General features: G+C 37.0%; 1 protein-coding gene and 1 long non-coding RNA gene across 3 annotated transcripts; both read right to left on the bottom strand.

The window, feature by feature from the left end:
- Positions 1 to 125,156: 125,156 nt before the first annotated feature.
- On the bottom strand, positions 125,157 to 267,624 carry LOC121419443 (midasin-like). Of its 2 annotated transcripts, XM_041613920.1 has the most exons (15): positions 267,300 to 267,624; positions 255,754 to 255,844; positions 244,269 to 244,406; positions 229,892 to 230,092; positions 229,445 to 229,639; positions 228,119 to 228,274; positions 218,785 to 218,925; positions 194,590 to 194,646; positions 188,649 to 188,708; positions 184,103 to 184,234; positions 173,924 to 174,004; positions 163,254 to 163,463; positions 155,613 to 155,785; positions 127,938 to 127,981; positions 125,157 to 127,392 (listed from the first exon to the last, which is right to left on the bottom strand). In XM_041613920.1, exons 1-15 carry the CDS (start codon positions 267,305 to 267,307, stop codon positions 126,176 to 126,178), a joined length of 2,904 nt encoding a protein of 967 aa, XP_041469854.1. In that variant the 5' UTR covers positions 267,308 to 267,624; the 3' UTR covers positions 125,157 to 126,175. The 2 variants fall into 2 exon arrangements, with proteins under 2 accessions (XP_041469854.1, XP_041469855.1); XM_041613921.1 differs by lacking the exon at positions 188,649 to 188,708 and having other exon boundaries at positions 244,269 to 244,408; positions 255,753 to 255,844; positions 267,300 to 267,322.
- Positions 178,995 to 180,708, bottom strand: LOC121419444. Its single transcript, XR_005970596.1, has 2 exons — positions 180,450 to 180,708; positions 178,995 to 179,522 (listed from the first exon to the last, which is right to left on the bottom strand). It is a non-coding gene; the product is annotated as an uncharacterized LOC121419444 (long non-coding RNA).
- Positions 267,625 to 288,358: the final 20,734 nt, after the last annotated feature.

Genomic DNA, 288,358 nt, shown 5'->3' with positions numbered 1-288,358 from the left:
TGATTTTTTTTTTCGAATTTCCCCATACGTATAATACGTGTGTGTACGAAGTCTATGGAGAATGGGTGGCGGGATCCGCCACTAGCGCAAAGTGCCCCTATACCTAACCCTAACCCTAAACCCTAACCCTATCGCCAGTGCCTCTGTACCCAAACAATAACCCTTACCCTGCCTACAGGGACTTTTTTCTCGAATTTCCCCATAAGTAAAACACGTATGTGTATTAGGACTATGGAATAGTTTCCCCTTTCTCATGTACAAACATTATAATTTTTCCCAATTATAGTTTCCCACACGTTTTACACCATTTGATACCTAAAAAAAAATTGTTAAAAAAAATACTTTGAATTTTTTTCAAATTTCCCATTGGTATAACACATGTGTGTTCAAAGTCTATGGAGAATGGGTGGCGGGATCCGCCACTAGCGCAAAGTGCCCCTAACCCCTAACCCTAACCCCCTAACCCTAACCCTAAACCCTAACCCTATGGTTTACCCTAACCCTAAACCCTAACCCTAACCTAACCCCCCTAACCCTAACCATTAAACCTACGTATAGGTACGACAGTTTTGAATATATGTGTGGCTTCATCTCCAGCGACTCTGGTTGCATCGACGTCGCGGTAATCTACAGGCCACCGAGCAGTCAGAGCTTTTCCAGATTTTTGGAAGAATTTTCAGACTTTCTCTACGGCAGCATGTATAGAACTGTACCATAGATAATTACCGGCGATTTGAACATACATCTCGACAATGCCTCTTCACCTTACACGCAGAGGTTTGACACTCTTCTAAGTAGCCACACCAAATCTCAGCTTTTCAGTTCTGCAACCCATGACAAAGGCCACCTACTTGATGTAATAGTGAGGGATTCAAATGAACCGATCTCTGTGTTCTAAACCGAATGTTGTTCCGGGCATCTCAGATCACTCTGCAGTTGTTTGGAGGATTGGTTTCATCAAGCCCAGTCGGACTCGATCATCATTTATCTCCCGCAACATCCGAGACATAGAGTAACTTTTGCCCAGAGTGTGGCTGATAGCAGCATTATCCTTTCTTCTACAGACGTCGATACCGCTGTTCTTCGCTACAACAGTGAGCTTGAGAAGCTTCCCACATCCACGCTCCACCAAGGTCTATAAAGGTAAAGAGCCATGTGGACTGTCCGAGGTAGAGCTCTGACATCACTTTACAGAAGCGTATTCGACTGGAGATGAAGTGGCGGAAAAGTGGACTACTGATTGACAGGGATCACTTCCGAATTCAGCGCGACCTTGTCAACTCTCTTGTCAACAGGTCGAAGCGATCTTACCTCGTAGGTCTTGTTGAGGAGTGCAAAGATGACTCAAAACAACTCTTCTCTTTGGCTAACAGACTCCTCAATCGTCGTCAATCCTCACATCTACCATATAATACAGATAGCTACAAACAAATTTTCGGCATTACTCCTATTTGTTTCAGATCAGTATGCTCGATCTGTAATGAAAATCATAAGATCAGTATGCTTGATCTGTAATGAAAATCATAAGATCATAAGTCAGAAAAAAATTGGAACCAGTGGGATTCGAACCTGCCATCTACCGCTTTCCGGGCAGCGACTCAACTACCAGGCTATTCTGGTTCACGGCTAAGCCACGATGAACTGGAATTCAAATACCCTTGATCCTCTTCTTTCTGACTCATTAATATTCAAATGCCGTCCGCCGTGGACAATAGATAGTAAATTAAGAGGCCTTTATAGGAGGAAATGATATCATTTGTTAACAAATTTTCGGCATACTCCTATTTGTTTAAGATCAGTATGCTCGATCTGTAATGATAATCATTAGATCAGTATGCTCCATCTGTAATGAAAATCATAAGATCCCAAGTCAGAAAAAATTGGAACCAGTGGGATTCGAACCTGCCATCTACCGCTTTCCGGGCAGCGACTCAACCACCAGGCTATTCTGGTTCACGGCTAAGCCATGATGAACTGGAATTCAAATACCCTCGATCCTCTTCTTTCTGACTCATTAATATTCAAATGCCGTCCGCCGTGGACAATAAATAGTAAATTAAGAGGCCTTTATAGGAGGAAATGATATCATTTGTTAACAAATTTTCGGCATACTCCTATTTGTTTAAGATCAGTATGCTCGATCTGTAATGAAAATCATAAGATCATAAGTCAGAAAAGCTACAAACTTGCCTGCAAATTCTCACATTTCTTTAAAACTAAAGTTCAAGGGATTTGCATCAGTCTAACTCCTGACCTCACACCTCTGCAGTCTTCCACCTCTTCTACCTTGGACATCTTAGGCCTTACCTCTCCTGATGAAATTCTGTCTTTATTTCGAATATCTCCTCCCAAGTCATGTCAATTGGATCCTGTACCTGCTAAGTTACTAAAGGATTGTTCATCCACGTTCGCTCCTATTCTTTCTTACCTTGTTAACTTAAGTTTAGAGCAGTCGCATGTCCCGTCCTCTATGAAATGCGCTCATGTTACACCACTGTTAAAGAAACCCTCTCTTGATCCTGATTCTCTCCAAAATTACCGACCGGTTTCTAACTTACCCTTCCTCTTCAAACTCCTTGAAAGGGTTGTTTTCTCTCGTCTTGCTTAATTCTTTCATGACAATAATCTGTTCGACCCATTTCAATCTGCCTACAGACACAACCACAGTGTGCAAACCCTTCTTGTGAGCACCTCAAATCATATATTCTCCAAGAGATGGACAGAGGGCGTGTGACTGCTTTACTCTTACTCGATCTATCCTCCGCCTTCGACACAGTAAACCATACTAATATGCTGAATACTTTAAGTTCGTTTGGTGTTAGAGGTGAAGCATTCAAATGGTTTGAATCATATCTTTCTTCCCATTCACAGAGTGTTTGTATAAATGCTGTCAATCAGCTGCTTCACCTCTGACCCATGGCGTACCGCAGGGCTCTGCGGGCGGACCGACCCTTTTCTCAATTTATATGATTGGATTGCGGCAAGTGATGCTCCCTCACGGAATTGACTACCATATTTACGCTAACGACATTCAACTTATTATTTCTCTTGATTCAACTAATCGTCTTCTTCAATCGTGTATGATTGATGTTCACGACTGGATACAACCCCATTCCTTGAAACTAAACTTAGATAAGTGTGAATTCCTTTTGTTTGGCTCTAAAGTGCAGCTCAAAAAAATGATGTCAATTCCTTTTCATTTTCTGGCCACACAATTCATTTGTCTCAAACTTGCCGTAATCTTGGAGTAGCTTTTGATTCACATATGACAATGTCTTCCCAAATTTCGAATATCTGCAAATCAGTTCGGTATCATCTTCGCAATCTAGGATTTATCCAGAAATATTTGTCTAAGTCCGCGACCGAAAAGATAGTGTATGTCTTGATTTCCTCCCGCCTTAATTTTTGTGACCGCACGCTCAGTTACATAAGCTTCAGAAGCTTCAGAATGCAGCCGCTCGCATTGTCACTTTGTCAAGTAAACGCTCACATATCACCCCCATATTGTATTCGCTGCACTGGCTCCCTATCAAAAACCGGATTATCTTTAAGATTTTGTTGCTTGCCTTTCATAGTATTCGTAAATCGGCACCACAATACAGTCTTTCATTTACCAATCACTACAGACCAGGCAGATCTTTGCGCTCATCCACCTCTGGCATTCTTGAGATTATTTGCGTTTGCATGCCCCACTTTGTGGAATAGCCTTCCTGAAGACATAAATAATGTACCTCTGTCGAAACTTTCAAAAATCTTCTAAAAACTTTGCTAACTCTTAGCTCTTCATGTGCTTTGAGCACTCTACAGAGTGGATTTGGCGCTTTACAAGTCTCATTATTATTATTTATTATTAATTTTTTTCAAGTCACTTACCGCGCGCCGGATTCGAATCTTCACACGTGCGCCCCTCGATATTGGAGTACAGTTAGAGTGATGTTTATTTCCATCCCCAAATTTTGAAAATATGGGGATTTTTAAAAGCCTGTGGGGATGAAAAAAAAAATACTGGAGATTTTTTTTTTGTCTGTTTATAAGGACTTTTTGAATGTTTTGGTAATAAACAATCAAATTTGCTATTTTTCTGTGGAATAACGCTAATATACGATCACAGAGATCGGGAAAAAAATTATTTATAATTATTTAAACCCATTCCCAGTTTTTCATGTTTTCTAAAATGTTGCAGTTGATTACGTGTATCATTTGTTTATATATATATATATATATATATATATATATATATATATATATATATATATATATATATATATATATATATATATACATGTATTATTATTTTTAATAACTAGCAGCAATTACCCGTGGCAGCACAGGGGGTAGGAGTCATTTTTCTTTATCAAAGTGTGTGGGGGGAGGGGGTGACAATCTTGAATGTACAGCTAGACTGCCTATTCACACTGAAAGCCAAGCAGTTTATTGATGAAATATATTTAGACAACTGATTCATAGCAGACTTCTCTTTCAATATAGATAGGAGGTTCAATTAAGTTAAGCATCTTGGGTTGAACTGGAGGAAGAACTTCAATAATCATTACAGAGTGAAATCCAAATCTAACTATAAAATGGAAAAATGTATTAGAACACGGTGTATTCAGTAAGCAGTCAAGAGGCAATTATTGTGATATAGAAATGTTATGATTACATGTAAATTAAAGGTTGCTCAATCATATATAAGTATGGCAGGATGTCGAAAAGAAGTGATAGTAAGAGAAAGGGGGGTGATAAAATGAGTGAGACAGTCTGTAAAATCATTTTACCAATGCTTGTTTATTACGATCACACTACATTAGTATTTTGTTAATCACACAGGAATAAAGTTTAACATATGAATTGGCGAACATAATACTAAATATAGTTCATTTATATTTGTAAATGAATTTTAGAGACATTAATTTTGTTGAATGTGTGTAGCAAAGAAAGAAAATGCCAGTGTTACCAATGTTCCGAAGAAAATCTCATCAAATTTGCCCTTAAATAAAAGGGTTAATAGCAAATCTATTAAAGGAGAATGAAACCATTGGAACAAGATAGTTTGTGTGAAAACAGAAAAATCAAAGAAACAGATTAACAAAAGTTTGAGAAAAATCGGACAAATAATGAGAAAGTTATGAGCATTTGAATATTGCGATCACTAGTGCTATGGAGATAGCAAATTGGCAATGCAACAAAGATGTGTGATGTCACCTGTGAACAACTCTACCTATTACTTTAGTATATATTTCACTTGAATTGCCTCTTTTATCAGTCAGGACCATATTCGATATACCACTAACGAGAATGTTAATGCGAAAACGTTAGTTTCGAGGTTCAACCTGTTATGCAACATTGCGCAATACTTTGGCCGCTGTGCTATAGCTATGGGAAACCGACCTCCGGTTTTGACATTCGATGAAACAAAAAATTATTTCGCGCTATGTACAGGTTGGTTTATTTTGTAGTTCCCTGTGTTGGAAGATGAATAAATGAACTAGCGGTTCAGAATTTTTCAGAATAAACCAACCTGTACATTGGGCGAAATTCGCGTCGAAATAACAAGTTTGAATTTTGGCTAAGAAATCCTCAACGGTTGTTCGTACACTAGTCTCGGAAGGACAGTCGTAAGTTCGGACTGTCAACCCATATTAACACATACAGCCAGCACACGATCGACGTATGCGTAGCATGCAATATGCATTGACTGCGAGCACGCGCTATTCACATGCAAGCTTGGTATGCTGGCATTGCATAACACCATGAACATGATGAACACTGATGCTTTGTCTTTTCGGAATAGTCTTTCATTCGAATTCTTTAGTAATACCTTGCACTGTGCCTTACTATCTTCCCGTCCCCTTTCCCGTTCTTTAAATAGATATCATTAAGGCATTCGTAATGAAAATGATACAAAAAACAATTGTTGTATCATTGGAGTGTAAGAGGAGAATTGGTGAAAATATTTATTTTGTGACGATTCAAATAATTGGCAAAAATACGATGTTTCAACGGTAAGACTACCAATCTACGGATAAGAGAAGGGTCTGTTACATAAACTGCAATTTAGTTTTTTTTTTCGGGTCGAATCAGCTGCTTAGTTTGGCAGTACTCTGAGAGCAACTGGTAATATTATGGAGGCTGGGCTCCAATCAGAATTTGGGGATTCCAACCTGAAAATCAGTTGGCAGGTTGGAGTTTTATGCAACAGACCCCAGATATGCCAGAGTATAAAACTCCCGCCAATATCTCTTCGGTTGGTGTTCCTGTGCCATATTTGCTGTGTGTGCTTTCATGAACAGGGGCTATATGGAGAGATTAACTTTCATTAACCATACATATATTATTTTTTGGGTTTATCACCAATGACTGTGGAAGCGATTGGTCCCAAACTGGGACGATCGAAGAAAAATGAGCCATTTGTTATTTGTTGGAAAAACTTAATGAAATGCATTTCTCAGTGATTGACTCATGATGGACAAGCGTGGAATACTCTAATTTGGAATAACATAATTTTGTGTGAAGTATGGCTGTTCTAATGGCAGGTTAGCAATGGATTTCATTTTAAGGTAGGATACATGAACTCCTGTGGTTTAATAATCATAGTTATGCGCTTATTTTACAAATGCTTAGCTAAGCTAGGTTACCCATGTGATTTCTCCATGGGCTGGAAGAGAGGATACAGAAGAGAGGGAGAGAGAGAGCGTGAGAGGGAAAGAGAAGCGGATAATCTTATGTGTATACAAGACGGTACGGGCAGACGGGTACACAATGTACTCTCATACTCATACACACCATGCACACGGGGGTTACGCCGATGCGAGATCGTAGAATGTTTCGCATTTGAGAAAACGGCTGTGAAAATGCTAGTTTTTTCGATCGCACAGAGCGTATCGATAGAGACGCCGACGCCGATCGAAATCCCTCTATGGGCATAAGTGAGCCATGAACGTTTCCACACTAATTTTTCCTTAGTGGAAAATCGAATATGGTCCTGACTGTTTATCACATCTATGATGATCTATCCATAGATCATGTGTTCTTTCTACATGAGGGCATGTATGACATCATCATTAAGAATACATCATGGATAGAGAGTTTGTATCATCATACGAAAAAGCAAAAAGAGACATTTTGAGGGTATTTTACAGTCCACCAAAGGGAAAATTGTTCATCAGTGACATCACACATCCTTGTCGCATTGCCAATGGGAGGATCTCCATAGTATTAGTGATTGCAATATTCAAATGCTCATAACTTTCTCATTATTTGTCCGATTTTTCTCAGACTTTCTTTATTCTTATTCTTTGATTTTTCTGTTTCTACACAAACCTATTTGTTCCTTTAAGAAATTTTTAATTTTGGGTTTTGGAACTTAGCACTGAGTTGATTATCAGACTCAACCAAACAACTTCATCACATGTTGGAATTTAGATTTACTGCGGCATTAATCATTCAATATAAATATTATGTCTTACGTCAAAATACTAACCATGCACTGAACTGTGTGCAACAGAGCACTGGCACAGCTTGGCCTTGGAGCATTGAGTGGCGAGTGGCAGGTAGCTGAATCTGTTAAAATACAGGATTAAATATAAAGGATGTTTTAATGAAACTGGGCAGAAACATTAGATCAAGACCCCCAGCATATAGGCGCCGGAAGGGGGGGGGCTGGGCAGTCGTCCCCCAAAACAAAAAAGTGGGGGGCAAAACATATTTTCGCCCGCCCCCCCCCCCAAAAAAAAAAGTAGTTGTAATAGTATCATTGTTATTATTATTAAAAGTAGTAGTTGTAATAGTGTATATATAAAGTGTTCAAACTCTTACTTTACCTCCGCAGGTTTTTATGTTTAATAGAAAGAATTGTATTTTGTTAATCACACAGAAATAAAGTTTTACATATGAATTGGCAAAAATAATGTTTAAATATAGTTAATTTATTTGTAAATGAATTTTAGAGTCATTAATTTTATTGAATGTGTGTAGCAAAAAAAAGAAAAATGCCAGTGTTGCCAATTTGCAGAAGAAAATCTGATCAAATTTGCCTTTAAATAAAAGGGTCAATAGGAAATCTATTTAAGACAATTTTAATTTTGGGTTTTGGAACTTAGCACTGAGTTGATAATCTGACTCAACCAAACAACTTCATCATATGTTGGAATTTAGATTTACTGCGGCATCATGCAATCATTCAATATAAATATTACATTTTACGTCAAAATACTAAACATGCACTGAACTGTGTACAACAGAGCACTGGCACAGTTTGATTTTGGAGCGTTGAGTAGCAGGTAGCTGAATCTGTTAAAATACAGGATTAAATATAAAGGATGTTTTAATGAAACTGGGTAGGTAGGTCATTGGATTGACCTAATTATCAAGAAAAGGTAACCTTCTTAAAGATTCATCATGAAGGTTTCATCTCCCGATTTCACTGATGTTGACATAGATTCTTGGTCTACAAATAATATTCTCCCTTCATTCTCACCTGATCAGCAAGCAGGTGACAGAGAAGTGAGAATATTGTTTGTATGTCAAAGAAATCGGGAGATAAAACCTCTGAGATGTAGTTTTGCAACATGTACCGTCGCAAGAAATACACATCGCTTGTGAGTTGTGTTACGCGTTTGCGATTACTGCTGCTGCATATATAGAATACAAGTGCAAGCAAAGAGTGCAAGTGACGCGTGTAGCGCGCGGTATGATCCTCAGCGGGGCATGCATGCTTTGTATTTCGCTGACCCGAGAGAGATAAAAGGGACTGGGAACTTCGAAGCTATACTCAGGGCTGCGAAAAGGAATGCCAAAAAGTTACGAATTGTAAAAAAAAACTTTAAATAATGCGACCAAAATACCACAACCAACCCCCCTCATGACAATCTGTGAACAATTTAACCATGTTTAAAAAATCCAGCTCCACTGAGTGAAAAACCACGGAGAAAAGCTGCTTCAAACAGACGGAAGGACACACAAGATTAGCCAAATTATAGTAAGGATATGTACCAGTACTTGTACTGTAGTAAAAGAGGCCACACTAAAAAAAAGAACACCATAACCTGTCATTCAGTAAGTGTTGTTTTGATATACAACAGAATATGACTGACTATCGTGCTTTCGACTTTTGGGCAGCTCAAAATTTTCTAATTTTGCCCTCATTTATTGAGGCATTTTCCACTGATTTAAGGTAATTCCCTGATTTGTCCCTGACTAGAAAATTGTATTTAATAATCCCTGACTTTCTTGATTTTCCTGATTGGCTGGGAACCCTGCTAATCCATTTTAAGGAGAGGCGAAGAAGAACAAAAAAAAACAGAATGAGTATATAATGAGTGAGTACTGTTGTGATAAATGATAAAGGCCTGCAAGCGTAGACTATACTAATCATTTAAACTATATTGCACATTCATGTATGATTTTGTATATATTTTGGTTTGTATATTGATTTTTTAAATGATTGAATAAAATGAATTGAATTTAAAAAAAAACAATGTTATTACACGTGACCACTTCTAAGAAGAAGGAAAGAATGAGTAATGGCTGTACCAAGATGGAACCCAATAAACATGTATAGTGTTATCAAACTATATCTAACGGGTCTTGTATCTGCCTCCAAACTAACTATTGAAATAACTAAACAAAATATTCATTACAAAATTACTTGACGTAACGACTTTGTAACTTTTGGAATCCCCAAACTGCACAATTATCCCGACAATTATTTGCCCTTTTTCCATCAAAGTCAAATACCGTTGGTAATGGTGCAGAACAATCATTTAAAGGGGAAGTTCACCCTGAAGAAAACTTTGTCGTGAAAATAGCAGAAAAAATAGTAAAAAATATTGGTGAAGGTTTGAAGAAAATCCGTTAAAGAGTAAGAAAGTTATTAGAGTTCAAAATATTGGATTTGTGACGTCACAAACGAGCAGCTGCCCCATGTGTTATGTAATATAAAATGTATGAATTTCAAATTTTGTATGGTTCCTGATGCCTTAATTTTTTTTTCTTTTATGAAATGATTTGTCTATTGATATACAAAAGTTACAGTGAAAAGCATTTTCAATTTTCTGAGAAAATGACATTTCATTGATTTTTTTACCATTCGCTATGTAGGAATGCTGCTCGCATATGACGTCACAAATCAAATAATTGAAATTCTAATAACTTTTTAATTATTGGATGAATTTTTCTCAAACCTTCGGCAATATTTTTTATTATTTTTTCTGCTCCCCTTTAAAGGAGGAATAAACATGTTAACCAGATACGTATCCACACAATCAATTACATTATATTTCCGTTCCTTTCTTCATAATACAGTGCGTATCAAAAAATAAGTTTACACTTTGAAAAAGCCCTGGTAATAAAAAATATACAACATGTGGATAATTTTAACAGACATAATCTTGGGTTTGGCTCTCATCTATTTAATAAAAGTAAAAGTTTTGACAGAATGTTACACTAGAGTGAACACTGTCCATTTTTGTAAAGCTCGCAGAAATGTGTTTGCGCAGAAATGCTCGTTTTCACGCTGTGTCAAGGGGAAAGGGCGAAATCAAACTTACCCTGCGAAACATTTCTCATAGATTTCCCTTGCACTTTTATTCATTGGAAATAAAACTAATACATTGAAGCATTTGTTTTCAATTTTGCCACCCAAATTGAAATTTCTACACTTAGTAAGCACAACTTTTACCCATTCTGTGCCAACTGGATCTGAGGACATAACTAAATCTAAACAAAAGCTTATATCAGAAATCTCCAGCATTTTTTATCATTTAAAGTTGGTTTACATTTCACCTTTCATTTAATACTTGTTTCTCCACACTTTTTCCAAGCTTGACAATGATTAACAAAATGAAAATCAAGCCTAAGCCATGTCATGTAAATCGCAGCTCAGTGTAAAGCAATTATCGTCACGATGGTCTCGGTGTGTGGGGGAAAGGGGTGGAGCGCAATGCACTATTCGAAGTGTTTTGGGCAAGGAAACAAGTTTAAAAGGTAAAATATATTTTCAAATCAATTTTACTTGCTAAATTCCACGTGTTCTCCATGATTAAGGTCTACTTTTATTCGCGACTATACACAACAAAAAAAGTAAGTCCCCCCCCCCCCTTAAACAAACATCAGTAATTTCCAAACCAATGCGAGTTTTTAATATATTTTTACATGAGCGTGTAGGTAATTTTATAAGCTACCCTCTGAGTAAATGTTATGGACGTATTTTACGTCATGCTTTCTGTGAGCAGAGTCAGAAGGCAAAAATGTCACTTTTTAAAAGTCACAAGCCAAATATCATGACTTTGATTCCATTTTATTGGAACTAATTCCACATTCTCATTTTAATGAAAAATAGTCAGAAGGCTTGTAAAAGGTACTTTTTAAAAGATGATACAACTTTTTGGTTAAATTTCAAGGTTTAATAAACACAAGTCCAAATTCGCTATAATTGGATTTTTTACACATTTCTATCAATAAAAATGTTAGAATATGTAACTATTTGTTTTTAGGAAGAGAATCTTCAAAAATATTCATCGTTTCACGGTTCAATGAACATTTATTGAAAACAAAAATACGATTTTCAAATATCATAGGCAAGTAATGTTACATTTTGGTAACTGAGAATGATCTTTTCTTAACTTTTTCGTTATGTTCAAGACCATTTAACATGCTTCAATGATTCAAAGGCGTTTAATTAAACATTCACGCTCGAATGAACATGTGGAATGTGATTAGCTCTTTTTTATGTTATTGGAAAAAAGGCAATTTGTAACTATGGATATCTGTCACAAACGTCCTTGCATAGTTCATTTCTCTAGATTTCTATGAAAATCCCGATGTTTTATGCATCAGTGAGCACAATTATGCAAATGAGAAGAAAGTTCAAGGCCTTAGCCCCACTCTGTGCCGTATCGAATTGTTATTTTGATGTGCGTGCCTTTTGGATAGTGTTACTCTGAAGCCATGTGCGAAGTTTCATGAAATAACTGTTGGCAGAAGTAACAAAAACCGTCCATGAAACAAACCCTCATTTCATATTTGTTGAAATTTTGACTTCCTCTCGCATAGACTTGTGTACATTATGGTGCATATGTTTAAGAATAAGTAACCCCTTATTCAATATGGTGGACCTTTTTTTCAAGGCTGTCTTTAGCAATATCATTTAGCAATAATGTTTATTAACCTATGGGCAGACTTCTGTGCAAAAATGAAATCGATTTGTTTATTTATGGACGAGTGAGCACGCATCAAAGTGGGAATTTTCAATGTCACAGACTCATTTAAAGGGTAATAAGATGAATATTGGGGGCAAATTCGGTTTCAAATGTGACTTTACTTGCTGTTGTATTTATCATCCATCATTTCTATCACCGCACACTTTCCGAACTTCTAACATTTTCATGGTTGAGCAAGCACATTCGAATACTTAGGAATCAATACTCTTTATATTGCATAAATGTATTCTTTTCCTAACAATTTCTCATGATCAGTTTAATTTATGGACAAATCAGTGGTGGATCCAGAATTTAAAAATGGGAGAGGGGCCTATAATCGGGGGAGCCACCAACATTTTCAAATTTTAACATGATCTAACAAGTTGTAGAGGATATACTCGACTAATTTCTCTTTAAAAGACAGATTCAATAACAATAGCCGTCCACTAAAACGAAGAATAATACACGAAAATATAGCTCGTCTGGGTGCTAGTTTTGACGATGCTGATTGGTCTTGTGTTTTTTAAGTAATGACGTTAACCTGTCCTTTGAAAATTTTATGAACATTTTTAATCTACACTTTGACACTTATATTCCGAAACTTAGAGATAAGCCATCTAACTACAAAAAATCACCGAAGCTTCCATGGATTTCTAAATCGCTCTTGCGTTCGATAAATAGAAAAAATAACTTATATAACTGTCTGAGCAATCCAAACTTAAATATACTTGTTATAAAAATACACTGACAAAGATTATACGTTTAGAAAAGAAAAGATATTTTACTAATCAGTTACAACTTTACAAGCGTGATATGCAAAATACATGGAAAGTTTTAAAACAAGCAATGAATATATCAAATAAATAAATCTAATATTACGAAAATTAGATCTGGCGATGTAATTTTTGAAGATTCTCGCCAAATTTGTAATATCCTGAATAATCACTTTTCTTCAATTGGGGAAAATCTTGCAAGTAATATTCCTCCCGCAACAAAACACTTTTCTGAATTTTTAGGCCCACCAAATTCTAGTTCAATGTTTCTCACTCCAACTTATAATCAGGAGATAATTAATATTGTTTCTGATTTCAGTTCTAAAAAAAGTACAGGACATGATGACATCAATAATTTTCTTCTTAAGGGGGTAATATCGACAATTGCGGATCCCCTAACTCATATATTCAATCTGTCACTTCTTAACGGCATTGTTCCCGAGAGCATGAAAATAGCAAAAGTCATTCCTAAGTTTAAAAAGGGTGACAAATTAGATGTTAATAATTACCGCCCAATTTCTTTGTTATCTACATTATCGAAAATACTAGAAAAGATTATTTATAAAAGAACTATTAATTTTCTCAAATCAAATAATATACTTTCAAATTCCCAATTTGGATTTAGGGAAAAGCATAGCACTACACATGCATTATTGAGTTTCATTGAAAAAGCGGCACATTCAATCGATAAATCTACTCATTTAATTGGTTTGTTCCTGGACTTCTCCAAGGCCTTCGACACCATTAATCATGATATTTTACTAAACAAATTACATCATTATGGAGTGCGTGGGAAGGCCTTGGAGTGGTTCAGGAGCTACCTCTTGAATAGGAAGCAATATGTCTTTTTAGACGGATGCAATTCTCAAATGAAAAAAAATAATTGTGGAGTTCCACAGGGTAGTCTTTTAGGCCCGATTTTGTTTATAGTTTATATTAATGATTTTTGTAGATCATCAGATGTTCTCTCTTTCATTCTCTTTGCGGACGACTCTAATTTATTTTTTTTCACATAAAAATCCTCTTCACCTTGCTAATACAATCAACTCTGAACTAAAAAATGTCACCCAATGGATAAGAGCAAATAAATTGTCAATAAATTTACAAAAAACAAAATATATGTTGTTTAGCAACTCTATTAATACACTTCCTGTTGATATAATTTTGGATGGAACTCCCTTGGAAAATGTATCCCATATTAAGTTTCTTGGAATAACAGTCGATAATAAGCTCTCATGGAAATTCCACATACATAACATATGTAAAACTATTTCACTCAACATTGGTATAATTAACAAGCTTAAATTTTGTTTACCATTATCGTCCCTGCTTACATTATATTCATCCCTTATATTGCCTTATTTAAATTAAGGAATTTTAGCGTGGGGCAACACACATCAATCACTCTTAGACAAATTACTCCTATTACAAAAGAAGTCTCTTCGTGTCATATGTCACACAGCATATTTGTCTCATACTGATCCATTATTTTTTTAACATAAAATATTGAAAATTAAAGACTTATATTTGTTCAATCTCGGTCTGTTTATGTACAATTATAACGATAACAACCTCCCAAATGTATTTCATTCAATGTTTCCAAAAAATCAATCCATTCATAACTATCCAACAAGGCGATTGGGTGAATTCCATTTACCACTTCTAAGAACTTTGCTGGCTCAGAACACATTTATATATGAAGGACCGAAGTTATGGAACTCACTTCATAATGATATAAGAACTGCAAAATCTTTGAACTCTTTTAAGACTAAATTCAAATTATCTCTATTAAAATCTTATAATGTGTCCTCAAATTAAATCTAATTCATCATCTCTGTCAAGTCATTTTTACTATAAAGACTATAATTAAAACATAAATCATCTCTTTTTTTTATTGAAAAAAAATCTGACACAAGTCCTTCTCAGTTGTGCTCGGTTTTGAACCTCATACATTATTTGTTTCTATCCTCTCATCTATTTTCTCTTTCTCTCCTGTCCGCTTATCCGCCTTCCTACCGCTTATTTATTTACGGCATCAATCACATTTTTCGCGTATTTTATTCTTTCCAGGTCATTTTATATATTTTTTTCTCCTTTTATAAACATCAGTGAATCTAGTTTGCTTGAGTCCACGATGGCATGTGTTCTACCTACGTTTAGCAGCACCCATCCATCTTTAGGACATTCTCCCCTTTCTCTTTTTTTTTGGGGGGGGAGTGGGGAAGGGTGGATATATTTCAGGACGGGTTGTTTTTTTCTATACAAACTAAATTTTTTATTACTTCGTATTTATTTTGTGAGTATTATTTCTCTCTCATTTATTTTTTTCTCATTTGATTACATATGTCTGTATTTGTACTCTGTTATTGGTTTTGTTATCTATTTTTGAGGGGCCCACATTGTACAAGCATTGCTTTTTAGTGGGTCCCTCCATTTCCATCTTGATTTAATTTCTATTGAAAAATAGTATACTTATTTAAAACCTCCAATGTGTTGCCCAAATCGTGTAAGTTTTTTTCACAACATATGGATTATTATTTTTGTTTCTTTGCAATGGATACAAATACTTATTTTTACATATATGGTATACAATTTGTTTTTGTTTGATGGAAGTGAAATAAATAAAATTGAATTGAATACTACCATAAACCCCTATGATGATACGTCACAATAGAAGTGGGGTGGGGGCTGACCATGCAGAAAATCACAATCGTATGGTTATTTTTACATTTTTGTACATGCTTTTGGAAAAAAGGTGGGGGCTGAAGCCCCCCTCCCCCGCTTCCGCGGCCCTTCCAATACATTGTGCTCACTCAACCATGAACATACGATATCAAAATTGTGTGTGGAGTGGCCAAATGATGGATAATAAAACAGCATAACACCATAAAATTCACCTAAAAGCAACTTTTGCCCAACTTTGTATTTGCGCAATCCGAAAAACGACTCTTGTGAATTAAAAAAAAAATCATTTTTAATTCAATCTTTAATAACTCATGCATGACTCAACTAATCACTCTCATTTCTCCAAAGGACTTGTTTAATGAGTGTTGAAAACCACCTACGAAATATCATATCTTAATATAATTCCGTTCAAAACTTACAGCAATTTGATTAAGGGGACTTACTTTTTTTGTTGTGTATATTTCAAAGTTCTGCGCAAATCATTTTTCACCAACCTTTCAATAGTAAGTGGTGCTCACTTAAGCAGAAATATTTTTCGACAGTTATATCATCAAGTGCTGAAATGAATCTATGCCAATGTTAAAATGTGGAAAAAAATCTTCAGAAATGTATAATTTTACAGGATTTATTATAAGTGTAAGCCTTTTTTTAAACGGACTTTAGTGCTATTTTGATGAAACCCCGGCATACGACCATTATAAGTTTTAGTAAAAGGTCCCCAACTTATTGTTCTGTAAGATGTACATGAGCTGATAATGATTATGAGTACGATATCATTTTCATCATCATCTATATAATCGAAATATAGGCCTGATTATAAGAATTATATTTGATTAGAATAATTCATTAGAATAATTCATCGAGAGTCCTCCACTGTGAGGTTTTGCGCCCACCAGCCCTACCCCGCGGCTCTACTCCTTCGGATCCTGGTGACATGTATTAACTGATGCATAGGTGGGTCCAAGGGGGGCGAGGGAAAAAGAGAAGGGAAGAGAGAGGAGAAAAAAATAAGGGGAAACAGGAGAAAAAAAGAAGGGGAAACATAAGACGAGTGAATAAAATAAGATGAGGAGAAAACTGGGAAAATAATTTTTAAAAACTTCCATGTCACTATATATAATTTTCGCTCGCGCTTCGCGCTTGCATTGCCTTTTAGGTGATTGACATATCTCAATCAGTAGGGAGCTGAAATTATCAAATTTTGAAGTCAATATACAAAACATATTTCAGCTCGGAAATCGAACTTTCATTATTTTGTTTGATTTAACAATTGATTTTAAAAAGTGCTCTGTAAAAAATCTTATTTTAGGGTTTAAATATTAACATTTTCTGCTGGCAAAATTTGATATGTCAGGTACCTATTATTTCCCTGTATTCCATAAAATTCTGTCCAATTGTTTCAGCTAGCGCGGCACGCTCGAAATGTGACTGGTGAGTTAAGTATATCTCAATATTATTTCTATAACAAGCTACTCAAAAAACCCATTTCACGACAGTTAATATAAATTTCGGCTCGCGATTTGCACTCGCATTGATTATTGAAAAACCCTAACCCTAATTCATGCATCATAATTATAAAAGTGCTTTAAATGCCAAGTTTTCTGGCCTTAATATTAATAGATTTCGCTCTCTCATTAGGCCTACTAGATTAATAAATAATATATATTAATAATGAAATTGTTCTCTTTTCAAAATAGAATATTGACAAGTTTCATCTCGCGCTTAGAAGAAATAGGGAGAAAGTCATTATTTTCATATGATGACATTAATGTTCTTAGAATGTTCAGGTCAAAAACTAAAACTCAGAGTAATGATAATGAATCATACCAGCTCTTTTTTATCTGTGATTCATATCCACCTCACAATTTTCCTACAAAGTGCTTGAAATACAGAGCTTAACTTGATCCTTGTTCAGATCGGATTATCAAATATCTTATTGATTTTCATGATAAGAATATTCAGAAAACCAAGATTCTAGGTCGAAATCTAAAACTCACGCGCATGTTTAATTAGATAGGCAGCTTGTTCTATATCTAAATCATCCAGTTTCATATGTCAAAAAGTGCTTAGAATTTCCATTCTTCATGTAGAAATGGCACAATTTTTAGCTCGCGCTTAGCGCTCGCATTATTTGATTGTTGAAATGTGTAAAGTCTTCTTAGCTAACTGCAAGCAGCTGTTAACAGGTCCTTTTTTGATCAGATCAGAACGTATTTCCAAAATTTCTGCTCGCGCTTCGCGCTCGCAGTAATTAGTTATTTGGATACATATTTCGTTTAGGATCACAAACATTGCCAAGAATTTTTACATTTTAGGACAAAATACATGAAATAAAACAAAAATGGCTCGCGCTTTGCTCTCGCATTATTACTGCAGGAAGATTTCCAATTACTCATCATTTTCATCATTTACAAAACATGAATATAGTGTCCCATGTTTGGTGTAAATCTCCAATTTTTCCCATTAATTGTTTAGTTATATATTCCGTACGAATAGAATTTCCATTCTTCAGGTAGAAATGTCACAACTTTAAGTTCGCGCTTCGCGTTCGCATTGTTTGATTTTTGAAATATGTAACGTCTTCATGGCTAACTACAGGTAGCCATTATCAGATCCTTTTTTGATCAGATCAAAACGTATATTAAAGATTTCTGCTCTCGCTTCTCGTTCGCAGTAATTAGTTATTTGGATACACATTTCGTTTAGGATCACAAACATTGCCCAGAATTTTTACATTTTAGGACAAAATACATGAAATAATAAAAGGATAGCTCGCGCTTTGCGCTCCCACTATTTAAAAAAAGGCTATTATGAGATTATTATGTATTTATGTTGGTCTATAAGATTAAGCTTGGAAGTGACTTTTAGGACTACCCCTTCAAAGAAACTGAAAAAAATTTGAGCCCCCTAACCTATTGGCGAAGGCTGGATCCCCCTCCTGATGCATGGTGTATTTATTTATCAATTACCATATTTGTTAATTCTAGATAAAAAAAAATGATAATAAATGATGTTATATAAGAGTAATAAGAATATAGTTAAAACAAACAGTAGACCAAGTGTAAATTAGACCAAATGACGACTAGCCCAGGTGAGCATTAGACCATTTGGCTATTAGACGAAGTGGCCATTAGACCATTTGGCTATTAGACCAAGTGGTCATTAGACCATTTGGCTATTAGATTAAGTGGTCATTAAACCATTTGGCTATTAGACCAAGTGGTCATTAGACCACGTGAATATTAGCCTAAGTTGAAATTAGACCAAACGATCATTAGACCATATGGCAATTAGACGAAATGAAAATTAGACTAAGTGGGAATTACACGAATTGGATATTAGACGAACTGGTTGTAGACGAAATGTGTTTAGACTATGTGAAGTTGGACGAACTGATATGTAGACCAAGTGGTATTAGAACATCCGATAATTCACCCTTCGCGTGATACTTCCGAAACGCAAAAAGAGAGCGCCGCAAAAATTATGAACTAATTCTCGACATACGGGTATAGCATCGTGATGCCACATGAAAAGATGAAAGAGATGAAAATCCATATTTTATTTTTCGAATGAAATACTCCGAAAAATTTGCTTGCTCGATCGATTGTGGGCCCGGCAGCCGCTGTGCGGCGCCATTTGTTCGACGAGGCTCTATCCCTTTAATTGTTGAACGCCAAACAGGGTAGCAGCAACTCCAATCTTTTAACGTCTTTTGGTCTGACGCGGCCAAGGTTTGAACCCCTGACCTCCCAGTTGTGAGACGGACGCTCTACCAACTGAGCCAACACACGTGATATTTTACGAGATAATGTCATGCCGTAAATGGCTCATTTTTATACAATGTACAAAGTCTATGGGAAATGAAATTCATAAATGGATGATTATTTTTCGTTGTAATTGGTCTGCTTAATTAATTTGGGGTTTTATTTAGTTATTAAATGGTCTGTAATAATTTCTATTGGAAAAAGAAATAAAAAAAGATGAAAACCGAATAAATACATAAGAAGTTCTAAACACAAAGAAATACAGAAGGAAAAAATTGACTTTTGCAATTTTTCTTTATGGAAACATTTAAATTAGATTACAAGGATGACATCTCGAAAAAAAGGAAATCTGAAATGAATGTCAAAATCTGTTACATTATTAGAATTTTATTTTTAAAAGGCAAAAAAAATTGCTCGCTTCATTAGCTCGCGAATTTGCATAAAATATACTACACATGCCATATTTTGCGGTCCCTCAAAATGTTTTGTTTATTACTTCAATGCGTTTAAGCAATGTCGTGTTAATTAAAGGGGAATCCAGCCTTGGTCATAAAATGTTGTGTTGGGAAGAACAAAACTAAATAAAACAGAGTGATGAAAGTTTGAAAGAAAATCGGACAAGAACTAAAAATGTTATAAATATAACCCAGGTAGTACATTGTTTTATGTCCTCATGATAGAAAACTTTAATTTGTAGTAAAACGTTTGAATAAAAAATGAAATTTTAGCCATGCATTTTATGTATTGGAGTACATGGAAGAGTAGTCCTTGTCCATAGAGATATATTACTAGTTATTAGTATATATCTCTATGTGTTTGCCTTACATCACTATGACATCACATGTGTGGCCAATTTGAAGTCTCTATGGGTAAAGCGATCACCAACATTTACAACTTTTACAAATTCTTAACTTTCTTATTGTTTCTCAGATATTGTTCTAACGTTCACCTATCATCTTGTCTGATTTTCTTTGGGCTGGATTATGGAAGCTTAAAAGTGCCACCGAGATGTTGAGATAATTATCTTGGGAAGTCGACATCTTGATAGGAAAAGATAAGATGACGAGATCCCGGATCTCATCATGTCGATATCTCGCAGAAGAGATGATGAGATGACAAGATCCCGGATCTCATCATGTCGACATCTTTTAGAAGAGATGATGAGATGACAAGATCCCGGATCTCATCATGTCAACATCTTTTAGAAGAGATGAAGAGATGACAAGATCCCGGATCTATGGAAGCTTAAAAGTGCCACCGAGATGTTGAGATAATTATCTTGGGAAGTCGATATCTTGATAGCAAAAGATCAGATGACGAGATCCTGGATCTCATCATGTCGACATCTTTTAGAAGAGATGATGAGATGATAAGATCCCGGATCTCATCATGTTGACATCTTGTAGAAGAGATGATGAGATGACAAGATCCCGGATCTCATCATGTCAACATCTAGAAGAGATGATGAGATGACAAGATCCCGGAACTCATCATGTCAACATCTTTTGAAAGAGATGATGAGATGATGTTACGATACTGCAACAAATAACAATCAAGATGTAATTTAAATTTCCCTTTTTTTATTACAGGAAATAATTATACATAAATAAAACAAATAATGATCTTACATAAATCTCTTGAAGTGTCTGATGTACAATCCAGGGTTATAGTTCACTGTTATAGTCCAATATATATATATTCCAGGTAGGCTGGGAAGATTCCTTATTGATGATGGCGATGATGAAACTGATGTTGAAGTCCGATGAATAATAAAAGTCACTGTAACGAGTTGAAATGTCCGTGAAGACGATGTTGATGATGATTAACAGTTAATTTCAGCAATCCATGGGTTGAAACGTGTTCATTGAACAGGTTGATGTTGTTGATGAGAACTGATAATTTCTCTCTCAAAATAACTGCAAACAGTTCATTGATGGTGGGCATAAACTGCTCTGATCTGATCTGGTGAAGTGATCTCATATGATGTGATGTGATCTCCTGCTCTCATATGATGTGATGATCATCTTGAAAAATCTGCAGCTTTATACTAATTACAAGTGTTCTAGATCATTCTCAAATTTCAACTAATCTACAAGCTTCTAGAATTCACTCTTCTGGAAGCTTCTTTATTTCTAAAACATTCTTGAATGACCTCATTGAAATCAACATGGGTAAACAAAATACCTAAGCCTATTCATTTCCACTACCAATACAATTCTATTGTTTGGCTTTTCCCTATTCAACAATAAAACTCCTTGGCCTTTAAATAGGCAAGGCCTGCATAATAAAAAGACATTCTGGAAAGTTCTTTACAAACATGCTGTGGAATGTACTTGATCATTCTAGGCTATTCTTAAAGAGGAAATAACTAATAGATTAATGTAACTGCTTTCACAATTCTTCTACAATTATTCTTATATATAACACCTCCCCCACCGGGGAAAAGAAAGCTTTACCGTAGTAAAGGTTTCTTTAAGATTACTTTTTTTTCTTTTAACTGCTCAAAGTCATCTTGATAAATCATTTACAGTTATCGTGTACAAAGATATAGTACTTAACGAACATGTTAAAATAAATGAACATCAAAGATGTTTTCTTCAAATGACACACTTGGTCAAAATCATGAATAATTTCACTTTTTATACTCTTGATAGAGCATCAGCAATTACATTATTCTTTCCCTTTATGTGTACAATTTTCAAAGGGAATGGTTGGAGCATTAGGCTCCATCTATACAGTCTTTGATTCTTTGTTTTAAATTTCTCCAAAAACACAAGAGGATTGTGATCTGTATAGACTGTAATCTCTCCATTGGTTAGATACACCTCAAACTGCTGAAGGGCTAGTACGAGACTCAGGGCCTCTTTTTCAATAGTTGAGTATTTCTTTTGAAACCGATTGAGTTTCTTAGAGAAGTAGCACACTGGTTTTTCGATGCCTTCTTCATCTTCTTGGAGCAATACTGCTCCTACTCCAACATCACATGCATCAATAGCTACTTTGAATGGCTTTGTGAAGTTTGGAGCTGCCAAAACAGGCTCATTCACCAAAATGGCCTTTAATTTCTCAAATGATCTTTGACATTCGTCAGACCAAACATACTTCACTTTTGCCTTCAGCAGGTTTGTCAGAGGACTAACCACTGTACTGAAATTTGGAACAAATTTCCTGTAGAAGCCACTCATACCTAAGAATCTGAACAATTCTTTCTTAGTTGTGGGAATTGGGAAGTCTAAGATAGCTTGTATCTTGGCTTCTCTTGGTAGCACTTGCCCTTGACCAACCACATGACCAAGATATGTGACCTTTGCCTTGGCAAATTCACTCTTCATCAGATTCACTACTAGATTGGCTTTGTCCAGCCTGTCAAACAGTGCTCGCAAATGATTCAAATGATCATTCCAAGTATCACTGTATACTAGGATGTCGTCTATGTATACGACACAATTGTCAAGTCCGGCAATCACTTGATTTGTCAACCTTTGGAAGGTTGCTGGTGCATTTTTCATTCCAAAAGGCATGACTTTGCATTGAAACAAGCCTTCAGGTGTAACAAAGGCTGATATCTCTTTGGCTCGGTCAGTCAGTGGCACTTGCCAATATCCTTTAAGCAAGTCTATCTTTGTGATATAGGCAGAATTTCCAACCCTATCAATACAATCTTCTAACCTAGGAATTGGATACGAGTCAGTCTTAGTTACTGCATTTACCTTTCGGTAATCAATGCAAAATCTCTGAGAGCCGTCTGGCTTTGGAACCATTACAATGGGAGAACTCCAACTACTCTGACTCGGTTCGATTATGTCATTATCTAACATAAACTGTATTTCCTTATTCACCATTTCCAACTTGCTTGGATTGAGCCTATAAGGATTCTGTTTGATAGGTCTTACATCACCTATGTCTACGTCATGTACAGTTAAAGGTGTACGACCTGGTTTGTCTTTACATACATTCTCATATTCTCTTAACAGGCCAGATATATCATATCTTCAGGCAGGTGTTTTAATGCCTCATCCATGTTTCCTAACATCTCTGAGTTAGATAACTTTATACCACATGGTTCGTTCTTGGATACATCTGTATAAGACAATTCATTATCTGTCTTTCCATAACATTCTTCTTCATGTACATTTACATGTTTTTCTTCTTCTTTGACCTGTGTTGTACCTATTGGCTGACTAGCCTCTCGCTCAAAGTATTCTTTCAACATGTTTACATGACAAACTCTTTGAGACTTTCTTCGATCAGGGGTACTGATCACATAGTTGACATCATTCAATTTCTTTTTGACTATGTAGGGACCACTAAACCTAGCTTTCAAGGGCTCACCTTGCAAAGGCAACAACACTAACACTTTGTCTCCAGGCTTGAAACTTCGCTCTTTTGCATTTTTGTCAGCTTGAGCTTTCATTTTTCCCTGCGACTCTTTCAAGTGTTCCTTAGCCACATCACAAGCTTTTGAGAGCCTTTCTCTAAACTTTGACACATAGTCTAGAAGGTTTACATCATCATTCTGAACCATAAACCTCTCTTTGATAAGCTTTAGGGGACCCCTAACCTCATGACCATAGACCAATTCAAATGGACTGAAACCTGTGGACTCATTCGGGGAATCCCTAGTTGCAAACAGTAGGAATGAGATCCCTTTATCCCAGTCATCGGGATAGTCTTCACAATAAGCCCTAATCATGGTCTTCAAAGTCTGATGATAGCGTTCTAACGCTCCTTGGGACTGTGGGTGATAAGCAGAGGACTTGATCTGCTTTATTCCCAACTCCTTCATAACTTGCTGAAATATTCCTGACATGAAATTTGACCCTTGATCAGATTGAATTTCCTTGGGCAGACCATACCTAGTGAAAAACTGCACTAACGCCTGCACCACTGTCTTTGCAGTGATACTCCTCAAAGGTATCGCCTCTGGAAACCGTGTAGACAAGTCCATAATCGTCAGGAGAAATCTGTGACCCGACCTCGTTCTGGGTAAGGGTCCGACACAATCAACAAGAACCCTAGTAAAAGGTTCATCAAATGCAGGAATGGGTATCAATGGAGCAGGCTTGATAGAAGGCTGTGCCTTACCAATAATCTGACATGTGTGACATGTCTTACAGAAATGCACAACATCTTTGTGCATCTTAGGCCAATAGAAATGCCTCATAATTCTATCTTCTGTCTTCCGAATACCGACATGACCTGCCATAGGTAACTCATGAGCCATTTTCAGAATATCTGTGCGGTAACAAGGAGGAACTACAACCTGGTGAATTATACACCAATCTTCATCAGCTGGTCTCCGGGGAGGTCTCCATTTCCTCATCAAAATGTCATCTTTGACATAAAAGCACTCAGGAACCTTATCAGCCTCAGCCTCAGAACATGCTTTCTGTGACAAGCTTTTTAATTCTGGGTCTGCCTGTTGTGCCTGTACTAGGGAGGATTTACTAAACAAACTATCATTGTTAGCAACAGAGCCTTCAACACTATCCCCATTCAAATCCTTGAAAAAGGTTTCAGCTAACCAGACATCAGTACTCTCCTCTACATCAGCAGATTCCGCATCATCCTTTTCAGCTCTACGAGTCTGAGACCTAGTAACAACACAATCCGGGAAAATCCCTGGAAAATCTTCCTGCAACAATTCAGTTTCAGCTACCTCAACGGGCTTTTCCAAAACCACTGGAGATGCAACAACTTTATCTCCAGCCAAGTCGTTACCTAACAAGAAATCAACACCTTTCATGGGTAATTCTGGAACGACACCAACAGTCACAGGACCACTAACTAGGTCACACTTTAAGTCGACCTTATGCAAAGGAACCGACATGAAATTTGGGCCAATACCTTGAACTAAGACGTTGGCATTCTCTGAACTCTCCGGAGGAAGAGCCGAATCCCCTGGCACCATCAGGGACTGTGCAGCCCCTGTATCCCTAAGGATCACCACTGACCTACCAGCAGCACCAGTCGAACAAGGGGATACTTCACCATCATGCAAAAAACTTCTAAAAGTTTCATCAACCTGTTTGACTTTATCAGCAAATACCAGAGAAACACTCTCAACATCTTGATTGGGCTCTGATGGAACAAACTCCATCGAGGGAACACTTGTTTGCTTGACAAAACCCATGTCTTTCTTAGTTTTGGTTGGCATTCCAACCAATTTCCAACATGATTCTTTCAAATGTCCCGATTTATGACAATGAGTACAAATTTTGGAACTACGACTCTCAGACCTTTTGGTTGATTCTGTGCCCGCACTAGCCTGATTCTTGTTAGTGTCTTTATCCTTGCTTGCATATTTTCCCTCACTAGGTTTATTGTGGGATTCAAATGACCCTTTACCTTTCTTTTTCCAATAATTCTTGAAAGGAGGCCTATCTCCACTACCTTTATGTGTGACCTCAAATTCATCAGCTACTATGGCTGCTTTACTGACTTCAGTAACTCTATGGTCATCTAAGTGAGATTTAATGCCAAAAGGAAGACTCTTTTTGAATTCTTCTAGGAGGACAACTTCCCTAAGGTGAACAAAATCTTTGTCAACTTTCAGTGATCTGTACCACTTATCGAACATCATTTCTTGTTCCCTAGCAAATTCAACATACGTCTGGCCTGTTTGTCTTTGCATGTTCCTAAATTTATGTCTGTATGCTTCTGGTACCAACTCATATGTATTGAGAATTGTTTCTTTTACTGTAGCATAGTCACATGATTGCATTTCAGAGAGTGAAGAATAGACTTTTGCAGCCTTTCCAACAAAAACACTTTGGAGGAGAAGAGTCCAGTATTCCTCGGGCCAATTCAATCTCTTGGCCACTTTTTCAAATGACACAAAATATGTATCAACTCCCTCTTCATCAAATTTTGGCACAAGGCGAATGTTTTTCGCCACATCAAAGCCTTGGGGAGATTTATCTTTAACAGAGTTAGTATTAGTATTTGCATGAGCTAACTCCATTTCTTTCAACTTTAACTGGTACTCCAATCTCATTTTCTCCATTTCAATGTTTTCTCTGATTCTTTCCTTCTCAAGGTTTTCTTTAATTCTTTCCTTTTCCAATTCAATGTTTGCCAGTTGGATCTGAGCATCCTCTGACATATTGATAGAAGTTTCAGGCTCCTCTGTAAGCTTCATGTGACTAGCTAACAAGTCAATTATCTCTGCCTTCTTTAAACCTGGGGCTAGAGATACACCCAAATGATCACAAACTGTTATCAAATCATCTTTCTTCAGTGACTTCAAATGATCATATGACAATTCTGTCTTTGCAAGAAATTCTTCAACATCAAATGAAGCCATAGTGAATATATACAAATACAAGCAAGTAATAACACAGTACAGTATATTCTAGAACTTTCCAAAAATTTCCAAAATGTTTCCAATTCAAATTGAGATTTGTTTCAAATTGACTTTCGTCTCAAATTGGTTTTCGTTTCCAGGAAAAACTGTTTTTAATTTCAAACTGGCTTGTACAAATTTGGTTTCCGTTTCCCGGACAAGCCCCCAAAATTATTTGTTACGATACTGCAACAAATAACAATCCAGATGTAATTTAAATTTCCCTTTTTTTTATTACAGGAAATAATTATACATAAATAAAACAAATAATGATCTTACATAAATCTCTTGAAGTGTCTGATGTACAATCCAGGGTTATAGTTCACTGTTATAGTCCAATATATATATATTCCAGGTAGGCTGGGAAGATTCCTTATTGATGATGGCGATGATGAAACTGATGTTGAAGTCCGATGAATAATAAAAGTCACTGTAACGAGTTGAAATGTCCGTGAAGACGATGTTGATGATGATTAACAGTTAATTTCAGCAATCCATGGGTTGAAACGTGTTCATTGAACAGGTTGATGTTGTTGATGAGAACTGATAATTTCTCTCTCAAAATAACTGCAAACAGTTCATTGATGGTGGGCATAAACTGCTCTGATCTGATCTGGTGAAGTGATCTCATATGATGTGATGTGATCTCCTGCTCTCATATGATGTGATGATCATCTTGAAAAATCTGCAGCTTTATACTAATTACAAGTGTTCTAGATCATTCTCAAATTTCAACTAATCTACAAGCTTCTAGAATTCACTCTTCTGGAAGCTTCTTTATTTCTAAAACATTCTTGAATGACCTCATTGAAATCAACATGGGTAAACAAAATACCTAAGCCTATTCATTTCCACTACCAATACAATTCTATTGTTTGGCTTTTCCCTATTCAACAATAAAATTCCTTGGCCTTTAAATAGGCAAGGCCTGCATAATAAAAAGACATTCTGGAAAGTTCTTTACAAACATGCTGTGGAATGTACTTGATCATTCTAGGCTATTCTTAAAGAGGAAATAACTAATAGATTAATGTAACTGCTTTTACAATTCTTCTACAATTATTCTTATATGGAGCCAATCACAATGACAAGATCCCGGATCTCGTCATGTTGACATCTTTTAGAAGAGATGATCAATTGACAAGATCCCGGATCTCGTCATGTCAACATCCTTTTGAAGAGATGATCAGATGTCAAGATCTCGGATCTCATCATATCGACATCTTTTAGATGAGATGATCTGACAAGATGCTTGCACCTGCACGCATTAACACCGGCAGGAAGTTGGTTGGATATTCGATTTTCGATATTCAAACTGTGAAGTTGGTTCGATATTCAAACGCGTGTGAATTTAGTTAGTTGTTGATATTCAAAATTAGGGGCTTTCAAAGCTAAATAGGGGGTTTGACAGGTGCAGCACATCTGGGGCAACCATAAATACACTGGCTTGCCCTAGTACGAGGACATTTAGGGGACAAGGTCAGTGACTAAAAGGGCATGAGATTTTTAATTTTTGATTTTTTTTTCGAGGGACCCCTATATAGGGACATCCCGACGGCTTAGCCAGGGTAACCACGTATCTTGACTTGTAGAACTCGACTCGGGCAACGAGATAAACACTAGCTTGACCCTGCGCATGCACATTTAGTGGGCTCAAATTAACAAAATTAAAGGGAATAAAGGGCTATTTAGAGCATCTTTTTTAATTTAAAAAAGTATATTTTTCAAGGGGCCCTCCAGAGATATCCAACGGCCTAGCCGGGGCAACCAGGCATCCTAACTTGTAGAACTTGACCCGGGCAACCAGATTTGCACTAGCTTCATCTGGCGCATGCAAATTTGGGGGGCTTAAATTAACAAAATTAAAGGAATATAGGGCTATTTCAAGCGTGGGGAACCACGGTCCTGACTTTTTCCCCCATCCCTTGGTGCCGCCAATGGGTACATTAAAAAAAACAAGGAAAGATAGAAAAACAGAGAAAGAAGCGAAAGGGGGAAATAGGAAAGAAAGGGGGGGAGGGAGAGAAAGGAAAGGAAGAACGGATTGGTTGATCGTATCATTGTATGAACAGGATATTTTATAATCATGCCCCGAGCATAAGGGCGAGGCTCAATGCGTGATAAGGACAAAAAAGAGGGGACACACCATGGCGCACGCAGCAAAAATTTGCTTAATAATAAATCTCAGGCGAGCGAAGTGAGCGAGACAAAAAAAATCACCTTTAACTTTGAGATTGATTTTGACATGGTATGCAGAAAATGACATCATATTTCTTATCTTCCTTTCCTTTCTTCCCTTTTATCATTTCTTTTTTGTTTTCGGTTGTAGAATTTTTTATTATTATTTTTTTTTGGGGGGGAGTGCTATGCGGATCGGGTCCGGGCAATGACGGCATCAAGTTTTTTAACCTAGGAGGAGGAAAAACAAACATTTTGGGGCCGGGAGTGGTGACACACAATCTCGAAAATGTAGTCCCTACTGAATTGAAAAGGGACCTGTTAAGGATTAGCTGTTTGCATTGATTGGGTCATGAAGATGATATCTCACCAAATAAATAATGCAAGCGCGAAGCGCGAACTAAAAATTTTTGATATCCGGGATGATACCTGGACGTTCTAAGCCCTTTTTTAATACTAATCATGAACTGAATGGCTATCTAATTAGCTGAAAATATTTCATTTATGAAAATTATGAATACGCAGGATATGTATCTCGCTAAAACGAATAATGATAACTCTAATAACATATGATTTTTAAGCCCCATGTGAACAGATAATTTACTTATCTCAATCATTAATAACTGCGAGCGTGTAGCACGAGCAACATTTTGAATTTTATAAAATGGCCTAAAAGATTTATTTTATAGTGACCAAAATTGTTGGGAGCTAAATGCTAACGGTGAATGGAGGATAAAATTTTTAAAACTTACAGATCAAAAAACATTTTTGGAGAATTATGACGTTTACAACACACTTTTTCTTCAAATTTCGGGGGGGGGGGCAACTCACTGGGGCCTCCCCATTCGGTGGCGCCACTGGTCTGGGGCGGAGCCCCCGGAACCTCGTGATATTTTTAAATATTGCAGATGGCCAATTTTCTTTTATCAAATCGCGGGTACATACACCACAATTATATTAAGTTCAACGCAGTTGCGGATAATAAACGAAATATGTTAAGGCACCACATCATAGCAAATGTGGAATCATTTGAAAAAGTCGCCAGCGAGCGAAGCGAGTTAGAAAATTTTGGCCTTTCAAAATGATTTTGAAATTAAATTCTAATTATGTGATAGTCGCTTTGGAAATTTAGTCGATCAATCAATCAATCAATAGCTTTGAAGTTAGTCACGCGATATTGTCAAAAAGAGACATTTTCGTTCATGAAAGTTTTATTGGAGGGGTATTACTCCTTGCTGATTAATTGAACTGAAAGCTACACATGCAAAAGAAAATGTCTCATGACAATCATTCAAAGATTAGAGGAGCTTTATACTCATATTTTATATTTTGACAATACATTTTCTATCGATATACGTCGACATCTTTTCTCCAAGATATGACGATCTACAACAAAAAGTTAAATATATTCATTCGACCCAACCCATTCTCATTTTTTTTATTTTGTAAACTGATTACAAAAAAGAGTATGTGTAATGATTAGACTGATTCTGAAAAGAAAGAATGGGCAACCACTAAACATATTTTGTGCAAATGAAAGAAAAATACATGTGTCACTCAGCTTTCGGAATATTTTATTGGCGGAGGAATGAGGACTGAGTATAATAGATGAAAAAGATCTGCTCTGCTCATGAGATGCTTTACCGTGTTGCCCCCTAAATGTGCATGCACCGGGTCAAGCTAGTGTTTATCTGGTTGCCCGAGTCGAATTCTACAAATTAGGATACGTGGCTACCCTGGCTAGGCCGTCGGGATATCCCTGGGGCCGGCCCCTTGAAAAAATACTTTTTTAATTAAAAAATGCTCTAAATAGACCTTTATTCCCTTTAATTTTGTTAATTTGAGCCCCTAAATGAGCATGCACCGAGTCAAGCTAGTGTTTATCTGGTTGCCCGAGTCGAGTTCTACAAGTTAAAATACGTGGTTACCCTGGCTAAGCCGTCGGGATATCCCTAGGGGTCCCTCGAAAAAAAAATCAAAAATTAAGAATTTCATTCCCTTTTATTCACTGATCTTGTCCCCTAAATGTCCTCGTAATAGGGCAAGCCAGTGTATTTATGGTTGCCCCAGATGTGCTGCACCTGTTAAACCCCCTATTTAGCTTTGAAAGCCCCTAATTTTTTAATATCGAAAATTAACCAAATTCACACGCGTTTGAATATCGAACCAACTTCACAGTTTGAATATCGAAAATCGAATATCCAACCAACTTCCTGCCGGTGCACCGCGGTGTTAAAGCGTGCAGGTGCAAGCATCTTGTCAGATCATCTCTTCTAAAAGATGTCAACATGATGAGATCCGGGATCTTGTCATCTCATCATCTCTTCTAAACGATGTCAACATGATGAGATCTGGGATCTTGTCATCTCATCATCTCTTCTACAAGATGTCAACATGATGAGATCCGGGATCTTGTCATCTCATCATCTCTTCTACAAGATGTCAACATGATGAGATCAGGGATCTTGTCATCTCATCATCTCTTCTAAAAGATGTCATCATGATGAGATCTGGGATCTTGTCATCTCATCATCTCTTCTACAAGATGTCAACATAATGAGATCCGGGATCTTGTCATCTCATCTTCTCTTCTACAAGATGTCAACATGATGAGAGCCAGGATCTTGTCATCTCATCATCTCTTCTAAAAGATGTCAACATGATGAGATCCGGGATCTTGTCATCTCATCATCTCTTCTAAAAGATGTCATCATGATGAGATCCAGGATCTTGTCATCTCATCATCTCTTCTAAAAGATGTCAACATGATGAGATCTGGGATCTTGTCATCTCATCATCTCTTCTACAAGATGTCAACATGATGAGATTCGGGATCTTGTCATCTCATCATCTCTTCTAAAAGATGTCGACATGATGAGATCCGGGATCTTGTCATCTCATCATCTCTTCTGCGAGATGTTGACATGATGAGATCCGGGATCTCGTCATCTTATCTTTTTCCTATCAAGATGTCGACTTCCCAAGATAATTATCTCAACATCTCGGTGGCACTTTTAAGCTTCCATACTGGATTCCCCTTCAAGAATAGTAGCCATCTTATAAGGTTTAAAATGGCTAAATCTCAAAAGGTTCCCGGGCTAGCACACATAGCATTCCATACGGATGGCCGCCATGACCCACCAGGAAAAGGAAAAGGTGTATTTTTTTTATATATCATGTCAAAATATATCACAAAGCTAGATTCTCATTTTAAAAACGTGGACATAATTGCTCGCCCGGTTTGCTCACTAGGAACTTTTTAACCCCCCCCCCCCCCCCCATCACACAAACGCCTTGCTGTGTCGACTCATTTTTCTTTTCAGGCCATGACGCCAATAAAGCTTTGGTCAAACGCGCGCTCCGCCCGCTCAGTATGCGTTAGAAAATCGCACAATCATAGCAAAAATCCTAATCAGATCATAATATGACCGATAAATTTTTGGCTCTTTATATATTGCCTCCCGTGTTAACCGACCCCTGTTTCGCCCCTGCTCAAAATTGGGTTTGCGCTTGATTATTAATTTGTTATAAAACGTCTAGCATTGACGCGCGCACATACACGGATATTCAACAAGTATATCAGATGAAGACGTGAAGTCAGCAATCACCCCGATTGTGCTGGTATAATATTCACAGCACGCACACACGTAAAGCATTCTATACCGGACTCTCCATCGCTTCTCCCTGCATCGCCTATGCAATAGTAAATAGTGCGAAATAGTACGTGGTAGCTTTGTGTGAGAAATTTAACTTTGCTATTCGGTTATACATACATAGTTACTTGTGGAATATGTCTGTTTGATTATTACGGCGAGACCTCAGCCTGTACGAATTGTGATTAATTGCTTCTGGTGTTAAAATCGAATTTGTTGTTGATATCAAGCTCGAACCGATGGTTGTATTCCACGGGTGATCTCTGCAGTGGGTATATATTTCGCGCGGACATGAGCAGAAAGTTAAGCTCATTATACTGGCTCTTTTATGCGCTGAGGATTAATCGGCTGTAAACACAACTCGTTTCGTGCAGCTCATACACTACTCGCGAAGAAATAGGCGGTGATTTGGATTGCATGAGTAGGGAGCTATTAAAGTCTACACTACACGATGCATCAAACGGGAAATAACGGAATGGATCAGAATCGACGAAACGGCGGCGGAAATGGCACTAACAATCTCAAAACGAACAAGAAATGGGTTCGGCTTGCCACTGTGTTCGCCTATGTCTTGTCGGTTTCCCTGGTTGCCGTGATTTTGGCGATATACTACAGCTTTTTCTGGGAGTCTAGCGTCAGCCCATCTACTATATCTCCTATTAATATGACATCATCAGCTGCTATTACCTCACCCGGATCAACGACTACCACCAGCATCGCCATTACTACAAGTCCACAGGTATTATATTGTCATTCGCTTATATCTTAAGCCTATAGGTGAATTCTCTCGCCCTTATTGAATCACATTCTCTATTGAAATTCATTTGGTTACCGTTTACTGTTGTTTAACTTTGCATAATATTATTGCAATAATGCGTCCAGGTAAACTTATACGAATAAAGTTACATGTAGGTTAAAAAAAAGGAATACTCGCTATTTTCAAATTCTTACGCGAATAAGCACCTAAGCCCATATTTATGACAATGAGACTTCAAAAATCGTTATTTCAGTATTTTAGTAGATATAACTTTATTCCAGAACAGCTGCATAAATAATTATGTATAGAGAGTAGAACAAGGTGTTAAATAATCACACTAAAATGGCTCTAAAAAAAACTATGAATACACAAAACAAAATGACAGCAATGTCATGAATGTATGAAAAGTACAATGGAAATATTTACAAATGGCAATCTGGGTAACTTGTTTAAAAAAAAATATGCGTAGATTCAAGATAATTGTCGTGCATAAGAATACACAAAATTCGCTTTCGGGTATAAAGTTACAAACATGAATACAATAAACAATGGCATAAATAATACATATTTGTCAAACAATCATAACTCATTAACTGTTAAAGTATGTATTGCACAACTGTACGAGAAGAAAAGAGAGAGAATTAAGGAAAGGGGGAGAATGGGATCATAGAGGATAGAAGAGAAAAAAAAAGAGGATAAGAAAAGAAAAGAAGTCAGAGAGAGACAGGACAATGCAATTATGCAACCTACTTGCACAGTACCAGTCACATATCTCTACATAATAGCGGTGAATAAAATGTATTGTTACATCTGAGGGTGCTTTTGGGTTAGAACCCCGAGATTTAACTATTCGCTTCAATTTCACCTCTCTCAATCCTGATTATGGAATGAGCTCTTGCAATAATCGAGTATGACAATATGGCAAAGTGACATAGTATCAGGTAGTTGGGAGAGACAGTATGGAGCAAATACACTGATGTCGAGTCCACAATCATGCAGGGTTGTGATAATAACATACTCTACCAAAAAAAGAATAGGCGATTAAATTTGTAGATTATGATGATGAGCCTTTATTCTACCATAGAGTAAACCACACCCCCCCCCGCCCCCCATTCCAGCGAATAAACCTTAAGCATATTATGATTATGCTCCACACACAAAATATATACATGATTGTGCGGGTATATTAGTGATTATATTTGCGGTCGCTGGTAGGTAATGCTGTCTTTATTCAGATCACCGGGTTTGATATATTCTTATTAGGGGCGGCACCACATTTTTTTTTGGGGGGGGGGGAGTTGGGGGGTCTACATTTTGGGGCAAAGGTGAAACAATTTGTTTTGCCCGTTTCAGGAAATCCAGCGCAAAGCGTATGATATAGGTCATACCGACTTGAAAATGGACCTGATAAGGACTGTTTCGGTGACTCGTGAAAGTTATTCCTCACCAAATAAATTGTGCGAGCGCGAAGCGCGGGCTGAAAATACTATTTTTATCCAGAGATGATAAATGGTCGCTCTAAGCACTTTTCATAACAATGAACAGGATGGGTATCTGATCAATCCTATTTTGCCAGCGCGTAGATCGAGCTGAAAATGTTTGATATTTAGCCTTTTTTGTAATAATAAACATGCGGGATGTATATCTTGCTAATAATGAAAACTCGAACCATGAGATGAATGATATGGGCTTATTGACTTGAACGCTGAATTAATTATTCTATTGAAGAGATAATTTGTCTCAATCAAAGCCACATACGTAATAACTTGAAAGGTTCCTGTTAGTGACTTATATTGTTTCGTGCTAACAATGACTGCATGAGAAAAAATGAATAAAATTGGGGGTGTGGCAGATGCTCTTGCGGAGCACTTTACAGCTTGAGTAGGATGTTATGACAGCTAGATTTTTTTTTCCAACTTTCGAAATTTCGGAGGGGGAGGGGGGAGGCAATTAAAAGGTGCAACGATCCTGACTGGGGTGCAAATGTCCCCATGCACTGCCCTACCCCCTTGGTGCCGCCACGTTATCTGTCCATAAGCCAGAGTTTGTATATGATCGCCTGTACACTCTGAAGTGAAATGTTGCATCACGATAGAAAACTGCCTATGTATGACCAGTTCTTAAAATGTTAGATTTGGCCTTTCTACATAATCATATTCAGAATTGAGTGAAAATTAGTCAAACCTGATTTCTTGTTAAAGTTTTTAGAACGATATACGTCGTCAATAACAATACTATGGTAAAAGGAGCAAACAATTAAATGTTCTCGCTTTGTTGTAAACTGCCTTTTTTGTAACAATTTGGCCCGAAACGCCATATATGGACCCCCAAAAAAATTAATGAATAAAATAAAATACTCATCACGCTACTGCACTCTTTAAACTGATCCCCATATAATTGTTTATTTTTGCATTGTTTTGTGGGGTTTTTTTGTTCTACATTTATATTTCCTCTGTTTTTTATTCTATATTTTTCTCCTAACACTGAAGAAGGCCAGGTGCCAAAAGCTTAACGGCTAGTGTTACTCTGCGTCAACCCTAACCCCACACACACACACACACATATATGTGTGTGTGTATATACGCATATATATATATATGTATATATATATATACAGTGCGTCCCAAAAAAAACTATACACTTTTGAAATGGCTGCCAAATAAAAAATGTAGCACTTTGGGGGAAAAGACTTATAGATATGGAAAGCCAATAAAGTCAACTTTCAAATGACACCAAAAAGTTGGAAAATTATTCATGCTTGAGCGAGCACTGCCCACTGAAACAGAGGGTATGCAAATAAGGGTGGGCTGGAATTAGCCTTCCAATTTCTTTCAGATGTTTTGTTTGGTACTTGCAAAGTTGAAGGTTATTTGGTGAGTTAAAGATCAGATGTTATCAGTTTGTTGTTTGTGAAAATTTCATACGTTATTAAATTGAAATTTAATGCATGAGTGATCATGAATTGCAATTTTTAGTGCAGCTTTATCATGTGGATCATGTGGATCTTAACAATGTGTTCATGACAGTCAGGAGAAGAGGGGGTAATATGACTTAGGTAGGTGAAGTAAGTTGATGGGCTTAAGGTCAACAGAACATTTAGCAACCCCTCCCTCCATCTCACCCCCTCCCCCCACTTCTCTCCTCCTGGGAGACTAAGCTTGGCTAGGCTGGGCAGGAATTAGCCATACAGTTTTTTGAGAGGTTAGTCCTTTGGAACTTACAAAGCTAAGGGTGTTCTGCTATTCATGAGTGAGATAAGTTTTGGTTTTAATAGGCAAATTTCATGAATTACTCAATTGAAATGTACTGCATGAGTGAACAGGAATGCAATTTTAGTGTAGCATATTCATCTTGTGGACATCAGAAGTGTGTTCATGAGAGTCAGAGTAATGTGATGGTACATGTACCTGTTACAAGCAAGAAGGCGAGGTATGCTAAGACTTGGTTAAAAGGGCATTCCTCTTCTTTTTGTCCTTTTACAAATTAAAAGTCATAGGTACCCTCCCCTCTTCACCTCCAATTTCCAGCCCCCCCCCCCCCTCTCTCTCTCTGTCTCATCTCCCGGATTGTAGCCTTTTCAAAACTTAACTGCCAAGTGACCGGTGGCTGATGGTCAGTTTGAATGATTGCCAAAAAAAATTAATGATTATGATGATTAATGAAATAATTTATTGGAAAAAAAATGAATGTTTTATTGATCACATTGCACATTGAATGAGTTAATTTACTGATAAATTGTTGATTGAATGATTGATAGGAAAAAGTTGATGCCCTAATTCAGAATTAATCATTAAACCAACATTCTGCTCTGGACTTCACGCGTACATAAGAATAGCCATCAGTCTCTCAACAGGAGGGGAGGGTGGGAAAGAGGGAGGGGGCGGGGGCTGAATGTTCTGTTGACCCTTGTTCCATCAACCTACTTCTCCCACTTAAGCCCTATCTCACCCCCTATTCTCCCGACTGGCCGACTCCCATGAACACATTGCTGAGATCGCCATGATAAAGTTGAAATGCTGCCCCAAAAGATATCCAAATGATAAAGCTGAAATGCTGCTCCAAAAGTGTAATTTGTGTTCACTCATGCATAAAAGTTCAATTTAATAACTTAAAAAATTTGCTTAAGCTATCAAAACTGATCAAGGTTGATCATTAATTTATCACAACGCCCTTAACTTTGCAAGTTCGAAATGATTTGCCTCTCAACAACTGAAATAAATTGGAAGGCTAATTCCAGCCCACCCTAATTTTCATACCCTTTGTTTCAGTGAGCAGTGCTCGCTCAAGCATTAATATTTTTCAAACTTTTTGGTGTCATTTGAAAGTTGACTTCATTGGCTATCCATATATGAGAGTCTTTTTCCCCAAAGAGCTAGATTTTTTATTTGGCGGCCATTTCAAAAGTGTATAGTTTTTTTTGGGACGCGCTGTATATATATATATATATATATATATATATATATATATATATATATATATATATATATATAGGAGATCGTAAAAAAAAGAGTTATATACCATATCAGGTGGTGTATTGTTTCACCGCAGCCAGCATTGATCATATAATGCTAAGGGGACGCGCGCTATTGCGTATAAGTCAATGAGATCAGCATTAAGTATTAATGTGCGTAGGCATATAAGCATGACTCTAGTCTACCCTTAACTCTTAGTGAAACACCCCCCTGGTCGCATGTTCTTTCGTCATGCACATAGTTCAAATTGAAAATGCATAGTTTTCTTCCTATTTTGATGGTATACGTATTTGGCTAAGACTTCCTTATTATGATTATTATTCTCTCTTTTCCGCTCTGAACCATACAGTATATATTGAATTGAATGTTGCTCAGTGGCCGCTGGACCCTATCTGAGTATAAATGGCTTATACAAAAATAAAGTCCGCCGCATTCAGGTTTGTTGAAGCTTCAAGATTGAACAGCTATTCATTATAATAAGGTGTTTGCAGTATTTTGTGTCCATATAGTGTCAGAGCGAATCCGGCATTGTCATCACAAAATAACAATGGCGGTAAACCAGAAATCGGAGAAGAATATACTGGTATTTCTTTATCTGGTTTTGCGAATTTAGGTCGTTTGTCCTCCAGAATAAAATGTAATACTTCAACATACAAAAGTTTAATACGTTATGTAGATAAAAGAAGATTGCGGTGTATCGCCTTCAGATTTCTGATGAAGATGACTATCCTTTCATACATGTATGTGTTTGGGATTGTAAATTAATAAATTTAATGAACTGTTTGTAATGATATTTTCTTGAGTTTACGCTGTTAGATACCTGCTTTTTGCATATCATAAGATATTGATTGTACCTATATCATGGATAAGTGATGTATTTCTAAAATGTTATTCATAAACCTCTCAGATTTTTTTTTTAAATATGACAATCCTAGCGCTTAGAAGACATGGCACCATCTTTATAACATGTATATATCATTTATTTTAGGTTTTTATTATCTAACAAAATAAAACAGGGAAGCCCATTCAGCAGTATGTAATTGGTCCCCATGTGTCCCGGTGACAATTTACATAGCATAACAATACAACATCATATCATAACATAGGCATAAATATAGTAATAAGTACATGTGGAACAATCCTAAAGCAAATATGGCAAGAGAAAATGAAATTAACAATAAAATACAATGACTTAAAAGCAAAGCAAATGATGTGAAGTTATTGAGGCATGTATTATTCCAATTAGCCGAGATCCCAGAATTTAAGCTTGTGAGTTATGAGTATATAAGCATGTACACAGTATTAAAAAAATACTTGAAAACATGCATTTCCCCCACTAAACCTAACATTGCGTTAAAAAGGTATACGACCCTTTAGACATGGACATAAAAACACATATTTAACCATGCTTCGAGGGATATGATACTTACATTCTCTGTCTTCATTTCATCACTTGCATTAAAGGAAACCAAAACCCAAGAAGAAAAGCAATCTTATTGGAAAGAGTAAAATGAGAGGAACAATTAAAAAAAAAGTTTCATCAAAATCGGTTATGAAATAAGCAAGTTATGGACGACTAAAAAGTCTTGTTGTACTTTACTATGTGGATTCTCAAATTGGCAAACGTGCTTCAAAATGGCTGATTTTGTGGACAACTCTCCATTTCTTTTGCACACATATTTTCAGACTTTCCCCTTCATTTTACATATTTCACATTATCTCCTCCTGACCTTGACATATATGGTGTGGATTATGTTTTCCCATGACATGTGTTGTGCTCAGAAGGAGGCAAGATGCAATTTGAAAGATTATGAGGAAAATCTGAAAATTTGTGTATAAAACAAATGGAGAGTTGTCCACAAAATCAGCCATTTTGAAGCATGCTTGCCAATTGGAGGATGCCCATAGAAAGTACAATAAGAGTTTTCAAATTCCCATAACTTGCATATTTCTTAACCGATTTTGATGAACTTTTTTTTTCATTGTTCCTCTCATTTTACTCTTTCCAATAAGATTACTTCTCTTATTGAGTTTTTGTTTCCTTTAAGGAGGATTATTGATGAATATCTAAACAAAATATATCCAATTGTATTTGCAAGATCTTTATACTCTACATTTTGCTTATCGATTATCTACACCGCGTACGCTTTTGTTTTTGTATTTGTTTTATATAGAGAGTTTATATTGCTGTTGCAGATTGGAGATCGGAAAATGGCATTTTTGTAAGAATTTCACATGATTAAGCTAACTTGAAACTTATTATTCACGTATTTATTTACTTGTTTTTTCATTTAAAAAATAAAAGGGTAGCCCAATCAGCAAAAAAACAAGGGTCCCATATATTAGACCAAAGCAATAGATTGATTACAAATGGTACAAAATAAAATACCAGTACAATGTTAGGTAGGTTATAAAACACAATGAATAGATACCAAATTATGAGTAATGTCGCACAAAATGCATGGCAATACAGGGGCCGCGGAACGGTTTTCAAAGTGGGGGGCTGACCATGCAAAAAGTCACAATCGTATGTTCATTTTTACGTTTTTGTAGGGGCCCCTGCAATATACAGCTACCGAAAACAACACTTTAACCATACTTAATCTTTACCACATTCTCATGCACACCATCAATACATACGTACCCGCATACAAACACACACACACCCTCCCTCGCTCTCTCACTCTCTTTCTCTCTATTAAAATGGCTTAAATCATTAAACTAGAATAAATTAAATCTGCAAGTACTTTTTGGGTGTATAGGCAAAACATGAGTGTATATAATGATATTGAGTTTGTGATATAATTAGAATACAAGCTTAGTAATGAATTGAGAAAACATTTAAGAGCTCTCTTATAAACTGCTAAGCTCTGTCCTTGTTTGATTACATCCGGGAGATCATTCCGTATTAGACTACCTGATGAAATAAATATCTTCCTATAAACTAAGTTTTACATTCGGGTAAGCGCAAAATCATCGAACTGAATTCATCAGCGAATGTAAGTCTATCATACACAATATCAGGCGTAAATTACTTTATTACATATTACTGTATGCTGCTATCTACCAGAACAGTTTATCTAAGATAGACCAACTGCAGTGCCTGAAATACATCCAATGGTGGGGTATCCCATGACATTCTTGAGACTACATATTCAATCTTGTTATTAGACTTGGGTTTTGTTTCACATTAGAGCAATCCCTACTGGAAAGGAAACAATATTCCAAATAATGTGAAATCACCTTCATACTCTTAGATTTGAGCATTTCAACTGTGTGAATTACATTATTCACATATTCTGCTTTGCGAACACCCTGTAAACGTCTTCACCATAGAGTTAGCCACGTTGTGAAATCCTTTTTCACATCCCCGCTAAACTTCCCACGTCCGCTTTTCGCCAATTTTTCAAAACTTTGTCCATTTCTGGAGAGGCTGAAAACGGATGGAGCCAACCCCAAATTTTGCTATTCCGCCGTATCCTTTATGCGTTTTGCGTCCATCGGCCAGTGGGTACTAGCCTTTAACCAATTTAGCAATAAGAATGTAAAGATGAACCGGTGACCAGACAATTTCTCCGCCGACCAACCATATCGAATACTTTGCGTAAAATACATTAGAGCCAAGTCATTTTTCACCCTTTATCAACATTCTTTTTTCATTAATCAACCATACAGATGAAGGTAGTCTCACATGTTGAGTCGATACGTAGTTTGTTTTGTTGGTAAATTTATCTGATACTCAAGATGAGTTACTGAATACTCCTGACAGAGTAAAGCCTTAATGAACCACATGTTGGTCATAATTATTTGAGGAAACCAAAATAATTTGAGCGAAGCCAAAAACATAATTAGACTTTATGAGGAGATGTTTTTTTCTTCTTAGTCGGTGAACCTCTCCTCCCCAATTGATGGAGTAATAACTAACACGAACATCAGAAAATGCATTTTAATAGTTCTTTGACTTTTAAAAGATAATGTGATGACATAAAATGCCATTCTACACTCCATGACCTGTTACAATATCCGTTTACCAAACATCTACCACTTAGTAATTTTTCCTGGATTTTCTTATGTTGGCTTTACTTATCATGCTTGTGGAGCCGCAGTATTTCGGTTATAATTTTAATTATTCAAATATTTCAATACCCGGCCGCGCCTAAGAGTGAAAATGACAAATCATATGAAAATCGAAAGCTTATAAACTACAAAACATAGCATTATATTAATTTTTACTCTATGCATTTTAAACTCTTATCAGCGGATTTTTTTGCTTAAAGGGATGATCCGGGCTGAAAATATTCATATCTTAATACATAGAGTAGAATTCACTGAGCAAAATTCCGAAAATTTCATCAAAATTTCATCAAAATCGGAAAAGAGGTCCTATGTAACACAGCTAATTAATCTAACTCATACATGGTATACTGCCCTTGACAAATCTCCTACCCCGATTATTGATACTGTGTTCCTTGATTTTAGCAAGGCCTTCGACCGCATGCCCCACGACATTCTTCTTAATAAGCTCTCTGAGAATTACAATATGCAAGGTAGTCTGTGGAATTGGATAAAGTCATTTGTCTCAAATCGTTACCAGGCTGTGCAATACCGTGGTTCTTGCTCAGATCCTGCAATTGTTACTTCTGGTATACCCCAAGGGAGTGTCCTGGGTCCGAGATTGTTTAATATGTTTATCAATGATCTAGTAAGAGTTGTCCAATCACATTGCCTGCTTTTTGCAGATGATACATTGATATATAGATTGATTAGAGACCCAGCTGAGACCAGATTTCTTCAGGAAGATCTAGATAGGGTTGTATCATGGTGTAGTCTTAACAAGATGCAGTTGAATTCCAGTAAAATCAAAGCAATGAGAATTGCTCCTCGCAAAAAGAATGTTGGTAACACTAGTTACATGGTAGATGATGAGGTAATTGAACAGGTCAGTTGTATCAAGTACTTGGTATTTCTCAATTCCCAGTTGAACTGGGATGACCATGTAAATCATGTTGTTTCAAGGTGTAACCGTATGCTTGGGCTCCCGAACCCGTATGTCGGCTGGCCTCTCTTCACGAGCGCTTCTGACATTATACAAGTCACTTGTGCTGCCCATCCTTGATTATGGAGTGCCAGCTTGGATGGTCTATACTCAGAATCATATTGATAAGCTTGAGCACATTCAGAGAAGGGCAACACGAATGATACTCAGACAGCGACGTCAAGAGATGCCATATGACCAACGTTTGCGATTATTAAAATGGCACACGTTAAAATCTCGAGGATTTTCTTAATGGTGTCCTTTTTTGCTAAATTGTTGTATGGCTTGATAGTTTGCGAAGTCGCAAGAGATAATATTGTAATACGTGTAAGGCATTCTGACGTAGACGTTAGATTTGTACACCTAAGGGCAAGAACAGAGAGACTCCATCAGACTGCAATTCATAGATATCCCATAGTATGGGAAACCCTGCCCTATGAATGCAGAGTTGAAATGGTCTCAGGAAATATTAATCATATTTTGGGTGTCCTCAAGAGGGATATCCTAAAGTTCCAGCTAGATTAAAATATCAATAAAAATATGTCTAAATGGTCCACAACACATTTTCAAGTTTTTTATTTTTTATATTTTTATTTATTTATTTATTTTCTAAACGGTTTCCAATATCCTGATTTTGTTACGTCCTTAATCTCATGCGTTATAAAGTTATTTACTTCAACTGATTTCTAATTTTGGCACAATTATTTTATTTTAATCAAATATTTGTTCCTCCTGGTTTTCTATTGTTATGTTTAAACGTAAGTTGATTCCTTTTCTTGTGCAACCTACCTGTTTTATATTTTGTAACTGTATTATATGTAATGATCTTTTTTCACCCAATCGGGTGTGGGAGGGAAGGCCTGTGGGCCATGGCCATTAAGTTGACCTATTCCCTACCCAGGCTACCTGGTTGGGTGAGAAAAGGTCTAAACACTATTTGTATTTTTGTAATATTTGTCAATCTTGCATTGTACATGTTTTCTTTTCGATTAAGTGCCGAATAAAATAATAATAATAATAATAAAACAAATAATAAAGTTATCGAACTTTAAAGTTTAGTAATGTTTTGTGAAAAGAGTCGTCATGAATATTCATTAGGTGGGCTGATGATGTCACATCTCCACTTTCCGTTTTCTCATGTTATTACATAAAATCATAATTATTTCATTATTTCATACTTGTGTGAATAATATATCTCCCTTATAATGAAATAAGTTGCAGCAATAAATATGTAATGCACTAAATCAGTTGTCAATCCAATTTTTCTAGTTCTTGGAGGAAAAATTTTGAATAAACCTAATTTCATATAATAAAATACAAAATAACAAGTGAAGATGTGACATGATCAGCCTACCTAATAAATATTCATGACGACTGTTTTCACAAAATATTGCTAAATTTTACAATTCAATAACTTTATTATTTGTTATCCGATTTTGATGAAATTTTCGGCATTTTGCTCAGTGAATTCTAATCTATGTATTAAGATATAAATATTTTCAGCCCGGATCATCCCTTTAAGCATGTTAAGAATAACTCCCATTACCAGACTCTGAAATTGCAAGCTTTATTGTGCCTTTCATCGGGCGAAAGTCCGTGACCGTCATATTCTGTTATAAGCATTATGACTCCTTAGGTTTGAATACAAAACAACAGTAGTGTATACCTTGACAGGATTGCCCATGAAAGCCGAGATGGCTTATTTCCAATGGGGTCCTTACATCAGTAATTAACAACGATGGACATCTATGAAAAAACACCTATAGAAATCTACAAACTACATCAATTATAGAGTCTAGACCACTAAATTAACACGATGAATTGTAAAACTTAATACAAAAAGACAGAAACAAATAAGTTTGCCATGAAAAACATTTACGCAGTTAACAAAATATGATAGAAATAATTGTAAAACAGGTTGAGTAAACGATCATTACTTCTAGGTTACATATGAAAATTATACTATAATCAGTTTTTAAGTAGCGCTAAATGCATAGATTACTCATTTGACTTTCTTAACTTTTATCACATAAAGATATAAACAGCTTTTACTGCACATGCAGCATTTCATAAAAGTTTGAAACCTACAGCTTTGAACTGGTATTTACCATAGTTTATTTTCCGCTAATTTGGCGCAGCTTTCCACCTTTAGACATTCAGATTTTGTTGAACCATTTTTTGGCATAGCAATTGACTGAATAAAGAAATCACGAAAACCTAGTCAAGAGCTGCAGATTTCTATTTAAACACTGAATAATCGACAGTGACATTTAGCTCAGCAAATTGAAACCAAATATAGAATTAATAATCAGAAAATGTGGAAGTAAATTTTGAAATTTATTTACAACGACACAGCAACAGGTTACACAAAAGCCTCGCCCAATCAGGCCCTACGTTGCAGCCTTCTCATCAAAATTCTCGATTTCATGGGGCACCATAATTTTTTTAATCTGAAAATAATTGGCCGATTTTTTTTTAAGAAAATCATATATTTCTCTCAAATCTTTCGAGACTTTGAGAACAATCCTTATAAGATTTTTAGGAACATTATCAATTGATTTTTTTTTGTTGTGGAATTAAAAAAGTCCTGGGTGCGCAGACATGGGGCCCACTACATAAAAAAACTATTGTTCGGATTTCTGTTGTTTTTGTTTTTAATTCTTTATTTTGATACCAAGTTGGCATATGAAGAGTAGAAGAAGGAAGAATTTGAAATGTAGATTTTAGATCAAATTGCACATAATATTATCAAGATATGATACGACGAACTTCGAACCTTCTCCATACCGAATCTTTTGGATTCTCGCTTTTTCTGTAAATTCAGAGGGAATATCCCCCTACAGGCATCTTTTTTCCACTTTAATATGCCATACGAGAATGATTTTCATCGTATTATTTTTCTCAAATCGACGAAAGATTTTAGTCCTAATATTTGAGTACGATAAGATTTTATTCTATGATAACGTTCTTTCAAAAGAAGGAATTTCCACATTTCTGGGACGCATTGCACGCAATTACCCTTCGAGATTTAGAGACATGAGCCTTCATCCTCCTTTTCAGGAGGCAGACTCCCAAACCATTGAGCCAATGATATAGAAAACGAAACGCTGTTGATTCCTACCTGACTGTGTCCTAGCTTATTATCATTAGAAGTAGGTATAATGTTTTTTTTTTTCATTTGATTATGTATAGATTGCAAATATTTTTAACATTAAAAGGGTCATAGTTGTTAAGACTGAAAAAACAATGCTATTCAATATGATTTATGACAATGATCTTTAGAAGCTCCATATTCCTAATATTCCTACAAATTGGATGTGAAATACATACAAACTGGTCATCCTTTGTCATTTCAGCATGTTTATTGCTACTGTAGAATATAGTATTAAAGCAAAACAATTTACAATTGAGCGAAAACAATTCATATAGGCTATCGAACTGAATTGAAAATGGGAACAATAGAAAATAGCAAACATATTTCATAACTCTATCATTGACAAATCGTATTTACGTTTGTTTTCTCATTTCCCAGATCTGCTAGTAAAAGCTTTTGGGTATAATCTTGCCTATCCACCTCTTAAATTTGTCGGTCGATGCACTTATTTGCTTCAAGTCAAGTCTTGCGCGCGGTTATGGTTATTACCTATGGATATTACTCTCACAAACCACACGCATTTACAAAGTGAAGCAAGTAGAACTTATAACACAAAAAAATAATCACATAAGGCCATGATACTGAGAAATAGGGGAAAGTATTAAATCGTTGACTGAAAATTAAGTATACTTTACATTACAAACATCAAGGAATATTAGATTTACATGGAGTTTAATTATGCATTTACAAAGAGGTATGTTTCTAATTATATGAATAGGCCTTCTACTTCTTCTCGGGTCACTACACAAGACCTGTCCAGTGGAGGGTACAAGATCTGACTTTGGGGTTACATGACTCCTGGGGAGCATTTCATGAAAGGACATGTCAGACGTTTTATCCGACAAGTCCCATTTTATCCGACAGTCACCATAGTTACAGTGCTTCTCAGCCAGTGGCGTAACTACGGGGGGGCATGGGGGGCACGTGCCCCCCCCCCCCATCGGCTGACCAAAAAAAAACGAGGAAAAGGAGAAAAAGAGGGAGAAAGGAAGAGAAAAGTAGTGGGGAAAGAAGAAATTATCATGCATTATAATGGTATATTATATTATAATTATGTTATGTTATATTACATGGGAAACATTTTTTCTTAACTTTAATGAAACATAATTTGCTCAGGGCCTATATATGTCTTCATTGTTCCTGGTGCTCGCAACGTCTGTTTAACGGGATATATAAACCTATTGTACGAAAATCTCCCGTTTTCAAGTCAATATACACCAAATATATTATTGTTTTATGTAGTGACATATGCTTCTTTTTCATGACTACTTAAAGTGATTGCCTCATGTTAAGGTCTTAATATAAGACATTTCCTGTCCGTGGTTACGTTTGCATCAGTGGATTGGTGAGATATGTCTGCTCTCCATGAATTCCTAAAATCAGTCTTTAAAATGTCCCCTTTTCTGATCTGATTATCAAAAATTTTCAGCTCGCGCTTCGCGCTCACAAAATTTGGTTAGTGAAATCGTATGGTTTCGTGAATTCCTACAAACAAGCCTTAAATTGCCCCTCTCCAGGTCTGAATTTCCTAAATTTTCAGCTCGCACTTCGCGCTCGCAATATTTGATTAGTGAGATGCGTATATTATTCATGATTACAAGAACTACAAGTGCTTCAAATGTAATTCTAACAAAATCAGCACTCGCATTAGATGACTATGGTTAGATATTAATATTATTAAGGGATTTCTAAAATATATTCGTTAAGATCTCCCTGTTTGAAGTCAATATATACAAAAATTTCCGCTCGCTTCGCGCGCGCAATGTTTAGCGAGACAGGTACGTATCATGATTTTAAAAAATCGATTATTTCTTAGGTCTGAATATCAAAAATTTTCAGCTCGCGCTTCGCGCTCGCATTATTCAATTACTGAGATGTGTATGTTATTCATTATTACAATGACTATACAAGTGCTTCCTTAAAATGTCTCTATTAGGTAAGTATACCTGACAACTGAGCGCGCTTCGCGCGCTCACTAAGTGACTCAGAACTGTTCTCAGCCAATCAAAATCAAGGAAAGATGTCAGATCTGACAAGTTGTTGGACAAAATGTTGATGAAACACCCCCCCCCCCCCCCAGATCTCCCGCAGTGCACGACTCTGGTAGGAGGGGGCAGACCATAAGGTGTTGCATCGTCTGATTCTTCCCCACTCTCGCAAGCAGTTTTGTAGCCCCATTTCCTCATAAGGACTTTGCACCGTCCTGTTCCAGACCGTAAGCGAATAAGACATAGCCAGGTTGGCCATTCCTCACTTGAACCCGAGGGAGTGACTCGTTAGGTCCATAGGGAAGCTTGTGAGTCACAGAATTGAGGTGGTTGGATCATAAGTCGACCCTTTGGTAGTGAGCAGAGCCATCGAGGGGTTCAGTCGAGTGGAGGAAACTACGTCTTGATTTGAGGACCAAACTTGAAGAAGGGGCGTTCACGTCGCGGTCCCTGTTAGGAATTCATCTTGCGAATCCTTCTTCCACACTACACAATTTCTACTACTTTGAATCGGTTAAGTTGGTATTATTTCTTAAACTTGGTGGAAGATAGTTCTATTGTGCTTGTGCAGCTTTCTGGAAAGTCCAATCCCTGTATGATTTAGTCTTGACAGTAATTTGAGTTTCCTTGAAAACCGAACGAAGATTACGCTTGTGTTTATGAATTTTGACAGGTTCTTGAAGATAAGGAGGGGCAATACCATGCATACATTTGAATTTTGATATTATAAATTACACTTGATCCTTCATTGAATTAGTAACCAGTGAAGGTCAAAACACAGAATGGAGTTAAATGTATCCTTTTTCGAGTTACAGGTCTTGCTACAAAAAATATATATGTTGTCATTTGTCGAGTAGTGATTCCTGGTTTCAAAAAAGCAAACTATTAGTATTATTAGTTGTATTGTGTAACATTGCCAATTCAAAAATTTGTTCTTCCAAGGCTGTCCGAGACATAGGGAAATTACTAAAAAAAAAACATTCTTATTGTATTCTGAACTTGATTAACTACTAGTAAACAGTACATAGAACAAAACAAGTAAAGAGTAAAGGCTACAACCACAAACACACCTCCCCCGTAAAAAATCTCAGATATCGATGTAAAATTGAATCTTTGATCTCGAAGAAATGTAATTATTTCATTTAATTACCTATTCATTTATTTATTTACTTATCAAACATATCAATAAAGGATATCGTGTTAGATAAAGCAAATTGTTTTCAACACGGTCCTCTTACATTCAAAATATAAAACAACAATGAAAATGCATACAATAACTAAGATACTGAGTATACTTAATTTACAACAGAAGTTGCAAGAGGCAGCTGGAGGACAGATAAGGATGCAGAGTTCAGAAAAAAAATCATAAAAAGAGAAGAGAGAAGAAAATAGAGACAGTGTGGTTATGTATAGGATAGAAGAGAGAGAGAGGTTGAGGAGAGAATGACGTGCAACAATATTATACTAAATAAACTATAATGAAACAAAATATGTATAAAATATCAGTCTACTCTCAATTAAAAAAAGTTGTACCACCGCTTAAAGGGTAGGAGGTTTCGAGTAATGGTATTTTTTAGTAGAAGATTTTGGTAGATCTTTAGTATGTTGTTCCTGAGGTCTCATAGTTAAAAAAAACAAGTTGAAAAATCATTTGTTGTAACTTGTTCCAGGTAAAGGTATTTTTGGTCGTATATCGACCCGTCTATAAGGCAAGATTGCAATGAATGAATCCAGATGCCAATGATGTCATAATCCTATATGAGTTACAGTATTTGCAATTTTCAATCAATTTAACTTGACAAGTGATACTAAAATGTGCCTATTAACTCTTCATGCGTTACGTTCGCATTATTGCACATCCGTAGGCGTGTTTCGTTCGCATTTTTGCACAACCACACATTTCCCATAGATGTCCCCTGTTCCATTGTTTTTCGAACAATTGCATGCCCCGGAGTGTGCCTAGCTACAATGTATAGCCTGACGCTTTTATATACCGTACATGTGTACCGATTGATCGCGCGTGCGACATTACTTTAGCGTTCGACGGATAATCCGGGGGATTATCGCAGTTTACAAAGTACAGAATCACTGAGTTTTCCCAAAAAAATCAATACATCCTGATCACAGCCAGGAAGTTCATTGAAAAATGAGAGGATAAAATCAATAAACCCTCATCACAAACAATACCATGGTCAAGTTTATTGTAAGGAGTCTGTGACTCATGGCACGAATGTGAATGAGACCCTAAAATAATGCAACACACAGGGGGTTTACAGGTGAACGCTTGAAGAGTTAAACAATTATAATGTAAATTACTGAAATGATGATTTGATTTAATTTAAATGTAACCCTTGTAGGATTAGTACCTCATTGACATTGGGATTCATTAATTGCAGTCATGTCTTAAATTGGCGCAAATTTTAAATTACTGCAAAGAATACCTCATGTTTATCCAAGCCTTAATACATACCAAACAAATATGTAATCAAATTATTTTTAGACCATATATAATACTGTTCATGACATATTTTTCCTTAAATTGGAGATTTGCGAGGTGTCAAATTTTTTTCACACTGTGTAGTCGTCATGTGCTAAATTCAACCACAGCGCAGCTAGATCGTGAAGATGTACTCACTTTTTTGTTGTTATCCTATCCAGTTATCTTCTTATTTCACCAATTTTATGAAAGCCAATTGCTGCGCCCTACAAATATCCTTAACACGGGGCTTCCCTCATACTTCATTTTGACAATTACCCATAGATATTGTGCCTAATTGGGAAAGGGTTAATAAAAGAAACATCAACATTTAGGGTAGAAATATCATCTGAAATTCTGTGACAAGAAGTAATATGCAAATTTGAATACTCAAATTTCTCAGAATTATACTTCAAATTATGTACAGTTGACCATTTTATAATTCCCTACAAATTCAAATTCAATTCGGTTTTATTACGAAATACTCATCAAAAATCTCAAGAATAAAATTGTGAGTTTACAGTCTAACACATTTTAAAAATATATCATACAGAATTTGACGAACTACACAAAGAAAAAATATATTATAGTCATATTTCAAGAACGACTCTGTTTTGGGGAATATTGTACTACGGTGTTTATCTGAGAACATCGAATAGCTCACACATAACTACGCGTATAAAGACAAAACTGTGATGGGAAGAACACTCGTACCAATGGGTGATACCTCCAATGCGTAGGCTACAGCCCCAACCATCGTTGAATTATCGCAATTAAAATGAAAATGCGTTCACTTTGCTCTTGAAAAAAAACGTCTGATATAAAAGTAAAGTGCATGTAATTGATTCTAAGAAACTTTTCATTTCTATCATTCATATATACTATTTGATAATGACATGATCCACTTCAAGTGTCTTCCGCCATTATTTCATGTCGTCTTGCCACGTAATCGTTATTCATATCTTCCTAATTAGTAATTACCGTATACACCGAGTCAGTCATTATTAAAGACTGAGCGATGCTGATCCCACAAGAATATTGATGCCTTGTGTTACTATGGCGACAACAACCCTTGTCATCTCTCTCTCTCTCTCTTATTGAGATAGGGAGGGAGAGATACGATAATATCACGGATTGAAATGTACTTTGCACGCATTTACATCACTGCTCCTAAATGACTTCAGCAGCCTTCTCCCAATGCTAGTTCCTTACTTAGTAGTCATATATATATATAGTGCGTATAAAAAAATGGGTCAGATTTTAAAAGTCTCTAAAATTTGTGTTTCAAATTATATTTTGGTGTTATTAGGTGCTCTGAAGTCTTATCTTTCAAATGCCATTAAAAAAATTTAGTTTCGTGCATGCTTGAGTGAACACGGAAAGTTTTTGTCTGGGGTTAAAAGGAGGCTTGCACCAAAATGGCATGAAATAATAAAACGGAAAAAAGAACAGTGACTTTCAATATTATGTCATTTTGAAACTTTTGAATTTTGACATCACCCCCACATTTCAAGGCACTGCACCTCCATGTGAAACATAATCATATCCTGTAGTGTATCATTTTAAGGAGAATTAAATTAGCTATTCATTGTTATTAATTACACATTGATATTTATTAAAAACCGAAGAGTGATTATCGATCAAAAAAATCCGCTGAGAAACTCCGTCATCACCAAGGAAAAAAGAACAGTGACTTTCAATATTGTGTCATTTTGCAACTTTTGAATTTTGACCTTGCCCCACATTTCAATTAGGCACTGCACATCCATGACTGTGAACCACAATCATATCATGTAGGTTATAATTTTAAACAAAATTAAATGATCTATTCAATAATATTACTTACACATTGATATTTACTAAAACCGAGGAGAAATTATCGATCAAAGTCAGATTTCCAAACTTTTTTTGAGGAGCGTATATACATAACAAAAAAGTAAGTCCCCCTTGAACAAATGCGAGTTTTTGATATATTTTTACATGAGCGTGTAGGTAATTTTATAAGCTACCCTCTGAGTAAATGTTATGGACTTTTTTACGTCATGCTTCAGTAAGCGCCGTCGGAAGGCAAAAATGTCACTTTTCAAAAGTCACAAGCCAAATATCATGACTTTGATTCAATTTCATAGCAACTAATTCCACATTTTCATCATGAAAAATAGTCAGAATTTCACGGTTTCACGGTTGAATAAACACAACTCCAAATTTGCTATAATTGGATTTTTTCCACATTTTTATAAAGATCGAATATGATGACAATTGTTTTTGGGAAGTGTATCTACAACAATATTCATCGTTTCACGGTTCGATGAACATTTATTTAAAAAAAAAATACGATTTTCAAATATCATAGGTAAGTATTGTGTCATTTTGGTAATTGAAACTTAACTTTTATCAATTGTTTCGTTATGTTCATGAGCAATTAACATGCAATCCAAATTTGCTTCCTCCCAGAGCTCGAGAGGCCGCCCGGGGGACCCACTCCCATTGAATGGTGGATACAAGGCGCGACCACACGTAAAAAGGGAAAGAGTGGGTATACGTATAGGCCTATGTAGCGTTATGAGGGTGTGAGAAACAATGATTAAAATACTGAAAAGGGATATATTTCCACTACTTGTAGGGTGTCACAACCCAAATACTTGTTGAGAGATGCATTTTCATAATCTGGAAAAGACCTTCCCTTGTTTAGGGTGCTTTACGAAACCCCATGGTCGCGCCTGGTATCCACTCATCAATGGAAGTGTACCCCCCGGCAACCCCCCCCCCCCCCCCATTTCTGCGGAAAAGTAAAACATACTGCCCATTACATTGTGTGCTAGAAGCATATTGTTTATGTAGAAGGTGCTTGCAAAAGAAAAAAAAACTCCGCAAATTTAGACGGTTTATGGCCTGTTGCATGCTGTGTACATGTCAACGCATGGGAAATGATTCGGCTTGAGAGGTGATTTGACCCATGGAATCAATTGCCAGTGATCCACAAATAATGCACATTAAATGCAATATCGATTCGATGGACTGTAATGATCTATATCTAAGCCTTAATTCGGTTTTTCCTTACTCAATATGTACTCGATTTGTTTGAAAAACCACTTTCTTATCCATGTCATAATCTACATTTCGCATGTCTCCAGCCAGCTGGAGTCATAGCCATGATACAGGTACAGTCCCGCCGCGAGCTTAAAGGAGAATGAAACCATTGGAACAAGATAGCTTGTGTGAAAACAGAAAAATCAAAGAAACAGATCAACGAAAGTTTGAGAAAAATCGGACAAATAATGAGAAAGTTATGAGCATTTGAATATTGCGATCACTAATGCTATGGAGATAGCAAATTGGCAATGTGACAAAGATGTGTGATGTCACTTGTGAACAACTCTCCCCATTACTTAAGTATATATTTCACTAGAATTGCCTCTTTTATCACATCTATCCATAAATCATGTGTTCTGTCTACATGAGGGCATGTAATACATATTTTTTAAGAATACATCATGGATAAAGAGTTTGTTTCATCATAAGAAAAAGCAAAAAGAGACATTTTGAGGGTATTTTACAGTCCACCAAAGGGAAGGTTGTTCATCAGTGACATCACACATCCTTGTCGCATTGCCAATGTGAGGATCTCCATAGCATTAGTGATTGCAATATTCAAATGCTCATAACTTTCTCACTATTTGTCCGATTTTTCTCAAACTTTCTTTATTCTTATTCTTTGATTTTTCTGTTTCTACACAAGCCTATTTGTTCCAAAGGTTTCATTCCCCTTTAAGGCAGGCAAATGGCATGGCATGTCATGCTGGTATCGTATGAAAGAGCTTTGCACACGAAAAGCAAGATCTATAGGGCCTGTAACACAAAGCTTGGCAATGATAGTAAAACAATTTTCTACGTTTAATTGTATTGACTGTAATGTACAGTGCGTCCCAGAATAAACGAAACCGAGATTTAGCGATCATTTATCATAACTTAATCATAAATAGAATAGACAAATGACCCACCAATTTAAAGCTTAGAATCTCCTCTTTCATCTGATATTACTTAGATTGTTTCTCATTCACGCATGAGTGAGCAAAGACAATTTGAAGAAAGGATATCAAAAACTCATTTGGCGGGGGGTATCTGGGTTTCAAAAAGAAAACCACATTAAAAAAAATTTATTATCTGCTCTTTAATTTGATACCTCAATTACAGAAAATGGTCAAGAAATAACAAAGTTCTGGTAATTTGAAATAAGGATGGTATTCCCATAATTTCTTTAAATAAACGTGTTTTCATCGGTTTCCCAAAGAAGCTATCTCATGGTGAACAAAAGAACTTAATGCATCAACAAATCGGAGTGTCAAGTGAGTTTGAACCCTAGCTTGGAGAACCTCTTTATTTTATGAAATTATTGAAATTCAAGCCTTATTTCAAATAACCAGAACTTTGTTATTTCTTGACCATTTTCTGTAATTGAGGTACCAAATTAAAGAGCAGATATTGAACTTTTTAAAAATGTGGTTTTCCTTTTGAAACCCAGATACAGCCCGCCAAACGACTTTTTGATATCCCCTCTTCAAATTGTTTTTGCTCACTCATGCGTGAATGAGGAATAATCTTAGTAATTTCAGATAAAAGAGGAAATTCTAAGCTTTACAATGGTAGGTCATTTGTATATTTTATTTGTGATGAAGTTATGAAAAATCATCGATAAATCTCGGTTTCGTTTTTTGTGGGACGCACTGTACATAGAACATGACGCGCTGCAATACACGTTGCACAAAGGGCCTTCTTCCTTTATATATATATATATATTATATATATATTATATATATATATATATATATTTACATGCGGGTAATTTTTTCATATATAATCTTGGGTTTGGGTCTCATCTATCCAATGAAAGTAAAAGTTTTGACAGAATAATACACTTTGAGTGAGCACTGTCCATTTTTGTTAAGCTCACAGAAATCTGTTTGCGCAGAAATGCTTGTTTTCACGCTGTGTCAAGGGGAAAGGGCGAAATCAAACTTACTCTGCCAAACATTTCCATACATTTCCCTTGCACTTTTAGTCAATTGAATAAAACGGATACATTCAAACATTTTCTAACAATTTTGCCACCAAAATTGATATTTCAACACTTAGTAAGCACAACCGTTACCATTTTTGTGCCAGCTGGATCTGAGGACATAACTAAATCTGAACAAAAGTTAATATCACACATTTCCAGCATTTTTCACTAAGGTTTTATCATATAACGTGGGTTTACATTTCATTTTTCATTTAATACTTGTTTCTCTACACTTTTCCCAAGCTTGGCAATCATTAACACAATGAAAGTCAAGCCTAAGCCATTTCATGTAAATCACAGCTCAGTGTAAAGCAAATATTGTCACAATTGCCTTGGTGTATGGGGAGTGGGGTGGGGCGCAATGCAATCTTCGAAGTGTTTTGGGCAAGGAAACAAGTTTAAAAAGGTAAAAGATATCCTCAATTAAATTTTAATAGCTAAATTCCATTTTTTTTTTCATGATTAAGGTCTACTTTTATTCGCATAACTATTTCAAAGTTCTGCGTAAATCATTTTTCACTAACTTTTCAAAAGTAAGTGGTGCTCACTCAAGCGGAAATTTTTTTGACAATTATTTCGTCATTTGCTTAAATTGATCAGTACCAATGTTAAAATGTGGAAAAATCTTCAGGATATTACAAATGTATAATTTTACAGGACTTTTTCTAAGTGTAAACTTTTTTTTGATATGCACTGTATATATATATATATATATATATATATACAGCGCGTCCCAGAAAAAACGAAACCGAGATTTAGCGATCATTTATCATTACTTAATCATAAATAAAATAGACAAATGACCTACCAATTTAAAGCTTAGAATCTCCCCTTAGGGTATTTTCAATGTCACAGACTCATTTTAAAGGGTCATAAAGTGCATATTGAGGGCAAATTCGGTTTCAAATGTTTTTGTTTTATCATCCATCATTTCTATCACCACACACTTTTCGAACTTAAAACATTTTCATGGTTGAGCGAGCACATTCGAAAACTTAGGAATGAATACTCTTTTTACGGCATAAATGTATTCTTTTCGTAACATTTTTTTCATGATCAGTTTAATTTATGGGAAAATTAGTGGTGGACCCAGAATTTTAAAATGGGGGAGGGGTCTATAATCGGGGGAGCCACCAACATTTTCAAATTTTAACATGATCTATAGCAAGTTGTAAAGGATACTACCATAACCCCTATGATGATACGTCACAATACAGGGGCCGCGGAACGGTTTTCAAAGTGGGGGGGAGGTGGGGGGTAGCTGAGCCAAAAGTGGGAGGGTGGGGGCTGACCATGCCAAAAATCACAATCGTATGGTCATTTTTACATTTTTGTACATGCTTTTTGAAAAAGTGGGGGGGGGGCTGAACCCCCTCCCCCTGCTTCCGCGGCCCCTGCAATACAATGTGCTCACTCAACCATGAACATACGATGTCAAAATTGTGTGTGGAGTGGCTAAATGATGGATAGTAAACCAGTATAACACCATACAATTCACCTAAAAAACAACTTTTGTCCAACATTGTATTTGAACAATCTGAAACACGACTCTTGTGACTTTCAAAAATGGTCATTTTTTAATTAAATCTTTGATTATTCATGCATGACTCAACCGATCAATTTCATATTTACCCAGGAGTTGCCTAATGAGTGTAAAAATCCACCTACGAAATATCATATCTCAAAATAATTCCGTTCAAAAGTTACAGCAATTTGATTTAGGGGGGACTTACTTTTTTTGTTGTGTATATATATATATATGTATATAATCCTTCTGAACCTTCTGAAGTTTACACCGGCAGGGCAGTAGTCTGCAAATCGCCAGTGTGCTGCTCACGTGTGGGTTAGAGTGTTGCTCTAAAACTTTCTACTGATGTTTTGTTTTTTATATCGGGATTCAAGTCATTCCAAGCTCTGATTGTTCTTGGAAAGAATGAGTTTTTGTAAGTATCTGTCCGGGCAAATGGCACTTCTATGCGAGTACCACTATTATTCCTTGTCTCTCTTGTCGAGATCAAGTTAATGTATTCCTCTTTGTTTATATCAACATTATTATTCTGGATTTTGTACATCATTGCCAGTCTGTTCTTTTCCCTTCTACTTTCCAGCGTATCGAGTTGGAGGTCTTTTAACATTAATCATATATATAATTGTGATATAGTTATAAATATCTATGAAATATAATAATTTTACATCCTAGTCTTTATAGCGAAGATTGGACAACACTACGTTCTTGAAGTGAGGCCATATTAACTGATTGTGGTAAATGACATGACATACTCAATTCCTATTTCCTCTTTATGGTAGGAGGTTGGGATAGATAATAATTATATTGGATAGCTATATTTCATGAAATACCAAAATATTCCATTCGTTAGGACCAATAAACCATGAACCTGCGATTCATGGAATATTGGCCCTTAATATATATATAATATATATATATATATATATATAGATATATATATATGTATATATATATATATTTATTTATTTATTTATTTATTTATATGGTATATTCCATTTTGAGCCATCTAATATAATATATTATGAAGCAAATCTCCGTTTCACTGAAATGAAGAAATAAAAGCAAGGGGATGTCTAAAACGCAGGTAACCTAGTCTTTGTTTTGTGACTGAACGTCTTTTAATAATGATAACTATGACATTTACAAGGCGCTTAAATAACACAAATGTTTTAAGCGCTTTTACTCTACACGAATGTGTTTAGTTGTCAAAAACTCGCATGCTGTATTTTAAATTAGCCGAGTCAACTGATGATCCCTTTTTATTAGGATTTAATACATGGAGCGTTCACGTTTAATTGCTAGTTAACTGTTCGATCAATGCATTCACACTCTGGGTTGAAAGTTAACCATAACAAAAAGGCGACTGAATTTCCATAGGATAGAAATATGCTGCCAAATGATAGAGCCATACGATCACATGATGATGACACTGGCCTGATCATAATTTTGATGAATATACATATTCCGATACATAATTACTTTTATGATCCATTGAGATCACTATCCACTTTTCCACGCTAAGAGTCCCTTGTGGATCATGATACTTGTATAATAATTTACCAGTCACAACTCTTGTTCATCGACAGATAAATATATCGACATTCAGTCTTATCTTCCTCTCTGCATGGGTGCGTGTAGTATGAAAAACGTATAACCCCCCCCAAAAAAAAAAAAAAAATGAAGAATTTTGATGTTTTTTAAAGGAATAAATTATCATTTTAACAGATTAGTGTTCAATACGAATTGTAGTTATTAGTTGTAAGTATCAATGTTTAGATACCAACAACATTCGATTCCAATTATTTGGTTTTTATCAATACGAAACAGGTATTGTGATCAAGCGTCATAGAAAATAAAGGAATAATAGTGAAATCAGTTTTAAAAGTAAATCATATTTATATGAAACTTTTAGTTCGCAATACCATGAATACGCTGCTACTTATAGAACTTATAGAGCGTGAGGTTCTAGGTAAACATGGTTAATAACGTTAGTTTTTCATTGATGTATATTAGCACTATCACAGAGTTTTAAAAAGAGTTGAGGGTTGTTCACTTTCATGCTTCATATTAATGCGTGTTTTGTGCACACTGCTGAAAAGATTTACTTTTGTGGAAAGCTATCTCTCAAATATGCAGATATATGAAGTACTTTACCGATAAATCATGTATACTATAAATATTAGCTTTTGCTGTTAGATAATGTTAGACGAAGGTGCGCCTCGCTTTAGGTCTATTTGCATAGTTCGGTTTGAATTCCAACTTCATTTTTGTAATGTCACTGAATTAACAGATTTCAAGAACAAAATAATAGACTTTGAATAGATTTTTGTCTTCATATTCCACGTTATCAACTGCTATCGCAAGTTTCACTTATATATAAAGTGTATGTCAATAAAGAATATTTTCTTTAAATCTTTTTTCAAAACTCTTCTTTATCAGCTACTGTATATCTCTTTCTTTACGTTAGACATGGTGCTTTTTCAGTATATAGAAACTGTTTTTCGAGAGAGACATATATTACATATTACAATCATGATACAGTGTATGGTAATGAAAGTAATAGAATAGAATCCATTTAAAAACTAAAATGCTATGCAAAAGAAAGGAAATTTGAAACCCAATCTATAAACGTTGATAATAGTACTCACATCGATTGATCAAAATGTATTACTATACAATAACAAACTTCATCAAAATGGACTATCGACATATCCACCTAACAATTTTCCTACCAATTGTTCGAAATACAGAGCTTGAATTGACCCCTTTCTAGATCGGGCTATCGAATATTTTAAGCTCGCGCTTTGCCCTCGCTTTATTGATTTTCATAATAAAAAAGGTATTTAGAATGCCCAAATTTATAGGTCGAAATCTGAAACACGCCCGCGCATGTGTATTCAGATATACAGCTTGATACCAATTTAAATCATTATCCAGTTTCAGGCCTATTATCAAAAATTTTCTGCTCGCGCTTTGCGCTCGCATTATTAATATAGGAAGGTTTCCAATTACTCATCATTTTCATGATTACAAACATTAAATTTAATAGAGTATCCCATTTTGGTCTCGCATGCATAGCAGAGCGAGACTACCCTTATGGAACAAACACAGTGTTACCACAGTGTGTTCACATAGTTGACTATGTGTAAACTATGTGTTTAACTATGTGGTCACAGTGTTGTCACAGTGTGAGACTTCAGATCACATAGTTAATCACATAATTGCCCACATAGTTGGGTAACAAACACAGTGTTACCACAGTGTGTTCACATAGTTGACTATGTGTAAACTATGTGTTAACTATGTGGTCACAGTGTTGTCACAGTGTGAGACTTCAGATCACATAGTTAATCACATAATTGCCCACATAGTTGGGTAACAAACACAGTGTTACCACAGTGTGTTCACATAGTTGACTATGTGTAAACTATGTGGTCACAGTGTGAGACTTCAGATCACATAGTTAATCACATAATTGCCCACATAGTTGGGTAACAAACACAGTGTTACCACAGTGTGTTCACATAGTTGACTATGTGTAAACTATGTGGACACAGTGTTAGACTTCAGATCACATAGTTAATCACATAATTGCCCACATAGTTGGGTAACAAACACAGTGTTACCACAGTGTGTTCACATAGTTGACTATGTGTAAACTATGTGGACACAGTGTTAGACTTCAGATCACATAGTTAATCATAATTGTCCACATAGTTGGGCAACAAACACAGTGTTGCCACAGTGTGTTCACATAGTTGACTATGTGTAAACTATGTGGTCACAGTGTGAGACTCAGATCACATAGTTAATCACATAATTGCCCACATAGTTGGGTAACAAACACAATGTTACCACAGTGTGTTCACATAGTTGACTATGTGTAAACTATGTGGACACAGTGTTAGACTTCAGATCACATAGTTAATCACAAATTTTGCTCACATAGTTGGGTAACAAACACAGTGTTACCACAGTGTGTTCACATAGTTGACTATGTGTAAACTATGTTAGACTTCAGATCACATTGTTAATCACATAATTGCCCACATAGTTGGGTAACAAACACAGTGTTACCACAGTAAGTTCTTCAATCATACCCGAGAAAAATTTAACAAGCAAGAACAAGGGTCTTCAAGCTCGCGCAGGGCGGGGGGGGGGGGGAGCATGCAGGGAGGAGTACTAAACTTGAAAAATTGTTTGATGCACTATTCCCAATACAATCTCCATTTAGTTTTTAATTTACACTGAAATTTTGCCGGTAATTTTGATATTTGATGATTTTTTTATTTTCTTTTAAGATCATCATCGCAATGGATAAACTATCAGTAAAGGCTATATAACGTTAATAGAGTTATAGATCTATACTAGATATCCGGAACTCTTCGGTAAATCTCGGCCTCGGAAATCTATTTTCGGCGAGGCATGCTAGCGCGCTAGTGTATACGGTACATGTGCGTTTCAAATTCACTCGCTGAAGCTCACCGACGCCCGTTACAGTTAATCGCTTCATCCAATATTTACGCCCGTTAGAATCTGATCTTACTGCACTTTGTCTTAATCTTCTTGAATTGATAAGGATATCAACCATGTGCGTCTTAGTACACTGGGTGGAAACAAGGAACTGTTACTTCTAGCGATTTTGTAACAAACAAAAAGATGTCGGTCAACTTGGTGGACCCGAAGTTTGAGGGCCTGGTGGAGTCCGGAACCCCGCAGAGAAACGGCCGAAACATTGGCTGGGATGTGGAAGGCCAAGGTGTTAGTGGCCAGTGGTAAATATACATTATTATATCCTGATTTGTACCTAATATGTAATTATTTATGATCTCCCTTTGTCTGGGGGTAATTGCCGAAGAACCGTATGTATATAGATCTATAGGCTATGTGGTGCTCGACTAGCCTGGAGGCGTCTGAAACTGAAAGTCATGATTTGATTTAACCCAGGGAGTTTCCTGGCCTGGGTTACTATGAATTTAGCTCTACAAAGTACTTTACGTAGTCGTAGGGTTACTCCCCACTGACGCCTGGGATCACGAGCTATATTCACCCACGTACTGGTACAAAACCTGAAACTTTCGCCCCCGAGATTTCTACTTTCCCTCTAAATCTAGCCCTAAAACATGTAGGCCTACCTGTCATGGGGTTCAACTTATTTTCCAAGTGAAGTAGATTACCGGGTGTAACATTTCTGCGATATTGATTTCATTTTTAAAGAAGAATTCATAAAAAAACGAATCGCGCGATTTGCGTGCTGTCGCCAAGCGAAAGACAACGAAATCAAGATGGCGACATAAACACGGCCGTAAGCTCTTTCCATCTTTTCTACTAGCCAGGAGGCTTCTAAAGAGTAAAAAATAATTTACTAATACTATACTAACGTAGTCTTGAGGAAGCAATGATGATGATTTTTTTTAGATATGTCATATACTTCTTCATCATTGACGTCTTGACACTCTCTCCATAGTGTCTTAAGCGAAGGACCAAAACAAAGATGGATTTCCCTAGAAAATCCATCTTTTTAAACCAAAATCACAAGAATTCTATTAATTCTTCATTCTTACACCTTCCTACGCCTAATGCGTAGGGAGGTGTTAAATATTATTATATAAAAATATAAAATTTAGAGATAGAAATTAGAGATGAAAATTCTTATTCAACAAATCTTAAAATTTATTTCGTGATCATAAATAATTTATATATATTAATATGAATTATTTATAATGAAAATATAAATTTTAATGGGTTAGTTAATGATTTGTTAAATAAGAATTTTCATCTCTAAATTGTTAAGACGGGATTGCTTTCCGGAAGTACGTCATACATAAGCGGTTCAAGGGTCGACGCTATTGTATTTCCATTGTTTACATGTGGAACGGGGGGTCTACGCGGCATCAGTTAGGTAAGAAATTTCATTTTTTTATATTTTTTATAATAATATTTAGAACCTTCCTACGCATTAGGCGTAGGAAGATGTAAGAATGAATAGAATTCTTGTGATTTTGGTTTAAAAAGATGGATTTTCTAGGGGAATCCATCTTTGTTTTGGTCCTTCGCTTAAGACACTATGGAGAGAGTGTCAAGACGTCAATGATGAAGAAGTATATATCTAAAAAAAATCATCATTGCGTCCTCAAGACTAATACTAACGTATCTTATGGTGTGTTTATGGGCAAGTCCAAGAAAAGGTCACCCTGAAAGGCAAAATTTCATTTTTAATTTAAGAAGTTATCTTTGGTGGGGTAAGAAAGCCCAAATGTTGAATTTTAAAATTTCATTAAGAAAAATTTGATAATATGCATATTTATGCTAATTTGGGGCACCTAATTTGCATAATCAGTAAAATGGGCGTTACGTATGGGACAATTATAAAAACTCATAGAAAATGAAAACAAAACTTCTGAGTTTCAGTCATAGGTGGGACATGGACCCCCTTACATCTAATTACTTTTGGCAGAAAAAAGTGGTGTCATCTAATTAATTATGCAAATTAGGTCTTGTCCAAGGATGGAATGTCCCATACGTAACATTTTGAGGATGTTTTTTAAAGTTATTTCTCATAATACAATACTTGTATTGTTGCATCTCTGGGAAGTTCTAATTTATTAAGTATGAAAATGTTATACCACAAAAAGTTTTAAAAATGGAGTTTACTTTTTAATTAAAAGTTAATTAAAAAATTGTTACGTATGGGACAACATGTTACGTATGGGACATTTACACACAATGTCAATGGGGAGATTTGTGTACAAAGTGAATGGAGAAAAACAAATTTGAAGAGTGCTCTAAAAACTGATTATTTACCTTTTCTTTAGTTTTTAAACACTGATTTGTAATGAATAGTGATTAATGAATACAATTGAAGCCAAAAAAATGTGAAAATGGAAAAATATGAAAAAATTAAAACAATAGAAATACATAAGAAATTCATAAAACCATGAAAAACAAGGAATAAGAAGGTTGAAATGTCTAATTTCCCCTTCAGTGATATCAAATATGTATCAGTAGAACATTTAAAAAGACTGAAACTCTTTTGTTATTTCCATATTTTAAATTATTTCAATTTTTTGAATTATGGGGAAAATTGTGTACGTTCTCTATGGGGACAAAATGTCCCATACGTAACTGTCCCATACGTAACATGTCATTAATTTGTTTAATTAGAGTCTGTAATTAGAGGGATTTGGCTTATGACATGAAACTTGCCATAAATATACTATAGTATTGAGACTTCTATGACACTAAGTTTCAAGTTGTCACGTGAAATACTTTCAGAGAATTCTCAACTTGAATCAAATGTATTAAAAATTGTCTTTTCTCTGCGTCCCATACGTAACGGCACATCTTTTCGCTCTATAAGGTCAAGATCAAGGTCATATGTCACAATTTTTTGCATGATTATTCTTCTCCTAGATGTCTACCATCATTGGGGTATTCAATCTAATCAAAGTCATTTAACACTATTTTTCAGGTCATTAAAGCCTCTGAAATGTCCCATACGTAACGCGCGCGCATTCTTGGACTTGCCCTTATAAATGCTTCCATTGCGAGGACAGAATCAGCGATTTCAAACGTCGATTCAAAACGCCGATCGTAAACGTGGTTCTGGGAGTGCTGTTTATGCTTAACTTTTCAGAGCATATCATGATCTCCAGCTGGCTTCGCATCGTAAAGCGAGGTCAAATTGGGCGCGCCTTTTTTCAAAAGTTTTTTTTCTGATTGTTGTTTTTACGTAGAGATAACAAGGAGCAATACGACTGTATTTGCCCGCGGATTTTCATCTCACCGGAAGCATGTACCAAATGACGTCATTTAAACACGTTTATGATCGTGGTTCTGTTTATACTTCCCCAGAAAGCCTGATTCTGGTCAAACAACGTTTACAAACGCACCTTTTTGTGAGTTTACGATCTGCGTTTTGAAACAGCGTTTAAATGAAAGTAAGCATGGACGCAACCGTGTTTTGGACTAATCACGTTTGGAAACGCTGATTCTGGCCTGAAAAGTGGAAGCATAAACACGGCCTTACTCTCACCTAGCCAGGCGGCTTCTAGTTCTAGAGAGTAAAAATCAGTTACTAACGTAAGGTTACTCTCATCCGAAGCCAGGTCTTCTCATTGACCCACACGACGGAAGCCAAACCACCTGAAACTTTCACCCCCAAGATTTCTACTTTCCTTAATAGAAAAGATCTAGGCCTAAATCATGTACATTGAAAAAACTTCATTTCCGACATTTCTACGCTCTCGTTATTTTTGAACAAGAATTCATCAAAAAAATGAGAGAAATATTGTGAAAAGACGGAAGAGACTTGCCCGATGTTTACGCCGCCATCTTACTTCCTATTGTTCTTCGCCAACGTTACCCGACGCACGCGTCTATGAGAAGGAAGACCTGGCTTCGTATGAGAGTAACCTTACGTTAGTAAATGATTTTTACTCTCTAGAAGCCGCCTGGCTACTCTCACCCACGTTACGCGACTCAAGCGTCCGTATCGTGGGTGAAGAACAATAGAAAACAAGATGGCGGTGTAAACATCGGGCAAGTCTCTTTTTTTTCATGACAATTTTTCATTTTTTTAATGAATTCTTGTCTAGAAATAAAATCCATAGCATAGAAATGTCGGAAATGAAGTTGTATCCCAGGTACATGATTTAGGGCTAGATCTTTTAGAGAGAAAGTAGAAATCTCGGGGGCAAAAGTTTCAGGTTTTGGCTGCCTACATGCACATGTATACAATAGAAGCCCTGGCTTCGTATGAGAGTAAGTTACGTTAGTAAATAATTTTTATTCTCTAGAAGCCTCCTGGCTAGACTGGATTAGCATTACATCGGCTAATTAACAAATTTGGGGACAAATTTAATGATGTGAAAGATTCTTACTAGTTTTTAAATAATAATTATCTTATTTAGAATAATACTGAAAAATATGTCTACAACTCAAAATAGTTTGTGTGTACAGAATTCAGATAAAATTATTTACGTCTATAACTTAAAAACTGGTGTCTGAATTCTGATTTGATAACTTGTCTATACTCTGTAGTAATAATTCTAATAATGCTAAAACCCCATTTTTACAATGCTTTTCATAAATGGCTCTTTGAAATTACTCTGATTATTTATGTCTGTCCTTAATGTGCCTGTCCCTTACAGAAAAAAAAGCTGATGTACTAAAGAAAGAGAAGGAGTTCCTAAACACCGCAACCAGAGTAGATGAGGCTATGGATGAGTCTGATGCCACAGATGAGGACATGGAGGATGAGGCTTCAACCTCAAAAAAAGATGTGAGAAAGAGGGTACATTGAAACTTTACATTCAACTTAAATTTTTAAGATGTGCATGGATCAGGAAATTTTGAAGCATACTAGCCAGGAAATTTAGTCCAAAGTGAGAAGTGTTTACCTGAAGCAGGCCAGACTTTATTCTGTGATTTGCAAAAAAAAAAATGACTTATACATAACTTGATATCGCTGGCAGTGGTGATTCAAAAAATTGCTCTTAAATTTCTACTTGAAAAAAAAAATGATGGAATTGGAAAGTATTGGTGGTACTACTTCAATAAAAGAAAATTCATTAGAAAAACTAAAAATAATGATACACTTATGAATTTTGTCTGGATTCCTAGTCTAGATACAGAATTGCATTGGATTTGCACATGACCGCGTACCCAGGTGTCGCAAATTTGAACTCAGAAGATATGCGAGACTTAAATGTGAGTGGCGCGGCGCGGTCACCCCAAAAAATCGTAGCTGGATGGTCTTGAAAAATGTTGAGCGGGGGAGGGGGGGGCTACATTAAATTTTAATTTTAAAAATTCTAAACATATTCCATATCTGTTCATATTTTATTTCCATTTTTGGTTGCAGGTTGGGAAAGCTGACAGATCTGCTATGGCAGAGCTTCTAAAGAAGAAAAAGACTGAAGACCAGCGGAACCATAAAGGTCAGTTTAAAAGTTTATTATTTACGGCAAGATTCTGTGGCCAATTAAATGAAAAATCATGACCAGAAAACAAAATTCTCATATGTCCAGAAAGAGTATCTTCTCCAGAGCATTGCATTCATGCTTTTGGTGCAAATAGAATTTTACATCACAACAAAGAATACCTCTTAATTATCGAAGGTTAAACATATACCACATAAAAATTGTATCTGAAATTATGATGGAGTAGATGCTCTTTCAGGACATACATCTATATGAGATGAGAGTTATGTTTTCCGGACATGCTTTTTCATTAAATTGGTGATTTTTTTAAATGTTAAAGTTTTTTTCTGACTCTCTTGGTATATCATTGTAGGATATTGGCACTCTAAATGGATGAATTTCCATTGCTAGCCCTGGCATATCAACATTCACAAATAACACTGTGTCTCACACACAGATTTGCGTTATGGTAAATTCTAGTAGAAGGGGCTATGAAATGATGTGTCTGAGGATATATCCACCGCAAAAATAAAAAATCACTTTCAATTTTTGAAAAAATTGCATTTTGGCCAATTCATATCGTCTGTGATGTCATAAAATCATATTCTAAAAAAATCTCTGTTCTTTAATGATATTTATCAAACCTTCACTGATATATTTCTCAATTTTTTGTTTGTTTCTTATTACAACCAATTATTCATCAGGGTGAACTTCCCCTTTGATAGCTTTTACATTTTCTTGTGTTTTTTGCCAAGAATGATTGTCTCTGCGTGAATCTACAAATGAATTCAGAATATCACAATTACTGTAAATAGGAAGATGCTCTGTAATTTCTCATATTACCAAGCTTGTCAATAATTTCGAGGCGGAGGGTTAGGGTGAATCTCCCTGAAAGAGAAACTACATGTACTAGAATAGCACAGTCTCTCCAAATGGTAATCTACGGTGAAAATAAGTTTTTGATGTGGAAACAAAAACAAACTAACAGAAAACGGAGGAAAAGGACACCGACTTTGATTTGAATCTACGTAACCATAGAAAACATTTTAATGTTTTAAGTAAGTGATTGATCTTCACAAATGTCTTGTCATTTTACATTTTACAATGATGCTGCCTGTCACCGGTACAATTTCTTCCAGAGCGGCGGACCAAAAAAATTAGAAATTCACAGAGTCAAAGGCTTAGACAATCAACCAGTTTAAGAACTTACTTTCCTTTAAGTCACTTCCTTGTCATTTCATAAGATATTTTCAATCAAGTAGGACTATAGAAATAAGATTACCGAGCCTGAAATCTTGATTTTCTTGCTTTAACTTATCCGCCCCTAATATTATAATCCTGTTTCATGGGTATGCATGGTTTTTTTGTTGTGTTTGTGACTCTTAGATACTCCACTGCAGCTGAGTAACCAACAGTCACAAACAGACGGAACTTGACTTGGCTTTAATTAATATTTATATATGATGTAGAGTCTTTGATAAAAGTTTGCGACTTTGAGCCAGTTTTTGTGTCCTTTCATTTTCTTATATTCAGCACACACAACAAGCATGACAACAATTTCCCTGCACTTCCACGGGCCAAGTACGTGCACGCATGGGCCAGAAGCTGAAAGATGTCCGTGCATCTCGAAGACGTGCAGAAAAGCAGGTTTAAGTGTGATACCTTTTTTTGTTTGGAAATAAGCCTTAATATTGCCTCATACGAGTCATTAAAAAAACCCATTTTATTCTGATCATGGGTATATATTACACGAAAATGTCTTTCATGTATTATGACATGTTTGCTAATACAGCCAACTCAGGTTTATATAGTGTGTGCTTTCAAAATTTATCATGACATGCCAACTCCTGCTTTATCACCTTGTGATATTCATCAAACTCAGATTGATATATTTTTATATTTATACTATGACAAATCATTTTCTTGCCATGTGCCTTCCGTTTGATACTGTTTCCAAGTTCCAACTAATACAAAGGAATACTTATATGCAGCTATATGGACGCTAGTATATGCACTTCATGCAAGAGATTTGTGGACATTTTTTGGCTCTTGTTCATATTTTTCTGATATTTGTATATAGGTGTGAAAAGGCAAAATATATGCAAAGTGTTCTTATTTTTGAAAAATAAATGTTGGTTACTTGTTCCTGTTTCGAAATTTCACAACTCTCTGTGATGGTAGGGATTTGCTGTACTACATGTGTAGGCGTTGCTTTTCCGACTACGGCGGCGTCGTCGTCAACATTGAAATCTTAACCAAGGTTAAGTTTTTGATATGTCATAACTTAGGAGTTAGGAAGTATATGGACCTAGTTCATGAAACTTGGACATAAGTGTAACGAAGTATCACTGATCATCTTGCATGAGTGTCCAGGTTGAATGATCAAGTTCATTTAGGGTCTAAGTTTTTTTATGTCATAACTTTAAAAATATAAGGGCCTATTTTATGAAACTTGTACAAAAGTTAAATTGCTGATAATCTTACATTAGTGTCAGCCTGTCAGGTCACATGATCAAAGTCAAAGGTCACAGCACTGAAACCTGAACTGTTAATTTTTTTAACTGTCATCATCATGATCCTATTTCATGAACTTGAACATAAGAGTAATCAAGTACCACTGACAATGAGTTTCAGGTCACATTGTCAAGGCCAATGATCATTTATGGTCAATAAAATTTGACCATGTTTGGTTATCAAAATTGAAATCTTTAACCAAAGTTTTTGAGATGTCATCTTAACTTTGGAATTTTATCGACCTAGTTTAGGAAAATTGGACATGAGTATTTAAAGCCTGTGTATAGCTTTGGTAAAGGGTCAATAATGTGATTGATAATCGAATATCATCTAATATGACAGTCTTACTTAAGTGTAGAGACCGTTAGATATTTTTCCAACTGCACTTCTCTGAGAAAATTTCAAATATTCAAATCTTGGATATATAGCGCCCTCTCTCGGCGATGCTTGTTTTAAATTTAAAAAATGGGCATTCAAGCGCTTGTTTTATAAATTTAGTGATGAGATATCCAAAAGTTACAGACAAAGAACATATCTTGAAAGTTTAAGCCCATTCCATGATTTGGAATAGGATTTAATTGAAAGACAAAAACGCACAGATATTTTAATTTGATCGGGTGACCCGATCAAGTTAAATTTCCATGTAAAATTGCAAAATTTATCCTGTAAAACACATTTTCATTTCATATCCTCCACATCATAACTGTTATAGGGCATATCCATTCATATTAGCTAGCAATGAATTGGAATAGTGATAGGTGCATTTTGGTGGATTTACCAAAACTATACACAAGCTTTAAGTTTCACTTATCATCTTCATGAGTTTTAGGTCACATGATTAAGGTCAAAGGTCACTTAGGGTCAATGAACTGTGACCATGCTCGAGATATTTTTTTAAATGTCATAACTTTGAAAGATTATGGATCTGGTTCATGAAACTTGGATATAAGGGTTTATCAAGTATCATTGATAGTCTTGCACTAGTTTTTAGTCAAATGATTAAGGTCAAATGTCATTTAACTTTGACTATGTTGGGAGTAATTTTAGAAATGTCTTCATAACTTTGAAAGTAAACTTGAACATTAGGGTAATCAAGTATCACTGTTTTTATTCAAAGTCAGCATTGTTGCTATATTGAATTGCGTGACGCAGGCGAGACTGTCAGAGGCGTTCCACTTGTTGTTTTTTTTTCAAGTAACCTTTTCTTTTAAGGTTAAACAGGTTATTTTAGTTCGGTGTTTTCATCACTTGTAACCTTGCAAATCTTGTTTCGAATGAAGATACTTGCATTTGAATGAAAGAACAACCTCAAAGATAAATTTGTCAGAATATAGACTCATAAATGTTAGATACCTTAAAGGGGTACATATCAAAATAAATATAGTAAAATCCACCGAGCAAAACGCTGAAAATCTGACAGCAAATAGTGAAGTTATAGAATTTCAAGCTTAGCAATATTTTGTGAAAATAGTCATATGCAAGTCATCATGAATGTGCAATAGGTTGACTAATGATGTCATGTCCCCACCTTCCTTTTTCTTATTTTATTTAATAAAATCATGATCATTTCATATTTTCCTACATGTGTACACGACATGTCTCCCTTGTAACAAAATAAGTTGGCACAATGATTTTCTTACAAACTAAATCAGTTGTCAATCCAATTTTTGTAATTATATTTGGTGACAAAATTTGACTAAATATAATTTTTTGAAATAAAATACAAAAGATTACGTGGGGATATCATCAGCTTGCTCATTGCATATTCATGAAGACATGCATAGCACTGTTTTGCCCTAGTAATGCAAAAGTTAAAAATGTAATGACTTTGTCATCCTTGTCAGATTTTTATGAAATTTTCAGTATTTTGTTTGTCTCATTTTACTTTATTTGTTAAAATTGTATTATGTCAGCCTGGAGTACCCCGTTAATATGTTTACATTTAAGAAATATTTCATACCAGGCTTGTTTTCCCAAACAATTTCATTCCACAACGTATGTTTACTTGTGAAAATCGAGGAGAAAAATTCATGTTTGTATTCACTGTGCTGGTATTTATGACCCAGTTATTTTCATGTTGCTTTTATTTTATTACTGTTTATTAAACTGAACGAAATGAATTTTTTCATTTTTTATTTCTAATTATATTTTCTCGTGTCTTGTGGATTGCTCTCCCTACTCTTCAGATTGGGACCAAAGCACAATGTCTACCATGATACAACCACCCAAGTACCTACAGCCAGTGACAACAGACAAATTCTCAAATCAATTATGTTGTGATCAGGAGGATGGAAATTTTTAGTGTTGATTTTTTTTTTCTTTTTTTACAACTGGGTATGCAAAATGATGAAAGATATATTCTAAAATTTGATTTGAATTGGTGACACTATTATTAGCTTCCACTCCTATTGAGATCAGCACTAATTGGCAATGATGGTATACTTTTGTGGTCAAGATTGCGGGACACTGTGCTTCGTTCCAGTTGGCCTGTGTTGCAGTGGTCTACATGGTATGTGCTGCATGGGTATGTAGTGGACTGCATGTGGTAAATGAGCTAGTGGCACATGCATAGTGTGGGGGACTATGTGGTGTATGTCATAGTGTGGGGGAGTATGTGGTGTATGTCATAGTGTGGTTGACTCTGTGGTATATGTCATAGTGGGGTGGACTCTGTGGTATATGTCATAGTGTGGTGGACTCTGTGGTATATGTCATAGTGTGGTGGACTCTGTGGTATATGTCATAGTGTGGTGGACTATGTGGTATATGTCATAGTGTGGTGGACTATGTGGTATATGTCATAGTGTGGTGGACTATGTGGTGTATGTCATAGTGTGGTGGACTATGTGGTGCATGTCATAGTGTGGTGGACTCTGTGGTATATGTCATAGTGTGGTGGACTCTGTGGTATATGTCATAGTGTGGTGGACTATGTGGTTGATGTCATAGTGTGGTGGACTATGTGGTGTATGTCATAGTGTGGTGGACTATGTGGTGAATGCCACAGTGTAAAGGACTATGTGGTTATAAACGTGTGGTACACAGTGTGTTTAATATGTGTTTCGGACTATGTGGCGACTGTGTGGCAACACTGTGTTACACAGTGTTGTAAACACAGTGTTACCACACGTCCCAAAATAATATATTAAACACATGTGGTACACGCTGTGAACACACTGTGGTACACACTGTGGTACACACTGTGTTACACACTGTGTTACACACTGTGGTACACACTGTGGTACACCCTGTGTTACACACTGTGGTACACACTGTGGTAACACTGTGTTTGTTCCATAAGGGTAAAGGCGCCGCTTTTCCGACGGCGGTGCCATAAGTCATTTTGGGCATTTTCTTTTTTAATTTTTAATTTTTGTCATGCCCAGCTGAAAGACAACACTTTGAGGAATACTTCAGCAAAATATTTCATTCGGGAATTTGCATAAAGGTTGTTAATTTCCTACCTCAAATCGTAAAATGTGACATTTTGCGAAATTCCGCGTATCTGACAACTTAGTTGAAAAACAAGCCATTTCACAGGATGTTTTTCATATAGGAATCTGAAATGGCACCCACATAATCCTGATATATTCATTTTTTCGTGCGAAAGGGTTCAAAGTAGTTAAAAGACACTTCAGGAGGTTTATAAGATAATTATTCCTCGAAATAGGCGGATAATCTATTTTTTGCATTAACATTAGAAAATTTTAGATTTCCGTGGATTCCGTTTAAATTCTATCATCATCATTTTGTCAGATGTCTAAGCTTTAAGTCGATACCAAATTTAGCTGCCCGTTTTCATGTTAGATTCGATTTTACTTGACACAACTCCCCAAAACCTGTTAAAAAACGGTTATTTTTTTACCGCGCAGTCATCGCAGCGCACCGTGTGGGGTGTACATTGCCGTTCATTTTTGCACGGCGAGGACGATTCCCCTTTCATTCCATGAAAATGACATGAATTCCGGGCATAATGAAAACAAAATAAATGTTGATAACGCATATAAGGGCTACCCCCCCCCCCCTCACAGAGATAAAATTTACTTGTAGAATAATTTCAGCCAAAAACCCTCCTCATAGTAAAACATTCGTGGTGTTATATACTCTGCGTTTTACCCAAGTCTACACCGCATGATAAAGCACGGTTAATATTTTTTCAGATTTTTAAAGGACAAGTCCACCCCAACAAAAACTTGATTTGAATAAAAAGAAAAAAAATTCAACAAGCATAACACTGAAAATTTCATCAAAATCGGATGTAAAAGAAGAAAGTTATAGCATTTTAAAGTTTCGCTTATTTTCAACAAAATAGTCATATGAACGAGCCAGTTACATCCAAATGAGAGAGTTGATGACATCACTCACTCACTATTTCTTTTGTATTTTATTATATGAAATATGAAATATTGTTATTTTCTCGTCATTGTCATGTGAAATGAAGTTTCATTCCTCCCTGAACACGTGGAATTCCATTATTTTAACATTTTGTGCTTCAGGCAAGGAGGTCCTAATCGTCTAATTCGTAAAAATTGAAATATTGTATAATTCAAACAATAAAAAGACAAAAGAAATAGTGAGTGAGTGACATCATCGACTCTCTCATTTGGATGTAACTGGCTCGTTCATATAACTATTTTGTTGAAAATAAGCGAAACTTTGGAATGTCATAACTTTTTTTATTTTACATCCGATTTTGATGAAATTTTCAGCATTGTGCTTCTCTGATTTTTCTGAGGTGGACTTGACCTTTAAGTATTTGTTTTATCTAATGATCATTTTTATGCCATAAAATTATTATCTTCAAGTAACACATAAGGTTAAGTTTTTGAAATGACATCATAACTTAGAAAGTATATAGACCTATTTCATGAAACTTGGACATTAGGTTAATCAAGTACCACTGAATATCCTGTGCGAGTTTCAGGTCACGTGACCATGGTCAATGGTCAGTTTAATAAGGTCAATAAACTTTGGCCTTGTTAGGGGTATTTGTTAAATTACCATCCTAACTCTGAAAGTTTATGGATCTAGTTCATAAAACTTGAGATATAAGAGTAATCAAGTATCACTGAACATCCCCTGTGAGTTTAAGGTCACATGACCATGGTCAAAGGTCATTTAAGGTCAATTAACTTAGGCCATGTTGGGGTAATTGTTGAATTACATCATAACTTTGACAGTTTATGGATAGAGTGAATGAAATGTGGACATGGGTGTAGTTGAAAAGTCTTAAGTCACCGTTCAAACGTCATTTATGGTCAATGGACGTGGAATTATGTCATTATATGAATGGTGTTTTTGCGATGATTATTTTAAAGTAGTTTTCAAAGTAAGCACTGCTGGTATATTAAATCTCGTAATGCAGGCGAGACTGCCAGAGGCGTCCCACTTGTTAGGTGTAAATCTCGAATTTTTCCCCTCGTACTTCGCACTCGCATCAATTATTTAGATATACAGTGCGTATCAAAAAAAACGGGACAGATTTGAAAAGTCTATAAAATTTTTGTCTCATATCATAATCTCTATATTTTGGTGTCAATACATGCTTTGGATTCTTATCCTCCAAATATCATTAAAATAATTTAGTTTCGTTCATGCTTGAGCGAACACGGAATGTTTTTGTCTGGGGTAAAAAAGGAGGCTTGCGCCAAAATGGCATAAAATGATAAATATGATGGTTGGACTTCTTGCTAATCAGCAGACTTCCTCTTAACCGTTTCACTATCTTTGCCATAATTTTCAAATTATGCGGTCAAAATTCATTTCCAAATCTACTTATTTGCTTGAATAGTTCTGTTGTTCCTTTAGCTTTGAATATTCCTTCTTTGGGCAAGAACATTTTTTCAAACCAAAGTATGGGAGAGCGTGTTTTTTTTTCAAATCCTTTCATTGTGTGCTTCAAAAGTTATGGTGCCTATGAACAGTGGCATACTGAGGGTGGGGACTCGGGGTGCTCCCCCCCCCAAACAAAAAGTTATGAGCAAGGGAAAAAAAAGTGGAAAGGAAAATAACAGAAAACATAGAAAGTGAAATATGATATCATTTTCTGAATATTATGTCAAAATCACAAGATTGGATATTTTGATAAAAAAGTGGAAATTTTTGCTTGCTCACTTCACAACTTTTGAATACATTTTATCCGATCTGCCATATCTTGCTCCTTCAAAATTGACTCAATACACCATTGCCATTGAAAGACATGAATCCTTTCCTGTTTGTCCTGTCAAGCACATAATCAAACTTGGTGAAGGGTTCAATAACCTCTTCAAAATAGGATTCATGTCTTTTATAGGTTCCATAGCATAATTTGTTTCACCTAATAATTATTATAGGTATCATTACATAATTTGTTTCACATAATAAAAGGATTTGAATAATTACAAATTCTCCCAATTAATAATGCAAATCTTCTTACTTGGGTCGGCAAAAAGTCTCTTCTTTTCTTACTTATGAAGGAAAAGTCAAAGGTAAAAGAAGTTTAAATGAAAAACAATACAATTCAGGTAAATAAATACATTTGTAAATAAAATTTGACAGCATAATTTGAAAATTATGGCAAAGATAATGAAAACAAAAAGAGGAAGTCTGCTGATTAGCCAAAAGTCTAATCATCAAATTTGTCATTTCTGCCATTTTGGCGCAAGCCTCTTTTTGAACCCCCGACAAAAACGTCCCGTGTTCGCTCAAGCATGAACAAAATTTATTTTTCTAATGGCATTTCAAAGATAAGATCTTAGAGCATCTATTAACATCAAAATATAGATATAATAATTTGAAACAAAGTTTTTATAGACTTTTCAAAACTGTCCCGTTTTTTTTTATACGCACTGTATACATATCCTTTTCACGGTTACAAAAGTGCTTAGAATTTCCATTCTTCAGATAGAGATGTCAAAATTTTGAGCTTGCGCTTCGCACTCGCATTATTTTATTGCTTAAAGATGTAACGTCTTGATGGCTAACTGCAAGCAGCCGTTAACAGATTCTTTTATCAGATCAAAAGGTATATTAAAAAATTCTGGTCGCGCTAACAGTAATTATTTAATTGGCTACACATTTCGTCTAGGATCACAAACATTGCCCAGAATGTTAAAATACATGAAATATAAGAAAATAGCTCGCGCTTCGCGCTGGCACTGTTTAAAGGTCAAGTCCACCCCTCAAAAATTGTTGATTCAAAGAAATAAAGAAAATCAAACTAGAATAACGCTGAAAATTTCATCAAAATCGAATGTAAAGAAAGTCATGACATTTTAAAATTTCGCTTATTTTTCACAAAAAGTGATATGCGCAACTCAGTGACATGCAAATGAGACAGACGATGATGTCCTTCACTCACTATTTCTTTTGGTTTTTTGTTGTTTGAATTATACAATATTTCATTTTTTACAGATTTGACAATAAGGACCAACTTGACTGAACCATATCGTATTAAACAATGCTTATTCCACATGTTAAGGGAGGAATTGGTGTTTCATTTGACAATGAGGACAAAATTAGAACATTTCATATTTCATATAATAAAATACAAAAGATATAGTGAGTGTGTGATGTCACCAGTCTCCTCATTTGCATACTGACCAGGATGTGCATATAATTGTTTTGTGAAATTAAGCGAATCTTTAGAATGTCACGACTTTCTTACTTTACATCCGATTTTGATGAAATTTTCAGTGTTATGCTTGTTGGATTTTTCTCGTTTTATTCAAATAGAATTTTTGTGGGGGTGGACTTGTCCATTAAATAAAAATGAGATTATTTTATGTTTATGTTGATCTCTAAGAATAAAGCTTATAAGTGACTATTAGGACTACACTTTAAAGGAAACGAACAAAAATCAACTTCGAGCGGCCGATGGGGGAAAATTCCACTCCCTCCTAGGCCTTTTGGCGAAGGCTGGATCCGCCCCTGGACTGCATATCGATACAGTGTGTAAAGCATTGCATGAAAGGAGGGACAGTATATCGGTAGAGTCAGATTATCAGGAGATTGTGTCAGATAATGTTGATAGTCAGTAGATTATGTCAGATAATGTTGATATCTATTTGATATCACACATATATATTTTACATTTTTTGTTTTTGTATCTATGGAAGCATAAGTACTGAGTGCGAATGTTTACAAATTTAGTTTAATTCGCTTACCCAAATTCACTTTAACATTTAATATATTCTTTTGTTTAATCTTTTCTGTTAACGAATAGAGCAGTATTTCCATGTATGTATTCATTGTTGTTTGTCATGCATTTTATTTGAATACCTTTTTGGTTTTGCTCAATTTCCTAAGGTTACTAAATGTTTACATTTCGTTTTACCTTATAACATATTGCTGTACACGATGTATATAGTCTTGTTTTATCATCTTTGTATGTTTGTACTGGGCTGATGTACATTTTATTTTCATGTATATTTTGCATTGTAATTTTACAAAGGGCCCCAATGAAAACCAGTGTTTCTGCTGATTGGGCTACATTTTTTAATTTTGTGTAATAAATAAACAGTGGGTACAGCAAAACATAATGGAATGGAGGGGACAGTTTACCGATACAGTGTGTACAGCAAAACATGAAAATGGGATAGTACACCGGTACAGTGTGTACAGCAAAAGATGATGAAAAGGGGACAGTATACCGGTACAGTGTGTACAGCAAAACATGATAAAAAGGGGACAGTATACCGGTACAGTGTGTACAGCAAAACATGATAAAAAGGGGACAGTATACCGGTACAGTGTGTACAGCAAAACATGATAAAAAGGGGACAGTATACCGGTACAGTGTGTACAGCAAAACATGATGAAAAGGGGCTAGTATACCGGTACAATGTGTACAGCAAAACATGATGAAAAGGGGCTAGTATACCGGTACAGTGTGTACAGCAAAACATGATGAAAAGGGGCTAGTATACCGGTACAGTGTGTACAGCAAAACATGATGAAAAGGGGACAGTATACCGGTACAGTGTGTACAGAAAACATGATGAAAAGGGGACAGTATACCGGTACAGTGTGTACAGCAAAACATGATGAAAAGGGGACAGTATAACGGTACAGTGTGTACAGCAAAACATGATGAAAAGGGGCTAGTATACCGGTACAGTGTGTACAGAAAACATGATGAAAAGGGGACAGTATACCGGTACAGTGTGTACAGAAAACATGATGAAAAGGGGACAGTATACCGGTACAGTGTGTACAGCAAAACATGATGAAAAGGGGCTAGTATACCGGTACAGTGTGTACAGAAAACATGATGAAAAGGGGCTAGTATACCGGTACAGTGTGTACAGCAAAACATAATGAAAAAGGGGACAGTATACCGGTACAGTGTGTACAGCAAAACATGATGAAAAGGGGACAGTATACCGGTACAGTGTGTACAGAAAACATGATGAAAAGGGGCTAGTATACCGGTACAGTGTGTACAGCAAAACATGATGAAAAGGGGCTAGTATACCGGTACAGTGTGTACAGCAAAACATGATGAAAAGGGGACAGTATACCGGTACAGTGTGTACAGCAAAACATGATGAAAAGGGGCTAGTATACCGGTACAGTGTGTACAGCAAAACATGATGAAAAGGGGCTAGTATACCGGTACAGTGTGTACAGCAAAACATGATGAAAAGGGGCTAGTATACCGGTACAGTGTGTACAGAAAACATGATGAAAAGGGGCTAGTATACCGGTACAGTGTGTACAGCAAAACATAATGAAAAAGGGGACAGTATACCGGTACAGTGTGTACAGCAAAACATGATGAAAAGGGGACAGTATACCGGTACAGTGTGTACAGCAAAACATGATGAAAAGGGGCTAGTATACCGGTACAGTGTGTACAGCAAAACATGATGAAAAGGGGCTAGTATACCGGTACAGTGTGTACAGCAAAACATGATGAAAAGGGGACAGTATACCGATACAGTGTGTACAGCAAAACAGTATTACCATGGAAGTCGGAACTCCCACTTCCCTGGTATACCGATGAGTGTGTATCTCTAGCAGAATATTACAGTGTGTACACCTCAACATGAAAAGGGGAGCAAAATACCGGTGTGTACAACACATTATGATTTGTTTCATCAATTCTAGTTTAAAATAACCATACAGTGAGCACAGCGAAATGTAAAAATGAAAGTTTTCATATACCTCTGGACATAACCATTCATGTCAATTCAAGATCAAGATATGGTGGAAAAAAATACTCACTTTTTAATGGGCTATTCTAAGGTGTAGATTCATCTCAGCTGTCTGAAGATTCCGTGTATAGAGACCAAGAGACTAACAGAAAGCATCAATCTGAAGTTTGATAATGGAATTTTGTATACAATATGGACCATATAAGAATATGTCTGCTTGCTAACAAAAATTTCAGACTTATGACTTATAATAGTCTTCGGTTTGACTTGATTTTTATAAACGTTGATAGTAATTTCCACTAACATAAAAATTCTTAACCTGTGACATTTCATACGAAATGTTTTTCTATGTTATGAATTAATGTGTTTCCTTTTTATTTCACCCTATAGGTCCCACCAGTTACTTCCGAAGTTAATATGACATCGGCGAACATAAGTTCATCAATTCCGTAGATCGCTTACTCTTCTCTAAACACAGGACTCTACAACTTCGAACTTGCACAGATCTTTACCGACATGATCGAGGAGCATCGCTTTCGTGAACACTCAATTATTAAAAATGAGAAATATTGAATGCAATTCGCCTTATAGAATTCAGAGCAGTTAAAGCTGTTTCATCCAGCAAATGCTGCGATTCAAAATGGTAGGAATCTATCGCCATTGTTGGCTGCGTATGATGTAAAGCAGCACGTATTTATGGCGTGCATGCGCACTTTGTATACCTCTGATGATGTAGATTAACTATAAAAGTGCAAGGTAAAGTAATGGCACGGTCACAAATACCATCAAGAATTGCAACGAACGCCGTACGAATGGTTTTTATAGCTGAGATCTTCTCAAGAAGGCCATACGAAACCAGCATTCGCAGACAGTTCGTAAGATCGAGGTTTGGTTTGTGATCTTGTCAAATTAAAAAAAATTAAGTCGTACAAAAACCTCTCTTCGTGAGGCGCCATACGAACGTCGTAAGAACATCTTAAAAGCTACGCAATATATGTGTAGGTTTGAGAGACATTTCTAAGAGCCTTAAATTCTTACAATGTTCGTAAAAACCCATTACGTTGTTCATAGAGCTCTCGGGGCGTTTGTTAAAAGGCCTTGCGAACAGAGATTCGTACGGCGCTCTTACGATCGAATTTAGCGTTTGTAAGGCGTTAACAAGGTGCTTGTAAGGAATAGGTACATAATTTATGCAACTGTGAGTAATTTTTTTTTACGAATAACTTTTGTGCCGTGGGTTACAAGTACGAACATCTTGTGAAAACAATGTAATTCTGTCGAATGATTAACTCGAGACAATCCCACGAAAACGGTATGAATTCTACTGCAGTATTACGACCGAGAATCATTTTGTTTCTCAAGAAGGAGTTGAGTTGTTCTGAATCAGGCCGTAGGAATCTATGCCCCATCTTGGAATCTCTGTGACCTCCGGAATTCGTACGAACAGTGACATTCATATGAACGAATCGTTTGGAAGAATCTTTGCGTTCGACCGTTCTTTTTGACGTAAAAGATGCCGCTACAAAATGTTAACCTGCACTTACGTATACAGAATAAAATGTGTTAAATTATATGGTAGTTCGATTTTAAAAGAACCCATGTAGTATGAAAAACAAAAGTTTTTATTACCAAGTGGAATATTGACACTAGAGTTTTTATTCTTCACTCTCATTTATAAGAGTTAATACGGAGTGAATACCTTATTTTTCATTTGAGAAGTATTGCAAGGGAGAAAACTCTGACTATGCTATTTTCTAAAAGGAAAAAAAAGTATGACAGATTTATTTTCAGGTACACATGTCTTGACAGCGTTCTCTGACAAACAAAACCAAAAATTCCTCATTTTTAATTTCCGAGTGAGTAAAACAAAACGATACCTAACAACTCCCAATTTAAGGAAGGAATATGTCAGAAACACATTTTTATTATATATCTCCTGAAAAAGTATGTTTTCCCAAATAATTTGATACGATATTTATGTGGTATGTGTTAACGCTTGGATGAAACTATTCTTTGCAGTGATGTAAATTTTGATTTGTGACAAAATCATGACTGCGTTGAATAAATCTAGTGGTCAAGTAAGTAATCATCATTCTATAAGGGTTGCATTAAAATCCATTGCAAAACAACTTTTCAACAATTTACATTAGGATTATTTAATAAACACTTTTTACCATCAATTCTCACTGTTAATTTCATGAAAAGGGGTTTTAAAATATGCGTACTAACTCAAGTAGGACTATGACATCATTGACATCTGATTTCATTCATCATGTTTATTGCAATCATGCCTTACTTTAGCACAAATTAAAATTTACATCACTGCAAAGAATACATGCTAATTATCCAAGCGTGAAGACATATGCAGCATAAATATGGTATCAAATTATTTGAGAGACGATACTCTTTTGAGCCATATGCGTTTATGATATACTTTTTCCTTAAATTGGGGATTTGTATAGTGTCAATGTTTTTATTCACACGGTATAGTAAATCTGTACAACCTTGAATCTTCAAGTCAGAAGGTTGTGTTTAGCTTTTGCAAAATCATGACAAGAATAATGCTAGAACTGTCAACCGTGCATGTAAATTACCTCAGCAAGAGAGATATCAACCAACTTGTAGAGCCTAAATATCAACAAGCAGTGATTAATTGATAATTTATCGTATATTCATGTAGAATATGTAATTTGATTTAATGAAGGCTGACAGTGCACCAATTTGATGCATTTAAAAACTAGTCTTCTGATATATATTGGACCAAAGATGAATTATTCTGAATAGTTTAAGATTGATATCAGAATTTATGAAAAAAATGCAACTCAAATGGCAGATTTTGAAGTGTCAATATAGCAGGATATAAAGAGGTACGCTATTCAAACGCCCTAATATATAGCTGCATAATTTGAATCAAAACCTGCGTCCACAAATCCCAACATAAAAACGAGTTGTATATAAAATTTAGACTGTTTTCCCCATGGATTGTACATTTATTGATTTGGTACTATTACAGGAGTTTTTGTTCAACCGATTTGTAAATTTATTATGAATATATTCATTCATATATTTTTAGCAAAGTTGTACAAATATCTACGTTGACATAAACACTTGCCTTTGAACTAGTTATAAATGTACATGTATTGTTGACTTTGTCCCATCTTCAGTGAGTAAGCTGGGAGATTAAATTGCATACTTTGTCATTGTAATACATATTGATGTGATAAGTGGAACTTGTTTTTGTTACTCAATTTAGTGTCTTCTAAAGATGATTTTTGTTTTTTATATTTTGTTTTACATAACATTGCAGATCATCTTTCACAACAGATTATAATCGCGATTTCTTTGACTATTGTTAAAGAAAATCTTATTGAAGTGATATTCTCCTTAAATGCAAGATATCCGCTTATCATCATCGAATTACTTAACAAAAAATATTTGATTTGTATGGGGAACGTCTTACAATTATATCAACATACAGTTTGTCCAACAGACAAGGAAACTTGTTTTCAGAGAGAGATTTATTTCACAATTATTAAACATGCTTTTACTATAAAATTGATACCTGTGGAACGGATGGAATCCTCTTTCACTTGAAACCAACAGCCAAGCACATCAATTACGCATGCCAGATTACCAACAATAAATATTGAGGCATATCATGAACGATGTGCGCGGAAACTCACATGCGAATATAAATCCACTCTCATTTTAGAGATCAGTCAGATAAACGTAACAGAAGAAATGCTAATTAGCCAATCGTCGAATAAGCACTGTGGTTGAAACACAAACCAATGTTGTCCAATTTTTCTGCGCAACCTGACAATGAAATTTCGAACTCATCTTGCTCATTAATGCTCGTGGTGTTCTTCTCACATTAGGTGTTGAATTGTATGACGAGAAAAAATGAAATGTCATAATACCTAATCACATTTGCTCTACGGCGGGCGTACGGCGGCCGTATACGAGAGATTTCTGCGGTGGCCGCAGGGTCGACGTACGGCGGATTCCTATTTCTTACAAGCCGTAGAATTTAACGCGGAGTTATAACATTTTTTCTTTTCTACGCTCAACGTAGAAATTAGATTAGCCGTGGGCATGGCGTAGAACTGTCCACGGCGGCCGTACGTCGAGCGTACGGTGGCCGTGCAGCTGCCATTGTGTTTTTCTTCCCCTTCTCCTTTGTGTTATCTGCTCGGGAGGCACCAGGCGCGTATCTAGGATTTTGCACCTCGGGGGCCCTTTTGGCCCCTGTATACTTATCGAAAAAAATGGCGACCCCTCCTCGTCAGGCAAACAGGTGCCTTAAATGCATGTTGAATTATCTTATTTCATAATCACATGAAAAGAGGCAACTGCAGACCACTTTTTTAATGACTTGATAAAAAGCAAACTATCCATGAATATGATGTAATACAACCTTTTTTAAAGAACAAATGTGACCAGGAATCATAGATATTGCCCTTTCATCAGAGTAAGCCCTACTAGAATTATGTAGATGGGTGCTTTTATTTTTTTACCAAGGGTGAATTTTTCTTTCGCAAATAGGGAGGAGGGGATATTTTCATCCAATATATTTTCCCGATCGAGCGTCATGGTATAGTGGTTACGACTCTCGTCTTTCAATCAGAGTGATTCGAATCCAAGCCATTGAGTGTTTTCCTTCAGCAAGAAATTTACTTACATTGTGCTGCACTCGACCCAGGTCAGGTAAATGGGTACCCGGTAGGATGCTCGAGCGCTCGATCAAGGTATAGCCGTGCTAAAGCCGGGGTAATAATAACATTATCGTGTTAAACAGGGCCCATGGGAGAACATTTTTTTAGATCTAAAGCGGCTAGCCTCGGTAAAATATGACGTTATTATCATTATTATTATTATTATGGGGAGTTAAATGTTGATTTTTGTTATTGTTTTCTAGGGTGTAGTTCTTACTAAAGACTAACGCGTTTATTAACATCTTAACTTTATTCATACAAACAGGTTAAGGGAGATTTATTTATAATAAATAATGCGAACGTGATTTTTGATGGCTTGTGTATAGACCTGAAAATATAATATTCTGAGAAGTTTGTAAGCATGAGCAGGATGGGTATCTATCTTTTTATCAGCGCGAGCTGAAAATTGTTTATATTCCAAAATGACCCAAACTTCTAAGCATTATTGGTAATCATGAACAGGATGGGCACTTAAAAATCATTCGATGCGAGCGCGAAGCGCGAGCCGAACTATTTTTATATTCTGTTCCAAAACTAGACATTCTAAGCAATTTAGGTAATAATTAACAGGATGTCCATCTAACTAATCATTCAATGCGAGCGGTCCCCCTTCCTAGTTCGAACCTCAATTTGGCGCCCCCGCACTTTTATTACTTCCCCCACCCCTTTCTCGTTTTCTCTTCTTTCTTTTCCCCTCTTCTTGTTTCCTTCTCTCTTTCTTTTCTCCCTTTTCTCTTTCTCTTCTTTCCCCCTCCTGTTTTATCTCCCCTTTCTTCCCTCTCTTTCCTCCCTCTTTTTGGCGCCCCCTTTTCGCCTACCCGGGGGCCCGGAATGGGCACATGCTCACAAATTCTTTGATTAGCTTTGACTGATCCGCTAGAAGAGTGTGCCCTTATAGATTTATTAAAGGTTGAAGCTGAGATTTTTTTGGATAAATTGGTAGCATGATTTGTACAATATGATTACAATACAACGAATGTAATAAAATTTGGAAATTCGTTTAGGCCTATGCGTCGTTAAAACAAATTGTAGAAATATCTGTTGTATACAATTGCCTTTAGTTACACTAATCGCATGTAAACTGTTCTCAGTCTTATAAATGTACTTTTCATCATTGTAGCGTCGTTATTTATTTCGAATAACTGTTTTATGCACTAAAATTTCACTTGTAAATATTATCAAGGTTACATTATATGAACACATGTATATCTAAGATATTTATTATATCTATACTTACAAAAGGAAAGTGTACATATAAATCAGACTAAATTGACTGTGTTTAAAACACAATTATAATTTATTTCTTGATATATTACATAATTATCGTTTACAAACATCATTGATGCTACGTGAAAAAATCACTCTTATCGGAGTGAAATATCATTCCTCGAAAGATCATTAGATGAAGCAAAATGAGATATCGGGTGCGGGCTGCTCCCGAAATCTTAACGCACCTGGCAGATGTGATTTTCTTCGTAAAGTTAGTTTTTATATATATTTTCCCAGTTTATTATTGAGAATTTGTATATTAGTTGTACTGATTTGTCCTTTGAACATTTTGTTACGGATAATGCTGATAATGATAATTATAATATAATGGAAAATGGTTATGATAGTAGCGTTTTATTTACCCAACGCTACCGTGGCCACGAACATCCCATCAATAGAGTTTTATTTTAATGTTGATTATACTTTCAGCTTTATCACACAGAAATGTTCGGAGTTATTATTTTATTGACCCTTTACAATTGTTATTACAGCCGACACAATAAAATACACTAGTAAAAATATGGCAGACTATTACATTTAGACAATGATAAAAATTGCCCATACATTTTCTATATTACCTGCATGCATTGTGTGCGATGTATTGCTCTTACAGTTGCATCATGCTTACTTGTTATGAAATTATTCAAAGAAATTATTCTGCTCTTATATACATCAACAAGCATCGGTTCAATGTGACGGCGTTTTATGTAATAAACGTGTCGTTTATGATCGTTATAGTCATACACAGTGTATAATTTCATCAAATATCATGTTGCTACATGTATATCTACCAACTATATTCCTATTCAATTGTAAATTCTAACTTTACGGACGATTGGAAGAAAGCTAGTCTCGAGGTTTGAGTAACCAGTAGTGGTGAGAGAATCTCATATTATCATTGATGAATACGCTTTGAGATCTAATAATTGTCGGCAAAATATCCAGTGAGCCTGAGGAAATGAATCATGAAATGATATCAAGACACAAATCAAAGAAATTATTTTTTTTCGGAGCAATTAAACGAAAAATCATTACCCAGTGATTAAAATATATTGAACTTGTTTTTATTTCTCGCTGAAAGAAACTTCATATAGAGTTCATAAAAGAAATAGTGATATAAAATGTATTTATCAGGTTAATATTCTATTGAAGTTGTGTTTCAAACTTTAATTTTGAGGAATATATATGTCAAGAGGCATTTTCAGTGTTTGAGAATAAAATAAAAGTGAAAACTGTTTTTGAAATAAATTTTTGTATTAGAGTTCTTTCTGTATTATTGTGGTTATGCATGTTGAACTGTGAGCATGTTTAATGCATTCATTTATTTTAATTAGGGCAAAATTGGCAGACATGTTGTACATGTTCATCATATAAAAATTAAGCTCTTACGTGAAATGTACAACCAGAACTTACTGAGATGGAAATGGTGAATAGGTATTTCACGAAACAAAAGGATGCTCTTTTTTATTTCTAATCATAATCTGAGCCGATTCTTATAGTTTTTTAAATTGATCGTATGAAAATTATATCTGAGAGTAATACAGACCTTATGTCTCAGTCACAAATACCATTAAGAATATTGTCCTGAACGCCGGACGCAAGAAGGCTGTACAAAACCACCACTCGCAGACCCAATCGTAGAATATATAAGTCTGACAAACGATTAACTCGATCCATTCTTTCGAAAAACGTACGGATTCTGGGGTCATTTTCTAACCGAAAACCATTTCTTTTCTCACGAAGGTCTTAAGTTGTGAAGTAAGGCAGTAAGAATCTACGCCCCATTTAGGTGTTTGTATAGAGATTCCTCAATGGGGCGTAGATTCTTACTGCCTTACTGCACAACTTAAGACCTTCGTGAGAAAAGAAATGGTTTTCGGATACACGGTGAGATTAAGTTGAATACATGCTATTTATTTTGTTTAATCCTTAATACATTTGTACAACCGTGATTATATAAAAATATACCTTTGTATTTACATTTTCATCTATTTTTAAATTGATACCCCTCCCATCCCCCGGTATATATTTGTTGCACAGCGAAAATGCGTGTCCGGTGTTTCAACTTTAGATCCGGCTTTATACAGTGCGTTTCAGAAAAAGGTTATCCAAATCTAAAGGGCTGATTATCGGATCATATTTTATTTTGTGACATTATTGTGTATGGATATTATAGAAAAAAAACTAATCAGCATTCATTTGATGACCTATTTGTGCCATTTGCATTATGCATGGCCGAATTAATTGATGCTGAAGACAAAAGGTGCAGAGACCACTTTTTCCAAGTTTTTGAAAACTTGATGAAAAGGTAGATGCTCAAAAACTTTCATCGATGCCTGACAAAAATCTTTTGATTGGACCATTTCTTTCTTCCAAAGGAGTGTAAATAAGTGAATGTACTTGCACACCATTAACGAGGAGATCATAGTTGGAACAACATTTTGAGAGACAGTTGTGAGGAGTGTACAGGCATCTTTGGTGGATTCAGGGAGGCGCTCCTGCCCATACTTCCAACATCATTCGTGATAGACTGAGATAACTCTTTGGACATTAGATTGTTCCCCTCAACCATGGCATTTAACATTATTACACTTCATATCTTGCCATGTCGACATATAATGTTTTATAAATCGACTTGGCAAGATAAAATATTGAATTGAATTGAATCGAATTGAATTTATCGTCCAACTAAATGGAAATTGGTGCTCGCTGGTTACCAACAAATTTACAAATACAATGTATACCAATAAATGATAATTTTTATACGTCGAATTGGCGAGATAACGTATCTCGGCATGTCGACATATAACTTTTTATAAGTCGACTTGTTATGTCGACATGGCAAGATAAAGTATCTCGCCACGTCGTCAAGTCGATGGCACTTTAAACCTCCGTATATTTCATATAAAACACATGGGTTACTGTGGATATAGACCAAATACTGAAGTGAATTAATGTAACGCTCGAAATATGATTTCTAAAAATGGAAAATTAAGGACTAAATTTACAGTATGGTTACTCCGCTGGGTTTACTCTCTCAAAATGTTAATATGATATGAGTTTGGTATGTTGATCCCCGATGGTATGGGACCCTGCAAGGCTTAGGAATCCTCGGTATGCAAGCTATGCGAGCACTGATTGTGATTAAACAAAGATATGTAAGTTAGCCTTGCTCCCCCTGTTGCGCGAGATAGTCGGTGAAAGGAAATTAGTCATTATTTTACCCGTCTCCTTGGGAACGGAGGATGATGAGTTTCTGTCTAACATTTAATCCATGTTGCATAAATATGATTATGAAACAGATCATCTGTATACTCATATACATATCTTGTATGATTATGCCGACGGTGTACGAGCCTCAGACACTGGCATATATAGATTTAGTCATAACTATTGTGCTTGTTGCAGAATACTACCAGTGATCAAACTGAACCATATATAGTCAGATCTATCTTGGACAGTCAATATGACTTAAATTCAAATTCCTCGGGATTTCAAAATGATTTTGTAAATTCAAACTAGATAAAATTTAATCGGACCTAATTCCAGTCCACTGATAAATCCCTGCAATTTTAGAGTGCAAGTATCCATATTCAACACATCATTTATCGCAAAACAAGGAGGGACTGATTAGTGAAATTTCAAACTCTCATTGGCCTTTAGTCAAACTCGTAAAAGTTTTTCTTGCAGATCACAGTTTATATCACACAGAGTGGTATGTATTATTTTGTGAGGAGTTACATGGAATTGAACAGTTTAAACAAAGGAAGGGATTTTTATTCTTTTTTATTTAAAGTACAAAAATGGCTAGTTATGAGGAATGAGACATTGCTTTGCTAATTTGGTTTAATACAGCCCCTGTAATTTCATAATACTCTTTCATGAAAATGATGACCATACTGTTCCTGTTTGTTACTATGTAATCATGTCTCTACATCTTGTATCATGCATAATAATTCATGCCCGTTATACTTTTTCTTGTTCTTCTTCCTCTTCTTCATGTTATTATTATAATTATTGTTGTTACTACTATAATTGTTGTTATTATTATTCTCCTACTTGCTCGCCTCTCTAGCCCTTTGTCTTCTCCTCTCTTCTATTTATTTCCCTTCTCTTAGCCCTTTCGTTTGGTATTTGTTATTGTTACAGGCGTCTCCCGACACAAGCACCTGCTGCTTTCTGGGATTTTTACGCGTTCTCCCATGTACATAAATTACACATTGTATTTACAGTCATTGTTACGTTACTATATTATTGATTTGTTTATTTTAAATGAAATTCGATGTAACGTGTGTAATGGCAATCGGAAAAAATAAACGTTTATTTGAATTGAGTTTTATACATTTTACTTTATTTATATAAGGCAACTTTAGAATTTACGGTGATTCTACCCCCCCCCCCCCCCCCGCTCGGCCACGCCTTTCCCGTTTGCCCCCGGCTACGCCACAGATTACTTCAGTTTCGGACGAACGAAATTGTATTAATGAATACTCCAAAAGAGATATTGACAGATCGCACCGTACAGGAAGAGCAAGGCCCCAGTCCTCAGACCATCCGCTGTCTCCGCGTCCAATAATCGTGAAACTTACTTCATATAGGAAAAGGAAAGAAATACTCCAAAAGAGAAGGCTTCTGAAGGGGTCCGGCATCATCATCGTGGAGGATCTTACTGTGAGAAATCAGAAACTGTTGAAAAAAACACGCGAACACAGTAAAGTTGTGCAGTGCTGGTCATCCGATGGTCGCATCATCGCCCTGCTACCAGCCCAAGGAGGGAAGTCCATGACTAAGCTGATTACCTGTGAAGAAGATTTGAATAAACTATAAATTTGAAACAAACAGAACACGAACAGAACAATACAAAAAGAAATGCATGTAATAAACATTTGTCTTCACTTCTTAAATGAATTATTATGTGGGTACCACACCGAACATATCTTTTACCCCGGTGAACTCCATGCATGTTTTAATGATATTGCCTTTTTTCACATTCTTATGCACTTTTATGAATATTGATGTTTTTGTTTTTTTTTTTTATTTTTTTTTGTTTGTTGTTGTTAAATGTCTACGTGTAATTTTTTTAGAGAATGCCTAAACAATTGCAACCATGACTTAGACATCTTGCATGAATTTCTATCGCTTGATAATTTTGAATTTTCTCCTTGTAAGAAATATTTCACTCCTGATGAGTTTAACACATATATTGAGAGTAGAGCAAAATCTACAAATCCCTTTTCATGTATCCACTTGAATTCAAGAAGTCTACTCAATAATTTTGATAATATAATTTTATTTTTAAACAGTGTGAAACTTAAACCTACAGTAATTTGTGTCACGGAAACCTGGTTCCGGGAGCACACTATACACCCTTTGTGTAATATAGATGGATATAGTTTTGAAGGTGTTAGCCGTTTATCAAGAAGAGGGGGAGGAGTTGGAATTTTTGTAAATAATAGTGTGCAATACATAAGACGCTCCGACTTAGAACACAATGATAGTTGTATCGAAAGTGTATTTGTGGAAATCGTCAATAATAATTCTGGTATTATTGTTGGTTCAATCTATAGGCCCCCAGATCAGTCAATTGATGATTTTTTTGAGAGATGCTCAAATGTTTTAAGTATTGTAAATAATGAAAATAAAATAGTTTATTTATTAGGCGATTACAATATCAATTTATTAAATGTGGGTAAAGTGCAATATGTTGATAATTTCATTAATTTATTATTATCACATCATATGTATCCATTGATTGACCATCCTACCAGAATCACGGATGACACAATCTCTTTACTTGATAATATAATCACCAATGATATACATGCAGACAAAGTTGAATCGGGAATACTAATAACTGACATCAGTGATCATCTACCTGTATACTCTATTAGCTGGAACGACATCAACACACAGCAAAATTTGGATAAACCGCTTCGAATAATCAATGACAATAGTATTAAGTGTTTTTTAAGATCTCTTCTAATGGTCAATTGGTCTTGCCACAATAATAATCCAAATGCAAATTACGTGCAATTTTTAGGTAAGTTTTTGAATGTATATAATTCATGTTTCCCCTTGGAATATTTGAAGAAAAGACCTAAAAAGAATAAACCATGGATTAATTTTGATATTCGAAAGTTGTCAAAGAAAAAATGTCGTTTATATCGACTTTATCTAAAAAATCCATCACCATATCGAAAAGAAGTGTACAGAAAATGTAGAAATAAAGTCAGTAATATGATTAAAGAAGCTAAAAAACATTATTTCTTGGAAAGTTTTGCAAATTCCAAAGGAAATATGAAAAAAACTTGGAATACTGTTAATTGTGCAATGGGTCGTGCAAATAAAAAGTGCAATATTGATTTTTTGAAATGTAATAATCAAGTATTATATGATACCTCTGATATTTGTAATGTATTCAATGAATATTTTATCAATATTGTAACTGAAATGAATTTTCCTGTTGATCAGGGTAATAATTTAAATTTGAATTTTTGTAGATATTTGGATAGAAATCCAAGGACTTGTTTTTTCAAACCAATCACTTGTACTGAGATAATTGATATTGTGTCAAACATAAAAAGTGATTGCAGTCCTGGGTATGATGATATAAGTATCAAGGTTATAAAAAAATCAATACATATTTTATGTCAACCCCTTTGTGCAATATTCAATCAATGTTTAGATCTCGGTATATTTCCCGATGAATTAAAGATTGCTCGTGTTGTTCCTGTATATAAAAATGGTCCAAGTGAAAACGTTTCAAATTACAGACCCATATCAGTCTTGCCAATTTTTTCTAAGATTTTAGAAAAGTGTATATATAATAGATTATTTGATTTTATTAACAAGTGCAATATATTATCTCTCCATCAATACGGTTTTCGTGCTGGTCATTCAACATCTTCGGCTCTTATTGATTTTGTCCATACTGTTACCAACGCACTTGATGATAAGAAATATTTGATAGCAATGTTTTTAGATTTGAAAAAGGCTTTCGATACAGTTGATCACGCTATTTTATTGAAAAAACTCGAATTGTATGGCATTAGAGGTAATGTACTTAAATTATTTAAAAGTTATCTATCTAACAGAAAACAATATGTTGAAATATCCAAATGCAAATCACAGCTTCAGATTATCTCATGTGGGGTTCCTCAAGGTTCTATTTTAGGACCGCTGTTGTTTCTCCTCTTCATTAATGATCTTAGTAAAGTATCTAACTTGTTACATTGTATTATGTTTGCTGACGACACTAGTCTGTTTTTATCTCACACAAACTATCATGTTTTACACAATTTATTCAATTCTGAACTTGAATGAATATCTGAGTGGTTTTATGCAAACAGAATGATAATTAATCTTGCCAAAACCAATTATATGATATTTAGTAATTTATGTTTACCAGATAGTCTTTCAATTAGAATGTGCAATACAGATATTAAGTGTGTATCGTCAGTAAAATTTTTAGGAATAACAATAGATAATAAATTTACATGGAAAAACCATATTGATAATCTGTGCAATAAGCTTGCCAAAAATATAGGGATTATGTATAGATTAAGATCATTTCCCAAGGAGATATTAAAACTGATGTATTATGCTATTATATATCCATACCTCAATTATGGTATTCTAGCCTGGGGAAGTGCAAGTAGCATTCACATTAAAAGATTATATATTTTACAAAAACGTGCAATAAGAATTATGTCTCATGCTCCTTATCTTGCCCATACGAATCCTCTATTTGTCGAATTGAATGTATTAAAATTTTGTGATATTCATGCATTTCAAATTCTTATATTTATGTATTTATGTAACAATAACCTCTTGCCAGATTATATCAAAACATTTTTTAAGTTCAATAGTGATTTCCATGGATACAACACAAGAAATGCAAAGGATTTTCATCTACCTAAGCCAAGACTCTCATCTTTTAAAAACTCAATTTTATTTCAAGGACCACAACTATGGAATTCTGTTTCTGTAGATATCAGGCAATCAGTTTCATTAAATGTTTTTAAGTCAAAATCAAGGCAAATTATTTTAAATAGTTATTCATAAAGTTTGTTTGTATAAATTTAATTTAGGCATATTAGGCAACCCCCCCCCCCTTTTTATGTTGTAGTTTAGTGATTTTTTTTTCTTTGTTATTAAAGTCTTCGATTATTATGTTATAGGGTCAGCTAATCACAAGGCTCGTTCCTTTCTTGCTGTCCCTCTCATCATCAATCCAATGTTTATTTCTATCTGTTGTTGTTTTTCTATTTTGTTAATACGATGCTTTGTATATGTTGTGTTTTTGTATGGATTTTTATGAGAAAATAAATTGAAATTGAATTGAATTGAATTGGAGCGTCGGAATAACGCCATAAATATTCGGATTAGCATCGATGTGTAGGCAATTTACGTGTTTCGGAATATCGAACCTTCGGAATAGCGAGTTGTAACCGACGTAATCATGGTAATGTCAGTAATAATGAGGTTCAATACTGTCATCCTAGTATACTCATGACACTAGTACGCATTCCGTTTACACGCTATCGTCATGATAATGCAAACATGAACCGACGAGGAACCTGAAGACGTGACCTGCGATTTGGCTTTTTTTTTTCTCGTAGTCCTAAACCGTCCATTCTAAGTTTAGTACAGAAAAATAATACTAATGTTAACCTACTTCCCAGGTTAATCAAAACATGAATATGCAATATTTTGGGGTAGAATATACTAGGTAAAACAACTGTGTTTTTTTTACACAAGATAATAACATTGGAAGTTATTTTACCCTACAAACATTCCATCTATATACTATATTGTGTAAATTTTCGAGTATATTCAATTTGTTTTATATTCGCTTTTTTTCGAATTGCAGCTCCTTCCTTTCTTTTCAGTAATGTAGTCCCATAATTTATTGTCAATACATCGTGACGATCTATTCTTTGAAATCAAGTCATATTCACGTGGTCTACTTTACAATGATCGCCTTAATTTTTCTATACCCTACATAATCTAAAATACATTTTCATGTTATAATATTGTCTTTTCCTTTTCCTTAATTTCCTAATCTATGCTTTATATATAGCATACACACATTCCAATTACTTACTCACATTCACAATAAAACACACACTCCTTTCAACAGCCAACTATACACGTACGTAGTATCTAACATGTTTAAAGTCACACCAGAATCTATAAAAATAAAAGGGAACACGTAATATCTCGATTCGTTGGATGAGATGGTCAGCAGGTACCTTAGAAAATCATAATAAAGCTGCTACACCAAGACCTTGTAAAGAAGGTATCTTGGCGGTTTGTCTATTGAAATTAAAATCCAGTGGATGTTTAATGAGATTTGAACGAAAAAAGAGACGATAAGGGGTTCTTTGAGCCTTTGGATATAAAAAATAATTTTGTTTCATAATATCATGCCATATATATGTCCAGGAAATTGAAAGAAGAAAATAGTGCATAAGATTCATTTTCGTAACATGTTTTTTTTTTCTTTTCATTCGTATAGAGCCAATTGCTAGTATTAAAAATGTCACAAGATATGCCTTTTTATTTTATAATTTTGGGAATTCACAACTTCTTTACTTCCTACTTTGTTCGTTTGTTCATCAGTTATCTTCTCTAATTTGTTCGACTTTAGAACGTGATAAAAATGGCCAAATATTTAGATTTTGAATCATGAAGTTATTGATAGTATATAGGGACAATGCGCGTTTCATGCATCATACAACCAGTTTGTGTTATAGGCGAAGAATGGCGGCAATATATGGCGTATTATAAGCAGAGGAAGTGGGGTTACGATAACAGCGCACAGCACGGCTATTATAAATACGCATTGCCCTGATATCTTCTCCCTAACTCATTCGGAATACCCCCTTCAGGCTGAAAAGATTATATCTTGATGTGGCTGTCGAATAAATCAACCAGTTCCTCAAGATTGCAATCCCTTCATATTAACACAGATTGATTCGCCTGCTCGCTCTATCCTCCCTTCGGCCATGTCGCTCTAATTGTCTTTCATCATCTTCTAATGGCCTAGAAACACGCACAATGTACTACTTTGCCTTATTCTTTTTTTATTTTCTCACTTTTATGAGTTAAGAATGCGCAATGGCTTTGCAATATAGCCATAATAATCAAGCGCATACACTCTTACATACATTCTTATTCACGAATTAATTTGTAGATTCTCACAATCATTAAATGATTATAAAAGATGTTAACAATGTCGTACAAACATATTTTCTCGTCAAGAATGCTATACTTATTAAAAGTTCAAATATTCTTACTTTTCAATGTTTTCTATTTCTAGTGAGTTATGAAAATGTCTTTTAAACAATCTGAGCATACCCAACCCGTCAAAGCTATTTTGGTGTAAGACTATGGGTTAACGTTGATATAACACTAAATAATTCAAAAGACATTTCTCTTCACAAATCGTCCAAAAATATTTGACTTTGTGAGCGGGAAAACAAGAAAATAATGTGACTTTTCTACACTAATTCAAACGCATGTAATCTTACAGCTGCATCCACATGAGATGACGCCAGAGAATCCTTGTCGGTGAATGGCAAAATATATACCCATTTTCGATGTTTGCAAGTTGGGACGTATTTTTAAGAAATACTCAGCTGACGAGCTGCAAAAATGCATGAAACTGGTTTTGTTGTATTTTGTAGCTTATCAACTTTCAATTGTGTATGTTTTCTCAGTTCAAGTTTTTGCTTCCAATACGGAGTTTAGTACTATAAGAAGCTAGCGATAACTAAATTTAGAAGAAATTCATAAGAGAAGGTGAATACTTAGAGTATCTCATTCCATCGATATTATTGAAGAAATTATACAGTTATACATTTTTTTTCTAAGATTTTGAGTTCGGTTTAGAGCACTTTAAAGACAAACTCTTGATGGAGCTTAATAATGTTATCTAGGAATATTTCAGCACTGGTCTCTGTAGATTCATAGGTCAAATTTGAATCTGGTGGATTCATGGTAAGTGTTGATCACTCAGCTTTGGACGGGTTTGTTTATCAAGCAATGATTTAAAGCTTCATAAAACACATCGTCTGTCGTCTTACTCTGGTCTGGCGCCATGATCAGTATACTAGACGTTGAATGCAGCTAATGTAAACCATACCACGGCTCTGCATTAAACATTCTTAAGGAAAACTATATAGCATTCATCCACACCAACAGTTGGTGCTTCTTTTTCCTAGACGTGCTAAAAAAACTAATCTGGGAATTATGTAAAGCAATTTTAGTTTGCGGATATTCCATGGCATTGGTTCTGAAAAGGTAATGAGATAATATATTTTTTCGAAAGAGTTCTAATGATAAGTACCGAAATCTGCTCACCATTATGCCTATTTAGTTTGCCGCATTTATAATGAATAGTTTAAGAAATAAATAAATCATGATCCAAACTGAGAAAAACCTTTGCTTATTCATTTTTGGTAAAGGATCACATACCCCTTGGTAGTCTATTGTCAAATCATCTTGGATCTTCTTATTAATGCACATAACCATCAGGCGGCGGATCAAAGAAAGAATCACGCTGAATGTCCAGCCATTATTATATAGGTCCATGGTGTTACTAGCATGATTCTATGCAAATAATACTTTATCCTTGAGAGTGAACAAATATTACTTAGTTGAAGCTCGTTTTCCATATACAGGTATAGGTTATGTTAATTAGTATTGGAACTAAGTTTAGGGACGTGCCTTTTTTACAAGCTCCGCTTCTCTCGGCAAGTCCCTCCGTTGAGTTAATATAATCTCAATATCTTTTATGAAATGTCTTTGAACTTCATGTATTATTTTGAGCATGCATTTGTTCTGTTACTCCGATTATATCCTTCTGTTGAATGGAAATAAATGATCTAAATAGGTATCTCACTAAAAAAAAATGATGCGAGTGCAAAGCGCGAGCTGAAAATTTTAATTTTCCGACTAGAAAACTAAAAATATACTTCTCGTAATCATTAAAAAGGTAAGTATCTAAGTCAACAAGTTATGCGAAATGATTAAAATGAAGCGTGAAATTACCATTTTTTTTTCAATTTTACGTCCGGAAAAGCGGATACTCTGAGCACTTTTGACAGGATTGAAAAATGGGACTTTCTATGCACTTTTTCTAACAATGGAAAGGAGGGGGTATCTTCACTAAATGAATGACGCGAGTTCGAAGAGTGAGCAAAAAAACATAATTATTCCGATATAAAAAAAATGACATTTTAATCGTCTTTTACTAAAGTACACAAAGTGTAACTTCCTCCCCCCAAAAAAAAAAATAAAAATAGCAATGATAATAACTGCAAGCGAAAAGCGCGTGCAAATTTTTTTTATATGCTGACATTAGAAGGACTCTTTTCAGCTCTGATTCCTATTCTAATTGTTTATATTTTTTCCTTTTCTTTCCCTTTTTTTCACCACTATGAGGGGGGGGCAAAACTGGACCCACCTATGTATATGGACCTGAAAAAAAAAACAGTTTAAGGACTTACGTACGTGGGATCGATGAGGAGGATACGCATCTTACTAATCAAATATTGCGAGAGCGTAACGCGAAATGAATTTGATATCCCCCCTTTTGTAACCCTAAACAGGATACCTATCTCGATAAACAGACTTCGAACTCGAGCACATTTTTTTTTTGTATACTACCGTAAAAACGGGATATTTTAATTCAGCCGCATTTATTTAACCTTTTTGGGCAGGACATGTCATTAAGTATAAACAGGCAATACGAGCAATTTATAAGAACCACAAAATGCACGTAACTGTGATGTAAAAGTAAAATATTGTCTAAACCCATGAGTTCTAAGAAACATATCAAATCTTGTGTCATAAAACTAATGAATGCTACATTCGTTGGCCCCTAATCATATTATGTAAAATTTGAATGGGGAAAGATAATTTCCACAAAAGGGCATATTGTAGCAATTTTGAATGTTTTATGTAGCATTTGTCACCAATATAACATAAGAAATTATCTACTTCCTTAGAAATCATAGTTTTAATGTTTCACTCATACATGCAACATCATTTTGTCAAGCCTGTTCCCATTCACATTGTAAATAATAACGTTAGGGCCTGTAGCGGCCATTTTGACTTTCAAAATACATTATCTATCACCTACCTAGCAGAAGAAATGATATATCGTGTTCGAGATTATGTTTTCAGACAATATTTTACTCATAGATCACAATTATATGCATTTTATGGTGAAAGTTAGTTTCCAGATAATAATAATAATAATATGTCCATTTATATAGCGCAGTTACTATGTGCATATACACTCTAAAAAATGAAGTGCTAATTCAGCTCATACAGAGCGTGTATAGTGACTGCACTTCGGAGTGCTGATTTGTCTAGTTCAAATTTGAACGAGAAAAATCAGCACTCCGAAGTGCAGTCACTATACACGCTCTTTAAGAGCTGAAAATTAGCACTTCATTTTTTAGAGTGTACTAAACTGCGCTTTGATACTTGGTATCATATTATTACCCCGGCTGTACCTAAGCCGTCATATTAATAGGCGCTAAAGCGTTCAAGGAATAAATCCTACCGGGTACCCATTCACCTCACCTAGCTGGGTCGAGTGCAGTACAATGTGGATAAATTTCTTGCTGAATGAAACAACGTCATGGCTGGGATTCGAACCCACGACCCTCTGTTTCAAAGTCCGGAGACTAATCCACTTTGCTTCAACGCTCCACAATGATCGATTGTACATATATAATACAGTAAAGTTTTTGGCGGCCATTTTGAAAGTCAAAATACAGTATTTAACACAAACATGAAACCCGAATAAATATTTCGTTGAAAATTATATTTTAAGGCAGTATGAAAATAATTTACCACAAAAACATGCATTTTAGCGCGCACCTCTCGACGTGATTGTTTTTGTCCTCTCTAACATCGTACATTATACTGCATTTTAAATATCAAAATACAGGATCTATCACGTAAATGGCATGTCACATAATACATTTCGTTAACAATATGTTTGTAGTCAAAGTTCCACTTGTTTATCTTAAAAATGCATTTTAGTGCTCACTCTTGTGACTTTTCTTTTGTTCCCATTCACATTGTACATAATAGTGTTGGGGCTTTTGGAGGACATTTCGAATATCAAAATACAGGATTTATCACAAACATGACATAAAAATGAAATATATCGTTAGCGATCATTTTTCTTCAGACATTGCTTCACCCATAGATCATTACTACTTGCATTTAAGTGCTCACTTTTGTGAAAAAATATTTTTTGCCCATTCTTCTTGTAAAGGGGACCATTTTAAATATCAAGAAAATAAATATCTTGTCAAAAATCTTTCTTTTTTTCAGAGAGTAATTCACTCTGGCAGCACAACTGCAAGTACTTTATAGCCAATGTGTGGGCAATTTAATGATTATCATGGGTAATTTGTATATTTTCGCTGCCATATTTGATTTTGCCAATTCGCAGAAAATGATTCGGAATCAGCACCCTCGAATTGACAATAAACCATAACAAAAACATTGTATATGTAAGAAAAAAAGGATCGACCCCTTCTACCCTGGACTCCTTTCTGTGATTTTCTCTTTGGAATTCAGATGGCCCCCGCCAAATGAGTTGTCGGTATCCTTTCTTCAGATTGTTTTTGCTCACTCATGCCTGAATGAGGAATAATCTAAGTAATTTCAGATGGTAGAGGAGATTCTAAGATTTACATTTGTAGGTCATTTGTCTATTGTCTTTATGATTAAGTTATGATAAATCATCGCTAAATCTCGGGATCGTTTTTTGTTGGATGCGCTGTATATCTCTGGCCTAATATACATACCAGCACATCCTAATGTTTATTGTCAAGTGTCCACATAAAACGTATATATCACAAGGCATAACACGTGATTTTTTTCAGAACGTATCATTCCATGTTTAGGCCTTAAAGTTTTACCTATATTGTGACCTGAGGCTGCATGCAAAACGCATCCAGGTTACTCATCCATACACGAATGAAATGAAAAGACAATGTGGTTCAGTATGCACAACTTTAATACCTCTGTCACATTTGCTCTACGGCGCGGCGGCCGTACGGCGAGTCGAAAACAGCCGTTTTATCCATTTTTATTCAAATCACCTATATGTAACTGATACAAAAAAATGTTAAAATGGCTGTTTTCGACTTGCCGTACGGCCGCCGTAAAGCAAATGTGACCGAAGTACATGAAGTATAGTCGTGCTTGCAATAAATTGTCTGCTTTCAAAGTTATTATTTAGAAAGAGGGCATGATAGTCAAGGGCGCCGGAAGCGGGGGGGCAAGGGGGGCACTTGCCCCCCAAAATTTTATTTGGGGGGGGGGGGCAAAACGAGATTTTGCCCCCCCCCCCCCAATGTGCCCCCCTGAAAGTAGAAAAATGATAAATTATTTAAGGACAAAAGGAAACGATGAAGGCACTTTTCTGCCTAAAAATTGTCATTTCCATTGTCAAAAATGAAAAAATTTTGCCCCTGGCGGGGCAATTACATTATCATATTATCATAGTAAGCCTCGCGTCTTTTGAGTTTTGACGAACAGTTCCTCTGTGAAACATAGCTTTGACAAGCCCCTTTTCCATCCTATTACAGTGTGATAACGTTTAACCTTTCAATGAATACATTTCAGACTAAACCCGAATTTCAAGCTATTTTTTTTTAATATTTAAACCTACAAATTATGAAAAAGATGGTTATCTTCTTAGATAAATGATTTGATTTTATATATTTCGATCTAAAAAGTAAAAAAAATCAAGCACGTTTTGAAATAAAGAGATGGCTGTGTATTTATGCAAAGAACGAGCGATTTTTTTATTTTTATACTATGACCTGAAAGTTTTCTTTTTTTCCCAATTATTCCCCTCCCTTCCATCATTCAACTTTCTTCCCGGTCCTATCTTTCTTCTTATTTTTCGCCTCACCTTCCGCCGTTTCGCCCCCTGTCTAGATCTACCTATGATGACCCCTCCCACGGCAGGAATTTTGTGTAAAAATGGAATATAAGTCTCGTTAATAGAGTGTTTAAAAACAAATTTGGGGGGATTAAACATAGTGAAAGTTCGCTGCGAAGGATTAATCATAACTCATGAAAACTATTCTTTATACCGAGTACGCGAACAATGAAAATATTCTTATATTCCAAGTAAATTTGGAATAAAGGGAAAGAGAATTGGCTTAACAAATGTATGATTTTACTGGGTATGGAACATTCTCGTCTAACCGTCTATGCACTAAATTTACTTATAAGTATCCAGAGGCGATTTTCTTTTTTCGTCATTTTTATTAGTTATGAAATTGACAATGACCATCGATGTCATCAGTGTCATCACTCTTTGGCTGGCATATAGGGCTAGATGCGAGTTCGAGAATAGTTGGGCCGGTATGCCTTTTCTTTTTCTAACCAAGTTCTTAACAAAAACTATCTGTTTATATATTTCGAAATTCGAGGATACATGTGTATAATTTCGATTTTAAATTGTGTTTTTCCATAATAAAAGAGCACAAATAGTAGGGGGACATTTGATATTGTGTACCCCGGGGGAACGCGTCCCCCCTGGGATTTCCGCCCATGGTGATGGGGGAGCTTTTGCATTTTCTAGAATAAAATTGAAAGATTTCGTGCACACTTTTGGTGAATTTTGCCCTCTCTATCGGCGGCCCCCGGCTGCGTACGGTCATGTTTGTCATCTTAAAGTCTTTGAAAGGCCTATATTACAATGGTTTGAAACAATTGCGTTTGCAATAAGGCTCGTAATTTGCTGGAACTGCGACCCTGATCATGAAGAAACACCAGTCTAGGTCAGAAGGGAGGAAACAGGAGCAAAAAGAACTCCAAGACTGTCAAAAATTCTCAAGAAATTTATTTTTGAATGCTCTTAGAAACGCAACTTTTACACTCAATTTTTACACAAAGTTCTTACCGTGGGGGGTCCCACACCCGCTCGATCGCTTCCGTATCTCACGCTTTCAAAAATATTGTGCCCCCTTCGGGATTTTGCCCCCCAAAAAACTGAAAGTGTTCCGGGGCGCCTGATGATAGTATAACGGCAACTCTTACTCATGTTAAATAGAAAATGATGGCAGTAAAAGGGTAGAATGCAGGGTTCCTTACCTAGTCTAGATCTGGACCTTAGTAGTTATTTATTTGAAGCAATGTAATATAGCAGGAGCGCTGATTTTGAAAAAAAAACAAGAATAATAATTTTTGTTCACAATATCAAATGACAATCTCAGATCATTTTCATTTAATTTGATCTAGTATTTTGAAAATAATGAACAAAACATTTAATCCTATCGGGGTTAATTGAACTGAATTCAACTAAAACATACTTTGAACTTGAACCAGCAATCTTTATACGCATCAAATTAATGCCTCCACCGGTACCAAGTTCTAACTTTTGCAATACAGAAATAAATGAGAAAAAATAATGGTAATAGAATAAAAATGTTAATAATGATTATATCATTACCATTAATAATGATTCTCAATTTCGTATCATCTGCAACAAGTTCAGAATATCCAATAGGCATCATACCATGAACAATGTTTTATACCCTTGTGTACCCTTGGTTTTATACCCTTGCTTGTGTACACTGCCGTCACATGAACATACAGTAAATCAACCTTTACAGGAATTCATTACAATTCTGCCTTGTCTGCATGACTGTTTGGGATAATTGGCTTGAAATTTACTGACAAGGCACAATCAAGCCTCATCTACCAGGGTACTCCTTTCAATTCCTGCGTATAAATATCAGAAAATTGTTACGTTTTGAAAATTCCCAACATTTTTTGAAAAGTGCCGAAAATTCCCGAAATTCCCACAAAATTCCCGTTTATTCCCATGAAAAGTTTCCACAGCGAAAATTCCCGGGTATTTTGCAACCCTATAGTCATCTCACTCAGTATTAACACACTGCCTTCTCCTTTTTATTCCCTTCAGTAAAAGTACGTGAAATTGCCATGTGTGTTTACTGTGTGGGATGAATGAGTTTTAGGTTTTCTCCAAATAATGAACTACTAGCTTCCCGATGTACATGATATAGACTAGTTTGTACCCGGGGTTGGGCACTGCAATAGGCATGATAGGAGAAAGGTCAAGTAACTGACAATACATTAGTGAAGTCAGTGACGGAAGTGAAACAGAAGAGAAAGAGAAAGTGACAAGAAAGAAATTAACTAAAGGATGAGAGCTGTGGAGAAGAAAAACAATACAGATAGGCTGAATAACAATATATTAATGCATATATGCACTGTTTAAAATGTTAGTAATTTTACAAAGAAAAATCTTAAATTTACAGGATATTTACCTTTTAAAAACAGAAGACACAATGATTCAACAAACCAAACGTATTTATGCAGTGATATGTAATTACAAGCTATATGTAAGACAAAGTAAAATATAATATAAATCTTTGTTTAAAAAAATACCACTAACTTGACAATGAATCTTGAATTTAAGTTGATTGCAGTATATACATCTATCGTATAAATAGTTTTCGTATTTGTAAAATAATCTGAATAAAATTTATGAAGAACAGGGGCTGTCCCCCCCCCCCCTCCCTCCCACACACACACACACACACTTTTTGAAGCACTGAAGAGTGCCCTTCTTTACGCAAGAAAAATGACCCATAATTGCCCTTTCTCGTATAAGTTCAAATTTTTACCAAAGAATGCCCCATCTCGAACTTGTTATTTGCCCCTTTCACATGAGGTGGACCCGTTTTATGTGTTACGTGCCTTTTTTCGTATAAGTGCCCGTTTTACGCAAAAAAATCCCCCCTCACGAACGTTTCACCTGAAGAGGACCCGCTCTAGGTGTTACCAAGAGTGCAAGTTTTTACCAAAAAAAATGCCCCCAACTGTGCCCGTTTCACCTGAGGACCCGTTTTATGTGTGAGCAAGTGCCCCCTTGCCTTCGTGTAAGTGTCCTTTCTCGTATCAGTGCCCCTCACGAATGTGCTCCATGTCCCTTTCACCGGAAAGGAACCTTTTTTATGTTTTCATAGGTGCCCTTCTGAAACTAGGAAACGATATCAGCAATTGTCAGCAATTTTCCTCGCTCGCAACTTCTTATAAATTTCACGTGATGTCACATCTAGCCCCATCAAAACCTTTTTCCCCTGTGCCCCCCCCCCCCCTTCCCCACATATACACACACTTTCAACTTTGCCCCTGATGAGAAAAATAACCAGATTAAATATATTGAATCAGATAGAAAATTCTCACTCGGATAAAGTTTTTTAGGTCCTGAGAAGGGAGTTTTCATATATAAGGACAAGTCCACCCCAACGGATAGTTGATTTGAATAAAAAGAGAAAGATCCACCAAGCATAACACTGAATATTTCATCAAAATCGGATGTAAAATAAGAAAATTGTGACATTTTGAAGTTTTGCTTAATTTCACAAAACAGTTCCTGGTCGGTATGCAAATGAGGAGACTGATGACGTCATCCACTCAATATTTCTTTTGTATTTTATTATATGAAATAGGGAATATTCGATTTTTCCCCTCATTGTCAAGTGAAACAACGATTAATTCCTCCCTAAACATGTGGAATGAGCATTGTTTAATACTATATGATTCAGACAAGTTGGTCCTTATTGTCAAATCTATAAAAAAATGAAATATTGTATCATTCAAACAATAAAAAACAAAAGAAATATTGAGTGAGGGACATCATCAACTTTTTCATTTGAGTTGTGCTTATCATTGTTTTGTGAAAATATGCAAAACTTTAAAGTGTCATAACTTTCTTATTTTACATCCGATTTTGATGAAATTTTCAGCATTTTGCTAGTTTGATTTTTCTCTATTTATTCAAATCAACATTTTTCTGAGGTGGACTTGACCTTTAAGTCAATTTCTACCATTGTTAATGACGGCATTGTTGCCACAGTGATTGCTGATTATTTCTTTTGCTTCCTCTGATATATGCTATGATAAGCGGCACGACATACATGACACCAATTCTATTCAACTTGTCGCGGAGGAGTCCCACTACTCATTCTCATTTTGACAATACACCACAGGCTGAATAATGAATATTAAAATACATGAATAATTATCCAAATTTGCATTAATTATTACGATCCCTAAGTTGTAACCATGTAAGAACAAAAATGAAGATGGGAATGAAAGATTGTTGTCTATCATTACACTCCTTCATTTTGGAGGGGGCGGTAAATGCACGCGAAGCGTGCCAACACTTATAGAGAGCGCAAAGCGCGCTCCCTAGGGGGTGGGTGCAGGGAGGGGGAGTTTCCCCTCCCGTGCGAAGCGCGAAGCTTTTGGTGTTTCATAAATTGAAATGAAAAGAAGCCGTCTCTCTTGTCTCTAGTACCTATATCAGCTCCAATTCACTATATTAAGATTTTGAACCTTGTTTTTATGAAACTTGTTTTTATGAAACTTGTTTTCAAAAGTGATGGTGAACGCACAAAAAGGAATACAATGGAGGAAATTAAAATGAAATAACCCCGCGCGAAGCGCGGAAGCTATAGCGTTTTATCATTTTTTTGCCATGAAAAGGGTCCGAGAAAGGGTATTCTTAAAGATATATTGAATACTTCCCTTGAAAAGATCAGATTTGATTACAAACAATATTAAGCAACAGTGCATATCTTTAACTCGCAAAACAGAGGAGAAGTGTAGATGCCGGGAGGAACTTATTCCTCCCCGCGCAGATCAATGAAACTCAGAAATTTCAAAGAGCGGACGTTTCATCAAATGCAGATATCTCTAATGCCCCATCGGCTCTAATTCAATTGATTTTTAAAGATTATTGAACTTCACTGCAATTAAAATAGTGCACAAAAAGTTGAAACTTCTGTGATTTATTGTAATTATATAAAAAGGATGCCTAATTTCTTTGACTTATCCTGAAGCGCTTCGTTTTGAATTATATAGTGTCATTCAAAATTTCAAACTGAGGGCGCAAAACAGGACAGGAGATGAATGTGCAGGGAAATAAAATGAAGTTTAATAGAATTTGATAAAAATATTGTATATTTCTTATTCAATACGACACGAATTTTATACCTTCCTCTTTTTGATTTAGGAACCTGTTTCCCCAAAAAAATTATGGGTGTTTAGTAATTAGCTGAAAAGCGGGAAAGTTGACTTTATGGAGGTGACGGCAGAAATTGATATAAGGATCTTACCCACCCGCAGCCGACCCGACCAAAAGTTGCGCGATCAAGTAAAAAAAAAGATAAATTCCTATACTAATGTATACATTTGAACTTTAACTGGTAAGAAATACATATAGCTGAGGTGGAAAAACAGGGCTAGAGAAAGGGTGGGGGAACAATGGAGATCTTCAATATTGTCATTTAACCGCGCGCAGCGCGGAAGCAAAATTCATATATAAATTTAGAGCAAGAGACGAAGAGTGAAGGAGTTTCTCTGATGAGAAAAAAAAATAAGAATAAAAAGGAAAAAAAACACAAAGCTACCTTTCTTCCCTTTCCTCCCTTTCCTTTTCCTTTTCTCCTCTCTTTTTTTCTTTTTTTTTCTTTTTGGGGACGTTTTTTGGGGGCGACCGCCCCCCCCCCCTGGCTACGCGCCTGTTACACAATGCCTTAAATTTCTTGAATTTCTTGAAGATTATGAATAAAACATATCTCCATGTGTTCCAAATATCACTGTAACATATTCTCTGCATCTGCCATCCAAGTGAAAATAACTGTCATGGAGGGTAAGTAAGTTGATGGATGATATGTTGATTATAGCTACTGAATACATTGGCTTCAGACGAGAGTGTCGTGACTTGAATACCATGGGAGAGTATCATCACACCCGAAGAGTGATCACATGGTGTGCTACCTATCACCAATTCCACACTGTCTCATCACATGCCCGAATAGGTCAAATATGTCAAAAAATACCTCATATCATCTCCAGCGATAGACTGAATAATTTTCATTAGAGAGAAATCAATAACTATTTCATACCGTTTACATATCCTCATATTTGATTTGATTTTTTTTTTGACAAAATGCGAAACCGATGTGAAGAGTTCTATCACTACGCAAAAGCTTTCAAATACCTAAAAGCCTTTCAATAAAAAAGCAACCTTTCACTGATTCAACATACAGTGCGTCCCCAAAAAAACTATACACTTTTGAAATGGCTGCCAAATTAAAAGTATATCACTTTGTGGGGAAATACTTACATATATGGAAAGCCAATAATGTCATCTTGCAAATGACATCAAAATTTTGGAAAACTATTCATGCTTGAGTAAGCACTGCCCACTTAAACAAAGGGTATGAAAATTAGAGTGGGCAGGAATTAGCCTGCCAGTTTCTTTCAGTTTTTGAGAGGCGAGTCCCTTGGAACTTGCAAAGTTGAGGGTGTTTTGATAAATCAACGATCATCATCATCAATTTAGGTTTTTATAGCAAATTTTAAGAATTAATAAATTGAAATTTAATGCCCCCCCCCCCCCCCTCTTTCTCTCTCTCCCTCTCTACCCCTTTCACCCCTCCTGTGAAACTAGCCTTTGCTGAGGTGAGCAGGAATTAGCCTTCCAGCTTTTTTTTTTAGGTGAGTCCTTTGGAACTTGCAAATTTAAGGGTGTTATGCTAAATTGCTGATGAATTGAGATCAGTTTTGGTTTCTTAAGCAAATTTCATGAGGTACAAAATTGAAATGTAATGTATGAGTAAACAGGAATTGTAATTTCAGTGTAGCATTTTTAGTTTATTATGTGGATCTTAGCAAGTGTGCTTGTAAGAGTCAGAGTAATATGATGGTACCTGTTACATGCAAGGGGGTGAGATAGGGTAAGACTTTTCTCTTACAAATTACATGTCATGTACTCACCTCCGCCCTCCACCCCTTTCTTTCTCATGGATTTAATACTGAAATGCCAAGTGACTTATGGTTGATGGATCTTTCTTTTCAATTGAATGATTATTAAAAACTTGACTAATTATGATGATTTATGAAATGATTTATTGAAAAAGCTGAATGTTTTATTGATAATTTATTGAAAAGGTGAATATTTGATTGATCACATTGATTGAGTTGAGTTACTATCAGATTGTTGATTGAATGATCGATAGGTACATTTTCAGAATTTATTATCAGATTGACAGTCTGCTTTGCACTTAATTCGTACATGTAATAGCAATCAGTCTCAATCTCAACAGGAGGGGGAGGGTCGGACCTGTAGGAGGGAGGCTAAACGTTCTGTTGACCCTTTTTCCATTAGCTTACTTCACCCACTGAAGTACAATATTACCCCTATTCTCCTGACTCCAATGAACACACTGCTGAGACCCACAGTGTAAAGTTAAAATGCAGCACTAAAGATTGCAATTGCCGCTCACTCATGCATGGAATTTCAGTTTGATAATTCATGAAATTTGCTCTAACAATTGAAATTGATAATGAATGACCATTAATTCATTACAACACCCTCAAGTTTGCAAGTTCCAAGGGACTCGCCTCTCAAACACTGAAAGAAACCGAAAGGCTAATTCCTGCCCACCCTAATTTTCATACCCTTTGTTTAAGTGGGTAGTGCTCACTCAAGCATGAATAGTTTTCCAACATTTTGGTGTCATTTGAAAGATGACTTCATTGACTTTCCATATATATAAGTCTTTTCCCCCAAAGTGATATGCTTTTTATTTGGCAGCCATTTCAAAAGTGTATAGTTGTTTTGGGACGCACTGTAGATATAATCCCGACCTTTCGTTTGAGGACGCAGACGCTTATTTACAACGGTAGTTGACTTTGGAAGGGACTTTTTGGGCCCGTCATCATGGTCGTAACACTCAGTCCTGCAATGCAAATTGTGTGACATGAGATTTTTTTTTCGCTTCGCATCTGCGACGGAAACATTCAATATGCGTTTCGTGTGCAAAATTCTGGTTGCTACTATGGTAACAGCGATTTATCCGATTGAGGACGACTTTCCAAAGCCACATTTGGCTCCTCCTAGAGCTCGAGAGGCCGCCCGGGGGGCCCACTTCCATTGATTAGTGGATACCAGTAGCGACCACCCGTAAAAGGGGACAGAGTGGGCAGGTACGTTACGTATATAGGCCTATGTAACGTTATAAGGGTGTCAAAACGATGTTTAAAATGCTGAAAAAAAGGGATATATATCCAATACTTGTAGGGTTTCACAAGCCAAATACTTGTTAAGAGATGCATTTTCATAATCTGGAAAAGAATTGCTTCCCTTGTTTAGGATACTTTTCGAAACCCCATGGTCGTACCTGGTATCCACTCATCAATGGAAGTGGTCCCCTCGGAATTTGAATCTAATCCCCATTTCTGGGGAATGTAAAACATAATGCCCCTCACATCGTGTGCGAGAGGCACATCGTTTGTGTATAAGGAGTAAACAAAAGAAACAAAGAAACAAAAGAAACAAAAGGAAACGAGTTCAAAGGTATCGCATATGATGTGTACATATCAACGCATGCGAAATGTTCGGCTGGAGAGGTTGATCTGATCCATGAAATCAATTGCCAGTGATCCACCAATAATCCATATTAAATGTAATATCGATTCGATGGACTGTAATGATCTATATTTAAGCCTTCATTCAGTAAGTTTTTCCTCACTCAATATGTTCTCGATTTGTTTGAAAAACCACTTTCTTATCCATGTCATAATCTATTTTAGGTCCTGCATTTTAAATATATCCAGCCATCAGTCGTAATATACATGCATGTATGGTGCGGGTGTCGCGGAAAGGAATTTTGCACACGAAAAGCAGATTTGTAGGGCCTGTAACCCCCCTGTTACACAAAGCTTAGCATTGATCGTAGAGCAGTTTTCTACGTTTGATTCTATTGACTGTAATGCACAATCAATCTTAAAAATCAAGTGTATGATTAAGCGTTAACTTTTTGTGTTAGGGGACCCTAATACTAGAGTCCGTGAGGATTGCGAAAGGTCCCAAATACAAGGCAAAAGGAAGACGAGAATCTGTATGTAACAAAGGTTAGGACAAGCTTGGGAAAGGAGTGTGTATCTTATCACATGACTAAAAGGTTCAATATCTGGTCTTTTATTTGATACCTTAATCACAAAAAATGGTCAAGAAGTAAAAAAGTTATGATCCCTCGAAACAATGCTTGTATTTCCATAATTTCATTAACGTGTTTTCACCAATTTCCCACAGAAGCTTTTGCACGGTAACAAAAGAGTTAATGCATGGCTGATCGTCAACAAAACGGAGCGACGAGTGAGTTTGAACGCTAGCCTGTAAAACCTCTTCATTTTATGAAATTATTGAAATTCAAGCCTTATTTCAAATAACCAGAACTTTGTTATTCTTTAACCATTTCCTGTGACTGAGGTATCAAATTAAAGAGTAGATATTGAACTTTGTAAATGTGTGGTTTTCTTTTTAAAACCCAGATACGGCCCGCCAAGTGACTTTTTGGAATCCCCTTTTCAAATTGTTTTTGCTCACTCATGCGTGAATGAGAAATAATTTAAGTAATTCCGGATGAAAGAGGAGAATCTAAGCTTTAAAATGGTAGGTCATTTGTTTATTGTATTTGTGATTAAGTTATGATAAATGATCGATAAATCTCGGTTTCGTTTTTTGGGGGGACGCACTGTATAGGGGAAGGCGGGGTAGGTTGTGACACTTTTTGCATTTTGCATGTTAGAATTGATATGACTAGTAATATTGTAGAAATAAGTACCTTGCCTTTAAATTTGATTCTTGAGAAATATTTTCACCTATATATAACTTTCTACCCCACACTGAAAGTCATTGTGACCTTTGAAAAAACGATGGCAAATGGCTCAACTTGCCCCAGCTGTGGGGTAAGTTGTGCCACCGTCTGGGGTAAGTTGAGCCACAAAAACTCTGTTCAAAATCCTATTGACAGACCCTACTGACATTTGGATAAATTCTAGTCTCTAATTTATGCATAGAATTTGTCAAATCGTAAGATCGGTATCAAAGATTTATATAAAAAATGTTAAACTATATTTCGATGATGTTTGGAATCGTAAACATTGTATAATTATCATAATTTTACAAATAAAACCGTTAGGCCTACGGTTTACTTTCGTAAACTATTAAAATTGGATATCCCCGGGGGGACCCATCTCAACGTCCACATGTGATTTTTTTTGGTCGTTAAATAAATTATTCATAATTCAATTTTTCAGCAATTAAATGACCCAGTCTTCATGGTCTAAGTATGTATGATGCATAATTTACCTGTGCTATTATTGTTAAAACATGTAATCCCCAATTCATCACAATATTTGCAATTTTGTCATAATTTTTCTTTTTGAAAATTATGCTATTTTGTGACTAAGGCTACGTCTCGTCTGCTCTCTTTACCGACTGGTATTGATATCAAGGTATTTTAGTTAGGAAGCCTTTCGTGAAACAGGTTTAGTAAGATTGGAACTAACTCCGTGGTTTGTGGATAAAGATATGACTAACTTGTCCGGGTGTTGAGAAACGGGCCCCTGCTCTTTTCGTGATGGCATGATTATAACAAGCATGGTATCATTTAAAGATGATTAAATGATCTTTTGAATGGTGTAAAATATGCATTGTGTAAAATTTGGAGTTGGGAGAAATTAATGGCTAAACACAGATTTCCATACTTTTTTTGAGGGATTTATATACTACATGCAATGAGTGAGTGTGGGGGTTTTCGCAATAATGAATTGCAAACGTCTTAATCTAGACTATAGGTGGGTGTCTGTATCTTTACCTGATTCACATCAATCTAGCAACGCTGATCACCCATCCAGGGGCTCAATCAGGTCCACCATCCAACATGACAACTCCAATCTGTGTATGAGAGCCTTTCAACACGATTCCCGGATTAGATACTCTCAAATCAATCATTCTCAATTGGGATATAATCTTGGATATCTTCCCTGTTTCTATCAAAGTTGTAAAGATCGTGTTTCTCCTCCGCGGCGCCGTGAATGAATTTGACACAGTTAAATCAATGCGCGCCACAACGACTCGGTAATATATTCAAATAATGATTTAAGATCCCTCTTCTGAGCTTATGGTAGCAAGCTACTCCATTAACCTGTTTAACTTGAAAAAGAAATTAACCGTTTTAAAGACTCTATGTCTAAGACAATGGGGAAGCATTTAAAGTTGGCTGGAACAAACTTTGTTTGAAGGGACATTCACTTGAACTATATGAAAAAAAAAAATTTTCCCTACCTCAATGTGATAATGCCCATATTGCAAGTCAAGAAGACTAAGGCAAACGCACTTTAATGACAAATATGCCTTACTTAACAGTAGAGATATGAGATTTTTAGGGGCCAGATATGGTATCGGACAAGAGAGCAAATTGAGCTAGAGGAGAGATTTTTTTTTAATCAAATTTTGTGGTAAATTGGGACAATATTATAACCCAAAGGGCAATCGCCCCCTGACAACTACTTCATGGAAAATATTAGCCCTATATTATTACCGCCGCTGACTGTTAACCCCCCCCCCCCCCCGGAAATGTAACCTCTCGACAATTACCCGGACATTTACCCTAGTACGGAGCCTTTGAGATGGCATGTCGACTTGATAAGCTTATTCTGTCGACATGGCGAGATATTTAATCTTGCCATGTCGACATAATAGCCTCATTGAAATGGCAATACAAAGTATGCCTATCTTGCTATGTCTAACTAATAAGTTTATTAAGTCGACAAGGCAAGATCACTATGTCAAGTCGATGGCATTATAAAGGCTCCTAAATAGGAGTAATTATCCGGGGAAATGGTCTAGAGGGTAAATTTTCCGGAGGGGTAACAGTCCCCGGTGGTAAAAATATGGGGATATTTTCCTTGAAGTTGTCAGGGGGCGATTTATAGAACCCCAATGCTCTCGTACCATTTGACCTCTCGATGACATTTGATCGAAATATATCCTGATCATAATTTTTGCACAAACCGCTGACTACGGACCGGCGGCGCGTTTCCGTGCTATCAGTGAAGATTGCATGCGGTTGTGTGTGGGGAAAACTCGCCAGTGTACTCTCAATAACCAGCGACGTGTGTAGACTCTTCACTAGTCGCTTTTTAGCTATTTTTGCGGAGAATGCCTTCGCCAGGGTGTAAAACGGAAACGCGCGGACCGGCGGACTATCGGGCTGTAACCAACTTTTATGACTGTAACCCTAAATGACCTTTGGTATTAATTATGTGGCATGAAACTCGTGCACGACAATCAGTAATATTTGATTATACTTGTGTCGAATTTTCATGAACTAGAACCGTATACTTGCAAAGATGTCATTTAAAAAACTCAACCTTTTTAAAGATTTCAATATTGACGACGCCACCGCCACCATCGGAAAAGCGCCGGGCGCCGAAAGTCTCGCACTGCTATGCAGGCGAGACAGAAACTCGTGAAGTATTAAGATTCTCGACTAAAAAGAGTAATTACATAATAGTTTACCTTAATGCAAATATATGAAATAAAATGCATCTATCATTCAAATGCTTTTACACTGTGGACGTCCAATAATTCTGTGCAGTGTAAACCATCTTAAACAGTAAAATCCTCAACAATAATAAGTCTTGCAATAAAGTGCAAATAAGCAATTTGGTAGCGAGTGTGATTATATCATTCATAAATTGATGTTGGCTATGAAATTAAAATAGATCTGCAATGGTAAATTTGTAAGTGATATTTATGATAAATTCAATTTTTTGTCACGCATATAAGTCAGAGAAATGATATCCTGAAGGCGAACAGTCAACCTGCCCAAAACGTCGAGTCTTTTATCCTGCTCCTGCTCAATAAGTCCACTCGCCGACTCAGGTCAGCCTTTTCTCACCTCTCCAAACCTAGCCTCTAATTTTACCTGAACTATACTTGTGCTTTTCTTCTCTTTCTGGTTTCCAGTCCTCTTTATGACTTCACTCATTTCCAACAGATATTCTAATTTCTAATCTACACTTTCTCGGCACTCAATTTCACTTCTACCTCTATCCACATTTCTTAGTCCTTTCCATGACTTTACACAAGGTGTAGGGGGAAGGCGGGGTAAGTTGAGCCACCACCCCCAGGCCAATAATGAATGAATCGGACTTTGTGGTAGTGCCATGTATTGATGACCCATTGCATAACATCTAACCCCACCACATTTTTGTCAACTTTGAAACAAAAAGTACTTTTTTAGAGGGAAAAATACAAATTTCTGCCAAAAAAGTAAAAATAGGTGTGAAATAGATAAGTGCTTTTTACATGCACATGCCTTTAAATATAATAAAGATATAAGAACAACATTGTTAGTCCAGGTATGGATCTTCATTCTTGTTGTGGCTTTTACATGATGGATGCATAAGAAATGAGTGAATGCAAAATTATTGCATTAAGTTAGGACTGGGGTAAGTTGAGCAAACCAACATGGGGCAAGTTGAGCCATGGTAATTCTTATGGTAATGTATATAAACAAGGCAAAAGCAATTTTGTGTCTCGCCCACTTGTGAAAATGACCAGAAATATCGTGATTTGCGAGGGCACGCAAGAGAATTATATTGAAACTTCATTGTGAAATGACAGGGATAGAATAACACTTGTCATAAGAGCCTTGCACGTAAACTTTAATGTTTGACCTGAAAATGACCATTGATCTTAACATGTGACCTCCGACTGCAGCATAACATGCAGGTCGCCTAAGTACATCTACCATCCAAGTGTTGTTGAAAAGTGACTTACGGTTGCGGAGTTAGGTGTCATGAGAGTCTTGCATGTAAACTTTAACATTGACCTGAAAATGACCTTTGAACTTATCATGTGACCTCCGACTGCAGCATAGCATGGAGGTCCCCCAAGTCCATCCACCATCCAAGTTTGGTTGAAAAGTAACTTACGGTTGCGGAGTTAGGTGTCATAAGAGTCTTGCACATAAACTTTAACGTTGACCTGAAAATGACCTTTGACCTTACCATGTGACCTCAAACTGCAGCATAACATGCAGGTCCCCCGAGTCCATCTACCATCCAAGTTTGGTTGAAAAGCAACTTACGGTTGAGGAGTTATGTGTCATTTAAGGTTTGTGACGGACGGACGACATTTGGATCCCCAAGTCTCGCCTTCACCTCTGGTGGGCGAGACAAAAACAAACCTTTAAAAGCCATCGATATGCAGGCAGAAAGGAGCAAATTTACATGACTGTTATTTTCCTTTTAGAGGATGTTGGTATTTATAGAGAATAAGCGAGTGAAAAGACTTTAGATTAAAAAATTGACATAGTGGTTCTTCCCCCATACATTTTGTACATATTTTTGTGGCTCAACTTACCCCACAGATGGGGCAACTTGAGCCATTTGACAGCTCTTTTTTCAAAGGTGAAAGTGACTTTCAGTGTGGGGTAGGTTATATATAGGTGAAAAATATTTCAGAAGAATTAGATTTTAAGGCAAGGTACATTTTTCTTCAAGATCATTAATCATATCAGTTCTAACATGCAAAAAGCAAAAAGTGTCACAACTTCCCCCGCCTTCCCCTACCATTCCGCCACTGTCCATACCACCATAAAACCTTCAAACATCATCCAAAATCAAGCTAAACACAAAAGATTTATTAAACTTTGTAACAGTCATGGTCTAAATTCATAAGAATAGTTTAAAACTGTGTACGCTTTAAATATCCATAAGTATCATAATTAAGCCTAAATAAGCATATGCCACCAATATCGTACCTACCAATAAACACAATCAGTGCATACCAAATTTGTACTCTCTTGTATTATACTTCAAGTGGATTAAAGCCACCCCAAAGGATAAAACTTTTTGATTTAAGTCAATATTTTCAAACTTAATAATATTTCTTTCATGTCAAAAGAAATCAAATCAAAGATGAGTCATTCATTACTGATGAATGAGTATGCATACTGCATAGTAAACCAAAAGGTAGCCAGAGATTGGGGAAATCTATTTTTAGAGCTCATATTTTGTTGGCTCAAGATGCTTTTGATTTCATATGTAACACAAAAATATATTTGAATTGTTCACGTAATATACGTCATAAAATTGAAGTGCTGTGCAATAGTGTGCATTGTTTTCACAAATTAACTTTTCAACTCATGATCATAAGCAATAAATTTATGAGAAAATGTGTTTGGGCATTCAAGAACTTTGATATGATATATCTTCTGGTATATTCACACATGTGGTATTACCCAAAGTCATTTGTACCAAGTGTAAACATAACTGATGGAGAAATAAAGAAATGAGAGCAGTTTTAAAAAAAATGACCTTTTTACCTTACATGACCTTTGTCAACATCATTCTCAACAATACATATGTGGTACAGTGTATTACTCAAGGATCACTTGTACCAAGTGTGAACATAAAGAAATGAGGGCATGTTGTCCAAAAAGGATGTACATGACCTTATATCATTTAACCTTTTGAGCCCTAAATGACCTTTGACCCCACCATCCTCAACAATGCATATATGTGGTAATACCCAAGGATCATTTTTAGCAAGTGTGATCAAAATTGATGCAGAAATGAAGAAATAAGAGCAAGTTGAGAAAAATTTAACATTAACAGAATACCAGACCAACAGGAAAAGTTATTACTATACTAAGTCTCTTCCAAACTTTGAGACAAAAATGAGATTAGTTTCAGGGAATATATCTATTTGTGAAATTATGTATTACAAATCTGGCCAGTCGAGATATATATTAAATATGGAATACATATTGCTGTATTTACTTTTGCTTTCCCCCATAAACATTAGCCATGTGTCTGCTAAGAGTACCCGACCAGAGGCATCAAAAAGTAATTTTCATTACAAAAGCCTATTTTCTGTTGTACCTCGCCGGTAAGCCTGTAGTTAAAAGTTCAATCCACCCCAGAAAAATGTTGATTTGAATAGAGTGAAAAATCAAACTAGCATTCACTCAAAATTTCATCAAAATCGGACGTCAAATAGGAAAGTTATGGCATTTTAAAGTTTTATTTTTCACAAAATATTCATATGCACAACTCGGTGACATGCAAATGAGACAGTCGATGATGTCCCTCACTCACTATTTCTTTTGTTTTTTATTGTTTGAATAAATATTTCATTTTTACAGATTTGACAATAAGGACTAACTTGACTGAACAATATAATATTAAACAATGCTTATTCCACAAGTTCAGGGAGGAATAAATCTTTGTTTCACTTGCCAATGAGGAGAAAATTAGAATATTTCATATAATACAAATCAAAAGAAATAGTGAGTGGATGACGTCATCAGTCTCATTTGCATACCGATCAGGATGTGCATATAACTGTTTTGTGAAATGAAGCAAAACTATAAAATGTCATAACTTTCTTATTTTACATCCGATTTTGATGAAATTTTCAATGTTATGTTTGTTGGATTTTTTCCTTTTATTAAAATCAATATTTTGTTGGGGTGGACTCGTCCTTAAAGGTCAAGTCCACCTCAGAAAAATGTTGATTGGAATCAATAGAGAAAAATCAGACAAGCACAATGCTGAAAATTTCATCAAAATCGGATGTAAAATAAGAAAGTTATGACATTTCAAAGTTTCGCTTATTTTCAACAAAATAGTTATATGAACGAGCCAGTTACATCCAAATGAGAGAGTTGATGATGTCACTCACTCACTATTTCTTTTGTTTTTATTGTTTAAATTATACAATATTTCAATTTTTACGAATTTGACGATTAGGACCTCCTTGCCTGAAGCACAAAATGTTAAAATAATGGAATTCCACGTGTTCAGGGAGAAATGAAACTTCATTTCACATGACAATGATGAGAAAATAAAAAATATTTCATATTTCATATAATAAAATACAAAAGAAATAGTGAGTGAGTGATGTCATCAACTCTCTCATTTGGATGTAACTGGCTCGTTCATATAACTATTTGGTTGAAAATAAGCGAAACTTTAAAATGCCTTAACTTTCTTATTTTACATCTGATTTTGATGAATTTTTCAGTGTTATGCTTGTTGAATATTTCTCTTTTAATTCAAATCAAGTTTTTGTTGGGGTGGACTTGTCCTTTAAAGAAGGATTTTTTTTTACGATTTACAAATCCAATGAAGAACATGTCTAACATGTTTGCAGCATCAGAATGCCTTTAAAGGGGATGCATTGGATGGGTCTTCATCTCTTAAAACTCCTTGATATAATCAATGCATATTTTACATCTTCATATCAAATGCTTTTTCTCTGATACTTTAATACCATAAAGAGACAAGATTATAAGATGAGATATTTATTTGTCTTTCTTTCTGCACATACATTTTGTCTTACAAGTGTGATTTCACATTCTACAAATGAAAATCAATTAATCATAAACCGAGTAGAAAAAGAAACACAGCAAATAACGAATTATGCATTGAAAACAAAACATCCTTTGTGACATTTGAATATTCTATACTTTTCTGCAGTAAACCAACAATAGAGATATGCTTTATTTGCAGAAGTAGGTTCATGTAATCAATGAAAAAATATTCATAATATGGAATTACCCATTACACAACTTTGTCTTTTTTTAGTGAATTCCAGTTATTAACCCTTTCATTCATTGTTAACAAAGGCAGCTCTTCAGTAATAGGAAATTTTGTCTAAACTTTTATTGGGTTTTTACAGTTTGAAAGTAAACAACAACAGATATGCATTCATTAGGATATTATATGGTTTTTTAGATAATTAGTGCTACAGACAGATTGTTCATATGAATAACCACATTGATCATTATTTTTTTTTTTTGGGGGGGGGGGGACAAAAGGGAAGAGCTTTCAGGTAATTCTAATGACAAAGAATTCAAATAAATTCAAACTCACATACATAGCTAACTGACAACTCATTCTAAAATACATTCACAATTGTAATATTTCATACAAATGTTGAAAAAAATCATTCTTATCACTTTTTTCATCAGGTTTGAAACTTTTTTATGTTTTTTTTTTCTTTTTGTCAAGTTTGCTAGGAAATGTCCAATAAACATAATCAATCCATCTGTATTCATTATTTTCATATTATAAAAATACACTCAAGATTAAACTTAGTCAATTATCTTAAATGCATTACTGAAATAAGTCATATACATTAAAAATATATCATCTTTCATTCAAATAGAGACAAAACACCTTTGTACAATATGAACATAATTTTTTTATACAAATGATTTTTTTACAAATAACATTCTTCATAATAAACAAAAACAAGGAAAAAGAAATAAGCTTTGCCGTGTTTCAAAGAGGTGTTAACAATAAGCTCAATAACGAAATCTAAATGATTGGCATTACAATTCTAATTTAAATGTCATCTATTCATCTTCAATATTCCTTTGCAAAACAGAAATAGCTTGAATATCCGTTTTAAAGAACCAATTTACATTTAGAATTCTTCAAAATGATCCAGAATATTCAGATTGTATTGCCAATTCTTAGCAGTTAGATTTACAGCTTTCAAACTGATAGAGATGTTTTTATATAATAATAATAATACATCACATTTATAAGGCGCTTACTACTGGTGTTTCTAAGCGCACATACAGAGTGAGTCAGAAAAAATGTCCCACTTTTGTAAAGTTGAATTGTTTAAAATATTAATATTTAATCATTAGTTTCATGATATGTCTTGATAGAGGTATCCTCCAAGTACATTCAGGTACCATTTTCATTTGATCCAGTGCACGCATGACTGAACATCGGACAATCTTTAGAAGACTGTCAGATCTCACTTGCGCCAAGTTACTGGGTGATGAATAAAATAGTGCTTTAGACAAAGACAGTCAGACAGACAGACTGGCATGTTCACACACACAACACACATGGTAATAACTGGTTCATAATTTTCTCTTTTCTGACTAAGCATTAATTTTTAGCAAGATCGCTGAATGTTTAAGTGGCAATTCCCGACAATCTTTCCCCTTAAAACACATTCACTACCACCATCATATCATCATCATCATCCTCTTTGTCATCATCTTGATCTTGATCTTCATCATCATCATCAAGTGCATATAAATCCAATATGCTGGTTATGTCTTTTGTTGGTTAACAATGAAAATTTACAATGGATGTCTGTACTTTTGTTACACTTGCCTTTAAAACGGCTTGCCTGATTCGGCAGCAGTCACTTGGGCCTCTTTTTGCAGTAGCAAAAGTACACGAATCATGGTTCGTCCTCAATTCACACCACAACATAGGTCATTTATGGTCACCGAGTATGCAAGGACTCAGAGTGTAGCAGTTGTTTTGGAAGGGTTTCGCCGCCGTCACCCAGATGTTCCGTGTCCCAGCAGAAAGACTGTTCTCCGGAATGTTCAGAAATATCACCGAACAGGAACGAGTACCAACCTCAACGCAGGACATTCAGGTTGTCACAGAACAGCAAGGAGTCAGCCCAACATCGATGCAGTTCGGCAGGTGTTGGGGCACGTTCGACTCAACAACCAACGGATCTCGTCCTGGAGGAACGGGCTTCAGCTGACCCAGAGCACCTTCAACCATATCACCCAGCTTGATATACGATATCACCCGTACCAGATGATACGTAGGCATGAGCTCTTGGCAAGAGACCACGAACGAAGAATGGCATTTTCGAACTGGCTACTGCAAAGACCTCCTCGCTTTGTTGAAGATCTTGTCATCGGTGATGAAGCCTGTTTTTCGCTGAAAAGTTCGCTCAACACGCACAACATCTGCCAGTACTCCCCAAGAGGACAGCGGCCACTCAACTTTTCGTACGAGAAGAAGAATTCACGACAGAAAGTTACAGTTTGGGTCAGCCTTGTCGGGAATGGAACACTCCTTGGGCCGTATTTCCTTGACCAGAATGTGAACGGAGAATGTTACCTGAACATGATCAACGACCAGGTTGTTCCTACCCTGGACCAGATGCCACGATTCGCGCGTCGACGAAACGGTCAATTCAGGCGTCTATGGTGGGCACAAGATGGTGCTCCAGCACACAGGCGAAGGATCGTAACTGACAGCTCTACATCAGCTCTTTGGCAACAGAGTGATTTCGCTGAATGAGGAGGTTGAGTGGCCCCCAAGATCACCAGATCTCACTCCTCTCGACCTCTTCTTGTGGGGGCACTTGAAGTGAAGGATCTTCAGCAGCCCACCTGCAAACATCGAGGAGCTACGGAGGAGAATCGTGGACGAGACAGACGTGGTACGCCAAGATGGGAACCTGATTCGGCGAGCTGTCAAGGAATGCTTCGCCGAGCACAACTGTGCATCAGGAGAAATGGCGGACATGTTGAGGATTGAGTACGGAGGATGGAGACAATGGAGAACTTTTGGGAAAACAGATTTATTGTTCAACCACAATAAACTACCTGAACAAATACAAAAATTCCCTTTTAAATGTTTGTGTTTTTATTCACCTACGTTTGCAGTAATTGTGTGCTTGTGTGTGCATGTTTGAGTGGGTCTGCCAGTGTGTGTGCATGTGTGTTTGTGTGTGGGTGTGTTTGTGCGTGTGCGTGTGTTTCAGTCTGTCGGACTGTCTTTGTTCAAAAGAGTGTTTTATTCCCCACCCTGTAACTTGGTGCAAGTGAGATCTGACAGTCTTCTAAAGATTGTCCGCTGTTCAGTCATGCGTGCAGGGGATCAAATGAAAAAGGTTCCTGAATGTACTGGGAGGATACCTCTATCAAGACATATCATGAAACTAATGATTAAATATTCATATTTTAAACAATTCAACTTTACAAAAGTGGGACATTTTTTCTGACTCACTCTGTATATGCCCCTCAGCTTCATATATAGACAAAGCTAAAATTAAAAACACCAAGAAATCTCTCATCAAAAGCAATAATATAACATAATTTGTTCAAAAGAGTGTTTTATTCCCCACCCTGTAACTTGGTGCAAGTGAGATCTGACAGTCTTCTAAAGATTGTCCGCTGTTCAGTCATGCGTGCAGGGGATCAAATGAAACATAAATAATTCTACCCCTCACCCTCATATATAGACAAAGCTAAAATTAAAAACACCAAGAAATCTCTCATCAAAAGCAATAATATAACATAATTTGTTCAAAAGAGTGTTTTATTCCCCACCCTGTAACTTGGTGCAAGTGAGATCTGACAGTCTTCTAAAGATTGTCCGCTGTTCAGTCATGCGTGCAGGGGATCAAATGAAAAAGGTTCCTGAATGTACTGGGAGGATACCTCTATCAAGACATATCATGAAACTAATGATTAAATATTCATATTTTAAACAATTCAACTTTACAAAAGTGGGACATTTTTTCTGACTCACTCTGTATATGCACATTTGAGTACATACTATGCATAAAATATATCTTGTGTGAACATGAATGCTGATACTATAAGAATACATATCAAACATTTGTCTCAAAATGATTTGTAATGCTGATCAATTTGACCTTCATCATGCCCATTGTAGATTAGATCTCCAATGTGCATTTTTATTTCACAATGACATTGCAGAATTTAGAAAGCACCACAATCCTCAATGTTGATGAACTGTGTCCTGTTCAGAGAAACAACTCATCCCTTTTAAAATAAATGCAAACTTAGACACTTTCACAACTTTTATCAATTTTTAGATATAATTAGAGTGCAATATTATAAGGCTTATGAAGAGATGTCCTTATCATACAACACTACTTCTTCACCCATTTTAACAGTCTTGGAGGAAACACAATACTACATTCAGACAATGGAGAGATCCATTAAACTCTTGTCTACTTTTTTTTCAACTAGACAATGTAGTAAGATCAGTGGCAAATCATTACATGTATCTCTTTTTCCCCATTTCCAAACTTCAAATTAACTTGAGCAGTTTATGATTCGGACCCCATTTGGCTTTTCACAGCTGTCTTCTCAAAAGTTGGATTTGAGAACAGTTTTATGAAACACCCCAGCCACTATTATCACTTCACATAGCATATACATAAATAATTCTACCCCTCACCCTCATATATAGACAAAGCTAAAATTAAAAACACCAAGAAATCTCTCATCAAAAGCAATAATATAACATAATTTTCAAGTCAAATGTACACTTCTAATATACCACTAACATCAATAAATTGCAATAAAATCAAATTCAATTTCATATTCAAAATTCAAATGAGAAAAATCTATAGATTTGTGAGAATCCAAATATTTGATAAACTTCATATATACATGTGTGTCTGTATTCACATGAGATAGGCACAATATATTTAGTAGGTATACACATCTTTACGAAATAGAAATACTTGTATGGGGGGGGGGTGTTAAGCCATGCAACACTGAAAAAACTATTTATGACTGCATTCACATCATTGAAATGTCAAACTAGGAAGCATTTACATTCATCAAAATACATGCAACATCAAATGCTGTAAAAAGTGTTTCGAGTACTCACATCAAAATATCCAAAATCAAATAATATGACGTGAGGTATAAACAGTAAATTTTTCATTTACAAGAAAATCATTCTTGTAATGTTCAATGCTACAACAAATGACTCCAATATGATACAGTAAAAAATAAAAAGCAAAACCAATTTCCCTAAAATTAAAGGTGATTCATGAATGAGTCTCAATAAAAAGATGCAATATGATCTTTTGACCCCGAGATGACCTTTGAATTTATGATCCTCAAGAAAACAAATGTGGTATTACCCAAAGATCATTTGTACAGAGTATGAACTCAACTGATGCAGATATAAAAAAATGAGAGCAAGGTGAACAAAAAGTTGAAAAATGATGGACATGACCTCATATCATTTGTATTTTTGACCCCTGGATGACCTTTGTCCCCATTATCCTCATGGACACACATGTAGTATTACCCAATGTTCATATGTACCAAGTGGAAACATAATTGATGCAGAAATAAATTGAGACCAAGTTGAACAAATAATCAACCTTCTGACCCCACCATCCTCAGCAACACACATGTGGTATTACCCAAAAAAAAATTCAACTAGAAATTTGACAGCCACAGATGCCCTCGCTTAACGCGATCAGAAATTCATTCAATATGAATGAACTTAATATCGTGCAAAAACCAATATGCATATATATATATATATATATATATATATAATCAACAAATTTAGACCTTTGAACCAATTTGCCTACATCATTTTTAAAATCTGTTGAATATTTAATAAATTATCATGCGGAAACCAACTCGCATATTTACTGAGCTATGACCTTTGACCTGCGGACTCCAAATTAGAACTTAGCCTGTATTTTGGTGTCATCCACCTACACATCCAATTTTTTTTTTAACTGTTGAATATTTCATAAGTTATCATGTGGAAACCAACTCGCATATTTATTGAGCTACGACACTCGCATATCTAATGAGCTGTGGCCTTTGACCTGCGGACTCCAAATTAGAACTTGGCCTGAATTTTGTTGTCATCGACCTACACACCCATTTTTTTTTTAAACTGTTGAAAATTTCATAAATTATCATGCAGAAACCAACTTGCATATTTAATGAGCTGTGACCTTTGACCTGTGTACTCCGAAATCAAACTTAGCCTGTATTTTGGTGTCATCTACCTACACACCCAATTTTTTTTTTTAATCTGTTGAATATTTCATAAGTTATCATGTGGAAACCAACTCACATATTTATTGAGCTACAACACTCGCATATCTAATGAGCTGTGGCCTTTGACCTGCGGGCTTTGAATTTGAATTTAACCTGTATTTTGGTGTCATCTACCTACACACCAACAATTTTAAAATCCATCAAATATTTTTCAAGTTATTACGCGGAAACCAAGTGGGGGGGACGAATGGACAGGGGCTTAATGCCCCCTCCAGACTTCGTCTGCAGGGGCATAAAAAAGGATGAACATGACCTATCATTTGATCTTTGGACCCCCAGATGACCTTTGAACCAATCATTCTCATAGGGTCACAAGGATGATATGTACCAAGTATGAACATAATTGATGCAAAAATAAAGAAAAGAGAGCTATTTGAACAAAAACTTAAAAGTTTTTCGAATGGACTAATAGACCAACAGGAAAAGTGATTACGAGGTCTCTGCCAAACTTCATTCAGGAACGAAGTAGCATGAAATTATACCAACATAAATTCAAAAAAATGCATATATGTACTCAAAGTTTGTTAGCTCTCCATTGAAATGGTGGACAATCTTTGTCACAATAAGATGATAAATCCCTTCAGCACTCCAGATACTCATTTTGTTCTAGCTGCTATGGCAACATAACTCCCTGCATTCTATATCTTCATTGCTACAATGCTTTATCTTGATGCTATGCCAGGACACACATCTATTTACACACATTGCTTTCCAGGCTAAAAAGTTTTTACATGTAGCTTACTTGCTAAGGGAGTTATGTTAGTTTTGTTTTAAAAGCATTCATGCAAACCATGCAGGTGCCTATGTTTCAATCATATGCAACATCCCGGTAAAAAAGTCATGCTTTAACACATCAAAGTTTCCATTTCATTCTTTCTGGAAGACCAAAAACATGTGGAGTACACAATTTCCTTTTCATTCACAATTTCACATGCACACTACAGACTCATCAGTGAGTCATTGCTTATTCCTCCTTTGTGCCAGAGTCAGTTGTAGGTGAAGACTTGTTACCCTCTGCAGTTTCAGCTTCAGGTGCATCATGGGAATCCGCTACAGCACTCTCGGCTGTCCATTGATCAGATTCATCACCTTCTGCTGATTCACTTTCTGGAGCATCCTTGGTCGGAGTCTCAGTCTCAGATAGAGCAAGAGTTCTTTCTGATGTACCTTCCACGTCTCCAGACCCACTTTCTGCTGCCTGATCAGCCTCTGTATCCTCACACTCATCTTGAGTCGCATCCTGTGAAGGTGCCACAGGGTTGCTCACCTGAATGTTAGAAAGATCATTTAAACTGCTTTTAGCTATGAGCTCACTTTCACTTGTATTCGAGGGTTCACAGTCAAATTGGGGTCCATTGTCTGATTGCTTTGTTTGTCCGTCTGCCTCAGAGCCTGATCCTGCTGTTGGTGGAATGGAAGAGTCAGCTTTACAAGGTTTGCTTTGCTGACATGAATCTGCTTCTGATGGGTGATAATTATATGAAAAGGCTGACTCTTCTTCAGGAGGCTTCCACATGCCATAATCAGCTTCACCGCTATCTGCTCCACATGTTGCCCAGTCTATGTGCGTTGGTGTAGGAAGACTTGTCGTTGACAGACTACCTGGTGAAGTTGGGCTTGAGAACCCAGAGGGCTCTGGTAGATGGCTCAACCTCAGTTCATTCTCTTTCCTAGAAGATGGTTTATCAGTATTAGAACTTGTGCCATTCCACACCTGACCTGTTGAAGCAGGCCACTGGTCTACACCTCCATCAGCCATCTTCCGTGGCCTGGTCTCTGTCAAAACTGGCTGAATATCTTTATTTTCTACAGGGAGCTCATCCTGATCAGAGCTTGTAGGAGTAGGAGGCTCCCACTGTCCTATGGCTACACCTAAGGCCTCACTTGGCTTGTCCGAATCTGTTGATGCCAGCCAGCTCTCTGTTTTACTTTTGGGAGAAATTTCCATTTCCCAGTTATCCACCACAGCTGGGGCTTGCCACTGTCCTATTGGCCCAGACAGCGGATCTACCCTCTTCTCTTCTTTACATTGAGCCTGTGATGTCTGTGATGACTGTGATCCCTGTGGTTGCGAATCCTGTAATCTTTTGTCATTGGGGTTATTGAAGTCACGACCTCTGCCCCTGCCATGACCCCTGCCACGACCCCTATATCCTCTCGGCGGGCCACCTCTATAATAACCTAACGTAAACCAAAAAGGAAAAAAGTTTAGAACATTCTTTTTAAGTAGAAAAACTTTAAGTGCATAAAATTGCTATTAAAAATTACTGCTTTCTTGTAGACAGATAAATGGTTTATATGATAAAAATCATACATCATGGCAGCCAAGCTGTAACATGATGCATTTAAATTTGAGTTGCAAAGCCTTTGCAAAGATTATAAATTGATCACCAAGGGTAACATACTGTAATTCAAATGAATATTAAGGACAAATCATTTACCACTGTTCATTCATTTAAAACCCAGTAAGGACAGAGTCCTTGGGCCTAATTTCATATGAAGTTGCTTTAATATCAAGTCTTGCTGGAATGTCAACTACCAAGACGACAAAGAAATTCTGCTTTTTGATTGACTCTTTCAATGAAAGGTGATATTCAAGCAAGAGTTGCATTCATAGCAACTTTTAATGAAATGGGGTCCTATAAACCAAAAAACATGAAATGGCAATGCTTCTTGTTGAAAAAAAAGACATGGCATGAATAAAAAGAAAGAAATATGGAACTCACCTCTTCCTTGTCGATGACCTCCTCTATGATCATCCCATGAATCCCTGTTATAGAGAGAGACAGAGGGAGAGCCAATGACAAAGAAACACAAAGAGGAACATAGGCAGAAGAGAGAAAGGCAGAGACAGAAATAAAGTAAGAAACAAAGATAAATAGAACAAAGGAAAAGGGAGATGAAGGGTTAACAAACAGAGGAAGGATAGTACAAAAAATAGAGCAGGTAAAGAAAATAGAAAGATAAAAAAATGGAATAAGAGGACAAAGCTAAAGAAAAGATGCAAAAATCACTAAAACAAAATTATGTAGTTTACAAAGTGTAACCAATTTCCCAGTAAAAGAGAAATACATTTTTTTTCATGGAATAAAAAATATACCTGATGAAATACCTCATGACCATTATTTGCTCAGATCCTTCAAAAGCCTATTTTATCTTTCATTTCTTATTTCAACAGATAAAAATTAATTTAAAAATATCATAAGAAAATGAAAAATGATAATTCAGGCCATGTTGAACTGAACAGTCTGAATACTAATACTACATGTACTTCTTCACTAATATAAGGTCTGACTGCAAGCAAGAACCTCTATCTATGTTAAATGAGGCAAATTCTGACCAGATAGCCTGGCTGCACAGCAGACCTATTAGACTAATGAAAATTGTGACCAAATTACCGTTGGCAGACTTGGCAGTTGATGTTTATCAGGCAAGCAGAGAGTGCATCATTAAAAGGGATAGATGAAGCATTCATCACAGGATCATATATTAAAGGGGGAAATTCACTGTTTATGATCAGTGCAAATGAAATACTTTTAAGATTTGTTCACACAATTCTAAACACTATTTTTAATGAAAACTTTAAATTGGATATGAGAGAAGGGGAAAAGACAGGATACATTTATTATCACCTAGCTACAACTATCGCATAAAGTTGTCCCCCATTTTCATGAAAATTCTCAGAGAGCAGAAACAAATATTGAGATAACACATGCTTTTAAAGGTAAAGGTTTTGTAGGTATGAAAGTGATTGATTGAATTGATTAGTTAGTTTGTTGGTTAATTGATAATGTTTGGGAAAATTTGTCAGTTTTTATTATTACTACGTTCTTCTTTATGACAACCAAACAATTGTGTTATTTTAATTCATCCACCAAAAAATAATTAATGTGTTTGGATATTTATTTTTCATACAGTATGTCCTGGGAGAGTTTTCCTCCATGCATATTTTGACACTATATTCTTATGGGTCTTTGTATGCAGGACTATGAGACAATATCCAGAAGTTCGTAAAATATCATTTGCCTGGATGAAGAAAAAACAAATTGTGAAAGATCTTATATCTTATGTGTACTATTAAAGACAAACATGAGCGAGCACTCACCCATACACAGCTAGACTAAACCCCCCTTATGTACCAAACACTGTAAATTTGTTGTTTAAGTTCATATCCCTCTGCCATTAATCATTGACGGTGCACAATATCATTGTGTGAGGTAGTGCATTCCTTTTCATTATCTTTAAAGGGAAGGTTTACAATGACAAAAAATTTGTTGTAAAAATAACTGAAAAATGATTTTAAAAATATTTTATTCAATTCAGTTGAATTCAATTTAAAAGGTTTGAGGAAAATCCAAAGACTAAGACAGTAAGTAAAATATAAAGTTTTTGATTAGTGACATCATATACGGGCAGCTGCCCCCCCCCCCCCATATATCATGGAATATAAAATGCACAAATCTCAATTTTTTAATGGTTCATGATCATATCTTTTCTTTCAGGATCAGGTGTGACATCCCCCACACAAATTTTCAAGCTTGCGGCAAGCGTGCGACTAGCTTGCGCCAGCTTGCGGCATGCTAGTAACTAGCATGCGGCTAGCTTAATAAGCGTGTAATATGCGTGCAGAGTAATAGTTAAGCGATCTTTTAGCGAGCAGGGACTGTTCGCTAGCATGCACTCGCTTATTAAGCGAGTGCCCTGCTAGTCGCATGCTAGTTACTAGCAAGCGGCACGCTTAAATTTCTGTAGGGGATGATTTGTCTGTTGATATTCTGAAGGTACAATGAAAAAAAATATTTTTTTTAGAAAATTACATTTCTTTAATTTTTTTTAATTGTCGATCCATGGAAAGCTGCTCGCAAAGACTTCACAAATAAAAATATTTACCTTCTTACAACTTTTTCAATCTCTCATGGATTTTCCTCCAACTTCACTAATATTTTTAAACTATTTTCCTGCCATGTTTACAATAAAATTTTTATCAGGGTGAATTTCTCCTTAAAATTGCATTTTATACTCCAGGTTATGGCTCAAATGAAAAATTATTTTGAACACGGCCCAAGGTTTAGTTGCTGCGATGTTGAAGCCTGACATAGCAAGCAATAAAGGAATCAATGCATTTTTATTGTAGCCAGCACTGATAACAATTGCCCATTACCTAAAATAACCTAAAGCACTTAAAACTATCTGCCAGATATAAAAAAATATAAGAATGTGTAATTGACTCTGTTAGCCCTCACGAGGTCACCAACAATGGTGTACATTTTATAATTTCAAAATTTCATGTGCATTTTATAAGGCTTGTATCTCCCAATATCTTCTTATCTATGGGTGATAGGATGACAGCTCACAAGAATAGACCAGTTCGTAGTTACTTCACGGACAATTTTGGTCAAATGACCTTTCATTTCTTTCATTATGATAAGCAGATTTCAAAGCAAGATATTATGTAAGCTTGCCTTACATAGCAGGATGAAGAAATTGAATAAACCAGCTGACTAGAATAGCACACCAATGAACTTTGTTGCATTCCTACTTTGAATGCATATCATAGCATGTTGCACAATGTACTTGGCAAACTGTGAAATACCGGTCGCTCGTGGACGCATCATTGTTTTTTGTGGATGTAAATGAAAACTGCAATTCAAAAGAATACATGAATAATCAAGACATCAAAGTTGGTGCTTATCTCATTAGATTTTAAATCACCATGTCACTTCAGTACAAATGACCTACCTCTGATCATGCGTAGAATCATTTGATCATGCACAGAAAGGAACTACGAACTGGCTTATTAGTTCTATATTTTCCCATAACCTTTTCTTGAAAGCAGTGCTTATCAAGAAGAAAAGCCAGTGAATCTGAATGATGTGACGTTACAGTCACACCATAGCCTAATCAAAACCCAAAGACATACACAGGAATACCCAATAAAGACTGTCTTACTATGAACCAATGTGCAAAGGTCTGTGATAGTTTACAATTACATCTTTATATAGCTCGCAGCGCTCCGCCTCGTGCATGAATGACTTTGCCTGTGCTCATTCTCATTTGAATGATTGCATGTAGGCATTGTTGCAATATTGCTCGCACAGTGCTTACAGTGTGCTCACAGCCCTGAAAGCAATATTGCCACTCATTATACATTGCAATTCACGTTCGCGCATTGTTTGTTATGTACGCGAGTCAATTATAAAGAAGATGCAACAGTGCTTCTGCTACCCTAAAATATTTAGGGATGCCCGTTGGTATTGAATCAGAGGGCCTGAAAATCATGTAGAATGCAATATTTTGTACACAAAAAATGCTAAAACTATGGCCTGAAAATAAATTGCCAGAGCCTGAATTCAGGCTTTGCCTGAAAACTAGCATCCCTAAATATTGCTGCACATTTCTGAGATAACCTACATACTTGAAGCACAACAATGAGTACAAAAATGGTATTGTAAAGATGTGACCAAGACATTACATGTTGTTAGGTAGTGATGGACATGCTCGAAGTTTAGGGAAAAGAGAAGTACATCCAATCTGGGAGATAATCAATGAAAATGAGCACTGGGAATGCTTCAGTAACAAGATAAATAAGAAAGCCAGGGAGAGAAGTACAAACTACAAAGAGGATGGAGAGAGAAAGGGGGAGAGAGGAATGTGAGTAAGATTAGATATATAGATAGATCGATCGATAGATAGATAGATAGATAGATAGACAGACAGACAGACAGACAGACAGACAGACAGAGAGAGAGATAGATAATTGAAGGAAAGATGGGAGAACAGAGATAGAAAGATGGAGGAATTTATAAGAGAGAGGAACAAAATGAGAAAGAGAGGGAATGAATGACAGGAGATAGAGAAGGAAAGAATACCATTGGAAACAAACGTAAGTCAGAAATAGAATTGGGTCGTATCCAGTGTCTGAAATTGGAGAAAAGGCAGACGGAAAACTAATAAAAGCTCTTAAAGGCAATCAATCAGATGAATCTTTCCTCTTCATTCTTTAAAGGGGAATGAAACCTTTGGAACAAATAGGCTTGTGTAGAAACAGAAAAATCAAAGAATAAGAATAAAGAAAGTTTGAGAAAAATCGGACAAATAATGAGAAAGTTATGAGCATTTGAATATTGCAATCACTAATGCTATGGAGATCCTCCCATTGGCAATGCGACAAGGATGTGTGATGTCACTGATGAACAACTTTCCCTTTTGTGGACTATAAAATACCCTCAAAATGTCCCTTTTTGCTTTTTCTTATGATGATACAAACTCTTTATCCATTATGTATTCTTAAAAAATATGTATTACATGCCCTCATGTAGAAAGAACACATGATCTATGGATAGATGTGATAAAAGAGGCAATTCAAGTGAAATATATACTAAAGTAATGGGGAGAGTTGTTCATCAGTGACATCATACATCTTTGTCGCATTGCCAATTTGCTATCTCCATAGCAATAGTGATCGCAATATTCAAATGCTCATAACTTTCTCATTATTTGTCCGATTTTTCTCAAACTTTTGTTGATCTGTTTCTTTGATTTTTCTGTTTTCACACAAGCTATCTTGTTCCAATGGTTTCATTCTCCTTTAAATTGGATATAAGGCAACCAATACGCAAGTACCCCAGTATACTTATAGATAATCAAGTGTCAGGGCTGCAAAGAGCTCTTATTTCTTTACTAATAAAGTTTTGAATTAAGTAAATCAATAGCCTACACTTTATAAGACGAATTGCATCCTAATGTTTAGTTGGTTTCAATAAAAACAGAAAAATGTAACACATGGGATCATATTCACATAAGAGGTTTATCTTTTGTCAGGGCTAACACTAGCCCATCCACAAATAAATACTTAGTCTTACAGGGAACTAGGGCTCCCAAATTCCTGGGAATTTTCAGTGGAAACTTTCCATAGGAATAAACAGGAATTTTATGGGAATTTGAGGAATTTTCAGCAATTTTCAAGAAAGGTTGGCAATTTTCAAGAAATGTTGGTCATTTTCAAAACATATAAATTCCTTAGCACTCCTTTTCAGAGAATATGTAGCTGAACGCATTTTCACATTACATGACATAATGTAAAATTTTCGACATCTCTTTACACTTTCCTCTCCCTTTAAAAATTGAAAGGGGGAACAATATCCTCATTCTAGATAAAATGGAACATTTCCTTTCCATTCCATTTAAAATCATGCCCTTACTTGAAAAAAACCTCTATCACTTTTAGGTTAACTTTTGTGCTTGTCATGCATAATTTCCATTGATCAGCCGCACTGCGCTCAAATGTCATTAAGTATGACGTGTTCAACTTGGGAGCAGCGCGTTTTGCATCAGATTCTGAAATCCTCATTCCCAGAAAAGAATATATGATATGTAAGCTTTTCAAAGAAATAAAATTCATCTTAATTAATGTTAAGCTCTATCATGTCTATCATATACAGTTAGACCGCAAAGAATACGCTGAATACAAACACGTACACAAGCAATGTACACAGTAATATCAAGACATTGACCAGTCTTTCAAACCACCTTTATTTTCATTCGGTGTTTTTTTGATACCCTTAATGAGTGCAAGTGCGGACTGTGTCCAAAACTGAAAAAAACTTTTAAACATGTTTTTATTTTTGTTACACATGTGTACAGCAAAATATTTGACTGCCCTCCCCCCCCCCCCCCCATTGTGTCTGCCAGAATTCAGTTAGAAATATTGAACCAATGGTAAGTGGTGCAATAAGGGTTTTCTAGACTCTTTAACTTAGGTGGAGTTCAAGGGGGAGAAAACTGACTATTTGAGTTGTCTTTCATTGACTAGGTGTTATAATAGCAAGCCTTAAAATTATGTTTTGAAATAACAATTATTAATACAAAGTATTAATACAGATTACAAAATAGCCTAGAATTCTTTATCCACTGAGAAACAAAATGGTTTCGAGAGGAAAAGTGCCTGTTTTGCCACTTGATCATTACAATATGTACTGAGTAAGTGTGTAAGGGCAGGTCCAAGCTATTGTCCCCTCTGAAGCCAAAATTAAATCTTTACCTAAATCTAACATATTGCATGTCATTTTAAAGCTTACACTCTTAGTTTTTTACCCTACATTTTTTTCTTCTTAAAACATTAAGTTAATGAATGCCAAGGTCACGATTCCAAGAAATCATTAATTCGCGTGACGTATGGGACATAACATTTTTTTATCTGCAGATAATGCAAATTACATATTTGAAAATGTTTCTGTGGGGACTTGTAGTGCTAAGTTGATCACACATTTGAGGAAAAGGAAAAGTTGAACAATTTCCTTCACACTTTGGAGAGTTCTAATTCATATTGCTATACATCCAAAAATTAAAGTGAATTTACTGAATTAATTTCAAGTTTAAATACATCAGCTAATTAAGCTTTGTGATGTACGGGACAGATGTGTGATGTACGGGACACACCCTACTTTATACATAGGTTTTCTATGTAATATTCGAATTAGGGTTATTTTTCAACTTGGAGCAAAGATAAAGTAAATTGAGATAAATTATGTAATATCAGGGGTTGAATATTGGTAAAAGGCTGATAATAAAGAGATGATTTGTAATAACAAGGGTGCATATATTAGCATGCTTGTTAACATATGATATCAATAAAATCTTTCATAATTATAAGGTAATACAGTTTTTTATGTTTTGTTTAATCATATACTATAATAGAAAAAGATATCAATCATAATAATCAATTTAAGACTTACTATGGTTTACATCCATTTGATTATAAATTTTGATGAAATTTCACCTTCCCCATTTGTTTAACACATGGAATTATTTGCAAGACATCTTTTATAATATTAATAAGGTTATAACTATAAGTGTTTGCTATGGTTTGTTTCAGTGTATGCTATTAAAGAAATGTATCATGATTATCCATGTAAAACTTAACTTACTTTGCTTTAAATATAAATTTTGATGAAATTTCACTTTCCCCATTTGTTTTACACATTGAGAAATGTCCCGTATGTCACAGCAAGGATGTTAATATTTGTAGCTATTACATAATAACAATAAGTTCTATCATTTCATTCATGGCTAATGAAACTTGATAAGATAGAAGATGAAAACATGATAATGAGAGATTTCCAGCTTATTCCAATTCACAGTTTTAAAGACAAACTTTTTTTTCCAACAAATTAGCTTTTGTCTGGTCCCATACATCACAGTGCATATTTATTAAAATATTACATTGTCAATGGAATTGTAGATCACTAATTTTTTTACTGAATAAAGAGGGCACAACTGGCCTTCCAAAATCCATAAAAGATTCTCTGTTGTGCATTTATTTTTTGTTTATTTTCATTTTTTTCATGTTCAATTGGATGTTCAAAGCGAATTCAGGAAACCCTCTCATTATTAAACTTGGAGCATTTTCGAGGTCAACTCAAAAAACCAAACAAAAAATCAGCCGATAATTGCACTTTTCCATTGAAAAGCAGGTAGCCGATTCAATAATGTTCAATGTTTTAGGGTAGCAGTTACACTTATTACACATGTATGTAAAATAGTTCAAAATCAGTTTGTCAACAAATCAAACAACCTGTGAGCTGGAATCCCAATATAGCAAGTGGCAGTAGTTCGCATTCATGGCTCTAATAAACTTAAAATAAAAGATGCATTGAGGTGCTGGGAAATAATTCTATAAATACTAATGATATTGCATATTTGTATAGGCGATCAAGGCAGTTTAATAGTCAATACAAAATCTTTTTTCACTAATATCCGAATGTCCCTAAAAATCAACTTTTTTCTGAATGATTCTCAGCCCTTTAGATGTAGGATGTTGTGAAATAATAAAGGGCAAGTCCAAGAATTCGCGCGCGTTACGTATGGGACATTTCAGAGGCTTTAATGACCTGAAAAATAGTGTTAAATGACTTTGATTAGATTGAATACCCTCATGATGTTAGACATCTAGGAGAAGAATAATCATGCAAAAAATGGTGACATATGACCTCGACCTTGACCTTTTAGAGAGAAAAGATGTGCCATTACGTATGGGACACAGAAAAAAGACAATTTTTCAAACATTTTTTTCAAGTTGAGAATTCTCTGAAAGTATTTCATTTGACAACTTGTAACTTAGTGTGATAGAAGTCACAATACTATAGTATATCTAAGGCAAGTTTCATGTCATATGCCAAATACTTCTAATTACAGACTCTAATTAAACAAATTAATGACATGTTACGTATGGGACAGTTACGTATGGGACATTTTGTCCCCATAGAGAACGTACACAATTTTCCCTATAATTCAAATAATTGAAATAATTTAAAATATAGAAATAACAAAAGAGTGTCATTCTTTTACAATGTTCTATTGAGACATATTTGAAATGACTGAAAAGGAAATTGGTCATTTCAACATTTTTTTTTCTTGCTTTTCATGGTTTCATGAATTTCTTATGTATTTCTATTGTTTTTTATTTTTTTCAATTTTTTTGCTTCAATAGTTTTCATTAATCAGTATTCATAACAAATTAGTCTTTAAAAACCAAAGAAAAGGTAAATAATCACTTTTTAGAGCACTCTTGAGAATTGTTTTTCTCCATTCACTTTGTACACAAATCTCCCAATTGACATTGTGTGTAAATGTCCCATACGTAACATGTTGTCCCATACGTAACAATTTTTTAATTAACTCTTAATTAAAAAGAAAAATCTATTTTTGAAACTTTTTGTGGTATAACATTTTCATACTTAATAAATTAGAACTTCCCAGAGATGCAACAATTCAAGTATTGTATTATGAGAAATAACTTAAAAAAACATCCTCAAAATGTTACGTATGGGACATTCCATCCTTGGACAAGACCTAATTTGCATAATTAATTAGATGATACCACTTTTTTTCCCTCAAAAGTAATAAGATGTTAGGGGGTCCATGTCCCACCTATGACTAAATCTCAGAAGTTTTGTTTTTATTTTCTATGAGTTTTTATAATTGTCCCATATGTAACGCCCATTTTAACAATTATGCAAATTAGATGCCCCAAATTAGCATAAATATACATATTATCAACTTTTTCTTAATGAAATTTGAAAATTCAACACTTGGGCTTTCTTACCCCACCAAAGATAACTTCTTAAATTAAAGATGAAATTTTGCCTTCTGGGGTGACCATTTCTTGGACTTACCCTAAAACTTTTCCTTGTTCAATGTTATGTTTTCTTGTATGATTCATAAATAGTGTGAACATGTCATCTGAGTTTCTAGTCTGCTAGTTCCAGGGCTAAACTCCCTCACAGACAAATCTTGAACAGAATAGTAGGAACACTTCATTTGAGTTTCCAGACTGCTGGTTCCTGGGCTAAGAAACTCCCTCAAAGACGATTCTTAATCAGAATAGTATGAACACTTCATGTGAGTTTCCAGCCTGCTGGTTCCTGGGCTAAGAAACTCCCTCAGAGACCATTCTTAAACAGAAAAGTATGAACACTTCACTTGAGTTTCCAGCCTGCTGGTTACGGGGCTCAGAAACTCCATCAGAGACGATTCTTAAACAGCACAGTATGAACACTTCATTTGAGTTTCCAGCCTGCTGGTTCCTGGGCTACGAAACTCCCTCAAAGACGATTCTTAATCAGAATAGTATGAACACTTCATTTGAGTTTCCAGCCTGCTGGTTCCTGGGCTAAGAAACTCCATCAGAGACGATTCTTAAACAGAAAAGTATGAACACTTCACTTGAGTTTCCAGCCTGCTGGTTACGGGGCTCAGAAACTTCATCAGAGCTGATTCTTAAACAGAAAAGTATGAACACTTCATTTGAATTTCCAGCCTGCTGGTTCTGGGCTAATAAACTCCCTCAGAGATGATTCTCAAACAGAACAGTATGAACACTTCATTTGAGTTTCCAGCCTGCTGGTTCCGGGGCTAAAAAAGTCATCAGAGATGACATGTAGTCATGGCTCACTGATCAAGACATGCATCAAGATATCGGCAGATGATGCATGTTCAATTTAAGGACACTATAATCCTATTCCACATTCGTTTACATCATAATACTTTGGATTAAATTATGATAGATACAGCAGTGTCGTAGCTTAGACTGGTAATGCACTTGTAACGTGTACACTATTTAATGGCAAAGCTCTATCAGTATCAAATTTTGAAAGACAATTTAGTGTTGGACAACAAAATCAAACCATGTAAAGACTTTATGAGTATAAGGCCATGCGTTTTGAATTGGGCAGGTAAATGGAGTTGTGACAGCTGCGCAACAATTTTGGGTATATTACTTTAATTTTCTCTGCTGATATACAAGATGCAGCACACTGATGGACTACATCCATCATCTATCATGTTATTGTTGCCTTTTCTTGATAATTCATAATAATGATAGGTAGTTTAGATTAATTGTAACTAACTAATAATTTAATAAGAGTAATTAAGCTTTATTATCAATTGATTTTTACTAATCAATCTTATACCTGGCTGTATGATCGCGCAAGCAAAGTGTCCTTTCCTAATAAGTAACAGGTATTACATGTAAACACTTCAGTTATGGTAACTTACATGTAATTTACAAGAAGATGTTTTATATGAAGTATTCAGAAAGGATTCATTAATCACTATATAAAAGGAGAAAGGACAAAGCGATCTTTAACAGGTCTTTGTGAATTTGATGAAAATACTTTCATTTACACATTAATATTAAATCTGATGAAACAATTGTGCTTCAAATTGTAGGGTTAGTATTTAGAGACTTCATTCAGCAATGAGATGCTCATAACATAGAAGTCCCCAACAGATCCATCTTTTCTTGTCTTAGCTTTGAAATTACCAAGATATATGTTGGTGTAACTATTCTTTATGGAATTACAATACAGCATTTGAACTACCACAGAGATTCAAGAGGTGGCTTGCTATAAAAAACATGGAAGGGGCTACATGTATTACCTCAAACAAACTTACGAAATAGATCTTCGCAGGAAAGATTACTTTTACGTTCACGAAAAATAGGGTCATGAAGACATAATTGCCTTTATGACTTTCATCTAACCTGGACTATTCACTCTGCACAGCATGGAGATCACACCCTTAATAACCATTTATGTTAGTCTACTTGATAGATGATAACACAAAATTATTGTTGTTTTGGTTGATTACATGTACATCGATGTCCTGACACAATCATTTTGATCACAGCTAGATTCAGATGGGTCATGTTAAATATGGTACTAGTTTGGTGCCAGATGAATGAGATGATGCATTTGTTATGTTTTAAAAATTTATCTTTTATGAATTAATGTGTTGATAGTTGGCTTTAATTTGTATGGTTTTCAGTGTTTTTAAATGCATATTGGTACAAAATGATACATTCTCAGATCATATCTAAAAATACTCTACCGTGCAAACTATGTCTAATGATGCTTGCGCAAAATAATTATAATTACCTTAGACCCTATACTGTTTATTATAAAAAGTACTGAATGAGAGGAATTTAAAAAATGCACTTTTCAAGTTATTGGGTACTTCAAAAATACTTTATCCTTGGGACAAAGTTTGGTATTTTGGCCAAGATTATTTGGTATTGTTCCATAACTTCTAAAGCACACACTCTATGCCATTTTTTAAAGTGCATTTTTGGAATCCTCAGTTAATTTCCTATCAGAAAATGTATGTATGGGTAAAGAATATCACAGTTACAGAGGTTCAAATGAAAAAGGATGCAATTTCCATGTCACAAACATGTCACACAAAACTGGCCCAACTCAAAACACATGGCCATAAATGAATTGTACTCTTTTCCTAATAGCAAATATTCTATGCTTTTCCATCATATATATTTCAATGGCTGTAATGACATTTCAAAAATTTTCACACTTTAATGTAATGAAAAGAATCTTAGAATTAGGAATCATAGCATATTCACTCCAGCTGTGCAAAATGAAATAATAAACTGACAGCCCTAATTCTTACATGACAAAAGGACACAAAAATTTATGTAAATAGAATAGGCCTATATCATGTAATACTAATTTGTAATACTAATTTTCCATTTTTTTTCTCTTCATGTTTATTTCATGAGAAAAAATAGTGGTGCCGGTAGTGGGGCGACATTAAATATATTATGTTACTAGCTGCACCAGGAAAACATCCAAACTGGGCTACAGCAGGACAAAGCAAAAATACAGCAACAAATAAACTGATCTTTTTTATTCCCATATTCCTGCAAGTTGTATATATATCTGTATTTTGAATCTGCAAATAGATTGAGCATGAGATGGTATTTTCAACAATATTGACATTGTTACATGGTACAAACAACATCAGCAGAAATCCTGGCAGCCCATGACAGATGATGGGCTGTTCCAACTGAATAATCACAGTAAGAAGCCATCAAGGTGAAACAGATTCCCAATGGGGTATGTATACATTAGGTCAATTAGTACACAAACGATGGCAAGAGTGTCCAAGGCTGTTGAATCATATTGAAAGTTAATGTTATATGCTATATACATGTAACTATAACTTTTATCTATTTTATTATTTGATAGATCAGTAATACAGAAGATAAAACTACATAATCCCCTTGCATTTTTATGTAAAATTATTTGCTAGCGCATGATGAATTCGACGTTAGGTGCCTGAGCCATGAAAATATAAATATTTGATATTGATATTTTGTGTTTTGTAGATGTAACATATCCTTTTTTTTAAGTCATTTCCACTCAATCTGCATTTGCTACAGATAATTTCTATTTTCTACCACCTCTTGCTTAGCACTGCTGTTTGTTGTATCCCAATTTAACAATCACAAAATCTTGTAACATAGTGTGCTATGCAGCCAATTGTTCACTCTTTGAAACAGATGTGTTCCTCTTGAATCTTTGACAATATCTTTAATTTTATTTTTATAAAAATTCACTTTAGGCGGTTTCAAACCGCCTCGATCACAAGAATCCCCGTTAAATTACGAGAACTTTTTAAGGCTAAAAAATACCCGTTAATTATTCCTGCATTCACACCGCCCCGAAACACATCCTTCGGGATAAGTTCCCGAAGTTACGAGCATGCGCAGTGTGGTCTGATAAGCAGGCAAGGCGGGAGATTCAAAATCTCTAGCCCAGCAGCCACCCACGCCGCCGCGCCCAACGACACGCTGGGATAAAAGTTCCCGTAATTTGCTTTCACATCGCCAAAATACCTGCGACCTTGGAAAAATCCCCACGAAAGTTCTCGTAATTTCGCCAAGTACCCACTATTTAGTGGGTATTTTCTTTCGGGGAGATTACGCGTAGTTTGCTTTCACATTACCAAAATACCTGGTATTTTCTGATCGGGGTAAATTTCCCGATCAGAGAATACCTGGAACTGGCGAACTTCGAGGCGGTCTGAAACCACCTTATGTCATGTGAGAAATGAAAACTATTCAAGTGGAATGCCTCAGGCAGTCTCCCCTACATCAGTTGATCACGCGATTCAATATAGCAGCAGTGCTGACTTTGAAAACTACTATAACATAATTATTCACAAAAAACACCATTCATATATTTGATGCAATACTACGTTGACATTCGACCTTGATCATGTGACCTAAAACATGTCAGTGATACTTGATTACCTCTATATCCATATTTTCTACACTACATCTATAAACTTTGAAAGGTCATGTGACCTGAAACTCACACAAAATGTTCAGTGATACTTGGTTACTCTTATGTCCAAGTTTCATGAATTATTATTATTATTATTACTTATCATTTGTACTGCGCTTTTCCCATTGGGCCCAAAGTGCTTACAATGAATAAGATGTAATATTTTAAAAACTACAAAGTATGAAAAAGATGAGTTTTTAATGACTTTTTGAAGATTGCTAATGATGGAGACTGTCTAATTATTAGTGGCAGGTTGTTCCAGGATTTTGAAGCCGACACCGTAAAAGTTCTGTCACCAGCTAATGTACGAGTTAATGAATATGTGAGGCGAAGGTGATCACTGGCCGATCTAAGAGCTCTAGTTGGTGAATACAGATTCAAGAAGTTACTTAAATACTGTGGAGCCTGTTTATTTAGTGTTTTGTAGACAATCAAGAGTAATTTGAAAGTAATTCTCTGTTTAAAAGGAAGCCAGTGAAGAGAATTAAAGAGTGGTTGGGAAGGATGATCCCGGGAGACCTGTAAAATTAATCGTGCTGCCCAATTTTGTAGTCGTTGAACACGGACTAATTGATTAGAGGGAATAGTAGAAAGGAGCCCATTGCAATAATCAATACGAGACAGAACCAATGAACGAACAGCATTGTGACAGGCAGACTGGTCAATAAACCTTCTGATTCTAGAAATGTTCCTTAAATAAAAAGTGACTGTGCTACAGATATGAGAGATATGGTACGACATTGACATGCGGGAATCAAATATGACACCAAGGTTTCATATTTTTTCTGATGGTCTAATGAGTGTACCATCAACATCAAGTTGAACATTTGGAAGATTGCGCAAGTTATAAGTAGAAGCTGCAACAAAAAATTCAGTTTTATTATGAATCAGATCCATAAACTTTCAAAGTTATGATGGTAATTCAACAGATAACCCCCGATTCGGCCAAAGTTCATTGACACTAAATGACCTTTGACCTTGATCATGTCACCTGAAACTCGCACAGGATGTTCAGTGATACTTGATTACTCTTATGTACAAGTTCCATGAATCAGATCCATAAACATTCAAAGTTATGATGGGAATTCAACAGATACCCCCATTCGGCCAAAGTTCATTGACCCTAAATGACCTTTGACCTTGGTCATGTGACGTGAAACTCATGCAAGATGTTCAGTGATACTTGATTAACCTTATGTCCAAGTTTCATGAACTAGGTCCACACATATTTTCTAAGTTATGATGACATTTCAAAAACTTAACCTCAGGTTAAGATTTTGATGTTGATTTCTCCAACATGGTCTAAGTTCATTGACCCTAAATTAGTTCTGCAAGTCAGGCGGCATGTTCGGGTTCGGTTCGGTTCGGCAGGGTTCGGCAATTTTTTCCGAACTTTGGTTCGGTTCGGGGTTCGGCAATGCCAAATTAAATTCAACATGTAAAAAATAAAGATCGCCGACCCACAAACAAGTGATCTCCAAGATGATCTGTCATATATTTATAATAAATTTTGTTTCTAAAAAGAATAGTTATGAAAATTTTTGAACTTTCTTTTGTTTTAATTTTTAAAACAAAAATAAGTCATTTCTACTTTCTTTTTTTAAATGAAAATTAAAAAAAAAAAAAAATATTGATAATGAGAGAATCAGGACAGAAACAGAATTACAAGGATCAGAATATTTTTTTCATGATTATTTCATGTAGCTATGATCATGATCGATTACGATTAGGCTTGGGAGTAAACATCAATTGATCGAATGGTTCGATTGGCATGCCGCCAATCACCAATCGATTAGAAAAATTTACACTAATCGAATGTTCGGTAGATCCTGATTATGACATTGGGATAACTCGAATACGCAAGTAATAATAACAAAAACAAGAAAACAACTATGACAACGGTTTTTGAATACTTCATACAGGTTTAAAAATTATGTTACCGAGGTAATTTTTCAAAAATTATCAATGATTGTATCACATTCACAGTTACACACCAGCATGAAAGCGCTCCGAAAATTTTAATCCCACCCGACCTTGCCGTCGATACACAAAATAAGTCATTGTCTGCGTGCACAAAACAGTAAGTAAACACACAACCAGCTCACTTGAGCTGATTGGACCTTCGGATAGCCAATGAAACTTTGGGAAACAAAGAAGGCACGTGGTTCCCTTATCAGGAAAGGTCATGACTTCAGAAATGAATTGACCCCTCCCCCATCTGTGTGTGTGTGTGTGTTTGTGTGAGAGAGAGAGAGAGAGAAAGATAGGGTGGGAGCCGGAGAATTCCTTTCATGTTTCAAAACAATGCAACCTTTTTTATATCCCCCTCACACAATGAAAATGACCGTCTTCACCAGTACTTTCTCGACTAGTCTCCAAAAATAGACCCAGTTATACATGTAGGTTCAAATGATAAAAAAATCGTAATTTTGAAAGGTATTTCAAATGAAATATTTTGCAAAATATTTTTTTTGAAATACATGTGTAGCATCGTGGGCAGTGCCACAAGTGGGGGCGGAGACATGGTGTGGGCAAGGGATGAAATTTTTCAAGGGAAATGCTCCACCTGGGGTCAATCTCAAAGAATACTTCATGAATGAGTCGTTTACGTCTTTGGGCTTTGGACTCAGCTGATCTGGGCTGATTCATTCATATGCAGGGGTGTGGCACTTGGAGGGATGCATGCATGATACCAGAGTAACAGCATTGATTTAGGAAAGATTTTCATTGGAACAATATACTGAAAGATTTAATCTCATTTCATGTAGTTTCTTTTGATATAAAAATCATGGAAAAGGGGGAAAAGGGCCTACTTTCATTTATGCTAAACATGTGACTTTGATGGAGATTTCTTCATGGGGGGGGTCTCCATAAATTAGGTCACCTATTGTGACTTAAAAGACGTGATTCCCAACGAACAATCGAATCATTCGATTATTTTTTTTCAGGAAATAATCGAATGGTGAAAATAACAATCGTCCCAGGCCTAATTACGATGTTATTGCCAACGCAGCTTCTCAAATTGGAAAGTGTTGATCGGGAATGTCGAAACAGTAGACAAACAACCTCCACTCAACTGTTATTATACCGGTAAAATTCACATTCCAAAGAATATGAGTGTTTCAGAAAGTCCCTATTTTCTGAAAAGTGGTGAAATCTGGTCAATGAATTACTTTAAAAAGATAAAATATCAGTCCATTCTTGGTCCAGAAAGATCGACGCTACGTGACTTCAAACATATTTCCAACACGAAAATGAGTACATAGGACTGTACACTGTATTTTAGTGTTGTGAAATCACTCGGCGTTGATCATCAGAACTAAGACGGAACTGATAATTTATCATTTCATTTTCAGTAATTGACCAGATTAAACCACTTTTAAGAAAATATTGACAATGGAAAAACGTTTCAAGTTCGGAATACGAATTTTACCTGTATAACAGCAACCGAGAGCAGGTTTTTTGGACTTCCTGTTTCAACTTTCCTTATCAACCATTTCCGGAACATCGATCAGGGAACATGCGTTGATTTGGTTTGAATTTTTATATTTTCTGTTTATTCACCCTCATATTCCTTCATCTCTTATTTATTTATCTTTTATATTAATATGGAAATTTCAGAAGGTGGAATACATATACTTTACCATTACTTTGTCAGTCACAAGGAATTAATTTGTCTTGTCTTTTTCTTTTTTTAAATACAAAACAATTAAATGTATGTCCGATTACAGCAATACGTAATTCAACTACACTTTTTAACTGAGTTAAGCTTAAAATGTCCCAACATTTTATAAGGAAAAAAATATATTCATGTTTATAAAAAAAAAATTGAAAATGATAAAAAATTTAATCAAACACGAGACCGAAACAGAAACTCATACTTTGTCATTTACGAGGAATGAATTTATGTCTGGTTCTTTTTCTTTATCAAATACAAAATGATTAGGTCCGATTACGATCACGATCGATTACGGCAATACGTAATTACACCACACTTTTATACCGAGTTTAGCTTCAAAATGTCCCCTCATTTTATCAAGAAAAAATATATTTATGTTAATAAAATATTCTTAAGTTGATAACAGTTCAATCAAAGACGTGATGGGAGCTATCATAGTGGATTTTAAAAATATATTGAGTGGAATTCTCTTTGTGCACAATCACTTACCAATATTTTTTTGTTTAATTTTATACTTAAATCTATGTAGTCATCGCACTTACGCATTGCATATTAATCTTTTTTTTTACCGAACTTCCGAACCAGGCCTTTGCATTCGGTTCGGTCTGGAAGTGCCAAGTTCGGCGAACTTCCGTTCGGTTCGGCGGTTCGGCTGCAGCACTACCCTAAATGACCTTTGACCTTGGTCATGTGACATGAAACTCTAATAGGATGTTCAGTAATACTTGATTAACCCTATGGCCAAGTTTCATGAACTAGGTCCATATACTTTCTAAGTTATGATGTCATTTCAAAAACTTAACCTCAGGTTAAGATTTTATGTTGACGCTGCTAGCGCCGCCGCCGTTTGAAAAGCGGCGCCTATAGTCTCACTCTGCTATGCAGGTGAGACAAAAACCTTTTACCGCCTGTTTTTATTGGTATGTTCCAATCAGATTCTGCATTTCATAATTATCCAACTCGTCAAATCAAAAACTTACACATTCCGCTTTGTCATTCAACATTACTTTATAATTATTCATCTTCTGTTGGGGTACGTGAATGGAATAATCTAAATTTCGATATAAGATTCAGTACTACAATAAATCGATTTAAGTGTATGTATAAAAAAACAATATTTGATAAAATGTTGTCCATAGCGGAGTAGGATACTTATCTCTTCATCTTCTACAGTTTTCTTTTTACTCGTTTACTTGTATCACTCTCTTTCCTTTTCTATTTTCTCTATGATTTCGAGCTATGTGTTTGCTGTGTATGGATTAATGTGTAGATGTACATTAGGATGGGTATGTACGTGAGTGAATGGGTGGATCTGTGTATGTGTACAGACTATTCTTTGATATTTTACATGTAATTTTTATGTAGGGCCCAGTTTATAAGCAGTTTTGCTTCTTTTGGATCTCGGCAATTTTTTTTTTTTTCAATGGATGATTTGTATGATACTTGATGTTCATGTACCTTGTTGAATTTATATGGTCAAATAAATGAAATGACATGAAATGTACGGGACATCACATTTTTTGATCTGCAGATAATGCAAATTATATTTCTGTGGAAACTTGTAGTGCTAACTTAATGTAAACATTTGAGGAAATAAATGATTTCGAAAATTAATCAAGTTAATTATCTGGTGTCCAACAGGCAGTGTCCCGTACATCACAATTTAGCATATGTTTTTAGATTCTAATTAAGAAAAAGTTGAACAGTTTTCTTCACAATTTTGAAAGTTTTAATTTATATTACTATACATCCAAAAATTAAAGTGAATTTACTGAATTAATTTCATGTTTAATTAAGCTTTGTGACGTACGGGACACACCATAGTATCTCTAATTAGGGTTATTTTTCAATTAGGAGCAAAGATAAAGTAAACTGAGATAAATAATATTATATAAGTGGTTGAATATTGGTGAAATGCTGATAATCAAGTTATAATTTGTAATACATATAAACAAGGGTGCATATATTAGCAATTTAGCATACTTGTTAACATGTTATCAATTAAATCTTTCATAATTACAAGGTCATAAAGTTATTTTTATGTTTTGTTAAGTCAATAATAGAAATATATATCAATCATAATAATACATGCATAAGCTTACTTACTTTAGTTCACATCCAGTTAATTATAAATTTTGATGAAATTCACTTTTCCCATTCGTTTAACACATGCAAGTATTTGCAAGACATCCTTTATAATATTTATAAGGTCGTAAAGTGTTTGCTATGTTTTATTTCAGTGTATGCTATTAAAGAAATATATATAAATCATAATCCATGTAAAACTTAACTTACTTTGGTTTACATCAAGTTAATTACAAATTTTGATGAAATTTCACTTTCCCCATTCGTTTTACACAGATTTTCCGTACATCACAGTGCGGATGTTTATATTTTGAGCTATTACATAACAACAACGAGTTCTATCATTTCATTCATGGCTAATGAAACTTGATAAGATACAAGATGAAAACATGATGAGAGATTTCCAGCTTATTCCAATTCACAGATTTAATGACAAACTTTTTTTTTTTAATCTGGTCCCATACGTCACAGCGCATATTAATTAAGATACATCGTAAATGGAATTGTAGATCACTATTTTTTTACTGAATAAAGAGGGCACAACTGGCCTTCCAAAATCTAGATTCTCTGTTGTGCATTTATTTTTTATGTTACACAACTTTAAAGTCTCTGTCCCGTACGTCACAAGTCAAATAGCTTGGACCTGCCCTATATCGTTTTGACTGATCGTGCGCATTGAAATCGCAGTCAGTCAAAACGTCATATCACTTTTTCCCTATGGTGTGTAGGGAAAATCTAAGTCGCTCAAACCGAACTTATAAAGCATGAAGCTCTTTTGTCAGATTTTCTGCGATCCTTACTTTTGTGTAAAAATAAAGATGCCAATGTCAAACAATTTTCATGGTCTTTCAAACCATGTATTTTTCAAACAATGAATATATTGTAAGAATGGGGAACTAAGTCTGAAAATTATAGTAAACTCTGAAGTCGATTTTCTGTGAAATGGGTATGCACGTCATGTGTGTTACCACGGTTCCAAGGGCCACCAATTATTTGGTCTAATAACCAGTTAGGCTACTTATTTAGTATAAATATGATCTAATGACATGGCTCACATCAGGTCTAATGTCCATTTAGTCTAATACAAATGATACATTGTGATTTTACATCATGCACTTTTGGTAATGGATTATAAAGAAACTTAAAGGTATAATTTTATTTTAGTCATCTAAGAGACACCACACATTTATATGGGTGATTCTTGAAGAGGGAGTAAACTCTAAACATTTATGTAGTTTGGGAGCAGTCATTCTTCATTGTGTTTTTTTTTCTTCCACAACCTTTCCTTATGTAGGTAAAGGTCTCTCTTTTTTCTATCTATATCATTCTCATTTGCTCTTTATGTCTTGGTTTTGTTTGCTTGCTCTTCATACAAATTTTTATTTTCATGGCTTATATATATTAAAGCATTAATTACTAAATTAATTGGAGTAAGCATCTATTCTTTCCCCATCCCCTCTCATTTACATACATGTACATGTAAAGAAAATGGACAATATAATGCCTAACATTACAATGTACAACACGCAATACATAATCATTTTTTGGCAAAATTAAATTTTTACAGTATTAAGAGTCAAAAATGAAAAACAATAACAGAAATAAACTGTGGGTATGAAGGCCTAGCCTAACATTAGAACATAAAACACGGAATGCAAAATTAAATTTTTACAGTATGAAGGGTTAAAAATGAAAACAATAACAGAAATAAACTGTGGATATGAAGGCCTAGTGGGAATATTAGCAGGCCATTAGCCCAAGTGGAAATTAGACTAAATAATTTTAAAAAGTCATATTTAGACCAAGTGACATTCAGACTAAATGGAAAATAGACAAATTGGTAATAGACAAAGTGGAAATTAGACCAACTGCATGTTAGACCAAATACAATAAAGAGCACATGAATAAAAGACCAAGTGAGGATTAGATCTAGAAGATCTGGTATTAGACTAACTAGTATTACACTAACCAACAAGTAGACGTACTAGGTTTAGTCCAAATAAAATTGGACTAAGTGGCAATAAAATACATTAGAATAAATGGCAATTAGAACCTTCAGTCCTACAACATCCAACCACATCCTTTTATTACTCAAATTAGGAAAAAGAATTATTAGCAAATGATCTCTAGTTTCAAACTGTGGTATCAAACTAAATAAAATAAATTTTCAATTCATTCTGACACTATACAACACAGCTATCTTACACAAAATGTTAATTAAACCCTAAATCAAAAGAGGGTTATAACGATTGTAGAACAACTTTGATAATTTTGAGTTTACTTGACTTATATACAACATAAATCTGCTACTAGTTTTCAACATATATGACACAACCACAAATGCACAAATACTCTAGATGATGTCTTTCTATGATTAGTATCACAAAAATTGGTTACTAACCACAGGGCCCAACCCAGAAATAAATGGTTTCATATGACATTCTCAAACATTATCAGACATAGCTTAAATTTCATTTTCAAAATCATTTAGTTTAGTCACTTTAGTTTATAGGATAAATCTTCCACCTTTATTAGTCTTTTCCAGTCTTGTTAAAGAGCAAATTCACCCCCATGAAAACTTCATATCAATAAAAAGAGTACCTTTTCTCTATCCTACTCTCTCCTCAATCTTCTGATAGTATCAATTGTATTTACCCCAGTACATTCTCTCTATCCCACTCTCTCCTCCATTCTTCTGATAGTATCAATTGTATTTACCACAGTACCTTCTCTCTATCCCACTCTCTCCTCCATTCTTCTGATAGTATCAATTGTATTTACCCCAGTACCTTCTCTCTATCCCACTCTCTCCTCCATTCTTCTGATAGTATCAATTGTATTTACCACAGTACCTTCTCTCTATCCTTCTCTCTCCTCCATTCTTCTGATAGTATCAATTGTATTTACCACAGTACCTTCTCTCTATCCCACTCTCTCCTCCATTCTTCTGATAGTATCAATTGTATTTACCCCAGTACCTTCTCTCTATCCCACTCTCTCCTCCATTATTCTGATAGTATCAATTGTATTTACCCCAGTACATTCTCTCTATCCCACTCTCTCCTCCATTCTTCTGATAGTATCAATTGTATTTACCACAGTACCTTCTCTCTATCCCACTCTCTCCTCCATTATTCTGATAGTATCAATTGTATTTACCCCAGTACCTTCTCTCTATCCCACTCTCTCCTCCATTATTCTGATAGTATCAATTGTATTTACCCCAGTACATTCTCTCTATCCCACTCTCTCCTCCATTCTTCTGATAGTATCAATTGTATTTACCACAGTACCTTCTCTCTATCCCACTCTCTCCTCCATTCTTCTGATAGTATCAATTGTATTTACCCCAGTACCTTCTCTCTATCCCACTCTCTCCTCCATTATTCTGATAGTATCAATTGTATTTACCCCAGTACATTCTCTCTATCCCACTCTCTCCTCCATTCTTCTGATAGTATCAATTATATTCACCCCAGTACCTTCTCTCTATCCTACTCTCTCCTCCATTTAGTAGTGTTGTTAACTGCAAAAAAAGGGGTGAACGCTGCATTTTTTTAGTACAAATGTCCCACTTGGCACAAATGTTCCTTGAGTCAAAAGAAAAGGATTTATCCAAAGAGACATGCTGTATCTATGCAAATAAGCAAGTAATTTGCATAAATTTGCATATTAGGTCGATATAGTGAAAACAAGTATTTAAGAATATATATTTAACCAGAACTACCCTAAAATTGGAAATAAAGACTTAGGGTAAGAAAGGGAAGAAAATTGACATAAAATGATTGAGGTATCCTTGTTTTTTATTACCTAATTTACATAAATTATGCAAATTATAATTTAAAACAGAGTATTTTTCTAATGAATCCTTAACTGTTTTATAAATAACAGCAATTAATACACAATGTCAACATTCTACATGAAAGAGAATATATTAGCAAGAAAAAACCAAATCGATATGCTTCATGACAGTATTAGTGTCTCAATTTGCTTAGAAAGAGGGCAAATATGTCAAAATGTATGACGTGATATTGCGCTAAAACAAGACCAAAACAACCTCTATGTCACAGTCACACTCAGGAATCGGACAATAAAGCGATCAATGGTATGTCATTCGACATAACACAATCTCAACATCGGCTTCTCGTATCGCTTTTGTTGGTGTATCTGCCACACCGTAATCTATGGGATATACGGGCAAAATGCATTTCGGTATCGGTAAAACACTATTAATTTTATTTTATTTGTTTTTAATTTGTTTCTCTTGGAAAATTTACTAGAGACATTGCTTAGCAGATTACTGCTTTAATGAAGCTCTGGCACATGAATCACGACGAATGTACCCCACCTCAATCCATATTTTAACTTTGTTAAAATATATATCTTTTGGAGACCCCGAAGTGGCAAAACTGCATCCCCCCCGCATTCCCGCTACTTTACAAAACCTGTTTGACTTGTATTATCGACTTGGAAAAAGAGAGATGTATGAAACATCAGTTAACATGTTTCCTGAAGATTTTTTTTTTATTATTTAAGCCTACGTCCACGGGATCCCTCCTAATTTACCCCGTCCCCTCTCTGTATTTCGACACTAAATAAAAAAATATTGTGTTTTAAAGCCACCGGCAAGGCAAATTGCGTTTTTGGTATAATAAAGCAACTGTTATATCTATATTTCATATTTATCTATATTGATATTATTATTATCATTACTATTATTATTATTATTGTTATTATTATTATCATTATTATTGTTCTGCAGTTTGTAATAATGCTCTAGCACAGTAAAGGCTACAACCCAACAGGAGCATGCCTAGGATACCCTTTCCCCTTTTGGTTTTTATGTATTCAAAAATAGTTTGTCTTTAGAACTCTTAAAAGATTACTTTTGTTTGTATTGATATCCTGGAATAGATTGAGAAAATACTCTACAACTGACATGTAGAAGAGCTGTGGTATATTGAAGAAAAGCCACACGTAAGCTCTAAAATACTCAAACCCCTTTATTGATTCCACTCTATGTTAAATCTAAATATTTTTATAGCCCATTCGGAAGAAGGATACATTTCTACTACACACAGTAAAGCCTCTTTACTTTCTCCTCTTGAAAAAAAAACATAGAAGGCATTGTTTTATATCGCATAAAATGTTTTATATCCAGTAAAATAAGTTTGTGTACATGATGGAGGCCTGTCGAAGTGTCCCAACCGTTTATTTTGTTTTGACAATATATATTTAGAATATCGTCTAAATGAAGCCCTCATCTGGAAAAGGGCACTTACTAAAGGCAGCATCTTCATTATATAGAGGAGGCCCTGGTACTTGGAAGCGGGGGCTGAAGCCCCCGCAAGATTTTCCAAAAGGGGGGGGGGTGCTGCGTGTGTTAGTGCAATCCTTTTTGTTTATTTGCTTGTTAAATTTCGTGATGTAAATTCTTGATGGGGCACATAAGCATATTGCTTTACGTCTCAACATCCAAGTAAATCCAAGTAAAATTTGAAAAGCAAAAAAGGTTTAATGTAAAATTTTGGTCCCAAGAAATTTAACAAGCTTCAGCCCCCACTTAATAATAATTATAACAATATCAATAATGATGAATGTAAATATAAAAATATAGATAAAAAGTTGCTTTATTATACCAAATAATGCATTTTACCTTGCAGATGGTTTTAAAACACAATATTTTTTTTAATTTAAAGTCGAAATACGGGGAGGGCATGGAATAAATTTGGAGGGCTCCCGTGGGCGTAGGCTTAAATAAACAAAAAAACAAGTGGAATACCTCTGGCCGTCTCACCTGCATCACGCGGTTCAATAGCAGCAGTGCTGACTTTGAAAACTACTCTAACTCGCACAAGATCTTCAGTGATACATGGTTACTCTTATGTCCACTTTTTATGAACTAGACCAATAAACTTACAGAGATATGGTATCCAACAAAAAAACCCAACATGGCCAAAGTTCATTGACCTTACATGACCTTGGACCTTGATCATGTGACTTGAAACTCGCACAGGATGTTTAGTGATACTTGATTACTCTTATGTCCAAGATTCATGAATCAGATCCATAAACTTTCAAAGTTATGATGGTAATTCAACAGATACACCCAATTCGGCCAAAGTTCATTGACCTTGGTCATGTGACCTGAAATGCACACAGGATGTTCAGTGATACTTGATTACTCTATTGTCCAAGTTTAACGAACTAGACCAATAAACTTTCCAAGTTATGATGGTAATTCAACAGATACCCCCGATTCGGCCAAAGTTCATTGACCCTAAATGACCTTTGACCTTAATCATGAGACCTGAAACTTGCACAAAATGTTCAGAGATGCTTGATTACTATTATGTCCATGTTTCATGAATCAGATCCATAAACTTTCAAAGTTATGATGGGAATTCAACAGATACCCCCAATTCGGCCAAAGTTCATTGACCCTAAATGACCTTTGACTTGGTCATGTGACATAAAACTCACGCAGGATGTTCAGTGATAATTGAATAACCTTATATCCAAGTTTCATGAACTAGGTCCATATATTTTCTAAGTTATGATGACATTTCAAAAACTTAACCTCAGGTTAAGATTTCGATGTTGATTCCTCCAACATGGTCTAAGTTCATTGACCCTAAATGACCTTTGACCTTGGTCATGTGACATGAAACTCCAAAAGCATGTTCAGTAATACTTGATTAAACTTATGGCCAAGTTTCATGAACTAGGTCCATATACTTTCTAAGTTATTTATGTCATTTCAAAAACTTAACCTCAGGTTAAGATTTGATGTTGACGCCGCCGCCGTCGATAAAAGCGGCGCCTATAGTCTCACTCTGCTATGCAGGTGAGACAAAAACTTTCTTCAGGAAACATGTTGACCGATGTCTCATACATCTGTCTTTTCCAAGTCGATTATACAAGTAAAACTGGTTTTGTAAAGTGGCGGGAATGCCGGGGGAAAGCAGTTTTGCCACTTCAGGGTCTCCAAAAGATATATATTTTGATAAAGTTAAAATATGGATTGAGGTAGGATACATGCGTCATGATTCATGTGCCTGAGTTTCATAAAAGCAGTAAACTACAAAGCAACGTCTCCTGTAAATTTTCCAAGAGAAACAAATAAAACAAAATTAATAGTGTTTTACCGATACCAAAATGCATTTTGCCCGTATATAATCATAGCTTACGGTGTGGCAGACACACCAACAAAAGCGATACGAGAAGCAGATGGAAGCTATTGTGTTGAGATTGTGTTATCGCGAATGACATACCATTGATTGCTTTATGGTCCGATTCGTGAGTGTGACTGTGACAGAGGTCGTTTTGGTCTCGTTTTAGTGCAATATCACGTCATACATTTTGACATATTTGCCCTCTTTCTAAGCAAATTAAGACACTAATACTGTCATGAAGCATATCGATGTTTTCGCTAATATATTCTCTTTCATGTAGAATGTTGACATTGTGTACTAGTTGCTGTTTTTTTTAAACAGTTCAGGATTCATGAAAAAATACTCTGTTTTAAATTATAATTTGCATAATTTATGTAAATTAGGTAATAATAAACAAGGATATCCCAATTATTTTATGACAATTTTCTTCCGTCTTACCCTAAGTCTTTATTTCCAATTTTAGGGCAGTTCTGGTTAAATATATATTCTGAAATACTTGTTTTTACTTTATCGACATAATATGCAAATTTATGCAAATTACTTGCTCATTTGCATAGAGACAGCGTGTCTCTTTGGATGAATCTTTTTCTTTTGACTCAAGGAACATTTGTGCCAAGTGGGACATTTGTATTCAAAAATGCAGCGTTCAACCTCTTAACAAGTCTACTAATTCTTCTGATAGTGTCGGTGGTATTTACCACAGTACCTTTTCTCTACCCCACTCTCTCCTCAATCTCCTGATAGTATCATTGGTACTTACCCAGGTATCTTCTCTCTACCCCACTCTCTCCTCAATCTCCTGATAGTATCATTGGTACTTACCCAGGTATCTTCTCTCTATCCCACTCTCTCCTCCATTCACCAGATGATTCTTTCTGTCTTGACATCCTTTGCTGTTCTACTTCATCTCTCTCTTTCCTCCATACTTCATAATCCCTCCTTTCCTTGCCGGTCATAGCCATTGACATTTCCATCTTGCTTCTGGGCGGACCATACTGAACATCATTTTTTTTAAAGGAGATATAATTACATCAACATATCATTCTAATGTAACAAATATCACATTTTTAGCTATAGCCCCTTTGCCTTTTCCAAAGACTTATATCAGTCTATTGGCTTTAACTCTAGAAGTGTAGCATTTTTTGCAGTCAAAGAATCAATTCTATCAAGGGATTGCTTCATAAAAATGCTGTCAAAATTATGCATGTCTTTACGAATGAGGGTTACATCAAGCCAGGAAGGTTTCTCAAATTCATTTTAAATCGCATCTAATTATGTTGATCAACATAATACAGCTGTTAGTGCAAAGCAAAGTATTTTCTACAAACAGAAGGAAAGTCATACTTCTTTGAAAATCAGAATTACTATTGACCATGCATTTTGTTACTGCATCACTGTAATATAAAAGAAATGTGGACATTACACCTTTTGTACACTTGTGTAGCCATAGCATAACCTAACTATACACTAATAACCAACTTCTATTCTTATTGAAACTAATGTACATGTATATTATTCATCAAACATTCAATATTACATTTATAGCCATGATAGGATTTTTTTTTCTCCTCATTTCAGTTTTCTTGTCCTGTACAAATTAATGCAGTCTTGAAAAGAGTCAGAAACTTTTCAGTTATTACATTATTCATTCTGCTTCCATGTCACTTTCAAAGTAGATAAAGTTTCTGTTAGTGATAGAACAGGTAGCTATTCTACACATGACTTTTCTTCCTCACTGTACACAAACATGAAAAACAAATGTGTGGATCTATGTACTTTAAAAAACATCAGTGCAATAAAATTGAAACAGAACATACAATTTTACATATTGCTATTGAAAGGAAATGTTCCAAATTGATGTTAAAGTGGTGTTTGTTACACAATCTGGGCAATTGATCACATATAATGATCAATCTAAACAAGCTATTATCAAGAATTAAGCTTCATCTTATATATATTATATCTCAAAGCAAACTACCAAGTAAACCTCTAATATCTTTGAAAATACACTTGATTGATTGCTTTAACTTATTTTCTGTTTAGTTTTTATTTGTCTCCTCACACTTACATGATTGCTCTAGTTTATTTCCAATGCTCAAGAGGTTGCTTACCTGTTGTCTCCTTACACTTAAGTGATTGCTCTATTTTATTTCCAATGCTAAAGAGGTTGTTTAACTGATTGCTTTAATTCATTTCCAATGCTAAAGAGGTTGTTTAACTATGAAAATACTTACCATGATTTTCTTATTTACGAGATAACTGGATATACTCATTTGATTTGCTAGTTCATTACAATTAACTTGCACGCCGAATAAAAGTACACAATTTTTCCTGCGCGCGCAGCATCTCCCTACGCATGCACTATCCCAAGATCATCACGCAAATAGGCGTCCATTTCCTCTTAAGAGCCTGAACGCAAGACATGTTGCCACGCAAGGCGAGGGGTCGGTGGGAGGGTTCAGACGAGTATATCCAGTTATCTCGTAAATAAGAAAATCATGGTAAGTATTTTCATAATTTACTATCAATAACTGGGATATACTGATTTGATTTGCGAGACCAACACGGATTCAACGTGAAGGGAGGCATGTCTAGGCTAAGAAGTGCGTAAAAAATAGGGAGATGAAGACACGAAGGCCGCTGCCTTAAGAACAGAGGAGGCACATAAGGCCTCATGCGAAGTAAAGTCCTTAAGAACAAGGAAGTGAAGGAATAGAAGATCGTCAAAAAGGCGGTCCTCAAGATGTCGAATACGACAATTCCAAAGAAAGAGCCCAAGAATAATGATACTAAAGTATCATGGGCCCTCGGCCTAGTGTCAGAAGGAGAACATCAATACCAACTGACTTGATCGTTTCAACAATCCAGAGTGAAAAGATGTCTCGAGAAGCTGCCGCAAACGGCTCTGGCGACAAAACAACCAACTGCACAGATTTGGGAATCGTCTGAAGAATGGCAAAACAAGACAAGGGTTAGAAGTCACACCTAATCTAAGCCAATCCCGGCAACGGTCCGGGAGCAATGCATAAGAATGCAAAGCTTTGTACTGTAAATGGTTACATATAAACAGATACAGGAGGGATCTCGACTGAGAGACAGACAAAAGATACCCTGAATACCGACCCAAGAGGGAGTTAGTCAAGCGTCAAGAACGACCGACAGGTGCCATGACGGACTAAGCCATACAAGCTCAACGTTTGAGAAGAACTCAAGAGTTTGTAAGATTCCGATTTTGTTGAAAATTTCAACAAGAATCGTAATTGGAAGACTGAAACTTGTACGTTTCAGTAAGTGACCAATCAATCAATCTGAGAATGCAACAGCGGGGCTAATAAAAGCCACGGTCAAGTCACCGGCTTAATAAATTAAGCCAATCTGCAACCATGCAAACGTAAGGAATGCGAGATATCTCAGAAGCCCCTGCGTGGGAGAAAGCGCCCAGAATTCGATGTCTGTCTCAAATGTGTGAGGGCAGAACATCTGCAGAATTCTGATAGAGAGCTGTGGCAGGACGTTTCTAGCGGTCCGACAAGGACCTGGAATGACAGAGAGTAAGGTTGAAGAAAACCACTCGTAAGGCAGTCAATGTGTCGGGAAAAGCGACTGAGTGCCATCCAGTTAATAAGAAAATGCCACGGACCCGCTGTCTATGTAGAATAGAACAGTCTGGTCAAAACAGCTCAACCGGGCATGTCGGAGAAAAAACGGGGCACACATCACAACATAACAAGTGTGATAGACCGAGATCCTCTTTCTCCCGTACTAAATAAGGCACCCGCCCGAGGGTGCAGCGCCCGCAGCGGGAGAGGTGGGAGGTGGCTTGGCTGAAGCCACCATCGCCGAGAGGGCCCGCAAGGCTAGGCTGCGATGGATGTCCGCTGAGCGGAGCAATCCCTAGCTGCAGCAAGCATACGCCAGAGGTGAGCTGGCGAACAATGTCTCTGTCATGATCTTACGTGTAAACGACAATCAAGAGATGTTGGTCAAGAAAATGCTCTGAACCAACAGACATCGCCAGACATGATACCTCAACAGATACGTTCCCGACGGAATCGAGTGAGGTAACAACGGCCCTTTCCTATCAAGGTTAGGGACAGAAACTGGCTAAGAGTGTCTAAGTCCTTGCCTGAAGAAACAAGCGGAGGAGTAAGGCGACTTGAGGAAAATAATCACCAATATGTCCCTCAGTCTGTGATGAGAACCAGATGTTTATGAAAACAGCCACAAGGCCTGGTTTCTCTGGTGATCGCAAGGTGATCCGCCGGCGCCGGATGAAAGCAGCATGCGAGGCGACTCGAGTGTGCCGAGTGAAAAAGCTTCTAAATAAGAAGAGGACTCGACAAACGGGCACGGTAAAAACATCGACCGTAGCCCACTCCACACAAGGAGGAAACGGCGGAGACGCCCGCAAGCTTGACCCACATAGAGGGCAGTCTATAAGTCTATAAGACTGTTAGAGCTCGACCGATGGTCTGGCGGCGTACAGTTTGGTGTAAACTCGCCGACCCGGCACGGTGGGTGCGCCCAGGAAGTAGGCATAGAAATGCCGACAGAAAAGCCTGGGGCTGACAGAAAAGCTGTGAAGTCAACAAGAGGGGTATCTAGCATATAAATAGCCGATTCCCTCCAGGTGTTCGGTGCGGGTGCTGCCGGCGGTGTCCGGGGGGACTACCGATGATGGCAGCTCGGGCAGGGCTCGTACGAGCCGCCCCGAATACGAGACAAAATAGGTTAAAATAACCATAATGCACCGGGTGGTGAAGGCATAGCGATTACTAAGCACAGGAGAACTATTAATCACCGTGACATTCAGATCCGATATTCATGCTCTTAAGCTCGGAGAGCTACGAGATAGTGAGACATACCGCTGAGCGGTGATGGTGCTAATATCGGAGTCGCCCTCTCTACAGCGGCGATCGCTGGAGGACGGGTGCCTGTTCTAGCCCTGACTCTAACCTTACAAGAGTAGGAGTTAAAAGTAAAGACAGGGCACCCTTACTTTCGAATAGAAAGTGAGGTTCAGGCCAAAAGCTGACGGTCCCGTCGCCTGGGCGGACGGTCCGCGGGTGTGATAGCTTGCCCTCTCAAAAGCAGCCAAACATTCTCACGAGAGGACGGCATGCGGTATGTAAGAAATTCTTACCTCCAATCTACAGGTCCGCTTAGAGGGTAGAATGGAGAGAGTTACCGCTGAAAGAGCCGTCGCCGTACGTGAAACTTGACGTAGAGGGCGAATTCGGGAGTACCTGCATAATAATGGGGGATACCCATGCAGGTAAACTCGCCGATGTCTCCCTGGAGTGCGGGTTAACGGGAGAAATCTCAATCCGCTCAATACCCGACACCGGCTGTAGCGGCGGTTTTATAATGACGGAGAACATGAGGGTAAGAACCCGTAATGCTCAGGGACGTATAGATGCAACCTGTACGGATGCAGCGTCTAGCCGTCGGTCAACGAGAACTTGCCGACATGTTGATGCTTGAAAGCCGAACGTCGGAAGTACCTGCATAGAAACGGGGGTCCCCGTGTAGGTGTACAGCGTTTCAATAAATGCCCTGCGTGAGAGGGCAGGTGACTGCTTGAACCGCACAGAGTTTAGCACGGCGGCTGAAGCTGATATTAAGCATGGGGAAATTACCTGCACTACACGTGGGTGTGTGAAGCAACATGAGAGTTGCGACACCTGACCCACAATTATCGGGAGTCTGGTGACATAATGGTGGGCGACGCCCGTATGTCGATAACACCTGTGTATTAGCGGGGATTTCCCTTGCAGGTGCGTGAGCCGGCGAATCATGTCATGATATTGCCGGTGACTCTCCGAGGTGTGAGATGGCGAATGTCTGCTTGACCTGCCCGCTGCTCGACACGGCGGTTTTAGCTGACATGGAGCATGAGGATAAAGATCTGTGATACTCTAGGGCGTTCTGTTGTAACATGAAGTTACGACGCCTGGCCATCGGCACAAGAATCAGAAAGAAAGGTCTGCCCGCAAAGCGGGATTAGCGACCTAGAATTTCTTCTTCTTCTTCCTCTTCTGTGCGGCCCCCGCCGGGGGCAGAAGAGAGCACAATTATCGGGAGTCTGGTGACATAATGGAGGGCGACGCCCGTATGTCGATAACACCTGTGTATTAGCGGGGATTTCCCTTGCAGGTGCGTGAGCCGGCGAATCATGTCATGATATTGCCGGTGACTCTCCGAGGTGTGAGATGGCGAATGTCTGCTTGACCTGCCCGGTGCTCGACACAGCGGTTTTAGCTGACAGGGAGCATGAGGGAAAAGATCCGTGATACTCGAGGGCGTTCTGTTGTAACATGAAGTTACGACGCCTAGCCATCGACACAAGAATCAGAAAGAAAGGTCTGCTCGCAAAGCTGGGTTAGCGACCTAGAATTTCTTCTTCGTCTTCGTCGTCTTTGCGGCCCCCGCTGGGGGGCAGAAGAGGGCACAAGAGACAGGGAGGGGGACGTGATATCTCGCATGAGAAAAGTCACCCAATCTGATCAAGCCGTTCAGGCACATGAACGCAATTTCATGGTTCCACCTTTAAAGGGAACGTGGACGCGATTCCACGGTTCCACCCTGATCAGTTAATCGTGAGATTGACGGGGTCGAGCTCACGTGTCTCTAGCGACTAGGGGCTGGTAGCCCTTTGCTAATGCTCCCTGACGGAGGCTGACAAAGCATCGAGCCTAGTCTGTGCCAGGAAAAGAGTCCCACGCTCTTAACCCGGACTTGTCGGACCCGATAGCCCGTGAGTCAAGCAGCCCTGGAGGAGTGAGGTTTTCTATACTAGTACAACACTCCCCAAATAGGTTCAGGTCCCGTGGAGGGAGCCTTGGCTATCACCTTTCAGGCACGTGGCCGCCGCGCCACAGTTCCACCCTCTTGGGCACGTGGACGCGACTCCACGGTTCCACCCTTCTTTTTCCAGGGCACGTGGACGCAAACCACGGTTCCACCCTATATAGAGCCCAATGCAAAGGGTCTCGCTCTCTTGCCCTCATACTCACCGCCGCTGATCACAGGGCCAATACCATGTCTGGTTCTCTCCCAGCGGCAGGTTGGAGTCATCAAGAGATGAGTCGAAGAGCTCATCTACCTGGTAAGTTCTTAATCTGAAAGAACAAAGTAGGGGCGAAAACAGAGAGGGGGTGGAGGGGTGGGTGGACAAGAACGGTGACAAAACAAGATCCCTTCCAGAAATTATTAATAATAAAATTAATAAGTCAGGTAATTAACAGGACCACCTTCTTAAGCATGAGTTATGAGAACAAAGTTAAGAAGCTCAAGTGCGAAAAAAAACAAAGTTTTTTTTTTTTAATTAATTACACGAGCGGGCAGGGCTCGACATGACGTTAATTAATTAAAAACAGAAAACATCTAAGTCCAAGACGAAGAGCAGGATCAGCTAAGAAAAAAAAACATGAGGATTTTTTTTTTTTGTTCTTTTTGACAAGGCCGAAAAAAGAAACAAGTAATAGGCAGCAAAAATGACGCCCTAAGCTGATCTGAAAGGAAGTAGTAAGGGCTCACTTCCTTTAAACTGGAAGCCGAAAACTAATTAGCGAAAACAAAGACGCTAAAAAGATCAGGAGGGCTTCCCAAAATTTTAAGAGAAAAATTTTTTTAAGACAAAAAGTCCAAAAAAAAATTTTCAATACAAAATAATTATTAAAATTAATTAATAATTAAACAATTAACCAAAAGGTTAATTAACAATTGATCAATTAATCAATTAAAAGATTGATTGAAACAAAAGAGAACAATCAACCGACTCAAAACAAGAACAAGTTGAAAACAAGTTTGAGAACGAAAAAAGGGCGACGCTCCTACCTGTCCAGCATAGCCTAAGCTGTGGAGAGGGAAATAAAATCAATTCAATTCAAGACGAGGCAAAGGAGCAAGTCAAGAATTAAAAGAATTACAATGAATTATAAAGAAAGTGAAGCGTCGCATTAATGCCCGCGGCACGCAGGAGAGCGCGGAGCTATGGGAAAGGGAAGCTGAGCAACCCGTCTGTGTGAAAACGAAACTGACGGTTCGGACCTCACAGAATTTAAACAAGAAAACGTGAATAAATAACACGAAAGCTCCACGCAGAGTAGATAAAAATGAAATCAATCAGAAGCCGAAGGGCAAAGGATTGAAATAGGTAGTAAAAATATAGATAAATATGTCAACAACGGACACTTTAAAAAGGGCGAAGTGGGAGTGTACTCAGCTACGTCTGATCACGGCGGCAGGCAAAAGTAAAAGAGGAAATGGACGCCTATTTGCGTGATGATCTTGGGATAGTGCGTGCGTAGGGAGATGCTGCGCGCGCGCAGGAAAAATTGTGTACTTTTATTCGGCGTGCAAGTTAATTGTAATGAACTAGCAAAACAAATGAGTATATCCCAGTTATTGATAATAAATTGATTGCTTTAATTCATTTCCAATGCTAAAGGGGTTGTTTACCTGCTGTCTCCTAGGAGGCCTGCCTCTACTTCTTGTCATATTAGATCTGACATCATCCATAGTAGGTCCTCCCCAGTTCCTTGGATTCCTTTTGTTATTATCATGTTGGTCATGGTGTGGTACAGGTCCAAAGCGTTGAGGATCATCTAGAAAGCCTTGTGATGACCGTGGGTGTTGGAGCTGACTAGCATCTTCATTCCCTGCTGCTTTCTGCCAGTGCAGAGAAAGAATCACTAATTAATTTTATGTCATACACAAATTTAGCGCCTCTGACAGTCTGGCCTGCATCAAGTGATTCAATGTAGCAGCAGTGCTGACTTTGAAAATGACTATTGAATTATTATTTCATTTGACCTTGATCATGTGACCTAAGACTTGTGCAAGATGATCAGTGACATTTGATTACCCTTGTGTCCACATTTCATAAGCTAGATCAATAAATTTTCAAGTTATGATGGCAATTGAAAAATTATTCAACATGGCCAAAGTTCACAGACCATAAATGACCTTTGACCTTAATAAAATGATCTGAAACTCACAAAGGATGTTCACTGATACTTGATTACTCTTATGTCCCAAATTTCATGAATTAGATCCATATACTTTAAAAGTTATGATATTAACCTTGGTTAAGATTTTATTGTTGACCCTAAATTACTTTTGACCTTTGTCATGTGACTTGAAACTCGCAAAAGGATGTTCAGTGAAACTTGATTACTCTTATGAACAAGTTTCATAAACTAGCTCCATATAAACTGGACGCACCAAAACAACCTAAGATGCGTGGAACACATGGTGGTCAAAAGCATAAGACAGTCATCACAATACCCTATGTGTATGATCTCTCAGAGAAGATCAAGAGGCTCTTTCTGAAACATGGCATTACCACTGTGTTCAAAACCTCGTAACACCTTGAGACAAAGATTTGTGCATGTAAAAGACAGAGTTCTCAAAGAGAAACGGAGGAAATGAGTATGGTATCAGATGTTCTCAAGAAGATTGTGATGACTTCTATATTGGTGAAACTCAGCAATCTCTGCGGGCTCGCATGAACCAACATTGACTCAGCAGCTCTGAAAGCATTCCAGATTCTGCGGTCTACACCCACATCAGTTCTGCGCCATTCCATTAAAACAATCAACCTTTTTGTATGTCTAACCCCATTTTTTTTTTTAAGTCTTACTTCAATTCATAAACTGACCAAGTCAGATATCAGAGACAAAAAATTCATGAAGGCCCCACATGGGGGTCGGACGTACATATTTTAAAGAATTGTAATTTATGAATAAATTTTGCATAAATTAGCATGAATAATTTTCAACTCAAAATTTCAAGACTATGTGTAGAAGTTTGGTGAACCTCATGAAGCTTTACCAGAAGGAAGTAAAAAAAATCAAAATTAGTCAAATAAGGAAGGGGAGCAGTTTATGTGATTTTTTTTTAATGCACATAAATTAGCATATTCAATGAGTTTCTAAATTCTGTTTAAAAGTTTTGAATCCCCCACCTAGTGCAATCATATTTATCAAACAGAATTGAAATCGGACTTGAAATGGCGAAGAAGAATCATTTTGAAATTTGGTCAACAAAGAAAGAACAAGAGGCATTTTCTGTTATTTATGAATAAACTTTACATAAATTAGCACAGATCATTTTCTCCTCAAAATTCTGTGTAAAAGTTTGGTGAACCTCATGAAGCTCTACAAGATAAAATAAACAAAATCAAAATCAGTCAACAAACAAAAAAGCATTTTATGTGAATTTTTAAATATATGCATAAATTTTGCATAAATTAGCATAAAAAATTTCCTAGTCAAAAATTTCAAAATTCTAAAAAAATTTGAAAAAATGTGCAGAAATTAGCATATTCAATTAGTTTCAAAATTCTGTGAAGTTTTGAATGAAGCAAACAGAATTGATATCGGACTTGAAATGACGAAGAAGAAGCATTTTGAAACTTTAGGCGGACGACAGACGACGGACACTATGCCACGGCATAAACTCAGCTGGGTCTTAAGGCTGGAAGAGCTAACAAGAGGGTCGCTAAGGCGAGCATATAATACATCCGCCTGTAACATGAAAAATCGAGTCAATGGTCAAGCAAGCAAAGTGGAATGTGGCGACTTCACCTTTGACCTTCTGACCTCAAAATCAATGGAATTGCTTCGATCTATGCTAGTATCATACACACCAAATTATATGAGCCTAGGTTAAGTTCAACTAAAGTTATCCCGTTTACAAGGACTTCAGAAGAGTAAGATGAAAACAAGTCACTGTGATCTTGACCTTTGACCTCTTGAGTTGAAAATCTTTAGGCTTCCTGGGATCCATGCTAGTATCATAAATACAATCATATGAGCCAAGGTTAAGTTAAACTGAAGTTATTGCATCTACAAGGACTGCAAAAGGGTAAGATGAAAATATTTCACTGTGACCTTGACCTTTGGACCTCAAAATCAATCGGCTTGCTGGGATCCATGCTAGTAACGTACACATCAAACTGACCCTAAATTCAATTCGCATTTATTTCAATTTTGATGAAATATACATAATACAAAATTATTAACAAGCAAAAGTAAAAATGACACGGAACTGCAAACAAGGCATAAGCAATGTTGTGTCTCGCCCATTTGAGAAAATGACAAGAAATATCGCGATTTGCAATGGTACACAACAGACTTGTATTTAAGTTCATTGTGAAATCACTGGGATGGAATAGCATTTTTCGTAAGAGTCTTGCATGTAAACGTTAATGTTGACCTCAAAATGAACTTGAATCTTACCATGTGACCTCCAAACACAATACAGGTCTCCTAAGTACAGCTACAACCCAAGTTTGATTTGAAATTGACTTACGGATGCAGAGTTATGTGTCATAAGAGAGTCTTGCATATAAATTTTAATGTTGACCTGAAAATGACCTTTGACATTACCATGTCACCTCCGACTGCAGCATAATATGCAGGTTCCAGAAGTACATCTACCATCTAAGTTTGGTTAAAAAGTGACTTATGGTTGCAGAGTTATGTGTCATTACAGTGCCTTGCATGATAACGTTGACCTGAAAATGGCATTTGACCTTAACATGTGACCTCTGACTGCAGCATAACATGTAGGTTTCCTAAACATCTACCACCCAAGTTTGATTGAAAAGTGACTTACATTATTAGTTTTAACAGGCCAAAAGTGAAACAAATCTTTAAAATGGGTGTTGTGATGGTGAATGTGGCGATTGAGAATAAACATTTTATGGACATTAAGAGGTATTTTAAGAGGTAGATTCAAGTTTTCTTAACAGTGGGGCAGAGTGAGCATGATAATGACATCCCATGAAAATATGAAGGGCTTTTTCATCAATTTAGATAATTTGTCTAATTTTGTTCAATTACAATTTCCCCAAACGGCAACACAATAGTTAAGATATGAGAGCATGAAAGATTTGTATAGTAATACTAGTGCAGAAGATGGAAGGGAATATTTTAATTTACACAGGATACCAATACATTTAGATATTTTCTGAGTGATGTTTTGTACATGGGTTTCCCACTGCATTTTGTAACCTATATATACACCAAGAAAATTAACACTATTTACTCTATTAATTGGAATTTTGTCAATATTAAGTAGTAAATCATTTACAAATTAAAAATATGAGACTGCCTATGGAGAAAGGTAATAAAATTTGTTTTACTAGGATTTATTGATAATCTGTTCGCTTTGAACCATTCTGTTACTTTATCTTATTTAACATTGATATCATTTGTAAATTAAGATTGGAAGGTTGGTTGTATATTTTAAGTGGTATCATCAGACATAATGTAGTCATATTTATTAGAGGAATGTATTAGATCATTGATATAAATTAATAATAGCGGGCCAAGAATAGAACCTTGCAATACACTATGCGTGATATTAGAAAAGTCTGATGTACTATTAGAGAATTAGAAAGAATTACTATTGTGTAATGAATAACGTAACTGTATGACCTCATTTTCTGTTAAAGGATTTAAGAAAAAAGAATTGTTAAAAAAAACAGTAAGATAATCTTCAAAAGGAGTATCATTAGGAGAATGTTAAAAAGATTATGTTATCCGTCTAGAGCAGTTTATAAAATGTTGATTCAAGTCAGTTGCAATGTGTTGTGGATTATTATGAAAATACTTATGATTTTCTTATTTACGAGATAACTGGATATACCCATTTGATTTGCTAGTTCATTACGATTAACTTGCGTGCCGAATATAGAGTACACAATTTTCCTGCGCGCGCGCTGCATCTCCCTATTGACGCACTATCCCAAGATCATGGCGCAATTTGGCGTACATATCCTCCTGCAATCAAGACATGTTGTCACACAAGGCGAGGGGTAGGAGGGAGGGTTCAAATGGGTATATCCAGTTATCTCGTAAATAAGAAAATCATTGTAAGTATTTTCATAATTTACTATCAATAACTGGGATATACCCATTTGATTTGCTAGACCAACACGGATTCAACGTGAAGGGAGGCATGTCTAGAAAGTGCGCAAAAAGGGAGATTAAGACACGGGGGCCGCTGCTTTGAGAGCAGAGGAGGCAAATAAGGCCTCTCCCGAAGGAATGTCCTTTAAATAAAAGGAAGTAAAGGAGTTAGAAGAGCGCCAAAAGACAGCTCTTAGAATGTCGTCCAAGGCGACTCCGTTAAAAAGAGCCCAGGAAGTGGCGATACTTCGAGTATCATGGGCTCTCGGCCTAGTGTCAGAAAGGAGAGCATCATCACCAGCTCACTTGATCGCATCAACGATCCAGCGGGAGATGGTGTCTCGCGACGCTGCCGCATGCGGCTCGCGTGACGTGATAAACAACTGATCAGAGTTGCGAAGCGTCTTCGTTCTATCCAGATACCACTTCAAGGCCCTGACCGGGCACCAGACCTTGTCTTCAGAAACTGAGGAAAGATCTGATAGGGGTGCTAGGAAGAACTCAATCGGACCAGAGGAGGCAGTCTGGTTCTTGGCAATGAAAGACGGGGTTGGAATCAAGCGGACTCCACGCCGTTCCCACCAGATGTGACCGGGAGAAATGCACAAAGCGTGAATAGAGCTGCGTCTTTGATCGGATGCTACAGCGATAAGAAAGGCAGTCTTGATAGACAAATCATGCAAGGAGCTCTTGGCCAGAGGCTCAAAAGGAGGCTTAGCCAAGGCGTTAAGCACAGCCGGGAGGCTCCAGGAAGGAGCCAGACTTTTCTTCGGAGGTCGCTTTAGGAAAAACGCTCTCATCAGTCTAGAAAGAAGACTGGAATTAGAGACGTTGGAACCATCTGGGAATCCGGAATGAAAGGCGGCAATGGCCGACCGGAAGCCTCTAATGGTGGAAAACGAACGACCGATGTCGAAAAGGTGAACAAAGAAATCGTCAATGGCAGCGAGAGCCGTTGAGAGCCGTGGCAAACAAGTCTATTTCCAGGGGCCCCCAGAGGGCTTGGAAAGACTGGAATATCTCCGAGTGGAGCGACCATTCGGATGGTAGGCACTGGCCCCGGGACAAAAAATCGGCTATCAGGTTGTCGCTGCCTGGAATGTACGAGGCAATTGGAACGATCTTCGCACGGCGGCACCACTCCCAAAGCTCCGCAGCGAGGGCGTTGAGAGAGCTCGATCGGGTACCGCCCTGGCGGTTGATATAAGCCGCCACCGACTTGTTGTCTGCGCGAATCAGGACCGTTCGACCGACTAACCTGTGTTGGAAATGTTGAAGGGATTGTATGACAGCCTTCATCTCCAACACATTGATATGAGGTAAAGTGTGATGGAACGACCAAACACCCGAAACCATCTCCCCTGCACAATGGCCGCCCCATCCCGTAAGCGACGCATCTGTGGTCAGAGCGGCTGATGGGAGAGGGGTACGGAAGGGCTTGCCCTTCGCTACAAAGGACGTGTGTGTCCAAGCGTCCAGGTTGAGACGGATTTCCCGAGACAGGGGAATCCGGAGAAGCAGAGAGTCTGCGTTCGGTTTGAAATGACACAAGAGGTATCTCTGAAAGGGTCTCATAAGCAGGCGACAGTCCTGAAGAATGTCGACGAGGCTTGCCATGTACCCGAGAAGTCTCAACCATGTGCGAGCTTTCACAGAGCTGCGCACTCTGAGAGCGCGAGCTAACGAGTCAATTGCCTGAACTCTGTCCGGGCTTGGTCTGGCGATCTGGTTTGGCAGGTCTAGAACCGCGCCCAAATAAGTGGGACTGCGAGAGGGTAAGAGATCCGACTTCTCCCAGTTCACTATGAATCCCAGCTTCTGGGTGACCCGCAGAAGAAGGGATAGATGGGACAGCAGTTTGGCCTCTGAGTCTGCGACCAGCAACCAGTCGTCGAGATAAACGAAGAGTCTTAGACCTCGTTTTCTCAGGTGGGCGGCCACTGCGGTGACCACCCGAGTGAAAACTCTGGGTGCCGGGCGTAAGCCGAAAGGCATTGCCCGGTATCTGTAAGTTGCTTCTTTGAAGCGAAATCCCAACAAGTCCCGCGAGGCGGGATGAATGGGAATGTGGAAGTAGGCGTCTTTGAGGTCTAGGGAGGCAGCCCAATCCGATGCCTTCAGAGACGGAAGGATCAAAGCCAGTGTTTCCATTTTGAAATGGTCTGGCTGGATGAATTCGTTGATCATTTTCATGTTCAGAATCATCCTGAGTTTCCCCGAGCGCTTGGGGACGACGAAGATAGAGGAGAGACAGAGATGAGGACTGTCTGTGACCCTCTCGATTGCCTCCTTCTCCAGCAGATCACCGATCTCTGATTCGATGTACTGCTGATGAAGAGGGGGGACGGTCAAAGGGGCGGATCGAATCGCGCCGTGCGGGAAGGCCTCTATATCGATATAGTAGCCATCTCGCACGACGGATAAGATGAATGCGTCGTCCGTTATTTCCTCCCATGCAGGGAGGAAATGACGGCGCCGACCGGTCCCAGCGCTCGGGGAAACCCGTCAAAGAGACTGTTTGGGCTTAGCCGGAGCCTTGGAGGCTGACCGGCTGCCTCTACCCCGACCACCACGTGAGGCACTCACTGGAGGTCTAGTGCGAGCTCTGCGATTTGGCGGAGCGTGAGCACGGGTTGAGACGGGGGCACCACTGGACGAGAGGAAGGGCGAGCCTTGGAGGTCGACTTCTTCGTGGGTGGAGCCGTCGGACGCGAGGCTCTGAGGTCCTTGAGAAGCTCAGAGGCCTGCTTGCGTCCATTGATCTCTTCTTGTAGAAGAGATGCAACCTCGCCCCCGAACAAGTGTTTGTTCGATTGGGGGACGCCAGGAAGGAACTCGAGCAAGTCCTTGGGCGCAATGCCCAATCTACTGAGGACACGAGCTCTACGCGAATTGGATGCAGTAGTAGCTGCAGCAGCCAGCTGCATCCATAATTCGCCTACCAAGGACAGGAGTGCCTCGTCAATAAGGACACCGTCGTTGGCGGTTACTTCCAACTCGGAAGACTGTGCTCGAAGGCCGAGCAAGGCTCCGAGAAAGGCTGTAAGTCTGAGGGCTGAACGAGTCAAGGCCTCATACTTAACATCCGATTTCTCAACAGAAGCAAAATGGCTGGATGAGAAACGGGTCCCCAAACGTGCCCCGATGCGGTCAAGCTGGGGGGAGAACGTCTTAGGGGTAAAGAACGCCTCGGTGTCATCCTTTGTGAAGGCAAAGCTCTTGCCAAAGGATACCGGTTTTTATTCCCTGGGAGGCGGGCGAGCTGGCCTGAGCAGCCGCCCTCTCGTATGCAGCCTTGAAATCATTCGTGAGCGGAATACCCTGGGCAGATTTCCACAGCTGCGAGAAGAAAAGAGAACCCGTATCTCCCGCTAACGGCTCGTTAGCCGGATAGATATGCGGGAGATATTTGTGGAGGATCTCCATGGCGTCCTGGGCTGTGCTAGCCGACGGCTGGGGAGCCGGGCTACCGGGTGGATCGAGATTGGACTCGTCCCCCGAAACAGCCTGTTCCGCCTCCATAGAGGGGGAACAAACCCACGTCTCCACGCCGGGCGGGGCCCCGAGGGAAGCAGGCGCACGTGAGAGGCTCGAGTGGCGATGTGTGCCATGGCCGGGCTCGTGGGGACGGACCTCCGGGGGAGGCCGAACCTGAGCATATCGGGCGTAGCCTGCGTGGGTTCGAGGGCCGGCGGTTCGTGAGAATCGCTAGAGGCACCTCGGCGTGTTGGATGGCCGGTGTCTGCTTGATCCGCTCGGTTGGTAGTACCGTCGGCTGAAGCAGGCGAGCCTGGGGGTAAAAACCCGCAGTGCTGGAAGGCACTCTGGAGTAGCTTGAGAAGCTGAGAGGCCTGGCCATCAAAAGAATCAGAGGACAGACCGCCCGACGAAGCGGGACTTACGTCTGTGGTTCTCCTCTTCTTCTTTTTCTTCTTCTTCGGTCGCTCCGGCGCCGGAGCGGAAGAAGGGACAAGAGGCTGGGCTGCGCCTGTCTTCCTCTCCTTAGCTCTCCCACGGGGAGAGCTAGCCGGGCGAGAGGAGGCGTCGGCCGAATCTGACGGTGTCAGATTAAATTGAGAGTCCGACACGGTCGGACTCAGGTGCCTCTTCCGACCAGGGGCTGGTAGCCCTTTGCCGCTGCTCCCTTGCGGGGTCTTACGCGGCATCGAGCCTGGTCTTTGCCGGGTGGAGAGACCCGTGCTCTCCCCCGGACTTTAGGTGACCCGATGGCCAGTGGGTCTAACAGCCCTAGAGGAGTCGCCATTTTCTGTACTAGTGCGGTGCTCCCCGATAAAGGTTCAGGTTCCGGGACGGAAGCCTTGGCCATCACCGTGCGGGCACGTGGTCGCAAATCCACGGTTCCACCCTTATTAAGCGGGGCACGTGAACGTGCGTCCACGGTTCTACCCCTTTGAGAGCCCACGAGAGCTCTGACTCTGTTCTCGCTATCTATACAACCTGTGGTGGGGAATAAGACCCCGGTGTTGGACCCCGAAACAGCGGTCGCCTGAGGCTCTTCAGGAAGAGAGTCCGAAAGGCTCATTAATGCCGTAGGGTGATCTAGTAGTAAGATAAGAACAGAGAAGAAACAAGGGGGTAGGGGGGTAATAAACCCCAACCCAGAAGTCAAAAGACCTCAAAAAGCGGACTTTTGAGAATCAAAATGAAATCTCACAAGGATGATACAAGGTAAAATCCCAGAACAAAAGGAAACAGTAATAATTAAAGAATTATTATGAGACACTGTCCCTAAAGAAGTCCGTTAGAAAAAACCACAACAAGAGGCTGCTTCCGCTAAAATTCTGAAAAGAAGAAAGGGGGGAAGCACCTAAAAAGAAGAAAACACGAATTTCTTTTTTTTTTTTGTGTCCACCTGTTCAAAAGAAAAAATAATTTTTCTTGAGGTGAGGATCAGCTAAGAAGAAAAAGGAAAACAAGATTCCCTTTCTTTTTTTTTTTTTTTAAACAAGAAGTTTAAGAAAAAAATTTTATAAGTCCGGAGACCGGCAGCTGACCTGAAAAAGGAAAGGGAAAAACAAAAATAGCTTTCCCGAGAAGGAAGGCCGAGCCAAGGCGACGAAAGCTGACAGGAGACGGCTTCCTAAAAAAATTTCTAAGTATTCTTGTGAAAGAAAAAAAAAATTTTAAGACAAGGTCAGAAATTTTTTTTTTTTTTTTAATTAATCAAAATTAATCAAAATTAATCAAATAATTAATTAATTAATTCAATTAAGGAACACAAGAACAAAGGATTGATTGAAACAAAGGAACAATCAATTAACTCGAAACAAGAAACAAAGGACCTGAAACGAGATTGAAATACGGCGCTCCTGACGTCCAACAGAACCTATCTGTGGAGAAATAATTCAAATAAATTCACGACGAGAGTCGTATAAACGAAGAAGTCAGTGAATAAAAAGAAATAAAGGAATTAAAAGGGAGCGGAGTCAACGCCCGCGACACGCAGGAAGGCACAGAGCTATGGGGCGGAGAAGTGAAGACAACCCGCCTGTTGAGAAACGTATCTTAAAAAACAAACTCACGAGAGGAACAAAAAACGTGAAATAAATATCACGGAAGCTCCGCGCGACGGGATAATCTTACGACAACCTTATATATAAAGAAATAAGATTGAAATAAGGGAAGAATGCACAATGAAAGTATCCAAAAAGAAATAGAATTGCAATTTTGGAGAGTGTACTTAGCTTTGCGACTGAACTCGACCGCAGGCGAAAGTAAAAGAGGATATGGACGCCAAATTGCGCGATGATCTTGGGATAGTGCGTCAATAGGGAGATGCAGCGCGCGCGCAGGAAAATTGTGTACTCTATATTGGCACGCAAGTTAATCGTAATGAACTAGCAAATCAAATGGGTATATCCCAGTTATAGATAGTAAATAGACCTTTTCAGTTCCGTTGATATAGAAATCTAGCAAAGATGTTTGATGTTTGTTTAATGAGTTTGTGACTGATCATGTCTGTAAATGATCTTTGCCCTTAATCATGTGACATGATACTAATGCAAGATGATCAGTGATATTTGATTACCATTAATTTTCATGAACTAGGTCAATATACTTATTAAGTCATGATGATATTTCAAAAACTTAACCTTGGTGAAGATTTCAATGCTGACGACACCGTTGGGTCAGAAAAGCAACACCTATATTCTCACACTGCTTTGCAGGCAAGACAAAAATGAGTCTTACCTCTCTTTCATATTCCTCCCTCATGGCCTGTATCTCAGCCTCAACTCTGTCATAGTTTTCTTTTCTTTTTGATGAGTAGTCCTGTTGAAAAAGAATAAACAAGGTATATAAACAAAAGTCAAAACTTATTTCTAAGCCTCCCATTGCTACTAAACAAAAAGTCATTAGTTTAAATCTATTCCACAACTGAAGATACAAACAAACACAAAATCCATATTAATCTATATAACTTGTGTTGATTTGATAATCATATTAATGATCATCATCAACAAGAACAATCCTTACTCTGCCATTGTCTCCACTATGATAAAAAAAGGCCCGAGAGTAATATCTATCGTCTATACGTCCGCCACTATGACTGATTAACCTAGACATAAAATGTTTCCAAGGTAATTGGTTATATAACAGCTTGGCATTTACCAACAAAACGCTGTCCTGCCGAGTTCTTATGGGAGATACCATAAATAGTGTAAGCGATTTTTCTCTTCAATCTACGGTCTGCTCGGGGTAGATGTGAGGGAGTTACCGCTGAAAGAGTCGGCGCCATGATCAATTGACGTCCAGACTCGGGAGCCGCCAATAGACTGCAATCAATCCAGAAAATTGGAAGCCCCTGCATATTAATGGGAGTTACCCATATTAATGGGTGAGTGGGCCAGAGATTAATAAGCATTGCTGACGGCACCCCAGGGTGCGGGCTGGCAGGTGTCCAATTGATCCACACGGTACACGGCACCGAAGATTAAAGCTGACAGAGAGCAATGGGGTATAAGCCCGCTCTGCTCGAGGGCATGCTAAAGCAACATTAAAAATTTGCCACGTCTAGTCAATGGATGTCAGGAGCCTGCGGACATGCTGGGATGAGACCCGCATGTCAGTAGCACATGCAAATTAGCGGGGTGAACACCTGCGCAGGTGAATGGGCTGGCGATTTCATAGAAAAAGCTGGCAGCTCTCCAATGAGAGAGATGGCGTGAGTCTGTTTAATTAGCTCGGCACCTGAAATGGCAGCTAGGACTGACAGAGAGCGCAAGGTTATAGACCCGCACTGCTACAGAGCGTGTTGACGTGGGGCTGAGACCATAATGTCGGTACCTGCATACGAACAGGGGTCACCCATGCAGGTGAAAGGGCCGGCAATTCCATGGAAATGCTGATGACTCTCCGAGGTGCGAGATGGCAAGTGTCTGCTTGAACCGTCTGGTGTCTACATAGCGGCTAAAGCTGACAGGGAGCGTGGGGGAACAGACCGGTTCCAAGGTTCCAGCCTCCTGGGCACATGGACGCGTCTCCACGGTTCCACCCTTCTTTTCTCAGGGCACATGGATGCAATTCCACGGTTCAATCCTTTTTTTAGAGCCCGACGCAAAGGGTCTCTCTCTGTTACCCTTTTACTCACTGGCGATGATCGTGGGAAAAGTATACAAGCCTGGCTCTTCCCAAGCAGCAGACTTGAGATCATCAAGGAATGAGTTGAAAAATGATCATCTACCTTGTAAAGTTCTTAACCTGAAAGAACAAAGCGGAAAACAGAGGAAGGGCAGGGAGGGGCTGGACAACAAAAGGTAGACAAAACCAAGGTACCCTTAAGGAAAATATTTATATCAAAATTTCTGATAACTAATTTCGGCAAGCTGAAGTCGCTAAATAATTAAGCAGGACAAGTCTTCATAAGACTTGATTCCAAAGACACAAGATAAGAAAAAAAAACAAGTGGAGCGCCTCTGGCAGTCTTACCTGCATCATGCAATTCAATATAGCAGCAGTGCTGACTTGGACAACTACTATAACATAATTACTCACAAAAGCACCATTCATATGATACAATACTATGTTCATTGAAAATAAATGACATTTGACCTTGATCATGCGAACTAGGACTTGTCAGTGATACCTGATTACCCCTATATCCACATTTTAAAAAACTATATCTATAAACTTTGAAAGTTATGACAGCAATCTAATAATTACCTCCAAAATGGCCAAAGTTCAATGATCTTAAATGACCTTTGACTTTGGTCATGTGACCTGAAACTCTCATGAGATATTCAGTTATAATTGATTAATGTTATGTACAAGTTTCTTGAATCAGACCCATAAACTTTCAAAAGTTATGATGTCCAAGTTTTATGAACTACATATAGATCCATACACATTCAGAGTTCTCATGGTTATTTAACAAATAACCCAACATGACCAGAGTCCATTGACCTTGGTCATGTGACCTGAAACTCGCACAGGACGTTCAGTGATACCTGATTAACCTTATATCCAAGTTTTTATGAACTAGACCAATAAACTTTCAAAGTTATGATGGTAATTCAACAGATACCCACAACTTGACCAAAGTTCAATGACCCTAAATGATCTTTGACCTTGGTCATGTGACTTAAAACTCATGCAGAAGGTTCAGTAATACTTGATTAACCTTATGTTTAAGTTTCATGAACTAGGTCCATATATTTTTAAGTTAGGATGACATTTCAAAAATTTAACCTTGGGTTAAGATTTTGATATTGATTCCCCCAATATGGTCGAAGTTCATTGACCCTAAATGACCTTTGACCTTGATCATGTGACCTGAAACTCAGGCAGGATGTTTAGTAATACTTGGTTAACCTTGTGGCCAAGTTTCATGAACTAGGTTCATATAATTTCTAAGTTATAATGACATTTCAAAAATTTAACCTTGGTTAAGATTTCAATATTGACAGTGCCACTGCCATCACAAAAGTGGCACCTACATAACTTTCTAAGTTATGCTGTCATTTTAAAAACTTAACCTTCGGTTAAGATTTGGTGTTGACACTGCCATTGGAAAAGCGCCTATAGTCTCACTCTCAGGGACAAAAATTGAAGTTTTTTTTATATTAATTAAACAAAACAATGACATTCATGAATTAAGAACAATGACATTCCGATTTATAAGTTAACAAGACAAGGAAGCCCACCTGAATTTTTTTTTTTTAAATTAAAGACAGAAATAAAGACAGATAATTATCGCTAATTAAACAATAAAAGGCTCTGAGGAACAAAAGTCCAGACAATCCCAGAAGACCAACTAAAGGAACGAAATTTCATTCAGGGGAGAAGATCATCGGTAAGAAAAAAAATTCTAAGACGGGAATAAACAATCACATGGCTTCATTGATTTGATAACAAAGGGCAGTTAATAAATAACACAACAATATTGAATAACACCCTTTCGAAGAAACATGACGGTAACTCTTCATTAGAAAGACCAAAAAGTTTAAATGAAATATAATCAATGGGGATGCCAAAACAACTGGGAGAAGGCAGAACAAGAATTAATTCAAGACAAGGGCAAGAATAAACAAGAGTGTTGCTATTAAAGGCGAGCACATAATACGCCCGTCTGTAACACAGAAAATGGAGCTATTGCAGTCAGTCCGCAGCCCGTCCGAAAGTGCTCTATTTTATTCAGCGGTATGCATAGCCGTCCGTGGTTATGCATACGTAATGAGCTGTGAAGACGAACTTTCCGATCGGTGTTTTTTGCTCTTAGAATCGTTTGTTCCTCACAATATTGGTCTTATTTTATAGATAAGGCTTTGAAATTTCTGATCAATTGAATAAAATGCACATTTGACGTATTTTGAAGACCGATATTTAGCTTAGAAAAAAAGATTTTTTTCAAGAAATATGTGTGAATAAACGGAGCGTATTTTTGCATAGAAATCACACTTGCGTCAAATTGATATTATAATCAATGTAAAGCATAGACATTCTTCTTTACGACTAAAAAAAATTATGAAATTTCATGATGTAGCAAAGTCAGGAACCACAAAAAACCACGGCAATGTCCATCGCAAAATGATTGGAATTGCAGTACAATTGCCGACGCGTTCTGATTGGTCAACAGCGGCGCACAGACTTACAACATTTTATATAACATTAAAAACCCGGAAGTGATACGAAAGCGATCTGTGGCGACTTGCGTATGCACTATGTTTGACGTGTGCAGGGACCCTGGTTCGAACCCAACGGAGTGTTTTGTTTTTTCGCGGGGGGGGGAATATATCTTGGCTTTTTCTCTAAATCATATTCCTACCCGGCTTTATTCTCTTCTTTTTTTTACTTTCATGTGAATTTCTATTTAGGGCTGTATTATTAAATCATGGAGCTATGAATAAATCTTACTTCTTCTTAATCACTTTTGATTTTCAGGTTCTTGATTACACTTATTTGGGCAGAGGTGGGAAGGGAAGTGAGTTAAAGGTCAAGTGCACATCAACAAAAAATTCTTTGAATAGAGAAATTTCCCTTTTTTAACACAAAACAGTTATATACACAAAACAATGGTATGCAAGTAGAGTTGATTATGTCATTCACATCACATTACTTTCTAAATGTTGGTTGCATTTTATTATATCAATTTTAGCAAATTTGTTATAATAACTCTTCATCGAGTCACAATAGGTTACATTCATGGAAACTACAAATATTAATGGAGGAATTAAAATCTCTCAAAATTTGTCAAAGAAAATGAGAAAATCAAAATAAAACATACATGTCATGAACAGGTATCAAACAAAAAATACACAAGAAATTAGAGTGTGTGTGACATAATCAGTTCTGTAATTTGCATCTTGACCAAGATGAGCATATAATTGTTTGATGAAATTAGGCAAATTTCTAAATGTCAAAATTATATTTTTTTAAATTTTGAATCATAATGTTTATTAAATTTTCTGCAATACTTTATTTTTCTTTAAATTCAAATTACTTTTTTGTTGGGGTGGACCTCTCCTTTACTCTTTGCATGGAATGTAGGGAATGCACATTAATATTTATCCATGAACAAAATTGTCTTAAGGTGTGCAAATCAGTAATTGGACACATGTTCACTTTCCTTTCATCCAGGCCACTCCCTCACATCCACCAGGTTTACAGTCTTACAACAAAAATGATGAATTAATCATAATACCATCACACCATAGCTCCATGATCACACAACATTCACACAGTGCTTCGCAACAAATATTTCACTTCTGTTCACACATGCAATAATTACTGTGGAAAACAAAAACAAAGCGTAACCACATTCGAATACCGTTTAAAAGGACAAATATATTATAACTTTTGAGAAAAAATTGTGAACATACATAAACACTTAACCTTCAGCACATTGGATAACATTAACAGAGTTGCTTGAGAACAAAATATAATTATGGGGCATTGCAAGAAACTTATGTTCAATTGCAAATCAACTACATGTTTGTGTTTAAGCAAAGGACTTACCCTTGATTTTGGAATGTGTGAATGAGTAGAAAGTTTCTTGCAATGCACTATTAGTAACATTAAAACTGTTTGTGTTCTTTGGTTTTAAATTGTGTATACTTATTTTTGTCAAGCTGTATTCCTGTCAAAGTCAGTATTCTTAGTCCTCTCCAAAACTGTGCTCGAATTTTCTTGTTTCCAATATCGATAAAGATCAACTTTCTGTTACTTGTATCATTATCACTTCAAAATTTGCAAACGAAAAATGGCTTTGTCCAAATCAGTCCGACCAGTACATGATGGATCATCTCCCAGAATGAAGTAGCGAGCAGGGACCAGAGTCAGCAAGTGTGCAGATCTGTGTGTAGAGGAGACAAAAGAAAGAGATAAATAGTCTAAATTACTAAATAATCATTCAAAGTACATGTATGAATTATTTTACATTAAGAGACTATTAAATACACTTAGTACTGTACTGTCTGCGACAGCCACATTTTTTTTATTTGAACAAAATGGTTTATAAATACTACTGAGAAAACTTTTTAGTTGACTTTAAATTGTTTATTTTCTATAGAGTAGACTGTCTAAAATATCATTTCATTCTTAACCGCAGCCTGTGGCAAAAATCATGGGACTCAACTTCGACTAGGCCTAATTATTAAGAAAAAGGTTAACTTTTTTTAAACATAAATCAAGAAATATCTCAATCTATAAAAACTTGATGGAATTCGGAAACCTGATAATCATTAAATAAATTTTAGAAGACATCTACTTATTGAGCTTCGTTTATATTAAGTTTTAATTACAAATAAAAACAGGTCCACCGTCCACAGTCACATAAATAATGCGAGCCATCTGTCATCATTACAGAAGTTTCAACGTATGGGACCAAAGACGAAATCCTACCAACCCGCGACGAACGCAATTTTAGCATTATTTCGCGCCATCGTAGAGTGAACGCGAAGGTTACTTCCGGGTAAAACGTAAATTTCTTGATTTTTAGGGTATCATTTTCTCTAAAATAAAAATATAAGGTGAGTTTGCGTCAAATTGGTTCTGACATATTTTGAAGAGTGACTTTTCTTCTTTATAAAAAAACCCCGATCGAAACAATTTGGTTATGTAGCAAAGTCAGGAACCAAAAGTGAAATTCCGACTACAAAATCGTAGTTAAAATATTACTAAAATAAGCATCAATTAAACAGGTAAAAATGGTAGGTTGAAAATGTCGAAATATGAAAAATTATATATCAAAATGTAGATGAATGCCTTGAGAATAACTTACCACAATTCGTTTCGACGTAAACTGAAGTTAGCGACCAGTACAGAGCTATAACTTCAGCCCCTCCAAATCACTGGGAAAATCAAGCCAAATTGATCACACGTTTTCCTTCGGAGACCGCTAGAGGGCCGCTGAATAAATCTTCGTGAATATGCTCATTATCGCGCGAGCTGCGGTCTGACTGATTGGTCAAGCAAGAAAAGTGGAAGATGGCAACTTCACCTTTGACCTTCTGACCTCAAAATCAAGAAAATTGCTAGGATCTATGCTAGTATCATACACACCAAACTACATGAGCCTAGGTTAAGTTCAACTAAAGTTATCGCATTAACAAGGACTTCAGAAGGATAAGATCCTTCTGAGGAGCCGTGTGGAGGAGCCGGTGTGTGGAGGAGCCGTGGTGTAGTGGTTCTGACTCTCGCCTTGTAAACAGAGGGTCGTGTGTTCGAATCCCACCGCGGTCTGGCGTCCTTTGGCAAGGCGTTAATCCACACATTGCCACTCTCGACCCAGGTGCTAAATGGGTACCCGGTAGGATGTGAAAGTCATTGTAGCTTGTCCAGTACTGTGTGCGCCTCACAGGCGACTGACTGGAATACTCCCCAGGGAGTGGAGGATGTGCACACATTGTGTGCGGGAATGACTGATTGAATCCGATGACCGGGGTGATAATATATCTGTAAAGCGCTTAGAAACGTCGTTCCGATGGATTAAGCGCTATATAAAAGCGGATTATTATTATTATTATTATAAGATGAAAATATGTCACTCTGATCCAGACCTTTGACTTTTTGACCTCTAAATCAAAGGCTTCCTTGGATTCATGCTAGTATTATACATACCAAATAATATGAGCGTAGGTTAAGTTACTCTGAAGTAATCGCGTTTACAAGGACTGCAGAAGGGTACAATGAAAATAGGTCACTGTGACCTCAAAACCAATAGGCTTTCTGAGATCCATGCTAGTATCATACACACCAAATTATATGAGCCTAGGTTAAGTTCAACCGAAGCTATCACGTTTACAAGGACTGCAGAAGGGTACAATGAAAATAGGTCACTGTGACCTCAAACTTTGACCTCAAAACCAATAGGCTTTCTGAGATCCATGCTAGTATCATACACACCTAATTGTATGAGCCTAGGTTAAGTTCAACTGAAGTTAGCGCGTTTACAAGAACTGCAGAAGGAACAATGAAAATAGGTCACTGTGACCTTGACCTTTGACCTTTTGACCTCAAAATCAAAGGCTTCCTTGGATTCATGCTAGTATTATACATACCGAATAACATGAGCCTAGGTTAGGTTAAAATGAAGTTATCACGTTTACAAGGACTGCAGAAGGATACAATGAAAATAGGTCACTGTGACCTTGACCTTTGACTTAAAAAATCAATAGGCTTCTTTGGATCCATGCTAGTATTATACATACCAAATTATATGAGCCTAGGTTAAGTTAAACTGAAGTTATCGTGTTTACAAGGAGAAGTTAACGGACGGACAGACGGATGGACACCGAGCGTGATACCATAATACGTCCCGTCAAGACAGGCGTATAAAAAAAATTCAAGACAAAGCAAGAAAAAATTAAAACTCCAGCGTCACACACAACACTTACAACGAAAGGTGAAAGGAGCGCAAGAGATATGGGGGAGGAGCTATGGAGCTCAAAATTGTGTAAAGGCAAACACAAGCTCAAGAATCAATTTTGGGGTTGACATGTATAAATAGTCACGCAGCATCGTAACGTTAGGTCCGATTTTCAAAAATATGGTGTCGAAAGACCTGCAAAACTCAAAGAGTAACATAGTATTGTTCAGCAGCATAGTCCCAAAATTTGTTGATTGCATGGTGTTATGTACACTACAGCTGTCGACCAATCTCCAAGGATTAATGTGAAAGAGTGCATCACAATAAGAGCGCAACATGCGCTCATGTATTATGAAAAATACAAATATCATCTAATATCATACTTAAACAAGGCAAACGCCAAGCGTTGTCTCGCCTGCATATTGCAGTCATGAAGAGAATGTATGTCAAAACTATGCTATACGACTTCCGAGGCTGTCAGCAGTTTAGGGGGTGAATTGTGGTTCTGACAGTTTACATATGCAATAATGCTATAGGCCTACTTTATCCCTAGGAAATGAGATAAAACTAAGAATGCTGTTAATACTATGAAGCTATAATGATTTCCATGGAAGTAAGGAAATGAATGTTAGTGAAAAAGAATGTAATTCATAATAATGTGAGTGAAATAGTGAAATTGAATTATTAAGGTGTTATGGCAAACTTATTGTCATGGAAAGTTCATTGACCTTTGACCTTAATCAAATTCAACTCACATTCGAACTTGACCTGCACCTTCAAAAGATGGACCTCTTGTATGAATTTGGCAATCCTATCTCGAAGCTGTAGAAAGTTATTGGGTGTACAACACAGCACAGTGCCAGTCATAGAAAGTTCATTGACCTTTGACCTCATTCAAATTTGACTCATATTCGAACTTGACTTGTGCCTTCAGGAGATGGACCTCTGGTATGAATTTGGTGATCCCACCTCGAAGCTGTAGAAAGTTATTGGGTGTACAACACAGCACAGTGCCAGTCATGGAAAGTTCATTGACCTTTGACCTTTAACCTTATTCAAATTCGACCCATATTCGAACTTGACCTGTGCCTTCAGGAGATGGACCTCTGGTATGAATTTGGCGATCCCATCTCGAAGCTATAGAAAGTTATTGGGTGTACAACACAGCACAGTGCCAGTCATGGAAAGTTCATTGACCTTCGACCTTATCCAAATTCGACTCATATTCGAACTTGACCTGTGCCTTCAGGAGATGGACCTCTGGTATGAATTTGGTGATCCCACCTCAAAGCTATAGAAAGTTATTGGGTGTACAACACAGCACAGTGCCAGTCATGAAAAGTTCATTGACCTTTGACCTTATTCAAATTCGACTCATATTCAAACTTGACCAGTGCCTTCAGGAGATGGACCTCTGGTATGAATTTGGTGATCCCACCTCGAAGCTGTAGAAAGTAATTGGGTGTACAACATAGCACAGTGCCAGTCATGGAAAGTTCATTGACCTTTGACCTTTGACCTTACTCAAATTCAACTCATATTCGAACTTGACCTGTGCCTTCAGGAGATGGACCTCTGGTATGAATTTGGTGATCCCACCTCGAAGCTGTAGAAAGTAATTGGGTGTACAACATAGCACAGTGCCAGTCATGGAAAGTTCATTGACCTTTGACCTTTGACCTTACTCAAATTCAACTCATATTCGAACTTGACCTGTGCTTTCAGGAGATGGACCTCTGGTATGAATTTGGTGATCCCACCTCGAAGCTGTAGAAAGTTATTGGGTGTACAACATAGTACAGTGCCAGTCATGTAAAGTTCATTGACCTTTGACCTTTGATCTTACTCAAATTCAACTCATATTGGAACTTGACCTGTGCTTTCAGGAGATTGACCTCTGGTATGAATTTGGTGATCCCACCTCGAAGCTGTAGAAAGTTATTGGGTGTACAACACAATTGTTGACGATGACGCCGCCGACGCCGACACCGGAAATAGTGATACCTATGTCTCGCTCCGCTACGCAGGCGAGACAAAATGACAAGATTTGAGGTATAATGATGAACCTGTGATTTATCGTCCCATGCTGTTCTGACACTCCTTCCATCATTGCCTCCACCTCTTCCTCTTCCTCTACCTCGACCTCTTCCTCTGCCACGCCCACCTTGTCCTTGCTCTCCCATTGGTCCTCCTGATCCCTGCAGTCAACAATCAATTGAAAGCACACACCCATTAAAAAATGCATATTGACAAACTTGTTTGTGATCTGTGAACAATCTTATTTTTTCTTTCAATTTCTCTAAAGACATAAAGTAGTGTTAAAATAGTCACAGGGTGTTTGGTTCAGAAGAAATTGATAGTCAAGACATGGGAAACCCAAACAGGGTGTTAAGTCTGATTCTTTTTGTCAAAATCCTTCTCAAAAATGAACATGAAGAAGGTACATTAAACTAACCACAATTTTTTTGCCTTCATTCCAAGTTTGATTACATATTTTCTTGTTTACTAATTGAGAATGGACCAAGTCAAGTTCTCAGTTCATTCTGGTAAACTTGAATATTCTTGGAAGATTTTCAATATATCATCAAAGGACAATAATTGAAACATAGGGGCAATCTTTACACCCATTCATTATAATTGGATATAATATATGAGATATACTATGTAATTTGTTATTTATCTAAAACATTACAAAAGCAAGATCAGACAGATGACCTATGACCCCTGAAAATAGGAATGACGCAGGAACAAAGATTAGTAGAAGAAATAACATGCTTAACAAACTAACAAACAAACACATAACTCCACATGACACCTTTAGACTCCTTGTGCCATTCCCTGTTCTCAGTATAAACAAAACTTGATGGAAAGATGGATGTAATCATTGCCAATGAAGAAATCCTTTCAACCGCAATAAGGAAAAGAATCGTAAAAAAAAGTATTCCACTGCAAAGGGTTACTTTTTTTTATTTAGTTTGGGGGGATGCATGTACATGTATGTTTTATTTTCATTTCGAATTGATGTAAAAGGTCTGTTTATGGTACCATTTTGAGGGTATGGTCTTAAAAATAATTTTAATTTAAGTTTCACAAGAATTTTGACAGTCATTTTGAATTTTCCTTAATTTTATTCAATTCTCATTTCATTACTGACATATAAGGAATTATATTCGGGCACCATAACCATTATTTATGTTCCCTAAATTTTTGTAATCGTCACATGGATGAATATAATTTCAGGCCATTAGGTAAAGGTTACAATCATTTTTACTTTATTGTTATTAATCATTCTGCCATATCAACCCAGATAAATATCAAACTAGAATCTTTAAAATATTTGTTCCACGGGACATTTTATAAGGCTGCAAATAAATGTCACATATTAGTAATGATGAACGGGCATCATAATCACCAATTATTTTCAGGCATGTTTCAAGGTTATGCGCAAGCAGCTGATGTCATCCCCACATATTCTTTCGTATTATGAAATTATAGAATATGCAATTGTTTCCTCCATAAAAGAAAATTAGATTGTAAAATGATTTAATGTGTAAGATAATCGTTGCTGCAGCTTATTTTGTTATAATGGAGACTGCACACATGGATGAAAATATGATTTCATGTAATAACATAAGAAAAATGATAGTGGGGACATCATCCCTGAAAATCAAGATGGCTTACATATAACTGTTTTCACAATATAATTTGGTCTCGAATACTGATGTAATTTCTAGCATTCTGCTTGGTGAATTTTAATCTACTTATTTAGATTATTATTTAATATTATTTTCATCCTGGAGTATCCCTTAAGAGCTCAGCCGTGGATCAAGCGATCACGACAAAAATTTGTATAATAGCTGAGAATGACAGTCTACGCACGTGCATAATTGCACTAAATATTTTATTCTACATTCATTCTGCTTATTTATTCATGAAATCAAACTGTTATCTATAATTCAATCCAGCTCCGAGAATGCTAATTTTTGGTGAAATTTTTTAGCAGTTTTAACTATCATAAAGGAAAAATATTGGTACCAGAACTGATTTCTTATGTATTTTTTTGGGGGGGGTTCTTAATTTCTTAGGTATGTCTTTTCTTTATTTCTTTAAACAAAATTCATCGGCGACATTATTTCAGCCATAAATAGCATTGAATGAAATGGCTGTTGTAAATATACGTAAAAATAATCAATAATTTATGGATTTGTCGCCTTCCCGCACAAAGGCCGTTAGTGCACACTGCACATCGCCTTCCCCCAGAAGGCTGTTATCATGCAGAGAACAGTACACGCAAACGGATTTTGTGCGGGAAGGCCACGCGAAGTCCGCGCTAACGGCCCTTTTGCGGGAAGGCGACGAATTGTATCTGAAAACACAGTTTGTATTGACTTTGTAAATGAAATCACATTTTCTAGTGATGTGAGGTTTAACATGCACTAACAAAATGATGCATTCCTGGCATCGCAAAGTTGGTTTCAAAATTTCAAGTCAGCTAGCATGACATTAAAAATTTTTGTGCAACAGATTCACCAAAAAAATATTGTGGGGCCATTATCATCACCCCCCCCCCCCACCCACATCAGGGTTAATAGACAATTTCATACTTTCTGTGAAGCATAATTCAACGCAAATAGTTCAGTATGCTACTACTTATCATGCTATTAGTTTGCCATACACTTTAACCAATCCTTGTGCAATTCAATCTCACAAAATTGATTGAATAGCTAGATATAATACATTATCAATTATACATAGCTGTTAATGAGGTACATGTAAAGAAGAGGTTTAAAGGATGATTTTTTTTTCTCTCTTCTGAATAAGGACTAAGAAAGGTAATTCTGAGAAAATTATTTCAATAGAAAAATACCGGTAAGAACAAAAATGCAGAAAAAAAAGAAGTAAACAGATCTATTAATAAATAAAACCAAACAATTTGTCCCACTAAAAACCAAAACAAAATGATCAATATTGCAGGGTTTTTTAAAAACTACTCATTTGCGGATTTTGATGAGCCAACTGTTTTACAATTAATAATAAAGCAGACATCTTAACAAACATGTTCAACTGCAACCATTTCTTCGTAGTGTTCACATCAAACAAAGAATAGGGAGAATGTAACCAAGATACCCAAAATGTCGTATATCAGGAATGTAAGAGGTTTATAAAATGCTAAATTGCAGTTGATTTGACAAATACAATGTAAATGATATGCAAAATAGACAATAAAGCAAAATTAGAAGCAGGAGGAAGAGGATGATTGAAAAGACAGCACTATTGTACTACAAGTTTCAACAATATTGCAGACTGAGCCACATACATACATGTGAGAATTGAAAAGAGTATCTGATTAAAATTTTATGTTCAAAAAGGAAAGAAGCTTTAGAAAGGACTTAAGTGATCACATTTCATTTTAGATGTGTGGGCTACACACTTATTTTTTATTTAATAGAAATTCCAATTGTTGATTCTTATTATTAAAACACAAGGTAAAAGCAATTTTTGTGTCTCGCCCACTTATGAAAATAACCAGAAATATAGTGATTTGCGAGGGCATGCAAGAGAATTATATCAAAACTTCATTGTGAAATGACTGGGATGGAATAACACTTGTCATAAGAGCCTTGCACGTAAATCTAATGTTGACCTGAAAATGACCTTTGACCTTACCATGTGACCTCCGACTGCAGCATAACATGCACGTCGCCTAAGTACATCTACCATCCAAGTTTTGTTGAAAAGTAACTTAAGGTTGCGGAGTAAGGTGTCATAAGGAGTCTTGCATGCAAACTTTAAAGTTGACCTCAAAATGACCTTTGACCTAACCATGTGACCTCTGACTGCAGCATAATATGCACATCCCCAAGTCAATCTAACATCCAAGTTTGGCTGAAAAGTGACTTACGGTTGCAGAGTTTGGTGTCATAAGAGAGTCTTGCAGCTAAACTTAAACAATGACCTGAAAATGACCTTTGATCTTACCACGTGACCTCCGACTGCAGCTTAACATGCAGGTCCCCCAAGTCTATCTACCATCCAAGTTTGGTTGAAAAGCGACATACGGTTGCGGAGTTAGGTGTCATAAGTGAGTCTTGCATTTAAACTTTAACGTTGACCTGAAAATGACCTTTGACCTTACCATGTGACCTCAGACTGCAGCATAACATGCAGGTCCCCCAAGTCCATCTACCATCCAAGTTTGGTTGAAAAGCGATTTACGGTTGTGGAGTTATGTGTCATGATCCCTTCACCAGAGGTGAAGTCTCGCCTTCACCTCTGGTGGGCGAGACAAAAAGCAGAAAAAGCTTATTATTCATCATGAAACAGAAAAGATTTGTGAAACATGAATGGTGGACATCATATAACAGCTGATGTGAACTTGTCTTCATAAGATGCTGAACAATATGTGGAGACATTAATGCTCTTCACACTACTTCAAGGAACCACAATGCAAATTGTAAGGTTCAACAGGCTTGTAATCAGATTGCAAAGGTACGATATTAGAGTATAACTATGAGTGGAGGTAGGAATAATGGTTAATGTTATTATATAACCAAAGTGAGGGTAGATGCATGAAGGATGGATGGAGGGGTCACCATGCATTGGATTATGTACCTTGTGACGAGGGCTCTCCACACCCAAAGAGCAATCATTGGGAAACGTAACTATCAAAGTCTATAGAGAAATACATGTAGTAACAAACCACAAACAGGGAGAAAAGATAAAGGTCAGATAACATTAAATCAGCTTTGTGGTTTTCAGAAATATTCTAATTAGCGCATGCCGACTCTCGCCATCATCGAATAGGTTCAAAACTCAAATATAACAGAAAATTTTAAATATAACTCAAATAAGTGCAAATGGATATTTTTTATATTTCAGGTACCCGTCCGTCGTCCGGATTTCAGTGTCGGGTATCCGAATATTGAAATATCCGTTTCAGGTCAGGCCTATGCAAAATGCTTTATCATAAATAACCTACAGTTATCATTATGATTTTCATTGTAAATATCATTATTAATATGGTTATATTGTTTAGTGTCTATTTTAAATATTTATTTATCTATGTCACATTGTCATACTGTATATACTTGTATATTCATTTATATCTTTGTAATGATTTCTTTTGCTGTTAAACTGACTTGAGTTGAAATGAAAATAAACCAAACTGAACTGAGAGTATTGTATTGTCACAGCTCAGAGTTCATCTTGAGGGATTCGGCATGTTTCCTGTGCCTCAGTCTTCTTCTAGTAACCATCACTAAACAGAGATTGCGTTGGTTAAACTTTTCAATGATTTTCTTCTGGCGTTGTGGCGTGTGCCTGTAATCCAAGCTGTGGGGAAGTTACAAATTGATGCAGAGGTTCGAGCCCTGATCACGTCTTTTGGATGGTGACGTTAAAGGTCGGTCCCAGACGTAAATAATCATACCTGATTGATACCCGTCTGACAAAACTCAAATACACACACACTGGCTGTGGACAAGTTCGATGAAATAGCATTAATCATTCTTGACTACACAACTGCTGTTGACACTATTGGCCACAATTAGTTACTCAGTCACCTTGACAAGGAATTATCCATCACTGGAACTATCCTGGAATGGATTCACTATCATCTTCATGGTCGTTCCCAAGAAGTAATCATTAATGATACGCTTTCTGAACCATTCCCCCTGATTCATTGAGTTCCACAGGAATCTGTAGTTGGCCCACTCCTTTTTATTCTTTATACCAGTCCATTTTCCAAATTCATAGAATCTCACCAAGGTGTTTAGCATGTAATGTATGTTGACGACACACAAATTTGTTACACCTAAACCAAATGCGAAGGCTAAAGCAGCCGAAAAACTTCATAGCTGCCTTGAGGGCATTAAGGTTTGGTCTGATAACAGACTCTGCCTTAATGAACAAAAATTTGAGCTTGTACACATCACTGCAAAATAATACAAAAACACTACTCCATTACATGATTTATATATGTTTCTATGAAGGGTAGTGAGTGTGTATGTGAACTTAGTGTGATCATTGACAACAATCTTACTCTTCAAGATCATATCAAGAATATCTGCAGGTCTGCGTCATACGGTATTTTCAAAATTGGAAAGATTAGGAAATTACACGACCAACCCACAACTGCCAAACTAACACATGTATTCATAATTTGTTTCCTGTAACCTAAATTACTGCAACTCATTATTTTCCAACCTCCCTCATACATGTATGTACATGTACCTTATTCCATTTCAACAGGTTAAAAAATCTGCTGCTAGGCTAGTCTTTCCCAGTCGGAAATCCAAGCACATACCACTAATCCTTCATTGGCTCCTCATTCATCACCATATCTCTTTCAAAGTTCTCCTTACTTACAAAATCCTCAATGGCCAATCCCCCACATATCTCACATGTCTCATTTCTTTATGCACTAGTAAAAGTTAATTGACCCTTAACAGTCCTTTAACTTTATGAGACCTGAAACTCATGCCAGATCGTCAGTGACACTTGCTTACTCAAGTTTGTCCAAGTTTCATGAGATAGGTCCATATACTTCTATAAGTTATAAATGGCATTTCAAAAACTTATCCTTGGATAAGATTTAATGTTGACGATGCCACCCTCACATGCACCAGAAAAGTCTCACTGCTATACAGGCAAAACGAAAAATAAAACCTATTAACTAGGTTTGTTATGGATAAGTCCAAATGGTTTAAAATTCTAATAAACACATACAACTTGTATCCTTAGTATTCTGTCTAGAAATAACTAACAGCATCTCCAAATTGTATACTTACTGTGAAAATACAAAGTATACTCAAGTCACAAATAATATAAAATAAACACTATTATTTATAAGTAACAACCGTTCCATGAAACTTGCAGCTCTTGGGTCATTCCATCTGGATTCAACCAGTGGTTGCACCCGACCGTCTCAAAATTTGTTGTAATTTGGTAGACAAAAATTTCCCATGGCCCAAGCACAAAACAAAAAAATTAGTCCAATCGGTCCGTCGGTTCTCGCGCTACAGCCCGCCCTGTTCTCCTTGTTTTGACAAAAATGGGCGTGACTTTCAACTTTCAATGGCCATTGCGTCGTAACGTGTTGACCAATTTTCACGAAACTGGTACCATTTGATAGGAAATTCAGAGAGGAATCCAAAACATGCATCAAATAATGTATTGGAGCGATTTATAAGGTAATGACCTTTGACCTTTACTTTGACCTTGAGTTTGACCCCCGGACAAATAAATTTTTAACTTGATTTTCGTGTATGTTAATAATTTGTATATTGACAAATATGTTAAAAACCAATGATGATATTTTATTTCTTCACCTTTTAAAACTCATTCAAAGATACCATGAAATTTCACTTCAGTCCCACATACTAATATTCATGTTAGTAAAGTGTTTACCAGTTACATGATTTCTTCCAATTTTAAGTTACAATATGCAAACACATGAAAAGAAATTAAGCTCATCAGTTCACAAATGAAACATTAAACATTTATGCTCATGAATAGGTATCTGTTTAGGCATTCTTATTCAGACCACCCATACGTAGCTGGTATAAAAAAACATTAAAGTGGCCGTTTTCAACTCACTGTACCACAGGGGAAATGTGAATGAGGTAGTGGCGCAACACATTGAATCATAATTTCTAATTGTGACGTCACCTAAACTGCAATGGTACATTATAGACGGTATGTGTGCAACTGTACAAATGTTTGACATTCAGCCTCTCATTTGCTCATGTACAACAAGCTAAGTAGGCGTTGTACAACATTATTGGTGATATAAATGTGAATGTTTAACAAGTGGAATGCCTCTGGCAGTCTCGCCTGCATTACGCAATTCGATACAGCAGCAATGCTGCCTTTAAAAACAGCTAATGAATAATTATTCACAGAAGAAAACATTAATACAATAAAAAATATTATGTCCATTGACCAAAAATAACCTTTGACCATGTTCATGTGACCTCAGACATCTGCAAAACAATCATTCATATGTGTACTTGATTGCCCTTACGTCGATGTTTCAATAGCTAGATCTGTCACAAGCAATTTTATTTTATTTTTGCACTGAAGCCAAATCATAAAATTTCTTTACTTAACATAGAAAATGTTAACAGGAAAAATTGATTAATGGTGTAATTCTGAAAGTTGTGTTTAAATAAAGAAAATCTAAATTTAAAAGGTAATGATAAATTACTCAATTTTCCCTTGTGATGGCAGTGTTATCGATTAAAGTTGTGTAATAAAAACCTATGTATTTATTACTTTAAATAGGAAGGGCTATAAAGCTCTTGCAGGTTCTTTTGTTGTAGGTTCAAGATTCTAGTAACAGGTGGAACAAACACTTTGCATTCCAAGACCCGCCCAAGGTCCATTGATTATACTGTGCACCTAATTGCTGTGCACAGAGAGTAGGATCGCTTTCATTTTGTTACTCTTTGAGAGAGGTTGTGTTCTGAGGAGCAAGGAAGAAATGACCCTCAGTTTTTATTAACTTTGGAGTTTTCCTACACACAATGGGGGTGAGTCTATTTTGTATTTTATCAGTATATTTCAGCTTAAAAAAGAGAAATATTAGATTCTTCAATAGATTCTTCTGTAACTTTAATAGACAAAAATGTATGTTGTGAGTTTTAACAATTTCCAGCTTTAATTAATTATCCCAAATAATTTGCAGTCATGGAATGTTTGTTTTTACATATTTTTCAGGAGTGAATTCATGTCAATTTTTCTAGGACTGATACATTTATGCTGATGAATGTCTAGATATTCTGTTGATGCGTTTAAATAATAAGAAAGACATGTATTGATTAAATGACTTATAAAAGTAATCATTGAAATGTTACAAAATAGGATTTGCCATTTTAGATAATGGGAATTTATTCAATTTTCAAAGGTCCTTTGGTCAGGGAGCTGTTACCCATGAACATCCATTTTACTCTGGGTCTAAATCCGTAGAAGCGTTCAGTTTTCGTCAGCCCTGAACCAAGATGATATATACTGAGTATTCAACCCTGAGTTCAGCTTAAATTCTTCTCGACATCATGCGGCAGGTCGAAAGCGCTTAGACTTCGGTGACGTCATTCTTCAACTGACTTCGTGGATCCTCAATACACATCATTCTACGTCATCAGTATTCAAGGTCATTGGATAACTGCTACTTCAGTCAACTTGTCACCATTTTTTCATCAACATCTTGTGGACTGCATCCATGATTAATCAGGGAAGTCCTTTAATTCAATAAACCATTAATATTGTCCGGACAAATTATTATTTCTCCCATCCATTACCAATTTTTTTTATTCCAAAACTGAAATTCTAAATTTTAATCAAACTTAATTTTTTTTTTGTTATCTTTTGAAAGTCAATATCATTTATATGTGAACTCAGGTTACATTCATTGTTGAAATTTCATTAGAAATGAATCAAATTTGGAGTGAAATTATATAGTTGTAATAAACAACTTGAAACCAGAATGATTAATGTGCAGTGCAATGACTTATGTCTACTTTGACTAAATCATAGCTCTCTTCACTTTAAAAAAGGATGCTTGGGGTATGTGAGGTTGTTTATGTGACTTGGGGTGATTGATGACCAAATCTTTAAGTAAGCAAAAACTCAGGTTTGATCCTGACAAGATCCATAAACTTTCTAAGTTATGATGCCAATTCAACACATACTTTCAACATGGCCAGAGTTTGACCTTTAAATGACCTTTGATCTTGGCCATGTTCCTGAAACTCGGACAGAATGTTCAAGGATACTGGATTGCTCTCATGTCCAAGTTTCATGAACTAGATCCATAAAATATTAGAGTCATGATGACAATGCCTTAAATAACCCCAACATGGCCAAATTTTGTTGACCCTAAACGCCCTTTGACCTTGATCATGTGACCTGAAACTTAGGCAGGATCTTTAGTGATACACTATCACCCTTATGTATAAGTTTTATAAACTAGGCTCATATACTTTCAAAGTTATGACAATATTTCAAAAACTTAACCTTGGTTAAGAATTCAATGTCGACAACTTCACCACCACCATCGGACAAGTGACGCTTTTAGTCTCGCTCTGAATTGAAAATCCCTGAAGTTCCAAATAATTTGACTTTTTTTTACTATTAACAATAAGTGAGATGCCAATCCTGTCCAATCATCTCTTTTCCTAATTCACTATTTTTACAAATATTTAGGCATAACTTGATAAAGAATGTAATATGCAACAACTTTGATTGTTCACTGTGACCATGTCTTCTAATATTTTCAGACAGTTCACAATCCAATGCTGTAAATCAATTTCTGTCCTCCCTGAAAAATCAAGCAATTGACACAATACCTCATAAACGATTGAACCCATTAAAAAAACAAAAGTGGGTCACCTTATGTTTCATAATTTGAAAAAAATATATAATTTTACTTGTTTATATCACAAATTTATAAAAAAAAAATGAGGAAAACAAAATTTTGTTTAAAGTCCAGTGAGATGGATAGATATGCTATGATTTCAGTTTGTTCTCTTTACAAATTAATTTTCATACTTACTGGTCTTTTATCTTTTCTTGCTTGTTGGGCATCTCTCTTCATCTGAACTTTGCCGGACTAATGAGTAAAAGACAAAATAATAAAACACCATGAGGTGCTATTCACTTGACGACTGTCAATAGGTTAATAAAATATCAATTGTGAAAGTACTATCAATACAAAATGTGAACAATTGATTGACTTTGAATTTCAACTTTATCAGCAATAGCTTGTTTTCATTATATAAGGGCTATTTCATAAAGCTGCTTGGAGACCTTTTCTTGTGCTACATGTAAAAGTGATGAAGCACTTCAGAATTCCTGTTTCAGCACTACAGTGAGTAAAAAAAAACCTTTACACTTTTATCATTACCCTTTACTCAAAAGGGGAGATAGGTTATCATTTTTTTTATTTTGGGGTTTTAGATAGAGTATTTTATCCCACTTCTTTTAATACCAAATTTGTAATACTTTGTATATGGTTGACTAAACATGAGGGAATTACGTTGAATAGTTGAAAAGCCATTTGCACCAACTTCAAACAATGTCTTGCCTGATTTTGAGCTGTAACACAATGACTGCAGATCTTTTTTATGATTATTTTTTTCCAAATCAGGCAAGGCATTATTGAATCTATTTGTAAAATGCATGATTTGCTTTCACAGGACATCAACATATACGCAGGGCCAACAGCCTTTGTCCATGTCCTTTTAAATGAAAGTGCAAGGGCTCACATCATCTCTCAGGTGTTGCGACATTTTCATCATCAACCCAACACATGATGCCCAACCCATCAAGCTGTCTTCCTACACATGAGGGAGTGCAAAATGCCATCAAAACAAGTCACAACCTAAACAGATTAAGATCTGTCACTGAAGAACAAGACAGATACCAAAGAACCTATCAATTACAATTACAAGTAAAATGAACGAAATCTTCATACTCATTGTTATTCATTGTTGTTCCTGAAGTTACCTCACAAGTTATGTTTCGACTATCTGTCTCAAACAATGCCTACTGTGCATTCAGCTGTGAATACAAATTAGGTACCACTCAACAAAGAAAGTGATACTATCCATTAAGGTATATCACATAACTACAATCGAATCAAGTTTTGAAATAATGCACAATTCAAAAATTGTAAGTTTTATGACTTGCATGTAATAGGAGTGAATTTTCTTTCATTGTTATCCCCTCGTGACAAATAACATTTTTGCATGCATATACTTGTTATGAACAAATATTTTGATCTAAAATATCAGATTCAATCCCCCAAAAAATATCAGATTCTAAATGATGAGAATGTGATCAATCAAAAAAAAGTATCACTTACAAAGAACATTATGAAACACTATTAAATTATTAAACTGGGGGGTCAATTTCACGCCCCCCCCCCCCCTCTTGACAAATTTCATCATTATGCCATCGCGCAAAGTTTTTTTATCGCGCCGCTCACTGACTTTTTACTTTCAAGTCTTGCGCATCTTTTAAGACCAAAATTGCGACACCCAGGGACATGGTTCTGAAATTACATAACATTTTGTGTCAAAAGTGAATGCAAATTGTGTTTTTCAACCAAAAATCATAGATGTATGATTATTTTCATTTTTGTTGGTTTAAACGGATTTATTTGTGGGTCAATCCATGTCAAATCAACCAATGCTTGTCACCCGACCCCCTTCGATTTTCTTTAAACTCGCACCAAATGTTCCCCCAAGTGTCTGACGGAAAAATCTGAAATATTTTGCCCCAAGGTCAAATGGTTGCCAAGATACGGCCTCCCTTAGCAACCAATGCGTAGACAAACAACCAAGTTTAAAAAAAAATTGCTATCTTTGATTGACTGCTGCAACCAAGTTTGATGAGGTAGAGTGCTTATTTTCTGGAAATTGGAAGAACTTTTTAGTCTTAACATGCACAGTATATTACGGCACAGATCTGACCAGCCGTTATTGCGCACGAGGTCGCCGAAAATGGTGTTAAGCTTCCAAGTCAGTGATTTCGGGTGCACTTTTGGAAGCTCATAACTTTCAAATTCAATTAGCTTAGAGCCCAATATTATGCATATTTGAAGACTATCACTTGCTCAACAGACATACAAAAAATTGGCCCAAACGTAAGCGTCGTTTTCTTGTAGGGCGCCCTCAAAGTTGGATTTTTTCTAAAAGTTGCCAAGTTCAAGGTCACGGATCACCCCTCATCCCATCGAGGAGCAACACCAATTTCTGTATTCTGATAGACAATTACGTATATTTTCATGGGATACTTAAAATTTTTTGTGACCGAAATGTTAAATAGCTGGTTTACACATTCGAAAATGGTCGTAAACACCCCCAAACCAATGTAAAACGATACATACAGTTTATCAGCACATTTCAAATTGCAATAAATCAGAAATGAAAAGCCAACAAATACTGGTATTGTCTGTAATGGTAGTCTGTAATTAGTACTAAAAGGATATGCATCACAAATAGTTTGACTAATTGGCAAAGACCTTTAAAAATACAGCTGAAAATCATCAAAAACAATAAATCAGGTCGATTTTCCGTGATTATAGGGCGCTAAACTGTATTTACACGCACTTTCACTTGTGAGCCATTTCAACACAAATGATTATTTTAAGCTGATAATTGCCAATCTTGTTCCTTTTAGGTTCTATTTTAATATCCAAATAACAAACAAGGCAAAATCTCTACTTTTGACCTTGACATTGATCTAAAAATAGCTGAAAATGCCTTAAATTAGCATATTCACAACACCCGTGAACTTTACAACACAATTCAGAATTCACAGACTAAAAGCCTGATCATGTTGATATTTGCACTATTGATAGTCCATAATGAGTACTTGGATGATCTGTTATTAATTCATTTTTTTACAACACAATGACCTTGAAGAGATGGCCGAAATTCACCCAAAATCTTTAATCTGCCAATATCCTATCGTTAAAGGTTTTTACACCGACTTTCACTTATGTGTCATTTTAAGACAAATGATTATTTTAAGCTGATAATTGCAAATCAGGTTTCTTTCAGGTTGTATTTCAATATCCAAATAATATGTAAAGTCACATCTTTATCTTTTGACCTTGACATTGATCTAAAAATAGCTGAAAATGCTTAAAATTAGCATATTCACAACACCCGTGAGTTTTACAACACATTTCAGAATTGATTTTCTTACAGACTAAAAGCCTGATCATGTTGATATTTGCAATATTGGTAGTAAGCTTTTTCGGTATTGATATTTTCAATACCGGTATACCGACTAATACCGAGTAAATTCCCAATTTATTGTGCAAACAGTGTCCAATGTTATATGGCCTCGGATAAAGAGGGGATGCTTGTGGTCAGCTGAGGAATGCTCACCATGGTCCATTCTCATTGACAAAAACTTTCTCTTTCTTTACCAAAAGTTATATGATCATGCTCTCTCCCCAACGAGAGCTGTGAATTACCTGTGCATGTGTGCAAAATTATCTCAGCAAGCACATGGTACGAAATCAATAAGTCAAGTTGCCAAATGCTACACCGCACAAACTCACTGCTACTTACTTTGCTAAACGTGTGTACATGCCCTAACTTCCAAGCACCAAAATTCCCTGCTAAAACTGTCAAGGATATATGCATGATTTTCCCTTCACCGATCTGGCCCCACTCATTCACATTCAGATTCGCCCCTTTTGTTTACCACTCACATCAACACGTGTTCGTCGAAGGTTCAAAGTTTGTTGACCTCAAATTTTGACGTCTCGTAAATAACTTTTCTTATACATGTAATACCCTTTTTACACAGGATTTTCTTAACCTCGGACTATCACTTACCCCGTACTATCCTTAACCCCGTACTATTTTTCTTCCTTTTCACACATGCCAAATTGTTATTGCTAACCCCGGATAAGGAATGCTTGCTTTTTACACATGAAACTCGCTAACCCCGGACTAGTGTTTTTTGTCGATCATTCGTAGTACAAGTACTTCACTCGTACACTTTTTACACACGCTAAAATTTCCTTAACCCCGTACTATAGGTGGGGCTAAATTGCTATTTAGCCCCACCTGTAGTACGGGGTTAAGCTTAGCCCACTTTCGTTTTACACGTGCGATCTTAACCCCGTACTATTGCTCTTAGCACCGCAATTGGTGGGATAACCCTGCTTTTTTGCAGGGCCAAATAATCCCGTACTATAGGTGGGGTTAGCCCACTTTGCAAAAACGCTGTGTAAAACGAAAGTGGGCTAAGCTTAACCCCGTACTATAGGTGGGGCTAAATTGCCATTTAGCCCCACCAATAGTACGGGGTTAAGGAAATTTTAGCCTGTCTAAAAAGGGTATAAATGTCCATTGTGTTGACTGTTGACCCCCCCCTCTTGTGAATCTCCACGTTGTCTAAAAGTAAACCCCTCCCCCCTAAGCTTCTTATCCCCCGGCTGCCTCTTTCTCACTCATTTTTTCTTGCTTTTGTTTTTCTTTTTCTCCCCAGCCCCTTAATTCTTCACTCTTTTCCATCGGCCCATTCTCTCCCCGTCACCACCCCTCTCTTACCACGAACAATCAACATCCTCCTCTTCTCCGAGTCTCGATCTTCCCCTCTTTTTTTGTCAATTTCATCTTTCACACATGCCAAATTTTAGTTGATCAACATCTTATCACACCACGAGACCATCATAAATTTAAATTACAATCAATCCAATAGTTTTATTTTATTCATGACCGCACATGCACAAAACGGATACAACACCCATCACAAATCACACAAATATTCTCAGCCACTTTCTTCCATCACTTCACAGATCAAAATAAACAAAGAGGGATGGCGTAACATTTTTTTCCTGTTAATGTTATCAACATTTTCTGTCTTTTTTTTATTTTCATATTTAATTCATTTATTAATTAATGTATTATTTTTTTCTTTATGTATTTATTTATTATTATTTTTTTTTTTTTTTGGGGGGGGGTCAGACGATTTTTGTAGCAGGCTTATAGTATAAAAGTAAACTTGTCATAATTGAAACATGGACCCTACCACAAAGAGCAGTCCAGGAAAAAAATATTGCATGAAGAAAAAAAAGTGTTAATCCCTGTGGTTTGTCTGTCAATGCACAGCATCCCCCCCCCAAAAAAAAAAAAACTCAAGGCGGTGCTGCACCATCCCGAGTTTGCTCAATCTCGAGATTTTAGCCCGATCAGCCCTCTTCGCGATTAATCTCGAGATTCAAGAAACCCCGTCTTCACCATCGCACGAAGAGCGATTCTTGCTCGAGCGAGGCAACAAGCCCGATATTCCGAGCATGCGCACTTTCGATCTTGGAGTTTCAACGGCCCGCGCTTTTGAATAACTTCCCGCGATATGCAATCAAGTCCATGTACTCTTTCGCCGAATTCGACCGTTGTTATGCAACAATCCTCTCAGCTCAGCCGCGCTATAATTATAAGCGAGTGAAGTATTCTTCGTTTAATATGATGGCGGACTCCGAGGCAACGACAGATGGGGGAGAGAGAGAGGGGAGGAAAGAAATGCTATTTGCTCACATTTTGCGAAGGAATAAGACGACAATGCTGTCAGTATTGTTATTGACCATGACCATCGTCGATAATGAGCGCCTCCCCCATCAGTCTGGTCTCTCCCAAAATCCATTCACGGGGGGCTTGACACCATCGTTGCTGATTGGGGAATTGATGAACGCTATGATAAAGTTGACTTTCGCATGCGTTCGGTATAATCGCTGTTAATGTTTTTACCAAGGCGGAATTGGAACGCGAATTGCATTATGGACTGAAGGTCATGAATAAATTAACCCGAGTCCAAACCCGAGTGCGTCTGCACCTACGAATTAGCGCGATAATTCGTAAATAGCGCGCTATTTTGCAAATAAACCCGAGTTGACTTGGGATTGCAATCTCGAGATTAATCCTACGAACTAGCGCGATAATTGCGTCTGCATTACAAACAATCTCGAGATTTTTCAGATCGGGATAATTTGCCGGATCAGAAATAGCGCGCTAATTTGAAAACTCGGGATGGTGCAGACGGCCCTTCAGTGGACATTCCCATTGATGCAAGTTAAGAGAAGTCCGAGAAAAAAAAACTTGCATAAAGAAAAAACAAGTGTTAATCCCTGTGGTTTGTCTGTCAACGCCCCAAGCCAAGGTTGATACTTTGTTGAAGCCCGCAATACACCACGTGGTCAAAAGGCAGGCTAGGGAGTGTTTCAAAAAGAGTTTTGTCAGTGATTTTGTTTGTGTAGAGGGATGTTACAAGCTAGGAAACCCTCGCATGTGATTGGCGGAAAGCATATCTGTTGTTGAAACCACTGAAAAAAACTCTTCATGAAATGCTCTCCGTCTCGGTCGACTTCGTTGTTTACTGTGGCTGTGTACACAAGTGCATGGAGCTGAGCCGACATGCACCCCAGTATCAGTAGCGGTGGGGCCGAGAGGCCTTTATGCAGCGGCTAACGAAGCTCAGACAGTACTTAAGGGGCGATGTATTCATTTTGAGGTTAGATTATTGGATTCCGATTTCATTAAATACGTTGAGAGAGCCAAAGAACTTATTGTTTTGGCTTAATTTTACTGTAAAAATACCCTTAAACGACAATACAGAAGGAAATACCGGTATATTTTCAACTTTTGGTATGACGGTATTTCGGTATTGAAATTTCAACGGCGGTATCCATACCGGTATGACTTTCATACCGAACGGTATTACTAATACCGGTATATCGAAAAAGCTTAATTGGTAGTCCATAATGAGTACTTGGATGATCTAGTATTAATTCATTTTTTTTACAACACAATGACCTTGAAAAGATGGCTGAAATTCACCCAAAATCTTTAATCCACCAAACTCCCATTGTTAAAGGTTTTTACACTGACTTTTCATATTATGTGTCATTTCAACACAAATGATGATTTTAAGCTGATAATTGCAGATCATGTTCCTTTCAGGTTGTATTTTAATATCCAAATAATACATAAAGTCACATCTTTATCTTTTGACCTTGAAATTGATCTAAAAGTAGCTGAAAATACTATTTTAAGGCATTTTCAGCTATTTTTAGTTACATTTCAAGGTCAAAAGATATTAAGATGTGACTTTATGTATTATTTGGATATTAAACTTGGCAACTTTTGGCAAAAATCCATTTTTGAGGGCGCCCTACAAGAAAACGATGCGCACGTTTGGGCCAATTTTTTGTAGGTCTGTTGAGCAAGTGATAGTCTTCAAGTATGCATAATATTGGGCTCTAAGCTAATTGAATTTGGAAGTTATGAGCTTCCAAAAGTGCACCCAAAATCACTGACTTGGACGCTTAACACCATTTTCGGCGACCTCGTGCGCAATAACAGCTGGTCAGATCTGTGCCGTAATATACTGTGCATGTTAAGACAAAAAAGTTCTTCCAATTTCCAGAAAATAAGCACTCTACCTTATCAAACTTGGTTGCAGCAGTCAATCAAAAATAGTAAATTTTTTTAAAACTTGGTTGTTTGTCCACGCATTGGTTGCTAAGGGAGGCCGTATCTTAGCAACCATTTGACCTTGGGGCAAAATATTTCAGATTTTTCCGTCAGACACTTGGGGGAACATTTGGTGCGAGTTTAAAGAAAATCGAAGGGGGTCGGGTGACAAATTGTCTGAAAATTGGTTGCTGATTATGAAAATACTTACCATGATTTTCTTATTTACGAGATAACTGGATATACCCATTTGATTTGCTAGTTCATTACGATGAACCTGCGTGCCGAATATAGAGTACACAATTTTTCCTGCGCGCGCGCTGCATCTCCCTACCAACGCACTATCCCAAGATCGTCGCGCAATTTGGCGTCCATTTCCTCTCATGAGCCTGCGGGCAAGACATGTTGTCACACAAGGCGAGGGGTAGGAGGGAGGGTTCAAATGGGTATATCCAGTTATCTCGTAAATAAGAAAATCATGGTAAGTATTTTCATAATTTACATCAATAACTGGGATATACCCATTTGATTTGCTAGACCAACACGGATTCAACGTGAAGGGAGGCATGTCTAGACTAAGAAGTGCGTTAAAATAGGGAGATGAAGACACAAAGGCCGTTGCCTTACGGACAGGGGAGGCGATAAAGCCTCATGTGAAGAAGTCCTTAAGAGCAAGGAGTGAAGGAAGGAAGGGCGTCAATAGACGGACCTCGAGAAGTCGTGAACGACGATTCCAAGAAAGAGCCCAAGAAGAATGATACTAAGTATCATGGGCCCTCGGCCTAGTGTCAGGAGAACAACATCACCAGCTGACTAGAGCGTAAAATTCGGAATTTGTTGAAATTTTCAACAAGAATCGTGATCGGAAAACTGTAGCTTTAAGGCTCAGTAAGTGATCCATCGAACAATCTGAGAAGGCGAGAGATCTCAGAAGCCTCCGCGTGGGAGAAAGCGCCCAGAATTCGATATCCGTCTCAAATGCGTGAGGGCAGAACATCTGCAGAATTCTGATAGAGAGCTGTGGCAGAAAGTTACTAGCGGTCCGAAGGGGACTAGGAACGACGGAGAGTAGGGATTTAAGAAAACCACTCGTAAGGCAGTCAAGGGTCGAGAAAGCGACTGAGTGCCATCCTTTTAATAAGAAATACCGCGGACCTGCTGCCTATGTAGAATAAAGCAGTCTGGTTAGAATAGCTCAACCGGGCGTGTCAGAGAAACAGCGCGGTACACATCACGACAAAAGTGTGATAGACCGAGTGATCGAGAGAGAACTCAGGATCCCCTTTCTCCCGTACTGATCGAAGCACCCATCTGAGGGTGCAGTGCCCGCGGTGGAAGAGGTGGCTTGGCTCAAGCCACCATTGCCGAGAGAGCCCGTGAGGCTAGGCTGCGATGGATGACCGCCGGGCGGGGGAATCCCTAGCAGCAGCAAGTGTACGCCAGAGGGAGCTGGCGAAAAGTCTCTGTCATGATCATACGTGAAGGCGACAATCAAGAGATGTTCTAACGAACAGACATCGCCAGATATGATACCTCAACAGTACGTTCCCAACGGAATCGAATGAGGTAGCAACGGCCCTGTCCTATCAAGTTAGGGACGGAAACTGGCTAAGAGTGTCGATGTCCTCGCTTGAAGAAACAAGCGAAGGAGGGAGACTTGAGGAAAATAAACACAAAAATTTCCATCAGTCTGCGGTGAGAACCAGTTGTTTATGAAAACAGCCACAAGGCCTGGTCTCTCAGGTGATCGTAAGAGCAAGCACCGCCGGCGCCGGTTGCGGCAGCGTGGAACAGTCCGATATCGGAGAATAAGGAGTTCCAAAAAGCTGCGGGGGGCGGCAAAAATGACGCCCTAAGCAGTGGGGGATGAGCATCTAAGTTTCTAAAAGAAGAAACTCCAGTGAAGTAAATCACTTACATGGAGAGACTCATCCGCAGTCGGCCCGAGAAAAAGCGGGTCGTAGTGATTGTGGTTAGGTAGGCATAAGCATACATGCATCCACGGTTACATCATCCTCGGTCGTGCGGTGACCATGGCCACATGCATTGCATGGAGGGAGGATGAAAGCAGCATGCGAGGTGACTCGAGTGTGCCGAGTGAAAAAGCTTCTAAATAAGAAGACGATTCGACAAATGGGCACGGTAAGACATCCACCGTAGACCACTCCACACAAGGAGGAAACGGCGGAGACGCCCGCAAGCTTGACCCACATAGAGAGCAGTCTATAACATAGACTGTTAGAGCTCGACCGATGGTCTGAAGGCGTACTGTTTGGTGTAAACTCGCCGACCCGGTACGGTGGGTGTGCCCAGAAAATAGGCATAGAATGCCGACAGAGAAGTCTGGGGCTTTAAACAAGCTTGAACGCACGTACATAGCCAATAATCTCATGAGATGTACGGCGGTTTCTTTCCTCCGAGATGATGCTTACCCGACCGGGAAGGACTCGGGGAACAGCTGTGAATGTCAACAGGAGGGATATCTAGCATATGAAAAGCTGATTCCCTCCAGGTATTCGGTGCGGGTGCTTTCGGCGGTGTCCGGCTGGACGACCGGTGATGGCAGCTCGGGCAGGGCTCGAACGAGCCGCCCGAATACGAGACAATAGGTTAACATAACCATAATGCACCGGGTGGTGAAGGCGTAGCGATTACTAAGCACAGGAGAACTTTAAATCGCCGTGACATTCAGATCCGATATACATACTCATAAGTTCGGAGAGCTATGAGGTAGTGAGACATACCGCTGAGCGGTGATGGTGCTCATATCGGAGTCGCCCTCTCTTCAGCGGCGATCGCTGGAGGACGGGTGTCTGTACTAGCCCTGACTCTGGCCTTGCAAGGGTAGGAGCTAAGTAAGACAGGGCACCCTTACTTTCGAATAGAAAGTGAGGTTCAGGCCAGAAACCGACGGTCCCGTCGCCTGGGCGGACGGACCGCGGACGTGATAGGTTGCCCCCTCAAAGCAGCCAAACATTCTCACGAGAGAAGTGCGGCATGCGGTATGTAAGAGATTCTTACCTCCGATCTACGGGCCCGCTTAGGGGGTAGAATGGAGAGAGTTACCGCTGAAGGAGTCGTCGCCGTACGTGGGCTTGACGTAGAGGGCGAATTCGGGAGTAACTGCATAAAAAGGGGAATACCCATGCAGGTAACTCGCCGATGGCTCCCCGGAGTGCGGGTTGGCGAGAGAAGTCTCAATCCGCTCAATACCCGACGCCAGCAATAAGACCGCGGCGGTCTTATAATGACGGAGAACACGAGGATAAGAACCCGTAATGCTCGGGGACGCAAAGATGCAGCCTGAACGGATGCAAAGTCCAGCCGTCGGTCACCGAGAGCTTGCCGACATATTGATGCTTGAAAGCCGTATGTCGGAAGCACCTGCATAGAAACGGGGGTCACCGTGTAGGTGAACAGCGTTTCAATAAATGCCCGGTGTGAGAGGACAGGTGATTGCTTGAGCCGCACAGTGCTTAGAAAGGCGGCTGAAGCTGATATGAAGCGTGGGTGAATTACCCGCACTGCTCATGGGAGTATGTGCGACGCCTGACCCACAAATATCGGGAGTCTGGTGACATAATGGAGGGCGATGCCCGTATGTCGATAACACCTGTGTATTAGCGGGGATTTCCCTTGCAGGTGCGTGAGCCGGCGAATCATGAAATCGCCGGTGACTCTCCGAGGTGCAAGATGGCGAATGTCTGCTTAACCTGCCCGGTGCTCGACACGGCGGTTTTAGCTGACAGGGAGCATGAGGATAAAGATCCGTGATGCTCGAGGGCGTTCTGTTGTAACATGAAGTTACGACGCATGGCCATCGGCACAAGAATCAGAAAGAAAGGTCTGCCCGCAAAGTGGGATTAGCGACCTAGACTTTCTTCTTGTTATTCCTCTTCTGTGCGGCCCCCGCCGGGGGGCAGAAGAGGGAACAATCATCGGGAGTCTGGCGACATAGTGGCGGGCGACGCCCGTATGTCGATAGCACCTGTGTATTAGCGGGAATTTCCCTTGCAGGTGCGTGGGCCGGCAAATCATATTGCCGGTGACTCTCCGAGGTGCGAGACGGCGACTGTCTGCTTGACCTGCCTGGTGCTCGACACGGCGGTTTTAGCTGACAGAGAGCATTAGGATGAAGATCCGTGGTGCTCGAGGGCGTTCTGTTGTAACATGAAGTTACGACGCCTGGCCGTCGGCACAAGAATCAGAAGGGAAGGTCTACCCGCACAGCGGGGTTAGCGACCTAGAATTTCTTCTTCTTCCTCTTCTATGCGGCCCCCGCCGGGGGGCAGAAGAGGGTATAATGATTGGGAGTCTGGTGACATAATGGCGGGCGACGCCCGTATGTCGATAGCACCTGTGTATTAGCGGGAATTTCCCTTGCAGGTGCGTGAGCCGGCGAAACATGATATTGCCGGTGACTCTCCGAGGTGTGTTGGATGGCCGGTGTCTGCTTGATCCGCTCGGTTGGTAGTACCGTCGGCTGAAGCAGGCAAGCCTGGGGGTAAAAACCCGCAGTGCTGGAGGGCACTCTAGATTAGCTTGAGAAGCTGAGAGGCCTGGCCATCAAAAGAATCAGAGGACAGACCGCCCGACGGAGCGGGGCTTACGTCTGTGGTTCTCCTCTTCTTCTTTTCTTCTTCTTCGGTTGCTCCGGCGCCGGAGCGGAAGAAGGGACAAGAGGCTGGGCTGCGCCTGTCTTCCTCTCCTTAGCTCTCCCACGGGGAGAGCTAGCCGAGCGAGAGGAGGCGTCGGCCGAATCTGACGGCGTCAGATTGAATTGAGAGTCCGACACGGTCGGACTCAGGTGCCTCTTCCGACTAGGGGCTGGTAGCCCTTTGCCGACGCTCCCTAGAGGGGTCTTACACGGCATCGAGCCTAGTCTTTGCCGGGTGGAGAGACCCGTGCTCTCCCCCCGGACTTTAGGTGACCCGATGGCCGGTGGGTCTGACAGCCCTAGAGGAGTCGCCGTTTTCTGTACTAGTGCGACGCTCCCCAATAAGGTTCAGGTTCCGGGACGGAAGCCTTGGCCATCACCGTGCGGGCACGTGGTCGCAAATCCACGGTTCCACCCTTATTAAGCGGGACACGTGAACGCGCGTCCACGGTTCCACCCCTTTGAGAGCCCACGGGGCTCTGACTCTGTTCTCGCTATCTATACTACCTGTGGTGGGGGATAAGACCCCGGTGTCGGGCCCCGAAACAGCAGCCGCCTGAGGCTCTTCAGAAAGAGAGTCCGAAAGGCTCATTATTGCCGTAGGGTGATCTAGTAGTAAGATAGAAAAAAAAGAGAAGCAAAGGGGGTAGGGGGGGGAACAAACCCCAACCCAGAAGACAAGGACCTCAAAAAGCGGACTTTTGAGAGTCAAAAACGGATCTCACAAGGATGATACAAGGTAAAATCCCAGAACAAAGGAAACAGTAATAATTGAGAATTATTAAGAGACACTGTCCCTGAAGTCCGTTAGAAAAATTAATTATTTGATTATCACAACAAGAATCTGCTTCCGCCAAAATTCTGAAAAGAAGGAAGGGGGGAAGCATCTAAAAAGAAGAAAACACTAAGTTTTCTTCTTTTTTTTTTTTGTTGTTGTTTTGTTGTGTCCACCTGTTCAAAAGAAAAAAAATAATAATTTTTCTTGAGGTGAGGATCAGCTAAGGAAAAAAGGGGAGCAAGATTCCCTTTCTTTTTTTTTTTTTTATAAACAAGAAGTTTAAGAAAAAAAAAAATTATAAGTCCAGAGACCGGTAGCTGACTTGAAAAGGAAGGGGGGAAAAACAAAGATAGCTTTCCCGAGAAGGAAGGCCGAGTCAAAGGCGACGAACGCTGACAGGAGACGGCTTCCTAAAAAAAATTCTAAGTATTCTTGTGAAGGAAAGAAAATATTTTTTTTTTTTTTTATAATTAATTGAATAATTAATCAATTAATAAACACAAGAACAAAGGATTGATTGAAACAAAAGAACAATCAACTAACTCGAAACAAGAAACAAAGAACTTGAATCGAGGCAAAGGAGCAAGTCAAGAATTAAAAGAATCAATCAATTAATTAATTAATCAATTAACCAATTAATTCAATTAATAAATACAAGAGCAAAGGATTGATTGAAACAAAAGAACAATCAACTAACTCGAAACAAGAGACAAAGAACTTGAAACGAGGCTGGAATACGACGCTCCTAACGTCCTACAGAACCTATCTGTGGAGAAATAAATCAATTAAATTCACGACGAGTCGTATAAACGAAGAAGTCAGTGAATAAAAAGAATTAAAAGGATTAAAAAGGAGCGAAGACAACGCCCGAGCAGGAAGGCGCGGAGCTATGGGGCGGAGAGGTGAAGACAACCCGCCTGTGAGAAACGTATCTTTAAAAAAACAAACTCACGAAGAGGGACAAGAAACGTTAAAATAATATCACGGAAGCTCCGCGCGACGTGATAATCCTATAACAATCTTAGATGAGAGAAAATAAGATTGAAATAAGGGAAGAATTGCACAATAAAGTATCCAAACGGAAAACAGAAATGCAATTTTGAGAGTGTACTTAGCTTGCGACTGCACTCGACCGCAGGCGAAAGTAAAAGAGGAAATGGACGCCAAATTGCGCGACGATCTTGGGATAGTGCGTTGGTAGGGAGATGCAGCGCGCGCGCAGGAAAAATTGTGTACTCTATATTCGGCACGCAGGTTCATCGTAATGAACTAGCAAATCAAATGGGTATATCCCAGTTATTGATGTAAATTATACTGTAATACCTGGGTATCTTTCAGTGGACACAAACTGCTAACTTCTCAGAAATATCATATTTTGTTAAATGGTGTGACTCGCATCATGTGCTTTAAATGTTGGAAAACAAGAGAAATGATCACTGACTTCAGAAGATATGCTACTGTTGAACATATGCCACAGGAAATACGTGGAAAGTCCATTGATCAGGTCAAAGAAAACAAGTATCTGGGTACCATCATGGACCTATAAGAAACGTGGCTGTGTGCGAGCTCCATATGCACACAGGCACATTGTTTAAATGGAAGATTTTAGAATGTTGGGGGTTTGGTCCGTCTCCCATAACTTTCCTTTCCCTTGTCCTGTTTGGGCCCTTGACATGATGATCCACATTTTAATTGTTGATTGGTATAAAATTTACAAGTATGTCAGCCTGGGGTATGTCAAAGTCACTCTCATAGTTCACTATTAAAGTAAAAATATTCACATGTATTCAGCGGAGTTTCATAACTTTATGCAAGCAAGCTATCACTATTCACTAGCAATTCTAGAATGCTCAACCCAGTCTGGTATTAGCTGCATCACTTGCAGGAGAATATGACATTGATTCACAAACAAGGCATAAGCGATTTCGTGTCTCGCCCACTTATGAAAATAACCAGACATATATTGTGATTTGCAAGGGCACTGCTTTACATTGCAATATATCTCTTACATCAACTTGCGTCACACTGCTTTACATTGCAATATATCTCTTACATCAACTTGCGTCGCACTGCTTTACATTGCAATATATCTCTTACATCAACTTGAGTCGCACTGCTTTACATTGCAATATATCTCTTACATCAACTTGCGTCACACTGCTTTACATTGCAATATATCTCTTACATCAACTTGCGTCACACTGCTTTACATTGCAATATATCTCTTACATCAACTTGAGTCGCACTGCTTTACATTGCAATATATCTCTTACATCAACTTGCGTCGCACTGCTTTACATTGCAATATATCTCTTACATCAACTTGCGTCGCACTGCTTTACATTGCAATATATCTCTTACATCAACTTGCGTCACACTGCTTTACATTGCAATATATCTCTTACATCAACTTGCGTCACACTGCTTTACATTGCAATATATCTCTTACATCAACTTGCGTCACACTGCTTTACATTGCAATATATCTCTTACATCAACTTGCGAGGATAAGAACCCGTAATGCTCGGGGACGCAAAGATGCAGCCTGAACGGATGCAAAGTCCAGCCGTCGGTCACCGAGAGCTTGCCGACATATTGATGCTTGAAAGCCGTATGTCGGAAGCACCTGCATAGAAACGGGGGTCACCGTGTAGGTGAACAGCGTTTCAATAAATGCCCGGTGTGAGAGGACAGGTGATTGCTTGAGCCGCACAGTGCTTAGAAAGGCGGCTGAAGCTGATATGAAGCGTGGGTGAATTACCCGCACTGCTCATGGGAGTATGTGCGACGCCTGACCCACAAATATCGGGAGTCTGGTGACATAATGGAGGGCGATGCCCGTATGTCGATAACACCTGTGTATTAGCGGGGATTTCCCTTGCAGGTGCGTGAGCCGGCGAATCATGAAATCGCCGGTGACTCTCCGAGGTGCAAGATGGCGAATGTCTGCTTAACCTGCCCGGTGCTCGACACGGCGGTTTTAGCTGACAGGGAGCATGAGGATAAAGATCCGTGATGCTCGAGGGCGTTCTGTTGTAACATGAAGTTACGACGCATGGCCATCGGCACAAGAATCAGAAAGAAAGGTCTGCCCGCAAAGTGGGATTAGCGACCTAGACTTTCTTCTTGTTATTCCTCTTCTGTGCGGCCCCCGCCGGGGGGCAGAAGAGGGAACAATCATCGGGAGTCTGGCGACATAGTGGCGGGCGACGCCCGTATGTCGATAGCACCTGTGTATTAGCGGGAATTTCCCTTGCAGGTGCGTGGGCCGGCAAATCATATTGCCGGTGACTCTCCGAGGTGCGAGACGGCGACTGTCTGCTTGACCTGCCTGGTGCTCGACACGGCGGTTTTAGCTGACAGAGAGCATTAGGATGAAGATCCGTGGTGCTCGAGGGCGTTCTGTTGTAACATGAAGTTACGACGCCTGGCCGTCGGCACAAGAATCAGAAGGGAAGGTCTACCCGCACAGCGGGGTTAGCGACCTAGAATTTCTTCTTCTTCCTCTTCTATGCGGCCCCCGCCGGGGGGCAGAAGAGGGTATAATGATTGGGAGTCTGGTGACATAATGGCGGGCGACGCCCGTATGTCGATAGCACCTGTGTATTAGCGGGAATTTCCCTTGCAGGTGCGTGAGCCGGCGAAACATGATATTGCCGGTGACTCTCCGAGGTGTGTTGGATGGCCGGTGTCTGCTTGATCCGCTCGGTTGGTAGTACCGTCGGCTGAAGCAGGCAAGCCTGGGGGTAAAAACCCGCAGTGCTGGAGGGCACTCTAGATTAGCTTGAGAAGCTGAGAGGCCTGGCCATCAAAAGAATCAGAGGACAGACCGCCCGACGGAGCGGGGCTTACGTCTGTGGTTCTCCTCTTCTTCTTTTCTTCTTCTTCGGTTGCTCCGGCGCCGGAGCGGAAGAAGGGACAAGAGGCTGGGCTGCGCCTGTCTTCCTCTCCTTAGCTCTCCCACGGGGAGAGCTAGCCGAGCGAGAGGAGGCGTCGGCCGAATCTGACGGCGTCAGATTGAATTGAGAGTCCGACACGGTCGGACTCAGGTGCCTCTTCCGACTAGGGGCTGGTAGCCCTTTGCCGACGCTCCCTAGAGGGGTCTTACACGGCATCGAGCCTAGTCTTTGCCGGGTGGAGAGACCCGTGCTCTCCCCCCGGACTTTAGGTGACCCGATGGCCGGTGGGTCTGACAGCCCTAGAGGAGTCGCCGTTTTCTGTACTAGTGCGACGCTCCCCAATAAGGTTCAGGTTCCGGGACGGAAGCCTTGGCCATCACCGTGCGGGCACGTGGTCGCAAATCCACGGTTCCACCCTTATTAAGCGGGACACGTGAACGCGCGTCCACGGTTCCACCCCTTTGAGAGCCCACGGGGCTCTGACTCTGTTCTCGCTATCTATACTACCTGTGGTGGGGGATAAGACCCCGGTGTCGGGCCCCGAAACAGCAGCCGCCTGAGGCTCTTCAGAAAGAGAGTCCGAAAGGCTCATTATTGCCGTAGGGTGATCTAGTAGTAAGATAGAAAAAAAAGAGAAGCAAAGGGGGTAGGGGGGGGAACAAACCCCAACCCAGAAGACAAGGACCTCAAAAAGCGGACTTTTGAGAGTCAAAAACGGATCTCACAAGGATGATACAAGGTAAAATCCCAGAACAAAGGAAACAGTAATAATTGAGAATTATTAAGAGACACTGTCCCTGAAGTCCGTTAGAAAAATTAATTATTTGATTATCACAACAAGAATCTGCTTCCGCCAAAATTCTGAAAAGAAGGAAGGGGGGAAGCATCTAAAAAGAAGAAAACACTAAGTTTTCTTCTTTTTTTTTTTGTTGTTGTTTTGTTGTGTCCACCTGTTCAAAAGAAAAAAAATAATAATTTTTCTTGAGGTGAGGATCAGCTAAGGAAAAAAGGGGAGCAAGATTCCCTTTCTTTTTTTTTTTTTTATAAACAAGAAGTTTAAGAAAAAAAAAAATTATAAGTCCAGAGACCGGTAGCTGACTTGAAAAGGAAGGGGGGAAAAACAAAGATAGCTTTCCCGAGAAGGAAGGCCGAGTCAAAGGCGACGAACGCTGACAGGAGACGGCTTCCTAAAAAAAATTCTAAGTATTCTTGTGAAGGAAAGAAAATATTTTTTTTTTTTTTATAATTAATTGAATAATTAATCAATTAATAAACACAAGAACAAAGGATTGATTGAAACAAAAGAACAATCAACTAACTCGAAACAAGAAACAAAGAACTTGAATCGAGGCAAAGGAGCAAGTCAAGAATTAAAAGAATCAATCAATTAATTAATTAATCAATTAACCAATTAATTCAATTAATAAATACAAGAGCAAAGGATTGATTGAAACAAAAGAACAATCAACTAACTCGAAACAAGAGACAAAGAACTTGAAACGAGGCTGGAATACGACGCTCCTAACGTCCTACAGAACCTATCTGTGGAGAAATAAATCAATTAAATTCACGACGAGTCGTATAAACGAAGAAGTCAGTGAATAAAAAGAATTAAAAGGATTAAAAAGGAGCGAAGACAACGCCCGAGCAGGAAGGCGCGGAGCTATGGGGCGGAGAGGTGAAGACAACCCGCCTGTGAGAAACGTATCTTTAAAAAAACAAACTCACGAAGAGGGACAAGAAACGTTAAAATAATATCACGGAAGCTCCGCGCGACGTGATAATCCTATAACAATCTTAGATGAGAGAAAATAAGATTGAAATAAGGGAAGAATTGCACAATAAAGTATCCAAACGGAAAACAGAAATGCAATTTTGAGAGTGTACTTAGCTTGCGACTGCACTCGACCGCAGGCGAAAGTAAAAGAGGAAATGGACGCCAAATTGCGCGACGATCTTGGGATAGTGCGTTGGTAGGGAGATGCAGCGCGCGCGCAGGAAAAATTGTGTACTCTATATTCGGCACGCAGGTTCATCGTAATGAACTAGCAAATCAAATGGGTATATCCCAGTTATTGATGTAAATTATACTGTAATACCTGGGTATCTTTCAGTGGACACAAACTGCTAACTTCTCAGAAATATCATATTTTGTTAAATGGTGTGACTCGCATCATGTGCTTTAAATGTTGGAAAACAAGAGAAATGATCACTGACTTCAGAAGATATGCTACTGTTGAACATATGCCACAGGAAATACGTGGAAAGTCCATTGATCAGGTCAAAGAAAACAAGTATCTGGGTACCATCATGGACCTATAAGAAACGTGGCTGTGTGCGAGCTCCATATGCACACAGGCACATTGTTTAAATGGAAGATTTTAGAATGTTGGGGGTTTGGTCCGTCTCCCATAACTTTCCTTTCCCTTGTCCTGTTTGGGCCCTTGACATGATGATCCACATTTTAATTGTTGATTGGTATAAAATTTACAAGTATGTCAGCCTGGGGTATGTCAAAGTCACTCTCATAGTTCACTATTAAAGTAAAAATATTCACATGTATTCAGCGGAGTTTCATAACTTTATGCAAGCAAGCTATCACTATTCACTAGCAATTCTAGAATGCTCAACCCAGTCTGGTATTAGCTGCATCACTTGCAGGAGAATATGACATTGATTCACAAACAAGGCATAAGCGATTTCGTGTCTCGCCCACTTATGAAAATAACCAGACATATATTGTGATTTGCAAGGGCACTGCTTTACATTGCAATATATCTCTTACATCAACTTGCGTCACACTGCTTTACATTGCAATATATCTCTTACATCAACTTGCGTCGCACTGCTTTACATTGCAATATATCTCTTACATCAACTTGCGTCACACTGCTTTACATTGCAATATATCTCTTACATCAACTTGCGTCACACTGCTTTACATTGCAATATATCTCTTACATCAACTTGAGTCGCACTGCTTTACATTGCAATATATCTCTTACATCAACTTGCGTCGCACTGCTTTACATTGCAATATATCTCTTACATCAACTTGCGTCGCACTGCTTTACATTGCAATATATCTCTTACATCAACTTGCGTCACACTGCTTTACATTGCAATATATCTCTTACATCAACTTGCGTCACACTGCTTTACATTGCAATATATCTCTTACATCAACTTGCGTCACACTGCTTTACATTGCAATATATCTCTTACATCAACTTGCGTCACACTGCTTTACATTGCAATATATCTCTTACATCAACTTGAGTCGCACTGCTTTACATTGCAATATATCTCTTACATCAACTTGAGTCGCACTGCTTTACATTGCAATATATCTCTTACATCAACTTGAGTCGCACTGCTGTACATTGCAATATATCTCTTACATCAACTTGAGTCGCACTGCTTTACATTGCAATATATCTCTTACATCAACTTGAGTCGCACTGCTTTACATTGCAATATATCTCTTACATCAACTTGAGTCGCACTGCTTTACATTGCAATATATCTCTTACATCAACTTGCGTCACACTGCTTTACATTGCAATATATCTCTTACATCAACTTGCGTCACACTGCTTTACATTGCAATATATCTCTTACATCAACTTGAGTCGCACTGCTTTACATTGCAATATATCTCTTACATCAACTTGAGTCGCACTGCTTTACATTGCAATATATCTCTTACATCAACTTGAGTCGCACTGCTTTACATTGCAATATATCTCTTATATCAACTTGCGTCACACTGCTTTACATTGCAATATATCTCTTACATCAACTTGCGTCACACTGCTTTACATTGCAATATATCTCTTACATCAACTTGAGTCGCACTCCTGTACATTGCAATATATCTCTTACATCAACTTGCGTCACACTGCTTTACATTGCAATATATCTCTTACATCAACTTGAGTCGCACTGCTTTACATTGCAATATATCTCTTACATCAACTTGCGTCACACTGCTTTACATTGCAATATATCTCTTACATCAACTTGAGTCGCACTGCTTTACATTGCAATATATCTCTTACATCAACTTGCGTCACACTGCTTTACATTGCAATATATCTCTTACATCAACTTGCGTCACACTGCTTTACATTGCAATATATCTCTTACATCAACTTGAGTCGCACTGCTTTACATTGCAATATATCTCTTACATCAACTTGCGTCACACTGCTTTACATTGCAATATATCTCTTACATCAACTTGCGTCACACTGCTTTACATTGCAATATATCTCTTACATCAACTTGCGTCACACTGCTTTACATTGCAATATATCTCTTACATCAACTTGAGTCGCACTGCTTTACATTGCAATATATCTCTTACATCAACTTGAGTCGCACTGCTTTACATTGCAATATATCTCTTACATCAACTTGCGTCACACTGCTTTACATTGCAATATATCTCTTACATCAACTTGAGTCGCACTGCTTTCCATTGCAATATATCTCTTATATCAACTTGCGTCACACTGCTTTACATTGCAATATATCTCTTACATCAACTTGAGTCGCACTGCTTTACATTGCAATATATCTCTTATATCAACTTGCGTCACACTGCTTTACATTGCAATATATCTCTTACATCAACTTGCGTCACACTGCTTTACATTGCAATATATCTCTTATATCAACTTGAGTCGCACTGCTTTACATTGCAATATATCTCTTACATCAACTTGCGTCACACTGCTTTACATTGCAATATATCTCTTACATCAACTTGCGTCACACTGCTTTACATTGCAATATATCTCTTACATCAACTTGCGTCGCACTGCTTTACATTGCAATATATCTCTTACATCAACTTGCGTCACACTGCTTTACATTGCAATATATCTCTTACATCAACTTGCGTCACACTGCTTTACATTGCAATATATCTCTTACATCAACTTGAGTCGCACTGCTTTACATTGCAATATATCTCTTACATCAACTTGCGTCGCACTGCTTTACATTGCAATATATCTCTAAGATTTACCCTAAGATTTACCACAAATTGGTGGCGTGCGGTGATACGCACTCTGTTCACTTTTCTTGGAATGTGAGCTCTGGGAGAAGGGGGGCACTTTTCTTACAATGAAGAATGGTATTGTAACTCTTATTTTCTAATACCTTTTCCTACTAAATATCTATTTATCTCAGTTACTCATTTGATCTCTAACCTTAGTACAGATGGAATAACACACCGATAAATATTTACATAATTGAATAATGAATAAATTGCTATATTTGTCATCATGCATATTCTATATAAAGATAACGTAAACTGCATTTGTGTTTGTAATCCCAATGGTATTGCAAGTTTATTTCACTCATTTCTATATGTATACCTATTTGTAATTTAGTAAACCCAAATTGGAAAAAATCACCTTCACAGGACAATAAATATATTCAATTCAACCTATGATCTCTACATCCCCAAAATTGTTCAGTTCATTGTCACTCCAATATGGATACATAATCAAAATCCCTAAATGGTTCTTGAGTAGGCTTGGGAGCCAGCGCCAAGTACTCGAGTCTACCCGATTCTCAATGCCAGAGTCGGGGAGTCGACTCTAATCTCAGGAAACTCGAGTACCAAGCGGCGGCGGTTCTGAGATAAAGGGGCTCGAGTCTTTACCATGCTCTCTCATTCATGGACAAGAATCGGCCCAAGCGTCGACTCCCAGCGCCGAATCCAAGCACTGAGATAGAAAAAACATGGAATTTGGAGAATCATTTACTTCGAGCAGAGGACGAACTTTCTCTGCTTGGAGTTGGAGCCTGCAGTGTATGCCGTGTGCATGCATGGTATGAGGATGCATCGTGTGTGTTGTGTGTATTTCTGTGACTGTACAAAGCCAGTAGAGAGCACGTGCGTTGCGTTAAGCAACACTTGTGATTGTATCATCAAAGTTAGTGTATTGGGATTTGTGTGTGACTTGTGTGAGAAGTTTTTTTTTGGCTTTCATTCCAGAACCCCCTGCCCCACCATCATTTGCTCGCTAGTCTTAAATGAGAGTCTTGTCATATTGGAATATTGACCAGAAGTTAATAAAACATATTATTGTTCTGTCAGTAATAAAATTAGCGATTGAACTATGGATATTTCATTATGGATTTTCACTATGGATATTCATTCCAAACAATCATTTTTTTTAATGATGTATTCCACCTTAATCCAGTTTGCCATTTTCTTAAGTGACTGAAAACAAAGACTAGTCCCTTCATTCAGGGACATCAACCCTCCGCGAGTTGTTTACATAACTTTCTTTGTCTCCGCTAGTATTGCACAATCTTGAGAAGCACGTGTTTGGAAATCTGATATTCTTGCGGTGGGGGGGTTACAAGATTGCCGCCCTTTTCATTCTGTGTTGGGTTTGGGTGCTACATGGCCTCTGTGTTGAGAAATTAGGTCAGGGTAAATTAAATTGCAAAGAGAGGCTTTGGATGGCATTCATGATGGATAGTCTTTTTTTAAAAGGCATCATTTAAATAATTTCAACTTCATAACATTTGCAGGCTTGCAGGTATATTGTATGATAAAATTACTTTTCTCAGAATTGTACGAAAGTTGTACAAAACTTTGTACATTGTACATGTATTTGGACACGAATGCAGATCTTTCTTGATTAATTTGACAAATAATGGGCTAAAATACTAAACAGTAAACATACAGACCTCAAGTAAACCAAGTACCACACATTCAAACTTGGATTAAATCAAATCAGATATCAGTCAAGCACGGAAATCACTCTATCATCACAGCACTAAAAATTATAAACAATCACTTCAAGAAACAATTGCCAGGGTCAAACCACGGTCAAACATGTGCTTGCGTTGTGTCCTGTGTGTGTATAATGTTTGCAGTGAGTTGATCTTGTGATGATGGGGAGAGAATTTGTGTGTGTGGTTTTTATGTCTGCAGTGAGTTGGGTATGACTGGAAGAGAATGAAAGGACCAGGGAGTCTGGAGGAGAACCGAAGCGAGTGCACACTGAGATAGAGGTAAATAGTGTATACGGTAGGGGCATAATTGAGGCATTGTCTCGAAGCCCAATTTCGGCGTTGGGAGTCGACTCTCTTCGGAACCGACGCCTGGGGCAAGAATCGGAGTCGACTCTTGCCAAGACTAGAACCACCCAAGCCTATTCTTGAGTTATCACGAATACAAACAGAACGACCCAGAAACATTATGCATACGGTACCACCTATGGTAGGCGGAGGAAGAAAAAGAACCCACCGTTTTAATTCCTTGAACAATGGACAGCCCGGGTAATAAGTAATAATAACAACAACGTGCCTAGGAATAGATCATTTCTAGATAGATAATACTATTTAATGGTTATCCTTATTATTATCATTACAAAGAAATTGCACTTACCTTTGCTAAATTTCTTTTGACTTTAAGGCGTACCATCCCTGTGGTGGTTTTGAGAATGTTATAGACCTCATCCCGTGTCTTTCCTTCTAAATTGATATCATTGATCTGAGATACAATATCACCACTGTCAAGTCGACCGTCCTGAAAAATGAAATAAAACAAGCTGTATTAATCCTAAAAGGAGTGGGGGCCATGATGGCCCCCCTTGACGCTTCACCCGATATTTCCCAAATGCACAAACATAGTGCCGCAATATTTTAGGCCTTTTTCTTTTGAAGTCTCCCGCAACTTTTGGGACCAAATTCGCGACATACGTGACTTTTTACGAGACAACGTCATGCCCAAAATGGCTCAATTTTATACTTTGTGTACAAAGACTATGGGAGATAAAATTCATTAAAGGGTGATTATTTTTTTCGTTATAATAAGTCGCTTTAATTTAGGGTTTATTTCTGCTGCTGAATGGTCTAATAATTTCCATTGAAAAACAATGTAAAACAAAAGATATAGAGAAAAAATTTGCTTTCGCAATTTTTCTTTATGGAAACCTTTAAATTAGATTAAAAAGATGACGTCTGAGAAAAAAAATTGGAAGTGAATTTGGGTGTTTAATTTGCAAATGTTTTTCAGGAATAAATTTGCATATTTTATTCATAATAAATAACTAGAGTGTCTTTAGGCCGAGCACATATGCCCGCCTGTAACATGGAAAATCGAGTTACTGGTCAAGCAAGAGAAGTGATAGGTGACGACTTGACCTTTGTCCTAAAAATCAATAGGCCCCCTGGGATCCATGCTAGTATCATACACACCAAAATATATGAGCCTAGCTTAACTTAAACTGAAGTTATCATGTTCACAGGTAAAATGGAAGCATGTCACTGTGACCTTGACCTTTTGACCTCAAAATCAATTAGTCCAGGAAAGAAGAGGCATAACCTTGTTTTTTATAAATACAATATTTTTTGAAGGTTTCTTGTCAATTCAAGGGTGCTGATTACGAATCTGGATGATGCCACTCGTGTAACCTTGAGTATTTTCCGCAAATTGGCTAAATCCAATATGGCCGCCAAAATATGCAAATTACCCATGAAAATCGTAAAATTGTCCGCACATTGGCTATGAAATGCATGAAATTGTGGGGCAAGAGTGAAATACATCCTCAAAAATTAATTTTTGACAAAATATTGATTTTCCTGATATTCAAAATGGCCGCCATAGGCCCTTGTATACCTTGTTATGTACAATATGAACAGGGAAAACTAATTTTCACAAAAACGTTCTGTTCAGTTCAGTTCAATTTATTTTCCCAGCATTAAAAAAAAATGATATATATATACAAAATGTACAAGAATGACAAAATAGTATCAGAGAAAATTGGAAACTACAGAAAAGTTTATAAAAACTTGTGAGTAGTAGTTCCCAGTACATTGAATGCCATTAATATTGAATAAAAAGAAAAAAATGCACACACAGCATCAACAAACACCAGCAAACACACAGGGAGGGTGGGGCAGTAAATGTATGAGATTTAAGCAAGGAGAAATGAAACAAATTATTTTGCATATTCATTTATAAACATTCTTTTTAACTTAGATTTAAATGACGTAATTGTTGCTGAGTACTTAATTCCATCGGGGAGATTATTCCAAATACGTGGGCCATAATGTCTTAATGAATTAAGGAGAATTTGTGTTTTAACCTTGGGATAATGAAAATTATTACTTGAGCAAGTGTTGTGACAATGAACGGAATTGTTTATTAAAAACATACAGGATATATTAATAGGAATTATGTTATGAATAGTACAAAACATCACAGATGCTATCTGAATTTTATGCATATCATATATATTAAGGGTATTGAGATTACAAAATAAAGGTCATGAGGGAGCTCTGAAAGGGGAGTTGGTACATATTCTTAAAATTTTCTTTTGCAATTTATGAAGCGGTTCCAATTTCGTTATTCCAGCATTCGCCCAAATAATATTACAATATTGAGGATAGGGTAGGGAAAGACAGTTATATATCATAAATAATTCCTAAGTTTTCCTAAATAAGTTTAAAAAGAATACCAATATCTTTTTAGATTTTGTTGGCTAAAATAGAACGGTGGCTGTTGTATGACAGTGTATCATCTAAAGTGATACCGAGAAACTTGTTTTTTTTTTAACAATTCAAGAGGATTTGATTCATAAATATTTTAACATCTGAAATATCATGTTTAATATGTTCTTTACTAATATACATAACAGTTGTCTTTTCATAATTGATTACTAATTCATTAGCATGGAACCAGTTTATAATCTTAATTAATTCTTCATTTGTATTCTTAATAAGTAAATTAAAATCACAGTTGGACGGAACTAAATTTTTATCATCGGCAAAAAGGACAAAATGAAAAAAATGAGAAACATTACATAAATCATTGATATATATCAAGAATAAGAGCAGGCCCAGTGTGGAGCCCTGGGGACTCCACAATGGACCCTCTCATGATGAGAAACAGCATTATTTTAAACAGTATAATGAAAACGATCAGTTAAATAATCTTTAAACCATTCAAGGGCAATGCCACGAATACCAAAATGAAATAGTTTGCTAAGTAAAATATTGTGGTTGATAACATCAAAGGCTTTGCTTAAATCAAGAAAAATACCGATTGAATGTAGATTATTAGCCATATTATTTAGGAGATGATCATTAAGGTCGATAAGTGCAAGCTCACATGAGTAATTTTATCTAAAACCGTATTGTGAATTATTTAATAGATTATTTTTATCAATGTGCTGTATAAGCCTATTGTACATTAACTTTTCTAAGATTTTGGAAATACTAGGGAGTAAAGTAATAGGTCTATAATTTGAAAATATATGCAAGTCCCCTTTTTTAAATACTGGAATAATTTTCCCTATTTTCATGTCCTTTGGGACACTAAACAGCAAAAAATCGCAATGTATGAACAAAGTTATATATGCAAATCATCATTACTAACAAGATATATCATTTATTACGTCATATATGGGAACATTGCTGTATTTTGATATCTAAAATAGCCGCCACTGGCCCAAACAGTATTGCGTGCAATGGCAATGGGGGTCAACAAATTCACAAGAGAGATCATTAAAATGCTTATAATGAAGATTAAATGAGTGGAATACTGACTAAAAAAATAACTGGCAAAAAGAAGCTGCTGAAAACTGCTTATCTAATAAAAGAGAGCCAATTGAGTAAATTAGAAAGTCAAAAGGGGCCTAAGCTTTCGATCCTAGCAGAATTTTCGTCAAGGCAACACTAGAAACAAGGAGACAAAAGGGGCATTAGTGAGTAGAGAAGACCAATCAGGTTAGTGAAGGGGATGAAAGAAAAGGAGTAGCCAGACACAAAGGAGAATTAGTGTTATACCCTTTTCATAAACCTATCCTCCAATTAGCCGCCTAAGAGTAATGCGGATAATTCAATAAAAATTGCATTCACAAACTCCGAAAATAAGCCGCATTATTTTTACGAGCGCCCGTCGTCCTGAAAAAGGCGGATAATCGTCATGACAACTGGACACGCCCCCTCCGATGCGGTTGTGTTGGAAAAGGGTGAACTTGTGACCGCACCATGGCAATTATCCGTATTATTTGGAAATGCATTCATAAACTCAAAATCTTGTCCCGATGCTGCTATTATGCGGATAATAGCAGCATCAAAATAATGCGGATAACTCTTGTCCTCCTCCAATTTTACGACCAAATTATGCTGCTATTAGCCGCATAATTGGGTTTATGAAAGGGGTATAAGTAGGGCCAATGAAAGACCTCAAGCCAAGAGGAATTAAGGTAATGAGGCAGGCAACATCAAACAGGATCTGGAACAAAACAGTGATAGAGGGTATGAGGAAGATATGAATTACAAGAGAATTAGTGAGAGGTGGGTCAAACAGGTTACAAAGAAAGGCATAATGAACTGGTGCATAAGAGTGGGGAAAAAAGGAAAAGAATGGGGAACAACTGATCATGTGCAAAAGACATAAGTATATATGATAAAGCATTAAACAAACTATTATGCTTTTCACACTGCATTTCCTTAACCCCATACTATCCTTAACCCCGGACTATTCTTAACCTCATACTATCTTTTTTTTCGATTCACACTGTCTTCCTTAACCCCATACTATCTTTTTTTCGATTCAAACTGTCTTTCTTAACCCCATACTATCTGCTCAACCGTGGTTAATGCCTTAACCCCGGACTATCCCTCAGCTCATGAATACTGATGGTTTAACCACACAGAGCGTGATTAACGTGCAAATTCGACTTCTGTGATTGGTTAATGCTTAGCCACACTTTCCTTAGCCCTGTTTCTTTTCACACTGCATCTCTTAGCACCGCAAATGTGGTGCTAGCACCACAATAAGCCGGCTAACCCTGCTTTTTTGCAGGGCCAGATAGTACCGTACTATTTACCGTGCTAGCCCACTTTGCTAAAACGTAGTGTGAAAACGAAGTGGGCTAAGCTTAACCCCGGGAAATTGGTGGGGCTAGGACCCCCCCTTAGCCCCACCAATTTAGGACAAAAAGTACAGTGTGAAAAGCATATAAGAGAAGAAGGTAAATGTAAATATGTATCTATAAGTAATATGTATATAAATATATCCAAAAAATAAATGTATATGAAAAAATATAAATATACATATGGTGTAACTGATATTGTAATCTGCTAGGTTGTGGAGTTATGTGTCATTTAAAGGTTTGTGATGGACGGACGACATTTGGATCCCTAAGTCTCGCCTTCACCTCTGGTGGGCTAGGGAAAAACGAATATGTGGTAAATCTAAAAGAGGTGAGTGGAGAAAAAAAAAATATATTATGAAATATATGATAATCATTATATTGCCTGAATAAGGAAGGAAATTTGGAGCTGAGCTTGTATGAGATATGGGAGGAAAGTAGAGGAAGAAACTATAATGTAACTATTCAAAAGAGCTGAGGGGGAAAATTATATGTATATATAAATTGAAAGTGGATAGGAAAGAATAATCAGTCGTTCCCCTCTTGGATGTTCAGGCCATGAGGTTGGGTGGTGCGAAGTTGTCTCATCCACAACTTCTTTCTGCTAGTACGGACCGAGTCATGACGGGTACCTAAAGATTCGATGCCCTGTAGCATCATGTCAGTGATGGAGTGGTTGGGGAGGTTAAAATGGCGGCCATCTGGAGTGTCCAGCTTTGCTGTGTTGATGGTGGATCTGTGCCCGTAGAATCGTTTCTTGAGTGTGGTCTTGGTTTCCCCAATGTATTGTACCCTACAAACTCTGCAAGTGATGAGATATACAACATTAGTGGTAGTGCATGTGATGTTGCCCTTGATTTGGTGAGACAGGCTGGTAGAATTTTTCCCCTCAGCTCTTTTGAATAGTTACATTATAGTTTCTTCCTCTACTTTCCTCCCATATCTCATACAAGCTCAGCTCCAATTTTTCCTTCCTTATTCAGGCAATATAATGATTATTATATATTTTATATTATGGAGGAAATGGGGGAAAAAAATCACAAGAATGAGCACTAAAATGCATATATATGTGATAAATTAATTGGATACTGTCTAAAAACCTATTTTCTAACGAAATATATCATTCAGGTTTCAAGTTTGTGTTAAATACTGTATTTTGACTTTCAAAATGGCAGCCATCAACATAAACTGTAGGCCTATTATGTACAATGCAAAGTGGGAAACCAATATTCACAGGAGTAAGCACCATAAATGCACGTAATAGTGACCTATGAGTAAAATATTGTCTGAAAGCATAATTTTATTAAGATGTATCCTTTATTCTGCCAGTTAGGTGATAAATACCGTTTTATTTTTTAGTCAAAATGGCCGCTACAAGCCCTTACGGTATTATGCACAATATGAATGGAAACAAATCATTTCAACAGAATTTGGCTTTGCTTGGTCAAATGTTATGATATATAACATAATGAACAATAATTTTTTCTTCCCTACTACCTCTCTCTCCCTTTCTCCGTCTTTTTCTCCTTTTCCCAGTTTTTTTTTTGCCAGGCGATTGCAGGAGAGAGTTGGCTCCCCCCCCCCGTAGTTACGCCACTGTAGATAATACTGATAGAGCATATAGGGGCCATTTTGATTTTCATAATACATTATTTATCTCATGCATGACAAAAGATATGATATGGCTTGCTATAAAACATGTTGTCAGACAATTTTTTACTCGTAGATCACAATTACATGCATTTCATGTTTTTTTACTCGTGTGAAAATTAGTTGCTCCATTCGCATTGTACATGATGAATATAGGGGCTATGGCGGCCATTTTGAATTTCAAAATACAGCATTTATCACATAAATGACATATTGAAAATGATGTTTTTAGTCATTATTCCACTCGTTTATCTTAATGATATGCATTTTAGTGCTCAATCTTGTCATTTTTTTGGCCCCGGGCATTGCCATTGTACATAATACTCTTTGGGCCAGTGGCGGATATTTCAGACATCAAAATACAGCAATGTTCCCATATATGACATATAAAGGATATATCTCATTAGTAATGATCATTTGCATATATAACTTCGTTCAGACATCGCGAATTTTGCAGTTCAGTGCTCCTTTTTGTGAAAATTAGTTTTCCTTATTCATATTGTACATAATAGTGTATACAATGGCCTATGGCGGCCATTTTGAATATCAGGAAAATAAATATTTTGTCAAAAATTATTTCTTAAGGTTGTATTTCACTCCTGCCACACAATTTCATGCATTTCACAGCCAATGTGATCTATGATTTTCATGGGTAATTTGCATATTTTAGCGGCCATATTGGATTTTGCCAATTTGCGGAAAATGCTCAATGTTACTCGAGTGGCATCATCCAGATTCGTTATCAGCACCCTTGAATTGACAAGAAATCATCAAAAAATATTGTATATATAAAAAACAAGGTTTGGTCAATTTTCTATGGGGCCTATACAGGACTAATAGGATTCATGGGATCCATGCTAGTATCATACACACCAAATCATTTTAGACTAGGTTGAGTCAACTGAAGTTATCGTCATAATACCATAATACGTCCCATCTAGGGCCTAGGCGGGCGTATACATAACAATTATTTTCAGAATTTTTTTTGATAAAGCCTTATAGTTTGTGGTAAAGAATGTGTGTGCCAAAGTTTGGCGCGATCACGCAAACAGCGGCCGAGATCAGAAGGAGGGCCATCATGCCCCCCCCCTTCCCCAATACATCTCAAATAGCCCAGTCCTGTTAAGGTTAACTGAATGAATGTTGCATACCTCATTTTGGGGTTTACCTTCTGAATTAATATCATTGATCTGCATATATACAAATCTTGCTAAAAACATGTAATTGGGAGCCCCTGAAAGCTAAAAAAAACTTGTGGGGGCACCACCATGATACAATTAATTACAAATAAATATAACACATAAAGAAAGAGTAAAAAACAAATAACAACATTGAAATACAGTGCAAAGACACTGGACTAATGCAAACAAACAAATGAAAAATAATAATTATAATTCATAGTGTTCTATTCACAGTATGCTATTCAATACCTAATTTGGCAAGATTTTCATATTGAAAGAATTGGAGCCCAGGCTATGAAAGGCCAATAGCCTCTGCTGGCTCCCCCATATTCTTTGTATTTATATTATGTCATATGTTGTATATTGATTGCATTTTATGTTTTTATGAGAATTGAAATTTAATTAAATGTCCAAGTTAAACAAAATTAAGTTTGCGGAGTACACCAGGGGCGGTATTCTGAAAACCGTGCTAGCACAAATACCGTGTTAGCTCACACATTTGGTATTCTGAAAATCGTGTTAGCATGGAAAACATGCGGCATAAGGGGTAGCACCGCACATGACCATGAAATACACAGTGCGCAACCCCTCTACGTGGTGTTAGGGTGGAAGATAACAAAACTTTGGTCTTCTGAAAATGGTGTTGGCCAAAAAAAATTTCAAAGATAACACAAAAATTTAACACTGCGTTAAGGAAGGGATTAAGTTGGGGAAGGCAATGGCTGCACTTTTAGCTAAAAACACAAACGTCTAAAATACATGCATATAACTATCGTCTTTCATTTTTCCAGCTTTATTTTCCTTCTATACCTTAATTATTATTATTATTATTTGTTTGGCATCACCTGTGCCTGGGAGGCAAAAAGCGAACTGAATCACTATGACCCACAGGTCTCTCCTCACGATATAACTGATTGGGGGAATGCAGGTGGACCACTGCACCAGGGTTTCCCCCTACTCTTATACGAATAGTGCAGTGGGTTCTTAACGTACAAAGTTTGTGACTCTCTTCTACAGGGAGCCTCCATTTAACGTCCTATCCAAGGGATGGAGTGTTTTCCATTGTAACATAGCCTGCATCTATGAAACATGGGAGAGACGTTTACACACAACGCACTGGCTTCAGTCATCCGCCCGAGGTGGACTCGAACCCACGATCTTTGGTTCGACGGGCAGATGCGTTACCGACTGAGCCAACACCGCTCTCTTCCTGTAAAAATACCCTTTAAATGAATCTCCAACTTGGATTATTTAAAAATCGTTGTTTATTTGCTCACAAATTGTTTATTTGGTTACTTTTTACCATATCGTTAAAAAAAAGTTGCATGTTGGATAATACTTCTAAGTCAAGTTTAATGATTCTTAGAGTGTTTTTCATGCTTTAAATTTTGATTCACATATTAAATAGATATGCCCCCCCCCCGATATTTTCATAGGGTGATCGCCCCCTCCACAATCGATCAAAGCCTCTGTCACCAGTTATAATTTTGTACCTATGCTGTCTCAAATAATCCATTCTTAATTGCCACAATCACTCCTCCCCACGTCTCTATCTAGCTCTAACATTTCTGTATACGCTGACAATCATTGATGCCACATTGCAGGATTTGTGTCATCATGCGCGCACTCATTTCTTTCCCCTTAACATTCTGCCCAATCTTTGGTGAACCTCATAAACCTCTACCAGATGGAAGGAAAAAAATCCAAATCGGTAAATATATAAAGAAGAAGCATTTTTTGTGAATTTTGAAAAATGTGCATAAATTAGCATATTTACTGAGTTTCAAAATTCTGTGTAGAAGTTTTGAATCCCCCACCTAGTGCTATCATAAAAAGCAAACAGAATTAAAATCGGACTTGAAATGACGACGAAGAAGCAGTTTGAAATTGTGGACAGACGACTGACGCCACGGCATAAGCTCATCTGGCACTTCGGGTCGGATGAGCTAAAAACTAAATAGGGTTGAACAAAGTTTGCGATGTTATGGAATGACTCTAAGCTAACCTGTTCTGCTGCTCCTCCAGGTACAATGGTCTTTACAACCACTCCAATACCATGTGATCCTACCAGACCAAAACCTAGACCACGCCCAGTATTCTGAAGCTCAATGTTGATGAATTCATAGTTAGGCTGATCCCTACCTGATGCAGATGGATTGGACTATTAAGAGACAGAACCAAAATGTTACATTAAAAAATGTTTCAATGAAATATAATAAGGCAGAACACATAGAAAACTGCTGAGATTTGTCAGTATTTACTATTCAATCAGTTTACAGTAGACTGCTGAGATTTGTCAATATTTATTATTCAGTCAAGTTTTTGATAAGCATACATCTCATTCAATACAAATCGCAACAGCTATAAATGTTTACAGCATATGGAATAGAATTGTGTATAAAAGTTTGCAATGATACAGTCACATTCGCGGTGGCTCAAATGATATTCTATAAAAACTTACCTCTGTAATAATTGGCAAATTACTATTCTGAAAGAATAATCATTATAAAATGTGATTGAACTTTCATGTCATCTCACACTTACACCCTAACAAATCACGGTCCAGAAAGAAGGCAAGGTGGTGTTTGAACTATGGTATACGTTGATGAAGCAATTGCATTGCTCAGGATATTTTTCTTTTAATCTCCATGGGAGTATACAAAGAAGAAATGGATGTTTCAAAAGAATTTTACCTCAGTCTGGAGAAATAAGGGCAAGATTATGAGATGAAATGATTCATGTCCAACAAGTACAACTACAATCTCTCCTCTCATAACTACGAGCAAAGCTTTAGCCTTTATTATAATAACCTTAGCATGTATTCGTTTCATGGGCACTCTGTCTTGAATGGTGGTGTATTACTTATAGCTGACAGGCGATATAAAACGCATTAGCATATTTCTATTATTCTATATTGAATTTGAATGCACTGAAAACGGATCTTTTGATCGTTTCAATGTCATATTGATTGAGGTTATGTGGTTCTTTGTAGTTGTAAACCATGTTCATTTACTGGAAGACACCTCGTGCTTTCAACAAAATCCTTCTATATTGCATGCCTATTGAGTGCTCCCATTGGTTGAAGCCTCAGGATGTTAATTCTAACAAGTTTTCCAACTTGATATTATGTTTGTGATAGTAGTGATTCAATGATTTTCAACGCAAATATTAATGCTTCTCATAATACATATATGTTGGCATTTTAAAGGTTTAAACAACTCATTTGCTTATCAATACAATTATAATGCATGATAGGCAGTACCTGTAAAAAATTCATTATACTACCCCTTAGAGGATTTTAATCCCTGCTCGAAGTTAAAAAGACACCTACTACAGTGCGTTTGGGTTCAGCCATCTTTTCTCCTATGCTGCCTGCTTCTGAGAATGGTGAAGATGAGTTGCTCCTTTGTTCAAGAAGCTGCTGCTGCCTTGCTGCTATGTCAGGAGGTGATGTTGACTGGTTGGTAAAAGTCAAAGGTGAAGCAGTATCACTCCTTTGACCCTGCTGCTTAGGACCTGATGAATTCTAATAAAAGGTTTCAACAAGGGGGAAATTAAAAAAGAAAAATAACTCCATTCATGTAAACAAGTGGAATGTCTCTGGCATCTCACTGGTATTATGCAAAGTTACCATAATAGTAACTTTTATACAACGGGGCCCAGCAGTGCTAACTTTGAAAGAAGGACACGTAATCATTCAATTAACAAGAATCTTATAAGGAGCAGGGATTTCTCCTCCCCTAGAATAATATTGTGAATGGTAAATGTGACTTCCTACCTGATGTGAGAGAGATCTCCCCTGCAATCTTTGTTGAGAAGCTGGTGATGGAGATGAGTTAGCACTTCTATTGGTGTTGGTCTGGGTTGGCGATTGATGAGATAATGATGATGTTGAAGATGTTGAGGAACAGGTACTCAAAGGTGGACTAGTGACAGTAGATCCAGTACTACTGGCTAGTTTCTTGTCTGCCTCTATTTCCTGTTGATTGAAAAAGGACAATTCCAAAAAAATATTTCATCTAGAATGAGGTGAGTTAGCTGAATGATACATGTGCGCAATTATTAATATTTTTAAAACCATTCACGGCCAGTCATAATTTTGCCTAGGTCAAAATAATTGCCAGGTCATGTGTGCATGTGCAACAAATCATGAAAGGGATGGTCCAGGCTGGAGATATTTCTATCTCAATAAATGGAGAAAAATTCACGAAGCAAAATGCTGAAAATTTTATCAAAATCGAATTACAAACAAGTAACAACACAGTTATTGAATTTTAAAGATTTGCAATATTCTGGTGAAACAGTTCTACGAGGCATGTCTTTATGAATATTCATTAGGTGGGCTGATGATGTCATATCCCCACTTGTCCTTTTGTATTTTATTACATGAAATTAGGTTTATTCAAAAAATTTTTACCAAGAACTAAAACAATTTGATTGAAAACTGATGAAGTGCATGAGTTATTTATTGCTGCAACTTATTTCATCATAATGAAGACACATACACATGTATGAAAAAATGAAACATTTATGATTTCATGTAATAACATAAGAAAAGGGGAAATGGAGATGTGACATCATCAGCCAATCTAATGAATATTCATGATGATGTGCATACATTTTTCACAAAATATTGATAAATTTTAAAATTCATTAACTTCGCTACTTGTTATCTGATTTCAATGCAATTTTCAGTATTTTGCTCTGTGAATTTTACTCTATTTATTTAGATATAAATATTTTTAGCCCGGACCATCCCTTTACGGTGCCAGGTGCCCTAAACACTTTTTAGTAAGGATTTCATTTTTTTGTCTCCTGAACTAGTTTCATGTGTGTACTTCATGCAACGTGTTTTATTTCAACATTCCAACTCAAAATGCATAATAAAATATCTGAAAACAGCCCACAGTTTTACTACATGTATGTAAAACACATGGGACTTTAAAATAAGTGTCATAATTATTATAGCAATTGCTTTATCATTAAATTGCAGAAAATGAGGTTTTTCCCCATGAAAAATGTAATAACTTCAGTTCTAATCATTGGATTTTAGAAACTTTTAGGAAATCTGTAGCTTGAAAAGAGTTTTAAAAAATAATGATAATTTTTTGCATGATAGCCCAACAGGTCGAACTTAAACTTAAAGGGGAATGAAACCTTTGGAACAAATAGGCTTGTGTAGAAACAGAAAAATCAAAGTATAAGAATAAAGAAAGTTTGATAAAAATCGGACAAATAGTAAGAAAGTTATGAGCATTTGAATATTGCAATCACTAATGCTATGGAGATCCTCATAATGGCAATGCGACAAGGATGTGTGATGTCACTGATGAACAACTTTCCCTTTGGTGGACTATGAAATACCCTCAAAATGTCTCATTTTGCTTTCTTTTATGATGATACAAACTCTTTATCCATGATGTATTCTTAAAAAATATGTATTACATGCCCTCATGTAGAAAGAACACATGTGATTTATGGATAGATATGATAAAAGAGGCAATTCTAGTAAAATATATACTAAAGTACTGGGGAGAGTTGTTCACAAGTGACATCACATTGTCGCATTGCCAATTTGCTATCTCCATAGCATTAGTGATCGCAATATTCAAATGCTCATAACTTTCTCATTATTTGTTCAATTTTTCTCAAACTTTCGTTGATCTGTTTCTTTGATTTTTCTGTTTTCACACAAGCTATCTTGTTCCAATGTTTTCATTCTCCTTTAAGCCATCCTGTTAAAAAGAACTTAAGAAGGTAAGTTGAAAACATGTCACTATGATCTTGACCTTGGACCTTTTGACCTTGAAATCAATAGGCTTCCCCCCAGGGCGCGACAAACCCGCTTGCCCGCTTGCCCGGGGCAAGTGAAATGACGTGCGGGCAAGCACTTCTCTAAGTCAATTGCCCAATCGGGCAAGTGGTTGTTGCGTCTTTTTTTCTGTACCGTACCTCGCTTTTCCATAAATCATCAAAAATCCACACTCAAAATCATGAATAAGCCTTAAAAAATAGTGAATAGCGCAGTTTCGAATTCCGAAATTGCGTTATTTTTTCTGTACCACGTATTTCCATACATGGTACCAGGTATGAAAAAATCAACGCAATGGCCGGGAAAAAGTTGAATGTAGTATAGGGGTCCATTATGACTACCACCATGTGCAATTTCTAATGCACATTTTCCCCCTTCCGATATCACAATTCTGTGATAAAATAATTAGAATTACACAGGAAATAAATCACAGTCTAGTAACCACGCATTGGTGAGTTGTCATTCGGCTTTGCTTTTCAAAACGGCCTATTAACATCCAAAATAACTTCACGTATTTGTTATTTATAACTTAAAATTCATTTGTTTCCCTTTTTGAGGGGATGAGGTAAATATCAGACAATAAATCATCAAACAAAGCTCCATCTATACACAACAAAAAAGTAAGTCCCCCCTAAATCAAAGTGCTGTAACTTTTGAACCGAATTATTTTGAGATATGATATTTCATGGGTGGTTTTATACACTCATGAAGCAGCTCCTGGGAAAAAATGAGATTGATCGGTTGAGTCATGCATGAGTAATTAAAGATTGAATTAAAAATGACCATTTTTGAAAGTCACAAGAGTCGTTTTTCAGATTGTGCAAATACAAAGTTGGGCAAAAATTGTTTTTAGGTGAACTTTATAATGTTATGCTGTTTTACTATCCATCATTTAACCATTTCAGACCAAATTTTGATATCGTATGTTCATGGTTGAGTGAGCACGATGTATTGCAGGGGCCGCGGAAGCGGGGAGGGGGGGGGCTGGGCTTCAGCCCCCCCCCCCACTTTTTTCCATAAGCAAGTACAAAAATGTAATACGATTGTGATTTTTGGCATGGTCAGCCTCCCCCCCCACTTTGAAAACTGCTCTGCGGCCCCTGTATAGTGACGTGTCATCATAGGGTTTTGGGGGTATTATCTTTTACAACTTGTTAGATCATGTTAAAATTTGAAAATGTTGATGGCTCCCCGATTATAGGCCCCTCCCCCATTTAAAATTCTGGATCCACCACTGATCTGTCCATACATTCAACTGATCCTGAGAAATTGTTAGGAAAAGAATACATTTATGCAGTATAAAGAGTATTCATTCCTAAATTTTCGAATGTGCTCGCTCAACCATGAAATGGCTAAAGTTCGGAAAGTGTTTGGTGATAGAAATGATGGATGATAAAAACAACAGCAATTAAAGACACCTTTCAAACCAAATTTGCCCCCAATATTCACTTTATTACCCTTTAAAATGAGTCTGTGACATTGAAAATACCAATTTTCCCACTTTGATGCGTGCTCACTCATCCATAAACAAACAAATCGATTTCATTTTTGCACAGAATTCTGCCCATAGGTTGATAAACATTACTGCCAAACGACATTGCTAAAGACAGTCTTGAAAAAAAGTTCCACCATATTGAATAAGGGGTTTACGTATGCTTAAACATATGCACCCATAATGTACACAAGTCTATGAGAGAGGAAGTCAAAATTTTAACAAATATGAAATGAGGGTTTGTTTCATGGACGGTTTTTGTTACTTCTGCCAACAGTTATTTCATGAAACTTCGCACATGGCTTCAGAGTAACACTATCCAAAATGTGCGCACACCAAAATAACCATTCGATTCGGTACAGAGCGGGGCCAAGGCCTTGAACTTTCTTCTCATTTGCATAATTTTCGAATATTGTGTGCTCACTGATGCATTAAACATCGGGATTTTCATAAAAATCAAATCAAATGAACTGTGAAAGGAGTTGTGTGACAGATATCCATAGTTACAAATTGCAGTTTTTCCAATAACGTAAAAAAGAGCTAATCACATTCCTCATGTTCATTCAAGCGTAAATATTTAATTTGACACTTTTGAATCATTGAAGCATGTTGATTGGTCATGAACATAACAAAAAGTTGAGAAAAGATCATTTTCAGTTAGAAAAATGAAGCAATACTTGCCTACGATATTTGAAAATCGCATTTTTTGTTTCCATTAAATGTTCATTGAACCGTGAAACGGTGAATATTGTTGGAGATAGTCTTCCCAAAAATAACTGTCATCATATTCTAGCATTTTTCATTGAAAGAAATGTGTAAAAATCCAATTATAGCAAATTTGGACTTGAGTTTATTCAACCGTGAAATTTAGCTTAAAAAGTTGTATCGTCTTTTAGAAAGTACCCTTTCCAAGCCTTCTGACTAGTTTTCATGATGAGAATGTCGAATTAGTTCCTATACAATGGAATCAAAGTCGTGATATTTTGCTTGTGACTTTTGCAAAGTGACATTTTTGCCTTCTGACGGTGCTCACTGAAGCATGACGTAAGATACATCCACAACAATTACTCATAGGGTAGCTTATAAAATTACCTACACGCTCATGTAAAAATATATCAAAAACTCGCATTGGTTCGGAAATTATTGATGTTTGTTTAGGGGGGGACTTACTTTTTTTGTTGTGTATATTTTACAAGGCCGGCGGGAGGCTCACACACGTGCGCATACTATAGCTAGCCAGTCTGAGCTCTGTCTCTCTGCCAGAGCTCTGGGGGACAATTCGCTCAGTAAAGGCCTCAATGATGGTGATTTTCTGTTTCAGACAGAGTTTACATTTCGGGTATATTATTCAAAACTTCCAATAAAGTTTGATGATTTCTTCATTGTCATGTATATTTAAGTTATTAATGAATACATTCTCACCAAATTTAGACTTCCCAATAGAGAAATGCAATTTTCGTAGAAGTCTGCGTTTTCAAAGAACTTCAGGAAAAGTTAGGGTATGTGGGCCTTTATTACATGGCCGAGTACAGGTTATTGTACTAGAATAGGCGAAGTAGAAATTAGATATTGAATTCATTTATATCAAAGTTCAACTCACAGTCACACCCACACAAACACCCACCCACACACACACACACACACCCAAGATTCTAAGCATAGTGAAAAAAAATTACTTAAAAATCATACAATATTAAACAATGTTAGTAATAATTCATTAATAAGTGAACAGGTATTCCTCAAAATAAAAAAAGTAGCATGTGAAAACATGTAGATAAAATTATTAACCGAGTGGAACATCATAAAATGATGAAGAAAAGACTTGATGGTTTCCAACTAATTTTTTTTTTAAATCAAGGAAATATGGAAAATAAATTACCATTTCATGGATTTAAAGATGCAAAATGTGAAATTTTAGCCACTCCACTTTTGATGATAAAATAATTTTTTCCGAGTCAAAGAGCTGAACATTTTTCACTGGCTTTCTTACTTTTCCAACTACAGTAAATGAAAGCAATTCTAAGGAAATATGGTACGCAGGAAGCCATTTCATGGATTTAAAGATGCAAAATATGAAATTTTAGCAACTTTTGTTGAAGGGTTTTTTAAATAAATAAAACATCTATTTTTTTCTCCAAAATAAACGTAAAGACTTAGGCCTACGTTGCTGAAAATATCCTTTTCAATGTGTGTTCTTTTATACTGGACATGATTCTCAATTGTTATTTTGTATACCTTAATAAAAATAAGAGTAGTGCCGTCATAATGAAAAAATTATTTAAAAAATTGGGCAAGCAGTTTTTTCTATCGGGCAAGCAAATTTTTTCATCACTTGCCCAACAGGGCAAGTGACGAAAAAAAATTTTGTAGAGGCCTGCCCCCCCTCAACACCTTGTGCAATATTTTTGCTGCTCAAATTTTTTTACCACGCTGTTCGCCAACTTTTTACTTTCAAGTCTTGCACAACTTTTGAGTCCAATTTTGCATCACCCAAGTACGTGGTTCCAAAATTACTCAACATTATGTAAGTGCATGTCAGACCAAAAATTACTCAAAAAACATGATTTTGTGTACAAAGTCAATGCAAATTGTGTTTTCAACCAAAAATCATAAATGTATGATTATTTTTAGTGTTGCTGGTCTAAATTTATATTTTTATGCTTTTTGTGATCTCAGAAGAGTCCCCAAAAACTTCATTAAAAAAACAATGAAAAACAAAAGGTACAAAAAATATATAAGAAATTGCAAAAAGCAATATAATACACATAAGAAAATGATTTGATATTGCAATTTTGTTCATGTACACTTGTTAAAGAACACTACAAAGAGTTTCTATACAAACAAGTGGAATGCCTCTGGCCGTCTCACCTGCATCACGCGATTCAACATAGCAGCATTGCTGACTTTGAAAACTACTATAACTCGCATAAGATGTTCAGTGATACTTGGTTACCCTTATTTCTACGTTTTATGAACTTGACCAATACACTTACAGAGATAGGATGGTAATTCAACAAATACCCCCAATGTTGCCAAAATTCATTGACCTCACATGACCTTTGACCTTGATCATGTGACCTGAAACTTGCACAGGATATTCAGTGATACTTGATTACTCTTCTGTCCAAGTTTCAAAAGTCAGATCAATAAACTTGCAAAGTTATGATGGTAATTCAACAGATACCCCCATTATGGCCAAAGATAATTGACCTTTGACCTTGGTCATGTGACCTAGAATGCACACAGGATGTTCAGGGATACTTGATTACTCTTATGTCCAAGTTTTGTGAACTAGACCAACATACTTTCAAAGTTACGATGGTAATTCAACAAATACCCCCAATTCGGCCAAAGTTTATTGACCCTAAATGACCTTTGACCTTGATCATGTGACCTGAAACTTGCACAGGATGTTGAGTGATACTTGATTACTATTACGTCCAAGTTTCATGAATCAGATCCAAAAACTTTTAAAGTTTTGATTGTAATTCAATAGATACCCCCGAATCGGCCAAAGTTTATTGACCCCAAACGACCTTTGACTTTGGTCATGTGACATGAAACTCATGCAGGATCTTTGGTGATACTTGATCAACCTTATGTCCAATTTTAATGACCTAGGTCCATATATTTCCTAAGTTATGATGACATTTCAATAACTTAACCTCAGGTTAAGATTTTGATGTTGATTCCCCCAACATGGTCTAAGTTCATTGACCCTAAATGACTTTGACCTTGGTCATGTGACATGAAACTCAAATAAGATGTTCAGTAATACTTGATTAACATTATGGCCAAGTTTCATGAACTAGGTCCATATACTTTTTAAGTTATGTCATTTCAAAAACTTAACCTCAGGTTAAGATTTGATGTTGACGCCGCCGGAAAAGTGGCGCCTATAGTCTCACTCTGCTATGCAGGTGAGACAAAAATTAGAACATTTGGAGCTTTATTTAAGGATTTAGAGGAAAAAGTAAGATTTCGCATACTAATTATGCATAAATTAGCATAATCACTTAATAGCAATTTGCGTGAAATCAATTGGGCACTCTGCCGGGTGGATTTGGCGCGTTACAAATCACATATTATTAAACAATTTTGTAGATTATGTCCCAGACAACCCCTGTGCCAATTTTCGGCACGATCACCCGGTTGACGGCCGAGATCTCAAGGGGGGGCCTGGGAGGCCCCCGCCATATGAACTCCCCAAATACCCTGGCCTAGATAGGGTTAAGTTAAACCAAGAGTGTCGCTAAGAGAGCACATATGCCCGCCTGTAACACAGAAAATGGAAATTAGTCAAGCAAGAAAAGTGGAAAGTGGCGACTTCACCTTTGACCTTCTGACCTCAAAATCAATAGAATTCCTGGGATCCACAAAATTATGAGCCTAGCTTAAGGTAAACTGAAGTTATCGCATTTACAAGGACTGCAGAAGGGTAAGATGAAAACATGTCAGTGTGACCTTCACCTTTTGACCTCAAAATCGATAGGCTTTCTGGGATCAATGCTAGTATCATACACACTATTAAAATTATATGAGCCTAGGTTAAGTTAAACTGAAGTTATTGCGTTTACAAGGACTGCAGAAAGGGAAGATGAAAACATGTCAGTGTCACCTTGACCTTAGGACCTCAAAATCAATAGACTTTGAGATCCAAGCTAGTATCATACATACTAAATTACATGAGCCTCTAGAGGTTAAACTGACGTTATCGTGTTTACAAGGACTGCAGAAGGGTAAGATGAAAACATGTCAGTGTGACCTTGACCTTTGGGCCTCAAAATGGATAGGCTTTCTGAGATCCACGATAGCATCATAAACACCAAATTATATGAGCCTAGGTAAACTCATAAGTTATTGCGTTGACAAGGACTGCAGAAGGGTAAGATGAAAACTTGTCCCTGGATCTTGACATTTGACCTCAAAATCGATAGGCTTCCAGGGATCCATGCCAGTATTACTGATCGATTGATTGAAGGATTTTATTGAAAATATCCATTCTCAGTCAAAAGACTGAATTGCAATGGTTACAATGTATGTACAAGATAAAATAAATAATACAATTAAACATTTGATTCGAGAAATAAATATATATACACACCAAATTATATGAGCTTAAAAAACTGAAGTTTTCACATTTACAAGGAAAAGTTAACGGACGGGCAGACAGACACCAAGCATGATAATACATCCCATAGGTGTATAAAAATCATGATTTTTAAGTCTTGATTTTGAATGACCATATTTTGCTATGCATACAGCAAACACGCTACAAAGCGATATTTGTGTAGATCAGCTCATAAACTTTCCAAAAATATGTGGTTTATTGGGGTACAGGTACATGTACTAAGAATATTGTGCTGGTCATGCGTCATGAGCTCGCCCCCCAAAAAGGGTGGTGCTGTTACACATTTTGGCTTTGTGCTATAGTAATTCTTAATTATTTTCAAAATCATAGAGGCTATTCCAACAAATTTAGTATCATTTTAAAGCTGAATTAATAAGGCAATAGCCTGGAAAGTTTCATTGCTGTAGACTTTATAGAACTTGAGTTATGGCTCTCAAAAGTCAGGACACCAGAGGTGATTAGGGGTGGTGCCGGAAGCGGCGCTCCCGGAAGCGGCGCCGCCTGTACAAAGTCAATGGGAAAACGCAATTTTTGGTGCAATTTTTGGGAAAACATCAATATTTTAACCTATAAACTTGGTATAAAATTAAAGCTAACATACTTTACTTTACTGTCTAATGATTGAAAAGTAGGTTTGGCCATGTCATAGACCTGTGTGATAAGGTTGAAACATAAAAATCTGATAAATTTGCAATGTCTTAATTTTGACATTTCTTCCAGATTGACACATATTTGAATGACAGTTATTGTTTAGCACTAAACTTGCATCAATTACAAAAAAAAAACACTTCCTGCAATTCTGAGGGGATGAAAATACTGCTTAGTATCAAGGCAAATCATCCAAATTATTAACTGACAAAGGTCAATGACCTTCAACATCCAGAAAATGTGTTACGAATTTTAGAAGGTTTAGCATTATTTTCTTAAAAGCACCAAGTTTGTACATCTTCACTGATGTCTTATTACACATTCATGTATACATATTTCACGAAATACACACACTGACATTAAACAATAGGTGTCTGTGTGAAATGGTCAAATTGACATAACCTACCTCAAATGCTATCATACCAAAGGACTGCATACTATATTTTGGCTTTGAACTCATCAAAACCCGCCATGGCTTTAAACTATCAAACACAGACTATGTGGATATAATGTGTGCAATTTTACTTTAGAAACTTCTTTGATGAAGCTGCAGTAGTCATATGAATATATGTATGTTTGTACATATAGCATCTGCAAACTTGTTTCAGTCTTTACTCCTGAACCTATAGACATTGTCTCTTGCATGTCATCATCACTTGGCAGATCATTGTAATAAGAGCCTCCGTAAGCAAATTGTGTAACTTACATTTGTACCATCAATTCCTTTTAAAGTGTTAATAACTTATAAATTCTGATGTACAAGGCAAAGAAAACCCAAGAAATGTTGGTATTGCAAGCATTATAACACCAGATATATAGTATACGATTCCTGAAACGCATGATTTTTTTTGGCTAAAGTCGGGGTCAATTTTCAGATCACTAATTGAACATGAACCCTACACAATTATATATGGTTAGAAAGGTCTGAATGTGTTCTGTCATAATATAGCATTATTTTTGTCATAGGGGGACTACACAAAATTTTATGACAAAGACCATGAGATTAAAAAAATATCAGAAATTCCCTATTCGAGTCCATGTAAAACTGTTGCCTTACACCTAATGCTATTTTTTAGTGCAGATTTGGATTCCTTGTGCAATTTCCTTTCAGAAAATGTATACTTTTGCTATCATAGGGTGTATACTTTGTCAGATAAATGTTTTTAAAGTTGAAAGTGCATCGCGAAAGCAAAAATCACCATGTAACGCAAAAGGGGGCGACCTCATGACACATGACCATATCTTCATTATACTCCTGTAGTTGTTTCTGCATGATAAATAGGACACCTAGCACTCTCAGTCAGGATCTAAGGATCCATTTATTATCTTCTTGTTGTTGTTGCATTGACACCCAATGGCGACAATGCATTGTTCTTGTTCCATATTCCTATTCCGTAATCTTCTTTGCATTGACGCCCAATGGCGACAATGCATTGTTCTTGTTCCATATTCCTATTCCGTAATCTACTTCTTCTTCTTCTTCTTCCACCAAAATCCCATTTGTTTAATACATGATTTTGTTAGCTCTACCCTGACTCCGTCCCCCATCCAAATTCATCCAAATTTGGTAGACATGTTGTCCAGCATCCCTAGTTGTGCCTCTCGTCTTCCATTATCCAAAATCACTCATGCATGACCATCCAGGCGCCATTTTGTAAATTTCAAGTCCATTTGCATACCATTCTTCATTCTTTCATATCTCAATTATCCTGCATGCTACAGACTTCTAACAAATTGCTATAGATAGTTCAAGAGTTGCTCTATCATCTGCGACGCATAACTTGACCTTCAAAATGCCATCTTCATGCCCTAAATTCAAATCCGAAATAGCCTTCCTTCAAAAACGTCATATTTATTGAAATGTAAAGTAAAAAAATCGTAAAATGGCCATAACTTTCTTGTTTTGATTCATTTTGAACTCATTATTTCAGGAATTGATTACGGTATCATAACATACAAGCTACTGAGTTTTCACGCGTCATTGATCTTCCGTCATCAAAATAGCGCCCTCTAAACTTTCAAAACGCTTACCTTTGAATGCTCCTCATTGCGTCATGCGTGGCCAAACCCGTACCCTTTTTTGAATTTAGAATATTCAAGATATGCCCTTTCATGCCATTAAAAAAATATATACCTTACAACTGACGAAATATCTGAAAAATGCTCCCGAAAATCAGCAAAATACCCCAAAATGCACTTTAATGCCAGCACAACTTCAACTTGCTCTTATTTCCTTATTATTGAAGCTTATTCTTTCTAACTTGGCTGATATGAGTATTGATATATACTTCAACCGTTCGTCAACCTTTTGTAACAGAAACTGACAAAAATCTGACGTCAGCTTCAAATTATTGTGCAAAACCTTCATTTTTAATGTCTTTCTTTATATGGCATTTACTTCCGGTCTATTGCCTGCTCACAAATAAAAGTGGTATCAATGTCACCGCATTGGAATACTCTTTCCAGTGATACCAAATACGACATAGGTCACAACAGAAAATTTCAAGATAAGTCATTCTGAACACATGGTATACTGCTCACTATGTACACATCAACAACAGAGTTGTACACAGTGTCTATTGCATCGGTTTCGCACAAAAACGAACTGAACGTACTATGGCACGCCATTTGTCCAGTAAGGCGATAAACTCAGTTTATGCATGCACATCGTTCTGATATGTACTTAACACTGGGTTACGTTGATGAATTGTCAGCGAATTTGTATGCTTATTTCTATTACTCTCTCTGCGTCTTTCTCTCTCTCTCTCTCTCTCTTTCTTCAGCGGCCACATGGTCTAAAAATGGACGAAATTTGTTTGACTCGAGAATGTAATTTCCTATGAAAAGCAAAATCTGCCAAAATCCAATTTGATTAACAGGTAATTTTTGTTAGTCCTCTCCTGCCTCCGTTTCTCATCCAAATTCATTCTGATTTGGTAGACATACTGTCCATAATTAGGGACCATAACCTTTAGAAATAGCGCCTTCTATTGCAAAGTCTTGAAATAGTTAAATTGCCATAACTTCCTTGTTTGAATTTATTTTGGTCTCATGTTTTCAGGGTTTGCCAATTGTATCATTTCACATACTCCAACTGTGTTTTACGCATCAGTGATCATTCCTTTAAGAAATAGCGCCCTCTAATATTTTGAGAATGTATATCATCTAGAGTTTTCTCTTGATCTCCTCCTGTTTCTTGCCCTCTGTTAAATCAGAGGCGTCAATGCATGCACATCGTTCTGAAACGATTGCAGTTCTAGTCTTCTTCTTCTTCTTCTTCCACCAAAATCCCATTTGTTTAATACATGATTTTGTTAGCTCTACCCTGACTCCGTCCCTCATCCAAATTCATCCAAATTTGGTAGACATGTTGTCCAGCATCCCTAGTTGTGCCTCTCGTCTTCCATTTTCCAAAATCACTCATGCATGACCATCCAGGCGCCATTTTGTCCATTTCAAGTCCATTTGCATACCATTCTTCATTCTTTCATATCTCAATTATCCTGCATGCTACAGACTTCTAACAAATTGCTATAGATAGTCCAAGACTTTCTCTATCATCTGCGATGTATAACTTGACCTTCAAAATGCTATCTTCATGTCCTAAATTCAAATCCGAAATAGCCTTCCTTCAAAAACGTCATATTTATTGAAATGTAAAGTCAAAAATTCGTAAAATGGCCATAACTTTCTTGTTTTGATTCATTTTGAACTCATTATTTCAAGAATTGATTACGGTATCATAACATACAAGCTACTGAGTTTTCACGCATCATTGACCTTCCGTCATCGAAATAGCGCCCTCTAAAGTTTCAAAAACGCTTACCTTTGAATGCTCCTCATTGCGTCATGCGTGGCCAAACCCGTACCCTTTTTTTAATTTAGGGTCTTCAAGATATGATCTTTCAAGCCATTTAAAAAAATATATACCTTACAACTGACGAAATATCTGAAAAATGCTCCCGAAAATCAGCAAAATACCCCAAAATGCACTTTAATGCCAGCACAACTTCAACTTGCTCTTATTTCCTTATTATTGAAGCTTATTCTTTCTAACTTGGCTGATATGAGTATTGATATATACTTCAACCGTTCGTCAACCTTTTGTAACAGAAACTGACAAAAATCTGACGTCAGCTTCAAATTATTGTGCAAAATCTTCATTTTTAATGTCTTTCTTTATATGGCATTTACTTCCGGTCTATTGCCTGCACACAAATAAAAGTGGTATCAATGTCACTGCATTGGAATACTCTTTCCAGTGATACCAAATACGACATAGGTTACAACAGAAAATTTCAAGATAAGTCAATCTGAACACATGGTATACTGCTCACTATGTACACATTATCAACAACAGAATTGTACACAGTGTCTATTGCATCGGTTTCGCGCAAAAACGAACTGAACGTACTATGGCACGCCATTTGTCCACTAAGGCGATAACTCAGTTTATGCATGCACATCGTTCTGATATGTACTTAACACTGGGTTACGTTGATGAATTGTCAGCAAATTTGTATGCTTATTTCTATTACTCTCTCTGCGTCTTTCTCTCTCTCTCTCTTTCTTCAGCGGCCACATGGTCTAAAAATGGACGAAATTTGTTTGACTCGAGAATGTAATTTCCTATGAAAAGCAAAATCTGCCAAAATCCAATTTGATTAACATGTAATTTTTGTTAGTCCTCTCCTGCCTCCGTTTATCATCCAAATTCATTCTGATTTGGTAGACATACTGTCCATAATTAGGGACCATAACCTTCAGAAATAGCGCCTTCTATTGCAAAGTCTTGAAATGGTTAAATTGCCATAACTTCCTTGTTTGAATTTATTTTGGTCTCATGTTTTCAGGGTTTGCCAATTGTATCATTTCACATACTCCAACTGTGTTTTACGCATCAGTGATCATTCCTTTAAAAATAGCGCCCTCTAATATTTTGAGAATGTATATCATCTAGAGTTTTCTCTTGATCTCCTCATGTTTCTTGCCCTCTATTAAATCAGAGGCGTCAATGCATGCACATCATTCTGAAACGAGTGCAGTTCTAGTTGTAGTTGTTGTTATAATACCTGGTGACGTCGAGCTCTCTCTTCATTTTTCTTCTTGATGTCATCAATCTTTTGGTTGAGAACGTCTTCTTGTTCTTCCTTACTCAGTATATCAAGGAGGGTAAAGTTATCAACAAGATCAGTCAGTTGTTTGGTCAACTATGAGAGATAAGGGAGAGAAGATAATAATCCTTTTAAACATTTACACGCTAATTTACAAATGGAAATTTTCAAAGTGCACAATAGGACTGACTAAAGTACACCAAGTTATAGCAAAACTGGCAAATGTGAGTCCCCCCATTTTATACTCCTAATAGTTACAAAGAGTGCAATAAAATTCTTTATTCACAATACTTACTACAAGACAATTAATTCTTAATGAACTTTCATAGTACATGTATGTCAACTTACCATCAGTATATGGGCATCATAGAAATTTTGGCAAACTTGAGGATTTGGAATTAGAAGGGCCAACACCATTAAAAAAACATTATGAACTACATCAGGGGCCACAGGACAGTTTTGAAAGTGAGGGGGTCAAGCTAAAGGGGGGGAGATGACTATGCGAAAAAAAAAATAACTAGATGGACATTTTCACATTTTGGTACAAATTTATTGGAATAAGTAGTGGGGGGGAAGCTCCCTTCCCCCCTCTATATCTACAGCCCTTTAATATACAGATGAAAATATAGTCAGTTCTGATATAGGATGCAATGCCATGCAATCATAGAATCTAGACTGAAACCCTGTAAGTAATAATATGGGCATTTGTAAAGCACTGCTAGTATCCATCATGAGAAGATGCTCATGGCACAGTAAAATAAAGAAAGAAAATTGAAACATATTAGAGAGAGGTAAGAGTATGGTGAAAATCACCAACACAGATAAAAAAAACATTTGGGCATATCAATTAACATGACAGATTGCCATGCTTGTTATGCTTGTTAATCCCTACATGTATGATCAGCAAATGTTCTTTTTCTACCACAAAGACTTTAAATGAAAACACATTGTTAATTGTTTTTGTTTACAGCTAACATGAGAGGATTTACATCTAACATCCTAGGGGTCGTTTTATAAAGTTGTTCATAAGTTAAGAGTGATTTTAAGAACGATTGGTGAACGTTTCTTAGCGCGGAGGGGTCACTTCCATTGACTAGTGGATAACATGCGCGACCATGGGGTCTCAAAAAACACCCTAGTAAACACGTATTTTCCATATTCTGAAAATGCACCCCTTAAGTATTGGCATGTGAAACCCTACCTTAACAAGTATTGGAAACAAAACGATACTATTAGTAAGTATTCCCTGAATTGAACCCCTAAACAAGTACAGCGATAATTCAACTGTTATATCACGGACGTCGGTCATCGGTTTTACCTTTGGGTTTAGTATACAGCCCCCACCTCGCGCAAATCATACTCTTAACGCGGAGTGTTGACTCTTGGGGCAAAATGTACATCCTTTATAATACATCTAGTCTTAATTTTTCATACCCTCGCAAATTTGACCCTAAACACATAGCTTTCCTAGTGGAAATAGATACCCTTTTTTCATTATTTTAGTGTTTTGACACCCCTATTACATTAGGTACATTACGTGCCCTATCTTGAAAAAGACATCCTTTTTATGTGTTTTGGGGGACACACATGGTATCCACTTGTCAATGTAAGTGCCCTTCCCCCCCCCCCCCCCCCCCCCCCGTTATATTAGGCACTAAACCATCGCCAATGAACATTTTGGTGTATACCATTTACCACAAGAAAGGATCACCAATCATTCATAATTTCACTGTTTAATAAAGTATAAGAACAGCTTTATGAAACACCCACCAGAGCACATTGAGTTCTGTCTTATGATATGTATTTGTGTGGAGCTACTTGACAACTTTGACAAGCAAAAAAACACAGAACATTAGGAAAGGCTGGTGCTTTGCATACATGAGTGCTACGTGGGCTGAAATGGCAAATGTTTTTACATTCAATATTTATTTTTTTCTTATTTGGTTAAGCAATGACTATATCAATAAACCTCGTACCACCTTTTTCATGTGATGTTTATCACATGGATGTTGACTAGATAATCCATATTTACATTTAATTAAAAAAAAATTCCCAGATTTTGCTTCATTTTCTATATATTGTTCATACTATTGCAGGAAAGTTGGAGTAAATATAGATGTGAGCATAATGACATTATGTTTTTTTATATTACATATGACAGCATGTTCTTATACATATCAATTTCAATATGCTTTTTCTATATGAATTATTGTTTGTATTAATATAATAATCTATATACATGTTTTTATTCTTGGGGTGTTTACATACAGGTCCAGGTCGGGAAGGATAGCCTGCGGGCTACAGTTATTTATTTAACTTTTTCTTTTTCCAGACAGGTGTGGACTTGTTCTGCAAACATCCCTTTCCACTCTGTAATTGTATTTTCTCCTGTAAATTGATTGTAAACTTTTTTTTGTTGAAATGCCGAATAAAATAATAATAATAATAATGGCTATCTGACTGCAAAAAAATTGTCATTGTCTTTACATCAGCTCAATCAACCTTCAATGAAGGCTAGTATACATGTAGAACCTACAAAAGAGGGGAAAGTAGGCCTATATGGAATTCTCAAAGTAACCAGCAGAGTTCTGCGATAAGCAGCTGAGTAAATCACCCCAAAAATGATGTCTTCTATATTAGGCATTTAGATCTATTTACACATAAAACTGCAATTGATTAAGAACAAAAACTTTTTTTTTCTAACCAGCTTTTTCCCCCAACCCTCTGCAACAAGAGAAAGCAAATATACATGTATTTTTTGAATATACGTGTATGTACACAACTTAACCAAGAACAATAACAGCTACACATCACAACAAACAGTACAATTACAATAAAACAGAAAACAAGTGCTGAAGTAATTAAGATTTGATTACTACCACATGTATAAAATGAAGCAACTACTTTTGCTAGGCTTTTGCTTGGCTTTTGCTTGATTCCATATGCATAAAAATGAGCGAGCAAATTCTTTTGCTAGTAAGCTCTAGCAATGCTAACTGCCAGCTAGCATTTGCTTGATGATTAACCTCTTGCTAAACAGCGCACGCATAAAGCAAACCATTTTGGGGGCTTTTAAGCATTAGCCCGGGGTTTCTTAAAGCGGCTTGAGCTTTTGCTTGATAAGGGCATTCACATGTTTAATTGTTATTATAAAGGTGTACAGTAGCCTTCATGCACGTTTTTTCTTCCTAGTACAAACCGATTGCCAATTACATATGATTTCATTAATTAAAAACAAGTTAGAGGAATAGTTTGACACCACTTGTAAGGACCATATGTTAGATGTACATGAGAGATGCAGGATATTGGACTGCCATCCCATTGCATTCGAGTCCTGCCTTTGTTTTGTGAGGCGTGTTTCTACCAGCGCAATGTTGCAATTATTCAAACCGCTAGCAAATTGTTTTCTGAAGGCAAGGAAAAGGTTCAAGCACAAGCAAAGTGTACAAAATAAAGCAATGGCTACATGTAGGTCATGAACTTGGCTAGCAATTGCCCGTGCTTGAAGCAATTACTTGCAAGCACGAGCGATTGAAGAAATTTGATGAGACATGGTATTTTCAATTCAAAGCTAATTTTAAATAAATATTCATACTTCTAAATCTGATCTGCATGTAATTCTTGTTGCCCTTTGAAAACAAAGTAAAAATAATAAGAATAGCTGAATTTATACAGCATTTTTTTTCCTGAGAAATATACAAAGCACTGCTATTACAGTGACTTCAGCTCCAGCTACCATTTTTTCAACAGTGCTCAGTGCATTAAAGGAATTAATCCTGCCCGGTACCTATTCAAGTGCAGCACAGTGTGCATAATTTTCTTGCTGAAGGAAAACATGACATGGCTAGGATTCGAACCTATGACCCTCTGTTTGAAAGGCAAGAGTCAGTCACTAAACCAAGATGCACCCATAAATAAACAAGGCATAAGCGATGTTGTGTCTCGCCCACTTGTGAAAGTAACCGGAAATATTGTGATTTGCAAGGGCACGCAACTGGGATGGAAAAACATTTGTCATTAGAGTCTTGCACGCAAACTTTAATGTTGACCTCAAAATGAGTCTTGACCTTATCATGTGACCTCTGAACACAATAACATGCAGGTCTCTTAAGTACAGCTACAACCCAAGTTTGGGTGAAAAGTGACATACAGTTGCGGAGTTATGTCATAACAATGAAACCAAAATGACCTTTGACCTTACCATGTGACCTCTGACTGCGCCATGATATGGAGGTCACCTAAAGTACATCAGCAAACCCAAGTTTGGTTGAAAAAGTACTTGCGGTTGCGAAGTTGTGTGTCATAATATAGTCTTGCATGAAAAGTTGACCTGAAAATGACCTTTGACCTTACCATGTGACAAGCCTTGAAATAAGTGGGCGCTGAGCGCAAATTCGCGCTCATAACGCCATCAATTGCGCCCATGAAGCCCCAAAATCATCAAAATTTTGACAACCGGGCGCAAATATTTTCCAGGTAATTGCGCCCGCCGTGAGTTTGCAGTTAAGCCATATCATACATGTAATTTAAATATCTGTAAAGCCAAAATCACATAACTTTTAATTTACGATAAACACAGTTTAAAATTGCCAAGTGCGTCTTTTTTTCTGTACCATAAAAAGTGAGCTACGTCCGTCTTTTTTTTTCCTGTAATACATGTGCGCGCGTTCTTCCGGTAGCGGTTTTTCCATACTTCACCATGTGCAATTTCTAATGCACACATTTCTAGTCAGGATATCACAATTCTGTGATATAGTAATTCGAATTGCACAGGAGATAAATCCCTGTTCACAGCACATACGATGTGCAAGTCTTTTATCCTCAGTCGCCGACCTTGCTTGTCAAAACGGAGCCTTAATAATCCAAATAACTTAGCTTATAGTTGTGAATTGTAGCTTTTTAATTTCTTTCCTGGAGAGGGGTAAATATCAGACAATAAATCTAACAAGGCTCCATCTACAGAGCTACCAAGTCTCACGCATTGTGCGTGAGACTCACGCATTCAGGGTCCGTCTCACGATCTCACGCATGGCACCCATTTTTCTCATGCATATCGGTACCCAACAGATAATAAGAGAAAAAGTAGCATTATTCGCCAGATTATACGACTGGCTGACCGCCTTCGCGTCTAGCCCGGCACACGAGACGAATCAAAAGTGCAGTCAGCGCTAGCGCGCGCACAGCTAATACGTGATACGATGAATAGCGTGCGTGCATCGCATGGTTTTGAAGCCCATATCTCATGCGCGCGCACCTTTTCGCAACGTACGAGTGTAAGTACTGGCCGCGCGCGCACAGAGACGTCGAGTCATGAAAATCTCACGCATTACATTTTTTTGAACTTGGCATCTCTGCATCTAAAAAAAAATAAGAGGACGCCGCGTGCACTGAGTGTGGTGTTAGCAAGCCAGTTTTGAGCTCATGTCTGCCAGAGCTCTGGGTGAGAATTCTATCAGTAATGGCCTAAGTGATGGTGATTTTCCGTTTGAGATAGAGTTTAGATTTCATGTTCAATTTTGAAAACTGTCAAAAAACTTTATGATTTCTTCATTGTGATGAATATTTAAGTTATTAATGAATACATTTTCACCGAATTCAGACTCTCCCAGAATGAAAGGCATTTTCTGTGGAGATCTGCGTTTTCAAATAACTTGTGAAAAACTTAAGGTACGTGAACCTACAATACATGTACATAGCCTGTGGCTATGTGCTGGAATTTGAATAGACTGAGTTATTTATTGATTTTGTTTCTTAATTTCTTTAACATAATTTATATGCAATCCAAGTGCACCTCACAGCCACAATCACACACAAACACCCACTCCCATGATTCAAACCATAAAAAAAACCTAATTTTTTTTTTTTTTTCTAAATTTATTATTTGATCTGAATTCTCTCTTTCTCCATCCCTCTCTCTTTTTTTTATTTTTATTTTATTCATTTATTTATATATTTTTTTTGTTTTTTTTTGGGGGGGTTCATTGATCATGGTTCATTAAAGACAAAAAATAAATAAGCCCATGTGTGTGTGGTTGTAAAGGGGATGTGGAGTGAGGGTGTCAAAACACTTAAACATTTAAATCTGATTTCTTAAATGTTTGAATAAGCCTAATACTTAGCATATGCTATTCATTTACTAATGAAAAAATTGCAGGAGCTGCGCTTACTATAAACAAATTTGCGGTGTGGTTCACCGTTATATATATGTATTTTTAAATTGCCCCTAGTTTCAGAAAATTGCCCCCGGTTCCTGTAAAAAGCCCGTGAGCCGGGGGCAATTTAAAAAAAAAATTGCCCCCGGCTCACAGGTGCTTATTTCAAGGCTTGCCATGTGACCTCCGACTGAAGCATAACATGCACATTCCTTAACTACATCTACCATCTGAGTTTGGCTGAAAAGTGACTTACGGTTGTGGTGTTATGTGTCATAAGAGAGTCACGCATGCAAACTTTAACATTGACCTGAAAATTACCTTTGACCTTAGCATGTGACCTCTGACTGCAATACAAGATGCAGGTCCCTATTTAAACTACATCTACCATCCAAGATTGGTTGAAAAGTGACAAACGGTTGCGAGCTGTGTTAAAAGTGAGTCTGGCACGTTAACTTTAATGTTGACCTGAAAATGACCTTTGACCTTACCATGTGACCTCTGACTGCAGCAAAATGTGCAGGTCCCCTAAGTATATCTACATTCCAAGTTTGGTTGAAATTGACTTACAGCTGCGGGGTTATGTGTCATAAGAGAGTCTAGCATGTAAACTTTAACATTGACCTGAAAATGACCCCCGTCCTTACCATGTGACCTCCAACTGCAGCATTACATGCAAGTACCGTTAATATATCTACCACCCAAGTTTGGTTGAAAAGTGATTTATGGTTGCGGAACTACGTGTGATAATGTTTGTGACGACGGACAACATTAACTTGGATCCCTTAAAAAAATCATAACACATCATCAAACCAAAGAAAAGCAGAGTTCTCTATCAAAAAGTTGCAAAAAGCATTGTTCTTTAACATGTACAAGATACAGATATGAGAGTAAACATGCATTATACATGTATGTCTCAACTCCAAATAAGGAAATTTTCTAGAAAAAGTTAAAAAGAAAAAAAACAAAGATCTCAATACCATGTAATGTTACATTTTAAGAAATTACATGTAGGGGAAGGCTGGGTAAGTTGAGCATAGTGGCAAGTAGAGCCACCAGCCCCAGGCCAATAATGAATGAGTCAGACATTGTGGTGGTGTCATGTATTGATGACCCATAGCATAACCCCTAACCCCACCACATTATTTCCAACTTTGAAACAAAAAGTAATTTTTTAGAGGGAAAAATATGAATTTCAGCCAAAAAAGTAAAAAAGAGTGTGAAATAGATAAGTGCTTTATAAACACACACGTCTTTAGATATTAATAAATACATAACATTATTAGTCCAGGTATGGATCTTCATTCTTGTCATAGTCTTTTATATGATGGATGCATAATAAATGTGTGGATACAAAATTATCGCACTAAGTTCGGACTGGGGTAAGTTGAGCCAAACAGCATGGGGCAAGTTGAGCCATGGTAATTCCTATGGTAATGTATCTTAAAAAAAAAAAAAAACCATAAAAATCGATTGAAATGCAGGCTGAAATGAGCAAATTTACATGACTGCTCTTTTCCTTTTACAAGATGTTAGTATTTATAGAGAATTAGCAAGTGAAAAGACTTTAAACAAAAAATTGACATGCTGGTTCTCCCCCCATACATTTTGTACATAGTTTTTGTGGCTCAACTTACCCCAGAAGGTGGCTCAAACTTACCCCATATATGGGGCAAGTTGAGCCATTTGACATCGTTTTTTTCAAAGGTCACGATGACTTTCAGTGTGGGGATAGAAAGTTGTATATAGGTGGAAAATATTTCAGAAGAATTAAATTTCAAGACAAGGTACTTATTTCGACAAGATTATTAATCATATCAATTCTAACATGCAAAAAGCAAAAACTGTCACAACTTACCCCGCCTTCCCCTACATGTAAGTTGAGCCACATTGTTTATGAAACCTAGCGATAAAAATAGTCTCTGTGAAAGTTTGTGGGTCTGAGATTTAGACCCTTGTTACATCTGAAAGTTTCCTACCCGAGACCCGACTGAGTCCACTTGCATCCTTGACTGGATTATTGGTGGATTAGCTTCGCGTACGGACCGAGTCCGAAATGTGGTCTGTTTACATCACAGCGTTCATTCCCTCCCCTATCGGTACGGTTTCGAGCGGTATCCGATTGCTGACACCAAAGGGCGCTCTCGATCTAGGCTCTGAATAATTTGCACGCGCTACCGGTAATTGAAGTTGTTTCGTTACATTTCGTTACATTCGTCGGCTGCTAGCTCGCCATTTGGTTACGATCAGATAGCGTATAGTTAGTTGTTATTTCTAGATATTTAAAACCCCGAATAGTACAGACCCTTGAATACATTATAAAGAATATTAATGTGTATTCCCTGATTCGGAAAGTCGTAAGCAATTTCTTCGGGAAAGGGCAATCAGAGTGAGGTTTGAGGAAAGGCGTCAGCAGAGAGTATGGATGGCGATGAGCTACGACTGCACAAGCAACAGGGTACTATGGAGCAAGTACCGATCGGGGCATTTCTGGCAAAGAGTAGTGACTTTATCAATCACAATTCACATGTCGCATGCCGCAAGACATTCAAAGAACGACGGGGCTGGGGAGGGGATAGCGCGCACTATGACGTAATTTGACAGCTGGCGAACGGAACGAGATAGGTTCGAAAGCTTGTGTGTGATTACATCTACGAATCGGTGGACCAAGGACGGCCCGAAACCTACCCAAGACTACCTCTGGATGTGGTCTCGGGTAGGTTCGCTAAAAGGTGGCCCGAGGTAGGTTTGGGATGTTTTCATCTGATTTCTTTCCAACCCGAGGTAGGCCCAGGCCGGCCCGAGGTAGGAAATCTCTCAGATGTAACAGCTGTCTTAGAATTATGTTGCATCATGTCGTAACAGGCCTTTTACAGTGAAATTGTTAATTATCACACCCAAACCACACAAAACATCTCACAAGCATGTCAATTACTTTCTGTACATGAAAGCACATATAACACACAGTTCTAAGAAAATTAGTATGATCCCAATATTCCCCATAAATATTAATCAAAGAGGGTCACAACTAATAAGCACATCACCAAACACACTCATTAGTAAACAAAAAGCAGTTATAGAGCACCTTCAAATCATTTTTATCCTGAAAAGCTGACAAGAAAGAAAAATAGCATAACATACATGTAGAAAAGACTCACCTCCTGTTTGTAGGTAGTCATGAGAACAGGCAAGCAAATGTAACAAAATGTTTAGGTTAGGGATTATAGCATACAATACAGTTAGAGCCAAATAATTCAATTTCAACCGAGTCAGAATTAAACATAATTCCATGCCAAATTAAAAGAATGTTGATTACAATGCAATATGAGTGTGTCATATTATGTACAAAGGCATTATAAACAAAATTCTACTTTTCCCCTAATATACCATAATAATTCATATGGGGTACTTAGTGTAAAAATAGTTAAATAAAGCTAATAACTTACTGAATGTTATTGATTATTAACCTACCACCAAAACTATTTTTCAACAATTATGAGAAATCATAATACATTCTTATCTCTGCATTGAAAAGTTATTTAAAAATGTAATTTCATATTGTCACAAAGAGAATCGTACTAACATTATCATAGGAACTTGTTCTATTAAAGTGATTGATAATTCTCACATGTACATGTGCCACCTACAAATAAAATTCTAGATTAAGACAAATCCACAAGCCAAATGTCTTATCATTAAGAAAATTAGCTCTGTTCAATAGTCACAATCTGAACAAAGTTAAGTGCAAAAACAAACAAAACTTTACCTCAGAATTCCTTTTAATTCATTTGATTGAGGCTATCCTTTAAGTAGTCTGAATACTAATAACCCAGGGTTTAAAATAAACAAGAGGAATGGCTCTGGCAGTCTATAATATGCACACAATTAGATATTACAATACCAGCAGTGCTGTCTTTGAAACAGATCATGTGACTGAACAACTTGTGCTATATACACTGCAATCAGTGATACTTGATTACCCATATGCCCAAGTTTCATGCAATTTACTAATACTTTCAAAGTGATTCAATATCATTTCAAAACTTTGATTTAATAATAAGATTTCACTGTTGATACCATATAGTCAAAGTTCATTGACCCTTAATGACCTCTGACCTTGATTGTGTGACCTGAAACTTGTGCAAGATCAGTAGTACTTTATCACTAAAATATGACTGATGCCAAAAATTAAAAAATAGAAATAAGAGTGAGTTGAACAAAAACCTGACCTTTGAACCTTAGATAACCTTTCAGCCCATCATTGTCAACATCACACATGTGGTAATACTAAAGGATTCTTTGAGCCAAGTGTGACCAAACTCTATGAAATAAAGAAATGAGAGTAAGTTGAATAAAAACTTCAAAAAAGTATGGACATGACCTATCATTTGACCTTTTGACCCCAAAATGACATTTGACCCCATTAACTTCATGGACCCACATGTGGTATTACCCAAGGACCATATGTACCAAGTGTTAACATAATTGACGGATAGTTGAATAACTTGACCTTTTGACCCCCCTCATCATCATGAACAGACATGGTATTACCCAAGGATCCTTCGAGCTAAATGTGATCGAAATTGATGAAGAAATAAAGGAATGAGTGAAGGTTGAACAAAAACTTAAAAAAAGGATGGACATGACCTTACATCATTTGACCTTTTGACCCCTAGATGACGTCTGACCCCACCATCCTTATGAGCACACATGCGTTTTTATTCAAAGATCATGAACATAATTGGTACAGAAATAATATATGCACAAGAGCAAGTTGAACAAAACATTTATGTAACAGCAAAAAGACTTAACAGGAAAAGTGATCACTAGGTCTCGTCTATACTACCTTCGGGCTGGATGAGCTAAAAAGGCAATGCAATGCCACTCCCCCTCCCTCCCTCTCTCTCGCTCTCTCTATTCTCCTACTCCTCCTCTTCCTCCTCAATCTTCTCCTTCCCCTCCCCCTCCCCCTCCCCCTCCCCCTCCCCCCCCCTCCCCCTCCTCCTCCTCCTCCTCCTCCTCCCTCATTTGATTTGAAAATAATTTTTTTTGTGAAATTAAGCATAACATTAAAAGGGTCATAACTCTCTTATTTTTGATCAAATTTTTGTGAATTTTTCAGCATCACACTTGTTTGATTTCTCTGTTTCCATCAAAATTAACCTTCTGGTAGGTGTGCCCTTAAAAAATTACAAGACAGGTAAATGTCACAAACCCAATACAAGAGAAATTTAGTTTCCAATACAGGATGTATTATTAATCAAGAATGTGTATCTTAATAGCGTTCATACCTGATCCGACAACAAGGTTGCTTCCATTCTATTGTGAAGTAAACCAGCTAAGTTTTCCTCATCCACCCTAGGAATATCACCCCGTCTGGCTCTGTATCAGAAAATGGAAAGAGAAAGAGGGAAGACAAATAAAAAACACCAGATATCATAATTATGATAGTCGCAATTCAATATTAGTACTAGTCAACTAGTGTATGATATGATATGACAGTGAATTATTGGTTGGTTTATTACCACAAGTTTGGTCTAATTTTAAATTTGTCCTTTTTCACATGGTCTAAACCCATTTTGTCCCCATATTTAACCATTTTGAACACATTAATAGGAGAATATTAAAACATTTTTTAAAAATTCATATGTATGAGAGGGAAAAATGAAACATGATAAGATTGTCTAAGTATTAAGTGTACATGTAAATTGTTTTGAAAATTTGATCTTTGTATTCAAGGCCAAGAATTGTTGCTCACTCATAGCTTCTTATAAATGTTGCCTTCTAAAAATGTTTGGCTTATTCCACCACTGATCTGACATCATGAAGTGTCCTGTATTTCAACTGCCCAAAGTCTGGGCTCTGTAACACAAAGGTATGCAATGAATTGTACATATGTAAATATGAAAGAACCACACTGATTGGCTGCCGGTCAGTATTTTAAACAGAGTGCACATGCAATGATGATCTTGATTGGTCATTGGTATTTAGCAATTGATTGCAAACCTTTATGTTACGGAGCCATTGTCATCCTGCTTCACATACATGTAGAAGCATAATTTTCAAAGTTTGATTTCATTTTGAAATTCCTGTGAATTTCAAAAGGATCAAACTTTCAAAATCATCATAATTAGTTACACATCTCTAATTTTTTTTATTTCAAAGCTTAAGTCAAAATTTGTCATAACAAGGGTTGGGCTCTGTACATCCTTCAATTACAATTACATCTATGAAATTGAAGAAATGTTAAATTACAATTACATTTCAATTGAATTACATTTTTAAATTACAAAAATTTACCAATTACTTTCCTCAATTACAAATACTTTCTAGAAAAGTCATAAATGAAACAAATTTTTTATTCTGTACATTAGTACCACCTATTTCAAAATAATTCTAAAAAGCTACAGAGAAACTGACAAGATGAATGTTTAAAGGTTTAAAGAGCACGGATTCTGCCTGTTACTCTCTTTGATGCTGACTGCTGAAGAAGTTGACATTAAAACAGTAATGAAATCAAATCATACATTAAGTTTATTGTAAAGTAATTTAATGTAATTAAACGTAAATGACAGTAATTGAGGTCAATTACATTTTTTCAAATAAATCACAATTACTTTTCCTCTCATAACTTAAATTACAATTACAAAAAAAATGTGTTTTACGCAATTGATCAATTACCTAATACAATTGAGCCCAACCCTGGTCATAATTTCAAACATGACCAAGAATGGCCCTTCACCTTTTTTTTTAAATGGTTAATGAGAGACATCCATGTGTACATCTATCCTATAAAGCGAATGTTAAGTGTGCCTTCCAGCATGCTTGGCAGCCCACAAAGCAAATAAACTACATGAAAATGTACATGTACAGTACATGTAGCACAACAGGCCATTAGCCCAATTGGAAATTAGACTATAATGATTAGACAAATGTGATATTTAGACAAATTTGTAAAGACTTACTTGAGCACTATTTTAATAGACTAAATGAAAAATAGACAAAGGGATAGCAAATTGGAAATTAGACCATCTGTATATGTACATTACATCAAATAAATATGGACCAAATGAATAATAGACCAAGTGGAGATGAGATGCATTAGATCAAGTTGTGCAGACTTACTGACAATTAGATAAGATATATTAGACCAAATGCAATTACACCAAGTGGCGGCGGTGTGTGCGTCGGCGAAGTCACTGGTTTAGTTGGTGATGCAATCAGACTGCTGTGTTGGGTGGGAGGGCTTGGTGGGGTGACGGTGGACGGCGGGTTGCTTGTGGATTGGTTAGAAGTTTAGTGGTGACGTACGATTGGGTGCCAGATGCTGTTGATGTGGAGGCCAGGGTCTTGAGGCACAGTGTTGTGTTGATGTATCTCAATGGCTTCCCTGACCCTTCTGGTATTCCAGTGCCGGATGTTGGTGATTAGGTGGCTCTTGTCTAGTACTACTCTTGTCCCAGTCTATGCGGTGATTCTCTTGTGCATGCTTGACCATGGCAGATCGGTCCCAGTCGCTGCGTCGGTGGTGGGTCTTGTGTTCCTTGAGTCTGGTGTCGAAGTCTCGGCCGGTTTCTCCAATGTAGACTTTGTCGCAGTCGCAGGGGATCTTGTAGACGCCTGGTTGCTTGTTGGATGGGTGCTTGTCCTTGTGAGAGTGAAGGATGGAGTGTAGCTTACGCCACCGACACTTCGCTACAAGCTCCGCCGAAGACCCAACACCTCATCCATACACCAGGCCACCCACTCACTCCCGCCGAAGCTTACCCAACGAGTCCGGAGACCAACACGCACAGAACGCCACCACTGATGTACCTACCACACCGCCGACACACACCGCCGTAACTCACACCGCAGTCTACTCACCGCATCCGCATACCACGCACACTCGTTTCCCGCCAAAACCGCCGACTAACCGCACAGAGCGCCACCTACGACGTCAGCCCGCCGTGACCACCGGCCTAGAGCTTTCCCCCACGTCCGCACGCATGCCACAAGTACCACCGCACGCCGAGCGAACACTCACTCCTGGGGAGCGTTTCATCAACATTTTTGTCCGACAAGTTGTCAGATCTGACATCTTTCCTTGATTCTGATTGGCTGAGAGGTACTTTTACTATTGTAATTGTCAGATAAAACAGAACTTGTCGGACAAAGTTCCTTCATGAAACGCTCCCCTGAAGACGGACAGTCAACCTGTCCGAAACGTCGAGTCTCTCTACTACTCATCATCTCTACTCGCCGACTCAAGCCAGCATCTCCTCATCAATTGTCCGTTAGAAGACGTTCTGAGCATGATCGGTTACGGGTTCGCATTGAGGTGAAAAATTTTTTTTAAGGTACTTTCATCAAATTTGCTTTTAAAATAATCTTTGATATCTCAGGTTTCAAAAACCTAAGTTTCATGAAGATTGATGATTCCGAAAGTACCGGAATAGTCCATTTTATTCATGGGGGTGCTGCTACCTCTCATCACGGACGGACATTTCTACTCAAATTAAATTCACTCTAGTTTTATTGTTTTTAAAGTTACTCTAATTTGGTTTGGATGTTCTTGCACTCTGAACATTACTCTATTATCAGACATAATATAGTAGAAAAAAAATATTGGGAAGTAATTTTTTTTGGTAGGTGTTAACATTTCCATTTTGAAATTTCCGTCCGTGATGGAAAAAAAGATGAAAAGTTTTTTTATTCTTTATCAGAATAGAAATAAAAAATAAAAAGGTTTAGAGGTATCTCTCTAAACACTGTACATCATTTTATTTGAACATAGCTGAAATCCATACATTTTATCCATATCATAAACTCAATCAAAAATGATCACGGACGGACATCAATTTCATCACGGACGGACAAAGTTAATTCACTCAAATTCATTTCACTCTAGTTTCATTGTTTTCAAAGTTACTCTAATTTTTTTTAATGGTCTTGCACTCTGAACATTAATCTATCATCAAACATAAATTAGTAGGAAAAAAATATGGAAAGTAAACTTTCCTTGTAGATGTTAACATTTCCGTCCGTGATGAAATTAATGTCCGTCTGTGATCATTTTTATTAGATGTCTATGGATTCAGCTTTTTATTCTTTATCAGAATAGAAACAGAAATAAAAGTGTGTAGAAGTATTTTCACTGGACACTGTACATCATTTCATTTTAACATAGCTAAAATCCATACATTTTATGCATATACATGTAATAAATCAATCAAAAATGATCACGGACGGACGAGTGAAATACTTGTGGAAAGATTCATATATGCAAATGAGAAACTTTGCTGAGCAGATTATGAATTTAATTTTAGCTTCTATTGCAGTGAAAAATGGCTCTGAGAATTATTCAGAACTCAAATGGAATAAACCTACAACTCTTCACAATTTTTTGTGATATCTTTGTTTGGCCATTATTGGGGTTATATTGTTGTCAGGAAAAATTGTTAAACATCATTGGAATGCAGATAGAGTTGAAAAGCTACATGTACATGTGTATGCCAAAAAAGCGGGAAACAAAGTATGGCAAGAACAAGTCCAAAGCTGTAGATTTCATCAATTCAAGCTTGCAGAAAGTGATGGAGAAGAAGTAGAATGCAATGCATAATCTGATAAGCAGAAAAATCATTTTTTTTCCATATGTACAAACCTATGGATTCACAATGCTTCTAACAGAACATGACATCACAGTCTTGAGGTTTGTGAAAATTACATGAATACCTTTTTTCAAAGTCCATTTTGGAGCTAATTTTAAGCAAATTGCTTATCTGGTAAACTGTGAAAATGCATAAAGCTTGCACTGCAGTGTTTAGAAGTTTTAATAAGCTTTGGATTGGAATATCAATTTCAATTTTGGATTCGGTCAGGGCCTAAATACATGAGGGCTGTTGATGTTATGGGGTGTCTCCGCTTTGATATGTGCAAAAGATGGATTTAAAGAGAGCCCCTGACAAGTGTTGTTCCAACAAACAAGCATAAGGATCAGCCGATCAGCGACCTGTTGATCTTTTAGATTTAGTTTTTGGACCTTAAAAAAAACATCTTTGCTCTTGGAAAATTAATGCCTAAAAATCATCATGATCATAAAAATACTTGTATCAACATGATCATTAATCAACTAGCTGTTGATTTTGAACCTACTAGTATTCTACAATTTAAAAAGACAATATTCTTTACATTCGATTTTGACAAGAACTGTGTTTAGAGCAATCGTATGTCTAGATTATACTGTGCGTCTAGCATAGAAATCAAGTTGCTACATCTTAAATCAAGTTGCAGCAACTTGATTGTGCAACTAATACTGTTTAATATTATTAAAATATGTACAAATCATCAATACAATAGCATTTGTTTACCCAAAAAAGTATTAAGAACTTCTTACAGAGTACTTCCATTGTATTTTGATTGTGTCCGTCCGTGATGTCCGTCCGAGATGTCCGTCCGTGATGGAAAATATTTGCAATTCTCTCAGAAGTTTGATATTGGTTAAGAATTCAATATGCTGAACATAGAAGCTAACATACCCCAGTGTTAGTTGCATTAACAATTATTGGTAAATGTACAGCTGTTTAGATAGAAACAATAAAAATGTACAAAAATTCTAAAAACCACATTTCTATCATGTCCGTCCGTGATATGGCACATTTAGTGGATACCTATGTTTGTAGGTAACCATGGCAACAAACTTTTTTCATCATTCAACATACTTTGTCCTACCCTTCACTATAAAACACAAAGGAACCTTGTTCATCTTATTCCTAATTTGTTACAAGCCTTCAAAACTTTCAAAATCTATCATATGTCCGTCCGTGATGAACCGATCATGCTCTTCTATTACTCAAGCTGTTCTCACTCAATATTCCTTCTGGTTCACAGTCCTTTTCAGGACTATTTTTAAGAAAAGAATACTCTATTCTCAAATCTCCACTTTCTCGCCTATCTACTTCTCTTCTTCTATCCACTGTTTCTATAACTATCCACATGGTGTACCGTAAACAACATCAGCAATTTCATTATAAACTATAAACATAACCTTTCAAAGTTATAATGGAAATTCAACAAATTCTAACATGCCCAAAGTTCATTGACCTTAAATGACTTTGACCTTGGTCAAGTGACCTGAAACTTGGAGAGGATGTTCAGTAATACTTCATTACCCTTCTGTGTAAGTTTCATGAACTAGGTCTATACTTTTTAAGTTATGATGACATTTAAGAAACTTAACCTTAAGTTAAGATTTCGATATTGATTCCCCCAACATGGTCTAAGTTCATTGACCCTAAATGACCTTTGACCTTGGTCATGTGACCCGAAACCAAGGCAGCATGTTCAATGATACTTGATTACCCTATGTCCAAGTTTCATACACTAGGTCCATGTACTTTCTAAGTTATGATGTCATTTCAAAAACTTATACCTTGGTCACATTTGATCTACGGCGGGCGTACGGCGAGTCGATAACAGCCGTTTTATTCATTTTTATTCAAACCACCTATTTGTAGCTGGTTAAAAAAATGTTAAAACGGCTGTTTTCGACTCGCCGTACGGCCGCCGTAGAGCTAATGTGACCAAGCTATTAATCTTACATGTAGGTTAAGGTCTGATGTTGACGACACTGTCGCCAACAGAAAAGCAGCGCCTATAGTCTTGCTCTGATATATGCAGGCAAGACAAAAAAAAGTGTTTGATATAATTTACAATTCAATATAAATTAAAAATGCTTGTTTAAGCACATCAATGAAATATCAGTTCTTTCCAAATGCAAAAAAATCCCTTGAATTGTTTCAACTACCGTACCAGAATACAACAAGAAAATAGCTGTCCAAATTCCCTTTCCCAAAGTAGAAACATGTTCATAATGACCATCTGTATGTTCAATACAATTCACACATGGTATCCATGAACATGCACGAGTGAAAGAAGTAATGTACAGTAAACACTTTTTACCATTAAAAGATAGAACAAATTATTAGTGAGATAAACATTCAATCCTCAAATCAATCTTATATCAATGTCAATATAGCAAATTAGCTTGAATGAAGATGACAAAAAGATGCAGTGCACAGCATCTTTCCCCCTGACCATTACAGAATATACTAAGTGGATGAGTCACATAGAATTTAAAGAAAATCAAAACACATTCAAATGACTCAACTGAGCTAAGCTTGCATCATCAACTCTGACTAGCTGTCATGAACACACTTCTGATATGGGAGGAAAAGATAATATCAAATGATGTGCATGCAGAGGGCTATGATGTGTCTCCCTTCATAATTCAAGTGTATTCCTGTTTTAGTGGGCTTTCACAGATGTACAGTTTCATGGTGGGCCTGGTATCACTATGCGTGGTGTCAAAAGTTTAATCTCCCTCTCTCTTCCTCTCTCTTTATCTGCACTCATATGAACAAGGTACCCATTCCAACACACTTTGGCCGTGTTTATGCTTCCATTTTTCAGGCCAGAATCAGCAATTCCATACGTGATAAGTCCAAAACACTGTTGCGTCCATGCTTACTTTCATTTAAACAATGTTTCAAAACACCGATCATACTCTCAAAGAAGTGCAGTTTTAAACGTTGTTTGAAAAGAATCAGGCTCTCTGGGGAAGTATAAATAGAACCACGATCGTAAACGTGTTTAAATGACGTCATTTGGTACATGCTTCCGGTGAGATGAAAATCTGCGGGCAAATACAGTCGCATTCTTCTTCCAGTCTGGTACAGTCTGCTAGTACTGGCATTTTATGCATTAACATTGCTCCATGGTCGCATCACTCGCATGTTACCTCCATGGAATTATCTCTCATCTCCTTTGTTACATTTGCATGTGTGATAATTGATTTAAGTACTATCACGAGTATTACTCTTCCAATTTGTCATCACGATGAATGTTGAGGGATTTACAAAAAAAAACTCGAACATGAGTTAAAATGAAGAGACATCGCCAGATGCCCCAGTAGCATAAACAAATAGATGTTTTATTATTTTGTTATACTTTAATATTGTTATTTTTTCTACTATCTTCACCATGGTGGAAATTATATGGCTATGTCAAGCTCCATGCAATGACTAAAATATAGGATATTTGTCGATGTTTAGATAACAGTCGACGTACAATAAAATAGAAAAAGAGCGCGCCCAATTTGACCTCGCTTTCCTGCTCAACAAAAATTACGATGCAAAGCCAGCTGGAGTTCGTGATTTCGCCTCTGAAAAGTCAAGCATAAAGAGCACTTCCAGAACCACGTTTACGATCAGCGTTTTGAAACGACGTTTGAAAACGCTGATTTTGTCTACACAATGGAAGCATTACACCCTTTGTCATACAGTACAGGCCTACAGTTTCTCATACATTGTTATTTGTATGTTTTAAGACTGAGTCGAATCAATTTTTAAAATTGGTGTTCCATGGATGTCATCAAGCGCCGGGGCAGATTTTGCAAAATCAGTACATCCAAAAAAAGAAAAAGACAGTGTGAAGTAAACACAATCATCAAAATGATCAGTAATGTGTAACTTAATTACTTGAATTATATTCCCCCAGAATGAAACCTATTGTGTAATTATGGTGCCTATTCGCCATTAGTTTGAAGTCCTAATCGTCAAATTCGTAAAAATTGAAATATTGTATAATTCAAACAATAAGAAACGAAAGAAATAGTGAGTGACATCATCGACTCTCTCATTTGGATGTAACTGGCTCGTTCATATAACTATTTTGTTAAAAATAAGCGAAACTTTGAAATGTCATAACTTTCTTATTTAACCTTGGTTAATATACAACATACAATTCCCCTATTCCTCTTTAACATTGATGTTACATTGCTTTTATTTGTAATGATCCTAGCCCTTTGATATCTTATAGTTAGACATATATTTATAACTGACTGCCATTTTTTTCACTCGATTTTCTATTGTGCCAGAATTATTTCATTGCTCATTGTTTTTATCAGCGAATAAATTATACAATTAGTAGTATTAAAATTAGTTACTGTTCCCTTTTAATAATTTAAAATATTTTAGTTTGATTCATATTATCATTTAAGTAACAATATTTGTTTATTTATGCTACTAAGTATTGTTTCCTTTGATTTAGATGTTGACTTTATTTTCATGTATGATGTGATGATTTATGTTGTTCTTTATGACTGTTTTCATCAGGTCATTGATGAAAAACAGTTTTATACTGATCTTTTGTACCTGATTAAATATGTTCTAATAAATAAATAGATTCAAATATTGACAATGCCACTGCCGTCGCAAAAGTGGCGCCTACGTAAGTCTCACTCTGCTATGCTTACGAGACAAAAATTTGACATAAGAATATTAAGAATTTCAATCAAGAGTGTACATTATAGGTCTAAGTAATGCCGCACTCAAACCAGGTGAGGTTAACTGGAACCTCAAAGGTTGACTTCCAAGCACCTTTAGGAGGTGGAGCAAAGTTGGTACTATTGAACTTAACAGAGAATCTTATGACTACATGCGTTGCTTTTCATCAAATTTTACTTTGCCTATGGTAATCTAATTGATTTGTGTAGCTTCATTTGTAAGCTTGTAACCGATTTTGCAATCGGCAAACGATTCCATTCGATTTCACCACAATCGGCGATCACTTGCCGATCTTCGATCATGCCCCTTGAAGGAAAAAATAAAAAATAAAAAACCGGCATAGATCTAGTTACAGTGTGTGATTATTCAGAACATATTCCAAGATTGTTTTTGAGGTAGTAGCTATTTAGAGGTCACATTATTCAGGGAGAAAGACGCGGTATTATCTCTGACGATGTTTAAGAGGATAGATATCTTCTCTTCCAACTCATGGTGAAAGCGGATGCCGCCGTGAAATTTTTAAAGGTCGTATTTCCGACGGAGCTCACTGCGTTACTCTCTTACCTCATTTAGGATGATATACATTCTATTTTCAACCTCGTGGTGATAGCGGACGCCGCCGTGAAATTTTAAAAGTCGTACTATCGACGGAGCTCATTGCGTTACTCTCTTACAATGTTTATGATGCTAGACATCTTCTCTTCAACCTCGTGGTGATGGCGGACCCCGCCGTGAACTTTTAAAGATCATGATAATGACGGAGCTCATTGCGTTACTCTCTTACAATGTTTATGATGCTAGACATCTTCTCTTCAACCTCGTGGTGATAGCGGACCCCGCCGTGAACTTTTAAAAGTGGTACTATCGATGGAGCTCATTGCGTTACTCTCTTACATCGTTTAGGATGATATACATTCTATTTTCAACCTCGTGGTGATAGCGGACGTCGCCGTGAACTTTGAAAGGTCGTATTACCGACAAAGCTCACTGCGCTACTTTCTCACCCTCTTTATGATGCTACACATCTTCTCTTCAACCTCGTGGTGATAGCGGACCACGCCGTGAATTTTTAAAGATCGTGATAATGACGGAGCTCATTACGCTACTCTCTGACATCGTTTATGATTATATAAATCTTCTCTTCAACCTCGTGGTGATAGCGGACCCCGCCGTGAAATTTTAAAAGTCGTAGTATCGACGGAGCTCATTGCGTAACTATCTTACATCGCTTAGGATGATATACATTCTATTTTCAACCTCGTGGTGATAGCGGACGCCGCCATGAACTTTGAAAGGTTGTATTACCGACGGAGCTCACTGCGCTACTCTCTTACCCTCTTTATAGTGCTAGACATCTTCTTTTCAACCTCGTGGTGATAGCGGACCCCGCCGTGAACTTTTAAAAGTCGTACTATCGATGCCATCGACGGAGCTCATTGCGTTACTCTCTTACATCGTTTATGACGATATACATCTTCTCAACCTCAATGATATATTTGTCTTTGCAACTTCGTCGGGAGATGCTTCTTTTATATTTCTTCTTAGATATCAAAAGTTCATTTCTCAAGATAGTAATAAATTCATTTGAAAAAACGCTAGCTACCCAAAACATTTTAAACATATTTCAAATCATCGTGCGTGCTTGCATCTTCTACTACATTTTAATTGCACTTGCGACTTTAAGATGATGCGTCGTACGAGATCAAGAGATCATTCCAATAATTCTAAATCGCTATCACCTAAAAATACTTATAAAAGATGTCCCGCCGATCGTTCATTAACCTGTGATCTATGAGAAATATTTTCATTTTATCTTCCTTTGCTCGGAAGATGCGTCTTTCGTTTATCTTTCTAATAAAAATCACTCTGTTTATTTTAAAGCAATAACACCTCAAAACCCCTTTAAAACATGTTCCAAACGATCGCGCATGTTGGCGACTTCCATTCCAATGCATTCGTCTTTGTGACTTTGTCAGGAAGATGCGCGCGACCGCGAACAAAGTTTTGATGTATTCCTTTGTTTTTAAAAATCGCCGATTCGATTTTCGATTCGATTTCGATTTTAGAAGCTTAACTGCCGATCCGATTTTCGATTTTATTTTTGATCCGATTTACAACATTATTATTCCTATTTTAACCAATGTGTTTATTTGATTATGCTATGCAGGTACATGTATGTTACACAGTACATGGACATGCATGTTTGATTCATGTGGAATATATTAAAGATGAACTAAACTGAAACTTTACATGAATCTAGTCAACTACTGTAGATGATTGGTGCCTCATAAATGCTAAAATAGCTTTGTGTCTTTCTCTCAAGAAAACAAGATAGCTACATGTACTTTACTGAGCACTACAATACCAAACTCAATCGATGATCCCACAGTTTTGGCTGTGTCATTAAATTTTGAAATGCAGCATATGAACATTTCATCTCTCTTGTTGAATCTACAAGTACTATACAAATTCAGAAGATTCAAAATACTTTTAAAAAAATCTTCAGAACTCACTTTCCCATGTTGAAGAACAAAGGATACACCTGAGAACAAAGCCGATACTATTCCTTTCAAATTGCTATTCCAGGTGGATTCTCACTCAAATGCAACCATCCTTCCAATCTAACAAAAATAAGACTACCAAAGCCTTGAATCCTAATACTGCAAATGAACTCTCTCGAATTAGTACATGTACCTGTCCCTCTCTACGATGCCCTTGAGCCAATCATCACAGGCTAATGCCATAAACACCAGCTTAAGCTTTACGCTTTGATTTGCCTCAGGCCTGTGCATCATATCCTGGTCTAGTCTGTCATGTGTCACCTTCTTGTGGGAAGGTATATAATCTCAAAAGATGGCATGCTCGGCTTCCCCCAACTAAAGTCAAATACCTTCAAAATCATTCAACTTCCTTCATTAGGGTTCACACCCATAAAGTTTGTCACAAGAGAGTCAATCATAAAAATCATGGCCCATTCATAAAGTACAGTACTACAAAAGTCATTACCTCTTGATCACATGTCATGAACTGGTAGCCAAAAAAAGGTGGTGGAATAAAATGTTGACAGCAAAAAAATGTTGTAGATCACAAACCCCTTATCAAATCAGCCTAGTTGATATCTCATTTTAAAGCTTAACAATAGAGCTAAAAGAGTGCAAAATATTATTTCAGACAATATTGCTGTACACAAGCGTGATCAAATTATTTCCGAACACCCCCTAAACAAGTTTTTCTCTGCCTGCAAAACAGCCCCTTAAACACGTTTTTGCGGGCTTTACTTACACATTTCGGCCCCTAAACAATTTGTCACCAGATAATGACCCCAGGGAAAGCTTGGGGGAAAATCATACCCTATTAACACATTTGGCTAGTCTTAAAAAAAAAGGATTGACCCTGCAATTGACCATTGACCAGTCTTTCAAAACTACCCCCTTTTTTGAAAATCTGTGTTTTTGATACCCTTCATGAGTGCATGCACGGCCTGTGTGCAAAACTGAAAAAAAAACACCCTTTAAATATGTTATTTTGGTCAAGCGTGTGTACAGCAATATATTTGACTCCCCCCCTCCCCCGGGAATGACCTTAAACCCCATATTGATCTATCGAAGTTTGACAATATAATAGAAAGTTCTGTTAACCATTATCATGTCTCAATGTTGGATGTCATGTACAAGAATCTTGACTTGTTACTATTCTCTGCTTTCGCAGAGCAGGGGGTGGCCGCAACCTTCCAAGAAAACCGGGGGAGCTTTTCTTAAAATGGTGGGTTGATGGAGTGGAGTCAAAATAACGCACCTTTTCAGGATAACCGGGGGAGCTTTTCACGAAAGGCAGTGCTGAGTAGTCTCTTGTACCAGTTTGTTTATGTGTCGATCTGTGTTAATTTGTGCGAGGGTGCCTCCCAGGCACAGGTGACGCCAAACAAATAATAATAATAATAAAAAAAGAGGCCGCATATGAGGTGAGGTTGTTTGTGGGTGCATGTGTGTCATCTTTGGAACACTTTGACGGACAATTGCATTAAACAAGTGGAATGCCTCTGGCCATCTCACCTGCATTACGCGGTTCAATGGCAGCAGTGCTGACTTTGAAAACTACTCTAACTTGCACAAGATGTTCAGTGATACATGGTTACTCTTATGTCCACTTTTTATGAACTAGACCAATAAACTTACAGAGATATGGTTATTCAACAAAAAAACCCAACATGGCCAAAGTTCATTGACCTTACATGACCTTTGACCTTGATCATGTGACTTGAAACTCGCACAGAATGTTCAGTGATACTTGATTACTCTTATGTCCAAGATTCATGAATCAGATCCATAAACTTTCAAAGTTATGATGGTAATTCAACAGATACACCCAATTCGGCCAAAGTTCATTGACCTTGGTCATGTGACCTGAAATGCGCACAGGATGTTCAGTGATACTTGATTACTCTAATGTCCAAGTTTAACGAACTAGACCAATAAACTTTCAAAGTTATGATGGTAATTCAACAGATACCCTCGATTCGGCCAAAGTTCATTGACCCTAAATGACCTTTGACCTTAATCATGAGACCTGAAACTTGCACAAAATGTTCAGTGATGCTTGATTACTATTTTGTCCATGTTTCATGAATCAGATCCATAAACTTTCAAAGTCATGATGGGAATTCAACAGATACCCCCAATTCGGCCAAAGTTCATTGACCCTAAATGACCTTTGACCTTGAACTCACGCAGGATGTTCAGTGATAATTGTTTAACCTTATGTCCAAGTTTCATGAACTAGGTCCATATATTTTCTAAGTTATGATGACATTTCAAAAACTTAACCTCAGGTTAAGATTTCGATGTTGATTCCTCCAACATGGTCTAAGTTCATTGACCCTAAATGACCTTTGACCTTGGTCATGTGACATGAAACTCTAATAGGATGTTCAGTAATACTTGATTAATCTTATGGCCAAGTTTCATGAACTAGGTCCATATACTTTCTAAGTTATGATGTCATTTCAAAAAACTTAACCTCAGGTTAAGATTTGATGTTGACGCCACTGCCGCCGCCGTCGGAAAAGCAGCGCCTAAAGTCTCACTCTGCTATGCAAGTGAGACAAAAAGGAATGAAGGAAAAAAACACAAATTTTGTGCATTTTCATTTACGCTTATTTATTTTCAATAGTCTTGGCAGGACCTTCCTAATAACAACAGACTGCTGAGTGTTGCTACCCTCTACGTTCGTTGATGGTGTATCATTCACAAACTCCTGTAGAGAATTGATTCACCTGCAATATTCCAATATCAATGTGTTAATTTCTTCTGTAGATCCATGCTTATGACATGTGCTCTGGAAAATGTAAGTACATTGTAAGCAGGGACTGCATAGAGAGTAGAGTATGTTGGAAAAGCTCCAGTACAAAGAAATCCCTGATACGATGTTTACTCAAAGCTCTATAATTCAGTTAAAAATCATTTGCATGGTGATACTGAGTCATGGATAGTAGTCTATGGTAGTAACATGTCCATCTGTGTATGCATGATGTACACATGAATAAAGAACTGCATACAATGAATGAGCCATGCAAAGAGGGTCAATGGGAGGGTATTCAACCCATTCAGTTCCCAGGCATCACAGTACACACAGTGCAGCTATCATAACTGTACAAGAGATTAGCCTTCATTACATCGAATTCATTAATATTCAAGACTGGATTGACAGAGCTGCCAATATAAAATTGGCTAACAAACATGCAATACAAGGGTCTACTGTACAAGGATATACATGTACATGTCATTAAAGCCTGTGTATAGCTTTGGTAAAGGGACAATAATGTGATTGATAATCGAATATCATCTAATATGACAGTCTTACTGAAGCGTAGACATCGTTAGATATTTTTCCAGCTGCACTTCTCTGAGAAAATTTCAAATATTCAAATCTTGGATATATAGCGCCCTCTCTCGGCGATGCTTGTTTTAAATTAAAAAAATGGGCATTCAAGCACTTATCTTATAAATTTAGTGATTAGATATCCAAAAGTTACAGACAAAGAACATACCTTGAAAGTTTCAGCTCATTCCATGATTTGGAATAGGAATTAATTGAAAGACAAAAACACACAGATATTTTAATTTGATCGGGTGACCCGATCAAATTAAATTTCCATGTAAAATCGCAAAATTTATCCTGTAAAACACATTTTCATTTCATATCCTCCACATCATAACTGTTATAGGGCATATCCATTCATATTAGCTAGCAATGAATTGGAATAGTGATAGGTGCATTTTGGTGGATTTACCAAAACTATACACAAGCTTTAAGAAATATTGTGATCACATAAAAACAACAGTATGTATTTGCAGTGTACTTCCTCAAATACACTGAAACCAACTCTTGTATCTAGACATGTGTATTATGGTTCTTGAATCACAATGCATCACATAAATTCTAGTATGTACAGCAGTTGAACCTCCAATCACTGGAATCAATTTATAACACATATTTTCATAGCAAATGATTTTGGGGATTGCTATATTTATACAATAATCATGAGTAATATCAAGAGACCAGAAATGAGTAAAATGTTACAATTCCAATAAAATATTTTTTATGGTAGCGCATGCACGGCACAGCATGTTGGCATAAATGGCTCTGCGGGGTAAAACTAAATTTTAATAGCACAGAGTTGAATTTCTGGTGGAAACTGCCCACTTGAACACTCGCTGCCTAATAGGCTCAGTGCCTGAGTGGTCACTGTCCAGGTGCCGACCTTATCGAGCAATCGCCGTTGAACAATTTAGGTAAAAAATTGAACTCGTTGGATCAAAGACTGTCTAACGGTCACCGGCAGCAGGTTCCCGGCCGCTCAGAGATCGGTCGATTATCTCAAAGTGAATTCAAATTGGGCTGGTTGCTGGTGGGAGACTGCCCGGGAATCAATGGTGTTATCTATAAGTAGAATTGTAAGAGCAGTTGCATTCATTTATTTAGTTATCTTCTCTTTAAGGATATTTATAGTCTAGAATGATAAAGAACATTCCAGAATGTCTTCGTAAAAGCTTTTGTTATAATAATAATAATAGGCATTTATATAGCGCCATCTATCTAGAAATATTCTATTCCGAGGCGTATTCCGAGGCGCTTTGAATAGGCCTCTCGCCTATTTAAAGGCCAAGGATTTTTGTTATTTCTGAACAGACTGCCAACAATAGATTGCTACACAACAGATTCCTCAGGCAGTGGAAATAAACAATAAGATTAGCTATGTTGTTGACATGTTGATTTCACTGAGGTCATTCAAGAACGTTTTAGAATTTTGATTGCTCCTGAAAGAAGGAGAATGTTCTTTTTCTACTGAATACAAGAAGCCTCTAGAATAGTGAATAATTTGTATTTAAAGAGAAATGCCAGTAGTTGCAGTAAACACTGATTTAATGAGAAAGTCTGTAAAACTAGGCTTAATTGTCAGTATATCATCGAGGATCTAGATCTGGTACAGTTACATAAACTGAACTTTGTGAAATCTTGAAATCCACGCTGAAAAATGTTCACACTGAAGATCACCAACACAGATAGGCACACATGGACAGAGTATTATAACTGCTGGAATAAAGACCCGACGGAAGTGACCGAATCCTCGCTTATTTTGCTTATTTCTCAGCAATTACATAATTTCTTCCAGAATCCTTTGGCACATACATGTATTTTTTATTCACACAGACACTTGGGTGGTCATTATATCAGATTCTGTAAAAAGTCATTTTGAGATCGTTACCAAAACTGGAATTTATCTTTAAGCTGGTAGTTTCTTCAAGGAGATATCATCATCATATCAGATCAGATCACTTCATCACATCAGATCAGAACTTAAAGTTTCATGCCAGACTTTATGTCAGAGCAGACTTTATGTCAGTCAGAGCAGACTTTATTTCCACCTGTAATATTTATCTACTGTGGAATCATTTACCCACCATCAATAAACGGTTTGCAGTTACTTTGAGAGAGGAATTCTCAGTTCTCATCGAGATCATCAAACTGATTTTCGGTTTTAATGTGGGAACAGTTTTTTTGTGTTCCTTTTACCTTATCTCAACATGAAATGACAATATTTTTTGTCTCGGGTCCGAGAAAAAGGGTGCCGGGCCAAAATCCAAAATGGCCGCCAAAACCCCCAAAAATCACAGTTTTGGCCACAACTTCTTTATTTGGTGGTCTTTTTCTCTGGTTTTGGTCTCTATTCATATGTGTTTGGGGGTAGGCAATTTGTTTTTCGTATAATTAGTACTTTTAAACCATTATTTGTAGAGTTAAAAGGTAATTATACCTAAATTTTCCAATTTTTATAGCCTTTTTTCAGTCAAAAAGCAGGTTTTATCGTCCTGGGGTTCTTGGATTTTAGATGGTTCGAGGTCAACAATAGAAAGCACCTTCATAGAGCTATATCCCTTTTATTCCTCTTCTATGAGTTTTACGGATATTTGTGAAATATATCTTTTTAAATGAAAAAATGTTTATTATCCGTAGGGGCTATACAGTATACAATGTACTGTTACTGTACATACTACACTGCATATATCCATGCATTGACCACCATGACATATGACAAGGTCTGTATATAAACTATAGTGTCATACATTAGAAATAAGCTCCTAAGGTTTAAAATCAAATTGTGAATTTGATTGCTTGTCAGCTGATATACCGTAAGTAACGGTGTATTAACCGCACCCGTGTATTAACCGCACCCCCAACTTTGGACTAAAAAAAAAAAAAAACATTCTTCTCACATTTGCATGCACATTTGAGGTACAAAGTAACAAAATCTAAGTTTTTAAGATTTCAAAGTATCCAAAGAGATTACCGGTATGCGGAAATCTGCTGTTCTTGATCAATTCATCTACAAATGTTAGAAAGAAAGAACGGTCCCGACAATATTGGCAACTTACACACTCACTCACCTCACAGTCACAGTGTACACACACACACAGCACTGCCATTACACTGCAAACTACGTTACAGTACTAGTCATGCCAGTACATCTTATCTTTCCCAGCGTAGGAGGAAGAAACATTCACATTTCTTGCATCACAACCTCACTATCACTTTCAGAAATTTGATGTCTTAGCATGAATTTTGGATACGGGATTACAGGAAGGTTCAAGAAACAAAGAAATTGACATTTTTTCCAGTTGTTTTTTACGGCTTCGTGCCGTCTCTCTCGTGCGTGGTTTACATGGTATCTTATGAAAAGCAAACAGGAAGGAGAAAAAAAAGCTTGCGTGAAACGGGACTTTAAATAGCGCCAGCTACGTCGCACTATAACCACATTACAACGCAATCTCTAAGCTCACTCAACTCTCGCTCAGCGGTACAATATTACCCAGCCTTGGCGTCTCTTTTAAATTAGCCAGGGAACTTCACTATGAATCGAGAATAAAGTCAAAATTAGGGTCATGAAGGTTTGTGCGTTTGTTATGGACAATATTTGATTAAGATCGTAATAATCGCTTCCCATTACCCGCGGCTCACACCCCTCTAAACGACATTGCCTGGGTGGCTACGCCCGGCCACTCGATGTGTTGTGAACTGGCAGACATCGTACATGTACGGGAGGGGTTACGGCGGGCTGGCTCAGACCCGTCACCGTGTATAAACCGCACCCCCGACTTTTGCTTCTATCCCGCCGAGAAAAAGGTGCGGTTAATACACCGTTACTTACGGTACATGATGAAACCAGCAACGTTAATTGCACACAAAAATATCACATGTACATCACATATCTAGCCATATCTTCTTTATTTGGAGGCTTTTTTTTACCTGGTTGTGGTGTCTAACTGGCCTATGTTTATGGGGTCAGGTAACTATCATGGTAATATTGATCAACAGCCAATCAGATCAGAACCAAGGATTCCATGCAAGTTACCATTAAGTTAACATATTGGTAAATTTTTATGCAACGGGGCCCAGAATAGCTACAGTGTAAATGCCATGATGTGGGGTTAATTACCTTTCTCTGCCCCCTGAATTAGAATATTTGACAAAACATGTCCTCAGTTTCTGAGACAAAACATATCTTCAATTTCTGAGGCATCTTATTCAAAACCTAAGAGCTCATTTCTACAAATGTACATGTACATGTATAACACTGTAGTTTATACAGGCCTTGTCATGGTGGCCAATGCATTTATGCAGTGCAGTATGTACAGTACATTGTATACTGTATAGCCCCTAAGGATAATTAACATTTTTTTTATTTAATAAGATATATTTCACAAATATCCGTAAAACTCATAGTAGAGGAATAAAAGCGACATAGCTATATGAAGGTGCTTCCTATTGTTGACCTCGTACCATCTAAAATCCAAGAATCCCAGGACTATAAAACCTGCTTTTTGGCTGAAAAAAGGCTATAAAAATTGGGAAATTTAGGTATAATTACCTTTTAACTCTACAAATAATGGTTTAAAAGTACTAATTATAGGAAAACAAATTGCCTACCCCCAAACACATATGAATAGACACCAAAACCAAAGAAAAAGGCCACCAAATAAAGAAGTTGTGGCCAAAATTGTGATTTTTCGGGGTTTTGGGGGCCATTTTGGATTTTGGCCCGGCACACTTTTTTCTCGGACCCGAGAGAAAAAATATTGTCATTTCATGTTGAGATACATTACAAGGAATAAAAAAAAACTGTTCCCATATTGAAATTACAAAAAAAGTATTTTTGACCCATGTATAGCCCAGTCCTATAGACTAACATTAAGTACATGTAGGTGATCATACACTAGCACAAAGCAATGATAAATCAGAACACAAAGAGGCCTTGACTCTCATGCATTCCCATGCTTACAATATATAGCCTTGCTATTAAAGCCATTAAATCAATTTTTTGCACCACTTGATGATATCAGTTAGAAATTGCTACCGATTGCTACTCAGTAGTTACAGCAGGTATTCCATCCACTACAAGGTATTCACCTGTATTACTTATAGGTGTCACGTGTGTATAACATTCCCCATAGACTTGTGTGTTAAAATGGCACTTACCGGGTAATAAAAATTCATAAAAAATAAATGTGAAATTAGAGGGTTGAATGTTTACTACCTTTGGATAGGATATATATCTGACATTCCATATCTGACCATAAAAGGGTATCGTAGCCAGCTCATTTTAAAAATAAATCGCCATTTTATGATGGGATCAAATTCATCAACTGAAGCAGTAAAATAAATAGATATATCTTCCCAATTTGGGCAAAGGAAGTTCAGTAGTTACCATTTCTAGACTAGAATCAGTGTTAGATTTTGAATCATATTCATACACTTTTGTCAATCAACAATATCAAATTGAAAACAATTGAATGGGTTGGGTCGAACGAATATCTTTGGCCCTCCTGATGTAATAAGGCTTGTGGCACCTATGGCAAGAAAATTTTCATTTTTCAAGCTCTATTTTTAATAAAGAAAAAATAAGTTAATGGGGAATGAAACCTTTGGAACAAATAGGCATGTATAAAAACAGAAAAATCAAAGAATAAGAATAAAGAAAGTTTGAGAAAAATCAGACAAATAATGAGAAAGTTATGAGCATTTGAATATTGCAATCACTAATGCCATACATGTACAGATCCTCCCATTGGCAATGTGACAAGGATGTGTGATGTCACTGATGAACAACTTTCTCTTTGGTGGACTATAAAATACCCTCAAAATGTCTCTTTTTGCTTTTTCTTATTATGATACAAACTCTTTATCCATGATGTATTCTTAAAAAATATGTATTAAATTCCCTCATGTAGAAAGAACACATGATCTATGGATGGATGTGATAAAAGAGGGAATTCAAGTGAAATATATACTAAAGTAATGGGGAGAGTTGTTCACAAGTGACATCACACATCTTTGTTGCATTGTCAATTTGCTATCTCCATAGCATTAGTGATCGCAATATTCAAATGCTCATAACTTTCTCATTATTTGTCCAATTTTTCTCAAACTTTTGTTGATCTGTTTCTTTGATTTTTCTGTTTTCACACAAGCTATCTTGTTCCAATGGTTTCATTTCTTTAAAGAATCAAATTTACTTAAGAGCCAAGTTTAGGACCAGTGATTTTCCGCAATTGCGGAAAATGGACGGAATTCACCGAAAGGGCCTTTTGAAACGGAAAGTTGCATTTCAAACGGAAAATCACGGAAAACCTATTTTTCCTCAAAATACACAGAAAAGCAACAGAAATTACTACAAAATCTCAACAAAGTATGAATATTAAATGGCCACAAAACCCCAGAAAACACGATCTCACTTCGTTACAATCATGACAATTCACATATCGTGACTGCACACGATATCATCACTCAATCGTACCCCACGCCCATGCCGGCCGGCCGTTGGGCTTCACATGCATACATCATTCGAACAACACAGTCGTGTCTCGTGTGTTGCTGCCATCTACGTTCGAAGATGTAACAGCACGATATTGAGGTCTTAAAATCCAAAATGGCGAATAGGCGAAAGTCATTGACTGCTGATAAAGATGTCAAAAAAAAAACAAATTATCAATGAAATTTTATTTGAACGTAAAATAATGCTAATAATGTGAAAGGCAAGGATGTATTCATGTTAAATGTGTTTGTCAAAATATTTTGTGCAACCGCATAGATCCAGAGAACAGATTCTATTTCGTTGTTGGTACAGTGGCACATACAATTTTTGACCTGCGAGATGGCCATTTCATGGATTTTAAGATGCAAAATGTGAAATTTTAGCAATTTTTTTTCATTTCTTTTTTTTTAACAGGAGTGCGATATTTTGTAAACGTATTGACCCAGGCCTAGTTTCACCACAGATTAATTAATAGCTACATGTACACAGCTAATGCATATACAATGTTACGAAAAATCTACAATTTATCATAAATGTATTGTATTGAATTGATTTGAGCTCCTCAAGGAGAGCGATTCTGAGGAGCTCAATTGAGCTCCTCAAAAAAATTAAGGAGAGCGATTTATTGAGCTCCACGAAATTATAAACGGGAAGGACTGTTGCATATTTTAATACATGTATTTTATTTGAATATTATACTATTTTGATCAAGGAATGGGCCTCTTGACATGTTGGTGGTTGATTATCTCGTCGTACATGTAGTTTGAATAGAAATATTTTTAACATACATGTTTACAATATGCGTATCATTGCATCATAACCTCATTTATAATTAATAGATTTATGCCATTTTAAATTTGCATATTTAAGTATATGAAACTCTCTCTTTTTAATACTGGTTTAATCAAAGAATGGGCAAATTGACATATTTTGGTGGTTAATTGTCTCAAAATCACTAGCATGGGTGAAATTACAAAGGCAAATACAATACAAATTCTGCATGAGCGGCAGAAATTTTTAATGATATGCGCGCATATTTAATAAGATATTTGCCTAATTTGTAATAATTAAGAAAAAACAGTCTTATTGCAAAGAGCAGGTCACAAGCTTCAAAATGATTGGTCACAACTAGTGCTGTTGTCGATAGGCCTCATATCGACATTGATGTCGACATACGAAGGATTTTCAATGTTTTCGACATGTCGACATGCACGCACCCTCATCGACATGCAAACATAAAATAAAAAGGGGTCTAGCCTAAAGTCACGAGTATAAAGCTTAGCTGAAAAGTTGGAAGCTTTTATGCACAGTAAGTGGCGCGATTAAAAGGCTTATTCAGCTATAAAGCGGCACATTAAATGAAAAAAGAATACCTGCGAGCTGCGTGGCAGCAGAAATACGTCAGTGCCTGAGTACTTGTGGGCCGGCCTGCCCGATCGAGCTGCCGCGCCCCTCGACGATCCCGAGCGTAGCGTAGCCGTAGTAGCATTCACCGTACCCATCCATATGTACCCATCGCTATTCACCGTGCTTGATAATACGTTGCTCCTCAATGCATTACTTTTCACATAAACGTTTTTGTCAAAGTTGTGACCGCCGCAATTGAGCGCTTAATTCAAATCACGAAGTCACAGAAAACTTCCCTTTCTTCGTTTGGAGATCGTTGCACGGATCGCCGCGGAAGTGATACTGAAATTATCGGTCGATTTTCATTATTTTTTACTGTCAATTTGAGGAGCTTGCGTTTGCAGCACATGTGTACCAGCGTATAATACGCAATGATCACTATTGTAATTGGTGATTCTCAAATTGGCTCCGAGTGTTATTGCGCAATGCTTTCGAGACCGGATCGTACAAAACTTGATTCTCCAGAAAAAGATGTTTAAATCGGTGATTTTGAAAGTGAATTCACTCTAGCTTAGTGAAAATATGTTTTCCCGAACTGAGCCTGTATTATATAGATCTAGATCTAGTGTGGGGATATTCTTCGTGTCAAGGTGAATACGTTTGATTGAGAGTGTTATGTTCCACGATCGAATGATTTTTTTTGTTAGGGAGCCTAGGCTAAATTACGGTCCCTTTTTCATGTCGACATTGTCGATGTCGGGATTAATTTTTAAGCGACATGTCGACATGGATTTTTGTTCCCGACAACAGCACTAGTCACAACACATGTAGATATTTCAAAATGATGTGGCATCTAGTAGTATAGCAAGGCTCGACATTAGCAGTGGCCCGGTGGCCCGGGACCACCAAAAATTCATCTCGGGCAACCATTCTTGAAAAATGTTAAGTTTTGGTGGCCCGAATCGGGCAACCAATAATTTTCAAAGTAGCGCAATTTTTCTCTCGATGTTGCATGCATTTATCAACTTTCTACAGTTCAAATTGCAAGTCAATTCGTCATGCGCCTCTTTTGTTAATCTACACACAAAGAGTGCATAGTCATGACAGTATTACTATTATTCAGCCGGCCGCGCCGGCTGTCTTGCTGAGCTTTGCAGCGCATGCATGAAACCACTGCAGCTAGCTGTGCGCTTGCAGACTATTCTGTATTCAGACTCAGGGAGCTGCGATACGAAATGTTACTGCCAAGAAATCTTCCCCAGAACTTTGAAAATCTACGTCAAAGTCACATTTTACACCAATGAAATGCCCTTCTACAGTCCATATTACTGAAACCTGATTATTTGCAAGCATTTAAAGGAGGAATTATGACCTCTCTTTTGACTAAAAAGATCGATTTCCAAATGCATTAATACACATAAAACACATAGGTGAGTACATCACGGTCCCACATGTGCATTTGTATGTATGTTGATATTTGGTTTATTTCGAAGCTGTGTCTCTTCTAGCCAAAATTAAATAGACAGCTTCTTTCTTTCTTGTTTATAAATGACTTCTTAAACCACTCTTGAGGAAGTAAATACTTTGGGAAGGCATTTCATTGATATGAAATGTGAATTTTTTTCCATCATTTTGTCAAATATAGGGAAGGAATTTTCTCACTGTTTTTTCCAGATAACTTTTGCTGTTTTCTTATATTTTTCTTTCATTTTTTTACAGTGATTAAACCATTTATAACCCTTCCCATTGAATATGCCTGATTAAAGAACACGTTTCTACTGAATAATAAGAATAATTTTCCCCATTTTTTAAAATAATTTTTTCTTATTCATTTTTCTTACATTTTCTTTTGTTTTTTTCTCATTTTTTTTCCTGTTTTTTGTTTTTTCTCTCTTCATTTTTTTCTTTTGTTTTATTTCACTTATTCATTTTTACAATTTATGTTTTCTTTTTTTCAATATACTATTCTAAAAATTATTTTTGTTCATTTTCCCCTTTTACACATTGTTCTAATTCTGCAGCATGTTTTTCTGTGATTTTCTCCTGCTATAATATGCTGGAAAAGAGAACATAAACTGGATTTGGGGCCTGCATAATCTAGGTTTTACGATCAAAAAGGAAGGAAAAATTGTTTTGTAAATCTATCTGAGTTTGCTATATGCACTATTTATTTACTTTACCATTATGAGTGTGTGTCTATACGGAGATTAAAAGTCCACACATCCTGGGAACAATACAATTCTTTTATTCTCTTTCAATCATTTCATATTTACAATGATAGAACAATTTATATATTACCACAAAATAAGCAAAGTAAAATAATAGCAAGCACGATTTTCATACAAGATGTACAAAGAATAGTGGTACACAGTAGTGACTGCAGAATATTTCAGTTTGTTTTATTCATTTTTAATTAATGTTTTTCTTTTTATTTTTCGGGCTACCAAACTTTACAAATGGGCCACCAAAAAAAAATATTTGAAGGTTTTGGTGGCCCGAATGGGCCACCACCAAAAAAAGTTAATGTGGAGCCTTGAGTATAGTGAGTGATTGTATTACCGACCGGCCTTGTATTACCGAACGCACGCATCATATGCGTCAGAAAATAATCAAATACGCTCAAACCTTTGCAACATCCTTCAAGGGAACTTGAACAGAAAAATGATCAAAAACACAATTTCGAAGTCTTTATATCCTCAAAACAATAAAATATGGTCAAAATAGCTCATCAGTGACTTTGTTTTCCCAACTTTTCCCATATAGAAAACACACGTTGGCATTCGGTAATACGATACCTTTTTCAAGTGATCAAAAATTTCACTAGTGAAGAGAGGTCTGATTGGAAGCTGATGTCATAAAAATGAAAAACAATTTCGGCAAAATTTCTGCATATTTATATTTTGTAGGTATTTGTGTATTTATGGTGAAAGTTTGGTGAATTTTATTGAAATAATGTGTTTGATATGATTAATTTATTTAAACTCATGAAAAGTGTTCGGTATAATACGATCCACTACCATACTAGCATCTATGAACATGATGAAAAGCTGTAATACTACAGGCCTCTACAAAAAAAATTTTCGTCACTTGCCCTGTTGGGCAAGTGATGAAAAAATTTGCTTGCCCGATAGAAAAAACTGCTTGCCCGATTTTTTAAATATTTTTTTCATTATGACGGCACTACTCTTATTTTTATTAAGGTATACAAAATAACAATTGAGAATCATGTCCAGTATAAAAGAACACACATTAAAAAGGATATTTTCAGCAACGTAGGCTTGAGTCTTAACGTTTATTTTGGAGAAAAAAAAATCGATATTTTATGGGCATTTAAGGTTTTTAAAAACCCTTCAACAAAAGTTGTTAATATTTCATATTTTGCATCTTTAAATCCACGAAATGGCTACCTGCTTAACATATTTCCTTAGAATTGTTTTCATTTACCGTAGTTGGAAACTATAAAGAAAGCCAGTGAAAAATGTTCAGCTCTTTATTGTTCAGCTCTTAATTAGTTGGAAACCATCAAGTCTTTACTTCATCATTTTATGATGTTGCACTCTGTCAATAATTTTTATCTACATGTTTTCACATGCTACTTTTTTTCTATTTTGAGGAATACCTGTTCACTTATTAATGAATTATTACTAACATTGTTTAATATTGTATGATTTTTAAGTAATTTTTTCACTATATGCTTAGAATCTTGGGTGTGGGTGTGTGTGCGTGTGTTTGTGTGGGTGTGACTGTGAGTTGAACTTTGATATACATTGTAAATGAATTCAATATCTAATTTCTACTTCGCCTATTCCAGTACAATAACCTGTACTCGGCCATGTAATAAAGGCCAACATACCCTAACTTTTCCTGAAGTTCTTTGAAAACGCAGACTTCTACGAAAATTGCATTTCTCTATGGGGGAGTCTAAATTCGGTGAGAATGTATTCATTAATAACTTAAATATACATGACATTGAAGAAATCATCAAACTGTATTGGAAGTTTTGAATAATATACCCGAAATGTAAACTCTGTCTGAAACAGAAAATCACCATATTTGAGGCCTTTACTGAGCGAATTGTCCCCCAGAGCTCTGGCAGAGAGACAGAGCTCAGACTGGCTAGCTAGTATGCGCACGTGCGTGAGCCTCCCGCCGGCCTTGTAAAATAGATGGAGCTTTGTTTGATGATTTATTGTCTGATATTTACCTAATCCCCTCAAAAAGGGAAACAAATGAATTTTAATTCATAATTAACAAATACGGCAAGTTGTTTTGGATGTTAATAGGCCGTTTTGAAAAGCAAAGCCGAATGACAACTCACCAACGCGAGGTTACTCGACTCTGTGATTTATTTCCTGTGTAATTCTAATTCTTTTATCACAGAATTGTGATATCGGAAGGGGGAAAATGTGCATTAGAAATTGCACATGGTGGTATTCATAATGGACCCCTATACTGCATTCAACTGTTTCCCAGACATTGCGTTGATTTTTTTCATACCTGGTACCATGTGTATGGAAATACGTGGTACAGAAAAAATAACGCAATTTCGGAATTTGAAACTACGCGACTCGCTATTTTTTAAGGCTTATTCATGATTTTGAGTGTGGATTTTGGATGATTTATGGAAAAACGAGGTACGGTACAGAAAAAAAGACCCAACAACCACTTGCCCGATCGGGCAATTGACTTTGAGAAGTGCTTGCCCGCACATCATTTTCCCTTGCCCCGGGCAAGCGGGTTTGTCACGCCCTGTACTAGTAGGGACCCCAATCGAGAAAATCAAACAAAAATCTCCTTCGTTTTACAATATTAAAAGCACTTACCTCGATTGAAATAAGTGGTACAAATCTATTGGAACAGGTCTTGTTATTCCAACATGTAAATGAAATGTGGAAAAAAGGGTTCAAACTTGGCCAAAAAACGTTCAATTTCCCCATTGACTCCGTCCGCGCTGCTTTGTGTCAATATAGCCTTTGCGGCCAGTTTTAGACAGTTTGGGGCGGAGCTAACTGCGCGAAAATATCAGGTGATCGCTGGCGCATCGCGTAAGTCCGATGACCCCTAAATCTAGTCTTGTAAAAGACGTCGTCAACCCGCGCCGTTATTCAATAAATTATCTCGATCCCGAAATATTTCCACCCAGTTATTTCACTTTTAATGTGCGTCCATCGAACATTGATTGAACAGAAAGAAAGCGTGAGTGAGTCAAGGAAATGAGAGAAAACAGAGAGGGCAATCGGGAGAGTATTTAAATTGTTTTCAGATATTGCTTGTGTGTCATTTATGTAATGTAATGAAGTCATCAAGCTCGCCCGGCAAGCTCGAAGAGGACGAGCAGAATACAGATAATTTGATCGTTAGATTGTTACATTGTTATGATTTCATTCCTTACTTTGATCTAGAGGATGGTGAATTCTTCTTATTTAGAGTCACGAGCTCTGTCTCTTTATTTTGGCAGCCTAGCTAATACCTCGGTTGCGTTTGCTTAGCATGCAAAGGCCGTCGGAGGTGTGAAAAAACTCCCGTCTTAACATATTAAATAGCTCCGTGGTTTGAATAAAAATCAATAAAACGGCCGTCGTATTAACAAATGTGACCGAGGTAGAGGCTCCAGTGGCGTAAGCGGGGGGGGGGGGGGCGCGGGGGTATAGGGGCTCACCTTAACCCCCTTAAATTCCCCCTCCTATTTTTTTTTGCTTGCTTGCTTGTCAATTTTTTTTGGTGGGGGGGGGGTAAGTCAAGACCAAGTCGAAATAATGATGATTATTTATTCTTTATGACTTCTAGACGATCTTATACCGCCCCCAAGAAAAACACACCTAGCTCTTACCAGATCATTCTTCCGCGAGCACATTGTTCCCCTTTATTGTTCCCACTTACGATAATGACTTAATGTCGACCTTTCTCAATGTTTTCATATTTCTCCCCCCCCCCTCTCATCGCAAGTGGGAACAAAGATACGAGGGGTGCATTGAGGGACATGAGGGTTGAAGGAAAAGTGTAAGTTGTTGAGATTATGGGTTTGGCGCCCCCCCCCCCCCCCTTATCCGTTGTTTGAAATATATTTTCTATACATGCTTACACACACAAAAATCATACACCAGTAAAAGCCAGTGATCTAATCTTATGTTTTTATGGAATAGAATCAAGTTATTAAGAACATTTAAAAATTATCTTTGCATGTACATGTAGGCCCAATTTGAGTAAGGTTTGGGGGATGTTTATATCGAATTCTGTCTTTATAATTTATAAGGTTTGAACATTCCCGCAGTGGAAAATAAATTTGAATAAGGCCTACATATTGATTTTAATTATGAATTGTAATGGATGATTCTTACCCGGATGCCCTCGTCCATCTGGAGTATTCCCTGGATCGGAAGGCAGGGGGCACGCCCAGCTCAGGGATCCCTGGGAGTATTCTCGTTTTTTCAGGCTAGAACACACAAACCCATCATGGGTTCATTCAAAAGATCAATGGAAAGAGGTGCTTTTCACTGGTCGGCACATGAATGCTTTGACCCAATCAGAAGTGAAAACGCAAGAAAAAAATCATTCATCTCATGAAATGTTCCCATCGATGGCGACGGAATGTCTGGCTTCCAAGACCTTATCGGACATGCGGTTTCATGTCTGTCAACACCGCGGCAACTTCTGAGAAACAAATTCTTTCACACCCTCCTTATTCCGAAAAATCCCCGTAAATTACTTTCTTTTTTTGTCAACACCTTTCGATATCGATCTTTTAAAGTACACCCTTTAAATACCGACATTTGTAATATTTTGGCATTTCTTTACGTAATCAAATAATAATTTCTTTTGTGCTGTCATACATGAAGAGTTCATATTTTGGGGGATCCTGCAGACTGAACAAATAAAAACGTTTTCTCATGCAGGTTCCCTCATGTTAATTATCGCTGTATTATTCAATAAATGATGCCATGTCTGATTTGTACACCATGTTAATTCTTCTGATGTAATACTTTTTGTAAATGATCATGATTATTACTTGTGAAATAATGCCATGTCTTAAAATTGACGAGAAGAGCTCCACATAGCAACCTTCAGAATATTTTTTTTTTTGGAAAACTCACAAGTAGCCAGGGACACCAAAGGAGGGGGCAATAAGATAAAAAGTGAGTATTTTCGATCGTCTGATCGTTGTTACATGATGATACCCTTTATACCCCCACCCTATCCCTGTCCCCTCATATCGACCCTCCACTATCACAGGTTTAAGTTGAGACTCATCGCGGAAAAGGAGACAATTAAATGGAGAAATGTGAATGAGCCATGTAGGCCCCCTCCTAGTACTCCCAGTGTAAAAAAATCAATATATGGCACATCCCTTGATATCAGATGGTAATTTCAATTTGACAGTCGCATTGGATACCTAATTTATTTTTATGGGGTAGGCAGTGGTATAAAAGCCCCATATTTTTTGTCAACGCAGGTCCATGTTTTGACTATCTTTTCATCCATGACAGGGCATGATGATAAGACGAAGTGTTTGAAAAATATATTCCCATAATAAGCAGATTACGGATGTATAATTCAGGGGGGGGGTTCTATGAGAAACATGTTTTTTCCAACTCTCCGCTCAATCATATCAATGACCTCCAATTTCCAGGGGGGGGCGTAAAAAGGTTCTTTGCAGGAATTGGCAGAATAATTATCGTAGTTCAGGAGATACGTACATTTCTCCAATTAGGCAAATCATTTTTTATGTAATTCATTTATTTATTTTTGTTGATGGCAATGATATCAAGGGCGCAGCTTGGACCGAGGGAACGAAGAGACCCCTCCCCCCCCTCCGCCTGCATTAGAAAATAAAAATAACCGACGTCTCGTCGAGCAATTTTGTAGGCCTAATATTAAAACAATCAGTACGTATGATCTCTGTAGAAATAAAATCTTAAATATGTGTGATTGTGAGAGGGCATTGTGCGTAAATATTGCCATTAAAACATTGATTTTTTAATAAACAAAATATATTTTAGTAGGCCTAAACAACTGATTACTAATTGAAAAGTATTCAGCTACACACCGAGGGATTCCCCTATTTTAATTTAGCCCGTACGAACATGCACGTCCATGCTTTTTTTACACACGCAGTCTCATCCACTCTAATTATTCCCATGCCACCATCTCGGTCACAGACCTCACGCAAATGTAAACATCCTTGCACAGAATTCACACCACACCACACAGTAACTGTATACCGCCATTATGCCATGTACAATATCTCATACACGCCCTTTCAAAATCACGGCGATTACACGTGATTAACATTTGTACATGTAACTAAGGGGGGGTGAATGTTCCCAAGAGAACAATTGTGCTAGCCTTCATCCTTTCACATTTTAAAATTATTTTTATGAATTTTATTTTTATGATATTCGTTCACAACGTTACAGAGTTTCAACAAATTTTACAAATCATAAAAATTGCCTGAATCAAGACTATCACATGGTCTACGTTCGTGATAGGCCCCTCCCACCACTTCGGGCGATCTTCAACTTCATGACGAAAATTACGTCACGTACACCTCATATGGAGGTTTTTGCTTTGCATTTTGGAATTTATAAGTCAGTTCACTAATTTTTTTTTCTTAAATTAATCTAGATGCAAGACTTCTTCCCAAAACCATCTTTTTTAAGAATGAAAAGTCCCAAAACGGACCCCAAGATGTTTTTAGTGAATATCTTGAAGTAGAAAAGGGCGGGTCCTTCAAAAAGATAATACAGCTCTGCGTGAACTTCCAAGACGGCCCCTGAGACAAGAATTTAGGGAAAATCCCCAAAGATGCAGCAAATGCAGAATGTTTATTGGTCAAATTTTGGAGGGCGCCGCCCCCAAATCAAGAACTTGGCTCGCTCACACGCAACCGTGGTGACGTCATGGTAACGGATCTCGTGTGCAAAACTTTGAATTTCCCATTGACTTTATACACATACAAACTCTGCACAATTCATGAGGAATACAAGGGCAAAGTACGATATTTTCCCATTCCATGGACAAGTAGAGGTAAGCCATTCGAAAAAATAAAGATCTAAAGAACCACTGACCAATAATTACCGATCCTTTAGATACAAAAATATTCTTAGCTACCTGAAATAACCCAATTTAGGGTGAAATTATCAGTCAAGAGGAAGCATCATCCGGGGCTTCGTAGGATCAACGGACGCGCGCGACGCTCTCGCAATGGTATGTAGGGATTTTGATAGAGAAAATGCCGTAGGTATTGGGGACCCTACTAGTAATAGAAACTGATAATTATATAAATCAAGCATTTGTCCAAAAGAAAAAGAGAAAATAGGCCAAATATTGTCAACCTTATTTTGCCACACATAGAAATCCTATCCCAAGAAGACCTAACATTGTTCAGTAAATGAGTGTCTCCTCCAACCCAAGGTTATATCATAACCTTGTTCATTGAATGAGTGCTCCAACCTACAATACATGACATACATCATGTACCGGGTACATGCACTTGTTCACTGCTACCATCTGGCCTGTGGAGAATCTACTGGTAGGACTATGGTATGCCAATGCTGTATAGAGCACACACTTTAAAAAATCATTAAAATATCACTTTTGTGACCCAAATTACTAATTTCCATATTGTTTTAATTTATTTATCATTAGCAATGTGGGAATAATTTTTGTATTCACCAGAGCGCTCAAAAACTTGAATTTTGGGCATATTTTTGTGTACGCCCTCTATTGGTGGAAAGTAATATGGCAAGAAAATTTTCTTTTTTTGATCTCTGTTTTTAATTAAGAAAAAAATGATTTAAAGAATCAAATTTAAATAAGAGTCAAGTTGTATCAATAATAAGTGTATTGGGAACTGTT

The sequence above is a fragment of the Lytechinus variegatus genome, chromosome 7 (genome assembly GCF_018143015.1).
Source record: "Lytechinus variegatus isolate NC3 chromosome 7, Lvar_3.0, whole genome shotgun sequence".
Lineage (NCBI taxonomy): Eukaryota > Metazoa > Echinodermata > Echinoidea > Temnopleuroida > Toxopneustidae > Lytechinus > Lytechinus variegatus.
This window is presented reverse-complemented; position numbering and strand designations above follow the sequence as displayed.

Excerpts from the sequence above, each read along its gene's own strand:
- LOC121419443 (XM_041613920.1), bottom strand. Across the intron at positions 184,235-188,648 it reads TGGAGAGCCCTCGTCACAAG|GGATCAGGAGGACCAATGGG; the intron begins GTACATAATCCA and ends TGTTGACTGCAG. Across the intron at positions 174,005-184,102 it reads CATGGGACGATAAATCACAG|GACTACTCATCAAAAAGAAA; the intron begins GTTCATCATTAT and ends CTTTTTCAACAG.